Source organism: Podarcis muralis, chromosome 6 (genome assembly GCF_964188315.1).
Source record: "Podarcis muralis chromosome 6, rPodMur119.hap1.1, whole genome shotgun sequence".
Taxonomy (NCBI): Eukaryota; Metazoa; Chordata; class Lepidosauria; order Squamata; family Lacertidae; genus Podarcis; species Podarcis muralis.
Window position 1 is genome coordinate 80,212,081 of NC_135660.1, and position 288,358 is coordinate 80,500,438.

General features: G+C 43.2%; 2 protein-coding genes and 1 long non-coding RNA gene across 5 annotated transcripts; 1 reads left to right on the forward strand and 2 right to left on the reverse strand.

Moving 5' to 3' along the window:
• Window positions 1-41,460: 41,460 nt before the first annotated feature.
• Window positions 41,461-208,496, reverse strand: LOC114597092 (heparan-alpha-glucosaminide N-acetyltransferase-like). Its single transcript, XM_077930881.1, has 17 exons — window positions 206,528-208,496; window positions 205,787-205,881; window positions 203,937-204,073; window positions 199,446-199,564; window positions 166,038-166,107; window positions 165,121-165,175; window positions 148,586-148,668; window positions 112,818-112,894; window positions 109,846-109,876; window positions 106,548-106,708; window positions 99,485-99,597; window positions 85,476-85,600; window positions 80,441-80,567; window positions 76,589-76,675; window positions 55,478-55,555; window positions 41,994-42,064; window positions 41,461-41,572 (listed from the first exon to the last, which is right to left on the reverse strand). Exons 1-17 carry the CDS (start codon window positions 206,595-206,597, stop codon window positions 41,461-41,463), a joined length of 1,611 nt encoding a protein of 536 aa, XP_077787007.1. The 5' UTR covers window positions 206,598-208,496.
• On the forward strand, window positions 43,860-54,504 carry LOC114597093 (uncharacterized). Of its 2 annotated transcripts, none has more exons than XR_003706703.2 (3): window positions 43,860-44,130; window positions 44,851-44,966; window positions 52,465-54,504. It is a non-coding gene; the product is annotated as an uncharacterized LOC114597093 (long non-coding RNA). The 2 variants fall into 2 exon arrangements; XR_003706702.2 differs by lacking the exon at window positions 52,465-54,504 and adding an exon at window positions 45,722-48,762.
• A 134-nt stretch (window positions 208,497-208,630) lies between the features above and the next one.
• Window positions 208,631-234,877, reverse strand: BMS1 (BMS1 ribosome biogenesis factor). 2 transcript variants are annotated; one of them, XM_028729192.2, is made up of 23 exons: window positions 234,756-234,877; window positions 231,684-231,896; window positions 230,917-231,107; window positions 230,201-230,280; window positions 229,545-229,733; window positions 228,189-228,331; window positions 227,946-228,067; window positions 227,014-227,210; window positions 226,663-226,799; window positions 225,290-226,035; window positions 224,136-224,237; window positions 222,821-222,975; window positions 222,017-222,098; window positions 221,304-221,380; window positions 220,067-220,252; window positions 219,432-219,620; window positions 218,278-218,458; window positions 217,154-217,212; window positions 216,458-216,580; window positions 213,121-213,268; window positions 212,072-212,247; window positions 210,707-210,868; window positions 208,631-209,296 (listed from the first exon to the last, which is right to left on the reverse strand). In XM_028729192.2, exons 2-23 carry the CDS (start codon window positions 231,857-231,859, stop codon window positions 209,066-209,068), a joined length of 3,852 nt encoding a protein of 1,283 aa, XP_028585025.2. In that variant the 5' UTR covers window positions 231,860-231,896; window positions 234,756-234,877; the 3' UTR covers window positions 208,631-209,065. The 2 variants fall into 2 exon arrangements, with proteins under 2 accessions (XP_028585025.2, XP_028585026.2); XM_028729193.2 differs by having other exon boundaries at window positions 234,625-234,756.
• Window positions 234,878-288,358: the final 53,481 nt, after the last annotated feature.

Here is a 288,358-nt window from a genome sequence, read left to right on the forward strand (position 1 = left end):
GGTCACAGAAGCATTCTTGAATCCAGGATAAAACTATACTGGTGGGAGGTGCAGTGCACAGAACCAGAAGAGACAGCCTTGCTTCCAGGAACCATGATGGAGTGACAAGGATTTGAGCCAATGTGACTGCAGCATGGAGTGATGAATTTACATGCATTCGCATTTTGCACAAATGGCTTCCCACAGTCTCCTTAAAAAAGAAAAGAAAAAACAGCCCAAAGTGAACTCAGCAACTCTGAGGGAGGATACAATATTATTCATTTATACTACTACTGTGATCTTCGGATGAAAGGCGGTATACAAATTTAATTAATAATAAAAAAAAAATAACATTGAATAACAATGTATTGGGGTGGGGTGCCCAAAATGCTTCACTTTATTTCATTCTTAAATAAAACATCCAACTAGTAATACAGATCAGCAGTTGGAGGGTCAGGCTGAAGAACAAATATAGGGGCTCACATAAAAGGCCACTAAGTGGCTGTGTTTACATGTAATCATAATCCAAGAAAAATGGTTTTGTAAACCAAGCCAGAACTGCTTGCTGGTCTAAAACCATTCTTGTTGGCTTATGCATCCTGGCTTATTAGGGCAAAGCAAACCACAACCTCAGGCTCAGATGTAATGCTAAGCTATCCTCTTCCTGCTTTACCTGCCTGCACCAAAAGAGAAGCAAAGTGAGGAGTTCATGCACCGTGCGGTTTGTTAAGCCAAACTTCTTGGCTTCCTGTTACAGGCCAACATGGGTGGTGAGTTAATGGTTGAGCTGAGGCATACAGGCCTAGTCCTTATGGAGGTTATAAGCCTGAATTTCAGAACCTACCATGCCACAGTTCAGAACTTCAGAACTTCACATGATTGTATGTTCCTGCTTTCAAAAACATCTTCATAAATAAAACTAGCATGTTAAGTAGAAGGCCAGCACCTCTGTCTTGAAATCAGCTTTCCAGCTATCTATTTGATGCTTTCCATCGGCTGGGTGAGGACTGCAGGGCCTGCTCCCTTCCAGGGCCTTTTCCATCTGGCCCAGGGGGTGTGGCCCAGGCCCTCTCTCCCGGCTATAAAGGGACTCCTGCAGCAGGGAAGCCTCGGACCATCGGCTGGGTGAGGACTGCAGGGCTTGCTCCCTTCCAGGGCCTTTTCCATCTGGCCCAGGGGGCGTGGCCCAGGCCCTCTCTCCCGGCTATAAAGGGACTCCTGCTGCGGGGAGGCCTCGGACCATCGGCTGGGTGAGGACTGCAGGGCTTGCTCCCTTCCAGGGCCTTTTCCATCTGGCCCAGGGGGCGTGGCCCAGGCCCTCTCTCCCGGCTATAAAGGGACTCCTGCTGCGGGGAGGCCTCGGACCACCGGCTGGGTGAGGACTGCAGGGCCTGCTCCCTTCCAGGGCCTTTTCCATCTGGCCCAGGGGGCGTGGCCCAGGCCCTCTCTCCCGGCTATAAAGGGACTCCTGCTGCAGGGAAGCCTCGGACCATCGGCTGGGTGAGGACTGCAGGGCCTGCTCCCTTCCAGGGCCTTTTCCATCTGGCCCAGGGGGCGTGGCCCAGGCCCTCTCTCCCGGCTATAAAGGGACTCCTGCTGCAGGGAAGCCTCGGACCACCGGCTGGGTGAGGACTGCAGGGCCTGCTCCCTTCCAGGGCCTTTTCCATCTGGCCCAGGGGGTGTGGCCCAGGCCCTCTCTCCCGGCTATAAAGGGACTCCTGCTGCAGGGAAGCCTCGGACCATCGGCTGGGTGAGGACTGCAGGGCCTGCTCCCTTCCAGGGCCTTTTCCATCTGGCCCAGGGGGTGTGGCCCAGGCCCTCTCTCCCGGCTATAAAGGGACTCCTGCAGCAGGGAAGCCTCGGACCATCGGCTGGGTGAGGACTGCAGGGCTTGCTCCCTTCCAGGGCCTTTTCCATCTGGCCCAGGGGGCGTGGCCCAGGCCCTCTCTCCCGGCTATAAAGGGACTCCTGCTGCGGGGAGGCCTCGGACCATCGGCTGGGTGAGGACTGCAGGGCTTGCTCCCTTCCAGGGCCTTTTCCATCTGGCCCAGGGGGCGTGGCCCAGGCCCTCTCTCCCGGCTATAAAGGGACTCCTGCTGCGGGGAGGCCTCGGACCATCGGCTGGGTGAGGACTGCAGGGCCTGCTCCCTTCCAGGGCCTTTTCCATCTGGCCCAGGGGGCGTGGCCCAGGCCCTCTCTCCCGGCTATAAAGGGACTCCTGCTGCAGGGAAGCCTCGGACCATCGGCTGGGTGAGGACTGCAGGGCCTGCTCCCTTCCAGGGCCTTTTCCATCTGGCCCAGGGGGCGTGGCCCAGGCCCTCTCTCCCGGCTATAAAGGGACTCCTGCTGCAGGGAAGCCTCGGACCACCGGCTGGGTGAGGACTGCAGGGCTTGCTCCCTTCCAGGGCCTTTTCCATCTGGCCCAGGGGGCGTGGCCCAGGCCCTCTCTCCCGGCTATAAAGGGACTCCTGCTGCGGGGAGGCCTCGGACCATCGGCTGGGTGAGGACTGCAGGGCTTGCTCCCTTCCAGGGCCTTTTCCATCTGGCCCAGGGGGCGTGGCCCAGGCCCTCTCTCCCGGCTATAAAGGGACTCCTGCTGCGGGGAGGCCTCGGACCATCGGCTGGGTGAGGACTGCAGGGCCTGCTCCCTTCCAGGGCCTTTTCCATCTGGCCCAGGGGGCGTGGCCCAGGCCCTCTCTCCCGGCTATAAAGGGACTCCTGCTGCAGGGAAGCCTCGGACCATCGGCTGGGTGAGGACTGCAGGGCCTGCTCCCTTCCAGGGCCTTTTCCATCTGGCCCAGGGGGCGTGGCCCAGGCCCTCTCTCCCGGCTATAAAGGGACTCCTGCTGCAGGGAAGCCTCGGACCACCGGCTGGGTGAGGACTGCAGGGCCTGCTCCCTTCCAGGGCCTTTTCCATCTGGCCCAGGGGGTGTGGCCCAGGCCCTCTCTCCCGGCTATAAAGGGACTCCTGCTGCAGGGAAGCCTCGGACCATCGGCTGGGTGAGGACTGCAGGGCCTGCTCCCTTCCAGGGCCTTTTCCATCTGGCCCAGGGGGTGTGGCCCAGGCCCTCTCTCCCGGCTATAAAGGGACTCCTGCAGCAGGGAAGCCTCGGACCATCGGCTGGGTGAGGACTGCAGGGCTTGCTCCCTTCCAGGGCCTTTTCCATCTGGCCCAGGGGGCGTGGCCCAGGCCCTCTCTCCCGGCTATAAAGGGACTCCTGCTGCGGGGAGGCCTCGGACCATCGGCTGGGTGAGGACTGCAGGGCTTGCTCCCTTCCAGGGCCTTTTCCATCTGGCCCAGGGGGCGTGGCCCAGGCCCTCTCTCCCGGCTATAAAGGGACTCCTGCTGCGGGGAGGCCTCGGACCATCGGCTGGGTGAGGACTGCAGGGCCTGCTCCCTTCCAGGGCCTTTTCCATCTGGCCCAGGGGGCGTGGCCCAGGCCCTCTCTCCCGGCTATAAAGGGACTCCTGCTGCAGGGAAGCCTCGGACCATCGGCTGGGTGAGGACTGCAGGGCCTGCTCCCTTCCAGGGCCTTTTCCATCTGGCCCAGGGGGCGTGGCCCAGGCCCTCTCTCCCGGCTATAAAGGGACTCCTGCTGCAGGGAAGCCTCGGACCACCGGCTGGGTGAGGACTGCAGGGCCTGCTCCCTTCCAGGGCCTTTTCCATCTGGCCCAGGGGGTGTGGCCCAGGCCCTCTCTCCCGGCTATAAAGGGACTCCTGCTGCAGGGAAGCCTCGGACCATCGGCTGGGTGAGGACTGCAGGGCCTGCTCCCTTCCAGGGCCTTTTCCATCTGGCCCAGGGGGTGTGGCCCAGGCCCTCTCTCCCGGCTATAAAGGGACTCCTGCAGCAGGGAAGCCTCGGACCATCGGCTGGGTGAGGACTGCAGGGCTTGCTCCCTTCCAGGGCCTTTTCCATCTGGCCCAGGGGGCGTGGCCCAGGCCCTCTCTCCCGGCTATAAAGGGACTCCTGCTGCGGGGAGGCCTCGGACCATCGGCTGGGTGAGGACTGCAGGGCTTGCTCCCTTCCAGGGCCTTTTCCATCTGGCCCAGGGGGCGTGGCCCAGGCCCTCTCTCCCGGCTATAAAGGGACTCCTGCTGCAGGGAAGCCTCGGACCATCGGCTGGGTGAGGACTGCAGGGCCTGCTCCCTTCCAGGGCCTTTTCCATCTGGCCCAGGGGGCGTGGCCCAGGCCCTCTCTCCCGGCTATAAAGGGACTCCTGCTGCAGGGAAGCCTCGGACCACCGGCTGGGTGAGGACTGCAGGGCCTGCTCCCTTCCAGGGCCTTTTCCATCTGGCCCAGGGGGTGTGGCCCAGGCCCTCTCTCCCGGCTATAAAGGGACTCCTGCTGCAGGGAAGCCTCGGACCATCGGCTGGGTGAGGACTGCAGGGCCTGCTCCCTTCCAGGGCCTTTTCCATCTGGCCCAGGGGGCGTGGCCCAGGCCCTTATTTGGAACAAACTTTTGGGGAAGCTGGGAAGTGTTCTGCAATTGCTTCCCTGTTCCAATGTGTTTTAAAATGTCCTCAAGCAGTCGGTGGCAATTTAAATTTGTATTTCTTTTTTTCCTTTTTCCCTTGTTGGGGGTGGGTGGGTGGGATGGATATTTGGTTGGGGATTAATTTTAGTATAATTGTTCTGTTTTTGTTTTCTGTTGTTTTATTGGTTCTGTATAGTTTGTGTTTTGTTTTTAAGGGGCGGGATCAGGGCTGCCTGGGAGTGGGGCCCCAGCCAACACGATGGCTGGGACAAGTTCCACAGGGGGGGAAGCACTGGGACATCCGATCTCGGTGATCATGGGCAGGAGGCGGAGTTACGCCAAGACCAGACCATGTCATTACCGAGGAGGCAGGTTTAGTCGTTGTTTGAAGACTATCCCTGCCTCCGGGTCTGGCCTTGACCGGATGGATACTGGAATCAACAGGGGAAACCCACATAACCTGAAGGTGTTGCTGTGTAATGCCAGGTCAATGATGAATAAAACCACTGCCATCCACGACCTGATTGTGGATGGAGGATTTGACCTGGCATGTGTGACAGAGACCTGGTTGGATGAAGCGGATGGGCCTGTCCTTGCTGCCGCTTGCCCACCAGGTTTCTCTTACGCACAGCAACCCAGGTCATGTGGGCGGGGAGGGGGGGTTGCAGTGATTTTTAGGAAGTCATTAGTTTGCATCAGGCGTCCTACTGGGAAGACCCAGTTTTCTGAGTGCATGTTCTGGAAGTTGGGCAATAGGGGCAGTACAGGATTCCTTTTGGTGTACCGACCTCCCCGCTGCACCAAGGATTCCCTGTCCGAGCTGCTTCAGGTCGTGGCGGATGTTCTCCTGGAGACACCTAGTTTGGTTGTCCTAGGGGATTTTAACATCCATGCCGACACGACCTTACAAGGGGCCGCTCGGGACTTCGTGGAAAGCATGGCCTCCATGGGGCTGTCCCTGAATAAGTTGGGCCCAACCCATAGTCATGGACATGCCTTAGATCTGGTATTCACCTCTAGTGACGTGGGTGATCTGACACTAAGTAAAAGTGAAACTAAAGAAGTGCCATGGTCAGATCACTTCCTGGTGCAACTGGACTTCTCCGCGACCCTTCCCCTCTGCAGGGAGGTGGGACCAATTCGGATGGTCCGCCCCCGCCACTTAATGGATCCAAATGGTTTCCAGAGAGTGGTAGGGGATGCTTTATCCCATGTTGATGGCCTTTCAGCTGATTCCCTGGTGGCCCGCTGGAATGCGGAGTTAACCAGGGCTATTGACTGTCTGGCTCCGAAGCGCCCTCTCCGATTGCATGGAGCCCGGACAGCCCCGTGGTTTTCTTCGGAGCTGAGGGCGATGAAACAATCGCTGAGACGGCTAGAGCGTCGGTGGCAGAAAACTCACTCCGAATCTGACCGGACACAGGTTAGAGCTCAACGTCGAGCCTACCAAGTGGCGATAGCGACGGCGAAGAAGACCTTCTTCGCCGCCTCTATTGCATCTGCAGAAAATAGTAGCAGGAGACTCTTTCAGGTGGTCCGCAATTTAACGGAACCACCTTTAACATCGGGGCCTTGTAAAGACCCCAAGATCTCCTGCAACGATTTTGCAAAGTTTTTTGCAGATAAAATCACTCATATTCGGAAGGAGCTAGACACCACCGTGGGAGCAGGGCTGGGGCGGGAGAGTGCTGGAGCTCTGTCTGGTCAAGTTGCATGGAACCAATTTCAATCCGTTACCCCCGAGGATGTGGACAGGCTGCTTGGACGCGTGAAACCAACCACCTGTCTTTTTGATCCTTGCCCATCCTGGCTAATAAAAGCAAGCCGGGAAGGGCTGGGCGATGGGCTCTGTGGGGTGGTGAATGCTTCCCTCTGTGAGGGAACATTCCCAGATCCGCTGAAAGAGGCGGTCATTAAACCGCTTCTTAAAAAACCATCTTTAGACCCGGCCAGTATGGCCAACTATCGCCCAGTCTCAAATCTTCCATTCTTGGGCAAGGTGATTGAGCGTGTGGTTGCTGAACAACTCCAGGCACGCCTGGAGGATGCGGACCATTTGGATCCCTTCCAATCGGGGTTCAGGCCTCATCATGGGACTGAAACTGCCTTGGTCGCACTGGTTGATGATCTCCGGCGAGCTAGGGACAAAGGTGAGAGCTGTTTCCTAGTTCTGCTGGATCTCTCAGCGGCCTTTGATACAATCGACCATAACATCCTTCTGGACCGTCTAGAGGGGTTGGGAGCTGGGGGCACTGTTATACAGTGGTTCCACTCCTTCCTCCTGGGCCGTGTTCAGAAAGTGGTGGTGGGGGATGAGTGTTCAGACCCTTGGGCCCTCACTTGTGGGGTACCTCAGGGTTCCGTCCTCTCCCCCATGCTTTTTAACATCTATATGAAGCCGCTGGGAGAGATCATCAGGGGGTTTGGACTGGGTGTCCATCAATATGCAGATGATACCCAGCTCTACCTCTCTTTCAAATCAGAGCCAGTGAAGGCGGTGAAGGTCCTGTGTGAGTGCCTGGAGGCGGTTGGAGGATGGATGGCGGCTAATGGGTTGAAGTTGAATCCTGACAAGACAGAAGTACTGTTTTTGGGGGACAGGGGGCGGGCTGGTGTGGAGGACTCCCTGGTCCTGAATGGGGTAACTGTGCCCCTGAAGGACCAGGTGCGTAGCCTGGGAGTCATTTTGGACTCACAGCTGTCCATGGAGGCGCAGGTCAATTCTGTATCCAGGGCAGCTGTCTACCAACTCCACCTGGTACGCAGGCTGAGACCCTACCTGCCCGCGGACTGTCTCGCCAGAGTGGTGCATGCTCTAGTTATCTCCCGCTTGGACTACTGCAATGCGCTCTACGTGGGGCTACCTTTGAAGGTGACTCGGAAACTACAGCTAATCCAGAATGCGGCAGCTAGACTGGTGACTGGGGGCAGCCGCCAAGACCACATAACACCGGTCTTGAAAGACCTACATTGGCTCCCAGTACGTTTCCGAGCACAATTCAAAGTGTTGGTGTTGACCTTTAAAGCCCTAAATGGCCTCGGCCCAGTATACCTGAAGGAGCGTCTCCACCCCCATCGTTCTGCCCGGACGCTGAGGTCCAGCGCCGAGGGCCTTCTGGCGGTTCCCTCATTGCGAGAAGCAAAGCTACAGGGAACCAGGCAGAGGGCCTTTTCGGTAGTGGCGCCTGCCCTGTGGAATGCCCTCCCATCAGATGTCAAAACGATAAACAACTACCTGACATTCAGAAGACATCTTAAGGCAGCCCTGTTCAGGGAAGTTTTTAATGTATGATATTTTAGTGGGGTTTTTGGTTTCTATGGAAGCCGCCCAGAGTGGCTGGGGAAACCCAGCCAGATGGGCGGGGTACAAATAATAAATTATTATTATTATTATTATTATTTCCGAGAAACGTTCCCTCTTCTAATCAACGCTATCTCTACCATGTAGGATAACTGTTCCTGCTATCTACAAAACACTGTTGCTCACCATCCTCTGCTCACACCTAACTTCTAGAAAACAGAGCTCTCTCTATTTCTTTCCATCACGTTATATAGCCAAAAAAAAATCACACCCTCCAAATTACAAAGATAAAAGATATTGCAAATGATGGCTGCTAATTTTGCCCATTGGTTTGCAGATTGGCAGATGACATAACCCACAAAGCCCACAGACTTCCTGTGCTGTGTTGGCTTCATATCCCAAGCAGCAATGAGAACAGCATGAAGGAGCTTTCTCTACATTCCCAGTCCTGCTAAGCTGCCTTACTTGGAGGCCCCAGTCTGGCCCCACCACAAAGAAACATCCCTGCCTTCCCCAGGTTATGCCCTCTAATGTTTTCTGGATACACCATGCCAGTAGGGCCCAAATAGGCTGCATTTCTATATTCTTTCATGAGACAAAGCCCCATTGAATTCCATGAGACTTCAACGTTGACATAGGCGGCAGTCCTGTGCACAGATACTGAGAGTAAATCCCACTGAACTTAAGAAAGCCACCCACACCATTAACCTTGAAGGCTTTCGTTTAAGTTGTGCCCTTGGGTAAGGAAGCCCAGGGTCCTTACAAATTGCTGAAAGGGCTCATATAAAATAGTGTTTTTTTGCATTCAAGAAAGATTTGCTTGCTTATTTTTGCATGCTGGGAATCTGTAGAGACAGTCTGAGAGCTGGAAATTAACAGAGCAGGAAAAGTAGAAACTAATGAATCTCTATCAGGATAATAATGTAGGAAAGACAACACGCAGGCAAAATATGCCTCAAATCAATGGTTTGCGTAGAAATGTTTTACCCTCAATTGATCTTGTTCTTGAATCATATTTTTTTTTTAAGAATGTCAACCCATAAATGAATCAATATGGGTGCCATCTAAAACTAAAGAACAATTGAATGAAACGAATGAAAAGGCTTTTTAAAGTCATGGGGACCAATACATTTGGGCTGAGGCAGGGTTGGCTCACCCATGAGGCAAGGTGAGGAGACCGCCTCAGGCAACAGGCTCTACAGGCAGCAGATCTAGCCACCAATGAATGCACTGCTGCTGCCGTAGTGGCAGCAATAGCTGCAGTGCACTCCTTGGTGATCAGACCTCTCCCTGCCCCCACAGTTCCACCTCTACAGTGGCCTCTTTGCCAATAGGAGGTACTGTGAGTCCCCTCCCACTCTTGTTCCCAATGTAGATCTTTATCCCCCCACCACTTGTTCCTGAGGTAGCTATTCATTTACCCCTTCTTCCCTGGTGGGAGAGGGAGTGCCATTTTGTGGTTCGCCTCAGGTGCCAACAAGTCTTGAGCTCTAGACAAAGGTCCTAGAATTTTTCATCCCAAAACTTTTTAAACTACCATAATCAGGGCCAGCCCAAGACATTTTGCTGCCTGAAAACACAATTTAGCAAAATAGCATGTCAGAGATTATACTGAGCTGAATAAGGCCTCAGGCCTAATGTTTATTTCAAGTTTGGGTTGCCCCAAAAGGAATTTTAAATGATGTGCAAAGCAAACTTAAGTGGGCTGGTGAAGTAGCAGATGACCCAAAGCTCTGCTGTCTTACACCAACCATGGTGGATGGCTTGGGTGTTTCTTGCCCATACAGTGGTACCTTGGTAACTTAATTCGTTCTGGAGGTCCATTCTTAACCTGAGACTGTTCTTAACCTGAGGTACCACTTTAGCTAATGGGGCCTCCCACTGCCACCACGCCGTCACCGCACAATTTCTGTTCTCATCCTGAAGCAAAGTTCTTAACCCGAGGTACTATTTCTGGGTTAGCGGAATCTGTAACCTAAAGCGTCTGTAACCCGAGGTACCACTGTTTTTCAACTTTCTCTCACTGTTGAGAGAGAGGAAATGGGAGAGCATCTGTGCTAGCCTCAGGCTAGAGTCGGTAAGGAACCCAATACGGGGGCCCATTGGAGGAAGATCCAGCATTGGATCCAGTTTTGGATCCAGCAAATCCAAGGCTGCGTCTGCTTCCAGAACACCCCATTCCCAAGCCAAACCTTGGCTACCACCAGCAAAAACACCGCAAGATCTATGCCATTGTAGCTTTCTATAGATGTAATGGGCGTGAAACTTGCCACAATATGCATTAACGCCGCCACAAAAAAATCACATCATCAGTGAAGGGGATATCCACCCAATCCTCATGCCTAGCCGATCTGGGGTTCATGGTTGTGCTCATGGTTATGTAGTTATTTCCCTACAATTTATACCTCAAGACCACATTTTAAGCAAGTCCTACAACAAAGCAACTTTCATGATGCCAAGCAGTTTTGGATCTGGTCACAGTACATGCATGGGGGGGGGACCAGTAAGGGCCCCCATCTACACTGCCCTGAGAGCCACGAAAGAAAGAAAACAGAATAAAAGTGTGCTTTAAAAAAAAAAAGGTGATTGCAGAATATTCGGTGGAATTACTCAGGGAATCTAAATAGGGGATAGTTTTTAATGTTTCATTATTGAAGTGTTTGTCACAGGGAAGAGTTCCTCCCCCTACTCTGAGATATGAAGGCTGCGCTATCGATTAGGATTCATCATTGAATTTTGACAAACTCTTTGTCACACTGTAACTCGTTTTGTGATAAATAATATCTTGCTAAGGAAAGATGAGACAACAGTAATAGAACAGATGGGTTCAATCTTTTCAGCAGAGACTTGGAAAAAAGACAATGAAAGGAAATGTATTGTAGTAGAAGGGAAATCATTCTAGCGAGAAGAATTATTTTCATTCAAAACGTCCTTAGTAGTCAGGCTAACTGAGCATTTTAAAGTAATTCTCGCTGTCAGTAAACAGACAGTTTTAAGTATGCATACACTGAAATGATTCCATATGTGCAAATGAATAACTGCTATTTTCCACCCTTTAGGAGAGACAGCAAATATTTCGTGGGTCTCCGTCCACCTGGCTTGGCGCTACCAGCTCCACCATATTCCCCATGCAGCCAAGTTGCTCCTCTTCCCTCACTCCTACACCACAACACCTGCACAATTCCTTTGGTGTCTACTCACTGCAAGGAAACATTCGAAATCCATCCAATTTCCTTGAAAGCAGCCTATCCTTTTGACATTGCAAAGCCAAAGTCCCTCCTTGTCATCTCATCACAATCTTTGGAGTCTCTTCTTCACCCTCAGTAAATCAGAAGAACTTTAAGTGCTTCCAGACTGTTGCTATTCTGGGGTGGCGTTCAATCATATGCCAGCAAATTTGGGTTACGAATTTATGGTTTATTGCATGACTTTCCCAGAAGATGGGACTTTTTGCTTGAAGGAAAGTAATGAGGAAATTCAAGGAAAATAAAACCTGCTTTGCTGTGATGTCGTCTAGCCTCCCCAGATATAAACCAAGTGATTGCTCATTAAATAGCTGTCACCTTGTCTCTGCACAAACAAATCAGTATGAAATGTCATTAAACAGGCCATCTGGAGGTACCCTTTATGAGGTGATAGGGATTCCCAATTCTAACTTGTGTACATTGTTGAGAACCATAAGAGTATCATCTCAGGTTGTCCTTTAAATGTTATACTCTTTGAACTGAAGCATTGTAAAGAAATATTTTTAAAATTAGCACAATATTGTGAAATGGCAGCCCTCATTTATTTTATTTGTAAGAACAAAACCCATTGCTTAATTCTACAACAATGTAATGTGTCCCGTCCCCGCAAAAAAAAAACCAGGAATGAAATTTGATATTTTTCTGTAGGCTGCTTTCTATAACTAATCACACTTGTATCTCACCCTTCCTCCAAGGAGCTCAGATAGCTTGTATGGGTTTCTTCCCCATTCTTACAAAAAGACGGTGAAGTAAGCTGGGCTGTAAGATAGTGACTGGCCCAAGGTCTGCCTATGAGCTTCATGGATGAATAAGGATTTGAAAATTCACACTAGTTCGTTAAATGACTTGAGGACTCATTTATTTCTGCACTGTGAGTGCAGATCAATCAAATCATTGTACTTTTGTTTTTAAAAATTACACAAGTTGCCTTGTATGATGCTGTGTTTTAAACGCTGAAGCTGTTAATAGGTGCTTGCTAATTTTGATCACAGACTTTGCTGTGCAGCATGATAACTGCAGTGCAACATGCTGAGGAATTTCCTTACATTGCTGTAATGTACTCAGTTTTGTCTTAAATACCTTGCCAAAATAAATTTTCATTGGTTCATCCAATGCCAATAATTTATATTTATGAGCATTTGCTGTGGCTCATTAAAATGTTAATCGCTTTATTGTTACTGTATTGTCTCTAGGTTTTTGAGGCAGAACTAATAAACCTGACCTGAAACCTGTACAGTTAGATGTTTATGGAATAACAATCATATTTTGGCTCCCACAGCTTATGACCATAAGAAACATGCATTCATCCTGCTCTAGCAAGAGGGATTGTCACTGTGTTCACCAGAACTCATGAAGACTAATTGCATAGGAAGCATTACTACCGCCAAACAGTTGCATGAGGTAGCTGTGAACAGAAAACACCACTAGCTCACTTAGGGATGAATACAGAGAGCATCCATATGATGAATCCTTGTGGGGATTCAAATGTGCATCCTTTGATAATCTAAAAAACAAACAAACCCTAAGCATCACTTGGATTACATAAATGCACCAAAAACTACCATTTTATAGACACACTCTGCTCATATACTTCATACTCACTACTAATAGCTATTTGAAATACATACTTGTTACTTCTCCAACATCTACACCAAGTCACATATGCTCTTTAATTATCATTAAGGAATCTTCCTCCTCTTTAACTCAATGCACATTACATACTGCTATTTACAGTGCTCTTTTCCCACTTTAAATGTCGCCATCCTTTTCTCCAGCCCATACAGTATAGATTCAGATACAATCCCACAAGTATCTTTTTTGGGTTCCCCCACACACTGCCAAGTTTGCCTGCTCTTTTAACAAGAGGTTTTAAAACATTGTTTTTGTTGCTAAGCTTTATTGTTTGTGGTATTTTATTACCGTTATATTTCATGTTAACCCCACCCTGGGATTATGAATTGATAAAGAGTGTGACAGAAATGGAATAAGTAAACAAATGAAATTTCCTTTAGCATTCCTTCTCTTTAGCACTGACACCACTGTGCTCTTCAGTGAAATTGATGCTGTCAGGTGAAAAAGGAGAGACATCCGTACTGGTCAAACTGACTAGGTTTCCTCACCGCACTTCTGTATGGGGGAAGACGTTAGGGTGTGGAAAAGCCACTCACAAATATATTTGGCTCTATGGAAAGAATAGTGGGATGAGGACTAAAAATGTGCCAAGTGGGGTAGAGGCTTAAAATGTCTTTAAGTGACGTTTTAGATGGGTAGCCGTGTTGGTCTGCCATAGTCAAAACAAAAAAAATTCCTTCCAGTAGCACCTTAAAGACCAACTAAGTTAGTTCTTGGTATGAGCTTTCGTGTGCATGCACACTTCTTCAGATAGCAGGTATCTGAAGAAGTATGCATGCACACGAAAGCTCATACCAAGAACTAACTTAGTTGGTCTTTAAGGTGCTACTGGAAGGAATTTTTTTTGTTTTAAGTGACGTGTTGTTGTTGTTGTTGTTTTTTCTTAAACCACTTAGGTAACGAGCTCATTTAAAAAAAACCTTAGGGATTCCATGAGGTAATGTTACATGTAAATTTATGCCTCACCCAAGCAGTGTTGAGTACACTGTGACTGCTAAAAACAAATAACTCTGCAACCACAAGAGAGAAATCCCATTTTCTGCTTCTTTAGAGGCAGCGGCAGAGCAAGCCGATTGGGCACCTGGGGTGGTGCGCATGCCTTGTGCCCAGGGGCGGGGCCAGCTGCCCATGGGGGCAGGGCAAGCTGGGGCAGGGCACTCCGCGGAGCCTCTGAGGAGTCTGCCTGCCTCCTCCCAGTAAGCCACCCTACAGAGGTGAGGGGGGGTGGACCGTTTGGGGCAGCATGGAGCCGGAGGGTGCCTAAGCCACTGCATCACTCCCAGGAGAGACGTGTGGCTCAGGCACACTGCAGGCCCCTCAGTAAATGCCACCTGGCATTTTGTCACCCCCCCCCCAGTGGTGACACCCGGGGCAACCCACCCTCACCGCACCCCCTTCCTCTGCCCCTGTCTAGAGGGTTACAGAATTAAGGGCAAGATGAACTTGGTATAAGGCATACCAGATGAGATTTTGCCCTTGAGTCTTTACAGGCAGGTCCCATCTGCATTGTACATTTAAAGCAGTATCACACCACTCTAAAGAATCATGCCTTCCCCCACAGAATCCAGTGAACCAAAGTTTGCTAAGAGTGCTGAGAGTTGTTGGGAGGCTCCCATTCCCCTCATAGAGCTACTATTTTCAGGGTTCGCTGTGAAGAATGAGGGTTCATTAAGCCGCTCTGCAATTTGTAGCTCTGTGAGGGGAATGTGCGTCTCATTACCAGGGCCAGCCCACCCACATGAGGCAAGGTGAGGCGACTGCCTCGGGCGGCAGGATGCACAGGGGCAGCAGATCCAGCCTCCAAGGAATACATACCATGGTATGAATCGGCCGTTTCCTCAGGAGGCCTGCTAATGCTAATGCTGCCTCTACAGTGGCCTTTGGGTGAATAGAAAACACTGCTGCTGTCCTCCCACCAAACACACCGGTTGAGGGGGACCAGGGCAGCGCGACTTCAGCATGTGTACATGATGTCAGGCTGCTGCAGAATTTGAAAAAAAATATATTAATTTTTTGGGGGGCCCTCGCCCCTCCCCAATGGCACACCTGCCTCCCACCCTTGTTGCAATGTAGATCTTTTTCCTCCTTGTTCCTGATGTAGATCTTCGCTCTTGGCAGGAAGGGGGGGACACAAAATTTTGTGGTTCTCCTCAGGTTCCAAAATGTCTTAGGCCAGCCCTGCTCCTTAAAACTCTCAGCACCCTTAACAAAAACTACTTAAGTTTGTGGACATCAGAGTTTGGAATTGGGAAGGAACCTGGGGAGCGGGAATCCACAAGGAACAGAACTGGGGAAGGGGAACTGAGACCACAGAACTTGATGCTCATTTTCTGTTCCCTACAACTAATCAAACACTGGAGGTGTGGATGGAGCTCTGACTATGCTTTCTCTGCCATCCACCCCACTCATGTCAGCAGCACTAAATGAGCCCTCCCTTCCTGAAGTGATTGTTGGGGAGAAAAGGGGTTGGCCGCAGAGAAAGTGTGCCAAAGTGTGTTTCTGGCCCCATCCCATGTTTGGCATCGGCAGTGTCCGCACAACTGCCATCCAGAGACACAGGCAAGTGCAACTAAAGTAACTGTGCTAAACCCAAACTCTAGGAACCTTTTAAGAAAGCGGTAAACTTACATTGTTCTGCCAAGCCTATGACTGAGCAGACCACTATATATATATTATTTTTACTGTAAAGGTTTTAAGGCCTTATTGCTGTTTTATTTTATTGATTTCCTAGTTTTTATTGGACTTAGTATTTATAGTCTTGACTGATATTTTAGGCATGATTTTTATTGTTGTAAGCTGCCTTGAGAGTCTTAGCAGGCTAGTTAGTGGGGTAGATGTTCAAAACAATATATTTTAAATCCTAGTATAAACTAGAAGGTGTTTTGAGTGCAAACATATGAAGAGATTGCCTATACAGTGGTACCTTGGTTGTCAAACTTAACCCGTTCCAGGAATCCGTTCGACTCCTGGAACCATTCGAAAACCAAGTCGCGGCTTCCTGCACTCAGCTGGAAGCCGTGGAAGCCATGTCGGACATTCGGCTTCCAAAAAACATTCACAAACCAGAACACTTCCGGGTTTGCGGTTTTCGGGAGCCAAGCCATTCAACAACCAAGGTACCACTGTAGAAGTAGACTTTGTTTGGACAAATATATTGATATCTGAAACAAGTTTATACAGCATATAGAAGGTTATTAGCAACTATGGATAATAATATGACATATCTATTCAACAATCTATAGAAATTAAATTGATGTTACATAATGTAAAACAATTCTGTGAGGTAGGTTAGGCTAAGAGATGGTGACTGGCCCAAGGTCATCGAGTGAGCTTCATGACTGAGTGGGATTCAAACCCTCGCCTCCCAGGTCCTAGTCCAGTACTCTAACCGTTACACCACACTGGCTCTTATATCCCCTGATGCCAGATTAGATCTAGTCCTTTTCAGTTACAGTAGTTCACACACTGAAGGGTTGGATCCAGACTAAGTCAGCTGAATTTAGGCCACAAATTAGTCATGACCTAAGCTCTCAGTGATGTGGGCCACAATCCAGTTCAGTTAGCTTTCGTCACACCAACAATTCCAAAGAGCTCCAATTTTGTGTTGAATTGTGACCAATGCACAGAGCAATGAAGTGTGAAGAAATTAAGTGATGATTGCATATACAGTGGTACCTCTGGATGTGAATGGGATCCGTTCCGGAGCCCCATTTGCATCCAGAAGCGAAAGCAACCTGCATCCGCACGTCTGCGCGTGCCGCGATTCGCCACTTCCGCGCATGCGCATGACGTCATTTTGACCATCTGCACATGCACAAGTGGCGAAACCCGGAAGTAACATGCTCCGTTACTTCCGGGTCACTGCAGCACGCAACCCAAAAATACTTATCCCGAAGCTCCTTCAACCCGAGGTATGACTGTACATGAAATGGCTGTGGTTTTTTCCCTTTACAGAAATAGGAATTCAGTCTAACTAATGGGTAAAATCCATGAGGAACAGAGCTAACATTAATATTTATGTCCACGAACATAAAGTTCATAAAGGAAAGATAACATCTTCTGGAATAAAATTTAATTTTGATACTATAGGAATTTGTATAAAAATATCAGACTGAGGACTTATAGGGGACTAACCTGTAAGTTAACACGCAGTGGTTTCTATTATTTCTTGAAGCTGATTTACATTCTTCACCATATGTTTCAAAAACTTAATCAATAAAAGATTAGACTGCCTTTAAAAAATCCACAGCCATGCTAAAAGGCACCTGTTAAAATATATGGTGCTCTGATGATTAAAAACAAAGAGAGAATACTTGTCTGAAACCAGGTCATATCTTAGTCTTAAGAGGAAAAGAAGAAGATGACTAGCAAGGCCTTATTTGTGTGGTTCTTTTTTTTGAAGATAACAGACCCAAATCCAAAACAGACCTACACTTCATTAAAGCCCATTGAAACAAATGGGTTTAAGTAAGCATAACTTTGTGTTGGATTTAGACAATAACATTCCTATATGTGTGTACACACACGCCATAATCTCCAACTGCCCCCAACATGCTAGGACCATCACTAAAACCCTTAAGGCACCATGGCTTCTCACTACATTATACACAGTCCAGAATTCCGCAAGTGGTGAAAGGATGTGGGGAAGGGCAAGCTGTGAAGGAGGACCCGTAGGGAGGGGAGGGGCACCAGCTGCTGCCGCTGTACTCCTGCACTCCACCAGCCAGTACTGCTCAACGAATCCAACTACAGTGATTACGGCAGCAGGAGCAGCCTAAGGGGGCGTGGCTTGTGCAGGGACACAGATGCCCTCCGCCAGTCATAGCTGCAGACCATAGAAACTATTATGCTTATGCAGAAGTGCCGCCTTGAAAACATCCAGCACAGGTGCCTCTTCTGATGCCCAAGGTAGGCAGTGTCAGATATTTAGTCAAACCAACAATTCATGTTATGCTAGATAAGGGGTCAGCAAACTTTTTCAGCAGGGGGCTGGTCCACTGTCCCTCAGACCTTGTGGGGAGCCGGGCGAATTCCTATGCCCCACAAATAACCCAGAGATGCATTTTAAATAAAAGGACACATTCTACTCATGTAAAAACATGCTGATTCCTGGACTGTCCGTGGGCCAGATTTAGAAGGCCATTGGGCCTTCTTAGTTTGCCTACCCATGTGCTAGATAATCCCATGATTATCTATATATTCTCCTACTTCCCTGGGCACAACCTCTGCCTCTTTTTCGTCACTTTCCACCAAGCCAGAAATGTGAGAATATCTACTGAGTCTGAGCTAAATGCTCAGATTGCATTTTAAGCTAGACTTAAGTATGTCTTTATAACTGAATTACCATTTTAAGCCTGCCTGAACAAAGCTGCTGTGTCTGTTACTCTTCAACAAGTATTCTGAGTGAATAAATGTTATTTTTTATCTTTTACAAGACTCTGTGATTATTGTTTTAAGGGAGCAAAAAGGGGGAAATACCAAGATAATTCAGCCTGCCTTAAAACTTTTTTGATTAGGTAAAGGGAAAGAAACCCCTGACCATTAGGTCCAGTCGTGGCCGACTCTGGGGTTGCGACGCTCATCTCGCTTTACTGGCCGAGGGAGCCGGCGTACAGCTTCCGGGTCATGTGGCCAGCATGACTAAGCCGCTTCTGCCAAACCAGAGCAGCACACGAAACGGTACCTACTGGTATTTATCTACTTGCACTTTGACATGCTTTCGAACTGCTAGGTTGGCAGGAGCAGGGACCAAGCAACAGGAGGTCACCCCGTCGCGGGGATTCGAACCACCGACCTTCTGTTCGGCAAGCCCTAGGCTCTGTGGTCCTTAAAACTTTTTTGATTACTTAAACTAAAAGGCTAAGACTAGCCTATCTAAGCTTACCTTTTAAGCTGCAAAGGGATGGCACTCTGCTGAACTCACAAACGAGAGGAAGGAAGGAAGGATAGTGTCTAATAAATATACCCTCACCTAGCATCAATTCACATTCCAACAGGCTGAAGCAAGCCTCACAGTTTAACGTATATCATCTAAGGCTTCAGCATATAACCAAGACAATTGCCTGTATGGCATTGTTACATACTCCTCTTGGTAACAGTTGTTGGGGCAGCTCAGCCAACCCTGCTCTTTTCCCATATTTTCCACAGCAGTGTGCATATATATATGGGTGCAGGGCAGGGGGCACTGATGCAGAATAGAATGGCCCTATTTTCATCTGAGGAATGTTGGAGAGTATGGCACACAATAATATTTATAAATAATAATATTTATAAATAAGACAGGCTCCCATCTGGGTCAATTGGCCAATAGCAGATAAACTGATCTCTGTACATGCAGATATATTAGCCATGTCCCTCTAGACATAAAAGCTGTGCCCTGCATAAATGGACTTCCTCCAAACCTGCCAACATTGTCACATGCTCATTGTGATGACCCCACTAGTCATGCTTTGTGAGGCATCTCAGCAAGTTCTGGATGTTTTCAGACTCACTTGCTGTCTGCCAGGCACGTGGAAAATCTTCCAGTTTTGATGCTTCTGTGCTGTTAAAACTCTGTATTTGGTCAGGGACTGTCTGTATTGGGCTTACTCCTCAGCCCATTTCCACATCAGTTTGGTGCAGAGTTCTCATTGCCCATTTCCCCTCCCTTTCAGAGTCTTTATATGAAAACAATCCCTGCAGTTTGATAACACAGTATTTGGCTTGGGTGAAAAATTGCTTCAGCATAAAGCAGGCATTAGCCAGACCAAGAAATCAATTCAGCAGTGAGGATTTTTATTATTCAATCATGTAAGTAATTAAAACCATTGATTGATGGTATGGCAACACAGCTGACGCTCTCTCACTCATGCCCCAGCAAAATGGTTTGCACCCCCTATTCTCATCTGCGAAACAGCACACAGGTCCACTGATAATATTTCTCTAACTTATACTGTACACATCTGCAACTCTCAGCAAAAACATAAGACCCAATCACTCAAGAAGCCATCTTATCAGGGATATATACACCTGTAAATAAATGTACCACTACTGTGGAACTGCCATCAAATCATTTGAAACTGGGGAATTGTACATACTACTTTGGATAAAATATTGTACAAAATGCTTTGGTGCAATATACACCAAGCTAACACACTACTGCATGTTGCAGACAAAAATAAAGAAATTTCCCCAATTCTACTGCCTTAATGTCATCCACCACCACCCCTATATTTTGCTGAAAGCTGCCTTGGTTTTTGCTCTGCCATAGCCCATCGTGGTTTGCATAATAAGCAAAGAGCATGCATTTCAGTCAAAGACAAACCAGCAAAACATAACAGTCCTACAACAGGGCATCAACAGTTAAGAAAAAAACCTCAAGAGCTACAGCATATGAGCTCTCAGCTTATACCAGGATTGGGGATCCTCTGGCCCTTCAGATGCTATTAGAATTTCCATCACCTTGAACCATGCTAGCTAAGGCTGATAGTAGCTGGGAGTTCCCCATCCTTGGCTAGATCAGGGGAAGAGGCTAAAAACTGAAGACCAGAAACTCATGCCTACATCATTTTTGAAAAGCACCCCCCCCCCCAAATGATGATAATAAATTGCCAGGGATACATCAGAATAATTAAGTGGGGCAGCTGAACCTTATGCTAGATCTATTAACTGTACCGTGGTACCTCGGGTTAAGTACTTAATTCGTTCCAGAGGTCTGTTCTTAACCTGAAACTTTTCTTAACCTGAAGCACCACTTTAGCTAATGGGGCCTCCTGCTGCCGCTGTGCCGCCAGAGCATGATTTCTGTTCTTATCCTGAAGCAAAGTTCTTAACCTGAAGCACTATTTCTGGGTTAGCGGAGTCTGTAACCTGAAGCGTATGTAACCTGAAGCGTATGTAACCTGAGGTACCACTGTACTTATTGGTTTCATAAAATGTGTAGGTCCCTGCTCCCCAAAAAAGGTTCTATTTTGCAAGCATAAATATCGCAAAATATTGAGAAAGCCCTAATATCATTCCATCTATTGATACTTGGCTACCAGAGTAGACCCAGGTAGAAATGAATAAAGCCAACAAAAAAAGGACTGGAAGGTTAATGTTTTGGTACTATAATTATCCCAATTGTTTAGTCAAGCTGCGCGTATTATCTGTGGTGTAGCTGTCTCTTATTTCTTTCCCTAGACTGCAGCAATACAACCTTGCAGCATGGAAACAATTGCTGTGCTGTGAGCATCACTACTGTATCTACCTTCTGTGTTTCTGTAGCACTGTACCAGTCAGTATGATAATACAAGAAGTCAGACTTGGATCCGAAACAAAAGAATTCCCGTGAACAGATGCTGGATATCAATGGAGTTTGGGTTGTGTCTTTTTACCTGAGTTTAAGCCAAGATGTATAAATCATCATTGCAGCTTTTTCGTTCCATTTCTTCTACTTCTTCCTGGCAATGCACTTAGACATGCAAAGTCTTAAAATGACGACATCTTCCTCTCCTGTGCGTTGACTTCAAGTAATTAAAGCTATAATAGGTCTCTCTGTGAGTTGTCAGCTTTTCAGGCAAAGCTTCCTCAAAAACTGGTGGTGGGGGTGGGGTCTGAGCATATATAAAGGGGGGCTGGGGAGGGGGAGAGAGAGGTTATATCAGGCCTGTTTTAATATAATGAAAGGGGGTGGCATATTTCCAGATATAGTAACTAAAACCAATACAGAAAGAGAGGTTTTAGTTTGTTCTCAGAGGACAGCATCGAGATAACATTTCTAATTTGAATGTTTCGCTCTGTTTTAGGCCCCTTCTGTTCTCCTCTTTCCCAACCTCAGAGCCAAACATATTTTTCCACATATGGAAATGTAGTAGACTCAGAGCCTCACTGGTCCCCATTATTGAAATACCCAATAGTCACTGAAAGTTGAGAAAGAGATTATAGATATCGGGGTTTATGCTTTATTTGAACCTTTCATATGCAGCTGTAGAAAGCAGATCCAGCTGAGCCCAAGGGCGATGTGTTCTTCTGCAATGACTATTCCAAAATATCTGCTAAGGGATGCAAAATCATAATCCCAGCAAGCACTGGGACTGGGGGCTAGAGAGACTGGGGGCTAGAGCAAGCACTGGGACTGCTTCCTCTTCTGAGAAGATCCCATCCACCTTAGGCTTTGGGATCCGGCAGATCCTGGCACTGTGCTGGCATATGGCATGTTTCTGTGCATATTTGGTGTGCTCCTAGCATATGTAGGGAGAGACTACCAGGACTTCATTTGAGTAGCAGTTATCATAAGATGCCCATTGGTTTACTTGACCTTGCAAACATGGGACATAAAACCATATCCACTCTTCTTTGTGCTATGTTTCATGAAATACAATTTTTAAAAATAGCATCATATGATCCTCAGCATTAATGCAATGCATTGTGGGAATTATTTTGGGAAGCCTACTCAATTGAAACCAATTTACCTGCCAATGATTCTCCATCAAGAGGAATTTTCATATGAAACTATTATTCATCATGTTTGCCCAGGAGAACAGGCAGCCCTTATCCCAACTTTTCAAGATTATTTTTAGAAGTCTGTGTCCTGCTGGCTGTACTTCCACCACCCACCACCTAAACACACCAAAAAGAAAAACAAGAAATAGCTCCTCTTTTTGTCAAAAGAAAAGAAAAATGCTGTTTTCCTTCCCAGAAACTTCTCCCACAGCACATACAGCCAGGCTGTCCAGTACCAGTGAATTCTCTCAATTTACAGTCTGTTTAAAAACCAACTGCTTCTATCACCTGAGAATAGAATCTATGCAAATCTGTACAGTCAAATCTTTGCAAATCTATACAGAGTGGAATCTTCAGTCAAAGACCCAATAATCTGGATATATGTAAACCAGTCAGCCTAGGTTGTGAGTTTGACTAAAGTAAAAGGCAATGGTCACATTGCTGTGATTTTATTACTCCTCCTGTTCCTCACTAATGGCATCTGATTGGATTTGGGAAGAGTCAGTGGCAGCTACAGCTGCCAACTTTCTACAAAGCACTGTAGCTGTCTCTTTGGCAGACATCAGGAGGTGTTAATGTTTATTTCCAAGCTGTGGAGCTTCACCTGCTGATTTCCTCCCATCAAAAAGCTGTTAAAGGCATAGAGCAGGCCAGGCAGCTGGAAGGAATAGGAAAATACCTCCACTGATGGAATCAGCTGGCTGGTGGGGGCAGGAAAGAGTCTATGCCCCACATCTTCAACTCAAAAGCAAAGAAACAAACAATTGTGTCACAATAAAACATTAGGTGCACTGTAGCTTGCCTTGCAGGTCTTAATTTGCCTCCTTCACTCAGCTTTTACAAGAAGAGAAATTACCTTTGAACGGGGGAATCACATTTGTGATTGTACAAACTTAGTAGCGCGTGGAAAAACAAACCACATGCCCCTGCTTCCTCCTGTTCTCAGCACAAAGTGTTGTAGATGGCATAAATACCCAAGCGGACAAAAAAACCCCTTGTTTTACAACACATATGTGGATTTTTATCTGGCCTCCAACACATACACATCCCAGCAGGTTTACAAACCTCGACCCCCTCCAATGCAATCAATAAAGAGAGATCAGCAGTATTAACACTAACAAAAGATTTAAAATACCGTACACAGAGATTAAAAAGAGTTAATTAAAAAGCCTGGGAGAATTAAATGGGGTTTGTCTAATAGAAAGGTTAAAAGGTACAGAAATCTTCCTGGGGAGAACATTCTGCAAGAGGGTTACCACCCCTAATAAGAATCTCTTCTTGTGTTGCCCTTGCTCACCTTAAATGGTGAAGGATCCCAGATGGGGGCGTCCAAAGTTGATCTGAATGTATAGGGAGAGTGAATTCATCATTTCTCTCCAGCATCTGAACTGTAATGTAATCAAGACAATTTCCCAGACTATTAAAACATTGCACAAAATAAGGACTTGAGAAATCAGTATCTACACACACATTTATATTATATTATATGATATTATTATATTATATTATATTATATTATATTATATTATATTATATTATATTATATTATATTATATTATATTATATTATATTGTTATGTTATATTCAGAGGACACACCACACCAGGAATGCATCGCAACCCATTTTGACTTTCCCTTCATTTTATTGGCCCTGCACCTTTAACAGAAACCTAACAGAAGTTAAACAGGTCAAAGTGGGTTTGCTATTTCCTTGGCATGGAGATATGAGCGATGTGGAAAACTCGACGTGCTAAATTTAAAAACACAGAATCAGGACCACTGAATGAACGTGGGGTGGAATCCTGACCCCTTTCGTGGGACCCAGTGGTCTGATGTAGAAAATTTATCCACAAACAAAAAAGTGATAAAATTCTACCACTTTAATGGAGGGTAAGGTCTGCTACAGGACATGTCAGGTGAGATTTTACCCAAGGACTGCCTGGCTCACAGTTCAAACTTGGCCATTATGTTACACCAGCTTTCCCTTGATCATTTCCAGAAGGTTAAAGAATCCAGCTGCACTGTCTCAGAAGATGTACAGCCACGCTTGACATCTGGCTGGCATCAAGGGCCCCAGGCCCACATAAAGATCATTAGGGGATTAAAATTTCTTCTTCTTCTTCTTCTTCTTCTTCTTCTTCTTCTTCTTCTTCTTCTTCTTCTTCTTCTTTCCTTTTGTAAAGCACATGAACTGGGCAGGTTGATTTTCTTAATTAGGAATTATTTTAATGTCTTTTTTGCATTTTGTACAAGTTTGCAGTTAGGACTTTGAGCTTTGCAATATATCTGTTAAAGTTCAAAGCCTCTGTGCTAAAAGAACATTAATAAAACCGAGAAGTGGTGGCTCTTTCCTTCGACAGGTAATTTATTCAGATTCACTGACATTTGTGCTGCTTTTATATATATAAAAAACCCAGATTAACCTGCAGAAGGAGCATTATGTTTGCTCAGAAGATTATGTGGCCGGAAACCTATTGCACACCCACCAGTTGCTCTCAGTTAAGGGAGCATGGGTAATGTCAGCATACCATATCGCATAAAACCACCTTGGAAGGATTTGATCCAGTGTGTCAACATGACATTATCTTAAAAAGTCAAGGAAACTTCCTGGCACGACTAAAACCTGTGTTACAGGCATCCTCAGCCCTCACTAGCAATGCTGCAAGATTGTTTAGATAGGTTCAAGGGTACATGTAAATATTAGCCATCTCCACAACCCAAACCCTGGTGGGGAGGGCTACTCACATATTTCAAATTTGCATGTAAAAATGTTGCAGTGCATGTCTTACAATTTTATATTCAAGTTTTATATTGTAAGCAGCATGAATGTTCATCTTTCATGGACTGTATGCTCAACAGATGAAGTTTGGGTGAGAAGAGTAGGTCATCACACACACCCAAGAAGGGATCTGCATGGGGATCGACGTCTTGCATTGGGAAAGAGGGTGGGGCTGAAGGGTGTTTGGGACATTGTGCACGGTGGGTGTGGGGAAGGTTTCCTCCCATGTGCAGCCAGCCACACAACTGAGGAATGGATTTTGCCCTTCCCCATGAAAGTAACCTTGTGAAACCAATACTTTTGATGAAATGACGGAAATTAAATCACTTCACAAAATCATTATTTCACTCACTGGTTTAATAAAATGGCTAAATTGTTCAGTCATTTGGGGGAAATGACTGACATCGTGAGCATATTAATACACTCTGTTTCACTGCATCAGCAGCTTCACCTGGAGTGGCAAGCCAGAGTTCTGGGCCCAAGCGTTGTCAGGGCAACGACAGACTGTTATTGAAAGAAGAGATCCAAACTGGTCAGTTGGTTCCAGGGAATCAGTGGGAAGGCCTGGTCTTAAGTTACCAGTGAGTTTCTGATGTTTATTTAAAGGGCTATTTGAAAACCAGTTATCAAATGACCAAGTGCGACTGTGGAACTTGCAACCGTGGCCAACCAAAGGGACTGGATCAGCCAACATTAACAGAAAATGTTCCCCAATTCCTGTGTGAAGTATGAGGTATGAATCTATCTCAGTAGGATTTAAATCATATGTAATTGTGCCATTTTGTGACAGCAGTAGCCTTGGCCTGTTGTAGCTAAACATACATGCACTTCATTAATGTTTTCTTTTCATTCTCCATTATAAACAAAAAACAAAATTGGGGTAGTGTTGTTTTTAAATTCACCCTCACCACATACAACTGTCACCCATGGGTGGATCTAACAATAAAACTGAAAAGAGCAGCCAGAGGTCCTCTAAAGCCCTCCTCTGTCCTCTCTGGTTCTGCCTTGCTTTCTCTCTGAGGCATATGGCATCTGAACTTGCCCTCCATCTGAATGAAGCAAAGCAGGAACCAATCCATCCATTACACAGACAGTTTACAGAGGACAAGATCTATACTGACTGACAAACAAAAAAAGTTCCATGATTGATAAATGGACATGGGGGAAAGTGGAGGGGAATACAGGACAGAAAGAATAAGTTTTGCTCTAAGGACCATCAATTTTGTACTGTTATTATTCTGCTGGAAGTATACTCCCCCCCCCCCAGCTCTCTGTTCAAGCCCAGTGGTTTTACCAGTCTGCTCCTGGCATTGCTGGGTACAGAGGAGAGTTCAACATTTACTGAAATGTAGAATGAAAGCAAAATGCTCACCTTTGGGAGCAAGTATACAAGCCTGCCCCTTGTGGCTCATTTGCACAACCGAGTTGTGCAGAGTTGTTAGGATAGCCTGATTCTGACTTCCGGGTTGGCGCCATCGCCGAATGGCGGACTCCCTCCGAGCTCCGGAGGGAGACTGCTCAGCAGGGCTCGGGTTCTACCGCGCCGGCGACGCGGGGACCCTTAAAAACCACGGCCACGGAGGCCGTGGACATGGAGACTCGGCTGGCACCGTTAGCGCCCTCCCAACTCGTGAAGGAGCCTTTTTAAAGGCTACGGATCGGGTGCCGGGGAGAAGCGTGGTGCTTTGAGTCCTCTGCTATCCCTGCCGAGCGAAGCCGCATGCCATCCGGCGGAGAGTGCTGACTTCTTCCATTGAGAATTCGGACTTTTAACAACAACCCGTGAGTAATTTGGAAACCGGGTTTAAAAGGAGAAAAAAAGGAATTTTTTTCGGATTTGATACAAGCGGGGGGGGGGGGGGGGATCCAAAAAGGAAGTCAGTCCCCCTCCCTACTGTAAACATTCTAAAACAAGGATTGGGAAACCAAGATCCAAAAAGAACTGTATTTCTGATAAAAACCAAGAATTCCACGATGGGAAATTACAAGAACTGTGCTGGAGGAAGAATTGAGGGAGAAGGAGAACGTAACCCCCCCCCCCCCGGGAACCGGGAGGATTGAGGAGAGAGCCTGGTGAAAAGAGACGGAGATTTTGACAGCTGTCAAAGTAGCTGTCAAAGTCGGAAATTCAAAGAGGATTTTATTGCGAGGACTTTGCTGGTTAAATTGGTTACAATTTGTTACAACTTGCTAAGATTTGGATACAAAATGGCGAAAACATGGATAACAATCGGACTTTTGGACTAGAGAAAACAAAGTTACAACAATCCCCCTAGAGGAGTTTCGGGACATTACAAAGATGGTCGTAAGTGGAAAAATACCTTCGGAATTTTACAGGACTCCTTATCTTCTGGGAAAGCTGCAAAACTGAAACAGTATTTTGTCTACAGGGTGTCCACATTAAAGGAGACAATAGAAATTTCTATTGAAGAGGGACTGAACGCAAGTTTTTGTTCCTGAATAACAAATGACCCCTGCAGAGCTACTAAACTTCCGAAATAGAACGGTTTAGTAGCGGAACAAGAGGGAACTGGACTACAACTTGGAAAGAGCAATGGGGGGAACTTTACAGTTTTAAAGATTAAAGACTAAGGAATTAAAGGTCCTTTGGGGCCATTTCTAGATTTCTAGATTGGAGATTCGAAGTTAAATGTCATAAAAATAACTTTAAAAATAATTCTAAAAAAGAAAAAAACCTGCAAGGAGCTGGGGCAAAAATGTGATTTATGGATTTAAGAATTCCAGGCAGACAACATAGATTGGTGGACAGGGGGAAACTAAACCGGGGAAGGGGGGGGGAGAGAATTAGAATCCAAAGGCTTGTCAACTATTTTTTGAATTGGTTTTCTTTTTTCTACTATACTTTCTATTTCTTATATGTTTATTTTGTGGGGTGTTTTTACTATTAAAAGAAAGGGAAATTGTGGAATGAAAATGGGGTGGGCCTTGGGGAGAGAACTTTTGATTTTTATTAAGGATATTGATGAGGATTGTATAAATTTAAATTTGAATAATGGGGTAAACAAATTAAGTTTTAAATTAGATGTGAGAGCTTGTGGAGCCAACAATATGAAAGAGGAATATGGTAGGGGTGGGGGAGGGGGGAGTCCCAGAAAGTGGATGTATGAAAATAAGGTTCTAAATGTACTTCTATCTTTACTTTCTGTACTTTGAAAATTTTAATAAATATTATTTAAAAAAAAAAAAGGATAGCCTGATTCTGCTCACAGAGCTACAGTTCTCAGAGCTTCCCTGAATGAGGGGTGATTGTTAAACCACTCTGAGAATTGTAGCTCTGCGGGGAGAATAAGGGCCTCCTAACAAGTCCCAGTGGTGCTCCACCATAGGATCTATTGGGGGAGGGCCGTAGCTTAATGGCAGGGCATCTACTTTGTCTCCAGTTCAGTCCCCAGCATCTCAAAGGAAGGCTGGGAGAGAGTCCTGTCTGAAGATCTGGAAAGGCAATACTGAGCTAAATGGACCAATGACTCAGTATAAGGTAGCTTCCCATATTCCTATGAACTGGACCTTTAAGCAGGAAGATGAACAGCACAGCCTAAGAAGAGCTCATGGAAGAGACAAGGAAACCATAGACCTAAGTGCTTGACTAGATTCATTTCTGCCCACAAGCTACATCCAATTTATACTGATTGACCAACTGCAGTGACCTTTTTAAAATTCATGGTTAACATTTGCACTTTTATATACGAGGACAAGAAAAGCACACTTGGCTGCTTCCAACAAATGCTTCTGCGTTATTTGAATTTGAAAGAAGCACATTAGGTAGAATAAACGATGCATGGTTTGAGGGTTCCTATATATTAACAGAAAACATATTCTGTTTCAACTGAATATACACAATGGAGTGAGAATTTGCACTTGGTTTTGATTGCAAAGATACTTTTTAAGATTTCACAAGACGGCATATGCTTTCATGTGAGATTTGAAGTTGGCATGGTCAGTTTAGCTAGGAGTACAATTAAAAAAAAATACATGCAGCAGCATCCTATACAACAGTAGAATGCAACCTGAGGGGTTCAGCACACGATCCTGCCTTTCCTGGGGAGACCAAGTGGAATGGAAGTGTTGGACAGCACTTCCAGAAGGCAAGCTGCCCTCTACCCACCTTTCCCTCCGGAAGAAAAATAAGGTTCCCCACATCTGCTATTCATGATTACTTAGAAAATAAATCTGAGTTCAACAGGGCTTACACAGGGTTGCAGCCTTGGTATAGTTGTAACGGCAGTTTAAATCTTTATTTAAACTGTTCTCTTGTCAATCAATGACCAACCAGTCATTGAAACAGTAAAGTATTTTCTCATCAGCTGGGGTAAAAACCATCTTGCTAAAGCTAAGCAGGTCTGGGACTGGTCTGGGAAACTCAGCGTATGCTCCCTTGAGTGCTATGATGGAAAGAAAGGCTGGATATTAATGTAATAAATATGGTAAAAGCTAGCAACTTAATTTCAAAGGTGCCCAAGGCAACTTTTAACTACTGTAACTCTCCTATTGGTTTCTTTCCCTGATAATCTCCAAATAAATTCCATAAGGGCAACTTTGTTGGTCTTTTTTCCCTGAAAAATAATCTTCTGGTACCTCAAAGACTAACACACTCATTATGGCATAAGGAGGTGGATGTCAAAGATTTCTAAGGGTCCAGTGAAAAGCAATTGCTCAGTTTAGCAGTCATTGCCTTCCTTTCGTTACGACAGTTTTGGAAGATAATCAGCTTCCTGCTGCTGAAGGCAGGAATTTGAAAGTATGCTTTTTGTTCTGCATCAATCAAGATGGGGCATCATCATAAAGGAATATATGCACTAAGCAAAAATAGCGACCATTGAAACTCACCAACCATTAAGTCCATGGAGAGTTGGCCACAGTCCTCTTTCCACCTGGAGCCTCTCCTTCGCCAAATCCAAGGGATGCTGCCAGTTTTGTGCCTCAGCCCTCAACCTGTCTTTGCATCTCTCTCCTAGCCCACCTATGCAGAACATGGAAGAGTGAGGCCTTTGCATTTGTGCATTCAGTTTGGAAGCTCCCCACTGAAACTTGGCAAGACTGCCATTTTGACTGCTTAGAGTAGGCTGTGTTTATAAGAAGCTAAGTGCTTTGTTTATTCCTGTTCCAATACAGGGGAATACAGGTGGGGAGCATCAGGTCTTGGGACTCTCCCTCGGCTGTACCTTCTCTCTTGCCCACTTTCCATGCCAGCCCTGCTCCACAACCTTCCCTGAGTGTTTCTGTGTGGCTGAAATGTGTTACTGAACAGTGATGATGCCTCTTGCTTGTCTGTATGGAAAATGTAACTGGGCTTACAGAAACTTGTGCTTGGCTGGAATATATAACCTACCATGGAATTATAGGAGTCATACCCATTGCCCTGTCCCCTTTCACCTCTGGCCCCACCCACCACAGGCCCCTGGTTGACCATGAGGAAATGTGGTTCTTGATTTAAGATCCAAGCCTTGTCTAGATGATGAGCAGGATACATGGAGGAGAGAGTTGTGTTCATGGTGACGGACCCTATTCCCAGCCTTTGTCCATTCAGCCAAATATACCTATGTGGAACCTGTGAATATGCAACTTGTACAGACCACTGTGGTGTAGTACTGAGCATGTCAGATGAGGACTGAGGACACAAATGCAGGAGTGTCAACTTGGCCCTGTGACCGTGGGTGCCCTACAGCGTGTATGACACTGAAATTTGCAGGTGTCCAGTCCCTTCATGAAGAATTTTGTGGGTGCTTGGGCACCCAGGGCACCAGGAAGTTGGCACCTATGCCCTAATATCTCGCCCTGCCATTGCTGACCTTTTTCATTGGCTTCTGAGGAACCCCAGTGTTGTCTGGAATGGAGCCTGAAATTCACCGTTAATCCACTGTGACACTACATTGAGAGCAATGAGGAGAGATGAAAATGTTGGCTCCCTCTTTTGCTTGCTAGTCACCAAACTTTCCTTTCAGCGCTACTGCATATGCCCATACTACCACTGTCACCTGTCACCCTGTAAAGTCACCAGGCACTTTGTCCAGCCCCCAAATCTGGATCCGTCAGCAGCTGCCTTTCCTAAGAGAAGCCTCGCCCTCTGCCACCTCCCCACCCAGAATCATGAGCACCCTGAGAGTGTGATGGCAAGTGGCTTATGATTTCATTCCTGCCTTTGTCATTTGTATTTCTAATATTCTACTGTGTTTTTCTGGCCTCAGCTTGTAAAAGGGAGGTGGGATAGCCTCCCCACCTCTAAACTGTGAACTGTTAAAATAAAACGACATTAAAAAAACACTGTAAAATGAGCAAGCAGCCAGCTCTGCAAATAGGACCAAAAGAGGTATAACATAATCTTCCAGTATTTGCATATTAATCCAACACCTACAGATACATCTGATACACCATTATATGGTCATATAATCAAGTTCATGGCAAGCTGCTCCAGGGGATGGAAAATTTCTGCTCTGCATTGACCTCAGCTGTGGGTCTACGGAGAAACAGACTCCAGAAAACACATTTAATGTCTTTTATCCAGCACAGCCATTTCCCACTTTAGAAGGCTAGTGGCAACCAGATAATATATCATTGGTCAAGCACACATACGTTTTATACAAGTCTATATTAGATTCCCCCAAGGTTGTGCAATTTAAAAACATTGTGTTGCCAAAAATCTGCTCTGATGCTTTGCAAAAATCTAATGAATTTTAATTTATTTTAAACTTTATTTCAACAAAGTATGAAGGGACTTGGGACTTTTAATCTCCTGTCACACATATTGGCCCAGTGTTCAGGCAAAGATAATGACACAGAAAAATAAAAAGTAAATCACAAAAAGAAGTTTTTAAATGTCAGTTGCCGGCAAGTTCATGTCTATTCTGACTGCTGATGAAGTTAGCTGTAATAATAATTTTAAAAATTCTACAGGAAGCTGAGATGCAGTTTGAATTTTAATAACTTGCCTTCATCCTTTGTCCCCTGATTGATTGGTCTGTCTGCAATTCAAAACCACAACGTCCCTTTTTATCAATGGCTTGTCTGGCCAGCAAAGTGCAGGAACTGAACAACTCAATGGCCATTCACAGGCCAACAGTTGCAGAAAAAGCAGACCACTGCAGCAAGTTAATGGCAAATCAGGCAGAATATGCTATAAGTGCCAGTTTCGTGCTATGAATGATCAATGTTTAGTTTTCAGCCCTTGATTGCTTCTTCCCTGCAATTAAAAGGGAACATATCAATTCAGATTAAAATCTGAATTGTATGCAGAATGATAAGGCTAAGTGAAGGTGCCATAATCTGTTACAGAGAGTGGGGATTGTGTACTAGTGGTCTTTCATAAGTGGATAACACAAGGGGCATCACAGTATCAGTTGTTGTTTTCAAAAAGAAATATTACGTCAGTGGTGGGAACTCTGTGACACCCCTGATATGTTCTTAGATTCCAGTTCCGAATCACTGGCCATACTGGAGTTGGAATCCAGCAACCTCTGGTGTCCCACAGATTCCCCACCCCTGAGAGAGAAATTGCTAGGATTTTGCAGAGCAAGCCAACACATTAAGAATTGAAATACATTTGTAGTATCTGGCATACCTTCCTGTGCTGCGCTGCTTGTTTTCAGAAGTATCTGGATCGCTGCTATTGGACTAAGATGAATTTGGTGTACTTTTACTGCAGTAGTCAAACACAATTATCACCCAAACATACAGAAAACAGCTTCTCTTTTCACAGTTTAATTTCCCTGCCAAATTCTCCTCTGACACCCCTGCCCCACAAATAATGCCTTTCCAATCCAGATCCTCAGAAATAATTTTCCCTTTCAGTATTAATTCTCCCCAATCAATAATTTACAAGATTCCCTCAAAAAGTAAGTTTCCCTTTATTATTTGACTGTTTTGATATGTTAGGGGAAAAAGAAAAAGAAATGTTAGAAGTACAAGGAATTCTTATAGCATTAGTCCGCTGTTTTTGAAAAATTTGTGCTCTCCATTCACTGTCCTTTGCTCTTACTGAGTTTTTTAAAAAATGAAAAGAATATGATTTAGGATCCCAATTTTGTAAACCACTTTGATGTTTTTGTCACAATTAAGTGGTATATAAATTTAAACAAACAAACAAAAACTTCCATACAGCAGCAACTGGAGGGTTTAGGAAACATTGTTGATATCCCACTTACCTAGAGTCCAGTCTGCCTAATTTCCTCTTCAGATGCACTTATACACTTCTTCTCTAATATCGCCAACCAAATATTGCCTAGCTGTCATATTCACAGTATAGCCTCTTCCAGGCTGGGTTGCCAGAGAGTACTCTTCATATGACTTTGGAATGCAAACAGAAATTGGCTACTCGCAGACTCTTGGGATTTGGAGCTAGGACTCTGAGTATTCCTTTACTCTGAGAACTCCAAATAAAAAAGGAACCCAGTATAAATTTTGAATATAAAAAGGTAAAGCCCTTATTTGAAAAACAACAACAAGAAGAGTTTTCCATTAATTGAAAAAGTAATACTTGACATACAATTCCTTCTTTAAAGGTAAAGGGACCCCTGACCATTAGGTCCAGTCGTGACCGACTCTGGGGTTGCGGCGCTCATCTCGCTTTATTGGCCGAGGGACCCGGCGTACAGCTTCTGGGTCATGTGGCCAGCATGACTAAGCCACTTTCTGGCGAACCAGAGCAGTGCACGGAAATGCCGTTTACCTTCTCACCAGAGCGGTACCTATTTATCTTCTTGCACTTTGACGTGCTTTCGAACTGCTAGGTTGGCAGGAGCAGGGACCGAGCAGTGGGAGCTCACCCCATCGCGGGGATTTGAACCGCCAACCTTCTGATCAGCAAGTCCTAGGCTCTGTGGTTTAACCCACAGTGCCACCTGCATTCTGCTTAAGAAGTCCAGTGGGCAGATTAATTATGGGAGTTCTCCTCCATTGTGTGTTCATTCCAATGTACATGTAAGAGTCATCCAGGGCCAAAGACTCTGCTGCAGCCTTCGTTCCTGTACATGATACTCTCCTATTCATCCTCCAGTAAATAGCACAAGGGGCTAAGGGAGGATCCTATTCACAATGTTAAGGCCACAGCAGGATCGGGTACTTCCAAGTCCTTGTGTGTGGTAATGGGGCCAAGCTTGCTAAGAACTTCCACAAAAATGAGATTCTGTACAGGTTTAACCCAGTGGTGTTCCAACAGTGTTTCAGGGAATCCTGGTATTCCTTGGAAGCTTATCAGGCAGTCTGAAGATCAGTAATGACAGACAGACAACTCACTTGTAACTCCTGATTCCCCCCCTGCAATGTGCAGCCATGAACAACGTTTGGCATAGGATACACTCTCAGATCACACTAGCTTATTCTCGTTCATGTTAGATGAGGCTCATCAGGCAAGGCCAAATATATGCTCCATAACATCCCCCACAATCCTCTACAGTGATATCCAGAGGGTTTTGAGTAGAGAGGTTCATATGAAAATATTCCTGGATAACTTGAAAAACACTAGTATAAGCACATAAATTTCTTTTTTTAAAATAACATTTAATTATCTTTTATTATTAATGCCCACCCCAAGACAATATTAAGATATAACTTAACAAGTCTGCTGGGAGAAAGTTTCCTATTTTGAAATATATTAACATTACCCTGTAGTCTTAGTTAGTGGCAACATTCTGGAGGCCTCACAATGTTGAAACAAAGTGACTCACTATTTTCCCTAGCTCAGATTAAATATAGATGGTTGGAAATTTTAAAATTAAATTAATCTCATGGATTGCCATAACCTTGACCTATGCGAGGCACTTAAGATCCTGCAGTTTCAGCACTGATTGAAGGACAGCGCAATGAGGTTCTCACCAGTGCTGGAGATCAATGTAGTGATGTGATGCTAGCCATGCTTAACTGAAGAGCAAAATAAAAACAAGGCCCTGTCTTCAACCATAGAAAGAACTGTAGCACATCAAGTGATGGGAGAGGACCAGAGGGCGGCAACATGACAGCGGGGCCTTTTCTGCGGTGGCTCCCTGCATGTAGAATACTCTGCCCAGAAGGGCTTATCTGGTGCCTTTGTTACATATCTTTTGGTGCCAGACAAAAACATTCCTCTTCTCCAGGCCTTTGGCCAATTAAACAACCTATGGTCTTTTAAACTGTATGTGTGCGGGGGGGTATTGTTTTGGTTTGTTATTATAGTATGCAGTTTTGTGTTTTTATATTGTAAACAGCCCTATGATCATTGGAGAAAGGGTGGTATAGAAATTTAATTAATAATAATAATAATAGTTATTTCTTGTCATGGGTGGAGGAAAATGGTGGCTTCCTGAGTACGGGAATCAGTTTTAGGCAGTGATAGATTTGGGTAACCAATGAATAAAAAGTTTATTAGCTTCTGTTTTCTGGTCAGATGAGTAGGCTGCTGACATAGGATTGTAGCAAGGAGAATAAAGATTTCTGCCTCGAGTACCAGATACACTAGACTAGTAAATGTAACACCGCTAGAACACTTGTGGGGGATACTACAGCCCCAAGCTGTATTAACATAAAGTTATCAAAAGCATCACGCCCTAAAGGTAGCAGATATCAGACGTCTGCAGTCTGGTTGATACTGCAACAACAACATAAAGGAAGAGTCCTCACTTTTAAGAAGAGTGAGGTGACAACATGCTGTCCTTACATTAACCCTGTTTCCTAGGGAAGTAAGTCCTCAAGTTTCACATGACTTGAGATTTGCTAAACGCAAATGTGCAACTATAGGCTTTTAAAGTTCATCAGTGAATGAGGGAAACGACATCTTGAATCAACTGTTTAAGCTGCTTGTTTATTTCTTTTGTACCTTTGAGACACACATTTGATAAAAGTGAACAAGTACACAAAGAATCAGTGAAACCAGCTAAACCTCAGTACCAACGTATTTGGTTCATGACAGAAGTTCATACCATTGTTGATATTTGGGGCCAGCTCCAATACAACATTTTGCATTGTGTGGGAACATGTGGACTCTGGATGTTGATGAACTGCAGCTCCTATCATCCTTAACCTTTGGCCATGTTGGCTGGGACTGATGGGAGTTGGAATTTAGTAACACCTGCAGGGCCACAATTTCCCTATCCCCCATCTTTGGAATGGATTCATTGTCAATTCCAATGGGTGTCCATGAGAAACTGTTTTGGCAGAATACTTCCTTACCTGTCTTGCTGCTTGGTGCTGAGACTGGATTCCTGAGACTGATTTGGGAGTAAGCCAGATACTATATGAGACAAAGAGCTGCTGCTCTCTCTATATTCTGCCTCTTTGCCTTGTAATGTTTAAACAAAGTGAGATGTAATGGCATTGTGACTGACGTCTCCCCACTCCAGCCTCATATTATTGTGATGCAAGGATGGTGCTGTTGCATCACACATTTTTATGTCACATGTTGCAAGAAGAGATGGAGAAGAGACACAGAGCGGCAGCACCACCATATCCTGTGTAGGATTCAGGTTTTGAGATTGTCGGTTATCATAATCGTATTACAAGAGCTGGGGGCAGGGAGGAAATTACGTTCCTGAATCCCACGCTGTCATATTTTTAAAAAGAAATTCTTCCTATAGAGGAGATAAGCAACTAATACCCAAAGTGAAGTGCCTAGTAGATTCTGAAACAAGGGTTCGGCGTGGGAGTTCGGAAACTTCATTTCCCAGTTGAAAGGGAAGTATGTGCTCAGGAGGGAGCTTGCAACGTAGATGAGAATTGAATTCATCCCTGTAAATTCATAGGAAGAAACATAGTTTAGGATATACCATTATGAAGAAGAAGAAGAGTTTGGATTTGATATCCTGCTTTATCACTACCTGAAGGAGTCTCAAAGCAGCTAACATTCTCCTTTCCCTTCCTCCCCCACAACAAACACTCTGTGAGGTGAGTGAGGCTGAGAGACTTCAGAGAAGTGTGACTAGCCCAAGGTCACCCAGCAGCTGCATGTGGAGGACCGGCGACGCAAACCCGGTTCACCAGATTACGAGTCTACCGCTCTTAACCATTACACCACAGTAGCTTGCATAACCTTTGTGTGACAATCTGTATATTAAAAATCACTGCACTGCAATTCTGAAGGATAGCTAGTTATTTTGCCCAAACATTTCCTTGTGGGGTGTGAATCATTACTGCAATTGGCCTTTTCGCCTTACCCAAAGTTTAAGGGTGATGATACTAGCGGTGATTCATTTTGCCACCTCCAACATGACCATGTGACAGAGCCACTTTATTCTTCCACTTCCACCAGCCACGTCAGATGATATTTTATTTTATGGGTCTTAAAATTTCTAAACCTGCCTTTTGACCTTATTGGGCCCTTTAGACAGCTTACAAGAAACAAAACCATTACAACCACAGTCAATAACAATTGCAAAAGGGGCAGATTTATTATTATTATTGTTGTTGTTGTTGTTGTTGTTGTTGTTGTTGTTGTTGTTGTTGTTGTTAAAAAACAGTTTTAAATTGAAGCATGGTCATTGTGACTACCATCATTCACACTATATGAAGCAGCGGTGGATACGAACACTAACATGGGCTACACTTCAGATAAGCTGCACCTAACAGAGTAGGGCTTAAGCCCACTTCTGCAGCATTCTGATGTTGTGCACCTATAGAGGCAGAAAGGGGGTGCTGCAGGGGATGCGGCAATATGATTTAGAATGGAGTGTGAGAGGTGGGGGAGCACCAAACTTTGGCATCACACAGGGCACCGCGGAAATCTGAGACGGACATTAAATTCCGGTGTTGACAAGTCCTTAGGATCTAGATTCTAGAGACGCTACTTGACAGAGGGCTGCAACCTGAAAGGTGGCAACTCTGACCATTCACATTAACGATGTTTTATAAAAGGATGCATGGCATTGCCTCCAAAGGGAAGATGGAAATAAAACAGGGACACTGTTTCACAAAGGACAGCTGTCTGGGGCAACTGCAGCCTACACTCTAATGAGGGTATGTGCAGTGAGAAATTGACTGGGAGAACCTGAATCTAACTTGCATTGTCCAACATGAGATCAGCAATGTATAGCTAAGCAGCATTAGAGGGACTGCTGAGAGCAAAAGTCTAGCTGCTTAGAGACTTGAGTTATGACCTATGATAGACATAAGCCATTTGGCATAACAGCTTCATAAATTACTAGTCTGTATTCCTGAACAAACACATAATTAAGTAGAGATTGCCAAGTGGCTCCAGAGGAAGTCTTAAGACTGAGCAAAATACAGAATGATTTATCCTTGGCTTCCACCAGGTACAGTCACTGCACTCTCAAAGTAGCATCACTTGTTAATGTCAATAAGCACTTAAATGAATCACAGAGCAGCCTTTTCATGTGTTTTGGAATTGGCATTGTGCAATTCTCAGGCAAGGGTTTGCGGGCTGTCTATGTGTACCACCACCAAGCTTCATTAGTATTAATTCTTTCATTGGTCATTTTTCTGCCCTTCTACAAAAAGCAGGCAAAGCAACTTTCAACAAGCTATTAAAATCTAATAGTTAAGAACAAAAGCGAACCCACAACCACATAAAAACAATCTATAAAATAGATTCTCAATAAAACGTTAAAATGCACAACAGCCACAATCAAAACAGAGACTACACTGCTGGGTCAAAAGCCAAAGCAACATCAGTAGCCAGGAAAGGCTCTGGAAAATAAGAGAAATAAAAAAGAAAAATATTTCACTTGCTGTCAAAAGTAGAGGAGGGAAGTAGGGTTTTGTCCTTTTGGCTACTCTAACTGAAAAAGGTTCCTCAATAGTCCTGTGCTGATGTTTGATCAGTGCAGACCTGTATATATGCAAGGGAGTTGGGACTTGCCAAAACTCATAAGCTCCTTGTGTGCAGATCTGTAACCTCCATTTTTACAAAGCACAGATTGCATGTCAGCAGTGTGTGTGGACAGGTCCCTGTAGGGACAGACTCTTCCATGCATGGAGGCTATGGACAATGATGGGGCAGGACCAGTGGGTGTGACCCTGACCCGCTACCCCATGTCATTTTCAATGTAGATTGAATGTCTGCACAGGGCTACTGTTAGAAACTTACCTTGGTGTTACTGCCCCAATCAAATGTTATAATAGGCCACAGTTGCAATATCTTACCTGGAAAAATGAAAGGTTGACCTCCCCACCAGTTTTTCACATCGATAACATAGAACATGATTCCCAGTGGTACCTCGGGTTAAGTACTTAATTCGTTCCGGAGGTTCTTAACCTGAAACTGTTCTTAACCTGAAGACCACTTTAGCTAATGGGGCCTCCTGCTGCTGCTGCACCACCGGAGCACGATTTCTGTTCTCATCCTGATGCAAAGTTCTTAACCCGAGGTAATATTTCTGGGTTAGCGGAGTCTGTAACCTGAAACGTATGTAACCTGAAGCGTATGTAACCAGAGGTACCACTGTACTGGAGTATGAAACCCACCTAGCCATGTGCTATGGAACAGAGAAGACACGGGAAAAGGGATTTTCATGGTCCCATTTGAATTGCTCTTAATTTTATCTGTGTTATAGACTACTTTGGTTGAAAGGCAGCCTAGAAATTCATTCAGTTAGTCAATTAATGAAATAAAATTGCTCCCTTTCTCTAGCCATGGGCTAATGAGCCCGCTCTCATATAAATGGGAGAGAAATCCAAGAGCAACTGTGAGAGATAACACCATTGTTAGCAGGTCTATCTTAACCAGTCTTGTAGTTTTAACCACAAAATATTGAGGGACACTGAGTGTGGAATTCAATGTTGTGTTAATACAATTGTTCTATCAGTGCAAGCATTTTTGCTTGCCAGATGTAATGGTCTCACCACCCCAGTGTGCTGTTCTGGGGATTCTCCCAATCTCCCTGAGCTGATTTAGAGGGGTGCAGTGGGTGAGCAGTGGAGTGAAAACCCTGTTGCACTAGCGGGACTTGTAGCACTGGCTCCCCCTAGTGCAGCTATTTTGTTGAATCTGGCCCAAACAATTTGTAACGCTCCTGCGCTGGAGTACGTCAACACATGCAAAGAATGCATGAAGGGCCATCATCACTCCCTGAGACAGATGCAACTAGGTTAGCCATGCCTGATTCTTAGTGGACCTTATTCCCAAGCAAGCATACATGGGCTATGTTTGTTAGTCACTAGGCTACATCACTTTAACAAGAACAGTCCTTTGCCATTATCTACCCCAGGATATCTTCAGAAACTGAAAACTCTCATTCATCACATTAATATTTTTTTTTTATAGTTAGGTCACGTCATGTCAATTTCTGTGCAAGTTTCATCAAATCTCTTAATTTTGCTGCCATTTTAGTCAAAAAACAGCAAGTGGATGTAGCAGTTCACTTCAGTAAAGCTATACATTTACTTGCGGCAGCATATTTTTCCTCTTGGCTCAAAAGTCCATTGTCCTACATGATATTTTTTTCCCATGCCCTTCCTTAGACCCAGCCAGCTAGGCTGTTCATTTGCATACTGCAAGGGCTGTAAGTAGCTATTGATTTTTCACTTTCCCTTTAAAACCGTCAAGTGCTTCATCCAAGTGTTTCATCCTCTCTGATAAGCACCATAAAAAGGGCTGGAGATAATGGCCAGACTCATTTGAACCCCTATAGGTGTTCAAAACTAGTTAACTCTCCATTAGGAGTCACTGCATATTCTCAGGCTTTCTAGAAAACATGAAAGACGGGCAATGTGTCTTTGCTACAATTCCCTTGCGCTTATTTAAAAGGAAAAGGGGAGGGGGAACCAAGGCATTTGAGAGCTACAGTATCAAGTCACACTACAGCATTGGTTTTTAAGATAAATATTTTTATATGGATTTTCATGAGAGGATCGTCACTGTACCATAAATTTTCAGTCTAACCCACTAGAAAAGAGAATGCTCTGATTCGACCATCTGAGGTCTAGGCCAGTTTCCTGAATTGCTGGCAGCAGAATGGTACTTGCCGCCAGCCTGTGTTTCCTGGTAATGAGTGCAATGTCTGCCTACATTGTCAGGGTGGATAGTGTGAATATATAGCACATTTGTGATCCTATCATAGCTGTCTTTTCCCTTTTTTAATGGAAAATTCTTTTATTCCGAATAGGATTCCTCACAAGAAAAGGGAAAAGTTGACAGCTATGGATCCTAGCCCCACCTTCCCCAGTGAGAACCAGCTCTAACCATGTATTATTACCAGTTGAATGGATGCCACAACCAGATGGCTATCAGTAAATATGAAAACAGTAGCTGATAGCAGAATTGCATGTTAACAAATGCCTAACACCCTTTGGGAGGGGGCTCTGTAGTGGAGAAGTGGCAGATAGGGAAAAGGTTAAACAGACTCCCATGTACCACTGGTGTTGCTCTAAATACCCCCTTGGAGCAGCTTTTCTCCAGAGGAACAGCAGCTGTCAGATTTACAGAAAGCTGCCTTTATACTGTACCAAGTGAGGCTGGAAGGGACCACCAGGGTCATCTAGTCCAACCCCTGCAATTCTGGAATCTTTTGCCCTATACAGGGCTCAAACTCACAACTTTGGGTCAGACAAGATTTATTGCTGCTACTACTCTCTCTTGCAAGAGGACCCAGACTAGAATCTGCTCTTTCCTAGCCATGGAGTCTGCATCATTAAGTAAAGTTTGTTCCTTTACTTTCTCATAAATGCCTCTGTTTTGGACATGAGCAAGGACAGGCAGTAGCTTTCCACGGATGCAGATAGAGGCCCTTCCTGCAGTGATGCCAGGAGTTCAACTTGGGACCTGTTACATGCATTTGCAATGTGTGGTTAGACCACTCAGAGGGGTGGCTCATACATGCATGCTCATCAGCTGTTGCCTGTAGCAGCAAATGAAGCCTTGCATGTGGGAATGAGCCAATGCAGATCAACCGCTGAAGCAATGCTTTCCAATGGAGCCAATCTTCAAGCAGTGAGTCATTGTTCAATGACAGGAGATCAGCTGATGAGCATCAGCATTTGTAATACAGCCCACATCACACCAGGGGATAACGTAAACCCAACGAAGGCAGGGGCAATACAATAGAAGCATCTTAATAGGGCAAACCGAGTGGTGTCTGGTATCTCACATCTTTCATCTTATTCTTGGCATGATGCAAACTATGAGCAAATTTTGCCGTGACTTGCATCAATCAAACTTATAAGGTAGACTTGAAAGCACTTACCAGAGATTTTTATTGATGGGGATGAATCCTTCATTTTGTGTACATTTGGTTAGGATGGCAGAGATAATCCCCTTAATAAGAAGGAAAAGAGAACAGGTCAATAACAAGTGATAACATATCTAACTCAGGGAAAACAGAAAAGAGAGGGGAGGGGAGGCAAAGGAAGAGGAAGGAACAGATTGTGTGCCAAGTTCTAAGTGTTTCCATTGATTAACTAATCAAAAGATGCATTGCAGAGCAAAGAGAGAGGCCCTGAACTGAATAGAAGACCTTGATTTGAAAGTGTGATTGTTTTTATTTTATTGTATGAGGTTTCCTAAAACAAAGCTCTTTCCAGAAATTGGATCAGCCTGAGTCAAAGAACCTCAAGGATGCCAGAGAGGCTGAGCCCAATAGTAACATTATTTTGTACAGTTTGGTGGGAGAGATTGGTCAAGGGTACTGACAAATGACAGCTCGACAGAAGACAATCTTAATATTTTTAAGCTTCATCTTGGATGAGGCTGTTGTGTTCTGACATCATGCCTACACTGAGTTCTTAGCATAAACCTTTGCTATAGTGGCCAGCAACTGCTGGACCCTGGGACAAATCTGCCTCCAGAAATAGATTCCAAGGCCTGGTTCACATGAATCCCTCATTGCAAGCTACTTAAATGAGCTGCCAGCCAGCGTTACTTGCTCTTTCTTGGACCTTATTATTGAAGACACATTCTAGAATTAAGCCATGGCTCAAATGAAGCCCTTTACTGGCCTGTTCATGAGAAATGGAGACCTGGATGTCTTTATCCCAAAGGCTCCCTATAGTCCTATATCCTGAACAAGATGGTAAGGAAGCAAGCTAAGTCTCCACTGCAGTAGCTTTGCTGTCTCTAAGCCTCAGGAACATTTGGCCTGGTTGTCTTCTTTTTTGACACCAAGCTGTTGGTGTTTGCACCACAACGAATAGCAAGGCCAGAAAGCTGCCTTCGGTATTTTTTCAAATAAATCCTGGCAGACAAAACTCAAATAAATCTATTGCTGAAGGAAATTGCTAATGCCACACTCTGTCACATACCCTCTGTGCGGTGTTAAAAACGCTAAATTAATTAAATAAATCAATTGATGAAATCACCCTATAAATGTGACAGTGCGTCATAATTCAAAGCGGCCGTAGGAGCAGCGAGTCAGATCCAGGGTGCAGGGAGAAAAAGAAATGATTTGCTGCTGTGGTTTGGTTTGGTTTGGTTCACTTTGCTTTGCTTTGAAGTGAGAGGGAATTTAACATGTGGAAGTACCCATTTTGTGGTGCCTCCCTGTCCCTCATACCAAGGGGGGGGCATTACTCCTTTCTTTTTTAAAAATTTTTTAAAAAGCAGCAGAGAGAGAAGTACAGAATTTTGTACTATACCGGTCAAGTTCCCCTCCACCCCCTGTACTGGAATTGAACATTTAAGCTGAGACTGCAGTGATACCACCAGAGAAGTCTTATACAATATGAGACCCACTAACCAAACTTTGCCCATCAGCCATGTGCAGCATTGTGGCCTAACAGCTGCGTCTCTTTGAATCATATACTTTACTACAGGAACCTGGGACCCTCCATATGCTACAGCAGACCCAACCAGTATAATATAATATAAGAATTTGAGTCCAGCAATATCTGGATGACCATAAGTTCCCATTCCTGCTTTAATCCTGCACGCATGGACACAGACTCAGTAACTAGGCAGAAACATGAAATTTTCTTTTGTTAACCCTGGGTGTCAATAAATGACTCATCTAGCAGGTGTTTCTGTTAGTATTTGTATTATATTTGCTTTGTAAATGTGTTTCACAAAGAATAAATGGTATTGGGGAAAGGAGGTGGGAGGTGGCAGTTGGCAGTTGGCAGTTGGCTGGTTGTTCTGTTAGCTGATTCTTTGACTGAGAGTGTGGAAGCGTGGTGACTTCAAGCAGACCCTGTCTGGGGGATTTTTGTGAGATTTAAGCAAGCTATGGATTAATAACTTACGCACTGTTTTGAAGGAGTTTTGAAAACAAACAAAGACTAAACCCTCTGTTGGGCTCAAGAGAGAAAAGCACATTGTATTTGTGTGAATAATACTTGTTGTTCAACTGTTGCCAACCTGACATGTAAAGATTTATCTTCAAGTCTTGGGTAAGGCATCTATTTTATCACAAATAGCTAACCGTTTCCCTATTGCATATTAGTATTATACTAACAGCTTAATGGATATAGTTCCAAACGTTTAATCTGTAGTGTGTGGGAAATTCAGGACTTTTACAAGCTGTATCAACTGCCTTAAAGTGTAATGGATTTGTGGTTAAATCAGCTTTGAGGTGGTTTAACGAATGCTTCAGGTTTCACATTGTAACACAAGAATGGAGATGCTTTGAAATCAAACATCAGGGCAGTGGGAGGCAGGAGGAGATGGAAATACAGGGAGATTTTCTGTGTAATTAGAAAATGATCATACACAACTGTTTTTGATAGTTTCCCCACCAGCCAATAATGAGCAGCTGAAAAAGCCAATGGCAAAATAGTCTACTTTCTTGCATGGTTATAATCAGAAATGAAAATTAGTTCCTTTACAGAGCAGTCCTAACCCACTCTTTCTTCTACTCTGGCTGGCATAAATGACCAGACTTCAGACGTGACAATGGCTCCAATGCTCTGTTCAGTCCCACTGCTCTCTGCTGGGAGTTAGGGTTGGCCCACTACTTTTTATGGACTTTCCAAACAAAGGCCTGGTGCAGATATAATATTGTTATCCCTTGACCACGGGTTAAGAATTTGAATGTGCTCTGCAGGCTCACACACTGCTTCCTCCTCTTTTCCTTTTGCATGTGTGAACTCCCCTGTCTTTTCTCTTTGCAGAGAAAAATCTCTTGGTGATGAACTGTGCCAGCACCAATGCGAAAGACAATCACTACTAGCTTCAAAACAGACATTGCAATGAGAGCCAGAAGCTTGCTTGCAGACCCTGATTAAAGGTAGCAAGTTTTGTGTTAATATTGGTAATTCAAAGAAAGGGAAAGGGAGAGGAGATTTCACATATGATTTTGCCTGTGCTTATTTTCTGAATGCCTGATTCTTGTTGAAGGCACAGTGGTCAGTAAATGGAGGTGGCGAGGCAGCCCTATTTGCAGGGAAATTGCATTTTACTAGCACTCAAATATCACATGTGTGCTACCACTGAGCTACTGTCCTTGAAAATCTTTTGTGGGTTGTTCCTGTAATAAAAGGTTGGGAAGAATCTCAGGATTAGATATATTACTGTGGTGTGTTCAAACGTACACAAGCCCACCTCAAACTCACTTAAAATTTAGTTAAAGATCACCAAAATCTATATTTGTTCAGTTTCTGTGCTTTAAAATCAGCAAAACAGAGCACTGCAATTTAGGTGGAAAGATGAGTGAGAAAATGGCATGTTACTAGCATGAAAAGAAAAGCAGTGTGTGTGTGTGTGTGTGTGTGTGTGTGTGTGGAATGAGTTAGAAATGTACTTATGTTGCAAATTTGGGTGTGGGCTCCAAACATGATTGGATCCTGAAATATGTTTGAAATTCAAAAAGTTTGGGTGGGGAGGAATTGGCGTTCCCAGATTATACCCCTCTCTGGTCTAGTTTACAAGGTCTTGCAGAAACTGCACAAATATGCAATGGCAAATTTCACTTCCCATCCCTCCTGCAGAGAAAAGTAGATTAAAAAATGCTGAAACATGATTTTATTTATATATTTATTGCAGAGCTGCTTTTCAACCTATGTGGTCCTTGAAAAGGCTTACAATGAGGAAAACAGAAAAGAGCCAAAAAAAACCATGCATAATAAAAGCCCTCATGCTGCAGGTAAAAGCGCAAAATTTAAGGTGTAAATACACAACCACATGTGTTGATCAGTGTTTACTGCAGCAATCATTGCTGGTGTCCAAGAAATAAAGAAAAATCATGGGTGCAACAAATAACACATGCAAAACTGACTAATGTGCATTGAAGCACACGTTATCCAGTTTCACAGATGTTATTCACTGGTCAAAAAGTGGTTTAGCTGGGACATGCAATCCTGTACTGCACATTGGCTGTCTTTAAAAAAGGGCAATATATTGAACTATCTCACAGTACTTTGAAGACTACATTGCAGTGGTCCCACTTAAATCACAGCTCCTCCATATGCCTGACCTTGAGAGATCCTCTGTTTAGTTGATAATATTAGCTTATGGTATATTCAGGAATGGGAATAACAGGATAATGTGAGAAAAAAGAACCTGCCAATACCCCCAGTAAATATTTTGTGTGTGTCACCAATGCCAAAGGGCATGGAGTGTGTGTGTGGTTCCCTGGCACAGGTGCAGCCAACATAGCCCCCTCCAAGGTTTTGGACTACAATTCCCATCATCCCTGACCATTGGCCATTATGACTGGGGCTGATGGGAGGGCACCACATTGGTTTTTCCTGCTCGAAAAGCTCCAACACACCAAAGAGGACACATTCCAGCCAGGCAAAAGCACTTAAGGAGAGTGCAGAGCAGATCCAGGGAGATGAGTGGTCTGATGAAGCAAGACTGGCCTGGAGAGAAGGCAGAATGGCCATGTGCACTACTGAACAGAGGAGAGTCCACTGTTTGAAGGGTTGTCCAGTCCAAGTGTAGTTTAAAAATAAAGAATGATAAGAAGGGAGAGGAGGAGTTGGCCTGCACTGTAAGCAGCTCACCTGCCCACAGTTTTGTTCCCCACCCTGGCAAGATTTACTATATTCCTGTTTAAATGGCAGTATTATTTCTACATCTGCATCTATATGTAAATTAGCATATGCAAATCTTATGCAAATGATAAGTCCCTGTTCTCTTTGGTCCTCTCTTTTTTGATGATGCATGTTCTCGGGGGGGGGGGGGCATGTTCAACTGGCCAACCTAGGAGAGAAGGAGCAGTCCTGGAGATAGTCCTCAGGGCAGGATAGAGAGGCAAAGAGAAATTATGGGATGGAGGCTCCCCATCCTTGCCTTACATTCATCCTTTAAGTCTGCAATTGTTATATAGCACTAGCATAAGGAAATGTTTCTTCCTGCCTTGAGCCTTAGAAAAATGACAAGCTTCTTTTAATGCCTTTTAAAAATGGGCTTATTTCACATAGGCTTGTACTGACAAGTGATGGCAACATTTCTTAACGTTACATGCAGCTATCCATCACTGCAGCGTGCACACACCAAACCACAATAGGATCATATTTACAGCAAAAGTCACAGCTGTCCCTCACAAAATGAAATTAGGTTTGATTTTGTGTCATGGCAATGTTCATTAGTGCCATCTAGTCTGCAAGGGCAAGATCAGATAGCTGATGGCGGACCCATAATTCATTGCAAAGGCACAATCTGACTGGCTGTGTGAGGAAGAGACAATACTAGCTCTGACCTCTTTGCAAATAAAGTGTTACCCAGCACACATGAAGCTGAATTTCACTTAGGTGCTCTATAAAACCAGAGGCACCATTTCATATTTTGTTAAGGGGAGCAAAAATTTCAAGAACTGCATTTGGATACATGCACAATTAAATTGTGAAACTCTGCCTATTTTAAGAGTATTGGTTATGGTTAATTTTTTATTTAAAAAAACCCTCAAGAGCAATTTCAGCCATGTTTCCAACACTGACCAAATAGTTTATCCTGTTTTGCTAAGCAAAGGGATCTGCGTGTTTATAACAATAGCCATTTGATGTGTGGAACCACTAATGAGTTGGGTGGAAATATAGGTGACTCTAAAGGATAATCACATGTGACTTGAAACAAAGGGCAGTAATCCCCCTCGCTAAATGGAGTTCCCTCTGTGGAACTGTGTTACTAGTGGAATTAAACATTCACTTTGGTCTCCTAAATGCTGAGTAACAGGAATATCACAAAATAGGTGCCCAAGCTGAAAGGTTTGGCAAGGCTAACTGCACCACTGCTAACGTAAGTGACACCCAGAAAGAATCAGACCTGTTAAAAAAGCCATGCTAGATTGTGCTGTGTATGAACACTAGACATACTGCACATGCAAAGACAGATTCAAGGTGACATGAGTCATGTGCGCTGCCTTTGTCAAGCCTTTGAGATTGACAAGAACACTTGTCAATTGACAAGAACACTTGCCCCCAAGAACAAAGGGCAAGAACAAAGAGGAGGAGATGTAAATAAGAAGAGCGCTTCAGAGTTGGCCATTAAGAGTTAAATCTTGCATGGATATGGCCCATCTTCAATTTCTATCATTCCCTTCACCGGGCATAAGAAATAATACTGACATGAAATTTTAGTTCATGAACAAGGCAATGCCATGTTCAGCTATGATGGCCAGCTTTCATTTTCAAGAATACTGCCCCCCTTAGGAGTTTTAGGTTAAGCCAGGAAAGGTAGAGCCATAGCTGAAAATGGAGTCTATTGCGATACAGCAGCTCATGGGCAGAGGGAAGGTGTGGAACCTGTCGGGTGAGGAGCAGAGTCAGGGAGAATCTTATGACTTTTTAGATCTTGATACTGACTACCTAACAAAACAGAGGGTTACTGGTGAGTAAAATGCTGCCTGCTGGTAACCCAATGCTCAACCTAATTATACTTTATTTTCTGCAAACCAAAACACTTTCCAGTGTTGCAAAGATCAAGGCTAACAAGGACTGTAGGTGGAATCCAATGTAAAGCTAAGGAAACCGTTTTGCCAGTGCAAAGATTTTCACGGCACATGCTCTAAATCTGTTCTAGGGGTTCCCCCAATCACCTGGAGCAGATTTGGGGAGGGTGTGGGAGTGTGGTTGGGTGTGGGAGAGAAGGAAAAGGCCCATTACAGAAGTGGAAACCCTTGTGCTGATGTGATGGCAGTAGTTAGGATTGTGTCCCAACCTGTGTTAGGGTTGTGCCCCTTTGTTATGGCTGGAATGCAGGCCATATCTACCTACAAGGTAAAAAGCAAGTTCAAATGGTAGCTAGTGGAAAGGAAGTTTTAGATTTGGAGACAAACAGGCAAGAAGCAGTTTGAACATATTGCTGCGGCTTATGGAACTGATGCTGCTTCAAGATGAATAACATCTATGTGTGCAACTGCTTTCCTTCTTTCTCCTGCACAACTTGTCTGTTGTAAATGGATTATTACAGAAAGGCCTTACATTTCTGCTCATAGGAATTCGACCCCATTAAGGACTGCATGGAAGATCCAACCATGTAACTAGAGGAACTGTGAAACAACATATGAACCAATGAAGCAAACCTGTTTCCAAACACTGGTACTCATCTTTAGAAATCAAGGCCCCCTGCTGAGCAAGGTCCAAGAGCAGATCCTCAAGGAGGCAGCTTTACAAAAGCCACTGCTAACTGCCTCTGACAAGCTGCAGTCTGGGTTTCCTGCATGGTGTGTGGAGCCTGGATCAATGGCTTGGAAATATTTCTGCTTGCTGCAGTCAATTGTGCCTTCCAGGCTTGTTATACCATGGCTGAGCAAACACATAATTTCCAACTTGTCACCTACAATGGTCTCTTTCTATTCCCTACCATTTTGTGCTGACAGCCAGAGAGAGAGAGAGAGAGGGGGGGGGGGGGAATGGCAGAAAGCAAGGAGACCCATTCTGCACAGATTAAGACATAGTTTTTAAAGAAAAATAACCCAGTTGACCCACCATTTCCAATTAAAAGGCTTTCTTGTGAGATGGTTTGAAAAGACAATTGCCTGTGACCCACAAGAACCTGTTCTAGTCACAGATGCCAACACTGGACAAAATGGACCCAATGGCTAGACTCAGTTTTGTAATTTAATATAACCATATACTGAACTCATCAAAATGATCGCAGAGGCAAATTCACTACAGTTCATGGTAGCAGATAATTTTATCTGCTATTTCAATTACCTTTAATGCTCCCCAACAGGACCGGTCTAAGAGGTTTTGCTGTGAAGTGAAATGTCAAGATGTCCCTCAATTCCATGTTCAGAAGCCAAATGAACTAGCAGTTGAAGCTTACTTCGCTATTGGCAATTGGACAGCTACAAAGCACCAAGCAGCCAATGTGGCACACACAGTTCTGTCCTCCATAATGTCAATGCTGCCCCCTGCCCTGCACCACCTGCCCCCCGAGAAATCCACCTTGCTCTAATCTACCTAATGGTAGGGCCAGCCTTGGCACCTATGCAGTCAGGGTAGTTAAATTTTCCTCTTGCTGTGCAAGAGCTGCTCATCAATAAATTGTTCCCACATGGCTGGGAGAATATCTAAAGGGCATCTATAGTCAACTGCAATTTAACAGCAGCTACACACTTTATGTAGTAACATTGTGTGAAGAGGGAGTTTGCTGGATGGCATTTGTTTAATTGATAGTCCACTCTTCCTCTGAGGAGCTTGGAGCAGATTACAGCCGGTTCCCAAGTATTCTCCCATCAAAGCAGTTTACAAAGCCAGGCCTGATTAGCTTAAGGCGGCCTATCAGCCTTCAGACCATTCACCAGGTCAAGTTCTGGTAGCCCAGGAGCAGTAATAAGCAATTCAAACCACATAACAACTACCACATGTGAAATATTCAACCCACTACTACAAATAATTGAAATACTTTTGGTGAACAATGCGGGGGGGGGGGCAGAATCCAAAAGGTATAGAAGGAGAAACTGTTTTACTTCTTGATCAGCTTTTCCAGCATGTCTGATCCAAGTGCATTTCAGCACACTTGTTAGCTCATTTGCTGTCACTATTAATCAGGCATTTGCCTTTTATGTTGAAGCAAACAAGACTGCATTGAGAACTATGCTAAACTGATTAATTTTTTGTAAATGAACATTCCATTGATTTTCTTAATTTGATGCATCAATCATCCAAGTCCTCATTCAAGTAAGTGACCAGGGAGGTACTCTTCCCACCTCGGAGTCAAGATAGGGGATCTTTGAGATTGGCATAATCAGTCTTGACAGACTTGAACCATCATCTTGTTCAGATGATCTGCAAGATCTGCCATTCAAAAAAGTGGGGGGTGGCAAAGATCTTTATCACTGTGCTTTGGGAAATGGAGAAATGCTTGCTGAATGGGCAGGATGTAATCGAAGGGTGAATGCTGGTGGTTCTGTCTCAGTGTTCACTACATGGTGAATGTGGCTTATTAGGATTTTCAGAGATATTTAAGGTCAAGTCACAAAACTATCAGTCCAGGGAAGCCTGAAGGGAATCAAATCTGTGTTATAGATGGCAACATGCTGAATCAGTCATTTGATATAAACTTGTTGCATCTGAGCATGGAAACACAATTAGTGCCGCACGGTTTTCAACAGCAGTCAACCAGATGTCTTTGGCAGCTCATACAGAGGGCATGAAGCAATGTTCTTCTCTGCATCAGTGACTAGAAGGTGACTAGCTGTTGGAGGCATTAAAGGTCCTTTAAGTCCATATTTGATAGCACAGGTCTCTGGGAAATCATGTTGCAGCATTCTGCACTAACTGCAGATTCCAGAACAAGTGTGAGTGAAGTCCCACATAAAGTGCATTGTACTGTAGTAATCCAAACTTGAATTAACCAATGCATGATCTACAGCAGCCAAACAAATGGTCATGGTTGTTGTAACCATTGCAATTGGTAAAAGGTGCTTCTAGTCACAGAAGCTACCTGGGCTTCCAGTGACAAAGATGAATTTAGAAGCACCTCTAGGCTGCAAATTTGCTCCTTCAGAGAGGGTGCAACCCCATCCAGGGTAGGCAGGTGACCCATTTCTTGGACATGGGAACCAATTTTGTGAATGGTTTTATTAACCGAAAGATTTAAGTTGTGTGTTCATTATAGTAATCCATGCATTGGTGACCTCAAGGCTAGATTACTGCAATGTGCTCTGTGTGGGTTCTGCCCTTGAACCTTGGGAGCTCCAGCTGGTGCAGAATGCAGCAGTCAGACTGCTGGTGGTGGTGAAGGGGCTTCTGGCTGAGAACATGTGACTCCATTGTTACAAACATCTGCACCCAACTACTACTGAGCCAGGTTCAAAGTGCCTGTATTAATTTACAAAGCCCTGAACAACTTAGTTCCAGCATACCACTGGGACCACCTGATCCCAGCTCAATCACTGCAGGAGCATTGTTGGCAAGGCTCATCTGACAGCAACAAGAATCAGAGCCGTTAATGTCATCGGCACAATATGATCTCTGCCAACAGAGATTCAGCACATCTTTGGTTTCAACTTGCCTGCTAACCACCACCACCCCGCCAGACTTATGCAGGCAATTAAGAATATGTTTTCCCATAATAGTTGATTTCTGATTTTAACACTTCAATATGAGTTTTATTGCATAATGTTACATATAATTGTTACAAACCACTCAGATTTTTTTTACAATGAAAAGTGATGTATAAATATTTTTTATAAATATACTGTATAAATGTTTGTTGCTTTAAAATGCAAGGGAGAAGACTGAACTCCAAATGAGTTTTAGCTGAAATAAGCTGACAACGGAAAATTACCCAAATTATTAAGAGCTGACATCTATGGTATTATTTTACTATCACAGATGTTCAGGAAGAATTGAGAAATTGTCCAGTAAATGCAAAGCCTAGCAGGAAATTTGGTGCACGAAGGGGATGATTCAAAGCTGTGGTTTTTGGACAGAACATGGAACATTTTATTTTGAGTTACCAGATGGAGGTAGGGGAGTTAACAGGCACAGTAAGGCATGAAAACAGGAGATGCTAGCTAGTTTCAGAGCATCAGACTCCAGGAGGCATTCATGAAAGGAGGACTTACATAACTTCATAAATAGGAATTATCCAGTCATGAAGTTTTAAAGCTTGGCATCATAGAGGCTGGGTCTAAATCAGTTTTGAAACCCACAGACATGAAATATACAGTATATTGTTCTGAGTGTTTTGTCAGTTTTTCTTGCTAAATAATGAAATGTCTTAATCTACACTTGTGTTCCAGTTGATATATCTGCTATTCCTCACACCTACAGACTGGTTGTTTGGGAGATGTAGCCCATCGGCAGCTCTTGAATTATCAGTAATTTTAACCCCTAACACTTGGACGGATATCATCAGATGACTTTACTGTGACCATTTAGATTAGGTAAAAATCTAAGTGAAAGCAAACACACACACACACACACACACACACACACACACACAGAGAGAGAGAGAGAGAGAGAGAGAGAGAGAGAGAGAGAGAGAGAGTTCCTAAAGCATCCTTCATTGTTAAAAACATAGTATCAAAAGTGGATCACTAGCTTGTTGCAAGAGGTATTGGCTGTCGCAGAGGCTTTCCTGTGTTTCACGGTCAATGATGTTAAACATTTGGCATGCCTACAACTCCTGAGAGGAACACATAGAAACCTGTCTGCGTCTTGGCAAACCATGCCTTTGGACCTGAAGCAGGCCTCAAAAATTATGTGCATAAGTTAGAAGGTGAATGGAAGGGAAAGGACATGAAGGAGAGATTTTCAGCATTCTAGCTAAGTGCTTTAATGAAATATGGTGAGAACTGATATAATTTTTTTTTTAATAAAATGTCACAATGGGCCCCAAGCCAGGTGAAAACAAAAATAGAAAGGGAAGGAACAGGAGGAGTACTGTGTGTTCTCTACCCTTCCTGGGTTAATACCTCAGACTGGCCTTTGAATTCAGACAACAGAGTTTTCCTTTCCTCAATAAAGTGACTTAATACATTAACTTATAAAACTGTTATATGGAAAAGGACAATATTCTTATGAGTTTGGGAGTGCCAGACCCCTTTAAATTCCTGGATCCCGTAAGTGTTAGAATTTAATCAAGTCTTGGTAGGTTAGACTGGGTCCAAGACACCTAATTTCTGAACCCAGCAAGTGTTAAAAGCTAATCATACCAGTCTAGCTTCCTATGTTCAGGTGATCACCATTAAGAGAATAAAAGAAAGGTGATGGGGCACTGTGAAAGCCAAGGAGAGGGAGCTCTGTGCCAGACAGCAAATGGGTAGGGCCCCCTCCCTCAACTCATGGATAGTGAGTTCAGAGTTGAAAGTGTGTGTGAGGAAAAAAGCAGCAAGCTGGAGAGACGGTCAGAGGTCTGTTTGAATCCAAAGCTGTGACTATGGGAGAAGAAAGACCCTTTGGGGGCGTTAATGCTGTGAACCCCTCCATCATAGGCTCAGGTTGTATATATAGGCAGTGACTGATTTACATGTGTCCAACTGACATGTGGCCGTGCACGCACACATCATGGCAATCCGACTGTGGCTGGAAAAGGGGCAAAATGTAGTGTAGCAGTCTTACATGCACTTTGCCATCCGCATGCATTGACCCAGAATACAACACCCACACACACTGGGGGTTGCCTGGATATGTAAATAAACCCTATATCATAAAGACACCACAGTCTCCACTTTGCCTCATTCCGAAAAGGAAACACAAACCAGTTTTCTGACAGGGTTCCATGTGCACAGCTACAGAGGGTGGTGGGAATCCAGGCAACCCACCCACTTGTTTCCAGAGTTCCTCTGCTGAATTTGGCTCTTTGCTGAATCAAGGCATCTTTTCTTGAAATCATGAAATCATGAAATAAATCATGAACTAAATCATGAATTCATGAAATCCTGCATTCATGATTAAATAATGAATTCATGAAAATAATGAAATCATGAATCAAATCATGAATTCATGAAAAACAACTATGAACTAAATAATGAATTCATGAAATCCTCAATTAAATCATGAATCCATGAATCAAATTATGAAATCATGAATCAAATCATGAAATCATGAATCAAATCATGAAATCATGAATCAAATCATGGAATAATGAAATCATGATTTAATTTATGAAATCATGAAATCATTTTCTAAGGAGGTGAACAGGGGTGGTCCTAGAAACGGCTACCATCATGTCAATAAGCCCTCTTCACTCTCTGGAAGCTACAGGGACATTAACAGCCCTGTGTCTTGTTTTCGGACTACACTTGATATTCAGTAATTAATATTGATTCCATTAAAGCCAGCAAGCAGAATGATGATAAATAGGCTAATGGTAACTATTCGATCTCCAGTGATGTGGGGGAAAATGGGAACTGAACTTTGAATTTTGAGGGGATTTTTTTAAAAAATCCTGTCTGCTCGCACACCACTGCCCCTGCCAGAGAAGCAAGGAGAAGCACCTGGTTTCTGGAGAGATCTAACAGACGTCTTGCAAGATCTTGCCAGAAGTTGAAGTTGTGTGAACTTGGTAAGCGTGAGGCATGAGGTATGAGGCACCTACCCATTTTGCCTCAGGTGGCAAAACAGGATGGACCACCCCTGACCCCACCAAGAAAGAGGGAAGAGCTGAACAAGGGTTGTACCAGATTACTTCCTGTTTAGATACCTTATAGCAGAAGTAGATGTTTTGAAGAGCAGTTGGAGATAACAAGATGGCATGCTGCAATACTTTGGGGCCCTGGACCATTTCCCTTCTTGTTAGATTATCTGCAGTTTGTAAGCAACTACTGTAATTAAAAATAACGAGGGCCTGGCAGCACCGCTAATGCTATTATCTTTAAAACATCAGGCTTCAACGACTCACCAGCAAAACAGCCCAGATGAGAAATCTCTTTAAAATGCTCAGTGGTTGCTGACGGTACATTAGGATAATCTTCCCCGCCTGCAAATCAGAGAAACATAATGAAAATACAAACAAAAAAATCAGGGAAGCAGTGATTATTTTCAGTAAGCTAATATGGTTTATTTTTCACCTTGTACTCAAAGAGGCAAGCTAACTCGCTAAAGTGGTGGCAAAGGGCAGCTTGAACACATACATTTTGCCACAGGCAGAAGCTGGCAGAGAGGAATGTAACTTGAACAAAGGCAGGGAAGTCTTCTAGATCAGACCGTCAGTTTTCTGTGCCTGAGACATGGCTCTCTGATGCTCCCACATTTCCCCCCCAACCATCCCCCATCAATTACTGAGAGAAGAAACAGCATTCATAAATTATCAGAGGGAAGAGAAAATCACAATGAAATCCTCAAGACAGAGAGCAGGATTTTTCTTATGCTTGCCTTCCTTTTGAGGTAGGTCAAGATGTTTTGTGATTACGCCTTCATTTCATTCTATAAATACTCACTGTGCTGTCTGGCATGGGAAGGCATCATGATCTAACTCTTCCTATGGGGCCTTTTCAAAACAAGGTGTGGAGAGTTGGGAGGGGGTGCAGTGTACTGGAGAGACATTAATGACATGAAAACCACACAGACCTGCCTCAGCCACCTCACAATGATAAGTTAAGTTGAAACTTGTAGCCACCAGAATTATGAATAAATTCTAAAGCACCCTGAGAGTGAGAGAGAAGAATCATAGACTTGAGGAATTGTAGAGTTGGAAGGGACCACAAGAGTCTTCCAGTCCAACCCCCTGCAATACAGGAATCTTTCGCCCAACGTGGGACTTGAACCCACTACCCTGAGATTAAGAGTCTCATGCTGTACCGACTGATCCGTCCCATACACAGAAGTCCCGTTATTCTTATTCTTATTCTTTCATTTCTATATTGCTTTATATTTTAAAGAAAAGAATCTCAAAACTCTGTACAACACAGAATAAAACTTACAAGGAATTGGGAGGGCAAGTTTCAGCACAGCACTAATGCTGACCCACTTCCGCTTTCAGCCCAGAGTTGGGATGGGCAAAGTGGAGGATCAGGATTGAGAAGAGAAGCAGAACTGACAGAGGAGTGAAAGGGGGACTGAGGAACGGAGAGAAACCGACTGGGTGTGGGCTTGATGAAAAGGAAAGCATGTCTCTGGCAGTAAAAGGTAAAGGGGCCCCTGACCATTAGGTCCAGTCATGACCGACTCTGGGGTTGTGGTGCTCATCTTGCTTTATTGGCTGTTTACCTTCCCGCCAGAGCAGTACCTATTTATCTACTTGCACTTGCACTTTGACATGCATTCAAACTGCTAGGTTGGCAGGAGCAGAGTCCGAGCAACGGGAGCTCACCCCGTCACGGGGATTCGAACCGTCGACCTTCTGATTGCCAAGTCCTAGGCTCTGATACCTACAGCGCCACCCGCGTCCCTAAATCTCTGGCAGTAGCCATTACTAAACATAAACTCAGCCAGGCGCTGCTCCCTGCAAACTTCTTCAGAAGAGCTGCTGAACATGGCTACTGCATATTAGTCAGGCTACAAGTCATGATGGCTACATGCTTGTTCCAAGATGGCATACCAGCTGCTGGGGCACAACAGTGGGAGGCTATTGCACTCATGTCCTGCTTGTGGTGTTCTGTGGGCATCTGATTCCCTGGTTTAGGAAACAAGTGTGGTGGACTATGGAACTTTAGTCTGATCCAGCAGGGCTCTTCTTATGTTCTTAAGGCTGTCTAAGTCAGGAATATTCACAATTCACATAATGCCTGCACTGCACCAGTGTACCCTGGTTGCTGTCTCTTCCCTAGACCTTTAAACGCTTCCTCATGAGACCTGGGGAGGGAGTTCCAAACTCTGAAAGAGATGGTATTTAAATGTCTTTTTTTGGGGGGGGGGGAGAACAAACAACAATACCATGGTGGGTATTTTAAGACATGGTTAGGAAGCACTTAGGTTGCCTTTGGCAACAAACAACACTTTAGCAACAAATAAAGAAGAAGCTGTATACCCCCCACGACTATGCAAATAATGCACATTGCAAAACAATTTATGTATCTATCTATGTATAAAGTGTGCATGCATTTAAAAAGTTAACTGTAGAGAACTAAGAAGAGCAGCTTTCCTGGCTAGAGTCCAATAGGTGTTGAATAGGTGGAGGAAGGAAATTTGCTTGATAGTCCATTTTCACAGATTCCTCCAATGTCCCTATGGCTCTCTCCTTGTCCAGACATATGTTTATTCTAAAGTGCAAATGCAGCAGGAATCTAAAAACTCTTGAACTTCTTCTCACTATAACCTCTTCCCAGGATCCTATTCCTGAATCAGGCAGTGTCTCCATCTATATGTCAAAATTGCACTGTCATCACCTAAGATTACGAGCGATTTTGTGAGCCGAACTGTGACCTGATTCAGGGCTAAGTTGTGTGGTGAGAAGTCTGTTTGCAGAGGAAGATTATTTGTTTTAAGTGAAATCAAATTCTCAGGCAGAAAGAGTCTGTGGCATTTTTCCATAAAGCATCTTGAGTAGGGAGCCATTCAGGAGGATAAGCAGAAATCTTTGCCAGCCCTGCTAAAAGTTTCCAACTGGGACCATTAGAACAAACAATACCTTAAGCCAATGCAGGCATCAATATCCATTATTTGTGAAGGAAACTTGTTTCTTTCTAGTAATTAATGGTATGAACGTCCTGATCCTGCAAAGGTAGTGATGAATGGAATATTTACCTCCCTGTAAGGCCAGAGATGCAGAATGCCACCATGTTCCAAAGGTAGGAAAAACACTTGCAAGATTCCAGAAATGAATGGAGGTAATAGGTACCTCTTTTAGTGTGGAGTCTTATTTTGCAAATTTCAATTCATCAATGTGCCACTAAAACACACACTGGGGATACATTTTTTTATACACTTGCTTGTTCCTGCATTTAGCGCTGGTTTGTGTATGGATGTCCATTTTAATATGTGTAATATTATTATTCAAATATTTTATAACATCTTCCAGAGTCAAACCAGCAGCTTTTCAAAACAGTTCATAACATAAAACAATCATAAACGAGGTCAAAAATCAACTATGAATCTCATAAACATATGAAAACAATCTCTTTCCAGATAGCAGCAGTGGTTAAAATCACATCACTAAGAAGCAGTGGAGTGAAGCTTGGAATGAATTAGTCCAGTTGAAAGTTCACTGAACTAGTTCAAAAAATGCTGAACAGCACCCGAAAGTCATTCCCATAACTACAGAGCAAACTAAAGGTGAACTAAGTTAATTTTGGGGTAGAACTCTTGTTCATCTTCACACTCATTTTCTGCTCTCCAGCCAGGAGCTTGGACTCTTAAGATGGTATCCAACTAGTGCATCCTGTCAGCACAAGGATTTATGCTTGAGCAATGGAATTGTCCTACTCTCCTGTCATGGACTGGCTGGATGCAGAGCACTGCTATGAGGTACCAGCTGGGGAACCCCCGAGAGAAGAAGGTTCAGAGCCAAGGGATGGGTAGCAGGATGACTATGAGTGGTCAGAGGGGGAAGAGGGAGCAAGCTGGGAAGAAGAGATGTTGGAAGCTGAAGAGGTAACAGGGCTTAATGAGCAGGAAGAATCTGTGACAGACAGCAGTCCAGAATCAGTGACTGGAGAGGAGGGAGGGGCAAGAGGCAGAGATGAGTCAGGCTGCTGAAGAAGCCAGGGGGTCTCCCCCTCCTGCTGCAACCAGCTTCCCTCCCTCCTGGTCTTCCAGAACCAGAAGAGGTATGAAGAGGGCAGAGTAAAGACAGGCAAGGCAACAAAGTTTCAGATTGCTTGGGAAGAACCTGGGGGAGGAGGAGACTTCAGGAAAAGGTGGGTACTGTCAGTCCCTACAACTGCCTCATAGGGGCAAGATCTACCGGGAAGCGTTGTTGTACTCACTAGGCCTGACTTTCTGAGCTGTCCTGTTTCTTTGATTAAAGAGTTAACTTCACTGATTTTGTGTGAGTTATTGCTGACCTGCTCCTGACACCTGCTAGTGACATCTCCCCCCCCTCCCCCGCAATACACACTCTGTGCACTCTCCAAATCTTCTCTGGAGGGTTGAGGAATCAGAACAGGTTTAAGGGAGATGCAGAGGGGGAGAGGGGGCAGAGTTCTATCTACAAAGAGGCCGTTGCAGCGTGACAAGGGAAATATCCTCACTGGACTTTGATGTCACAAGCACTATCCAATAGGAGCTCACAACACTTGGAATAGACAACATTCAGAATTGCTATGGGAGCAGTAGAAGGTGCAGGACAGAGATTGCATTGTCTTAAACTAAGGAAAAGATGAGGCCTGTGTGGTTTTGAGTCTCTGAACCTCCTATCAAAACTCATTAAAACCAATGGCACTCCATAATCAGGCTTAAACATTTCATCCATAATTTTTACTTAACTTGTTAATGTACCATTACTAGAAACTGACAGATTTCTTTATGCTGAAATTTGCTCTTTGAGGCTCTGGAGCAAAATACTTGCAAGAGCCTTTAATGAGAAAAAGAATAGTATTGATTGCCTGGGTCCCATCAATCCAATATTTTAAGAAATAAGAAAAAGAGAGTCCTTTATTCAATATCTGGTCTTCTTTCGCTCAAGCTAATATCATGCCTTGGTATTTGCGAGTAGCGTTCAGTCTGAAAGAAAATGTGGCTGTCACAGTGATTAATAACTGAACGCATGCCACGAAGGCTAACTTCTTTGTGCTCCCTTCCATTTTTAAAAATACTGTTTTTCAAGTGCAGAGGGGGACTCTGCGGAGAACCAACTCGGAATTAAATGTCAGGGGTTGTAAATATAGTTCCAGAAAATTCAAGTTGTAAAGAATTCAGTTCTGCGAGAAACATTTGGTTGTATTCTTCAAAAAGGAAGGCCAAAACACTCTTCGAAAAGGAAGGGGTCAGAACAAAGCCTTGGCCCAAGCCCAGCTTATCATTCCGAGTTTAAATCTCACCCTAGCTATGAACTCAGTAAGTAGTCTTAAGCAAGCCACTGTCTGTCAGGTTCGGCTCCTACTTTAACCTGGAGAGAATAACTAGATCCAGCCTCAGTATCCAGAAAAGGTCCACTATTTCACTGATGCCTGCCCTTGAGGGATGCTGAGGCTCGGAACTTACCTAACTTCAAGCAGAATGGCATTCTATCACTGCCAGGCCACTTCTACAGAGGCCCTGTTCTATGTGCCCACCAACCTAATTGTGTTTGTTGGCAGGCACCTGGGCAGGTTTGATGGGGGTGCAGGTGATTTATCATTATCACTGGGGCCAGAAATACACCTGCAACCAGTGCAACTGGTACAGTATGGATGTAATGTACTCCAACTGCCTGATCCCCAACATGGTGGTGCAAGTGCCATCTGTGGCGGCAGTGGCAGCAGTGTTGTGGCATTTCTTGCCTACACAATGGGAAGAGGAGGTCAGAAGGAGAAGAAAGGGCAGAGCAACAGGCAGCTACATGGAGAAGGAAAACTTAGCTGAAACAGAAACTGAAGAAAGCAAGAAATGAGGAAGAATAAAGAACCATTCCATTTTCAGTTCAATGGCAAATAATCCCAAATTCCTACCATCTATTAATTTTTAGGGTTTAGTGGGGTCCCCCCACAAATCTATGAGAAGTATTGTGTGTTATAGGGTAATTGAGGTAATGCTATTAGAATTCCTAAGGGAAAGTCAAGCAGGGAGAGAGGGAGGGGGGAAGAGAGAGAGTGGAATTCTGGTGGAGGGAGAAGATTGGCAAGGGAGTTTGAATGTTGGGGGGGAAGCAGTTGAGAGTTGACTGAGAGTGGTGGGTTCTGGAGGGAGGCACTTAGTGGGGGACCTGAAGCTGGGTTGGGCAGCTCTTCAATGTGGGATCAGTAATCTTTAGCCACGTTTATCGCCCTCGTTTGACGGTGGCCAAAAAGGAACAGAGACGCAGAGAGGGACTGTGTGTCTCCTGTGGAGGCCAGGGCATGTGGCAGTCCCATGCCCAGCAAAGAGGTGTTCTGCCAGCTGCCCGGGAAAAGAATTCCCTCTGTTTAGGTGGGCCACGGAGCCAGGGCTTGGCTAGCATTGCCAATGCCCAGATGCCTTGCACCACCCCCTCCAAGCAGCTGGAAAGCAGCTTTACAGACCTGGGCTGTGCCTGATTATCGTCTTCCCAAGCAACTTAAAAATGGAAAGCGTAATTCTGGTGGTCAACAAAAGAGGGTTAAAGACTCTCTTTCATGCCAGAAGGTTCTTCTCCCATTCTCTGTTTATGCTCAACTTGTAGGGTGTTCTCCCCGCCCCATGCAAATCTTTCCTTCCTCTTTCCTGTTCTTTTTACAAGGGCAGCTTTGGCAGCAGCCACAGCGATGCATACAGGAGACCATGGAAGAAAAAACGTATCCTCTGTGCTATGGGCTGCTTCGAGGGAAGAATCTTTGCACATGTGAATGGGCTCTCACAGACCAAATGCCAGGGACAGAATGTCAACTCAGACACACATTCAGCTGTCACACACACACACCGTGGAATTAAAGCAGGGTGCTGGCCGGCTGTGCCGCGGTTAAATCACCTGCGGCCACAACCACACTGAGAACTGATTGGCTGGGGCTGTCCCACAAGGGTAGAACCCCAGCAACAACAATGTGGTGAGAGTGCAATGAAAAGATGTCTCATTCCATCTGTATCATTACTATGCGAAACATGCTGCACTGCAAAATCCAAAAGTATAAGGATTTTTTCTGCCACCTTTGAGAGTGTTTTTAAATAAAAGATTTGTGCTTTGCTCTCCGCAGCTTCAGCAGCACAAGTGAACGTATCAACTCCAGGTCTTTCTAAAGGTTAGCCTTTTCTTTTTAAAACACAGTCTCGGCTATTTGGCGAGGTTTTGTTGACTGTGGAGAAATCATCAACAGGAAACTGGAGCGGCCATGAGTCACTGTTAATCGGCTTCTTAATACAGTGGTGCTGAGAGACATATTTTAGCCACCTGCCCTTCTAAGAAATTTGAGGCAACACCTGGTAGGTGATGCTGGGACTGACACCAAAAGGACTTCACAGCAATGTGATTACTTGTTCCCAGGGGGAGTACCATTTAGCACTTGGCTGCCATGCAAAATTGCAGGGCAGAGCAATTAAGAAAGACCCAGAAGTTTTGGGAAACAATAACAACTGAATGGCCAGTTCAAAGTCTGAGGCAGCATCCAGTTCATGCTTTCCTCCACTTCCATCCACACCCGCACACAAAGAGCAGAACATTTGGCATGGAGTCCACATGCATAACTTGTCTGTTCTTAGGAACTGCCTATGCCATGCAACTTTACCCCACCTCCTTTTCCTAGTATGGACACGTGGAGGAGGAAAATTGCACAAATTTGGTTCAGCGGGTGGGGGTCAAAACCCCCAGAACTGCACAAAGGGAAAGGTGGGTTATTCTGTCTGGCAAGCTGGTATGCTTGCACAGGTGGAACATTTATTAAAGTGCAATGTTGAATTCTACCCATCATTTGGGCATGCGCATTAATGCTGCACGTGTAAGCCTGTGCACACATAAGCACAATACTTGCTCCTACACTTTACTGTGTGTAAGGCATTGATGCATGGTCTGTGCATGTGCTAGCCATGATTTTTCCCATACTGTGGATGATGTTTTGTGCACGCATCCTTTGCATTTCTCTCCCCACCCCCAAGAGATCATAAGGTTGTTAAACACTGATCAATGATTCTGTGTCCTCCTCAGAATAACGTTGTTAAATAATTATTATTATTATTATTATTATTATTATTATTATTATTATTATTATTATTATTTATACCCGGCCCATCTGGCTGGGCTTCCCCAGCCACTCTGGGCGGCTTCCAAAAAATATTAAAATACTGTAATACATCAAACATTAAAAGCTTCCCTAAACAGGGCTGCCTTCAGATGTCTTCTAAAAGTCTGGTAGTTGTTGTTCTCTTTGACATCTGGTGGGAGGGCGTTCCACAGGGTGGGTGCCACCACAGAGAAGGCCCTCTGCCTGGTTTCCTGTAACTTGGCTTCTAGCAGTGAGGGAACCGCCAGAAGGCCCTCGGTGCTGGACCTCAGTGTCCGGGTAGAACTTTGTAACCTGTCTGATTGTTTCTGAAGGAGATGCCATGCATATACTGTAGCTTTGGGGAGATGTCTAACAAGCTAATTGACGAATCGTTTTGTGGATCATTCCAATTCGCTTTCTTATAAATTGGGGAAATGATACTCAGTCTCTAACCAGAGGGCATTTGGCCCGTGTTGTTTATGTTGTTGATGCATAAAGCTGTATTAACAGAGCTAAGGAACACCTGCAGTGACAGGAAAAGGATGGAAGCTTAAACAAGCGCGCAGCAAGAGCTCAACATCAGAGAGATGGTAAGACTTAAATTACTGCTCTAGAGGTGTGCTGCTTCCAAACAAAGTACAGTGAAAGTTTGAGTCTGTCAGTTCTCCACAGCATCTTATTTGTCCTCAAGTTTAGAAACGAATTCATCTCTACACATCCTGTTTCAGACAATCCTGACCTAATTCACAGCTAAGTGAAAGATGCACAACCCATCTACTTATCTAAACATATCCACAGGGGCCTGCAAACTACAGGAGGTCCTATTAGTTCAGTGAAAATTACATATATTACATTTGCTTGGGGTTGCAGACTTGCAGTTCTAAGGTGCAGTTCTTACATACATGTTTGTTACTCCCTGACTATGCCATTAAATTGCAATTTTTCCAGTCACCACATGTAGAATTTTCATATTACTCAGAGTCAATTCAAAACACAATATTTTTCCATGAAGACATGGAGTTCGCACATTCGACTGAAAAGTCCACTCCATGCTAACTCACAAGTGATGAACATGTATGTGTGAACTGGCCCCATAATGTCCCATAGGCTGCCCAGAAGTGACTCAGTGGCCACAGCTGAAGGTGAACCATTGCTGATCTGATGGCTTTGCCTTTATGCTTGAATTAGAAAATCCAAACAACACCCTCATCAGTACTAACTAACATTCACTGGGAAGTTCTCCTGTACAAGTCAGACTGAAGTGAAGCTATACAAGAAAATAATAATAATAATAATAATAATAATAATAATAATAATAATAATTTTATTTCTACCCTGCCCATCTGGTTGGGTTTCCCCAGCCACTCTGGGTGGCTCCCAACCAAATATTAAAAACACAATACAGCATTAAACATTAAAAAATTCCCTAAGCAGGGCTGCCTTCAGATGTCTTTTAAAAGTAAGATAGTTGCTTATTGCCTTGACATCTGATGGGAGGGCGTTCCACAGGGCAGGCGCCACTACCAATATGGTTCAAGAAATGACTAGGAACAGTGTAATGTTGCATAATTAAAATGATAGTCCTCAATCAGCTATTTTTAAACCATAAGCACATGGTGGAGAGAGCCAAAGGAGATTAACAATCTCTTTAAATACTTTTACTATGCATCTTAGTAAAATAGTACTATTTTATCATTTATTATTTTACTATAGGTTCATAGAAAGGCAGAGTTTATTTATAAACCATTGGAACTGAAGATTTCAAGACAATGTACAGTCGTATGTTTTAATTGATTTGATTGTGGAGAGATATCAAAGGTTGTATTCAGTGAAGTCATCCTTTTTGTCAAGGGCTTCTGCTATGGAAGTCCGCCCACCTCTCCTTTCCTCTGCGCTGCCCAAGTCTGTTCTAGAGGTTCCCTGAAATCTCCAGAACAGATGGGGGTGGGGCATGTGAAGAGATATGGGGGGAATTTCCATTCTATAACCAGGTTATTTTGTTGGCTACAACCCTAACATGATTATTGGCATTAATATTACAGTGGAATCTCAATTGTCAAACATAATCCATTCTGGAAGACCGTTCGACTTCCAAAACGTTCATCAAACCAAGACGCAATGGGCGGTCAGCAATTTCAATGGAGAAAATAGAGAAATGCCCCTTGGAAGCCGTTCAACTTCCGAGGCGTGTTCAAAAATGGAAGCATTCACTTCCGGGTTTTTGGCATTTGGATTCCGAATCATTCAGCTTCTGAGACGCTCAAAAAACGAGGTTCCGCTATATAAACATTATTTCCAATTACATCCCACTCCAAACCAAACATGATGCAGAGAATGTATACACACACACACACACACACACACACACACACACACATTTTCCCCTCTCCCTCTTTTTTCCTCTTTTCTTTCTTATTATTTTGCCCCTTTCTGGCTCCTTCTCTTCTATCTTTCTAAATAAATACGATTTCCTTGTTTTCTACTTTGTATTGTAATTGATTGTCTGTCACGGCTACACTTGTTTAGCATTGTAAACATATGACACATTTTTCTAAATAAATAATGTTTCCAATGCATACTAACATATTCTTAAACCTAAAGTGGCATCTGCAAATATGGGTGAAAATGAGAACATCGATGCATTCTTGCCTGAACAAAAGAAAAGTAACTAAAGCCATGTGGGAATGTATCATAAAATGTGTCTGACTCCTGAATTAAGTTTGCTAAGTCCTAAGCATATTCACTTCTTGTCACCCTTTACCACTAAAAACTTCAGCAAGAGAGCACAGATTTATGGGAAAGTAACCCTTTGAGATTCAGTATCTAACTTCCATTTCTAAGTAATCATTCCCATTTGTGGCTTTGTCAGAATTCATCTCTCTGTCAAATCTGAAAACAAACTCATGAGAACAGATGCCTTTGTAAGAGTTCCAATATTTCTTTCTTCTGCTTGAGTCACCCTAGTGACATGTCATCACTTCTGCTTCTCAGTCTAATAAATGGATAGCCGTTACAGAAGAAAACCTACAGGGCAATAAATACTGTACTGGCAAGGATGGTTTCCAACTTTGTGGTGCCCTGGTTTGGAGGATGCTGCCCAATTCTTGCCCATAATTTTGTTGACCGGGAGAAAGGAGAATAATAATATGGCAGTTTTTCTAACTGGGCTGCAAGGTACGCACCGCAAAACTACAAAGGCTGATATTCAGGGTAAGGCTATACAAGAAATTCAATATGCATTTAAAGTCAAATATATCAAATTTGCACCTTCTGCAACAATATGCAAACCAAAACACAACCTTTATTAAAAATCCACACCCGAATTCTGTGATACAGTTCTCCACCCAACCAATGCGTACAAAAATGCATATATTAGTGGAAAGTGTGCATTGAAAAGGAAGATAGTAGTGAAAACAACATTAAAATGTATTTATATTTGGAAAACTGCTTGCAGAAATATGTACTTTGGTCAAAAGTGCACATAAAAATTCATTAGGAGAAATCCAGACAAAATTTCACGAGTTGCTTTTTTTAAAAGTGAATTGCTGCAAATTAGGAGAGCTGAATTAAAGATTGGGAAAATAAGAAACTAAAAGAACCGAAATTGACAAACCTGTGTCTGAGTGGCACCACTGCAGACTGCAGGTGATTGGGCTCACTTGATTTTGTGATCCTTCATACAAAAAAAATCCTGTACATAGAAAATAAGCACACCGTGGTGAAAGGCTAGCTTCTCCATTACATGCATTCAGTCACATAAGTCCTCCTCTGCAGTCTAAAGTTATTCAGAACTCACAATGCTGGAATTCAACAATTCTGATTCTAGCTCTTCTGAGTAGCATTACACAATTGTTATGTATCAGGCACGTCCAACTCCCAAGAGGCTGCGATCTAAAGGTAAAGGTAAAGGTACCCCTGCCCATACGGGCCAGTCTTGACAGACTCTAGGGTTGTGCGCCCATCTCACTTAAGAGGCTGGGGGCCAGCGCTGTCCGGAGACACTTCCAGGTCACGTGGCCAGCGTGACAAAGCTGCATCTGGCAAGCCACGGAAACGCCGTTTACCTTCCCGCTGGTAAGCGGTCCCTATTTATCTACTTGCACCCGGGGGTGCTTTCGAACTGCTAGGTTGGCAGGCGCTGGGGCTGAGCAACGGGAGCGCACCCCGCCACAGGGATTCGAACCGCCGACCTTTCGATCGGCAAGCCCTAGGCGCTGAGGCTTTTACCCACAGCGCCACCCGCGTAAGAAAATGGCTTAGTTCTCACTGTGCGGGGAAACCCATGCCTGCTTCAAACAGCCACTGGGGGCTCTCTCTCTCTCTCTTCTGAGTAGCATTACACAATTGTTATGTATCAGGCACGTCCAACTCCCAAGAGGCTGCGATCTACTCACAGTATAAAAAGACCAGCTGTGATCTATTGGGGGGGGATTGCCCAAAGTTGGAACACAAAGCTAATCGACCTAAGACACCACCCCGATCGACCGGTGGATCATGATCGACCTGTTGGACATGCCTGTTACATATAAATTGTTGTCCAAACTCATAAAATGCCTTAATTATTTTTTTAAAAGACCAACACAATAATCTCCTAGGGCGCCTTAAAATACAAGTGGAGAACCTCAAGAAATCCCAATTGAATTTGCATGGTTTGTTATTATTAAGTAAATAGCTTATATTGCATCGTGGGTTTTTATACCTGTCATTGTTAGGATAAATCCAGATGGAGGAAAATTAGAAACAAATGTAAAATATGGGTCATAAGTATTCAACTGAGACATAACTCAGTGTAAACATCCGAGAGGTTAAAAACGGGGGAGCAGTAAACACAATTTCTGATGGAAAAAGCAGAATGCTTTGAACACATAAATGCAGAATTAATATTTCATGTCATTTATACAATTGAATACATAAATAAGCCCAACCAAGAAGGAATGGGAAAGAATTCCTTCCAACCAAGCTCTACATCATGTTCCTCACATTTATTCAAACATTAATTTTTAAAATTAGTATTCTCATGGTGGAAGTAAAGTGGTCTAAGCAAATTGATAGGCAGAGGAAGAATATCTTCATTGTCCAAGTACTGCTCCCAAATATTCTATCTTGGGACAACACATTCCTCTGTCTGCATTTTTTAAATCCTGAATTGCAGTCTGACACTATCCATATTTGGGGGACCACCAGACACCCCTCCCTCAGCATATAAACCTAATTTGGAAATGACTTTCCTTAATTGCCCCTGAAGCAGAAATTGATCCTTGGGAGCCATACAGAAAATGGCTTAGCTCACTGTGCAGGGAAACCAGTGCCTGCTTCAAACAGCCACTGGGGGCGCTCTCACACTCTCTCTCATGCGCTCTCTCTCTCTCTCTCGCTCTCTCTCTCACGCACACACACACACACACACACACAAAATTTCCTGTAGACAGAAAGAAAACTAGGATGTCAGTGTACAGAACTGAAGCCTAGCCTTCTCGCTGGCATGCTAATTTTCTGTCTACACGGAAATTGTTTGTGGAGGAGCATTCTGTCATGTGAATCCCCAGGTAGGGGAAGACTCATGAAGATTTACTCAGGTAAGCAACACTGCTTTCTGATTCAGAACTCCTTGAGATCCCTGTAAACAACCACCTGAACTGCCAAAAGATGCATCTGAAGTTTCCCAAGGGACCAAAAGTGCAACTGATGAATGCTGTACTTAAATACCATAAACGTTATGAAGAATGTGCACAATGTTAACTTTTGCTTTGCTCTACGTGTGCAAGTGTGCCGAGTTAGAAGAAAATAAAAACAAATAAATACATGTAATGCTCTTTGCCAGAGCATAAGCTCTATGAGTTCCTTTCCATTCCCAGTTAAGAGGCAAGGCCTGGGCCGTCATGAAGCCTGTGCCAGGATATAACAGCTCAGGTGAAGTTAGCCCCTTATAGGAGCAATGTCGCCACTATCTTGGCTCTGTCCCTGGCCCTGTTGATCCTGAGTGCTGTGATCACTTACTTCTTTGCAACCTGTTACCTTGTTTACGAATACCAGCTATTCATTGCTACCATGTGCTACTACTGGGCACCTTTTCATTCCAGGTTGGTCCCCTTGCCCAGCATGCCTCATGGGCTGCACCCCATTGGAACAAGTCAGGTCACTCAATAACTTGCCTACCAGAAATTTGAGTAAGAACAAGAACACGTGGTAATTATGTTCATAAAGGCAATGGATTCTAAAGCAATTTCCAAGGAAGGCTATTGGCTTTACCAATATTCCTTCCACATTGCAAAGAATATTCTTAGGACATGACTAAGTCCTCTGATTTTCTGAGGACAAGCACGTGAGCATTCAGGCTCACAGCTGTCTGAATGTTCTTTCATAAAATTACATGCCTATCTTTCCGTCAGAGTGCATTTGAAAGGCATTTGAAAGAGGAGTAAAGTTACTTTCATAGGTGCCTGCCAGATTTTTTCCCCCCTTCCTCCTCTTTTATCAGATATAGTCCTTCTGTAAAAGGAGTTAGTGGTTGATGTAATTTCCTGCCAATGAGAACTTCGAATGAATACAATTAAAGAGACCACAAGAAGCATAGCTTATCATCTCCACTTCCCAATTCATCAAGGCTTTATCTCAATTTAGGAAATGTATTTGTTTTATTGTTCTGCAAAAGAAAAGAAAAAAGGACTGATGTTGTCAGCCACTGCCTTTCAATAAACATATTTTTTTTAAAAAATAAAATAAACCAAAAATAATAATAATCTTTGTTTACTATGCATGTGTTTTAAAGATTATAACACATGAAATAAACATAAATACTCCCTTATGCTTTAAGGGTGGGTCCTGTTGTTATTATATTTCCGATTTCCAGTTATAACAAAATGCTATAAACATTAAATCATGTATCGTGAAGTAAACCCACTGCTGAGGAATATTATATTTTTTTCAAAAGTTAAGATCTAAACCACACACTGCTTCACATTACCCCCATTTTACCTCTGGATATAGTCACTTAAGAAAAGAAGAACTTTTTTTGGTGGATGAGACCAATGTCCATCCAGTCTGGGGGTTGGCAAACTTTTTTATGTCAAAGACCACATTGCCTCTGCAGTAATCTGTCAGGGGACACATATCAGTGGTGGGCTGAGATGAGGCCAACTGTGGATGAGCCCCAAACCAAACCAAACCTCCAACCCCTTCTTTAAACTTCACATTCTATCCATTCCTTCATTTGCGCTTCTTTCTCCCATCACCCTTCTCTATCCATTTATTAATTCTCACGTTCCACACATCTTATATTCCAGTCCAACATTCTGATCAAAGTCAAGAGGAACATACCTCACAGCAGATTGGGACTCCCTGGTCACTCTGAAAGCAGCCAGAAGCCCCTTGAAGTTTGCAAGCAAGGCATAAAGGCGATGACTATCACCTGTGGCTTGTCCCCACCACCTGGTATGTATTAGTAAACTGAGGTGAAAAACGAAGGCTCAGTTTAGCTAACATTCCTTATAGCTATTGATAGACCTATCCTTCACATTCTGTTTTCCCATTATATCAGTTTTGGGTGAATCATTCCTGTAACAAAAAGGAAAGGCAATGTAGACTCTGAGATTTCTTGGATAACCCATGACTTGGATCCACAAATGACTGGATCCAAAGATATTTCTGCTTGTGCAAGATAGCTCTGCCGAATCCCCCATCCCACAAAGCTTCCCCCAGAAGGTGCACCAACTCTCAGGAGCAGCTTTTGGGGGTGTTGAAAGGGTATGTAGGGAAGTCAGGAGTCTGGAAAATCCCACTCTACAAGTAGAGTTGCACATGAGCACCTCTGCATCCAGCCCCACTGGTGGAGGAAGGGGGCGGCCTGACCCGGGTGCCAACTCTGAGGGGGGTGACAAAAAGGCACCCCGCGGGAGGCTTGCCTGCTGCCCCCGGGCATGGCAGTACCAGCTGCTGCCATTGCACTGCCACAGCTGCATGCGGAAGATCCTACCACCACCACTACCACCACCGCTGCAGCTGCAAGCGGAGGATCCTGCCGCCACCACGAGCGGAGGATCCGGCCACTGCTGCATCTGCGAGCGGAGGATCCCGCCACCACTGCAGCCACGAGCGGAGGATCCCACTGCAAGCAGAGGGTCGCACAAACGCTGCTGCAGTGGAGGGTTGCCCCGCCCCCTGTGCGGCAGATTGCCCCTCCCCCAGGTGCACTGCATGGCTGCCACTCCAGGTGCCCATGCAGCTTACTCTGCCACTGCCAAGCCCAGTGTGTTTCTCACTAGTAGAAACCTTTCCCCACAATTTATGACTTGCAGTAGGATTTGTAGAACTGAAAATCATCATTCAACTAGTTTGGGTATCAGAGGCAAAACTGATTAGATTGTTTTGTCCTGAGTGCATGTTAAATAAGTCCAGGCCTGGATTTGGACTGCCTTACTGTTTTTATGAAGGCGGATTTCTGCTTATTGAAGAGCACAGCATATGGGACCAAACATTGCCCTGGCTGTAGCTGATGGGAATTTTATTTTACTGTTGGTGGGAAGACAATATTACAGTCATGGCAATTGGCAAAGCTGAAGTGGCAATGAGGCTGTGTTCTGTTAATCAGCAGTTTTCACTCAACAGCTATTCAGAAGTGTGGGAAAATTCTCCTTTCCAAAACTAATTTTCCATATGCATTAATAACAACCCCAATTTTTATGCTTGGGGAGTGTGAGTGAAAGTTTCTGCCTGCTTAGTTGTCAAAAAATTATACCACCATCTAAATAATATTGGCAGAACAAATGCCACTTGACTGCAGCTGATGGGGGTATACATTTTTTAAAAAATATTTCCTAGAGGAACAAATTCATCCAACTTCAATTCATTATTCCAGAATATTTCCTAGTGACATCAGGACAGCTTCTCTGGAAAAGAAATGGATTTGAAGGCTGCAGATTTAGCTAAAAAAATAAGATTTCATCTCTCTGGAAACAACAAGGTATCAAATTAATACTAGCGTGCTGTAGTGAACTGAAAGTTGCCTTGCACAATGCTGCTGAAGCCATAAGTACTTCCCTATCAGCCAGTGAGGTTTTTAAAGAAGGTGCACACGGGTGGCGCTGTGGCGTAAACCACAGAACCTAGGGCTTGCCAATCGGAAGGTCAGCGGTTCGAATCCCTGCGACGGGGTGAGCTCCCGTTGCTCGGTCCCTGCTTCCGGGTCATGTGGCCAGCATGACTAAGCCGCTTCTGGCGAACCAGAGCAGCACACAGATATGCTGTTTACCTTCCTACTGGAGTGGTACCTATTTATCTACTTGCACTTTGAAATGCTTTCGAACTGCTGGGTGGGCAGGAGCAGGGACCGAGCAATGGGAGCTCACCCCATCGCGGGGATTTGAACTGCCGACCTTCTGATCGGCAAGTCCTAGGCTCTGTGGTTTAACCCACAGCGCCACCCGCGTCCCGTAATGGAGATGGTACCCAACTCTATATCTCCATTACATCTGAGGCAGGTGAGACTGAGGCAGGTGACCCTGCAAGTGGCAATGGAGATACCATAGAACAGCATCGCCAATACATGAATACTGTTGGGGTGGGGGCTAGTGGAACAGAATACTAACACCAACATACAAAGCACACATCTTGCCCCTCTAATGCAGAAGGGAAGCTGTTAAGAGAGCCTTAATGTTACATCTGTGCCTGCCCACAGTCTTCTGCTGGAATAGAGAGCAAATAACTGTGCTGGACTAGTAATGATTATCACCAGGAGGTGGTCTCTGTCATTAACAGTGAGGTTTGCTGCCACAGTAGGTCAGGACAGGATCACCAACTGTGCAGCTGTTTCTTTAGGAATAAGAGGATTTAAGCAGTCAAAGTGAAGCTTATTTTACCTTACTGATTCCAGCAGGAGCTAAAACATTGGAAAGAAGGCATGACGTGTAGGAGAACAAAAATAAAACACCTAAACTGGAATGTTTAATGCACATGTTTTCACCATTAACACTTTACAATGCTTTATAGAAGCCCAGCCAAAGCACAAAAAATATAAGCGTTACTATGGAATACTGCCCAGATAACTTACCGTAAATGGCTAAATAAGGGAAATGTCCCACAGAGCCACCCCACAAGCATTGGCTGAGTGAGTGCTATCCATTAGAGAGTTTTCAACACATCTCACCATCTTTATCACTGAATAGGGATTGCAGAAATTTGCTGCACTACAATATTTGCAAATATCAAGAGCACATTCTTAACAGTTCAGCCATAAGAGTCAGAGAACTGAGTGCAGGCAGAATAAAAAGGCCTAATTACCTTCAGAAAGAAGGAGCAATCAGCACAACCACCAAATGGAAAAAAATCTCACCATTATTAGATAAAAAATATTCCTCAGGAGCACTAAATAAGCATTTGCACTGTATCAGCCATGCAGACCTAGAGACATCTATAGGGCGTGTGTTGTACAGAAGTAGGCAGATAAGGAGAAGCACGCAACCAGTTACATGTAAGGTTTCTTTCCTGAACCAACTCTAATCAGGAAATTGGGGAGAGATCCAATTAGCTGCTTGGAAGTGGAGGCTTGGTTACTATCACTCTGCCCGCTCCTTTCCTGAATTATTATTTTATTATTATTTATTCAATTTGTTAGTCATTTTATCTTGCCCTGGTCAAGCCACAGTGACTTACAACCCTGAGTAGCTGATCAGCACCATAACAATGATCTGTGAGCTACAGGCACACAACCTATTGTACACAAGCATAACAGAATCAGGGCAAAAGCTTGGCAGGCTCAGAATGACTCCACAGAATGACTCTGCTTCAAACTGAAGAGCCACTGCCAGTCCGAGTAGAAATTATGAAGAGCCAAAAACAGACAAATGGCCCCACATTATGTATGTCACTATTTTTCATTCCTGCAGATCTCATATGTACCTTTCCCTCACTTGACTCATGGAAGCTGATCAGCTTTGAAAAGCTCTTCCTTTTGGCAATAATTGGTTAAGACCGAAGTCTCAATACCCGGCTGGTTTCAAAAACCACTCTCAGCAAATTACACAGCAAACATCTGCAGGGAATTCTAGCCTGCACCATGATGTCAGGCAGCAGCTGTCCTAAAGGAAGACTCCGCTGAAAGGGTCCTGAGAGCCAGTGAGGAACATTGTGGGGGAACGAGCCTCTCAGACTTGTTTGGTAATCCTCCCTCTGCCTCTCCCGGCTGACAGACCTGACACCTCATACAAGCCTGAGAATTAACTGTGCTCATAAAATTAGGAAACAAGAGTCCCATAAAGTTGTAATGAGCTTTGGGTTTCAAAATTCTACGGGTAACTATCCTCTGACCAAGGGAGCCATAAAAGACGCCTTTAAAAAGCAGCTTTTCCATGTATTTACGAAACACCCAATTTTCTTAAACATCTCATACAAAAGAGGCCGTGCTTTTTACCCGGTTTACTTCATGTTCTCATGATGTGCAGCATCTGTTAAACAAATTAATATCTTTTTTAAAAATGCTAAAAAGGAAACAAGATTTCTTGCTCTCCTTTTTTTAAAAAGCAAAACAAAAAAACACCTCTCTGGTATTGATTCATTGTGGGCTTATACACAAAATGCCTGGGCCTCTTTTGTCTCATAAAGTCACTTCACAGGCAATATTAAGGGACAGGAGGGTCACAAAGTGAAAAAGTCCACACAAGCTGTTTCTGATGCAACTTTGTTTCTTACACAGAGAACTCAACATATAAAATATTTCTAGAGGGACTAGTTGTGTTAGTCCATCGCAACAAAAGCAACCAAGAGTCTTGCAGCACCTTAGAGATGAACAAATTGATTGTGGCATCTGATGAAATGGACTCTGGTCCAGGAAAGCTTATGCCACCATCAATTTGTCGGTCTTTACAGTGCTGCAGGACTCTTGGTTGCTTTTGCTATATGGAAAATGTTGCCCTGTAGTGAAAAAATCCACAAGGATTACACAGGAAAGACTCAAAAGCAGGATACTAAATAATTGCAGATTCCTGCCTGCAGATCTTTCTTTCAACATCAACATTTCTGGACCCAAAGAATACCATGCGGTATTCCATTGTTGAAGTTCAACACCGCAAGTCTGAATTTGGCTAGTAGTATACAGATGGGGTCTACCAGGAAATTCCATGGGAGCTGCTCTCTCTTTGTTTGAGGAAAGATGGGACAGAAAAACAAAGAAACATATTTAGGGTCCATTAAAAAACACCACTCCTATAGAGGAAAAGTGTTGCCAACCTATCAGAAGTCAAGGAGATAAAGAACTACAAAACTTTCAGAACACATCTGAACACATCTGAAGGTATCTGTATCAGAAAGTTTTTAATGTTTGACATTTTTATATGTGTTGGAAGCCACCGAGAGCGGCTGGGGCAACCCAGCAAGATGGGTAAGGTATTACTATTACTACTACTACTACTACTACTACTACTACTACTATTATTTCATAACTGTCCCCCACATAAAGTTCTACTGATGTGCCTGAGAATGACAATTCATGGTTCCCCTTTCAGAATCATTTTCCTACATCAGACAAATAGATAAATCCCTTTGGCCTCTGTGGTCTGGTTCTGACACAACATTAAGACAGATTTCATTCCTAGGGAATGCAATAGCGGGAACAGAGTGTACCATCATCGCTTCACTGGGGGATATGCTTTTCAAGCGTCAAGCTACACATGATGATCAGCCAAGTAAATGTTTTTTCCCAAATGTTTTTTTTTTAATACCCAAAGCAGCTGTGGGAAGTACATGAGTGTGGAGGGCTAGCAGGATGGTGGCACTTGTTACTTTTCCCCATCTGAATTACCTTTTGCTCCATGTGGGGAAGAGATGAGTATCCATCCAATGAGGGGCAGGGGACAGTTCAAGACAGGATAATTTAAATGAGATCAAACACCCACAAGTAACAGGATAAGCAGCCCCTTCTTCTCAGCATGAACATCTGGAACAGACTGCTGCTTTTTACTGTGGCTATGGGTAAAAACGTAGGGGTCACATCCATCATGTGCAGTTTGTATCTGATGAACAATATTGTTCCATGTACCTGCCCTTCCTCCATTATTCCATAACCAGCTGGTGGCTTCAAATAGCTCTGCAAACTGGTCCTATTACTGTCCCTTGCCCATCACGCACACCACCAAAGCTAAGGGAGGCATCCATTCTACAGTGTAGAGTGTACCTTCTCACAACCCAACTGCCCATGGCTGCTACTGTGTGAGATGAGGAAAATCTGGTTATGTGAATCCAAAAGAACCTCGTGTGTACAGTGCATTGACCACAGCACTTTTAACACGTCAGATTACCTGAAGTCCAAAGAAAGCCATCAGAATGGAGTTGATTGTACCCAAAATGCCTTCAGGATCAAAAGGTTGAGTGGTTTTGTACAGCTCCTAACAGGAAAGAAAACATCGCTTTGGTTACTCAAAACTCCGAATATCTAAAACACCAGGCAGCCTCTCAATTTACAATATTACAGGTCACAAAATAAATGTCGGCCACATAAGAAAATGTGGCATACATCCAAATTGTCTCACTTCCTTAAATATGCATATCTATTCATTGCATCAAACGCAGTCATTAATGCCAGAAATTCAGAGGCAGCCGGCTCATTTGTTCATTTATCCTGTGCCAGAAAAATGTAATTCCCTTTTTAAAATAAATTACCATTTCTATACCAAAGACATCCAAACAGAGGCAGATTTAGAGAAGCGCAACCAGTTTGGTTGCACTGGACCTGGACCCTTGGGAGGGGGCTTCAAGGTACACCACAACTATGATTTAAAATGGAGTATGAGAGGTGGGGGGTGAATTTTGGTGTGGCACAGCGCACCCCTGAAATTTGAGACCCCAATGTTCGCTGCTGATCCAAATCTTTTCTCTGAAGCAATTATAACAAATACAAATGTTATATAATTTTTTGCTTCATTTCATCCCCCCTCCCCCAATTTATTTTGAAGCAATAACAAAAACAATAACATTAGGAATAAGCAAGCATCATACAAATCTGTAACACTGATAGCAGCTCATATAGCATTGTGGTTAAGAACATAAAATATAAAACGGTATAGAAATTATGTGAAGAAGAAGAAGAAGAATCATAGAAACCACAACAAGTTGCCCATAGAAATGGCAGGCTAATTACAGTTTTGAGACATGAGCTAGTTAGCAGTCAGCTTTTTTCACAAGGTGTTTTTAAACCCTTGGGAGGTTTACAGCAGCTATATGGGAAGCTGACAATCTGCAGCATCCATCTATCCATAATGAGGGAACACTCTACTATGCCAACTTCCTTATAAATTTATTGGACACAGCAAAATTTGTCTTATGCCACTGCTGGACACTACAGATCACCAGCTTGTAGAGATGCCATGAATATTCAGAGTTCAGTAAGATTTCAAACTAAGATTGGGTATCTACTTTTGCAGAAGCTTTGACAATACCAGTTATGGGGTTTTTTTGGCGAGGAGAAGTGTCAGCTAAAAGCAGGGAATGAGGAAAAAGAGGTCCTCCTCAAGTCTTTCCAGCTTTACTGATCTCAAATCATTGCACACATGCAAGTAACATGTATAAAAACACATGTACGCCAGAAAAGTGTGCATAAGATACATGTATTAGTGAAAATAACGGGGGGGGAGCACTATATTAGGGGAAATTGCTTTGCAAAAATCTGCATATTGGGCAAAATTGCAAAGAGAGAGAGAGAGAATTTCACTAAAATACTGTTTGATTCTCACCAAGAGCACATCCTTGCCTCATATTAGGTCCTTGGGCAATTCTGTGGCACTGGCAGTTAAAGGATATCAGACGGGGGGGGGGGCAATTTGGGGACCCATTGCTAGCCAGGATTAATAAATATTCGGAGCTAGATGGGCCACTGTTCTGATACAGGGTTGTGAAAAGTCAGCCCACTCGGAGATTCAAGACCAACACACTTCCCAGAGCTTCCTATTGCTCCCTGATCCTTATACAGTGGTACCTCGGGTTAAGTACTTAATTCATTCCGGAGGTCCATACTTAACCTGAAACTGTTCTTAACCTGAAGCACCACTTTAGCTAATGGGGCCTCCTGCTGCTGCTGCGCCGCCGGAGCACGATTTCTGTACTCATCCTGAAGCAAAGTTCTTAACCTGAAGCACTATTTCTGGGTTAGCGGAGTCTGTAACCTGAAGCGTATGTAACCTGAAGTGTATGTAACCCAAGGTACCACTGTATACCTAGACTTTTACTGTACTTCACTGCCTTCTAGCACTGCCTTTTTGTGCATAGCCATCTAAATCATTCCACAGAGAAATTGAGCAAAAATGTATACAGAACTAAAAATCTACAATTTCCTGACAGTAAGAACTGTTGCTTAGCTGTCCTTGAGGTGAACCTAGCCTCTCTGACTTGCCAATCCAGAGGTTAAAAAGGAACATGGAGAGAGCAGCCAATGTAGTTTGTGAGACTTGCCAGCATAGCATTGCCACCGGGTTAGGCTCTTAGTCCCACGCTGCCACTCAGCCTCCTTTCACTGCTTGCTTTCTTCCCACAACTGTCTTTACTTCTGTTGGTCTGCCGCTCCTGTTCCTATCATCACCACAGCAACAGTGTTCCTTCAGCATTCCAGGAGCCAACTGCCTCATCAGAACGGCAGATGAAGGGATGGGCTTATTGCAGCCACTTTATGGGAAAACTGGTAACTCATTAGCCTGTGCCCTGACCCTCTTAAGAAAACTAGTTGCTGTCTAGGGCCTCCAAAGTATCAGATAGAAAGCATTTTCTTGCCAGTGCCAGTAGTTCTGTTTGTAGACAAGGCACCCAATGACAGAAGATCTAAACACCACTGTGTTTGACAAGCTACGGTAGTTTGCTTTCTTCTTCTTCTGTCTATTCAAAAATGGCCAGCTGGTAGCCTGCTAAGCCACATACAGCCATCAAGAGGATTTTAACAGGCCTCTAACAGTCCTCCTAAATTCTAAGCAAGACATAGGATACTGTCTTTTACTAAGTTAGGCTATGGGTCCATCTAGCACACCATTACTTAAATTGAATGGCGGCAGCAATCCAGGGTTCAGACAGAGGGCATTCTCACCACCACCTGGAGATGCCGTGGATTCAATCGAGGACATTCTGCAATGCAAAGGTCTATTACTGAAGGGGGGGGGAGCAAAAAGCTCACGCACAACTTCACTTTTCAGAAAAAGATAAATGTTTGCAAGGCAGATGCTCCACTTTTCAATGTCCCTTTTGGATTTTGTACATCACGTGCAAATGTATATAAAATGCGGAACACTGGAAGGTGCTAGATGATGCCAGCTTCTTACTACGGAGCACAGAACTGCTGTTAAGTATGGTAAGTTGTTTCATGCAACAAAATACACTTTTAGACACTTGGTGACTCTCTGAAGATTACAGTGGCCCTTCAAGGATACAGAAATTAGAAATGCCTGATCTATATACCCAGCAACTTGAAAATTATACAGTGGTACCTTGGGTTACAGACGCTTCAGGTTACAAACGCTTCAGGTTACAGACTCCGCTAACCCAGAAATAGTACCTCATGTTCTTTGCTTCAGGATGAGAACAGAAATCACACAGCGGCGGCACTGCTGCAGCGGGAGGCCCCATTAGCTAAAGTGGTACCTCAGGTTAAGAACTGTTTCAGGTTAAGAACAGACCTCCAGAACGAATTAAGTTCTTAACCTGAGGTACCACTGTATTTAAAAGGAGAGCAGTTTCTAGAGACCAGGAATTAATGCTCTGTCAAATGTTCTTAATACACAGAGGTATTAACACTTCCTGAAACATCTGGATTAGAGACAGGACAGACAGAGAGCATTTGTCTAGCTAAATTGTGGTGTTTCTTATACTATTGTATGCAAAGGTCAATCCCAAAGAGCTGAGATTGCTTGTGAACTTGACTCTGAAACTCCTGGCTGTCAAACCTTAACACTGCTTTCACACTAGATTTCTTCCATCCTCTGGGGGTGAGGGGAAAAAATCAGTATGATAACGGTGCCACAATAAGTGTTCCTTTTGTTTGGCTGCACCTGGCTAATGTCTGACAGGAGAAGGAAGGGAATGGCTAAGCGATGTTATCATATAAAAGCCAAAGGCCAGATAAGCCCAGCACTTACAAACACTTCACCAAGCCAGCCCTGCAGATAATCAATTACCTTACATGTAGGGTAGCGATATATGTGGTCCTCTCCAAGCACCAACTTATCAATGTACCCTGCTGCACCGCCAGTACAGTTGGGGTATTTTCCATCATCTCCTATCCCCCCAGGGCCCAGGTAACCTCTGCAGAGAGAACACACAATATTAATTGCAGCTGTCAGTTTTCCAAGCACCGGAACTGATTTTATTTTTCGTCACAAGACCAGTCTGATATGACAAGAATTTGAAAACGAATTAGTGAGCTTATTTTCAACTCCTGAATAGCATTTACTACACATGCACCATTAAGTGTAATGATCCTTTTGATCTCTGAAAGCCAAAAAGCTCTGTTAATTCTGGCAATCACGGTTTTTGTTGCCTCTCTGATCTTCCCCCAGAATGAGATATAATTTTTAAAATGCATTAGAATACGGCAATCTGAAAACATGCTTCCCTAATTGAGATGTACCATCTGCCGCAAAATATCTACAAAACACATCTCTACTAATTCAAATGTTTGATGTGCCTTTGCTTTTTCCGTCTCTGAAAACAGTGGAGGATGGTATCATGATTAGAATATAAAACTGGTTCTATTGTGTCAATATTTACTGTGTGGATTCATCCCCAACAAAGCTGCATTTCCCCACAAAACAAAATTTTAGCTTTTACTCACTGAAAGTATATACACTCAGAATGTAACCCTCAAATTTCAAATATTGCTTTCCAAGCAGAAAACAGGTATTGTTTACCTGTTGGCAGGGCTGCAACTGCACAATATAGCTGTGGGTGGCAATAGAGGTATAATAGCATTTTTAAAGACAAAACTAAAATCCACATGGTAGTGAGCAGGCATTTGTGTTCATCTCTGGGTTTGCCATATTTTGAAGAGCAAAAAAAGAGGAGACTTTGCCAACTTCTACTTTTAACTATGGATCGTGATGACGACTCTGCCCATGATAAAGAGTGTGTCCTGGAAGCAGAGGACATATGGCAACCCTAATGTGAACCCATCCTCTAGCTGGTTCTTATGCAAGAAATGGTTAAGAAAAATGTGTTGCTGGGCATTGGGGAAGCCTAGTCTGCTGCTTCTAACACTCTTAAAATGGAACATGGGAGATTTTATGCTCACTTAACTAAATTAGATCCTGCCTGTGGCAAAACGATCTTGGGTTGCAGTAAGGAATACTAGAGCAAAGAGGCAATGGTTACTCACCCTTAGCAAACTGCAAACCAGCAGTTACTCAAATCTGTCTCCAGCATTTCTTGGAAAATGCAGAACCTTGCCTTGTGAGGCACACAGTAGCCTTGGCAAAAATTGTAGTTCGTATGTTTGCAAATTCTGCATGTTGTGTCTAAACTGCAGGTGCATTTCATAAAGTCGTCAGGTTGATGAGCCACTCCTCAAGGCTCGCTCCAAAAAACCACTAATGTGGTTCAACAACGCTTGTGAGAATGAACACCCTCCCTAGAATCCTACAAACTTAACAAATCAACTTAATTCCATTTGCCTATGACTGGCGCTATAGAAAACTTAATCTGAAAACATGGAGCTAGTTTTTCACACATCTCCCCAGCTGCAGTTTCTGCACAGCTTCTAAGAGCGTGTAGAATGCATATTCCATCACTCACTTTATGCTAAGCTGATTCCACTAATACAACTGCACATATGTGCATGAAATTGGTACCAGATTGTCAGTGCTTAGAGGGGAAAACATAGGAGTTCTGGGTATTGAAAATTCATTCAGCTAGGCTTCTCCTAATTTAACTTTTTAAAAGGTGGCAGGAACACCATTTCAACAAACGATGCAAAATGAAGAATGGATCAGGATCATAGCCTTAAATGAAGAATGGGTCACAGCCAACGTGGCCATGTTAAACCTGGCTTCCACCTTTGTGCATGAAAGCATGCATTTCTTCTTAAATAGTTCAGGGTCGTGGTCCAATGTTCATTGGGAAAAAGAGTGTTTTATTCCTCGACAAGTTGATGTGTGTGATTTATGGCCACATATTAGCTTCCACGGAGTGAAAGAGATTAAAGAATCACACTCTGTCATGAGCAATCTGAAATGGAGGAACAAGCTGCATCCATCTTTTTACACTTTCAAGAACACTTCTTTCTATCTATTGTATTTCTGTGGCATATCATTTCCTCCCAATCAACTGAAATCAAGGTGTCACAAGTCCCTTTTATTGCACTTCGGGTGCATCAGAAGAACCTGAACGCTAACTTCCTGTTGCAAGCAATTTTGCAAAAATTCTCTCTACCATTAATAGACAACCAATCACCACCGGCTTTAAATCAATTCTGCAGCAGAAGTATGGTGTGTACAATGAAATGTATAAACAAATAACTATTGACTTTCTCTGTATCTCATATTAAAAATCTTTGCTAACTTGCAGGTGCAAGCAGTAGAGAAACTCTACAAAGTTTACCCAGTTGAAGAAGAAAAGTTTCGAAGAATCTAATGTGCTTCAAAATACTACATTTTCTAATGGGGTAACTAATGGGGTTGAGTAGAGAAAGATGAACTTTATCATTCCATTGACTTGTGTGGTACTAAGAAATAGGGAAACAACCCAAAGTTCCTTCAACCTCCCCTTAGTGCAAGACTTGTAAGATTCCGGTGCAAAATCTAGGTTACTGTCATAGTACCAGTAATGGGGTAGGGGACGTTATTGTTTCCCATAAATAACTCTTCCTACACAGTTTTTTTCTCTCTCTTCACATGCCACGAAAGAGAAGATTGGCTTCTTTTTCACTTCTGTTGTTTTAAGATAACAGCAACATTTATCTGCAAGGGGAAAAAATTATTCTGCTTCGTTTTAAGTAACAGGAGGGGGAATTGTTAAGAGGTAGCGATATAGCTTTGCCTTATTCACGAAGACATGCAAATGATCCCATACTGAAACACAAACTGATACATCTATTTCACACAGCTCTTCTGCAATCCCTTGCATGCACCTCAAGCTGTGTCTGCTGATGGCTAGATCATTATTTTAAATGATAAAACAGCAGGACACATAGCATATGACAGCCTTGCCTTGCCAGTGCCTTTCTGAAGGATGCATGTCCTGGGGTACATGAAAGAGCTTGAGAAACACAGCCAAAAACACCCGACAGCGTATATTGCTAGGTATGTATCAGTCACAGCAAGCCAGCCCTGTTCCCTCTTCTACAATTCCCAAAGCATAGGGTTTTAAGGGGGCTAAATTTCACTCATTTCCAAAATTGGGAGTTGAAATTTAACACCACCGACACTGCCCTTCAATTTTCTGCCCAAAGAAATGAGAAATGACAGCACAGCCCTAAGGACAGGGAGAGGTGAGATTCTGCCTTGAATCTGGGACAGAAGAGCTCTCAAATGTTTTTTAACTGGACTTGGGGAAAGGGCTCAGTGTAGTGGGGAATACAGTGGTGCCTCGCAAGACGAAATTAATCCGTTCCACGAGTCTCTTCGTCTTGCGGTTTTTTCGTCTTGCGAAGCACGGCTATTAGCGGCTTAGCGGCTATTAGCGGCTTAGCGGCTTAGCAGCTATTAACGGCTTAGCGGCTTAGTGACTATTAACGGCTTAGCAGCTTTAAGAAAAAGGAAACAAACTCGCAAGAACTCGCAAGACGTTTCGTCTTGCGAAGCAAGCCCATAGGGAAATTCGTCTTGCGGAACGACTCAAAAAACGGAAAACCCTTTCGTCTAGTGAGTTTTTCGTCTTGCGAGGCATTCGTCTTGCGGGGCACCACTGTAATACACTTGGGCATTAAAAATGACTGCCTGGCAGGTGTCACTTAGAATGGGAGTGGAGGGTTCTTTAGGGTCCAATTATTTCCAACACAGATTGTAAATGGAAGCAAGTCTAATGCATAGGTATGTTTCTACCAGGTCTGGCTGTCTGAACTCAAGTAGATATTGACCGAACAATCAAACTGGAAAGCAAATGGGCTTGGAAAGAGGAACATGGATAGTCAGGGGCGGACACTCAGGGAGCAGTTTGCACTGAATCTGAGCAGCCCACTCAGAATTAAAAGCTTTTGAGCACCAGTTGCAACTCCATCGGCCCCCTTCTGTCACCTGACCAGTGGTCAGGGCTTGCTAACCAGGTGATATTTTCTCAATTGGAGATAATAACTGGAATATATTTCCTTAACGGAAAACCTACCTGACAAGTGGTGTTTGTGTGTGGCAGAAAATACAGCAGTTGCCATTTAAACTGAGACAGACGGAAAGATGGGAGTTTTTTGGCTGGCGTTGGCAGAAGTAGGATGCAAATGTCACACTTTGGGATTCAGGATTGGCACTTGCTGCCCGCTCTCTGAATCTGCTTGTTTTCAATAAGCTATAATTGTGTGCTTGCAAATTAACAGATGTTACAAAGATGCTATGAGCCTCCAGTGCTTTCTCTCTCACTGCAAAGAAAAAGATCCTGTTGCGGGGGGGGGGGAGAGTACACAGAGAATATTCTTTCACTTGGAAAATGGGTAAAACTATTGGCCTCTTTTTGGAGTTATGTACCTGTGATGGGATGATGAGCTGCTTGTGCGTGAAATCCTAGTCCCTCAGAGTTGGGTTAAGTCCGCAAACCTCCGTCTATAACGGAGCCCCTTAAGCATGGCTCCGTCAGTCGCTAGCAGAATCCGACAGTGGGCGCTTGCGGAATCTCTTCCAGCATAAAAGCTCCTTAACGGAAACGCGTCTTCTGGACTCTCGGCGCGACAGTTTCCGGCGAGGAGTGGGTGTCCCTATAGGAGGTCCTGAAACCTCCCCACTGTTTTCGCTGGAAGTGTCTCTGAGCCATCCCTCCGACTCACTTTCCCTCGGAGCCCCTTCTCTCCCCCTGCTGGTTCCCTCTTCAGCTGCTAAGTCTCTCTCAACCTCTGTGAGCCCTTCCACCTCCTGTCCTTCCGATGGCAGTTCCCTGACAGTACCCTTCATACAATAGGTTGTTTAGGAAATGACCTTTCATGATAGTGAATAAGACCTTCACAAATACACTTGTAGAATGCCCTTTTTTTCCATTATGAAAATTCTACTCTACTGTGCACTCAGACTTGCTTACCTGGGGCATCCAGGGACAGGTAGCAGGAATGTGAGGCACAGCCAAAGGGTCTCCAGGATCACCATGATTACCCACTCCGGCCAGTAGAGAACAATATCCCTTAGTGGAGCCCACCAGTTACCAAACTTCAAAGAGAAGGAAATTCACATGATCAGAGATGCCGTCAAGAAAATAAATATGGCCACTTCCAGAAGAATGTGTGTCAGAACCACTCTTTAACCCCCAAAAGTTTTCTTCCCCCACCTTCATACACATCAGTAGGAAATTGCTCTCTTAACTACATGAAAGTGAAAGCAGCAATTAGAATGTTAGCCACTTCCTGTCTCCGTCACTTGATTCACATGCAAAAAAACCCTGAAGACAATCCATCAAATCAAATCCTAGGCATACCTATGGAGGGAGGGTGAGTGAGCATGCTGAGTGCTCATAAAAAGCCATAAGGTCATATTTATCAAGCAGTTGCCCAGCTACTAGGTCAGTGATTTTGCATGTGTTCAGGCTGTGTGCAATATGCCTTCAAAAAAAGAGAGAACTTCGATGCAAACGAGTGGTGGGAAGCACCAGCAGGAGAACCCCCAGAGGAACTCCCAGAAGATGAAGGCTCAGAGCCAGGGCAGTGATAGGGGGCATGAGGGTGAGTGGTCAGAGGGAGAAGAGGGAGTAGACCGGGAGGAGGAGGTGTTGGAAGATGAAGAAGCAATAGGGTTGAGTGAGCAGGAAGAGGCTGTGGCAGAGAGCAGCTCAAAAGCAGAAGCAGAGTGGAGGCAAGCTGCTGAAGAAGCCATAGGGTCTCCCTCTCCTGCTGTGACCAGCTCCCTTGCCCGCTGGTCTCCCAGAACACAGAGAGGAATGAAGAGGGCAAAGCAATGAGAGACAATACAAAGGTACCTTAGGCTGATAGAGAAGCAACCAGCGGAGGAGCCTTAGAGAGTGGTGGGAAATTGGGGACCTTCAGTCCTCACAACTGCCTCACAGAAGCAAGAAAGACCGATTGGGAAGAGTTGCTGGGATCACTAGGTCTGCACTGTTTTGGTTTATTTGAATAAAGAGTTGGCTTTACTGATGCCAGGTGTTTTATATATATATATATATATATATATATATATATGCAGGTTTTGGTGTCCTCGGGTGTCTTCCCGTGTAAAAGTTGGGGTGTCTAGGCGACGTTTCGACGAGGTCTCACTCGTCATCTTCAGGCTGGTGCTTTCGGCTTCTTGTTACTGGAACAGAGCAGGATCTCAGTGTTTGAGTTCCTATAAATACTGTTGAGGAGGTGTGGTGTATAGCCTCCAATGTTCTGGGCAGAGAGGAAGTTCCTAGGCTAGTGTGCCTTTTCTTCTTTTGTTCCTTAATTGCTTGAGGGATATCTTGAGTGATTTCTTGAGTGATATCCTGGTTACCACTTAGGTGGGTCATTAGGTGTGGATTAGTTGCTAAAGCCTTTGTGTCTTGACCTCTTGAACTTTGTGAAGAGTTTTTCTGAGAAGATGGCTGTAGTTGTGCTCTGGCTTGGCTTCGTGTATAGGGGCGAGCTGTGGTTTTGTGGCCTGTGCCAGCCAGATCTGTGTAGGGATTGCAGGGGGGTGCAGCATCCGGAGGTGCCACCATGGTTTGGCTACTGGATGGTGTCTGTAATTTATCTGTGGAGAGGGTCTGGGTTTGGGTCTGGTGTGGTTGATTGGTGATGGCGTTCTGTGTGCCTCTGGATCTGGTATCAGTTTTTGTGGGGAGGGCTAATTTCCAGATGTCTGGCAAGCGGGATGTGTCGTCACGCTTGTTCATGTTGTGAGGGTGTTTCTCTATCTCGATGGCTTCCATGATTATTCTCTTGTGGTGATGTTCCATGTTAGAGAGCAATTTGGAATCTGCAAAATTAATTTCGTGTCCTGTTTCTTTCATGTGTTGGAAAAGAGAGGAAGTTTTTTCTTCTTTTTTGACGGCATTCTTGTGTTCTGCGATACGTGCATTTATTCGTCTGTTTGTTTGTCCAATGTACGTGGCTGGGCAGACTTTGCAGGGTATTTCATAGACCCCTTGGTTTTCCAACTGGATTTTATCCTTGGGGTTTCTGAGGATATTGGCTATTTTTTGGTTGGCGCAAAAGGCTGTTTTGATATTGTGTTTATGGAGGATTTTGCTAATTTTATCTGTAGTGCCCTTGATATAAGGAAGGAGGGCCATGCCATTGTTTTCTTCTGTGTCTTGGTTTTTGGGGGGTGTTTCTTTTTGGATTAGCTTCGTAACCCTGTTTTGTTGGTATCCATTGGCAATTAACACATTTGAGAGATTCTGTAACTCAGTTGTCAAGTGGTCTTTGTCAGCCAGGCGTTTGGTTCTGGAGATGAGAGTCTTGGCTACGGAGTTTATTTGTGCAGGGTGGTGGTGTGATTGTGCATGTAAGTAGCGGTTGGTGTGTGTTTTTTTCCGGTAGATAGTGTGTCCTAGGGAGCCATCAGGTTTTTTGTAGATTAGGACGTCGAGGAAGGGAAGTTGGTTGTTGGCTTCTATTTCCATAGTGAATTGTATTTTGGGGTGTAGGCTGTTGAGATGTGTGAGGAAGCTGTCTAGTTTTTCCTTCCCGTGTGGCCAAATTACAAAGGTGTCGTCAACATATCTGAGCCAAAGTTTGGGTTTGTGTTCTGACTTGTCTAAAGCATTGGTTTCAAAGTGTTCCATGTACAGGTTTGCGATGACCGGTGAGAGGGGTGATCCCATAGGTGCTCCTTCTATCTGTTTGTATCTTTGTCCATTGTGGATGAAGTACGTGTTGGTTAGGCAGTGGTTGGTCAGGTCCAAGATGTATTCGGGGGGATTGTATTTGTTTTGAATGGCTGTCAAGGCTTCATTAATGGGCACTTGTGTGAAGAGAGATACAACATCGAAGCTCACAAGTAGGTCATTGGGATGTAGGTTTTGCTTCTTTATTGTTTCTATGAACTGGAAGGAGTTTGGAACGTGTGAAGAGATGGATTCTGCATAGGGCTGAAGTTGCTTGGCGAGAAATTTAGCGAGATTTTGTAGAGGTGAGCCTATGGAGCTGACTATTGGTCTGAGTGGTGTTCCTTCTTTGTGTATCTTGGGGAGGCCGTAGAGTTTGGGGCATCTGGATGATTTTTCTCTGGGGATGATTCTTAGCTGGATTTCTTCACTGATAGGAGAGGCTTTTATTTTGGATTTGGTGGTTTTTTCCAGATAGGTGGTGGGATCTGTTTTTATAGGTTGGTAGGTAGGGTCTTGGAGTAGATTTGATAGTTTTGCTTGGTAGTCCGATGTGTTCATCACAACAGTGGCATTACCTTTGTCTGCTGGGAGAATGATTATGTTGTTGTCTTTCCTCAGGTTGGTGAGTGCTTTCTGTTCTTTGTGTAAATTGCTTCTGGGTGGTTTGCTGGAGCCAATATCCTCAGAAACCCCAAGGATAAAATCCAGTTGGAAAACCAAGGGGTCTATGAAATACCCTGCAAAGTCTGCCCAGCCACGTACATTGGACAAACAAACAGACGAATAAATGCACGTATCGCAGAACACAAGAATGCCGTCAAAAAAGAAGAAAAAACTTCCTCTCTTTTCCAACACATGAAAGAAACAGGACACGAAATTAATTTTGCAGATTCCAAATTGCTCTCTAACATGGAACATCACCACAAGAGAATAATCATGGAAGCCATCGAGATAGAGAAACACCCTCACAACATGAACAAGCGTGACGACACATCCCGCTTGCCAGACATCTGGAAATTAGCCCTCCCCACAAAAACTGATACCAGATCCAGAGGCACACAGAACGCCATCACCAATCAACCACACCAGACCCAAACCCAGACCCTCTCCACAGATAAATTACAGACACCATCCAGTAGCCAAACCATGGTGGCACCTCCGGATGCTGCACCCCCCTGCAATCCCTACACAGATCTGGCTGGCACAGGCCACAAAACCACAGCTCGCCCCTATACACGAAGCCAAGCCAGAGCACAACTACAGCCATCTTCTCAGAAAAACTCTTCACAAAGTTCAAGAGGTCAAGACACAAAGGCTTTAGCAACTAATCCACACCTAATGACCCACCTAAGTGGTAACCAGGATATCACTCAAGAAATCACTCAAGATATCCCTCAAGCAATTAAGGAACAAAAGAAGAAAAGGCACACTAGCCTAGGAACTTCCTCTCTGCCCAGAACATTGGAGGCTATACACCACACCTCCTCAACAGTATTTATAGGAACTCAAACACTGAGATCCTGCTCTGTTCCAGTAACAAGAAGCCGAAAGCACCAGCCTGAAGATGACGAGTGAGACCTCGTCGAAACGTCGCCTAGACACCCCAACTTTTACACGGGAAGACACCCGAGGACACCAAAACCTGCATTCCTGTACCCGTGAAAATCTACGAAAGCAAATATCTCACCTCTACGGGGAGGAAACCTTCCAGCTGACAAGAACCTACGAGAAACTAGAAATCCGAAGAGCCACCATCTTATGTGATCTCTTGTTCCTACGCAACTGCCGAGACAACAACTTAATTCCCACATGCTTCCAACTTAAATTCCACTCTAAAACCCCAGCTACCGAAAGGATCCTGAAACGAACTGAACTATCCCTAATCAGAAACGAACTACACAAGAAAAGATACCTACTAAACCAAACCAACAAAGATCTGCTCACTCTTCACCTCAAACTCTGTAACAAAATCCACCCTGCACTCTGGGACAAATGCAAACAACTAGCCGTCTGGAGAGCTGAAACGGAGACCTCACATAAGACAGACACACACACCAACAAACTCCACAAACTAGAGAAAAGCCAGAAGCCCAGCCACCCTCCACAACAACCCATGAAACAAACAGTACATAACATATCAGACAGGATCCTCACCTCAACTGAAACCAAAGTACTCTCCAAAGGTTTCAACTTTGCAGTCGCCCCGAGACGCATCCCCACGGAAAACATCATATGCGGAGTCGAAGCTAGCCTAACCAAAATCAACCCAGATGAAGCCAATAAAATCAGACTTGAAGTCACCAACATCCTCTGCTCCAGCAAACCACCCAGAAGCAATTTACACAAAGAAGAACAGAAAGCACTCACCAACCTGAGGAAAGACAACAACATAATCATTCTCCCAGCAGACAAAGGTAATGCCACTGTTGTGATGAACACATCGGACTACCAAGCAAAACTATCAAATCTACTCCAAGACCCTACCTACCAACCTATAAAAACAGATCCCACCACCTATCTGGAAAAAACCACCAAATCCAAAATAAAAGCCTCTCCTATCAGTGAAGAAATCCAGCTAAGAATCATCCCCAGAGAAAAATCATCCAGATGCCCCAAACTCTACGGCCTCCCCAAGATACACAAAGAAGGAACACCACTCAGACCAATAGTCAGCTCCATAGGCTCACCTCTACAAAATCTCGCTAAATTTCTCGCCAAGCAACTTCAGCCCTATGCAGAATCCATCTCTTCACACGTTCCAAACTCCTTCCAGTTCATAGAAACAATAAAGAAGCAAAACCTACATCCCAATGACCTACTTGTGAGCTTCGATGTTGTATCTCTCTTCACACAAGTGCCCATTAATGAAGCCTTGACAGCCATTCAAAACAAATACAATCCCCCCGAATACATCTTGGACCTGACCAACCACTGCCTAACCAACACGTACTACATCCACAATGGACAAAGATACAAACAGATAGAAGGAGCACCTATGGGATCACCCCTCTCACCGGTCATCGCAAACCTGTACATGGAACACTTTGAAACCAATGCTTTAGACAAGTCAGAACACAAACCCAAACTTTGGCTCAGATATGTTGACGACACCTTTGTAATTTGGCCACACGGGAAGGAAAAACTAGACAGCTTCCTCACACATCTCAACAGCCTACACCCCAAAATACAATTCACTATGGAAATAGAAGCCAACAACCAACTTCCCTTCCTCGACGTCCTAATCTACAAAAAACCTGATGGCTCCCTAGGACACACTATCTACCGGAAAAAAACACACACCAACCGCTACTTACATGCACAATCACACCACCACCCTGCACAAATAAACTCCGTAGCCAAGACTCTCATCTCCAGAACCAAACGCCTGGCTGACAAAGACCACTTGACAACTGAGTTACAGAATCTCTCAAATGTGTTAATTGCCAATGGATACCAACAAAACAGGGTTACGAAGCTAATCCAAAAAGAAACACCCCCCAAAAACCAAGACACAGAAGAAAACAATGGCATGGCCCTCCTTCCTTATATCAAGGGCACTACAGATAAAATTAGCAAAATCCTCCATAAACACAATATCAAAACAGCCTTTTGCGCCAACCAAAAAATAGCCAATATCCTCAGAAACCCCAAGGATAAAATCCAGTTGGAAAACCAAGGGGTCTATGAAATACCCTGCAAAGTCTGCCCAGCCACGTACATTGGACAAACAAACAGACGAATAAATGCACGTATCGCAGAACACAAGAATGCCGTCAAAAAAGAAGAAAAAACTTCCTCTCTTTTCCAACACATGAAAGAAACAGGACACGAAATTAATTTTGCAGATTCCAAATTGCTCTCTAACATGGAACATCACCACAAGAGAATAATCATGGAAGCCATCGAGATAGAGAAACACCCTCACAACATGAACAAGCGTGACGACACATCCCGCTTGCCAGACATCTGGAAATTAGCCCTCCCCACAAAAACTGATACCAGATCCAGAGGCACACAGAACGCCATCACCAATCAACCACACCAGACCCAAACCCAGACCCTCTCCACAGATAAATTACAGACACCATCCAGTAGCCAAACCATGGTGGCACCTCCGGATGCTGCACCCCCCTGCAATCCCTACACAGATCTGGCTGGCACAGGCCACAAAACCACAGCTCGCCCCTATACACGAAGCCAAGCCAGAGCACAACTACAGCCATCTTCTCAGAAAAACTCTTCACAAAGTTCAAGAGGTCAAGACACAAAGGCTTTAGCAACTAATCCACACCTAATGACCCACCTAAGTGGTAACCAGGATATCACTCAAGAAATCACTCAAGATATCCCTCAAGCAATTAAGGAACAAAAGAAGAAAAGGCACACTAGCCTAGGAACTTCCTCTCTGCCCAGAACATTGGAGGCTATACACCACACCTCCTCAACAGTATTTATAGGAACTCAAACACTGAGATCCTGCTCTGTTCCAGTAACAAGAAGCCGAAAGCACCAGCCTGAAGATGACGAGTGAGACCTCGTCGAAACGTCGCCTAGACACCCCAACTTTTACACGGGAAGACACCCGAGGACACCAAAACCTGCATTCCTGTACCCGTGAAAATCTACGAAAGCATATATATATATATATATATATATATATGCAGGTTTTGGTGTCCTCGGGTGTCTTCCCGTGTAAAAGATGGGGTGTCTAGGCGACGTTTCGACGAGGTCTCACTCGTCATCTTCAGGCTGGTGCTTTCGGCTTCTTGTTACTGGAACAGAGCAGGATCTCAGTGTTTGAGTTCCTATAAATACTGTTGAGGAGGTGTGGTGTATAGCCTCCAATGTTCTGGGCAGAGAGGAAGTTCCCAGGCTAGTGTGCCTTTTCTTCTTTTGTTCCTTAATTACTTGAGGGATATCTTGAGTGATTTCTTGAGTGATATCCTGAGTACCACTTAGGTGGGTCATTAGGTGTGGATTAGTTGCTAAGGCCTTTGTGTCTTGACCTCTTGAACTTTGTGAAGAGTTTTTCTGAGAAGATGGCTGTACTGCATTTTGTTGTGCTCTGGCTTGGCTTCGTGTATAGGGGCGAGCTGTGGTTTTGTGGCCTGTGCCAGCCAGATCTGTGTAGGGATTGCAGGGGGGTGCAGCATCCGGAGGTGCCACCATGGTTTGGCTACTGGATGGTGTCTGTAATTTATCTGTGGAGAGGGTCTGGGTTTGGGTCTGGTGTGGTTGATTGGTGATGGCGTTCTGTGTGCCTCTGGCTCTGGTGTCAGTTTTTGTGGGGAGGGCTAATTTCCAGATGTCTGGCAAGCGGGATGTGTCGTCACGCTTGTTCATGTTGTGAGGGTGTTTCTCTATCTCGATGGCTTCCATGATTATTCTCTTGTGGTGATGTTCCATGTTAAAGAGCAATTTGGAATCTGCAAAATTAATTTCGTGTCCTGTTTCTTTCATGTGTTGGAAAAGAGAGGAAGTTTTTTCTTCTTTTTTGACGGCATTCTTGTGTTCTGCAATACGTGCATTTATTCGTCTGTTTGTTTGTCCAATGTACGTGGCTGGGCAGACTTTGCAGGGTATTTCATAGACCCCTTGGTTTTCCAACTGGATTTTATCCTTGGGGTTTCTGAGGATATTGGCTATTTTTTGGTTGGTGCAAAAGGCTGTTTTGATATTGTGTTTATGGAGGATTTTGCTAATTTTATCTGTAGTGCCCTTGATATACGGAAGGAGGGCCATGCCATTGTTTTCTTCTGTGTCTTGGTTTTTGGGGGGTGTTTCTTTTTGGATTAGCTTCATAACCCTGTTTTGCTGGTATCCATTGGCAATTAACACATTTGAGAGATTCTGTAACTCAGTTGTCAGGTGGTCTTTGTCAGCCAGGCGTTTGGTTCTGGAGATGAGAGTCTTGGCTACGGAGTTTATTTGTGCAGGGTGGTGGTGTGATTGTGCATGTAAGTAGCGGTTGGTGTGTGTTTTTTTCTGGTAGATAGTGTGTCCTAGGGAGCCATCAGGTTTTTTGTAGATTAGGACGTCAAGGAAGGGAAGTTGGTTGTTGGCTTCTATTTCCATAGTGAATTGTATTTTGGGGTGTAGGCTGTTGAGATGTGTGAGGAAGCTATCCAGTTTTTCTTTCCCGTGTGGCCAAATTACAAAGGTGTCGTCAACATATCTGAGCCAAAGTTTGGGTTTGTGTTCTGACTTGTCTAAAGCATTGGTTTCAAAGTGTTCCATGTACAGGTTTGCGATGACCGGTGAGAGGGGTGATCCCATAGGTGCTCCTTCTATCTGTTTGTATCTTTGTCCATTGTGGATGAAGTACGTGTTGGTTAGGCAGTGGTTGGTCAGGTCCAAGATGTATTCGGGGGGATTGTATTTGTTTTGAATGGCTGTCAAGGCTTCATTAATGGGCACTTGTGTGAAGAGAGATACAACATCGAAGCTCACAAGTAGGTCATTGGGATGTAGGTTTTGCTTCTTTATTGTTTCTATGAACTGGAAGGAGTTTGGAACGTGTGAAGAGATGGATTCTGCATAGGGCTGAAGTTGCTTGGCGAGAAATTTAGCGAGATTTTGTAGAGGTGAGCCTATGGAGCTGACTATTGGTCTGAGTGGTGTTCCTTCTTTGTGTATCTTGGGGAGGCCGTAGAGTTTGGGGCATCTGGATGATTTTTCTCTGGGGATGATTCTTAGCTGGATTTCTTCACTGATAGGAGAGGCTTTTATTTTGGATTTGGTGGTTTTTTCCAGATAGGTGGTGGGATCTGTTTTTATAGGTTGATAGGTAGGGTCTTGGAGTAGATTTGATAGTTTTGCTTGGTAGTCCGATGTGTTCATCACAACAGTGGCATTACCTTTGTCTGCTGGGAGAATGATTATGTTGTTGTCTTTCCTCAGGTTGGTGAGTGCTTTCTGTTCTTCTTTGCGTAAATTGCTTCTGGGTGGTTTGCTGGAGCAGAGGATGTTGGTGACTTCAAGTCTGATTTTATTGGCTTCATCTGGGTTGATTTTGGTTAGGCTAGCTTCGACTCCGCATATGATGTTTTCCGTGGGGATGCGTCTCGGGGCGACTGCAAAGTTGAAACCTTTGGAGAGTACTTTGGTTTCAGTTGAGGTGAGGATCCTGTCTGATATGTTATGTACTGTTTGTTTCATGGGTTGTTGTGGACAACAACATAATCATTCTCCCAGCAGACAAAGGTAATGCCACTGTTGTGATGAACACATCGGACTACCAAGCAAAACTATCAAATCTACTCCAAGACCCTACCTATCAACCTATAAAAACAGATCCCACCACCTATCTGGAAAAAACCACCAAATCCAAAATAAAAGCCTCTCCTATCAGTGAAGAAATCCAGCTAAGAATCATCCCCAGAGAAAAATCATCCAGATGCCCCAAACTCTACGGCCTCCCCAAGATACACAAAGAAGGAACACCACTCAGACCAATAGTCAGCTCCATAGGCTCACCTCTACAAAATCTCGCTAAATTTCTCGCCAAGCAACTTCAGCCCTATGCAGAATCCATCTCTTCACACGTTCCAAACTCCTTCCAGTTCATAGAAACAATAAAGAAGCAAAACCTACATCCCAATGACCTACTTGTGAGCTTCGATGTTGTATCTCTCTTCACACAAGTGCCCATTAATGAAGCCTTGACAGCCATTCAAAACAAATACAATCCCCCCGAATACATCTTGGACCTGACCAACCACTGCCTAACCAACACGTACTTCATCCACAATGGACAAAGATACAAACAGATAGAAGGAGCACCTATGGGATCACCCCTCTCACCGGTCATCGCAAACCTGTACATGGAACACTTTGAAACCAATGCTTTAGACAAGTCAGAACACAAACCCAAACTTTGGCTCAGATATGTTGACGACACCTTTGTAATTTGGCCACACGGGAAAGAAAAACTGGATAGCTTCCTCACACATCTCAACAGCCTACACCCCAAAATACAATTCACTATGGAAATAGAAGCCAACAACCAACTTCCCTTCCTTGACGTCCTAATCTACAAAAAACCTGATGGCTCCCTAGGACACACTATCTACCGGAAAAAAACACACACCAACCGCTACTTACATGCACAATCACACCACCACCCTGCACAAATAAACTCCGTAGCCAAGACTCTCATCTCCAGAACCAAACGCCTGGCTGACAAAGACCACCTGACAACTGAGTTACAGAATCTCTCAAATGTGTTAATTGCCAATGGATACCAGCAAAACAGGGTTATGAAGCTAATCCAAAAAGAAACACCCCCCAAAAACCAAGACACAGAAGAAAACAATGGCATGGCCCTCCTTCCGTATATCAAGGGCACTACAGATAAAATTAGCAAAATCCTCCATAAACACAATATCAAAACAGCCTTTTGCACCAACCAAAAAATAGCCAATATCCTCAGAAACCCCAAGGATAAAATCCAGTTGGAAAACCAAGGGGTCTATGAAATACCCTGCAAAGTCTGCCCAGCCACGTACATTGGACAAACAAACAGACGAATAAATGCACGTATTGCAGAACACAAGAATGCCGTCAAAAAAGAAGAAAAAACTTCCTCTCTTTTCCAACACATGAAAGAAACAGGACACGAAATTAATTTTGCAGATTCCAAATTGCTCTTTAACATGGAACATCACCACAAGAGAATAATCATGGAAGCCATCGAGATAGAGAAACACCCTCACAACATGAACAAGCGTGACGACACATCCCGCTTGCCAGACATCTGGAAATTAGCCCTCCCCACAAAAACTGACACCAGAGCCAGAGGCACACAGAACGCCATCACCAATCAACCACACCAGACCCAAACCCAGACCCTCTCCACAGATAAATTACAGACACCATCCAGTAGCCAAACCATGGTGGCACCTCCGGATGCTGCACCCCCCTGCAATCCCTACACAGATCTGGCTGGCACAGGCCACAAAACCACAGCTCGCCCCTATACACGAAGCCAAGCCAGAGCACAACAAAATGCAGTACAGCCATCTTCTCAGAAAAACTCTTCACAAAGTTCAAGAGGTCAAGACACAAAGGCCTTAGCAACTAATCCACACCTAATGACCCACCTAAGTGGTACTCAGGATATCACTCAAGAAATCACTCAAGATATCCCTCAAGTAATTAAGGAACAAAAGAAGAAAAGGCACACTAGCCTGGGAACTTCCTCTCTGCCCAGAACATTGGAGGCTATACACCACACCTCCTCAACAGTATTTATAGGAACTCAAACACTGAGATCCTGCTCTGTTCCAGTAACAAGAAGCCGAAAGCACCAGCCTGAAGATGACGAGTGAGACCTCGTCGAAACGTCGCCTAGACACCCCATCTTTTAAACGGGAAGACACCCGAGGACACCAAAACCTGCATTCCTGTACCCGTGAAAATCTACGAAAGCATATATATATATATATATATATATGCAGGAGAGCTGCTAGGATTACTGAAGTGTTCCCTTGATGCTCACTTTCAACGAGCCCTTTCCCCTGCTAAATGCTGAGAGATGTCTGGTCTGTGCATGAAATGGGACTGGAAGGCATCTTTTAAAACATGAATGTGCAAGAGAACAGCCATCTTCAAATGTGTGCCTTTGGTGCCAGGTTACAAAGGTGGCTCTCGTGCAAGCGTCTGATCCAAGAAGCATCAAATAAAACAGGAAGGATAAAATCTGCCCCACATTAATGCACACATCATTTTAATTTGGGGCCTGTGCCACAACACCCATTGCCATCTCTAATGCAAACATATATGTAGGCAGTTATTAAAAGACAGTTATCCAGCAGCTTGTAAAAGCTCTATTGAGTGACTGCAGCCTGTTGTGTAATTACATACTTAGCTCATCAGCAAAGTATTTATCATTATTAGCTGATCATTATCACTAGGAGAAGACACTAGAGTCTGGTCTATAAATACGCATTTAAACCAAATTTAAAACAGGATCGTCCAAGTCACAGATAAAAGGAAATGGAGGGAGGGAGGGCGGAATGAGGTCACTCAGTTCACTTGCTTGCCAATGAAGAAATATTATTTGTAACATTCCTTCTAATTTATGTCTTGATCTTCTCAGACTGGAAGCATCCCCTTTTTTCAGAGGGTGAAGACAGAAACAAAACACTCATCACAAATGGCCCTGCATCCCCAGTGCAATTCCAGATTTCTGATTTGCCTTACATACACATAAGCACAATACCAGAAAGTCAAATACTGGTTTAGCTCCTCCCCTCAGTCTCCGGGCAAGCTATCCATTTTAAACATATATATTTAAAATCGAATGCATGTCATATGTTCATTATTCACCTTTATTGAACGGGATTTGCATAAACAGCTATTGGATTGGGCTGTGTGAGTTGGTGATGGAGAAGGTGCTAGCCAATACATTCCTTCCATTTTCTCCTAGTAATTCTTCACACTGAACTGCATTGAAAATATGCAGAGCTCATCCCGGAAAAGAAAATGTCTGTTTCTACTGAACATAGTGAGGGTGCTTTCAAAGTGGCCTCACTTGTCTCAACATGTTACTTCTGTCTTCAACCTGTGAAGCCCAAGCATGTACACAAGAAAACCTTGACAGAAGGTGCATGTAATAAAATCTCAATGTGTTTTTCCTACGGAAAACAGCTTCAGTAGGGTGGGTGGGTGGGTGACATATACAAGAGAACAAGCCGAATAATAATAATAATAATAATAATAATAATAATAATAATAATAATAATAATAATTTCCACTATTATGATCATGGTATTTAACAAAATCAAGCTGCATAAAGGAATATCTAAGTTATGTAAAGGGTGGGTTGCCTTTATCATCTGTAAATGTTGACCTCAGCAGCTTTATCTTTTTGCTTGTATAAGGAAGATCAAATAAAATTGCATGTGAGTTCTTCATTATTAACAACAGGGGGGAAAGATATTCAGTACAGTCATATAGTAAATAATACCTAGTTATCTAAATTGTAAAACATGTGTGGAGATTCAGTTTGTGAAACCTTTGAGCATAATATACTTCACTACGAAGAGGAGAGTAAGCAAGGGCATTGGTTACAGTGTAGCCAAGGTAAAGGGACAATCGAGATTATTTCTGACTGAAATTTAGTGGTGCCAGAGAGTGAGATTATAGGTAAGAAAGTCAGCAGTCCTGGAAACTGGTAAAATATAAGACATCAATAATATGAGGCTAGCTGGATGCCACACACATTGCTGGGTACTCAAAAGTAAGCAAGGGTATGTTTTTCCAAGCTCAGTCCCATTGCATCTCACCTGATATCTGTCAAGGTCTTTTAAGCAAAAGAAGGTCTCTATCAAAGCCAAAATGAAGTAAGTAAATCCAAGACGCTGCAGAACACCTGGAATCCTTGCCCAGCTCCATGACACTGTAGGTACAAAGCTGAATGTTACATATAAGACCTAATTTGAGGGAAAAAAATTCCAGTACATGATCTGCAATCATGCATGTTACATATTTTTATATTTGGCCCAAAATTACTGAGTAATCAGATGCATCAAGGATTTGGTTCCAATACCAAGAAACCTATGGGCTAAGGCTTGGAGTCCAGTGATTGTGTGCATTCAGGTCCCAGAAGCCTCTTCAGGCATAGTACATGGGTGCAAGAATAGGCTTTGCAGTTGACAGGCAGTATGAGACTTCTAGATCAGTATGTGCCATCCTGGTGCCCTCCAGATGTTTTGGACTACAACTTGCATCAGTCCCAGCCAGCACAGTCATAGAATCATAGAATTGTGGGGTTGGACAATTTTGTATACAGAATGCCCTGTATACAGAATGCCCTGGGGCCAATCCCTGGCACTTCAGGTAGGCCTGGAGAAGACACTTTTTTGAAACCCTGGAGAGCCACTGCCAGTCAGCCAAGAGCAGCAGAACCCCTGGATTGCAGCAAGGGTCATCTAGTCCAACCCCCTGCAATGCAGGAATCTTTTGCCCAACGTGGGCTCGAACCCACGACCCTGATATTAAGAGTCTCATGCTCCACCAACTGAGCTATCGTGTTGACTGAGGCTAGTGGGAGTGGCATTTTAAAATTTCCGGAGGGCACTAGGATGGTGAAGGCTATTCTAGATTCACCATAGATCTTAGGAGCTGGCCTTTTGCCTTCGATTGGCCAACTCTTTGAAGTAGCACTTTGAGCCTATTGAGCCTATTGCACATCAGGCTTCAACTCAACTCCCCAGTGTCACCTCCAGCCAAGAGCAACAGAACCCCTGGATTGCAAAAAACCAAACGCTTTCAGGTCTGGAATTGGGTATAGCTGTCCACATCAACAGCCTCACTCTGACAATGCGCTCAATGAACTACAGAACATTTGGAGAAAGTTCCTCTATGCAACCTTCATTGCGCCCTGTGCGCATCAATGTCTTTACCTCCCTGTCAACCCACCACTTCCGAGAGATGAAAGTTAGCTAGTCTCTTTAGAGGTGCCCAGACATTTTGACAATTTCTGACAGTTTCAGATATGTCTCAACTTTCTCCCAATCAAGCTGTCTGTTCTCTATTCTAAAATACTGTCCTTTCCACAAAGCCACCCAGCAACTTAAAGTGCTTACATTTACAATTGTGAATCTGAGGATTAATCAGCAGGTTTCATACTTTTAAAGCTCTGGGCTCCATCCAGCTTGTGCTGTCCACTTAAAGGGGAAGTATTCCCATCAGTCCATTACTGCCATTTATTCTTAATGTACTGCTCTTTTGTTGTGCAAGCACAAAGGGGACAAAGACAGAAGAGGAGGCTGCTGAAGAGTGCTTGGCTTTCTCATTTGCTCTCATGGAGGTGGAACTTGGCCATTCCGAACAAAAGGACAATGAACTAAAGTCAAATTTTATGGGAATGTCATTTGTCTAAGGCAATCATTTTGTTTTATGCTCTCCATTTCAAGCTGTAGGCTATTTTGGAGTAGGGGGCAGCATTTTACAGACCATTTTCCTTGTGGTGAGTAAGCACTGGAGACTTATCTGATTATTTACATCAGGGGTTGCCAATGTGGTGACTTCCATATGTTGCTGGACTGCGGCACCCATCATCACTCAACACTAGCCGGGATGATGGCGATGGCTGGGGATGATGGGAACTCTAGTCTAACAACTTCTGGAGGGCTTTACATTGGCTGCCCCCAATGGGGCTGGAAAAAAATCTCTGAGCCTGAAACTCTGGAGAGATACTGCCACTCAGGACAAGACCATACTGGGACTGACAGACCAATAGGCTAGCTCACTATAAGATACTAGCAAATCTTGGCATTCTTTAAATTTAGCGAAATATTGCTAGCAGCTCCTCCTAGCAGCTAAGCCTTACTCAATTGTGAAAAGATAACAGAGTCCCCACAGTCCTGACATTTTGTCCTGGATGTAGCTTGGCTTGCTAGTGCTGGAATGAGGAGATTTATAATTTTGACCTTTTGATATGAAGATGTCCCTCCTTCAAAGGCTACTAGCTATGACACGACTATTGATGACTGCTAGCCACAGTGACTCGTCACGCTGGCCACGTGACCCGGAAGTGTCTGCGGACAGCGCTGGCTCCCAGCCTCTAGAGTGAGATGAGCACACATCCCTAGAGTCTGTCAAGACTGGCCCGTACGGGCAGGGGTACCTTTACCTTTACCTAGCCACAGTGACTATGCTCTGCTGCCACAGTTGGAGGTAGCAACAGTTCTGAATACCAGTTGCTGGAAACCACAGGGATCTTGTGCTCCCACCCTGCTTGCTGGTTTCCCACAGGCTTCTAGTTGGCCACTGTGAGAACAGGATGCTGGACCAGATGGGCGATCAGCCTGATCCAGCAAGCTTTTCTCGTGTTCCTATGTTCATGCAATGCCAGCTAGGTTGCAGACATACCATTCTTTTTCTAACTTTTTTGCTCTCACGGGTATTTGTGTGGAATCATTTCAGAGAGGACTGAAATTGCATTGATATATATATATATATATATACACACACACACACACACACACACACACACACACAAACACACACAAACACACACACACACACACACACACACACACATATAAAATCGCTGTGTTGCTAAATATATAATCCTGTTTGCCTTTCAAACACACAAATGTTGGCATGAATGGGGGTGGGCAACCAAAGACCCTTTAACTAATGGGATGAGTGTAAAAAATACTAGAATTGAAACATTGCTGAGAAAGTCCATTCTGATTCAGATAAATGGAAAAGTGTGGTATAATATTACCTGTTTTCCATCACATTACGAAAAAATGTTAGATTGTACTGGGGTGTGATTGGGTTAGTATTAGGTTTTTTGATCATATGATACATGGTAGAAACCCTTCACATTACTCTTGGGAAACTACAAAGCCAGCTGGCAGATACTGAAAACTCAAGTCAAATTCACAACATATCATCTAGCTCATTTTCAATCACATTTAATTATTTATTAAATTATTGTATTTTCAGAACCCTGAAAGAGTCAGGTATGATAAAATTCGCATCATGCCAATCAGCCAGGCATAGACTAAGGTACTGGTATTAAATATAATCTTTTATTACATTTCCTCTCTTCATTCCATATTTGAATATGAGACACAATCAGCCATATGAATTGGTTCAATTATTTCCAAGATTTCTTTTGGAGTCTCAGTACAAAACACATCTGAGCACAAAAGCCAATGAAGAAGGGAGGTAGTGGATCAGGAAGATAATAAAATATAATCTGGAGGCTTAAAATTTATAATTCTAGACCTGTAGGGCTCAGACGCAAAGCTTTCCAAAAGAAAAACTTCCTACACTTAAGATTATTTTCCTGTTGCTCACGCTTAAAATTCTGAATTTGGCTCAGGTGAAGGCCTCTCCCCAAATTATGCTACGGCAGGGATAGCTGCCTTGTTGTCTAGCATAAATAGCAATATAAATAAATAAATATAATAAAGCTTATCCTACAAATTCTTAACTGTTAAATGTTTTTCCTTTACTAATGTTTTCGCTGCTTTCAAATTCTTTTAAGTACTATACCATACCCTCCAACATTCCTCAGATGAAAATAGGGACATTTCTCACTCCCCTCCAACTGGCCTTCATCAAACCGCCCACCCCCAATTTTTTGGTCTTTGTCCCCCACAGAGCCTTTTCTATCAGAAGAAGGGGCAAGATTAGACGCAGATGCACAAAGCTTTTTAAAAATAATTTTAAAAAATCAAGACTCCTTGCGCTGCGCTCCATTTCCTCTTTCTTCCCCCCTGGGGCAGCCCTGCCCTCTGCCTGCACCTCAGAGGCAACGTATCATGCAGAGCTGGGCCTCGGTTGCAGCAGCCTTTTCTCCTTGCCTGCTCCCCAGCAATTGCTGCAAACTGCCCAAGGGAGAAGGCCAGTTAGTGGTGGCCACGGAGAGGCAATGGGATACTCCCTAGCAGACGCCACTGCCATCACCACCGTTTCTTGGGACAAGGGCCAGCTCATCCTCCTCCTTGACCTCAGCAGTAGCAGCAGTGGCAGGGGAAATAGGGACATTCCAGGATCAAATCAGAAGCCAGGCTTTCATGATTCCGGGACTGTGCCTGAACAATCGGGGCACCTGGAGGATATGCTATACAATCCATTATCCCTTTGAAGTAAGTCACTATGACATGAATTTTACAGGTAAGGAACTGAGATGTGGATACATCAAACCCTAGGCCCTAGTCAGATGGAATAAGGCCTAGGGTCTGATGGAGGCAATTCCACACCCTGTTTCCGTGGCAACACAGATCATAAGGCAAGGTATTCATCCAAACACCCTTTTAAATGCTGTCTCAAACCCATTAGTGTCCTCTGCTAAAACTGCAAGCAGACAAAACTTTCCCAGGCCGAAGTATCTTTCTCAAACACTGAATTAATTGTTAGCTGAATTCTTTTTAACACTGGGACCTGCTAGTATACCCAAATACTTTTACATTTCAAAAATGCACTCCATTTATATTCTACTTAAGGTGATGTTCAATGTTGTTTGTTCTGCCAGAAATTATTCACGTCCCTTTCCTAATCTTATTCACTAGACTAAAGCTTCTTTTAGGTTTAGGACTGTCAGCTGTTGATAATCTTATTGAGGTAGGGTGCTTTTTAGAGCAATGGGAGTGACTTTCTTTATAGTCTTCTGCACACCTTTGGGAAACATAGTCCTCTAAACACAGTAGTACTTCTAAGCAAACAGGCCTGAGATTGCTCTGTAAATCCTGTAAAAGGAACGTAAGGATGATGATGATGATGAAGCAGCAGGAGGAGGAGTGTTAGCATTGCTATGGATGAAATGTCTATGCTAGAAGCTGAAGGAAAACATATTTAATTGAATATTTTGAGTTGGATTGGGGGTTTTAAGACAGCCATTGTCTCTTATATCCTGCCCTGCTATAGCACAGAGGTGCACTCCTCCCAAGACAGATGGATGCCGACACTCTGAAGAAAACCTATCTGAATACCACGCACCCACAGTGCTGTCCTCTACAGAGGAAACCGTACATCTATCCTGGTTCCAGCTTCAGAATCCTGCAAATACAGAACTTTATTAAGGCTTCCATTATTAAGCTCTTCCTTTAAAGAAAGCAGAAACTCGTGGTTAGGAAGAAATATGTGTGACCCCAACTGCACTGCACTGTGGATTTAAAAGGGCAACTGTCAAGAACATAATGCATTTCGGGGGTGGAGATCGGGATTTGAAAGCCGACACCACAATGGCTCCATAAGTACTCAGCACTTGGAACTGGCTATCCTGCAGTACTGAAGTGCAGAGATTTGCAAAAAAAATAAAAATATAAAAGTCACAAACATATCTAATCTAAGTGCCAAGTTCTTAGTTCCTTCTCATTTCTCTCCCTTCCCCTGGGCTGCATAAAAAGAGCTGTCTTTGGTTTCTGCTGGAAAATGGATGCTGCATGTAACAGCCAAGAGAGAGAGAGAGGGAGGGAGGAGAAAGCATTCTGATAAATAAATGATCCACAGAGGGTGTTATGCCACCATGACTGTTGCTGCCTTTCCCAAATACTTCCAGTGCTTACAGGATTTGCCATTGGGGGCAGCAGAAATGAGACACCTCCGGTCTGGTAATTGTTGTTTCTAAAAGTCTCCAGATCAGATTATTGTCACTAAAAGTACCTCTCTGTTTTGCCAAACTAAATTAGCGAGCCATTTTTGCTGAAAGCAGAAAAGTGTTAACAGTTGACATGCCCAGCACCAGCTGCTGGGCCTTTAATAGGCAATAACTAGATATGTTCTGCTGGTGAATGCAAAGTTGTAATTTGCTGTTGCAGACTGTTGTGTATTTAGCAAAACAAGCAAAGAAAACTATGGCAACTATTGCTCAAAAGGCCCAAAAAATAAAAATAAATCACCAGGGACTCCTTTTTAGAAAGCATAGTAGGGTCCCCCATTCAATAAATGGTTTTAAGCATTCATTATTTTTAAAGCCTAGATCTTCTATCTGCAGATGGAGATAATAATGTACCATTGGGGAAAATAATAGTCCTATTCATGAATTCAAAAGGCCACATGGAGGCTCTTCACTTTCCCCTTCTGAGCAGGACGATCTGAAGTGGGTTGCAAACATGTTACACATCTCCTTGCTATCAGGAACTCGGTCATATGTGCTCATGAGGCCCCAGAGACCTTCTCTCTAAACACAAGAAGATTGGGGAGGGAGCAGGCATCATAGAATTGTAGAGGTCATTTAGTCCATACACCCCCCAAAATGCAGTAATCTCAACTAAATCATCCATGACCACCCAACCTCTGCTTAAAAACCTCCAGTGAAACAGAGTCTCCAAAACTTCCTGAGGGAGTCCGTTCCACTGTAAAACATCACATTCTGTCAGAAAGGTCTTCCTGGTGTTTAGTTGGAATCTTCTTTCTTGTAACTTGAAGCCATTGGTTCGGGTCCCACCCTCCGGAGCAGCAGAAATCAAGCATGTACCATCCTCCATGTATCAGTCCTTCAGATATTTGAAGATGGGTATCGCCTCTCAGTCTCCTCTTTTCCAGGCTAAACATACCCAGTTCCCTCAACCATTCCTTATAAGGTTTGGTTTCCAGACTCTTATCATCTTGGTCGCTCTCGTCTGCACATGTTGCAGCTTGTCAATATCCTTCTTAAATTGCAGCAACCAGAACTGCACAGAGTATCCCAGAACTGCACAGAGACACTGGGGGCAGGGCCAGCAATGCCCCACAGCAAAAAAAAAAGGGGGGGAGCAAGGGTCACTTGGCCATAGAGATTTAAAGCACAGGCCATGCCTGGAAAGCACAGAGGAAAGATAAGTGTGGATATTGTACGTGATTGTATGATAAAAACACTAATGACCGAAAGGCAATTATACTTACATGGACCATCTCTTGGTCCGTAGTTAAGGAAGCAGAGTCCCATCAAGAGTAAGATCACAGTCCTCCAGGTCAATTTACGCAAGAGCTGGATACGGCTCACTCCTCTTTTCATCATCGCATGGAAAGCCAGTGCTACTGATGTGCCAATGATGAAAACAAACCTATAAACATCAAGGATTTGTCAAAAACCCAACTCAAACCATACATTCATTGATTTTCCTTTCGATTCAAATCTATCGGACTCCATTCGCCTAAGTAAAATCTCCATTGACAGGGAAGGTAAGGATGAATGGGCATTTGTTTCGGGATATCTTTTCATCTCACACTTCCAAAATGGGTGTTCCAGAAGTAAATAAAATTATTTTCTAGAAAAGAAATCACCATTCCCAGTAGATGAGACAAACTACAACTCAGATTTAAAAGCAGCTTGCCTTGTTGGCTAAGAGGGCTGTGGTAGAGGAAATGGCCCTTGTCCTTGTGGAAATGCCCTTAGATTATCTCCTAGAGCTTGGGAGCTATAGTAACATGCTAGCAGCCTCCTGCTCTTTATGCAAGAGAAAGTCAGTATTAGGGCAAATGATTCAGTGAAAGAACTGTTCCAACTAGTCTTCCTTGGGTATATCCATTTCAGCAACCAGTAACCCAACATTCATCAGTTGGAGAGTCATTCTTTTAAATTTACTTTTAATATCAAGAATGGCAAAGGGCCAAATCAGAGATGATGGCAGAAGACTAGGTCTAAAGGGACAGGTTTTGGTGCATGATAAAAGTTTTCTTGTAAAATAGTTATAAAACCAATACAAGTTTGCACCTACAAAGAACAAAGGTTGCATTTTGTTCTAATGAATGGTAACTTTGCCATATTGATTTATGCTAGCTTTGTGTTTATTTTTACATTGTTGGTTACGTACTATTGTTTTTTATTGCTTTTAAATTTATTTTGCTTGCATTTTTTATTTTATTACTGACTTTTGTAAACTGCCCAGAGGACAGAGGAAATGTTGTAAATAATCTATAAATTGATTTACATCTAATCAATTAATTCAGTCAAAACACAGATTAATCAATTAAAAGTTCTTTTTTAAATAGTTGGCAGTTTAATAGGCATAAAATTCCTAATAAACCAGCTGGTAGAATTCAGTACTACAAGATGTGGAGATAAATACCGGCTTACATAGCTTTAAAAGTTGATTAGACAAATTATTGGAGAATTTATTTGAGTTTAAACATATCCTCAATATAGATGTTGAAACATGGTTGAAAGCATAATTAAACAGACTATTAAATTAAATACACCATTACTTTGAAGTGAACATGAAATGGAAATAATTAATGAAGTAATTGGTAAATTGGTAACTATTTTCAATATGATGAAAAAGGGAAGTCAGAGAGGGAATAGGATTGTATATAATTTGGGGTGCAAGGGATTTGGGGTGTTAAGAGAACATTTTAACAAATACGGCAACATTATCTAAACAAAAGTAAAGACACAGTTCAACTGAAAGGGGAAACAGAGAGCAAGAAGATCAACATAAGCAAAATGGCTCAAAGAGGATATATATTTTTAAAATGTGACTAACAACTTTGCCTTATAAAATAAGTGTTCTGAACAATCCGCTATTGCTTGAACCGCATGAAAACCTGAGACGGATGTAAAGATGCTAATTCAGGATGTGGAGAGGAAAACAGTCTTCAGGGAAAGGACATTTTTTTAAAAAATGCCAAATGTGCAAATCTGTCATTCTTTGCCTTAATGGGCACTTATAAATGTGCAACTTGCCAAAGATCTTCCTCCACAATATGATTGTGGTTATAAAACGAACAGCATGGTCAATAACATGATCTAATCTGATTGAAGGGGCCAGTAAGAAAATTATTACCCACTTTACAACCCATTAACATCAACCTTACATTACAGGAATGCACACGATAGATTTAAAACTTGCTTACTTAAAGCAAGGGGCTCTAAATAAACTCCATTACATTTGTTGGGGTTTGGTTGTTGTTGTTTTATTGCAGAAGCAAAAATGAATACCCCCCTGGTGACTGGACCAAAATGGGGAAGGGGATATGCTGCTGATAGGATGCTTGCTGAGTTAGGGTATTTTGACAGTCATATATAGATGTTGGAGAGAATGACTGTTTAGATAGCTTTTGCCTTGACAAACTGATACAGATGGGGAAAACATGGCACAGAGGAAGCTCAAATATCGCAAATGTAGTTACTAGGATTTAGGACACAGAGACTCTGACTTGGAACAGAATGCATCGCTTGGAATTTTTAATTGCATCTGTGTTGCCGAGAAAGCTCTATATGCACCCATCTTGGAACAAAGACTAACATTATATGTTATTATTAATCACAGAAGTATTAAGAATTTGCCCATCATATATCACTGGCTGTAATAGAAAGCAAAATTATGTAAGGTTACATTGACCTTTAACCCAAGAAACATGACCGAGATACCTTCATTCTATTCAGCATTAAGTTTGAATGCTGATTTGAACAGGAAAAAATAGTTTGGAAAAGGAAATTTCATGTTAGAAAAAGGCTACTAGTCTGAGTGGGTTATTGATCAAGAAAATGGCTGTTATGAGGAAGTTAAGGGATTCTGTTCCATCACTTGTCAGGCCTATGCAGATTATAAATGTCAAATTATAGTTTTGCCAATACAGTAAGTCCATAATTTATGCACATTTAAGTTGTGAGCCTTCAGTTTTACTTGTGTGGCAATATTATTATTATTTTAAGAAGTGGAAAGAGGGCAGGGTTCCGGGAAAAATGACTGGCAATCCCTCCTGTCACTGAACCCAATGGGCTTTGATTGTACGTGGTTTTGGCTTTAGGTGCGATCCCTGGATCATACTGCGTAAATTATGGGCTTACTGTTCAGTTCAGTCCGAAGTGTGAGACTAAAGCAAATAGCAAAGCGAAATCCCTCAAGGTGACCAGGAAGCAGTGGCGTAGCGTGGGGGGTGCAGGGGGGGCCGGCCGCACCGGGCGCAACATCTGGGGTTAGGGCAAATCCACAGGTTAGGGGGCGCAAATCCACGGGTTAGGGGGCGCAAATTACTTGCCTTGCCCCGGGTGCTGACAACCCACGCTACGCCACTGCCAGGAAGGTAAGAAAGTTGGCCTTTTCACATAACCTGCTATTCATTTAAATCCATTCATATATTTAACTACAAGGCATTAAGGTTAAAATAACCAAGTGATATCCATGCATATGTGAACAAGTTCAAAGAATTTTTCAGAGCAGAAAGAAATGATATTGCTGAGCAGTTTTTGATAGCTTACCAGGGCATGACCAGATCTGCAACTGTCAGTCCTATGATGAAAACACAACAATGATTTTAAAATGCTGATTGTTTAACAATACAGTTTACCAATTCATGTGGTAGATAAGAACAACAAAATGGATCTGATGTCTGACACAGCATCTTGCTACTCCTCATGGCCATATGAATACATCTGGAAGCATACTAGAATTGTTTGCAAATACTACAGGATTTGTAAGTTTACACATCCTCCAATCATTATGACTGCCTCCTGCTACCACAATAATTCTTGCAAAAATATTCTGAAGAAGAAGAGTTTGGATTTGATATCCCGCTTTATCACTACCCGAAGGAGTCTCAAAGCGGCTAACATTCTCCTTTCCCTTCCTCCCCCACAACAAACACTCTGTGAGGTGAGTGGGGCTGAGAGACTTCAGAGAAGCGTGACTGGCCCAAGGTCACCCAGCAGCTGCATGAGGAGGAGCAGGGAATCGAACCCAGTTCACCAGATTACGAGTCCACTGCTCTTAACCACTACACCACACTGGCTCTCTGACTCTTATACAAATTAGTTTTGGTTTCTGAATAAGGCAAATAGGCCACACATTTTATGCAGAGTAAGTTTCTTTACTTCTTTCATTTGTTCTGAGTTCCAAATTTGAATTTTCTTACTTCAAAGGGCAAGGGTATTTTTCACAGCAGAGTGTTGCTGAGTTGGCTCATATAACCCAGATTCAGATATGGCAAAGCACTGAAAACCAAGATCAATGCCCAGATAAAAGCAGCATAATTTTCTTGCTGGATCACACCCCAATCATGGCTAGCCCTGCCATCTGCCATGATGAAGACCTGTTTCAAGAGTCACCATGAGGGGGTGGACAGATAGAGACATAAGATTAAATGGTACAGAAATTGGTTGTTGTTTTTAAAGGTCTCCAATTCAGGTAGCAAAAGGTTTGGGCTTTCACTGACCAGAGCTCATCTACTCCATTATTTTATTTAGTACTTTTGACTCAACGTTTTATTTCTAATAGAATTGTAGAGTTGGAAGGGACCCCAAGGGCCATCTTGTCCACCCCCCTGCAATGCAGAAATCTCAACTAAAGCATCCATGACAGATAGCCATCCAACCTCTGCTTAAAAACCTCCAAGGAAGGAGAGTCCACAACCTGCTGAGGGAGACCATTCCACTAGTAGATGTGAGTCAGAACCTCACAATCAGAGGTCAAAGGTGATTCCCACCCTCTTATTGTTCCCAGCATGTGCTATTGAGAGATATACTACCGCTATAGAAGGAGGTACTATTTACCAGGCAGAGCTAATAAAACAGGTTGCTTATTTTTAAGTGTACGTCTTCAGGTCCTGCACCCGCACATAGTAACTTCCTGCTTTGCTCCTCATATCTTTCATTTGCCTAATCATTTTTCAAAATAATGTGCAAAGAAACATTTCCGTGAAGGTCAATGCCTCACAACAGCACCGGATTTAGGGAAGTGCAGTTCTCCTAACAACTGTCAGTAGGCTTAACAACCCAAGAGTCTTTGGGGGAATCTTGTGATTGTTCAAAGTGATATAATCCTGCTTTAAATGTATAGTGCAGATGGGTCCCATGTCTTAAAACACAGACCCTGCCCAGGTTATGGCACGCCAAGTCAAACACAGCCCACTAGCAATGTATGGCAAGCAATCCAGAGCCTTATAACTCTAATTTTGCTGCCTGGACCTCAAAAACAGAAGAGTTGTCAAGGACTTGGCAAGCCACTATGAATGACTGGTAGACTGTGCCTGGCTTGGAAGCTCCAGCTGGTCAGACTTTATGTAACATGTGAATGGCCATGCAAGTGTATACAGTGGTATCTCAGGTTAAGAACTTAATTTGTTCTGGAGGTCCGTTCTTAACCTGAAACTGTTCTTAACCTGAAGCACCACTTTAGCTAATGGGGCCTCCTGCTGCCCCTGCGCCGCTGCTGCACAATTTCTATTCTCATCCTGAAGCAAAGTTCTTAGCCCAAGATAATATTTCTGGGTTAGCGGAGTCTGTAACCAAAAGCGTATGTAACCTGAAGTGTATGTAACCCGAGGTACCACTGTATAACAGTCCACATACACATTAGTAAGTGAGGACAACATAATATGAAATGAATGACCCTTCATTTCTAGTATGCTCTTTTCCCTGTTCAGTAACTTCACAACACAAAAGTGATGAAGATATATCTAACTTTGTTTCACAGAGTCAGTGGGCCAGTGCCAATTGGCAGGGACAGAGGAATATTTCAAGAAACATTTGTTGAGCGTTGACAAGTTGTAAGAGGAGATCCACCAAACCAATACTCTCGTGACTGAAGCAGGACTGGGAAAGACGTGTGGTTTTCCCAGATTAAACTGTGCATGTAATTAAAGCCTGTGTTATGAAGATGGCAGTTCAGAAGTACCGCCAATTGATTTCTGAGCTAAAATACAGAGCGAGGCAATTATTGTACTTGGCATCATGCTAATCCATTTAACCGAGAGCCCAATAACAGGAAACCATTGTTACACAATATGTAACTCAGATTGGGGCGACTGTAACATGATCTTAAAAGCTTCTCTAGCTCTCAGAAGTCAATATACTCCTTGCAAAAAAGGAAGGGTCAGCAAAACGGAGCTGTTACAGACCTTGCTTAAACCTAAAGAAAATGGCCTCATAGACAATGCACTGAGACAATAAAATTAAAGGATGAACTCCAGCTAAATAAAGTAATGGTCCTCCAGTGGAAAGGCAAAATACAATTAGCATTCACATGCTTATTTTAAGATCAATATTTTTTCATGCTGATTTGCTGAAGAGGCTTTTATGAAGTTTAAGCAGAGTTCATTGTTAAATACTCTTTACCTACAGAGGATATGGTAGGCCATATTAATTCCTGTTTCTTTTGGGGATCAATAATGAGTTTGCTGATTGGTATAAAGTGCTTAGGGATGCAGCAAATGCAATGGGAAGTTGTCCCCTACCATTCCACGCAGCGTGCTCAAAGAACCAGTAGCCCCCGCCTCCACAGTTCAGAAAAACCATGATGGTGAGAGAAAATCTGAAAGGAGAAAAGGGTTAATGGGTTAGGAAACCAGGTGAAAAATTGCTGGTTTTGGGCAGTGACACTGTTGTACCTAAAGGTTGGAAATAAGACTAAAAATCAGATTGACTAAACAACTTAGAATGATAACATTCTTCTCTGCAAATGAGCAAGTTTGTGTTAAATAATTTGAACATAAGCTTACATTGCATTAAAGAAAGACTCTTAGCATGCATTAAAAGAAAACAACAACAGGTAATCTATATATATTTTTATCACGGCAAGACAAAGGAATCTTAGCATGCTATTTTTCGATGTGCAGAAAGGGTTGCTTCTCCCACCCATATCTCTGTTGGAAGCACATTCATATGCCCAACCCTTAAAAATGCAGTCTGAAATGGTATAGCCTGGAAAAGATTTTGCCATTTGACAGGAGGTTACCACCTTACTGAAGGTAAGCAGGTCTGTACTGTAGGTCTGGTCAGTGCTTGGATGGGTGAGTGCCTGGGAACCACATGTATGTTGCCTGAGGTTCGCTGAGATATAAATAAACCCACTGCATATGTAGATTGCCTTAGAAATATGTGTATACCTCACTACCCAACTGCAACTAAGCAATGGACCATTTGCCCACCTTAAAATTCTATTTAAACCAAGCAAATCAGGAAGAATACTCAACAAACAGGACACCTGGAGCAGCTTTTAAAAATACTTCTGTCCACACCTTAACCACAAGTTGCTGAGACTAAAATGTCAGAATCAGTAGCTTTGTCAGACCAGGTGAAATGCAATTGACCCCAGATCCCTGCTGAATTGTAGTATCACCCTTTGGCCATCCGCAGTGGAGGTGCATAATGAGGCCGGTAGCTCCCTCTTCTGGAAAACTACCATGTAGCGGTTAGGAGCCATATGTTTGGGTCTTGTTGACCAACTTCCGGGGCCGAGTCTGCTTGTGCCTTCCAGGCTTTCTAGAGAGACACCTATGCTTCATTCAAGTTTGTGAAATTGCACGTCCGTTATTACTCTCATGAAGGTGCTGCACTAGGTTGCATGGCCAACTTCAGATTCTTGCACCTTCAAAAAGACAAAGATCATACAGCAAACAAGGGCTGTTGTCACAAAATATTTGTATAAACAAAACATTCAGGTCATAATGAGCAGCAGCTTCCTCTGATCCTAGATAAGGAGAGTTATGGAAATTTATAATTTGGCTCATTTTGTTTTGTAGGGAGCCATCAACAGCTGCTGTTTTAGCCTAACCATACAAAAATATATGGCTTTTGGCATCAGATTTTTTTTTTTTAAAAAAAGGAGACAGAGGAGATTAATTAGTTTCAGTTTAATGAATACTTTTCATGCTTGCCCTTGGGATGACAATGCACTTAGGTGCTAAATAGAGAGAGCATTTTATGATGAAGAAGAAGAAGAAGAAGAAGAAGAAGAAGAAGAAGAAGAAGAAGAAGAAGGTGGTGGTGGTAGAGAGGGACACTCTTTTTGGTGTTGGTTTTGAACAATGGGGAAAATACTATTCAAACAGCTGGTTATTAAATATTCCACATTTTTCTCAATTTGAAATTGTAACCAAAAATATGACAGTGCATCATTTCAACTGTGCAAGTTGCTGATGCTCTTTCCAGTCTTCCCATGTGCCGCCACCCCCAGCACTGTGCAGGTGTTATGGTAGTTCGGGAGCACAGCCATTATGCGTTTTCTTTTACTTAACAGCTCTTGCAGGAAATGGAAGGTTATATTACAGATCAATGAGTGGGAAAACGGAATATGACAACCTGAGGTCAGAAGCAGAAGGATAGATGGCATTAATTAATTCTTGCACTTGCTAGAAAAGCTATGAGAGATGCCTCATGCAGCCACCACAGCTGATTCCTGAAGGCTAAACTATTCTATCCATTTCTGTACTCTTATTTTTCTGCCTAATATGCAACATTTTGCAAAACAGAGCACCTCTTAAATTACTTCTTTAGTTATTTGAAAATATGCCAGACCATGTTTTTACAGAAATATCCAGCAAATCAGTTTTTAGTGTTAGATACATTTGGAATTTTATTCTTATTTTTGCCTAACAAAGGAGACCCAATATGGCAGTTTATTAATCATATATGATTTAAAAAAAAAATATCTGCATCAACACATGCTTTTATGCATATTTGTGTTTGTTGTCAAAAAGAACTCTGCCACATTGCTCAACAAAGCCCTCAGGGCAGCTTGCACAATCAGAAGTATACTATAATAATAAAACCTCCTTTAATAAAATGAAGAACAATAACAGCTAAAATCATCAACTTCAGCCATCCTCTTAAATTTTCAATACAGATGTAGCTGTATTTAAAGAGAAAAGGAAGCGCTTAATACCTAGCAATGGATTTGGACATCTACACAAAACTCTTTTCCCATTGGTAAGATTTCATGTGAAAACATTGCTGCTTCATATTATTAAAAGAAAGTAGCCCTGCAAGACTTCTTGTAAAGTTAAAATTTGTCCAACATTTCATAACAGTTTGTCCTGTCCCATTTGCAATGAGTCTATAAATCTTATTATTAAAATATTATTCAAAGTCTTTACTAAAACCTAGTGGGAGGCAAAATAAAGGAAACTGGTAGTCATATTAGATATTTACTTCTCAGTAATACATTCATTTTGTATTCAGTAGTGCATATATATATACAGTAAGACATATGGTAATACATATATCTTTCAGTTATACAGAGATCTTATAGATCTCATGTGTACATCTGTTACTAGGTTATTTTATTCATTTCTTTTTTCCTTTTGGATGGCAGGCCAACTATGGAGTGAAGTAGCCATCCAATTAAAATTCAGGAACCGTTTTCCTGATTGTCTGGTCCCATTTAACCTTGAAACCCTTACGCAACAAATACTGAGAACTGGAATTAAGCCAAAACTTGGTCTTCTCGTAACCAGCTGCTTCTTATAACATGGTGTTCATTTTCCAGACTATTCTGAGTCTGAATTACTTAATGATAGGCCCTTTCTTTGGGTACTTTGCAGACAGTATTGGGGTCTTTGTGATATTTTACCTACCCTTTGCGTAGGGGGTGGCTTGTAAGTTGTGGCAGTAAGGGATGACTGTCATTTAACCCAGTAAGAAAAGTCCTGGAGCAATAGGTGTGCTTTAGCTCCATGAAATAGCATCAGCAGTTGCCATGATGCAGATAGCAGAATGCACCACTGACTCAAGCTTGTTTAAACTTTCCCATGAAATCTTCATTGGACAGATTAATATAAATTAAATTTGGAGCATCTTTTTTTGAAAACTGAAAATGTCAAGGATACCAGCAAGAAGAAATTAAGATGAGCATTCATTCAAGTTGTTGCAGAAGCATTTAGTATTATTTATATTGCACCTTCAGTGTATATATGGTGCTGTACTGAGCAACGTAAACTAAAGACAGGTCCCTGTCTTTAGGCACTTACCATTTTAAATGGTATATTTCACTTCCGCAGATTCTTGGGTACAATGTTCCTCAAACTGTGGTCCACAGAACAGTTGGGATTTGCACCCGGTTTATTTCTTTTGACAATGAAGATCAAGTCTGTTTTGACCGGGGCTGGAGTTATCCAACAGAATCCAACAGAATAACACAGTGCTTCTGCAATCTACTATCTATTCCCTAAAAATGAATCAGTTAAAGGAACCTGCCTTAGTAGCCTTGGGACCATGATACTCATAACATAGCCCTGGTTTTGATAATGGTGCTGGCAGTGAAGAAAATTAATTTATTAAGTGGTCCATCGCCACTTACAGAAGTCCACGGGTGTGGAGCCAGTTAAGAACCATTGTTACCCATTCATCTGCTTGCCTCCTACATTTGTCCTCTTTCCTCTGTTACAGTGGTACCTCGGGTTAAGTACCGTATTTTTCGCCCTATAGGACGCACTTTTCCCCCTCCAAAAATGAAGGGGAAATGTGTGTGCATCCTATGGGGTGAATACAGGCTTTCGCTGAAGCCTGGAGAGCGAGAGGCTTCAGGAAGCTCTGCGCAACCCTAGGGAGCCCGGCGCGAAGCCGCGCCGGGCTCCCGAAGGTTGCACAGAGCTGCCTGCGCTCCCGGGCTTGGCGCAGCTCCGCGCAACCCCCCGGAGACTGGCGCGAAGCCTAGGGAAGCCCTAGGGAAGCCCTAGGGAAGCGCGAAGCCGCGCCGGGCTCCCGAAGGTTGCGCAGAGCTGCCTGTGCTCCCGGGCTCGGCGCAGCTCCGCACATCCCCCCGAAGGTTGCGCAAGCTCCCAGAGCAATGCTGAAGCTGCACGCAGCTTCAGCATCGCTCTGGGACCAGTTCTGGGGGCTGGGGTCGGGGGAAGCTCGGGCATCCCCTGCCCCCAGCCCCGCAAGCTCCCAGAGCGATGCCAAAGCTGCGCACAGCTTCGGTATCGCTCTGGCTCCCGTTCTGGGGGCTGGGGTTGGGGGAAGCTCGGGCTTCCCCCGCCCCAGCCCCACGCCTGGGGGGGGGAATAATTTTTTTCCCCTTTATTCCCCCCCCCCAAATCTAGATGCGTCCTATGGGCCGGTGCGTCCTATAGGGCGAAAAATACGGTACTTAATTCGTTCCGGAGGTCCGTTCTTAACCTGAAACTGTTCTTAACCTGAAGCACCACTTTAGCTAATGAGGCCTCCCGCTGCCGCCGCGCCGCCAGAGCACGATTTCTGTTCTCATCCTGAAGCAAAGTTCTTTACCCGAGGTACTATTTCTGGATTATCGGAGTCTGTAACCTGAAGTGTATGTAACCTGAGGTACCACTGTATATCCTACCTAACCCACTTCCTCATAAAAAAGCTATTCTGTTTTTAGCCTTTTGACAGGCCATGGGCCTGCTACTGCTCATCTCATTTACCACCGTGGCCTAGTACATGGCTACTGTCCATTTACTCCAATAGCAAAGTGCACAACTGTTAAGAAGAGCCCAGCTGCATCAAAGACGCACCTAGTCAAATCCTTCAAACTGGACACGTGTGCAGTATTCCTTTCTAGCTCATGATCAGCAGCAATTGGTATTCGGAAGCACATTGCCTCTGATAATAGAAGCATTACATAGCCATCATGACTAGCAACCATTGGCAGCCTGATCTGCCATGAAGCTATCTGACTCCCCTCTAAAGCTGTCCAAGTTAGCAGCCATCACTGTTCCCTGGGTGAAAAAGAACTTCTGTCTGTCCTGAATCCAGCACTGAATCCAATCAGTGGATGACCCAAATGCTAGCATTATGAGAGATGGAGAAAAAGATCTCTCCCCAACTACTGTCTCTACATTGTGCTTTATTTTATACATCTCTGTTTAGGGAAGCTTTTAATATTTGATGAATTATTGTATTTTAATATTTTGTTGGAAGCCGCCCAGAATGGCTGGGGAAACCCAGCCAGTATCATCACCATCATCATCATCATCATCATCTCCCTCTCGTTCATTTCCCCCTAAACTAAAATGTAGCCTTTCCTTATAAGGGAGTTGCTCCAGCCCAATGATCATTTTCTTAAGCATTTCTTAACTATTTTCAGCTCTCTAATACCCTTTTTGAGGGGCAGCAACCAGAACTGTACACAGTGCTCCAAGAGCAATGCCACCATATATTTTTTAATGGCTTTATGTTATGATTCTTACATGATTTAATACTTGATTTAAAGCAAGAAACCATACTAGCAACAACCCAACACACCAAACATATTGCCTACCAATGGCAAACATAGAAAACCATTCATTTCCTCTTTTATTCACTTGTACTGACCGTATCTGTGGGTGCTTTGACACACTTTGTAATATTACTTTTCCTACATTCTAATTTTTCACATTGTTTCCCCTCTCTCTCTCTCTTGTGGATTTTGCTTCAGCTTGCTCTGCAAACAAATTAGCACTTTTGTCTCATTTTCTAAGCCATTACATGCTTTTTATTATTCTTATTATAAAGGACTATTTTTGTGCTAGCCTGCTATCTCATATGATCCACTGCTATCAGCTGTATTTCTAGGGAGCGTGTCTTTGCTAGCCCAGAAAACATAAGAATATTTGTACCACTTATCTTTCCACGCTAATGCTCAGGTACAAGAAGTGATTTATTAACCATTCGGATACAAGTATTTCTCAGGCTAGGTAACAGAAAGAAGAGACACTGATATTTTCCTTATCTGAAGCCTGAAGGAAGCAGCAATATATAGTGAGGGAAAAGTCTGCAGCAAAACTTCAAAGCTACTAGCCAGCACCAGCACTCATAAGTAAGCATTGCAAAATAAGGATTCCATCAAAAAGATAACCCTAGTCATCATTAATAGACTTGTTCACACGTCACACTGGACTCAGGTACAAATATTTCTCCACAAATATACAAGTGTTTGGTCAGTAATCCTAGGATCCCCAAATGAAATACACAAACATGTCCTGGTACTGCTATCAAGTGACAAACACAGCTAGTTTAATGTTGGGGTGGAAATGGGTAGAAAGAAACGCTTTTCCTTAAGCGTTATTTAAGAGTACTGTAGTCAACATTTCAGATTTTGGCATGACTGGGACTGGATCCTTAGATCTCTGAACAGACCAAAAACCTTTTTTTGAGATCTTCTTTCTCTTTTTACCGTTATATCTTTTCAAGAAATCCAACACAGCTCCATTGATTTCAGGTCAGTTAAATATCTTGAAACATAATGAACAGAGAGTCAAAGAAAGCATGCTTGTCGTGGACCCTGTCTAAAAATTCGATAGAGTTATATGGTATGATCTAATTCTTAACTCTTTTGTGGGTCAATATGAATCCATGTGAAAATGCCATTAGAGACATTATTTTTAATCCCAGGAGAATGAGTTGCAATTTTCAGATTATATTGCAGGTTATTAAGCGTTGCATTGGTGTGTTAAATGAACCTGTGTTTTTATAGGAACTTTTCATGGAGTATTTATAAGCTTGAGATACAGGATCAACAATTTGAGGGGGGAATGCAAGTTTGGGAGTTAAAATATGAAGTGATGAGGGAATACAATTTGGTCATATAGCATTTCAGTCCATTAATTTCATCATTATACCATAACACTTCAGAAATTCTTCAGCTCCTCTACTCATTCACACCCTGTGTCTCTTCAACATAGATTTTTCCAATTATATCCATTAGTTGTCCTAGCAACAGAGGCAGAGGTTAAGTCATTTTCGAAAAGCGGTACATCCCAAATAATGGTATTATACCAAATTCTTGCTGGTTTTTTGCCACCTTCCTTTCCATTCTGGTAGCAGCAGAGAAAGTAAACAGAGATGGTCAAATTTACAATATTTAAATCAGTCCCCTCCTCAGAAATGCACACAGTAGCTTAATTGTTGCAGGTCACTTCTGATAGAAAAGGGAAAGATTAAATTTTAATACTGATATGGTTCAATGCACAGTGAACTAAGAGTTCTCCAATGAGGAGAGAAAACAATTGGGTAATTTCACAATAAGGTCATAAGCAATTCAGTTGTCCCCTAATTATTCACTTTATTCTAATGTCAAGGTATCAGTTAATGCCATGTGCCAATTAATACATTTTCAAGGTAGCCTCTGACAAAGAGGATTTTAATTGCTACCAAATCCGTTTCAACTTGGAATCTCAGCTTAAAATTGTTTCAGAACTACTGAAGTGTTTTCTGTGAAAGTATGCAAGAGCTTATGCTTCCAAATGACAAATATTTCACACCATTTTCAGAAAGGATCGGTTGGATTTCATTTTCACCAATTAGCAAGTTGAAGGCAGAAAACCATAATGCTTGCTGTTCTCACCTCCTTTGCTCCATCAGCGTAACTTCTGGCACCAGAGGTACCCAATGTGGTGCAGTCAGTGATTGCTGTACCTCAGATAACCATCATGGATTGACTCCTGTTCTGTCTCCAGCCCATCTGACTGGAAGAAGACAGAAGAGGGACCAAGGGCAGGAAATCAAAGTTGATTCCCATTCCCGATTCCTTTCACAGAAGAGCAGGAAGTCACACATTTTATCTGTTACAGATAGGTAGCCGTGTTGGTCTGCCATAGTCAAAACAAAACAAAATCCTTCCAGTAGCACCTTAAAGACCAACTAAGTTAGTTCTTGGTATGAGCTTTCGTGTGCATGCACACTTCTTCAGATACACTGAAACAGAAGTTGCCAGATCCTTCTATATAGTGAGAAGGTGGGGAGGGGTATTACTCAGAAGGGTGGTGGGAATGGGTGATTGGCAGATAGCTGTGATGAGCCTGTTGACGACTCTTAACGACTGCAATAGGTCTTACAGGAAAAAGCAAGGGGTGAGAAGGTGAAAAATGGCTTTGTCATGTATAATGAGATAAGAATCCAATGTCTTTGTTCAGACCAGGTCTCTCCATGGTTTTGAGTTTGGTAATAAGTTGCAATTCAGCAGCTTCTCTTTCCAGTCTATTTCTGAAATTCCTTTGTAGTAAAACAGCTACTTTGAGATCTTGTATAGAATGTCCTGGGAGATTGAAGTGTTCTCCTACTGGTTTCTCTGTCTTGTGATTCTTGATGTCAGATTTATGTCCGTGTATCAGGGATAGAGATATCATGGGATGGCTCTGAGTGTAGGGCTATTACGTGTTGATGACATTTTACAACATGAGAAACTGAGAAGAGGTTTGGATTAAAATATAAAGAAAACATCCGCTAAAGAAAAGCTTTCATGCCTCAGCTAACTGCAAACGATAACCACTGGAATATTTAATGTAAGTGAAAGTGTCAAAGTATGTCCATTTCATAAGTTACCGTACATATTACAAGCAACGGGGTGGGGAATTAAGAGGAACTACAAAGCTTTTCTGAGTCTCAGAGCAAAACATCAACAGTATTTGCAAGCCATTTGGAAATCTGAAATTTTAAAAGGGATATAATTAGGGGAATACCATACAATCTGTTGACAAAAGTAGTGTGTTTATCTGTTAAATATAATGCTACTTCTGATCCTGATTATTTGCTTGACTGAATCACTTGCATTTTAGATTCTATCGACATTCGACTCAATATACAATTGCCTCATTTTATAATAGATCAAATCTGCTCATGTCTTTTTAAACTTATGGAAGAGATTATTTTTAAATTGTATATTAGCTATGCACATAGGGTGAGCCGGATCATCCCTGTTTTCTCTTCCCCCCAAGAAGTTGTCTCAATTCCATGACATTGTCTAAACTATCATAACATTTTAAACCTCTTAATTCTAAAATATTCATTACAGCTCCATTTACACTCTTTCGAAAGTCTTGCAAGTCTCATTGAGCAGATGGAATCAGCAGCTCCTGGCTTCTGAACTGCTTGCTGGAGGAGGCTGCTGGAAGCACTGAGGGAATAGTAAGGAAAAAACAGTCCTCTCCCTCAGACTATTGTTGCTGTTACTGCCTCCCCAAGCTCACAGTAGCCACAGGAGAACAGTGTCCCTCAACCCTTTACTGGAAGTGTACTACGACCAAACATCAGGCATGCGAAACACAATATATTAGTGTCCAAAGAGAGCAAAGGTTTCTCTTCACCTGGGCAAGTGGCAACAGTGGCAAATCTCAGCAACAAACTCACCAACAATGCAGTCAAATGGATATGGATAATATCTGAGAAGTCATCTCTCCCCCTGCATCCCTTCCTGGTCACTGAGTTCTGTGGATAAAGATCTGTTGATGGTGCCATATGTTCCTCTGGGAAAGCACTATGGCACCAGTTCTCTGCAAGCCCAACATCGGTGTTTGGTTGAAGACTGTTATTTGCTCCCAAGCCCTTCCAAATCAGTCTATTTTATTTCTGCAGTTTTAAATTCTTGTTGGTTCTCAGAATGTAGAACAGTTTCCACTGTATGAAATAAATAAATGGGTACTCAGAAGTAAGTCCCATTTAATTCAATAAGACATACCCCCAATAAAGCAAGTATAGGTTTGTAGTTTAAATGGCTTTAGGCAAGCCATTCTCTCTCTCTCTCTCTCTCTCTCTCTCTCTCTCTCTCTCTCTCTCTCTGTCACACCTGCAAACACAAAATAACCCCTAATGTAGTGATAATTGTACCAGTCTTAATTACATCACAGTTGTATGGATCGTGTATGTGAAGCTCTTTGAGTACTTAACAGATAATGCTATCTATTAAGAAAGACAGGGCCATCATATTTGAAACCACTAAAAAGTTCATAATGCATTCTGTCTTCCATTTTGCTTAGTTATTCCTGTTTGACTGTACTATGTTGAGTATTTTAACCCCGTTTATTTAACCCAATAAAAACAAAATTGACAAGAGATGAAGTTGCACAGTGCTTTTGATTAGGCACAACTTGAATTACATCTTGACACCTAGTGTGCTTGTATTGCTTGGAATATATAATATTGCAGTATTCTTGAACAACCACCCAGACACACATGCTCTGATCAAAGAGCCGGTGTTTTACTGGCTCATAATTCACCAGAGAACACGATTTTAAAGAAGCACAAATGGAAAAGCCAATGAAATTGGCCACATCGAAGCTCCTAATGAGAAAAGCAATATGCTGCTATGAGATGAGACACAACAAACTATCAGTGCTATAAAAGGCAGGAAGGTGATGCCCTATGTACCAAAATTTACTAACATTTCAGTAGCAGAAGGATTAATAGCTCCCTGGGGAATTTTATATCATCAATGAGTCAAAGTAACAACAAAAGGCATAGTGCAGTGAATAATGCCTACTTCTTTGAATCAAGAGCACTTCTAATGGACTGTAGACATTTCCCCAAGACAAATGGGGTGTTCTAAAATTGAACTTCATCTTACACAAGCACTGTTAAATCAGTCCAATGGCACAACCTCAGGTGCTAAATAAGTCGGCCAGCCATACCTCCCAGTATAGCATTAGTACAGTGGCATATGCCAATGTGACCACACCAGCAAAACCTGGCATATGTAATATACACAGATTTACAAAACAGCAGAGTAAAGGGCAGGGGTAGACCCTTAAAGAAGAAAACACAGGGCATAAAGCAGCGAAAGTTATGCAAATAAATAAATAAATTCATTTCTGAGCATAATTTTTGAGCATGCTCACAATTTAGTTAGTTATCCAGCCAGTTATTTCAGACCTCAGACAAAGAAGATAACTTTTGTCCCATCAGCATTTCAGATTTGCCATGAAGCTAGTAAATGTACTTGGTTTTCAAATTGAAATTTATCCCCGGTTTGACAAAAGGTAAGCTGGCGCAGCAAAGGATGTTTTTGATTATCTTCTATCCTGCACAAAACACTATCTTTGTTCTCCAAAAGGCAGACACCCACCCCCTCTGTTTTCATTGTATGCCTGCTGCTCATTTCATGCAATTGCTCCTTTGGGAGGACAGGCCTGTTAATTGAAATGGGCCCCCCATGCTACAGTCAGCAGCTGGGTCTGATTGCTCTGTTCCAATAAATAACATGGCCATATTAATTCAGACAGAACAATTAACACCAGGCCAGACACTTTTGACTGTATATAGAAATTCCACGCTGAAATACTGGCTGTCATTGAAGATGAAATAAATTCAGCTAGAGCGTGATCCCTTCAAAATAATAACCTGTCCTTATTTCATACTGTCCTTTAACTCATTCACATAGGTGTCTTTTGTTGCAAATAGGCTTCATCACAATCTAAGTTGCAGCCATATCCGCTGATCATGTTGTGATTAAGAAATAATAAATTACATAATAAATTATCCACTCTCGTTCAACCATCAAACTCACAAAACCAAAAACACAAACCAAAAGTGCCTGATCTATTCATCCGAAGAGACTGGGAGCTTTTGATTTGTGTTTAACTCCAATGAGTAAGTCTTAAAAGCATTTTTAATAATTAACTCTTTGGAATACAAAGTTATATCTCATTGACTTCTTATCGAGTAAAACATAGGCCAAGAAACTTTTGTTACACTAGGAAGAGAGAAGGATTAAGTCCATGAAAAGGGAGGTCTGAAGAACGCAATGGAACCTAGAAAAGGAGGGTTGGAAGAAAAAGTGGCGCAGATGAATGACGGAAAGGAGAAAATGCCAGAGGGTAGACTCTGATAGGGGGAGGAAAACTGGCAGAGAGAATGGTTGGAGATGAGAGGTTCTCACACACAGCTAGACGCTGCAGGGATGAGGAAGGCTGGAGTTCACATATTGATCTGAAACAACCAGCCAAATCTTCAGCTTCAGACCATTACGAATGATCAGCTCTATAATCACCATCTCATTACATCTCTGTTGCAGCACAATTACTTAAAATAGTCTACGTCTGGAGCCTTTCCTTGATTGGTCCTTGCTCTCTCCTTGCAGAATTATTAACCTTTTGATTGGCACACAGTGTTTCTAGAGCACAATTACGTAAGACCTAGGAACAGCGATTGCTTGGAAGGCATGTGATAGGAATACCAAATGATAACAAACTATAAATAGAATTTGGTTATCTTAAATAGAATTGGGGGGGGGGGTTCCCCTTTAAATGACATTTTATAATGTATAGTTTTTGTACCAAGATCAACTGGACCATAATAAGGGCTTATCTCCAGTAATAAGCAGTGTGGACATGACTTTTAAGAATCTGTGCACCGGAAAGACTTGGTGCATAGAAGGAATAATCAAAGGGATAACCTGAGAGATCACAGGGACTGAGGGAAAGAAAACTGAAGCTTTTAGGGGAGCAGCACCATAATCTTAGGCATCTATATTGTGCTACACTTGCAGCAGTGAAGCCTTTGACAATGATAAGCAGACACTAGTACAGACAGACACAAAAGTACAGTACAGAATGTTGCTTGCCAGGAGAACTGCTCCTTGCTCCTGCCAGGGAAAAGTCAAAATGACCAGCAAAAAAATAAAATGAAACCAGACAACAGCAACTCCATCCCATGCTACAGGGCAACTTTCAGGATTCACACACCCTTCAGCTAATGAACACATCCCAAATGCCCAGTTGCCCATAAAATAGCCCACATATGTAATACAATGTTTGTGGCTACTTTTATATGACCTCCAAAACCCTCTTCCTTCCCTCAAACACAAATATTGGGGATAACTGACTGGGTTGATTGCTTGTGCAGATGCACAAGTTTGCGTCCATTCAATATATATGCTCTTGACCCTGAGCAGCTGTCACGACTCTGACACAGAGGAGGAAGAACCCAGCCTGGTCAGGACTGGCTGAGATGTGCCAGAGGATTACGCCTTCAAGAGTCTCCAGGAAAAGGATGAAGTTTCTGTGGGATAGCTTGGACTGATAGAAATAAAAGGCCTCAGTTGAGCTCTAGACCAAGCAAATTATCTGTTTGGAGCTGTCCAGGGTCCTGCAGCTCCTTCCTGAGTGTGCCACTCTCAGACATCCATCCAGATCCTGTGGACTCCCACTTGTGTCTATATCTAGCCAGTCATGCCCACGTCTGCCCAAAATACACTTTGTATTTATTTTAGACCAAGCTTCCGAAACATGAGTGATCCACAAAAGTATAATCGGGCAGCAGCCTAAGTTCTGCTATTAAAGCTATAATATAGAAATGGGAGATATTAATGATTATATTCTTCAGGGATTCAATATAAATTACATGTTTTCCTCTCATTAACAATGAGTGATTCCTATACCAATAAGCTGCAAAGCAGTTGCACAGAAAATTGTCAAACAAAAGGCCTAGCCATTCAGGATAGGAAATTACTACTTCTGCTTCATTTATAGAATTGCTCGTCTCTGTATATATGTCACTAATTGCACAGTGACCCATTTCCTGATTGCTATAAATGATGATTGTACAAGGCGTAGCACAGGGGCATCATTAAATTAATAGGCCTAGTTATATCACTCCAAATATTTAACCGCTCTCAAGAACTAAAGTTTAACCACAATGAGGTGCCACTTATAACACCAGACCATTTATGTTAGTGTTTGGGCAAATGCTGTCAATTGTGCTATGACAACACACAAATGGCTTTTATGGAGACACTTTACCCAATCAACATTTAGATCCAAATCTATGCATTATTCAGAATGAGGTGGTAGACTGTGATAGCAGAATCCTAGACTGTACGACTTAAAGATGCAGAAAGCAGGGGAGTTCATATTTTGCTCCCCCACATAAAAAGCTCCATGATGAAGAACACTGGCAAACTGGGGGAAACGCTACAGTAAACCTCTCTCTCCCCCTGTCATGTGGTAGTATTTTTGACATGCAGGGATTTTGTTTCATTCCCCCCCCCCAAAAAATGGGGCAAATTCACAGGGAGAGATGCACCCACTGAAGTTTACACATTCCATTATCTTGGGGTGAGAAGAGGTGAGCATCCTCTGATTTTGTCAGAGATGTATGAGTTCTTGCTTCAGATGTTACACTGGAAGCACACACACAACCATCAAACCCAGTCCTCTGACTAATCTAATACATGCCTGCCTCAAAAAAAAATTCTTTATAGCTTTTTCCATCTACCAGGACTAGAACTTTACAAAAGGAAAATTGAGTTGCCCAGGCACACCTCTACCTGAAGCTAACCTTAGTAAACTGAAAAGGGTAAGTGGTTAGAGCAGCCCCCTACATATTACATATCTAAGAAGTGCCTGTTGGATCAGGCCAATGTGCCATCTAGTCCAGCACCCTGTTCTTAAAAATTGGCCAAATGGATGCCTTTGGGAATCCTGCAAGCAGGACTTGAATACAGGAGCATTCAGGAGCAGAAGCATGTTCCATGGTGTACTCCACCAGGGGGAAAGCATATTAAAGGAAGACGGAGTTCAAGACTGAAGCTGTTGCAGAGGGAGATAACTAGAGACGTTAGTTAGTTAGTTAGCTAGTTAGTTAGTTAGTTAGTTAGTTAGTCAGTCAGTCAGTCAGTCTGTTAGTTGTTATGTGCCACCCATCTGACTGAATTGCTCCAGCCACTCTGGGTGGCTTCCAACAAATTATAAAACCACAGTAAAAGATCAAACATTAAAAACCTCCTCAGATAGTTTTCACTTTCCTTGACATCTGACAGGAGGGCATTCCACAGGGCAGGCATGAAGGCCCACTGCCTGGTTCCCTGTAACCTCACTTCTTGCAATGAGGGACTGCCAGAAGGCCCTCGGAGCTGGACCTCAGTGTCCGGGCTGAATGATGGGGGTGGAGATGCTCCTTCAGGCATACAGGGCCAAAGCCTTTAAACTGGAGGCTTGGAATGAAAAGCTGGAAGTGCAGATAGAGCAACCTGAATATTGCCAGGTTGGTGGCATGTTTACATATGCACCCCACCATCACTTTTGCATCAGTGTTTAGGCACACAACAAAAGCAATTTTTTTTCAGTCACAGGCAGATTCATGCATCTCCTGGTGGGACATTATATGTGAATAGTGAGTTACATTTAGCTTGGTGAATTCCACATTTTGCTGGCCTGTCTTAGCCATCACAAATCTGAGCAGCAACAGATTTCCAGGGGAGAAGAGATTTCTAAAAGTCTCAGGTTCTGATTTAGGAAGGAGTAGGTTATATTCACTTATGGCCTTGAGTCTTTGATGCTTTACTCCCAGATTAGATCACCAAATTAAAGTGTGTGTGCATATCACAGTTTGGGTGCATGCACTGTGTTAATATTTGACAAACTAGCCCCAGTCACAGGTCTACTACAGTTGATCTTGTTTGCTTTCCTGTGATTGTCTCTTTTCTCCTGACCCTACCAAAACTTTTTCAAACTTTCTCTAGCTTGCAACAACCAAACCCATGTCAAAAAATACCACAGCCAACAGCACCATCACACTCTTGAGTTGTACTGCAAAGAAAATGCATGCTATAAATGATGGTTTAAAAGAAGTAAATAGAACCCATGAGCCACAGTTTGATGTGTAATCTACTCTGACAGGCAGTAGGCTGGCTTTGCTGGCCTATTAACCCTACCCACAGGCAAAGTGTGCCTCTTTGCCACAGCTAATTTTTCCAGTACTTCCCTGTCACTGGCGAAGTCCATTTCAAAACAGCTGAAAAGGTCAGCTGAACATCCCCTCCACTTTGAATGCACTCAGTTCACATCCTGGCATGAAAATTCACAGTAATTTGATATAGAAATCTTCTAGGCTTTCCTCCCTCCTCTCTTCCTGGCTTATTACAGCTTTTCCCCTTGTTATATTCATGTATGATACTGATTATGGATGTCGGTTTTGCTTCGTTTAGAACTGCAGTTTGTGCAATCCATGTAAGACCGAGCTTAATTCCTATCCAAAATGGCATATGGATTCACTTTAAAACGGTGTCAAGAGAGAATCTTGGGAAAGGTCTGCAGCTCTGTAACAGAGCATATTCTTCGCATGCATAAGGTTTTAGTTTCAATCCCCATCACCTCCGGTAAAAGAACTTTGGATAGCAGGCCTGGAAAGACCTATGCTTGAGACCTTGGAGAGCTCCCCTTGGAGAGCTAGGTAGGCCAACATTCTGACCCAGTGCAAGGCAGGATCATATGTTCAGTCTTGACAGATGGTCAAGGAAAAGCAGATGGGATGGAAGGAACAAGGACCGCTGATAAAGAAAATGGATAGAAACGAGTTGCAAAAAGTGATGCCTGATGGCTGCTGCTGCTGCAAGAAAGAGGAAGTATTTATATTAATTAGAATCATGGGAAGCAGGGAACAAAACAGGACATTCATTCAATTCTGTACATGGAGAGGGAGGAAATGGTAATTCATAGCAGGCTACTGTTGTAGCGCAGTAAGGAAGCTAAGGAAGAAGCTGTTCCTAGAGCATCCCTCAATACTGTTTTCAGTTCAGGCTCAATAGCACCCAACACAAGCACAAACCTAATACCTAATACCAATACAGACATAGCACTAAGGTAAATTGAGTCTTTTAGACTTGCACCAAATGACTGAAAATAAATAAATTTAAGAAAATACAGTGTATATGTAGGTTATTATTTTTGTTTGTTTCTATGTTATGTATTTTTATGTTTTTAATACAGGCAACCCTTGATTTGCACAGTGGTTAAATTATGCCCCTGCCATGTTCCTCCCATGCCAGTCTGCCCCCTTTTCTGGCCACTTCCAGATCACTGCTATGCATGCGTGTGCAGTCGCGCACAAAACTAATGCACATAAATCGGTCATTACCTGTATTCTAAACTGCCCTGTGATCTTCGAGTGAAAGGTGGTATAGAAAGTGAATAAATAAATGAAGTAATATCAGTTAATCCTTCTGCAATAATGGGAAGAATGAGCTGCAGAAATACTATTTTGGACTACTGGTATTCATGATTTTATGCAGCACTATCCATTAGCATGATGCATAAGTGTGGCCCCAAGGACTGACAGTGTAAAGTTTGATAATGAGGAGGAACAAAGGCAACAAGGTATGAATGTGAGCAAATAGTCTACTGATTTCTTTTAAGCAGTTTCTTCTACAGAAAAATGTCCATTTCCTTTTCAACAGCACGTCTCTTGGGTTTTAGCTATAAATGCTGCAATTATTCCAAGGGGGGATATGATTCAAAATTACAGCACAGCATTCAAAAAGTACTTTGGTTCTCACCTCAAAGGGCAAAATGCAACAAAGCAGTGATACAGAGCAGGCCAACCAACCTGAGATAAATGTCCTTTCCCCCAGAGCTGTGAAATAAAATTAACTCTTGAAAGGGAGTTCACTAACTGTGACCCAGTGCTAACAATTTATGGGTCAGATATTTAACTCCTGCAAAATTACAACTGCTCCTCTAAAGTGAGCACTTGATCCTTTTAGGAAAATCAAAACTTCTCGCTATGCAAACTCTAAGGATCCCATTTTAATAAAACAACTCTACCAGTTCACAAAGTAATTTCATCCAGTGGGTGCCTCATCCCATTGTCCCTCATTTCCTTTGGAAGACAACAGGCAGGCGGAACCAGGCCAAAATATTCTGCTTCTTCGTATGGCTATAGCACCAAAAACTAATTTCCAGAATCCCTTGCCAAGTCATGAAGTAGGATTGGAGAACCTATGGTTCACCAGATGCTGGACTCAAATGCCCATCAACTCCAGCCAGCATTGCAAATAGTCAGGATGATGGGAGTTGTAATCTGGAGGGCCTCAGGTTCCCCATCCCTGTCATAAAGGATGATGGGGATTAACCCTTGGACCAGACACACTTGCATACACCTGAGAAGTGTCACCCATCAGTCTCTATGATGTCACAAGGCCTTCTGGGACACACTGTTTCACTGACACTTTGAAACCAACTGGCCTGCTTTCTCTTGACTACTGGAGACTAGTGCAAGGTCCAGACCCTCCCCATATTATGTGCTGGAAGACTGAAAGCATTGAATTATGGCATGTGAATATGGAAATTAGAGATTGGGCAGTTATTGGCTATTGGTTGGCTCCCTATTGTTTTCTGGACAAAATTTAAGATGCTCGTGATTATCTATAAAACACTAAATGGCTTGAGTCCAGCATACCTAAAGCATCAACTCCTCCCCATTGTCCCACCACAATACATAAGACTGGCCTAGACCATGGGTGAGGTAATCTGTCAGGGACTGCATGCCGGTGGTGGTGGAGGTAAAAGTGGGCAGGGCCAGAGCTCAAATGGGTGGAGCCAACCTCTTTTCTCTTTCTGCACACCCACTTCCCCCCATTACTTCATGTAAGATCTTTTTGTTCAAAATGCCTTTAAGTGGCTAGGGAATAGGCAAGAAAAATCAATGCAATTTGGAGATTTTTTTTTATTAACATATTAACAGTGCCAATATTACTACTCAGTTACCCAGTGCACACTGCGCATATTATAATCCTGTGCAAATATGAGGGCAGAGGGAACCACTTCTACTCTGCACATCCTAATACAGCTCTGTCTCTCTCTCTTCCTTGTTTCAGAGAGTTGATTCCCAAAGAGTTAACACACTCCAGCCATCATTCAGTCTGCTGGTGAATGCCTCTGTTTGGTTCAGCAAATGAAATTTATTAAAACCATTACATGCACAACAATGCCACAAATACCCAGGCCAAAGTTACTGTATCTAAAACGTGCTTTCATTTAATCAGGAGACAGCGAGGAGATATAATGAGCTGAGGCAGAACCTTGCTTTCTATGACTTCCCTGACAGTGCCTACATCCTTTAACATAGACCGCATCTACCTATTACCTAAGATTTGTTCTTGAAAAAGCAATCACTGCAGAATAATATTTCATTAATACACCCAAGCTTTTGCTTCTTACAAGCCTGACAGGCATCACATTTTTCCTGTCTCCAGCTACTTCTCCTCAGCCATTTAAAAACAATGTGTAGTTCTATCTCCGCATCCATCTTGTCTACCCATACAATGGAGATCCTGTAGCTGAATTCCAGAAAACTTATCCTCTGCAATGGGGCTGCATTAATCCCAAGATTCATTTCCTAGACAGGAATTCTCCCCCTCTCTTTTGCAAAGATCACAGGCATCAGAGTAGATAACAGTAAGAGATCCGTCAAGCATGTTTCCATCAGCAGCTCTCAAAAAAGAAGAAGAAAATAATACACAAATCGCAGAGAAATCTAAACAGTCCTAAAGAAGGATGAGGAGAGTTAAGCGAGTTTTGATCTCAACAGATGGTGCAACATGTCGTAATTATTATTAAGACACCTGGGGATTCGTTCATCCAAGGAAGATTAAAATTCACTGGTGTATTGGATGCAGTGGTCCAGCAGAGGGAGAGAAAAATATATAATGTACATTGTTCTGCAAAGGCTTTCACCACAACAGAATTCCAAGGTTCAGAGAAACATTTTTCAATAATCTCTAGGTAATTTCTAAAATTTTATATATCTTAGCTTGGTCTGATACAGTACAATGAGAAATACTCACATTCTCTTCTATGACTGGAGAAAGAAGCCACACATACAAGGGATTTGCTGCAAACCACTGCACATGGAAAACATTCAGTGGTTCATAAAAGAAAACAGGGAAGTCTTCTGAACACGTGAAGTTTTGTGGAAACACTGGAGCATTTGCCTGAAGGTTCTCACCATTGAAATGGGCCTCATGTTTTTTGCTTCTTTCTTCATCTTAGGTAATGTGTTATATAACCTATCCTCTAGGATAGGGTGAAATACAAACTCAAATAAAATAAGAATAGACTATTGTACAGATTAAACCGAGACTGATGAAACACGGTGTAGAGTCGTAGCAAACTTTTTCTGCTGTGCTGCAGCCTTCTTAAGCACACCCGAACCAACATTGTTTATTTACTAACTGTATTTTCACCCTACTTTAAGGCAATTGTTCCCTCCCAAAGTGGATCACATAAAAAAAAGAGAGGTAACCTGCCATCAGGCTTACAAAGTGAAAAGGCAAGTGGCAGAAGGGAAGGGGAGTGGAAGGAAAGAGGCAGAGGAGGGAGATCAGCTCTTCAAGGCCAAAACAAAGTGGGCAGCTACAAGTGGGCGTTTATATTCCACTGCCGTGAGGCTGATCTTCCCTTGCTACATTCTTGCTTGAAGAGCAGTTGGAGGCTCTTATTCCATTGGCATGTGGGTGGGGCCAGAGTCCCCCCCCCCCGCCTTTGCTCTTGCTTTTCCAAGGGAACTAGCAGTTGGAGCTGAACTCCTTCTTTGGCTGATGGATGAGGCCCGGTTGGTCTCCCACTTGCTGTATTGTCATTTGTGGACAGCAGGGGATATACAGCCTCCCAGTTGTCCTAGGTCGTCCTCATATTTCCTCCTCCAGTCTCAAATCAGGTATCTCAAATTACCCTAGCAGTGCAGTGATGACTTCCCTATGGCTTCACAATATGCCACTCTTGTAATATCTCTGGCTGCTCCTGCAGCCATTTTAAAGCTGGGGTCATTCCCTCCGAGACCTACTGTGGCCCATGGATTCAGCAGCAGAGTGGCAGTTGGTACAAGTAAGGATTGTGGGGGAGTGGGGCGGGGGCTTATAAACTCTTTTGATCCTCCCTGTAACTCTTTTTTATTGTACTTTGAAACATACCACAAACCACCTCGAGTTCAAGTTGGGAATACCAGTGAGGTCCAGTAGGTGCCTTCTGGAAGGTGGTGGCACCCTAACTCTGGAATGCCCTCTCCAAGGAGGCTCACCTGGCACCCAAGCTTTTGATCTTACAGTGGGGAGTTTTCTAGAAAAAGAGGTGCCACAACTCACCATGAACACCTGCCTTGTTCTCTTATAATAGGAATGGCACACACCTGAGAGTTGCCAGAACAGAGTTTGGGTGAGTTCCGACTGAGGGAAAAGCCCTGCTTTACAATATTTAAATGAGTTTCAGATCTATGGTATTTGAGTGCTGCTATGAGCTTCATTGTTTTGGTTTCTATTGCTGGTTTTCTGATGTCAGATTTTATGCTGCAGTTATGTATTAATTATCACTTTTTATACTTATTTGTCTTAATTTTCATTAGAAGCTGTCCAAAGGACTTCCGTTATTGGGTGACATATAAATGTTGTAAATTAATTAAATAAATAAATGGTTGAGATAAATACAGTGAACGCTTGGGTTGAGAACGTGATCCGTGCGGGATGCACGTTCGCAACCCACAGCGTTCGCAACCCACGTCTGCGCACACATGGGTTGCGATTCGGTGCTTTTGCGCATGCGCAAAGCGCAATTTAGCGTGTGACTGCCAAAACCTGGAAGTAACCCGTTCCAGTACTTTTGGGTTTCGGCGGTCCGCAACCCGAAAAGATGCAACCTGAAGTGGCTGTAACCCGGGTATGACTGTAATCAAATGCACAGACTAGCAAAATTGTGTGGGGCATTGCCACCCAGCACAATCCCCTTGGTGGTGTGGGCAGCACCACTGGGCATGACAACGCAGTTCATCTACTTTATATGTTGCCAGATCCTACCGCCTGAAGTGAGTCACTTCAGCCACAAATCTGACACCTGCTGATCCCGCGTTTCAGTTATCGGTGGCTGTAAAACCCGCTAACATGAAAACCTCCTTGTTTGCCCTTGTCAAAGGCAACTGGTCTGAAACTCTTAATAGGACTAATACACAAATTCTGCATACCCTTAAGAAAATTACTGGGTTGTGCCCAAAGCACTTGGCAGCTCGCCGACTGCAGTCTGTAAGCCATCAGGCATGCTACAAGCTTTGCTGAAACTCAAGTTAATAAATAGGGAAAGGGGGGAGTTTATAAACAGGAAAAGATAGTCCAGCACCATTCTGTGATAATATTTCTATTTGTGCAGTGGCATCAGTATTCATAGAACTTACTGAGTAACAACAACAGAGGACAGGCCCCTGCCCTGAGCAGCTTACAATATAAACTGAGGTGTGTGGGAGGAGAGGGAAGCATATCAAATCACAGAGAAAGAGGAAACAGAAAAGCAAAAACAAACAGGAAATTAAGTTTGATCAGATGGATTCTCAACTTTGTTTCAAGAGGAAGAGAAAGGGTGAACTGCACAGGTATTCTGGAAGGAAGTTCCAGGTACAAGTGGCAGAGCAGGACAAAATCCCATCAGGCAGCTTAGTGCTGTAGTGACGGAGGAATGAAGGTCAATGTCAAGGTGGGATATGCATTGCGGTCTCCGAGTCATGTTTTTAAAGATAATACAATTAAGAAGCCAGTCCTTTCTTGTTGGATTTCACATTCACAAGGTGCACTTTGGCTACTGCTCTTTAGCTTTCACTTGTACAGACTGCTTTCTTCACTTAGCGGCTGAAGCTCACAGGGAAGAATGAACATGGACAACGAGGAGCAGTAAATGCAAAACAAATAGCCCTACATACTTCAAAGCCTCACTGTACAGATGACAGCTTGTTTTTTGTGGCTCCTATGAGACTCATTCTTTTTCTTCCAGGACTATAACGCTATAAAGCGTCAGGTTCTTTTTCACTCTTAGGGAAGCATTATTGGTTGTTTAAACTGGGAAAGATGGCTGCACACCCGTGTTTTTGCTGGGAACCGCAAGTTTTTCATTCGGCAACTTCACAAACTATTGTGCAGGAGCTGAAGGTTGCTTGAATTTATTTCAAAGTCTTACATGGAACATATTTGGCACACATTTCCCACTAATGCATATGGCTTTTGCAAATACAATAAGTCAAAGTCTTTCACATAGTACCCTGTAATCTCTGCAGAGCAATGAATAGGTAATAAATTAGAGCAGAGGCCAAATGACCCGAATAGCACGTAACACTCAGTGCCAGGTTGGGGGGCATGGAAGGTATTAACAATGTGAGTTCTCATATCCACCAACAATGATGCCTCCGATACCCACTTTATAAAGGAACCCCACATTCTATTTTTCCTCTCTGCTGGGCTATGGACAGCCAGCTGTGCACACAGTGATGAAAGTATCAATGCTAGCAGGTCTGGAAGAGGAAGTGGGGCAGAATGCTGGAGCAGGAGAGAAAAGAGTCACAAAGCAAGGGGAGGAAATCTGGAGGCAAAAACCAACACGGGCCAGGGTGTAACCCAGGCATGGTGAACCTGTGGCTCTCTAGATGTTGCCAAACCACAGATCCCTAAACACTGGTCCTGATGGAGCTGGTGGGAGTATGAGTCCAACAGCAACAACTGGACAGCCACATGTTCTCCATCCCTGAGGATGGAAGCTACTGAGGACTGTGGCCAGAAGAGGCTGGAACAGGATACAAGCACTCAGCAAGAACAAAGGCAGTCAAGGGAACAAAGGGAACGGGAGCCTGGGAGTGAAATAAGGGGGAAAGGAGAGGCAAAGCTCAAAACAGTTCTCTAAAATAGTGACTTATTAATACCTATGACTTGCCTAGGGAAGCAGGTGGCGGTGTGGTCTAAACCACTGAGCCTCTTGGACTTGCCGATCAGAAGGTTGGTGGTTCGAATCCCCACAATGGGGTGAGCTCCCGTTGCTTGGTCCCAGCTCCTGCCAACCTAGCAGTTCGAAAGCACACCAAAAAGTGCAAGTAGATAAATAGGTACCACTCTGGCGGGAAGGTAAACGGCATTTCCGTGTGCTGCTTTGCTTTCAGTGTTCCATTGCATCAGAAGCGGCTTAGGCATGCTGCCCACATGACCCGGAAAAACTGTCTGCAGAGTGGACAAACACCAGCTCCCTTGGCCACAACCCCAAAGTCATTCACAACTGGACTTAATTGTTAGGGGTCCTTTGCCTTTTTTTTTTTTAATCACTTGCCTAATGCATTTTGATTTTTTAAAAAAAATATCTTCAGGGGCATGCATAGCTGAATAATGTAAATCTATTCACTCCCCAGTTCCAAATGGCAAGAAGTTCCAAAGCAGATGCTACAGAGTTTGTTCCCTTTGGATGAGAGAGAGCTCTACAGACCTATAGTCCCTTCGTAATATCTGCTTTGTTTAGAAAGAGACAATCAAAAATGTTCCGAGAAGTTTCTTCTCAGATGCAAGAAGAGTCCATAGGGCTATGATGCACCTGACCTATATTCGCCACAATTTCCAATGTTTGCCCAGCTTGTCATAATAGCTTCCATTATGAAAAGGGCAAAGCTCCAGGGTGGAGATGGTGGGGAAGAGTCAGCAACTCATGTCTGTTTCAGTTATTGGATAGAATCCTTTGTCTGTTATGTAGACTACAGAAGCCTGTATCCCCACCCCACCCCTTTCCATCTACTTTCAATTTGGGCAACCTGGACTGCTCTAGAGAATTTCTGAAACACCTGTTCCATGTTCCCCCACAGAGATGTCAGGGTGACATTCTATCCTTTCGTTGACTCTCTGGTTCAGCTCTCAATCAGCATGTTACACATCAGACGTTATCCAGCTGTAGTACATGAGGTTTACCTAGGTTTTTCTTCCAGGCCAGATTTGCCCAGAGGTGATAATGTGAGATCAGTTGAAACCAGGGTGGGGAACCTGTGAAACGCCCCCCCCCCCCCTCAATGTTTCTGGACTTCAACTCCCATCAGCCCCAGTCAGCAAAGTCAATGGTTGGGGATGAAGACAGCTGTAGTCCGGTAACAATTTGAAGGTTGTAGTTTCCACCAGACCTGGTTAAAGCTTTGCAGCCTGGCTATCCAAAAGCATTTCTCTAGCAGCCTCTCCTCTCACTTGTAAAATAATGGCTAGATTACATCAACAGGGTGGGTGGATAACCTTTGTGCAATTGTGAAGCATTTTAAGTATTAAGAAGGAGGTAGGCTCATAATCAGGTGGGGAAGGGGAACTCTCTCTTCGCATTTACTCTCCCAATACCTTCTTAAAAGAAACATGCTGTGCTGGAGCTGTTCCAGGGAACATTCAGCCAAATCCATTTGGAAATGGCTTAAGGCAAAGGATGGAACCTGGACGTTTTGAGGCCCTGCTTAGTAATTCTATCCTAGCCACATAATGAAGAAGGGCAATCCACCTAAGTAATCTTGTATTTTGCTGTCTTGAGCTGTCTTTTGCCTGTTTCCTCTTTGTGTCACAGTTTTATCAGTCTGGGCCCAGGATTTATGAAATATCCTGCTTCGATTGTTTGGTTACACGCTTCTTTGAAAGAACTTAATGCCCAGATTAGAGAAGAGGGATTCAGAAATTATGGCTGGAACAGACAGATGGATCTCAGACCTTAAAGCTGTTCCTCCCTACAAGCTGACCTGGATAAATTTGGTGGTGACAGTTATAAAATATTAGCGGTTGCCAATAAGTTAAAATGCATATGGGCTAAGAGTGAATGATTTCCTTCCTGTGCAACCACAGGTTTGAAAGCAGTAAAAAGGAGGGTAGGAAACCTCCAATGTTGTGTATACGTTGAATGTAGTCAATGTCATATCTGAAGTGCTCCCATTGGTAGGCTTCTTATACATGGAAGTTACGGTCCTGAAGCATCTTTCTTTCTTAAGACATTCAGAAAGGCTATGTGACTAACGATATCATATGTACAAGTGGAGCCTGCAAGAAATGTTGCTGTATATCCTCACCCCCTAACACAGAAGCAGGGAATGTCAGTCCTCCTTTGGGTCAAATGCAGCCCTCCAGACCTCTGCATCTGGTTGTCAAGACTCTGTACAGGCTATACCCCTCACTGACCCTGCTGTATGCTTTTGTCTACCAATTTTACCTGGCTGGAATGTCTTCTTGACCTGTGATAATACCCTTCCCTATCTGAATGGAGGATGGAGAGTGGTATAAGTCTGACCACACCCCAGAAGAGTCCTCACAAAGGAATGTGACCCTTAGAGCATGGGTGGGGAATCTTTTTCAGCCTAACAGGAATGTTCCAGCCAGCCAACCAACCAGCTGTGTCTTCCTCCAGCTCAAGGATACTATAACCTGTTAAGGTGCAAGGAAATCAATTCACTCTTCCCTTCTTTGGGTTTCCATTTTCCTTTCCCAGTTAAATATTTTGATGCTCAACCTGAAACCCTTTGAAAGGATCTAACATTCACATAGCAAAGTGCTTGAAGGCAGGCACCAAAAATCACTAGCTAGTATTACGGCGTTAAGACTTGAAAAAAGCCAGCCTTTGATCCGAGCACATACTTAACTCTCAACATCTGAGGAATCCCACTGGAGTTAAAAGTTTAAACACATATGCGGTGGTTAATTGCTTTAAAAGGTCAAGACCTTATTGTTTCACAGCAGGAGTACATCTCAGCCAACACACGGGTGTATTTCACACAGTGACATAAGCACAATACTCAACTTGCACGCTAGTCATAAAAATTGATCATTTTAAGCCTCCCCTCCCCATTCTACCCCTCAGTTAAACAAGTCTTATATCAACCAAACCAGCTGTCATTGATATCCACTATCCAGTCCCAGTGGGAGCCTTTGAACATGAACCAAAGCAGCTGCCTTCTAGACAAAACTAGGTGATAACTGCCCATACCAGAATGAGGTTCTACCCTTAGTTCCATCGTCAGTTCACACATTTTATATCTGAACCTAGGATTTTGGAAAAGTGTGCCTACTTTGAATAAGTCAAACACAAACATGTATCAAGTGGCTACACTCTCTCAAGATTTTGCGGTGTGACTCAACTGTTTACCGAAACTTTAGGTTTGTGCATTTAAAATGGATTAAAGCTCTCAGTTGCCCTAGCACAACAAATCCACTTTATTAAAACAAAAAAACCAGACTTTTTGTAGTTTGGAAAGTGACAAGGAAATGTATTGAACAAATGACAAACAGGAAGACATCTAAACACCCCGCAAGCAAATCTGGATGAATGCTCATTGTTGTATAACCACCCCACAAACATCAGAACAAATGCTCAATAAATGTTAGAATTAGCTACAGCTCCCTTCCCTGTCAGCTAAACAGCTGGTTACAAACCTAGTTTGTTGGCATGTAGTTTGTGAAGAGGTCTTGCACCCATTGTTTCTGAAACCTCAGTTGTTACATTGGTTAGCAACAATCCTCAGACTAGCCCAAAAGAACAATTGTGGTGACTGTAAAGTCTCCTGATTGGTCTTTTCTACCTTGCCACTTTTCAAGTATCGTATCATATCGTATCGTAAAACCTTTTATTGGCATCACATACAACATCCAAAACAAATCAATACAGAATTACCACTTCCCCAGTGGCAGAAAACATTTGCTAAAAGAAAGGAGGCAGAGCAGTCTATCATCACATCTCTTGGTCCCCAGGGAGATCAAACATCTGCAGTGACAATTCTCAAGTTCCCTTCTACATCCTAAGACTGGAGTCTTAATGCTCAAGCTGCAATGAACCTCAGATCTTCTTTTCTGCCAGATCTCTTGTTACTTTTGGCTGTGCTAACACCTCCAGTTCTCCAACATTTGCTGCTGAATTAAACTGTCCCAATTTGCAGCAGCAAAGTGGTGGAGTTCAGTCTGCTTCCCTCCCTGTTCAATTCAATGGGAATGCATGAAATGCTCTGAAGACTTAACCTGATGGCCAGGCTCTATCAGTGTCCATGGAGGCTTCTACCATCAGCTTCCGAGAGGGGAATTTTTGTTCCCTCTCCCATGTTAGGGAGGGGGATATGGTTAAACCCCACTGTTATGAGTTTGTGGGGAGAGTAGACTGTATGCTGAGACCTTTCTAATCCAGCAAGCATTGAAATTTAATCAAGGATTCAAATTCCTGGAATAGCCATCAAGATAACAAAGGAAAGGGGCTCTGTGCAAGGTGGAAAATGGGTGAGGTCCCCTCCTTCAACTTGTGGGCAGTTAGAAAGACAAAGGCAGAGCTGAGAGTTGAACTATGTGAGCTAGAAGCCGGCAGCAAAGCTGCTGGCTGAGAAGTCAGAGAGACAGAGCAATGCTCGGTTTCTATTTGAATACAAGGCTATGACCATGGGAGAAACAAGAGCCTTTGGGGATGTTAATGCTGTGAACCCCTTCATCACTGGCTCAGGTTGCATATATGTGTAAATAAACCATATATCATAAAGACACCACAATCTCCGCTGTGATCTCGTGCCAAAGGAAATATGAACCCTGAGTAAGAGCCCGGAGAGGGTTATTCCGCTGTCTTAGTAGCGTTTTAGCATTTTGCAGTTTGAGTTAATTTTTTGTTAATTGCAAACCACTCTTGATTTTCTTGGAACTGAAAAATAGAGTATCTGATTCCTCAAATCAATGCCAATATTGCTGACATATATAAAGCTGCTTATGTATATTTATATGTATTTTCCTAATTTTAATAGGTCCCATTCAAAAAGTAAATTAAAGGTAGAATGGCTGTTAGCCTCCAATTTTAGCAGCTGAACATTCTCACCTCACTGCATAACGGGGTTTTTTAATGGAATTACAGGAAAGTAGCAGAAGGGTGCTGCTTGGTCTCAGACCTCTATAGCTGATTCTTTTGACACAGCTGAGTACTTTTCCATACCTCCTCCTGCACTTGGTCTCCCCCAATGGGAATAAAATAGATTGACTCTAATAGGTTTTAATGTACAATGATTAGCTCATTTATAAAAGATTTCTACCAAAGCCTCAATTATTTAGATGCAGATCAAGATCAAAAGAGATCAAAGCATATCCTGAACCTGTAGGAAAAATCAAGATGTTAATTAAATGAGGAGAAGATCAATGGACTCTAACCTCATCTATATGATGCAGGAGGAGGAATGTATTAAAATTCAGGACAGCCAGGACACTAGCACACAGGAGAATGCCATGCTGGCTGCGCACACACGCAGTGCTGCTTTTTGCTATATGAAAAGGCATTACATCAAGTCCTGGACCTTGATTCATGATTCATTACCCACCACAAACAGATGACATCTGACCCACAAAGAAAGATTAATACAACTATTTCAGCCGCATGTTTGTAAGTGCATCCTATGCTGAAAAAGTCAAAGTAGTAATGAATTATGACACGTATGTCACATGACATGTCAACAACCCAAGATTCATATACTGGGAAGCTTAAATAACATCGGTGCAATCTAGTCCTTAGGGTCATTCAAGCCCAGTGCTGGAAGTCAGTTTATCACTACCTGCCTCTTTCCAGCAGCACCATTTGCTATAGCTGAATAGACGCAGCGCACTGCAGGGTTTTGTTTTTTTTGGTTTCAACACTGGGGTTCATGTTGATGAAATCACCCCCAACTGTAAGTACATTGGAAGTCAGCCTCTAAATCAGAGCTGAGTGGCAAGGGGTTGCACAGGTTACCCTTTTCAGCCTGAATTTGTTACACAGATGGCACACATATGGCTAAAACTGCCTAGTCAGCATACAGGTTGCCAACTCCCTAAGTCAGTGAGAAGGCTGATTATACTGCTTTGAGCTTTTTCCCTACAATTAAGCGGTGTATGCATTGTATGAGATAAATAAGCACAGCACTAGCAAAACAGCAGCCAATGCACATGGAAAGGGAAGGCTTGTTTAGTGCAGGGACTGGGGTGGGGGTGCAGTGTGTCTCAATGTACAGTTCTCTTTGCAAAGACACCTGAGCCTCTTTCTCCCACGGAAGCCGCACCAGCAGGAGTCAGCCCATCAAGACTGCTTTGACCACTCTGAGGAAACACTGTTTGACATTTACCATCTAGCTCAGGGCTGGGGAACCTTTTTCTGCCCAAAAGCTGCATTCCTTGCCAGGCAGTCTTCTAGGGGTCACATGTCAAAGATGACCAGGGTCAGAGGCAAAAGTAGACATAGTAATAAATGCAAATTTTACCTTTGCACAGTAGGCTGATTTCTGCAGATGCTCACAAACCCCTCCCTAACCTCCATCTATGGGGCATTATCAGAGCTCAAGGACACATTCCAGTGTGGCTCAGGAATGTCCCCAGGGCTAGACACTGTTTGGCCCCCAGGCCCAAGGTTCCCCCATCCCTGAGCTTCTACAACATCTGGAGTGAGCTGGAAAGCTCAGTTGGTTAGAGTGTCTGTCCTGAACCACAGGGTACACCCGTCGCCAGGATCCTCTTCCTCCTCCCCATTGTCCTGCCAGTTTATGACAACGTGGTGCTCATAATGCCAAGGTTGCAGGTTCAATCCCAGTAAGGGACAGCTGCATGGTTCTGCATTGCAGGGGGTTGGACTAGATGATCCTCAGGGTCCCTTCCAACTCCATGATTCAAAATGGAGGACTGACTGAGGAGTTTGCGGCAACATTTGAGGGAGCTGAGATGCAGAAATTCTGCCCACCTTCCATGCCTGCCTTTCAATACTGCTATGTTCATTTCTAATGTCTGATGCAATTTATATTCTTAGCATCCACGGTCACTGTTAGGAACTAAAGCATCAATGCCAGGCCCAAATATCACAACCTATCCTTTGGGTCTCCATTAGGTCCTTAGATAGTTCCCCATCCTAAGCCATCTGAGATGGTTTCGGATGCTGCAACATTTCTAAGGTAGGAACCTTCACTCTTGCAGAGGTCCAGTGGCTTGGTTTAGTCTGAACTTTATTACCCCAGACACACACAAAAGGCAAATGTGAAGCTCACATTTCTACTGGACAGTGTTTGCAGCTCAGTAAGGAAGCCAACATCACAGAGTGTGCAGCATGCCACTTACTGGCATTTTAGCAAAGCAAGCCAAAGAACTGATGGCAGTTACACAAATCTTGGAACCATAAAAAGGGCAACAGATAAAGGGAGGGGAAATGATTTGTTGAGAAGTAGAGAGAGGTTCCAGAGGGAAAGAAGGCCTCGGGGAGAAAATGAAAGATCTAATTATTTGGTGAAGCAAGGAATATTAACACATCACTCATGTTTAGCATTAGCAATCATGAGAGTTCCACATCACTGCATTGTACAGCACGAAGCCGGAACCTGTTGAGAATGATAGATATATTCGGTCCTAGACAATGACAGTGTAGAAAACAGATTTTCATTAAGCAAGTGGGAATATCTGTAGATTGCCAGCTATACATCTGTCTCATCAACATAATGCATAGAGTGGAGTGGGAGACTCTAGTTGATCAATGTGCTCAACTAGGTCAGTTGCCCTAAGAAGATCTTTATGGATCACATTTAAAGCATTTTAAATATATGTTTGTAAGTGTTTTAGAACGAGAACCAGGCTAGTACAATCCATAGTCTTGTATGACTGATAAAGTTGCCCACTAACTAAATAATTTTAGTTGATTAATCATCTGCCTTGTAACCAAGCAACAGAGGAATTGATTCAACATTGACTCATTGTACCTATAAGGCTATTCAAATGCAGCTACATTGAGCATGAAATATTTTCCTGAAGAAAGGCTGAATAGCCCCAAATATTTTTGGATTTGGGTTATTATAGAAAAGTATGTATTGTGCCTACTTTTTTTGGTTGTGTTTACATGAGGTTTTGGTGATACTGCTCTATTTTATGGGTTGGGATCAGGTCAAGTCTGCCATTTGTAACATTAAAATCCAAATGGGAGCTAGACCTGGATATTATTATATGAAATTCTCTATAGGCTTCAGATTTGACCAAAGACATTTTTGTATATTTGGATGCCAAATGTACTAGTTGAGTATTTGGCAGCCTGATATACCAAAGGTCGGGGGGGGGGAGTTATGCAGCAAATGTTTATAGAACATTCAGTTTTTGCATCATTTTAAATCAGGGCCAGCTCAAGATATTTTGATACCAGAAGGGAAAATTCAAATGACCTCCCTAATGCTAACTGAAATGGAGCAGAATCTACTGGAAAGGAAGGACAAGACAAAGAGGTTGATAAAACTATGCTTTGTGGAGAAAATGGGTAGAGATAAATATTTCCCCTTGCTCATCTAAAATGACAAAATGGCAGGGGCTTCAGAACAGGCAATGTGAACTCTTCATACATTCTGTAGCTTTAGACTGGAATATCCTACCCTGGGATGTGATGATGGCTGCCAACTTGGATGGTTTTAAAAGGGGATTAGACATATTCACATGAAGGATAAGGCTATCGATCACTCATAGTCACAATGGCAGTATATGACCTACACGATCAGAGGTACCATGCCTCTGAATACCAGCTGCTGGGGGAGCAATAGCAGAAGGAGTCTAATGCCTTCTTACCCTGCTTGTAATCTTTCAAAAGGCAGTTGGCTGGCCACTTTGGGTAACAGGATGCTAAACTAGAGAGGAATCACCAAATCATAGAATTGTAGAGTTGGAAGGGTCCCTGCAATGCAGGAATCTCAACAGTCTGGTCCATTCACAGGGCTCTTAAGTTCTCCAGAAGTTCTTCTAGCTCAAGGCTCATTGATATGTAACTGCTATGTTTTTGTTCATTTCAGTGGCCCCTGAGCAAGAGACCTTGGTGACTCACACAACATGGCAAGATCTATTTGTCTTCTACTCGGCTGCCCTTACCCAAAAATCCACCACCAGAGGAAGTTGCTTCACTTTGCCTGAAGAAGAATATGAGCACCTTTGCTTTACATACTGTTATGCCTTATTAAGAACTGCCATGGACATGGGCAAGGAAGAAGGTTAATTCCATCCATACCCCACCTGGAAGGCGTCTAACTGCCATCAACATAGTTCTATCAAGTCTGATGGAATAATGCAGACATTATCACCAGCTCCGCTCCTGCAGCTGATCTGGGAGAAAGGCTGCTTCTGGGGTGAGACTCCTTTTTATCAATGGCAAGGCTGCCAGAACCACCACTGACATTGACAGTTGTTGCTCTTGTAGAGACAGAATCTGCATAAGCAAAACTATCTATATAACTGCATTAAAAGAACTGTAACTTTTTTTAAAAAAAAACTTAGCTTCCATTCCTTTTACCTTGTGTGCCATGTCTAGATTGCGAGCTGGAGGGCAAGGACCAGCTTAGCATAGAGCTCTGTAAGCTGCTCTGAGAGCCTTTTTGGCTAAAGGGCAGGATATAAATGCCATAAATTAGTAAGACCCTTTTGCTATCCCTTTGGGAAAAATATGTCCTAAAGCCTCATTTCTTTCCTGAGTACATGTTTGCTTAAATCTTGTTTTCCAAATGGCATAACATTATCTCTCACCTTAATTACAATACATGGTGGTGACAGCATTAGCTTTGCACCATCTCCTCCCTGGAAGAGCATGCAGCATCAGATGCCATGAAATGCAATTAAGTGTCGCTCAGGCAGCCAGACTGGGCTATATTGGCTCGCTTTTACTTCAGAATCCACAAGCAGCTCATTGTAGTAGCTACTCAGCCAGAGAAGGCTGATATCTTTGGTGACCTGGCAGGCATGCGGGAAGGGAACCAAATTGCCTCCTAACCAGTTCATGACCTCTGTGCCTTTTCATTATATAGGATCCCAGTTAGCAGCTACTTAGTAGGAAACTGCCTACGGAGAAACTGTACATTTGCTTGCATGCATGCAGACTAAACAGAAGCAAAACAAGCATGTCACATCACTGCTAGTAAAGGTAAAAGGTCAATGACTCCTGGACGATTAAGTCCAGTCAAAGGCGACTATGGGGTGCGGCGCTCATCTCGCTTCAGGCTGAGGGAGCCAGCGTTTTTCCGCAGACATCTTTCTGGGTCATGTGGCCAGCATAACTAAACTGTTTCTGGTGCAACAGAACACCGTGACGGAAGCCAGAGCGCACGGAAACGCTGTTTACCTTCCCGCCGCAGCGGTATCTATTTATCTACTTGCATGGTGTGCTTTCAAACTGCTAAGTTGGCAGGAGCTGGGACAGAGAAACGGGAGCTCACCCCCTCATGTGCACAGATTCAAATGGCCAACCTTCCAATCACCAAACCCAAGAGGCTCAGTGGTGTAGATCACAGCGTCACTTGTGTCCCCATCACTGCTAGTACTGAGGTAGGGTAGCATGGCGGTGAAGAGAGTGGACTGTGAGCCTGAAGTCCTTGGTTCAAATCTTGCCTCGCTATGAACTCCCTTGATTGCCTTAGACAAACAGCAGTCTCACCCTACCATATATTTAAAGCACTCTTTTACCATGCTTCAACAGTCATGGCTTCCCCAAAGGAATCCTGGGAACTGGCTCGTTCAATATATACTTGATCACGCAAGCATGCATTGTGCCAAACCTGGAAGTAACCTGAAAACGTCACAAAAATATCACAAAAGGGCTTTTCCAATGGTGTTTCAAATATACGTGATTTCACTGACACACACAGTGCCTCAGAATATAACCCCTCCATGTAAATGGGGGTGTTGCCTGTACCCAATGTACCTCTAATGAATTCTGCACCTTCTTAACAACATAACTAGCTAAGTAGTTAATGTACTCACAAGCTCCCTCTGCCAGCTACTAGACGTTAACTCTGTCCTTTAAAAATGGCAGTGTAGAATAGACACAATGGACAATATCACTGTATCTAAAATGCCAATGGTTTGATTCTTGGCTTGGCTCCATTTCCTATTGTTGTTTACATATTGTCTATAACAGTAATGTCTCGCTCTGAATGGAACTGACCTGTATGAAGGACTCTGTGATCTGAAAACAGAATCATATGTACTTTTGCTACCTAAGAAAAATCTTTTAATAAAGAGGGGGGTGGGCTTACTAGCTCATCAGGCAGTAGGGTAGGGGAAAATCCATTGCAGTAACAATGTTAACCTTTTACTCCCAGTAGGATTGTAACAACTACAGTAATAAGAAAATGAAGTTCAGCAGCACATGGAAAAGATCTGGTCAACTGCTTATCTCTCATGTCTTTATGAATCCGGGTAATCCACCATTTTTCTCAAAATGGCATTAACATTACTGTTCTCTTACTATTTATATTATAGTAGTATCTAGGGTATTGCTCTGAAAACTGTTTTCCTCATTTAGTTACATGAACACAAACAAAACAACTTGCTGTATGAAAACACCACAGCCTTTAGCCAAGGGCTGCTTCTCTACTAAAGAGAACGAGTCTTCTTCTCTATTAAAAGGAAAGTACAGGAGTGGGGAATGTACAGGAGTCTTCTTCTCTATTAAAAGGAAAGTACAGGAGTGGGGTAGAATTAAAAACCAGTCAACAACTCTTTTGTTTTTGTTTTTTAAAGCCAAATTTCTAGACCATATGATTAAGTGAATGAGTCTGAAGGTCTGCTTAAATCCCAAAATGAAGATCTCAGTAGCATTTGCAGCCATCAGAAAAGGTGGGGCTTAAGCATCCTGCATAACCCATTGCACCCCCCATTCCTCAGGAAGAAGGCATGTCATAAACACTGCTCCAAGTTTAAATGATAAACTCTATAAATTCATCTACAGTGGTACCTCTGGTTACGAAGTTAATTCATTCCAGAGCTCTGTTCTTAACCTGAAACTGTTCTTAACCTGAGGAACCACTTTAGCTAATGGGGCCTCCCACTGCCGCCGCGCGATTTCTGTTCTCATCCTGGGGCAAAGTTCTTAACCTGAGGTACTACTTCTGGGTTAGTGGAGTCTGTAACCCGAAGTGTTTGTAACCCGAGGTGTTTGTAACCCGAGGTACCACTGTATTGTAAAAATTAATTTTAAAGACTATGGCAAATCAACATGGTTCAGGACTTTACCCTCTAAATGTGTCCAGGGAAAGGAGTCTTCGACGTTTGGGTTTCTCCTCTGCCGGTCTTGGGCTCTCTGCAGAATTAAGTTCCTAAAAGAGAAAGTGGAGAAAAGAGTGATGTACCTTGGTTGACAGTCAAGTTCTCCATTCAAGGAGGGTCAGAGCATGGCAAAGACTGAAAAAGCTGGAAGTCAGCATTGATGTAAGATTAGAGTTTTTCTAATTACTTAGAGCAAAGTGGTCCAACATGAGTCCCTCAAAGCCTTTTTTGGCAACCCCCAGGAATATTTGACCTCTGCCACAGTCCTTCAACTGCCTTCCCAAAGCCAGGTAAACAAAGTGCTGGGCTTTGAGAAGGAGGCATGAGGACTCTGACAGGTTCCTAGAGGCCTCTCACTTCCTTCCCAAAGTCTAGTTAGCACTTTCTCAGCTTTGAGAAGAAGGCGTGGAGGGCTCTAGGACCCTGACAGAGCTTCGTGCCTCCTTCCCAAAGCCCAGTGCTTTGCTTAAGCAGTTTTGGGAAGACAGCACAAGGGCTGCAGGGGGGCATCAAATGTTGGCCTCTTTTTGAGCTGTTAGAAAAGACAGTTCCCATTCAAACTAGTCATTATAATAATTTTGCCACATTAAGAATTTGGAGGATGTGTCAAAGCTGGTGCAGAATGGGCCAGAATGACCCCCTTACGCATAAAACTGCCGTCAAAAACTGTGCAATGTGTTAGAGACACTTGATAACACACACACACACACACACATTAACTTCTTCATAGCCAGAAAAAATCTGGAACACAACTGAATGGCCTAGAATGGAGACTTCCAAGCTAGCAAAGTTAGCCAAATTCATCAGAATGAGTAAACCACAAAATGTCCACAGAAGCCACATTCCAGTACCAGTTCTGGGCCATAAATGGTATTCCCCACCATAAAATGGCCTAAGCTGCCAACTTCTGAGCTAACTGAGTTAACCAAATTCATCAGTCACACAAGCCTAGAAAGGAATCCTGAAGAAAACTTCCACAGAAATCATGGTCAAATATCCATTCCAAGCATTTAAAGCATTTTGGATTTATGCAACGAGCCATGGTTCATCCTCAGAAACCATGCCCCAATACTCATTCCAAGCGTCAAGAACTACTCCAAAAACTGGAATACCAAGTTCTGAGCCGGTAAAGCCAGCCAAATTAATGTCCCATTGGACCCAATGGGCACGATGAAGTAAGCCACAAAACCTCCACAGATACCATATTTCAATACGCATTGCAGGACGTGAACCATTTTCTGTGTAAACAGCCCAGAACGCCTCCTTCTGAGCCAGTCAAACTAACTAAATTCACCAGTGACACGTGACTGGGTATGGGCTGTAACATCAATTTGCAAGCCAGGCAAAGCACTCCAATTCACACATTAGAACGTAAGAAGAGTCTTGTTGCAGCGGACCAAAGGTCCATCTAGTACAACACCCGATTCTCACAGTGGCAAACCAGATGCCTAGGGGAAGCTCAGAAGCAGGCGAGACCCAAGTACAACAGTAGTCACTCCACTTGGTATTCCCTGCTAATGGTATCCAGTGCCATACAGCCTCTCACCGTGGAAGTAAAACAGAGCCATCAGATCTTGGAAGCCTTAACCTCTATTTAACCTTTTTTTTAAAGCAATCACTCATCTTGTGGGAGCAAATTTCATACTTTAATTATGTGTTGCGTGAAGTTTCTGTGGTTTCTGTGGTTTGTCCTTATCCAAATCATATAACATTCAGCTTCATTCATTGGATGCCCCAGGTTCTGGCATTGTGATGCGAGTGGTGGGGAAACCTCTCGTTTCACTAACTGTACAAAGGACTGAAAGTGTGGTTGCACCATAGATTTATATAATGGTGTTATGAAATTGGCAGTTTTATTTTCGGTTTTATTTTCAGCACTGCCTAATGATCCCTAACATGGAATTCTCCTTTTTTTCACAGCTGCCACACACTCGGTCAAAATCTTCATTGAGCTAGCCCCTTTGACTTCTCAAGGTCACACTCCTCATCTGGCACTCATCCTAGCAGAGGCAGATTCAGCGTAAAAGAGGTGAGATTCAGCCTGGGGGATTTTGAAGGTGCAAACTGAAGTTTTATGTCTCTCCAGCGCCTTACTCCATTACTGTTAAATGGACAATTGAAGCAGTTTGTTAGCAGTTATTATTATTACTCAGGAATTTGGTTGGCTTGTCTAGCTCACAAGTTGCCATTCCAGGTACTTTTTTCCAGAATACCATTTATGGTCCAAAGCAAGAACTCAAATGTGGTTTCTCTGGGTGTTTTACAATTTACATCATTCCAATCTGTTTCTCTGTGAGTTGTGAATATGGCTCTTTTGTATTGCTCAGATGGTGGAGTTCCAAACAGGATCTCCCCCACCTTATATATCCACACTTCTGAGGTATCATGAGGTTGTCTCTGCATTTTCCATCCAATCTTTGCAGCCATATGGTCTAGTCATTGGCTTTTTCCTAACTTACTTTAATAGAAAGCTGAGTTTGATGGTATACTGAATTCTACATTTATGGGATGCACTAAGTTGGGAAGCATCGTAGCAACACATTCCTTTCAAACAGATTATTTAAAAAAAACCATTATTTTTAAAATGGTTTCTGGAACCTTGCCTTATGCACAGCTTCTCACGGATAGAGATTTGTGTGCCACTCTTTTACAATCACGTTTTTGCCCACTTTAAGACCTGGATGTCAGTGTGGCACTGCCCATACTTCTCAGAACAGGAAATAATGCATCAAAACCTAAGTGTGCAAATATACATCAAACACTCTTTTCAAAGGATCCAGAAGTCAACAACTGGTATTTCACAGTGTGTTTTTACCACTGAACTATTGCCCAATGTAGATTGTCTCCAAAATACCTTGATAAATTCTGCTTGACATGTACAGTATGCCCATCTCCATTTAAAAATAGAGGAAGCTTACATGCTAATGCTTGTGGGATGCAAAAGGCGAGCCGTGCTTCATTAGATTTGAAGGGACGATTCTCTCCTGGTTAGGCCTCTGGCTTGGCCATATTGAATTACAACGCTAAACAGAACAGGAAGGATCTGCCTGCCTAATTCTGTTTGATAGATCGCTTTGTCATTTTCAGATGCCAGATTGGAGATAGCCGCCGCCTCCTTGGCAAAGAATGGTGCTTTAGAGCTCTAGGCTATCAGGAGCAAGCGCTAATGTAACCCAGCATATGCACAGAGACTGCTAGCTTGCTGTAAAATAATTGCTGCAGTTTCTCCAAAAATTATGGCAACCCATTTTCTAGCAAGTTGCTTCTAGGATTAACTAAACTGGACAAGCTAGATCAGCAGCAACAGCTTTGGGTGCTAATGTGTCATCCCATTGTCAATACATACCTACAGATGTTCTATGTAGGTTATAAATAGGTTAGGTTTTTATGAACTGAAGGGAATGCATTGGTGCCACCACGCCCTTAACAAAAATGACCCTAATTTCTTCCTTAACTAGTGCCTCTGATCACACAGGTTTTTCAGGTTTGTTTGGCCTGAGAAAACAATTGGAGAAATAGATATAAATGCCACACACAACAATGTTTAGGAGTATAGAAAGTTGCCAGATACCAAGTCATATCATTGGTCTACCTAGCTCAGTGACAAACTGATGTGCTGGAATGTGGGGCAGAGGTTCAAGGACAGAGCTTCTCCATGTCCACCCCCCACGTGAAACAAATTAGCATGGATTAGTAATTAGTAAGGAGAGAGGACACACAGCTGAAAGATACATTTCCATATGGAAGGATATATTCCTGGGGGGGGGGGGGACAGGTTGGCTAAGGGAGAAACAGATGATGATGTCTAAATCCTTTAATAGTTCATTCAAGCTCTGCACAGATTTAATATTGAAGTGAGGGAGATTATGAGCAAGGAAAACTCTGGGCTTAACTTCATTTACCTTTCCTCTGCTCTTTCCAAAACTTGGTGTAAAAAGAAAAAGAATTTGGTTCTTAGGTACAATATGGATAATTCCATATTCCATTCCCAAACAAACCTGCAAGAGATTTAAGATTCATGGCAGAGATTCTACTCCTTTGCCTGCCACAGAGAAGGTTTATGCTACTGGGCATGAAAGATAGAGGCTCTGTGTGGGTGGTCCCATGAATGTGAAACTCCCTCTCTTGAGAGATACAATCAGCCGCCTCTTTGTTCTCATTTAAATGGGCTCTAAAAACATTTTAATTTTTGATTCTATTTAACTTTTTCATCTCATTTGTTGTGTTAGATCCATCCCTTCATTTTATGGTGTGATGACTTACGGCTCTGGTATTTATCCCCCACCACATTTTATTCTATGATGTGATGACCTAGAGACCTAGAGTGAAGAAATACATTTGAACCCTGAAAAATATTTGTATTCATGACTGGCTTACCAAGGGTTCTTTTCTTTTCTTTTTTATGAAGCTGGCAGAATTGGATTAGTATAAAGTGTTTCATCACTGCAATTATTATTGGTGCACTGTTTTATTTTTATATGTCTTTTGTTTTTATATGTTGCAAGCTACTATAAGAAGACAATATATATTGAACGGCAGCATTAAATGACTGAATGCATTCATTAAGCGAAGAAGAAGAAGAAGAAGAAGAAGAAGAAGAAGAAGAAGAAGAAGAAGAAGAAGAAGAAGAAGAAGAAGAAGAAGAAGAAGAAGCAGCAGCAGCAGCAGCAGCAGCAGCTGATATTGGATAATATTTTTTAAAAAACCAACTTGTGAATTCCAAAAGTTCTGCTACAACTGGCCTCTCAAAGTCATTTTTCACCTTTGGACATGGAGAATTTGCTGTTCTGTTACTGCAAACTATAATGGGTCTGTCACAACTGTGGATATTAATGGGCACCTGACCTTTCTAGTGCCTTACACTGGGGTCACTTCAAAATGGTTTTATGTCTTTGGTTGGAAGAAGTGTTCTTAAGAGAGAACTTCATTTAGTCTCATCTATTTTTAGTTAATCCAACTCTTCAGACAGCAAGCAAGGTCAGCAAACCTTCACCAGAAGGTCACAAACCCACGATGCAGCACTATGTAAGTTGCCAGGCCATTAATTATTCCACAGAACAAACTCTACTCTACTTCATTGGTTAGACTGGTTACCATCTGTAGTTAAAATAGCAGTGGAGATACTGAAAGCTAAATACATGATATCTTTATTTTCTTGCTGGCAGAAAGAAGCAAGTGCTTGGGCCTCATTGTTAGAAATCTTTGTGTGAACAGATCTGTATGGGATTGGGCTGCTTGTTTGCAGACTAGGACATCTGTTTCTGTTTGGTGTGCATGGAACACAAGGAAATGTCTTCTCCACTGAGCCAGCCCACTTTGACATGGAGTGAAGCAGCTGCCTCAGGCAGCGGAAAAAGAAGAGGCGGCACTCTTAGAAGTGCTCCACCCCACAACTGCCGAGGAAGCAACCCAGGTAAGGGAGGCTATAGTGGCAGTGAAGCAGCACAGCGCTCCACTGGCCCAGCTGCTTTATTTCTTCCCTGCTTCTAGGGACAGAGAGGGACCACTGGGCAACGCTCTGCAGAATGCCTCACTGTCAGGAGTACGTGCAGGAGCCAGGCCCTGTGACCAGTAGGGCTTCGCAGGACTGGGGCCTTCCGAAGTTTGTTCTGAAGAGGCAAGACGCGGCCGCACAGGTGAGGCCGATTGGTAACTCACAGCACCTGGTGGCAAGAGCCGGGAAGGGATATAAGGCCAGCCTTTCCCTTTGGCTCTTTGCCACAGCAACATGCTTCCTGTCTTGCTGCACTTGGATTCTTGACTCCTTGTTTCCTGATCCTCAGACCCTTGACTCCTCGACTCCTGGTTTCCTGACCCTTGGCTTCCGGACTCCTGGCTTCCGGACTCCCGTTCCTGCTCCCACCCTGCCTTCTTGCCCCCGGTCCCAACGTTCTCCACCAGGACTTCGACCGCCCGTAAACCAGACCGTGACACTCACCTTTCAACCAGTTGTTGAGAGGGGAGGAGTTCACTCACCCAGCTTTTCTGCCAGCTGGGAAGGAGCTTTGGAAAGAGGAACGGACTTGGTCTTCTTGATTACCCAATGGCCTGATGTAGCGTACATTAGACCACCCAGCCGTATTTCAGCCCAGGATGTTCTGCCCCAGTTGGAAAATGGATGCTTGATTAGAGATGAAGGAGGACTCGGAAATTAAAACAACATAACTAGCTTTGCTTGGAATACAAAACTCTTGCTCTGGGTCTGCACCTCTCTCATTGCAAGCAGGACCTGCAAGAAAATGTTGCCATATGGAGTGCTTCTACTCAGAGTTCCAGCCAGCTGTGTGCATTCCAGAATATGACATTCCACTCTCCCTCCTCATTTTTCTGGTTTCTATTTTTTGTCTTCCAGAAGTCAGCCAGTAAGTTAGTATTCCATGCTCACTAAGCATGCTCAGTTTTCACTGGTTTGTTTTTGAGGGTTTCCCCTTAGGCTTTTTTTCTCTAAAGTTTTTTTGTACTTCAGCAAACGGTGAGATTTCTCCAAGCCTGCCTCTTCCATGTGAATGGTGTCATTTTGGCTAGATAAGGATCATAAGGATCCACAGTTGGACAAAAATTCATTATATATCGTCAGTGAAAAATTCATTATATATCGTCACTTTACCAAGCAACATACGCAAAAAAAGAGACGTCCCTGCGGGATTAATTTCATTTCTAAATCTTCTTGAAAAGTGCTACTAAGTAAATAGTGTTACAATCTCTAAAACATTGTTCCTAAAGACAGAGGTCCTTTTATTGTTCAGGAAATTATTCATTATGCTAACTACTTTGCACCACAGTTGAGAGGCCAAGAAAGAGCATCATCATTTATCACAGAAAGTCTTGATCGGAAAGAAGCCTGAATGCTAATTTTTACTGTGCATTGATTGTTTAGACTAGAGTTAGAAAAAACAAATGGGTAGTCTATTTGTTACAGAATTGTTTTCATATCTAGACAAATGTCACAGCGGGTTTAGAAGGTTGTTTTGTTGGTGCTCTGTATGGGGAATCCTGTTTCTTGCGAGACTTTACAAATGGAAGAACTATAGTGTGTTTATGTCAGTCGCTTACAGTATTTTATTCATCTTCCTCCAATGGCTTTATCTTGTTTAAAGGGCCTCTCTTGCAGGTTGTATACAGGGTTGTTGTGAGATAAACATAACTTCTCAGTCTCATTTATTTATTAAAAAATATTCATCACTAGTCATGAAAATATCAGAGCGGTTTACAACAAAACATTTTTATGTGTTTATTTAATCAACTTTTAATAAAATATCAATATAAAAGTTAATATAAAAGTTATTCCCCTCCTTCCTGAAGGAAAATGGGCAATGCCCTTTCTAACATAGTGTTGCCAACTGCAATTTTCGTAATTACTTGCATCAAAAAAATATTTATGAAAATGAAGTTGCTGCCTAATTAACTGTGATGTCTTTTTACATTAATTGATTTTTAAAACTTCTGATAAACTAATCAGTTATGGCTACAATCCACTTGCCTAGGAGTGATGGGTAAATTGCACTGTTGCATGTTGCAGCCCTAAAACATCAGCATCTTTAAATTAAGTCAATACTTCATTTACAACTTAAGGTATATTTGAGCTGACACTTTTCCCTGCTGCTGATATTCACATGAAGAGAGCAGCAAAAGCGTAATTCAGACATTCATCCTATATGCGTGTATACATATTTGTTCACCATCAAACTAACTCATACTTAGATTAGACCCACTGAAAACAATAAATAGAAGTTACTTAGACCCATTTATTTCAATAGGTCTACTACTCTAAGTATGACTAACAATGGATCTCACCCAGTGTCTGTAAGACTTTACACACAAAGGCTTCAATTGCACATTCAGGGAACCTTTGACTTTGGTAACATTGTGCCCTTTAAATTTGGCACCCCCAAGTATATATTATTTTCACAATAATTCATGTTGGTACAGTTGCTTTTTAATGGCTCTTTTCAATAGGTTCCCAAATAAGGTGGTATTATTATTATTTATTATTATTATTTTGCACCCCTCAGCTCAGTGCCCTATACAAGGGAACCGCCAACACCACCCTAAATCCAAAGCTGCCTTTGACTAGGCATGGTTTCTAGTTGTGCAGATGACACCTACAAAGTTTGTATGAACCTAGATTTTTGCCAGATATTATGCATGTACATGTTAGTCTGGTTTGGATAGATGTCTCCAGCTGTTGGTCTTCCTGGCCCCAGCCCCACCCTTGCTCCTTCATTGGCAGATTATTTTCTTTTTTTAACCTGTATGTATTGTATGAACAGAAAAATTATTATACTTTCCGCTCCCAAAGTTGAAAGTAGCAGGACAGAATCCTCGCTGCCTGTAAGATGCACACTATTTTCTTTCTGTCCCAGTATTGCACCTGTTTAAACAGGTTTTAAAAACTTTTATTTTGCTTCAAAAACCTGCAAAACCTTTTTGACCAGAGACTACAGTGGGAAAAAAGAAAATATGAGTGCTTATGCGACACACAATAGTTTTATCACACTTTATCAACACTGGAAAAATCCTGTTCTGTCTTCTCTTCCTGGACACCTTATTGATTTGTTTCTGCTAAATAATTTTATCAGAAGCTAAACTGGACTAGTTGACCATCCATTTTCAAAGTGTTCCTCTTTTCTAGGGAACTGCATAAATATATTGCAGGTGTATGGGTGTGATTTGGAGATGGGCAAGCCTACAGTGCCAGCATGCAGGGTTTAATGCTGGAGGAAATGAAAATATTTGTGCTAGAATAGTGAAAAACAAAACTGAAATGAAAGTGGCAGTGCAAAGCAGACTTTTAACAGACACTGACTTGGAGATCACACTGGAGATGTTAGGAGCCTCTTCCAAGCCAAGGATGTCAAGCAAATCAATAATCAACTCAGCATTTCCCAGAAAATTAAATTGGAGTCGGTGCTCTCCTATTTTGAGAAGGGATTGCAATTGCATTTGGGAGATTCCTAGACTCCAAAGAAGCAATGCCAAACGCTTCTGATATTCCAAACATAACAAGTTGAAAGTACAGTATCTAAACAAAACATAAAATATTATGGAGCCAAGCCAGGTATTGTCTCATCGGTGGGGCTCCCACTTCAATAGCAGTTATACAGTCACGGAACACTAAAGAGCATATGCTAAGCAAGATTTCCAAGAGAACTGTAGTGTTTTGCTATGTCAATGCTTCCCTCCCAAGGAACTTAACAATCCCTCTCACATGAACACAGAATGGAAGATGTCAGGATCCCCAAAGATGTGCTCTGCAGGGAGCTGGCTTCAGGCACCAGGCCCATCGGCAGACCAACTCTGTGATACAAAGATGTCTGCACGCATGACATGAAGGCTGGGAACGCCAACCCCACTGTGTGGGAATCCCTTGCAGACAACCACAGTGCCTGGAGACAGGTTGCACATCCATAGCAGTGACCAGAGGAGGAATGACCACTGGGAGGAACACAGAGAGAAGAAACACCATGCTGCAGCTGCATCAGCACAACTGGACACCTTCATCTGTCTCACCTGCAGCAAAACATCTCTCTCCCATATCAGTCTCTACAGCCACAGCAGGCACCGTAACCATCCAACAGTTTGACTTCATCTCCAAAGGCACACTCCTCCCTTGCCTCCCAAGACAGAAAGATGCCAACACGTACCCCACCCTTCCTCTAAGGCAATGGTAGGAATGCATTTTCAGACTGATGGCTACATTCCCTTCTGAGCAACATGCCAGCTAGTTTATACACCCCTCTCTGTCCTCCATCAAGGCAAGAAAGAGGCATTCTCACAGCTTGTGGGCACATTCTAGTCAGCCAAAAACTTTCAGGTGTGAAGCAGAGCCAGTGAGGGGTGTGGCTTAAGGAGTGGAGGTGTGGCCTGGAGAAAGTTCTGTGCATCAGATAAAGAGGCCTGCATTTGGACCCTGGGCCTGAGGTTCCTCAACCCTGGTTCAAACCCTCCAAGTGTCCCTATTTTCCAGGGACAGTCCCAGATTTACAGAAGCCGTCCCCATTTCTGATTTGATCCCAGAATGGCCCACTTTTCCTTAGGGCGTCCCTATTTTCATCAGATAAATGTTGGAGGGCATGGACCCCTGAGTCAAGGAGATAAGTAACTATACAACCATTAGAAGCCATTTGAAAGCAGCCCTGTATAGGGAAGTTTCAAATGTTTGATGTTTTATTGTGTTTTTACATATGTTAGAAGCCACCCAGAGTGGCTGGGGCACACCAATCAGATCGGCGGGGTATAAATAATAAAATTATTATTATGGAATAGGACATCCCTATTTCCATCGGAGAAATATTGGGAGGGTATGCTGTTTTAAGGAGACCACTGTGGGGTAAAACATGAGTTATTTGAAACCCAGATGCCTCCAGCCAAGTCCAACACTGTGCGTAGAATCCAGTGTTTTTGTTCTGTAAATGGAAGAAGTGTTGTTCTCTCATTCTTTGAATGGAAGCTCCTTTTGTTCACAAAGTAAAAAGGTTGGGTACTAATCTACCGTATTTTTCGCCCCATAGGACGCACTTTTTCCCCTCCAAAAATGAAGGGGAAATGTGTGTGCGTCCTATGGGGTGAATGCAGGCTTTCGCTGAAGCCTGGAGAGCGAGAGGGGTCGGTGCGCACCAACCCCTCTCGCTCTCCAGGCTTCACACAGATCTCCGCAAGCCCTGGGAGCCCGCGCTGGGCTCCCACGGCTTGCGGAGAGTTGCCTGCATGCCGAAGGCTTGGCGCACGGAGCTCAGCGCGCCCAGGCTTCGCGCAGCTCTCCGCAAGGCGCAGGAGCCCGGCGCAGGGCTCCCACGGCTTGCGGAGAGTTGCCTGTTCTGGGGGCTGGGGGGGAAATAAATTCCCCCCCCCAAAAAAAACTAGGTGCGCCTTATGGGACGGTGCATCCTATAGGGCGAAAAATACGGTATATCTACTATTTCCATACTGGCTGTGCAAAACACTGGGAAGGCATCTCCCCAAATTAGAATGCTTAGAAGCCTAGGTGGATCTTTTGTCTTTTTTCTACTGCTGTTACCCATTCTGGGCCTTTGGGATGGGTCAGATCAAATTCTAAACACACACACACACACACACACACACACACACACACACACACACAAATAAGGGGCAAGGGGTAGAGGTAATATAGACAGCCAAGCAATAACCATGGAAAAGTACAGGTTCCTGTGAGACATTTTGACTTATGATTTTGTGCCCAAAGACTTGGCATTCCTGCCTTTCTCATCTAATAAAGAGAGATGATTCACTGATAATGGAAATGGTTCCTTAAGTAAATTGCTGCCTCATCTAGGCTTTTGTATTTGTAAGCAATAACTGGAAGCTAAGGCACATTTTTACTCTCTTGTCTGGAAAGTATATTGACCTCAACTTTTGGCTCATACCTGTGTTCTGATATATAAAACCAGCAGCATCATGTGTTTAAAAAAAACATTCCTGGATTAAACCACCTCTAACTGTACATGGAGGGGAATCACATCACTGAATACCACTGCTTACAAAAACCCTGTTGAAAGCTAGTATGTCCTGGAGAAATTTTATGCGTTCAGAAAGAAAGAAAAAAGCTGGAACCCTTCTCCTCACATTCAGCTTTCCACACGAAGAGTTATTGATATGGGAGAGAAGTCTGTCATGTGATTTCCTCATCTGCTGTGAGGGTAGTCCAAGAACCACCTTGCCATGTGATTATTCGTTTCCTTATCACAGAGAGGCTTCTAAATGCAGATTGGGGTGGCTTGAATGGGAACTGCACATGCTCTTAAGTGTACTATTCCCACACTGTTTGGGACAACAGTTCTATATAACAGGACATTTTCTAGGATTTGATCATGGTTAAGATTTTCCAGGGAATCAACAGGTAAACCATGTGGTGACATCAATCAGTCCTCGGTTTGGTTTGGCTTTTTTAAACGATCTCCAAGAGATCAAATCCTGTGTTTGGGCCCCAATATACATCTTATTCATATGGATTCCTCCTGGTCTTAGCTCAGGAAGCAGAGAACACAGTGCAGAGTTGTTTCCCATTCTCTACATCTCAGAAGCAGATGTCTTTCTGGATGCAATGCTTGGGCCCACCATTCCTAAAAATCTACCTCCTCCCCTTTCTATGAGCCAATTCACATGCAATTATCTTAATTAAAGGGTGCAATGTAACAAAGCCACCCTGTGCCTGTATTCGCTTCTGAAAGAAGGCAGCGGCCAATTTTCCACCAATGGCCGCTGAAGCAGCTGGAGAATACTTCCAAGCATGCTCATCCTTCTGTCATTCTGTACAGTGCAACTGCAAGAGTTCTTTCAGTCACTGCCAGTACAGCTCAATTAAATCCACAACCCTAACCCTAACCTAAGCAAATGGGAGAGCAAGACTTTTCTCTTCCTGACAGCTTGTGGCAAGCTGTTGGTGAGGATAAATTTGATGGGTTGTGGGGGGTGGGGGGAAGCAGCCACCACCAGATTGGGGAAGAATATGAGCCATTGCATGGTAAGTGAAGAACAGCTGGGTAGCACTTCTTGCCAGGAGCTCCAGGTGAAGGGGTGTGCAAACACGTTTAAAAGTATTCTCCAGCTGTTATGCCTGTAGTGGGTGCCAAGGCAAGGGACTTCCCTTTCTCTACTAAAGGGAAGTTTTTACATTCAACATGCTAGTGTAGAGTAGTTAAATAAACCACTCACAGTGCTTCCTTTCCATTTAGTGCATATTGTTGGAAAGAGAGGTTTGTTCCAAGCTGCCCCAGGACCTTAGGGTGAAGGGCAGATTGAAAATAACAATAATGTAGTAGCATTGGGGAAGTATTACAGAACAAATTAAAGGTAAAAGGTAAAGGTACCCCTGCCCGTATGGGCCAGTCTTGCCAGACTTTGGGGTTGTGCGCCCATCTCACTCTAGAGGCCGGGGGCCAGCGCTGTCTGGAGACACTTCCGGGTCACGTGGCCAGCGTGACATCGCTGCTCTGGCGAGCCAGAGCCGCACACGGAAACGCCGTTTACCTTCCCGCTAGAAAGCGGTCCCTATTTATCTACTTGCACCCGGGGGTGCTTTCGAATTGCTAGGTTGGCAGGCGCTGGGACCGAGCAACGGGAGCGCACCCCGCCGCGGGGATTCGAACCGCTGACCTTTCGATCGGCAAGCCCTAGGCGCTGAGGCTTTTACCCACAGCGCCACCCGCGTCCCATACAGAACAAATTAAGGCAGAATAAATCTAGCACTCATGTGCAGGTGTGCTCTTCCATTGTCTCCCAAGACAGATAGATGCCAACACAAACAAACACATGTCTCTCTCTCTCTCTCTCTCTCTCTCTCTCTCTCTCTCTCTCTCTCACACACACACACACACACACACACACACGTGTCAAGAACGTGTTACAGAATGCACCAGTCTGGAGGGTCCCCTCAGACAAACAGCAGGTGAACAGATGCCAAGACTGATTCTTTTTCTTATATGTTATAAGTACATACGAAGAACCTGCTGAATCAAGACAATGGTCCGTTAAGTCCAGCATCTTGTTCTTACAGTGTCCAACCAGATGCCTGTGGAAAACCTGCAAGCAAGGCACAAGTACAAGAGCACTCTCATCTTCTGCAGTTTCCAGCAAGTGGCATTCAGAAGACTACCACCACAGCTAGTAGCTGAGCAACAATCTGATCAACAAATTAGAATATCTAAGGAACAGCTAGACATTTCTTTGCTAGGTATGTTCCAGCTACTTCTGCCTGGAGTAGGGTGGACATAGCATTAACTTTGAAGAGGCTGAATTTTAACACTTGTAATAGTTTAGCTATTTTAATTTAATTTTTATTTTATTATTTTTATAAAAATATTTATACACTACTGTATCATAAAAAATATATCACATCAGTTTACGGCTATATAAAAACATAAAACCAAACAATGAAATCATAAAAAGTTAAAAGCAACTTAAAAGCAAAAATAAGTGAAAAGCAAACTTCAACAGATCATTGTGCGGGATGTATCCTTAATTCATTTTTATTTTTTTAAAAAAATACATTTGGGCACAGCATTTGTTTTAAATTAATTAATAGGTTGTCCTTAAAAGTCTAACATCAAGCCAAAATCTAGACATCTGGGAATTTTAGATTCTGGAATCGTATGTTCCAGTCATTGGTGTGTGCGTGCTTCTTTTTCTCTTTAAAAATGTTAATTTCCTAAAACCTGCTGTGAAGTATTATTAGCAATCACATCATGTTAAAAAATGCCCTTCAAGATTAAAAGCCTGAGCTAGAGGCCAGATTGCATCTCTCCAAACTCAATTTTTCCTTGCTTGATAGATGGCATCACCTACTTTATTTCCGTTTTATATCATTATATCCACCTAGCCAACTGAGGCCCATTCCGAACCAACTCATAATTGCGATCCATTTTTCTTTTAGAAGGATGAGAAATACTTTATGAACTGCACACAAGCTGTGCCACCTAAAAAAGAAACCAGCAGAACATTCTTATCCCTGCTGGTCTCATACTCAGTATTTTCTGAGTACATATGATAGATTACAAGTTGCTCTAGGGTACAAATATTTGCCTATTTCCTGCAAACAAATTTACTGCTAATGCCAGTGGACAAGCAATCAGTATTAAATCAGGAAGTCTCATTCAGTTTGTACAAGTTTTTTCAAAAGGGCATTGTATGATGGCTAACAACTTGGCAGAGGTGGGGAGTAGCGTTACTGTAAGCTGGGAGGAAAGGAGCATTATATCAGCCACTGTGATGGGTAAACAGAATGAGGCCTCTGGGTATTTGTACTAGTTGCCTGGCCTATTGACTTTGCCTGGTCAACAATGAAGGTGTCAGCTCCAGCCCTAGCTGAAGCTCCGGCCCCAGCCCCTGACTACACAGATCTTGAGTTCTGACACACACATTCCAGAACTTGTTCCTCATATGGCCACAGCCCACTAACAAAGCACAGTGCCCGTTCGTAGCCTGAATATCTCAAGCAGAGGCTAGCAAAAAAGAAAGACAGACTTAAAACCACCTGCTGTAGAAGAATACACCCTGAGGTTCTTCTACAAACCTGCCACGTATATTTTTAAACACCTCCATCTACTCTGACTGCTCTTGACAGCAGTTCAAATCTGTCTCCAGCAGTGGCATTCTCTCATTACTGTCAAGTTAGCTGCCACATTAAGCAAAGAAAAGTACATCACCCAGCATCTTGTCTGACAGCAAGCACTATTGAGCAAGACAGGGACACAAACAAGAGCCCCACAGCATTTTATCTGCTTAGTAGGGTTGCTATCAGAGAAGAACAGACAGTCTTCTAAGGGTGCTTCCAGGCTATCGCTGTTTTGGGGTGGTATCACAGATTGGCAAATTCAATCACGTGCTGGAAAATTCAACTTGCGCAATTAAATTTGGTGCAGAGCTCTTGCGCAACAAACCTCCTTCTCCCCAAAATCAGACATTTTGAGATAAGGAAAGTGATGTGGAAATGTAAAGTGTAAAAACAACACTGGTTGATGTAATGCTGTTTGAACTTGCAAAGAGATCAGAATGAATGCTCAGTAAAGAGCTGGTGTCATCTAGCATGCCTGCAAACTTGATAAACACAAATCATGATGAATGCTCAATAATCAGGTGGTCTGGGAACAGCCTAAAAAGGCCAGAAGGAAGGAACTTTCCTCTAAGCAGCATACTTAGGGGCAAACTACACTGCAAAAAGAACATCAACGCGCATACTAGGATCAGAGGGGTGAAGAAATTCCCCCTTTAAACCCTGGAAGCATCACCAGATTGTGAGAGGTGGCTTTGCAGTGGCAACCAGGAACATATTAGTGTGGAAATGTGCAAGCTGCGTTTGCAAGTGCTTGGACACAACTCACTTTCTCGGAGGGGTGGGCATCAAAATAGTAAAAGATCCCTCCACAACAAATAGAAAGCTGAAACACAGGTCAAGGCACTCTGTTTAATAAAAAGGAGGGTGCTTTTATGCCTATCACTCAAAACTCAGGAATAAGCACTCTTAATTACTAAATCCACCACTCCAGCAGGGATTGCTCTTTAAAACATGAACAGGTTGGGAAAGGAGGTATTTGCAGAAATTTATGTGCATTAGAAACATATACAGTGGTACCTCGGTTTACGAACTTAATCCGTTCCAGAAGTCCGTTCTTAAACCGAAACCGTTCTTAAACCAAGGCATGCTTTCCCTAGTGAGGCCTCCCGCCTCCGGTGCCCTTCCACCATTTGGCTTCTGTTCTTACACCGAGGTAAAGTTTGCAAACCGGGACACTACTTCCCGTTTTGGGGAGTTCGTAAACTGAATAGTTCGTAAACAGGGCTGTTCTTAAACTGAAGTACCACTGTATGAGACATGGATATTTCACAATTAAGGGTGGTTCAATTAAGTTTTAATGAGAGTAGACCTATTTAAATTAATTGGCCTTATTTAGTCAAGAGTTATTCATTTCAATGGATCTACCGCAAGTAAAACTTAGTTGAATACCCCCATAAATGTTTAAAGAATGTGAAGCGGTACATATACTTACAATGGAAGTAGGTTTGTGTTGAAGGCAATGGCAGTGTACCCGGGTACAGTGAAGTCTGCAAGAATTCAAAAGTAACCTGTCTATAAATCTAGGACTTGAATGTTACCTAGAATTAGAAAACCTGAATATAAGTAACAGTTTAAAGAGGAGTTTGTCTCCTGTAACTTAATAGAGTTACAAAACTACTTAAAAACACCGAAGCTCACAATAACTTAAGTTTATTCAAATTTGTAGGAAATAGAGAACAGGAAGGCCAATACCATGATCCAACAAAGCACTCTGCACACATTGGGAAGAACCACACATGTTGCCTGAGGTTTCTTTGACATTGTACTGTGGCTTCTTCTGTTAAAGAAGCAAGCCACATTTTGCACTGAAATGGCCACGACAGTGGCTGCAGAGAAAACTGCCAACACTGGTGGTGCATATGTGCATCTAGTTTTACTGAATCAAAAATATCAAGAGTAATCACACAATAGATTAAAAGTGTTAGAAATTGGCCATTTGATGCCTGTATGATGATCTCACACAGATATAGGCCAAAATCCAATTCTAGGCATGGGCACACTTGCCATGAGCAAGAATTGGTGGTCCTGGATGGATGCAGCTCCTTGTAGATATCTTTAAAAATACATTCAAGAACCAGGTCAACGGGGCAAGCTGAACTTTGTGCCTGGCAATATGCCTCCATAAATGTGTTTTCACCAGCCACATACATGGAAAATGGCCACTCCTGTCACCCAGTTAAAGGCCCACACCCATAAAAATGGACTAAAACTATTACTGCTTCTTCTAATTCTTTATGTGTCTATACTTTAAAATAAATAAATGCAGAAATAAATAATTCAATGATAACTTGCAGATTTAAAACATAGCACAAAAACACATAGATCCACATATCACCTACACAGACTTACTTGGAGACATAAAGTCCAAGAAAATACAGGAGGACCACGGCAATCAGGCAGGCAAAAGCAACCAACAAAGCTGAAGAGAAAAATAGCAATTTAGCTACTTGTGGTTGAGTTACAAGATTCTCTTTCTCCCCGCCACTCCACCCCACATCCTTTCACTACATACCATTAACAAACGCCACCCTAAATATTTTATCTATAATTTCACAATTTCATTCTGCCCCCCCAAAAAAGCACCCCATTAAGAAAAATGACTGCCTCCCGCTGCAGATAAGAAAGCATTGTGATGGGGTGATCAGTCATGGATTCTTTTAATAAAGAAAATAATGCAGGCTACTTTTGTTGACACTGGAATACAGTGGAATTACCGCAAAGAAATGTTTCTGGCAAATCCGTTCATATATCATACATGTGGCCCACTTTCTAGGCTCCACACCTGCCCTTGGGTCTTCATACTGTGTCACCCAATTGTCTCCTCACACTTGCAAGTGTCAGAAATATGGTGCCACCAGGACAAGACTTTGGGGCAGATGTATATCCGAAGAATGAGCAGGAGGAGTCCCCCAAACACAACAGGGCTAGCTTACTACCTTCTGAGGTAAGTGAACATAATAACTCCAACATTCCTCCGAAAACAGGGACATTCTTTTCTACGCCAGTATTACTGCTTGAGCGTTTCCTCCTGGTCAAGTGTACAAAAGTTATTAGAGGAAACACACAAAACTGGGGCACTTTAAAGCACAGAAAACTGGGAATTTATGTATTGCATTTAGGGAAGCTCTGAGGGGGGAAAGAAAACCCCAAATCAATAAATACTACTAACTAGCATTGATATTGATGTAGACTAGAATGTCCCTATTTACTGAGGACTGCTGGAGAGTAATAGCATGGGGGGGGGGGGATTTAAGACCAGTAAGTCCAGGGGGCACACAGGCCTCCTGTAGAAGTGTGCATGCACATGAAAGCTCATACCAATATCAAACTTAGTTGGTCTCTAAGGTGCTACTGGAAGGAATTTTTTATTTTGTTTAGGCCTCCTGTAAGTCCATTACATCACCCAAGTGCACGACTGCCCTTGAATGGCACTCTGTGTCCTTGAAGGAGCTATACAGTGGTACCTCAGGTTAAGTACTTAATTCGTTCCGGAGGTCCGTTCTTAACCTGAAACTGTTCTTAACCTGAAGCACCACTTTAGCTAATGGGGCCTCCTGCTGCCCCTGCGCCGCTGCCGCGCGATTTCTGTTCTCATCCTGAAGCAAAGTTCTTAACCCGAGGTACTATTTCTGGGTTAGCGGAGTCTGTAACCTGAAGCGTCTGTAACCCAAGGTACCACTGTAATTGGAAGGAGAAATTGGGGTACTTGCAGCGTATGACTGGAAACAATTAGGACAGATCCACAGAGATCTTTGTGCCCTGGGGCAAAGTTGCAGAAGATGAATTGTTTTGATTTGTTTGTTTGTTTGTTTCAGTTGGGGCTCCACTTTCTCACCTATAGGGTCAAAGCACCTATATTTCCCACAAAAGCACAGTCTCTAGCTTGGCACTGTGATCGTCTTGGTTTTCACTTAAGGTGCAAAAGCTCATTTAAAGCCCACCATGGGTAAATCAAGGTGGCGTTTACTAAGCAAGGAGCCCCCTCACACAAATAGTTTCTATCCTGAGGAATGCTACACACACACACACACCCCCGCCTTCCTGGGAAGCATTGTTCTCGTTGTAAATGAGCTTCATTTGCCCCTAATTATGTCATCCAGTACCTAAATTTGCTATGTGATAATCTCTGGTCACTTGAAGAGGAATAAAATGGATGGGTGCTCAGTATGGCAGCAAAGAGGAAATGGATGTGAACAATTATAATAAAAAAAATAATATCAGTATATAACTAGAATTAACTGGAGAGGGGAAGCTTTTGGCCCGTTCAAAGATCACTACTGTACTTTTGAACAAATTAACTGGATCTGTGGAACGTTCAGCTCAGTTCACAGTTCCACGTTTTAGCAGCTCCTACACCATAAACCTAAAAACTGAAATGGGACTGAAACCAAATTTAGACTACCAGATTACATTGTAAAATTGGACTGTACCACTTTAGACTGCGAATTGGGGTGTGTGTGTCAGATATTGTAAACTGCCCTGTGAGCCTTGAGTGAAGAGCTATATGAAAATTTAATAAATAGTTGAATAAATAATTGAATACTCTACTGAGAAACAAAATCCCAGCATGCAGAAAAGGAATAAACTTGTCAGAACAGGCTATACTTGTCCTCTCTGATTTCCAGCTTTCTAGTGCAGAGGGGTTGTTCTATGGAGAGGCACTCTCCCCATCTCACCCCCGGAGTCTCAAGTGATGGAGTCAAGGAGCATTTTTACTACGTGACAAATTCAGCCTCAGTTTGTGGAAGCCACAGACTTCGCTCATTTTTAACTGGAAGGTTCTATTTTCCCCCACTGCCTTATAAAACCATATGTAACTTATTTCCTGTAACTGCAAACTGATGACAAATCTGACTGGATTTATAATCCTGCCAGCAAGCAATATCTATTCATCAAGCGTACAATGGAAGATACAAGCCCAATCAAATAAAATGCTACTGGACTATTTCCAGCAGAGCTAATAATACAAATCGAATACTTCGTTAGCCAGTGTGTCTAAGGCTAAGACGCCTCATCCCAGAATTATTTTCCATGGATTTAGTTTCTTAAATATTCATCCATCCAACAGCTAGAGTGAATTTTCATACGTATTTCTCAGACAGGGGAATTATAACACTTCAATAACTATATCTGGCTGCACTATGCATTGTAATGACATCAAACCAATGCCCAAGAACTGTCTCTCAGTATTAATTAGTAACATGGGTCACCTTCCCCATAGCCCCTTAAAATATCCCATTTTTTAAAAAAAATCAGAGCATTGATTGAGGTACCTTCGATTCTTTTGTTTCCTCTATTTAAGCCCTCTGTCTTTCTGGCTGCCTGACACAAGTGTGTTAATATGTATTTATGGGCAGGCGTGGCAATATAACACATATAAATCAGCCTCATATAACCAACGTTTAACTCTAATTACTGTACTTTTCCATGTATAAGACTAGGGTTTTTTTAACTTTAAAATAAAGTTAAAAATCTGGGGGCGTCTTATACATGGATAGTGCATATGTTCATTTTCTAAATTTGGGGTCCCCAAAAGTAGTGGGCATCTTATACATGGGGGCATCTTATACACGGAAAAATACGATAATACATGGAGGTGTTAAGTCCATGCTTAGGCCTCTCCCCCTCACCTTGGAAGGAAGGGCTACCAAACTCTTTCCACCATCCTTTTCTTTCCACCATGTAAACCAACCAGTCAAGAATGCCTGGGCTGGTTCCTCCAAGCCCAGACCCAAGGCAGGTGGAAGGTGCTGCTGGAACTTACTTTTGACTTTCCTTGCATGGTCAGAGACAGCAGGCAAACACAGGCAGCAATAGCCAAGAGGATGAGAACAGGACCAAAAGTCTCCAGAGAATGTCAGTAGGTCCCCTGCAGGGATGTTTGCCCTGGCAGGTGCCCAGTGATGCTAAGGCTAGACAGGGGTAGCCTAGCTGCTTTGACTCCTGTACTGGTTACCTCACAACTAGACTGTTGTGATGCGCTCTGTGTACAGCTGCTCTTGAGGGATAGGTTTAGAGGCTACAGTTGGTGCAAAATGTGGGAGCAAGGCTGTTGGCTGGTTGAGCTCCTTCAAAGCACATTATATTTATTCTAAGAGAGTTGCACTAGCTGTGACTTCCTAACCAGGGTTGGAGAAGGCCACCAGGCTTTGCCTCTTTTCCCTGGCAGCCCTCTCCTCCCCAGTGATCCCCTCCTTCTGTTGATATTGTCACCCCAGCAACGGTGACTTCTAGAAGCCAAGCGCCTTCTTTCTGGCAGTTGGTCCAAGCCAGCATCAAAAAGTCTGCTGCACATAACAATATATTTGAATGCTCAGAGAAAACAGATTGAATTCATCACTTTAAAAAAGAGAGAGAGAGAGCATGGTTTTCAGGCCCAAATAATGGTTTTCAAAATTCACCAATGAAATATGGAAGTTTCTGTACTAGGGCGTGTGGGGTTTTTTTGGGGGGGGGAGTTGCTGTGATAGAGAGCTGTAGGCTTTATAAAAAGTTCATCAACTGCTCTTTATCTGCTGACCAAGAAGCACCATCAATAGCTACAGCAAATTGTGAAAAAATGCCAAATCCCCATGTTACTTGACACCTACAATTACAATCATTCTCCTCACGGAATTCTCGTTCATTTTATCTCAAATAACTGAGATCACAGACCATACAAATTAATTCCAGTCAGTAAAATGCAAAAAAAAAAAAAAAAAGAGTAAATGTACACCAAAAACCTCTGAAAGCAGAACATTGATTAAGAAGTCAGAACTACATGACAAAAGAGGTGGGTGGGTGCATGCGCACACACATGCACGCGCAGAAACACAGAAGCTGCCTTATATCAAGTCCAACCATTAATCTACCTAGCACAATAGTGCCTACACTGACTGGCAGCAGCACTTCATGGTTTCAGCTAGAGAGCCTTTACAGCCCTGCCAGGAGAAGCCAGGAATTGAAGCAATGACCTTCCACACACAAAGCATGAGGTCTACCATTCAACTATGGTCCATTCACATCTAGCAAGAAAGGATGGATAGCTGCTCATCACTTCTGGTCCACAGCGTCAAGATGAGAAATGCTACCTCTTAATTTTCTGGAAAGTTTTAATTAGTGTACTCCAAAGGCAAGGTAGCTGTGCAGCCCAACACAATGCATATTACTTGGACACAAGTCCCCCTGATTTCATTGCAATTTACTGCCCTGCAAGCATGCTGAGAATCATAACCTTTGAACATTCACAATTTGAACCGCAAGAGAAATAACAACAAGGAGAAAAGTGACAGTGAGGAAGGTAAGAAGGTAAAATAACACAGTCTGAAATTAGCAGTTTCACTAGAAACAAGACATTACTGTTGGTGCCCTTTTGTTCTATATATTTGTAAAGTAGCACCTCCAAGTGGTAAAGTTCATTATTGCCAGCTGCTTCCACATCATTCAATAAACAAGAGAGGCTAGGGAGAATGAGGCAAGGTTCTAACCTGACACAAGAAGGTAGATTTCTCCTTCCTTTCACTGCTCACACAGGTAAGTGAAAGTGTACCATGGTTCCCCAGACCAACACTCCAGCAAACCATGATTTCTTGCATGAATTCAGATTACTGGATTGCTTAACAGATGATATTTATGATATTTTCTGAAGCTCATAAAACTTTAATTTCTGAAAACTTGACTATAGTTCATATCATGTGTATTGTACTTTCTAGATGGTTCCAGACAAAGTTCTGTTTTACAAAGAACACATTGGGCCACAGTCGAACATGGCTGGGCTGGGGAAAGGGAAGGACAATACAGAGCACATGATGTCCATGAAGAAAGTCCCCAGGTTCAATCCATGCTGTCCTTAGGGTTAATAATAATAATAATAATAATAATAATAATAATAATAATAATAATTTTATTTATATCCCGCCTTCCCCAGCCGAAGCCAGACTCAGACTGCTTTGTGATCTTTTCTGATAAAAAAGCTGTCTATAAATACTTGAAATAAATAATATACTCAGGTAAAGGTAAAGGACCACTGGACGGCTAAGTCCAGTTGACTATGGAATGAGGTGCTCATCTCCGCTTTCAGGCCGAGGGAGCCAACGTTTGTCTGCAGACAGCTTTCGAGGTCATTTGGCCAGCATGACTAAACCACTTCTGGCACAACGGGACACTGTGAAGGAAACCAGAGTGCACGAAAATGCCATTTACCTTCCCACTGCAGCGGTACCTATTTATCTACTCGTGCTGGTATGCTTTCAAAATGCAAGGTTGGCAGAAGCTGGGACAAGGCAACAGGATCTCACCCTGTTGCAGGGATTCGAACTGCTGACCTTATGATCTGCAAGCCCAAGAGGCTCGGAGGTTTAGACCACAGCGCCACCTGCACTAGGTACACTGATTTCAGTAGGTGTGACTGTGAGGCATGACTAAGGTTGTGTGGCATTGACTAAGGTCCTCTTTCTTGGTAAGCAACTCTTTGTTGCCTAAAATACATCTGGGCACAAAACAACCCTGCAGTTAAAAGAGTCTGCAATCTTTTGGTTAGTTTTTTTTGGGGGGGGTTAATACGTTTTCTACAGCTAAACATCTTGAAATGATTTTGCTTGATAAGAAAAAAGTCCAGTGTGATGCTAACCTCCCAGTTTGCCCCAGCTTAAGCAGGAATCCTGAACTCAGTAGTCTGCAGTAATCCCTTGAAACCAGCCAGTTTCCAAGCCACATTTTGAATACATAGTTTTTGGACGATAGCCTGTTAAGAATAGTCAGTTCCTCACCACATGAGAGCAATTGTTCATCGGTTCTGGAAGAGCCATAGCCTCACTCACAGTCACGGTTCATTTAAGACGCTAGAATTCATGGTCCATATGAAACAATTAACCATGCCTTTGCTTCTCAGGCAATAATAAGGCGAACAAGTCAATGGCTAGAATGGGGATGAAGCCAGTGAAATGTGGGCTGTTATGTATCACTGCTGATGGAATTGCTGGTAGAGCTCCCAGATACCAAGCTAGCCTCTGAAGTCATGCAGAAGCAATTTCTCAAAACAGGAAACCGATGTAACTCTGGGGAATACTTCCGCAGGTTAGGACAATCAGTAACAGATTGGCCCACCAAGAAAGCTCTTGAATCTGGTGTTATGGCGTGCTGAAACAGAAAGCAAGATGGCAATTTGGCAATGGTTGAGTGGGTAGGTTTGCTTGTTGAACAAACAGCCTGGCTTTCTGATGCAACGCAGCTGGAACTAATTTTGAAAGGCGTGAATATAACTTAGTGTAATGCTGATGATGAAGTAGACTTTAGTCCATGAACCCTTTATGCCAAAATAATTTTGCTAGTGTTTAAGGTGTCACAAGACATTTTGCTGTTGTTAATATAATGAGAATGTGTACTACTTTTATCCTACTTGATGGACTGCATTCAGTATTGGCCACATTCCAGTAGTGCAAGTTTGCACCGGACAGATGCTTTTTTGGCAGTTGGAAGTTAAGTGTTCTACAACAGAGACTAACATGAACACTGGCTTATACCGAATCAGTCCATTGGTCGATCCAGCTCAGTATTGTCTGCCCTGACGGGTAGTGACTTTCCAGGATTATAAACTAAGGTCTCTCCCAGCCTGGAGATGCCAGAATCTGAATATGGAATCTTCTGCACACAAAGCAGATATTCTATCCTTGTGCTATGCCCATTGAGGGAGACAGGGCAGAAATTCAGAGTCAATAATATGTGCTTGAGTCTCATTTGTCACACGCTTTTCTGAGAGGGTAGAGAGATGCATCATGACTAGTTATTTTTTTAAAAATGAAATATGCCTGTGCACAGAAAAGAACGAATGAATTCTGGAACTGAAATTCATTTCCCCCCCCCCCAAAAAAAGTTCTCCTCAGATTTTGCTGTCAAATACATATTGGATATTATTTGAATATTTGAGTATTAGGATGCTCAACATTACCCCCTAGTTGATATTGGATAGCATTTGATTGTTCGCTTGTATTTCGTATCATTTGAACATGGAGAACATTCAATATTTGGTCTCTTCCCATCAAAACAACCAAGAGAAGGCACCAACAAGATCAAAGCACTTTTCCCAATGAAGGAAAAGCAGGTAGGGCCCCAGGTGTGGGCTGTTTAAATGGCCAGGGCGTGGACCCAAGGGAAGCCTTCCTACTCCGTTGGCTCTGCCCCTGGCCCAGCCCATGTCCAAGCCTGCACCTCCATTTACCAATCCCAGGTGCAGGCTAGGATCTAGCTCCTGACAGGTGGCACAGGTTTACACCCACACCACCTATCTGGATGGGACGCCGATGCTGTGATTCCCTTGTCAGGGCCTTAGGAGAGCCCTCGCTGTCCCACAACGACGCCCCACCAAGAGGGTGAGCAAATCCTTGTGCTGCAAATCCTGAGGTAAATTTTTACTTTAGAATTTGAATTTAAAAGTTTAAATTATTCCATTCAACATTTGAATAATTAATTCTGAGATATGGCCAAAAAAAGAGAATTATCTCATCTCTAATTCATACCTGCCTAGATTCTACGCTTCTTTGGAGATCATAAGAATGGCCTCATTGCTACAATCATCAGTTGTTATTTTTCTTTCTTTTCTGTACAACTCCTAAGCTCTGTAGTTCTCACTTGAAATTAATACTTGAAATTTAAAAAAAAAACCATTAAAAAAGAAATCAAGCATTGGTTTGCTGGATCAGACCAAGGGTTCATCTAGCCTAGCATTCTGATCCCAGCAGCTGCCTGCTAGATCCCTCTGGGAAGCTCACAATCAAAGCATGAAGGTGATGACTCTCTTCTTCTGCTTGTTCCCAACACCTGATACTCAGGAGTTATACTGTCTCTGAAACAGAGGTTTCATTTTAGCCATCTAAGCTACTTGGTCCAGCATGAAGGAGATCTGGGCAGAGTCATGCAGCCCTTCAGAATGTCCATTTCCTCAGTCTGCTTTAAGCTCTCTGCGTGTCTCTTGTCTGCTGCATGCTAAAATATCCTTCTTGTCCTTATGATGCTAAAGGAAAGGTTAAAAATGGAACTTGAGACCAATTAGCATAAACATTACAATTTAGCGGTGTGATTTACGAGCTTGGCCACATTTTGTACTCTTTTGGAGAGCTTGAGTTCAGACCTTTTATTCCTCTGTCAAGTTAAATTTGTCTCCTTGGAAAGTTACTGGCGGGGGGGTGGGGAGAATGACTCAATGCTAATTTCAATTAGAGGCAGATGAAAGCCCATTCATAAATATTGCCTTGGACAGACTCACTTTTGCCTCTCGGTGCTGCTGACCTTGAATAACCACCACACCCGCCCCCCGCCCCCAATGGTTCAAAAAGAAACAGAATTAAGGTTTTGCAAGCTCATGTTCATATCAAATACAGCTGCCACTGCTCTAATGTGTTAAAAATTGCTGGACACATATAATACAAAAATTGTAAAATTAGGTTTCATTCTCTTAAAACCATTTGCAACAAACAAAGCAATTGCTTTCAAATTCCTGTAAATAAGCATTTTTACCATAAGTGCATCAGATTTTGAAGGATGTCACTGCTGATTGTGTTTCCTTTTCTGAACACAGCTGGACCATTTCCCCCAGTTTGTTTCCATAAAAGCAGATGGAATTGCGTCTTCCACCAGTCCTAGCAATATGCATCCTAAGCAAAAGGAGCTTGCTATTTTAATGCCAAAGGTGACATTAGTGGGTTAAAAGTTATAGTCCTGGTCACCTGCTAAATGATTCCATAATCCTAACTCCAGTTCGTTATAAGTGAGGTAAGCCCTGTGTCAACAAGGAATTGCAAAGAGCTGAAATAGGGTAAGTTGCATAATAAGGATGCGCCCAGGTGTGCTTCGTGGCTAAGCGGGAATCTCAAACCAGGTCAATCCAAAGTGTTGCACTTGCATTGGGATAAAGTGCAACACGCTGTTTACTGCTAGTTCTCTTCAGTATGGATAATTACAGGAAGCCTTTTTTTCTGGTCAAAGTACAAATGGTGTTGCTTTGGGGGAAGTGGGCCCTTCAGTGGTCTAGGAGCCATGGCAACAGCCCATCTTGCTGCCCTTTGGAATCAGCCGTGTTCACACATAACGTGGCAACAAACTGAGGCTTGACACTGATTGTACTCTGCTTAGGAAGCTGCAGTGAACCCCAACTCTTGAGTGTACCTGAATGAGACCAAGGTTGGCACTCAGTGTCGCCAAGTATGCACAGCTTGTGCCCAGAACCAAAGAACTCCAGTGGACAGTAGCACTGCATGGCAGGAGAAAAGGTGGCAGATTTGCCTGAGAATACCTGATCCTCAGTTGGATCATGTCTTCAGCTGACCTTTGCCTCCTAACAGTGGCGTAGCGTGGGTTGTCAGCACCCGGGGCAAGGCAAGTAATTTGCGCCCCCTAACCCGTGGATTTGCGCCCCCTAACCTGTGGATTTGCCCTAACCCCAGATGTTGCGCCCGGTGCGGCCGGCCCCCCCTGCACCCCCACGCTACGCCACTGCCTCCTAATACCCGCACAGTTTGACTTCTCTCACCAGAAGGCAAGTCAGCAGACATGACTTGTAATGGGAAATGTGTAACTACTATAAGAGCACTGCTCTACTGCTGATAGGAAAAGAAATGGAACTGAAATAACATCTCACATAAGTACAGCCATTGCCCCAGTTTGAAACAGACCTCTGCCTTCAAACTCAAGCTGGCCTAACTGTCAAATTCTCCTTTTTTCTTTGTTTTGTTTTGTTTTGCTCCACTTTGCTGAGAAAAAAAAATCAATATAGGGCTGGGAATTCGCCCAGAATTCAACTCTGATCATCACAATTCTGCACATGGACATTATCATCTAAAATCCCCCTTTCTTTCCAAATGATGATTGGCTTGGATCCAAAGAATCACAGAGTGTTCTGCGTAAGTTCCTCCAAGGGTAAGAGGAAGTTACAATGGATGCACAAGGACATGGGGGCAGAAACAGAAGAGGGACATTGGCAGTATCAGAAAATCCTCACTGTCTCACACAGGGGACACTGGATCTAAGCAATTGTTTCAGATGACCTTATGCAAATCACTTTTCACAGTTTCTACCCACCATCCGCAACATGGTAGTAACAGTCCCCTGCTGGGATAGAGATTAAAGCACTCAATATACTAAGTTTGTCTCCTGCACCTGTTGGATTTCTGACCCCTTTTCTGGTTTTTGGTGCTGCCCTTTCAGCATGTCTTAATCATAATATTGGCTTCCATTGCAGAGATAATGTTTGGCCCTGTAAAGCTGAACACTAATAACTGAAAAATCAGTGTTTGAAGTGATTCCCAGTAAGGACCACGGAGACAGTGGCCAAGTTTGGACACAGCACTAAACACTACATGAATTTGCCTAGCCTCCACCCCAGCTCTCACACACTCTCCCTTCCTGTACAGCCAGGAGGATTTTGAAAGATTTTCCTCTTATTTTTAGCTATCCATGGCTTCCTGTTTCATCTGAACTCGGTACTGTGGTTTAGCACTGACCATAGTCCATTTCGAAAGAAGCCAGCTTCAAACTGCAGTTTATTAAGCTAGTTTGTTTTGAACCTGACCCTAGTTAGTGGTAACCACAAATCTCAGTTCAGATGACGCAAGAAGGCATGGCTGACTTAAAACTAAGCAATTCTGCATTCATTCTTCAAGCAGTGCAGAATAAAGAGAGGGGAAGAGGAGCCCAGAAAGAGGTTTGGCTCATTCATGCAGTACTAAGCTGTGGTTCAGTGTTATGTCCAAACATGGTCAATGTGCGTGAAACACTTGATGAAATACTATATAACAAAGAAGCAACCACCCTTCCCAATCTTTCAGCAACCTGGAGGAATATTTTAAGCCAATGTGAATGAACATTCTGCCTACCACAATGTTCTGAGGAACAAAGTGTGCTTTCATTTGGCAATTCATTTAAAAACTCTAGAAGAAATAGCCACTGCCCTCCCCCTGCCCACTCTGGGAGGGGGGAAGGCGTTGGGTCATTTCCAGTAATCAAATGGATGGTTCTGCTTCATTGCTCCTTCAGAAAAAAAATAAAAAGGAAACCTTCCACATACAGTCATTTGGTTAGCACCAGTTTCTATTAGGTATGAGAAACAGTTTTCAGTTGCCTCTTTTCAACGTGTCTATGAAGTTAACAGCATTTATTGTTATCCCAGAATTTAGTTAGGGTCATGGAGAGGAGGGGATGAGCTCTCCACATCTTACCAAAGAGACATTTCGCAGATGTTAGGCAATTGATTAACAATGAAGCTGCAGTGTAATAGCAGTGCACATGAGTTTGGGGAATTGTAACTTCCAGCTATTTGGCTGCCTGACACCTTTTATTGATTACAAAAACAGACTCCTGCTCTTGATATCCTAACACAGTATTTTAATTACTGCTTTATCCAGTGTCTGACTTTCAGTATATCGGCAGAATCTTAAATCCACACAGACAGAGCAAAAAAACTCAGGCTTGCCCACAGTACATAGCCTGCCTATGCCCAGCTAATCTTTGTGCACAGATTCTCCTATTGCTTTGAGATTGTTTTTTACTGCTCAGTTATCCAGTTTCATATAGGAAAGCACCTTGCCCTTTCTGTTGGGCAACAGCGTGCAGTGAAAAATTCCAAAATGTGACCCAATTGAGTGCATGCACTTCCCCTGCTTAGTCTATGGTCATTTAGAATTGCAGCCCAACAGCAGAGAAAAATGCATTATTTGAAAGCTGTGTATGCTTGTTGGGGGGGGGGGGGAACCATGCACACATCAGAGAGGCTCCCTGGTGCATGTAGATCTATTTATAAAACACACGCCTACATCATATGTGAAGTAGCCTTTAGTCATGCAAATGGGGGGGGGGACATTAACAAGCATATCAGAATCAATACCATTATTACTACATTCATTTTATCTCATCCTTTCTCCAAGGAGCTCAGGGATAGATAGTGTATGCAATGTTCCCCCCTCCTTTCCTTTATCCCTTACAACAACCCTGTGAGGTAGAGACAGGGAGTGGTCCAAGCTCACTCAGCAAGTAAGATATGTGAGGATTTAAACGTGAACTTCCCCAGACTCTAGTTGCTACACCATCCTGGCTCTCAAAATAAACTTTTATAATGTGTTCTGCCCCCCAATGGGTATTGTGTTGTTTGTTATGTTGCCCCCTAGTGTGTGTGTTTAGAACTGTTTTCGATTTTCCTTCTGCAACCCCATCAGCATCTGATCAATCCTTAGTATCTAGTATCTTCAATTGGTTGCTCTTGTGTAGGTTTATCTAGTCCTGTTTAGGCCTGGTTAAAACTGATCACCTCTGGCCTTCTCTGCCACACTGAGTTGCAGCCTGGTCATCTGCATTTGTAAATTATTTGCTGTTAAAATTGATTTCAAGCCATTAATAAAGCTGACGATGGGTTTAAATGGAAGTGTGGATTAGATGTGAGTTTAGCTGGCTAGAGTGTGTTGATGAGGCCAGAACATTACCCACATAAAAGCTGACAAGTAGTTTTCTGGTAGAAACCTAAAACGAAGTAAATCAAGGGTGAAAAACTGGTGGTCCACGTGCTGGATCTGGCCCCTTTAAAACACAGCAGGTGTCCACAGATAGTTTTGCCCATCAGTGTGTTGATCACCAAACTAGAGCAAATGGTTGCAATTCTAGGTAACCATAGATTGGGCAGTGGGAACGGGAATGTGGTGTGACGGAGAAACAAAGCAGCAAGCTAGAAAGCCAGAAAGGCAGAGTATTGGTTGGTTTCCGTTTGAATCCAAGGCTCAAGCTATGGGAGAAACAAGACCATTTTGGGGTGCTAATGCTTTGAACCCCTCCATCGTAGGCTCAGGTTGTATATATGCATAAATAAACCATATATCATGAAGACAACATGGCCTCCACTGTGCCTCATTGCCAAAAGGAAACACAGACACTGTAAGCGCCTGGAACTCCTGGAATCTCGCACTGCTCAGATTGGGGGTGTTCAGCACCCACCTTTCTCCCCCACACAGTTCTAAGGCATGACAGGCTCTGTCTTACAATGTTGGATCAATGTGTTCTGGGATGCAAATCACTCCACAAACTGGAAACGTCACCAACATATTACAGCGTTATTACATTAGAGGATGTGTAATAATGCTATATTTATTTTTAGAAATCATTGACTGGTTTGCCATGTATTCTGGCTGCTCTTGACTCCTGTTAGCTTAATTAACGTGCACTGCCTTAAACAAGCCAAGTAAATTTTATGTGCCATGCATTATTTAATCTTGATGAGCTTTCTTCAAAAGAAATAAAATTTGACTACACTCCAAGTACTTTCAGTGCTGGATATTTTACAAAGCAGCAACAGGGTCGCCACATTCAGTATGAAAGGAAAATGGCGGTGAAGGAAGTCCAAATGGGACTACCTCCTCTTCGAACTGGGGGCTAGTCAATGCCTACATGCTTGCCACTTGAGGATGGCAATATTAAGCGATGGCTTCCATGTCTGAACTGAATTGCACATCTCAGATAAAATACCCCAAAGCACAATCAACTCCATATATACGAGATTTCACTACAATCTAATGAGTTATAAAAGGTAAAGGTACCCCTGCCCATACGGGCCAGTCTTGCCAGACTCTAGGGAAAATGCAGCTTGCTAAGGGTGCTGAGATACCCTAAGCCTCCCTCAGAAATGCACTTTCTAAACACAACTTGTTCTCAAGTTGCTGTATATGGTGGTGTTCTCCCCCCCCCCTATTTTATATTTAAAATAGCCCTACAAGATGGGTTAGGCTGAGAGTTGGTAACTGGTCTATGCTAATCCAGTGCTCTTTAAGGAGTCATGATGATAGAGGTGGTTTTAAACTCAGGTCTTCCTGGTTTAAGTCCAATACTCTGTTCACTACAACACACTACAGTTCCACAGGTTTTGCATAAGAGAAGAAATTACTATTAAACCAAAGCAGATGTGCCCAGAGAGATAACAAGTTTGTGTAATTGTCCATGTCATATTGGCATATATGATCCTACAACACACAAAAGTCAATGAATAGGTATGAAGAAACGCCATTATTTTACCCACTGCCCATTAGTTCACTCATATTGTTGAAATGAAGGATGAGCTATTATTAACTCTGGTTTTTTTTAAAAAAAAAATCCCCTTGTCCTCCCAAGTCTATAAACTAAGCACTTGCCTATTTTTCACAGAACGTCCCTCCAACGGAACAGCACAGAGATGATACCATTCAATTGTGTTCAGAATTAATGTAGCCTGAAAGCACTGCCTCACAGAGAAGACTGCATGAAATTGAACAGAAGGATTGCTTCATGTTTTATCTTCTTATACAGCATGTTATGCCTTGTGTTTCCTTCCATACAGTAGTTTATGTGGGGCAAGGAGAAAAAAAGGTTTTTATAAAAATGGCTGCCTGGTCCATGAATTTCAAATAGGTAATTGCAGTCATGTGGTTCTCAAAGAAATGTGATTAAAAAACAAGAAGTTTTGACTGGTGTAATACAGTGTCTAAGAGTTTGAAGTATAAGCAGGAATTCCCAGGTTCCAATCTTACTTCAGCCATGAGCAAGCTAGGCAAACTACAACCAGTCAACCTCACAGCCCTGCCTAATATGATAACATCACTGACTAATACTATAGGGAGTATTAAGAGATAAGGAATTCTGGCCCAGAGACTTAAACTTCTAGACTTCTCCAGTGACCTCCAGCAGCCCTCAGATCCAAAGGTACTCCTGCATATGTTTTTATACCACTTTCTGCTTTGTCAGACAAGAAACAGGTCAAGAGTACTTCAACACTCTAATCCAAAAGTAAAGAGTAACAAAAATTTTGGTAGAACCTTAGGTGCTCCCTCCCAGTTAGAGGGACCTTTCCCCCCTCTTATTTTGCTATGCAGGCAGATACACATACCCTTCAACATTTCTTCGATGAAAATAGGGACGTCCTATTTCATCACCATCATAATTTTATTATTTATACCCCGCCCATCTGACTGGCTTGGCTTCCAACATATATAGAAACATAATAAATCATTAAACAATTTTTAAAAACCTTCCCTATACAAGACTACCATCAAATGTTTTCTAAAGATTGTATTGTTAGTTATAACTTCATGACCTCCAACATTTCTCCGATGAAAATAGGGACATCCTTAGGAAAAGTGGGACACTCTGGGATCAAATCAGAAACCAGGATGGCTTCTGTAAATTCAGGACTGTCCCTGGAAAATAGGGACACTTGGAGGGTCTGGATACATGGGGCAGTCACATTATCACATTCCAGATAGGCCCACTAACTGAGAAAGAAAGACATCTACCCAGCAACAGTATATGGCAGTTTGAGTGCATCTTGATGGAAGATGCATTGATCCTAAGCAACAAATAAGCAATGATGCACATGTTTGTGAAGTTGTGAGTGTCCTTTACCTCATGTCCTTGGCACCAGAAAAAGAACGCTTTTAAAAGAGTCTCATATACCATTTGAGAGATTGATATAGTTTGTTCTTGGCTATAAACTAGCAATGAACATGGAATGGATTTTCAGAGCTAAATCTGTCATTAGCATAAAAAGTGAGCACTCAAACGGCCTCCCGAGTGCCAACTTGCATACAAAGTTATGTAGAAAAGTTTACTGGCATGGCTCCCTCCGGAGTTAAAATGAAGATGGGCTGAATTTACATGATTCCTGTTTCTAATGTACAGTATTAAAGACTGTGACTGGATGGCTGGTGTACCTGATCAGTTTGTTGTCCAGGTACTAACTGTTGATAGGCAACTTCACCTTTGCAAAGCAGGGCATATGGCCACTCTACTCACCAGCCCAGGAACAGTATAAACTTTGGCCCTCATTCCTCTTGCTGAAAATGGAAAGGAAATCAAGATTCACAACTTTATGAGGACCATGCAGCTATTCAAAATGAATACACATTACAACGTTGCTGAAGCCAAACGGATGGATTAGCAGCACTGAAGTGATCTCCTCAGGATGCAAACCTGGGCAGCATGTATGGAGGTCCTGGGCTGCCCAGACAACAAGACACCCCACCCCACCCCGCTTTCTCTAATGTGGTCCAAAGGAAAGCAGAGCAATACATTTGGCACCAGCTTGGCTGCAGGAGTTGCCAGCAGGAGGCATGCAAAGCACCATCCAACCATCTTAGGGACTCTACTCCAAATTTGTGTAGGGTTTGCTCCTTAGCCTTTTTGTTCCCCTGAAGATATCCCACAAGGCAGAAGAGATTTAGGATCAGAATTTTCCTTCTGTTAGATTGGCTACCTTTCTAGATTGACAAGCCCCATCAGTAGGAAGACACACGCAAGAGAGGAGTTGTGCTTCGTGCCTCCAGCGATGTCTCAGGCAAATATTCTTTTGCAGCAGTTTAATGGCAGCACATGCATTCACCCTTATTTTTCCAATATAGGCATCGCCATATGAAGTATTCTTTATTCCCCCACCCTCCCCCCACCCAGATTGAATATATATTGCAGCATAGGATCATTTTGTGCAACTCTGCCAAAAGCTAAATTAACAGCTCCAAGCGGTACTTTCTATTAAACAGAGCCATTTATTTTCACCGCATCACAGAGCATGCAGATTTTGCTCTGCTCTTAAGGGAAAGGACCCTACTTTACAAACGCCTTTAGAAAAGGTCACAGGAAAGACTGCGGTGTGTTTTACGTAGGATATAGGAAGCTGTCCTTCAGAATACATAAAGCCCCTCTGCAAAAGTAAACAGACACGTACGTAATGGGAAAAGGGGATTAATAACGGAGTGGAGAGAACACAGTGAACTTGGATGATCTGATTCTTCACAGCTTATGAAGAAATCTTTAATACCCTGCTGCAAATCTTGCCACAAATGACCGGAATCTGTGGGCTTAAGTGCAGGGATTTGTCTGCTTTGAGTTTGCTTACTGAGATTACATGATAAAAGAAGATAGCAAAGGGCCCAGAGACACTGCTCCCTATAAATACACCCTTAAATATGTACACAAGTTGTTGGTTTTTTTGTTTTTTAAGGATATTCTTGCATTAAAAAAAAAATACCTACACTTCGCACCAGAGATGTTATCTTACATTTACCCAGTCATGAATGAGAAGCACCTTTTATTCCTTTAGCCGGCTTGTATGTTTAACTGTTGATCCTGTGGTGCCTCTGTTATGTTTACATGTTTTATTACAAATTAAAAAAAAAAAAATTTAAAAAGATGATAAAGCCCATAAAACTGCAACTCATACTGTTATAGCAGACATACAAGTTCCAAAAAGTTACACATCATACATATTCAGTAAGTATAACTTCCCTTAACCACATGGATAGTAAATATTGTATTTTAGGACAGCATCAAAACAGCCTTAAATGCATTTGTGCCCATTCTTTAAAAGTTAGCTCATATAGGAGGCAAATGAGACCAAAGGCTTTCAAAAGGCTTAAAAAAATTATTTGCCAGCAGAACGAAGCATTAAGGCCAAGCAGGAAACCATTTGTCCGCAGTTGCCGTTTGAAAGCCATGAAAATAGCAAGGTGTACTCCAAATCAAAATGTTCAGCACGGACTGCATTTTGTTCCTGTAACAAAACACAACTTAGATATTTTCACATGACCATCTGTGCCTGCTGCTCTATGTCAATACTTCTGCGATTTCCTTCATCACCATCAGTTGCACAGGAGCCAACTCCTAGGGGCCAAGGTCCATTCAGGCTCCCCAATAAAATATTTGAGGGGACTGCCCCCCAAGTTGATGGGCATTGCCACTCAAATGGTGTGGGTGCACCCTGTCATGTGACTGATTATGCGAGGAGGGGCTTACCTGCCCCCCCAATTCAACTTGACGCCCCCTGATCAGTTGTATTAGTAAACCCCAAGAATTTAGTAAATCCTCAGGGAGGTGCCATTGAGGGTGGGAATCCATACTGAACAGGGTCTCCCCAGTGCGGCAAGCATACTGATGGATGCATCCAACATTATGCTTGGGTTTAAAATACACACTTCTGCCTCTCCTTTGGCACAAAGTTTCAAAATCACTAAACAGTTGCATCTGTCTTCTTTCATACCACAGGAAAATCTACTAAGGAGGGGGGAGAGAGGTAGAGTAGAACAATAGTGTGAATAGGAAAATGTGTGACTGGGGAACAGTGAGAGTTGGGTGGGTGACAGTTTGGGGTTGCCCCTCCTTTCTTAATTATTGCCCTGCATTTCCGGTCCTTTCTCTTGATCTAAAACAGCTCCAGCACCAGCTTTCAATTAATTCAATACTTCCTGGAAGGCTGGAACTAGACCTCCTCAATCCTCACACTTCAATTACTGTAGCTCTTTAATTAGAGGAGATACAGCTATGTCATTATTACTATTATCATTATTAATTGCATGTATTTGCTTGGAGCTGCTTAGTACTTCCCATTGGAATACATGCATAGTCCAGAGGTCTTCAATCTTTTTGAGTCCACGGCTCCCTTGACCAACTACATTCTTTCTGCGGGGCTCAGGGACCCAGTTATGTCATCCCTTGCCTGCAAAGCTAGCAGTCTCTCACTCTTTTCCAAACACCCTCCCTTGTGGGGTGTTCCCTCAGCCTCCTCTCCTCTCCCCTCTCCTTGGGAGTCCTTTGGGCAGCTGCTGCTGCCACCCCTGGTCTCTGAGCTGCCCCTGCTGCCCCAAAGAGAGGTGCCTCCTCACACTGCCCCACAGGAACCTGGGACTGTCCATTCCCAACAGCAAGGGCTGGTGGACTAGCTGGATGGGCTCCCTCGCCCACTTGCTTACTCCAAGGATGCCTCAGCTCCTGGCAACCAGCACCCCCTGACCAGCTCCAGAGGCATCTTTCACCAGTGGCTGCTGCAACAAACAGCTGTGCAAGCCTTTGGGAGGCAGAGACAACAGAGGGCATCAGAGGGAGGGAGGAAGGAGGGAGGGAGGGAGAAAGGGATGGAGACCAGTGTTGCCTGTAGCACCACTGACCATCCTTCAAGGCACCCCAGAGTGCCACGGCACACTGGCTGAAAGCCACTGGCATAGTCCATAGGTCACATCCACATTGCGCTGGGAATTGTATCTCTGTGGGGGGTAAACTACAGTGCCCAAGATTCTTTGAGGGGAAGCAATCTGACTGAGGCACAAGGAGAACTACAAGAACAGGCCCTCACCAACAAACTGTGCCCCCATTAAAGCAGTGGTCTCCAGAGTTTTGGCAGCTGAGTGCACATTCTGAAATCTGAGAAAATGCATTGCAAGCAGCACAAAATATCCATTTCACACAAGAAAAATGCAGAATGCTCAGAAGTACTCTCCCCCAGGCCCCACCCCACACCCTGAACAAGGCAACCCCCTCCCAAACAAACAAAAAACCAAACGCTCATATCTGCTATAACTTTTTTTTAATCAAACCGGTGTGCAGGGAGGAGAGGTTTATCTGTTTCCTCCTCATCCTACACCAGACGGCAGATTGGGCCGTCTGCACAGTGGGCAGTTCCCCTCCACACACACAAAGGTCATATCTCTGTGTGGGTGGGTCTGGGTGATATCTGTGTTCTGAGGAAGGCTGTGGAGGAGAACTAAGCCTCCTTCTTGATGATTCCTCATGCTTGTAATGAATAAGAAAAAAAATAAGAGATACAGCTCATCAATCAGGCAGTATTCATTAGCTAAGCTGAGAAGCCTGAGGCGTAAAAGAGGTCTCCATGCTTTGCTTACTACCTCATCCCAAAGGAAAGGAAAGGAAGGGGGGGATCCTCTCTTCAGATGTTTTGTGGCAAGATCCTGAGTTTCTGAGCAGATCTCTCCTTAGTCTGCAACATGAAGTTTACCTCAGAGTGGTATGCGTGCAGGCCTGCATGTCTGCGAGACTTTTGTTCCCACACATTTTTTATTTTTTTGCAGTTGCACCATAGTGCAACGAATCATTAATTAAAAAATAAGAAATAGGAAGCTCCCAGGAGCAGTTTTGAGAAGTCTTGACATCTTGGCCAGGGAGAGGGTGAAGTGTTGCCAAAAGCATTAATCACCAAGGTTTATTGCTCTATACATGCACATGCACACACAGAGAGAGAGAGACCCTGAGCTGCAGATCTCACACTCTTAGCCCTGCCCCACAGGCCTGTCCCTAGGTGCAGAGCCCGAGGTGGGCAGCTAGTGGGCTCCCATGGCCCCTATCTACTTCCTTGACTGACATAGTTGAGGCGTTTAAGTGTCCACAACACCACCAGGGAGGACAGAGCAGGGACACACATAGCACCCTCAAGACGTGGTGGGGTTGGAACCAGGTTTTAGGGGACCTTGGCCAATGTGCACTTTGAGGTCCCTACCACACCACTCCCAGCCCCCATTTACCATCCTGGAAAGGAGGTGGGGAGAATGAGACTCTTTCCGCCATCCCGTTCCCACAACCATCTGAAATAAAAAAAGGAATGGTGGGGGGGACCGCCAAGGGAAGAAGACTCAGAGCCCGGGGAGTGGTGGTGGGATGACGATGAGTGGTCAGAAGGAGCAGAGGGAAAGTACTGGGAGTGGGGAGGTGTCGGAAGCTGAAGGGGCAACAGGGCTTAGTTAGCAGGCAGTGTCTGTAGCAGAGAGAAGTCCACAATCAGACACAGGAGAGGAGAGGAGGCCAAGAGGCAGAGATGTCTGGCTGGTGAAGAGGCATGGGTGTCTCCCCCTTCTGCTGCAACAAACTCGGCTCCTTACAGGTCTCCCAGAACCAGGAGAGGCATGAAGAGGGGGGAAGAGAAGTTAGCTTCATGCAGGCACTGTCTCAGTATGCTTAGGAAAAGCCCCGGAGAGGAGGGAACTTAGGCAGCTGTGGGGAGGCAAGGACCTTCAGTCTCATGGGGAAGATGAGTTGCTGTGCTCATTAGGCCTGTGCAGATCCTGTTTTTGCTAATAAAGAGGTAACCTCAACTTGTGAAGTTGTGATTTACTGCCAGCTCATTCCTGTCATCAGCCAAGTGGGACAGGCAAATCAAGGAGGTCATAGAGGCTGGCAGGAGGCACCATAGCTGGAGATGGAGATAAGTTCTCCGTCAGGATTGCCCACCTAAGTCCTGTTGCCAGAATAGGAGAATGAGGAAGGAGACGTGCCACCAAGGAATGTGTTGGTGTGGGTGGGTGGGTGGGTAGGACCTTATCCATGAAACTCACCTTGGGCCACTCACAGTCTCTCAGTCTAATCTACCTCACAGGGTTGTTGTGAGGATAACATTGAGAGGGGGAGAATTATGTACCCCACCTTGAACTCCCCAGCAAAACTCTCAGGGAAAGGAGGAGAGCACTTCTACATGGTTGCTCCCTCTTGCTTTGTGCTGAAGGAGGCCTGAAGTGACTGGGACATCCCTTTCCAACCCCTTAACTACTGAGCCATCGGGGTTTGAGCTGCCCTCACTCCATTATCTTCAAAATATTGATGTGTGGAAACACAGAAGCAGGGAAAGGGTGAAGACAACACTGCCCACATGGTTACGTCACATGCATTGTGTGTAGAGAACATAGCAAGAGGCACATGCTTAAAAACTGCTGTGCCCCACCTGGCCCAAGTGTGGCTGGTCAATTACAATTCTGCTTATAGCAAAATATCATTGATTAGCAGCCCTGAGTCATCCACTCTTTACATACAAAATACAACCCCCACACACTCGGTTCTTCAAAAATGAGTCATTGACAGCCCTATGTTTCCATTCGTATGTTCTTGACACTTGAATAACCAAACAATGGGCCATTTTTGACAAGGAATATTTCAAAGCCTATTCAAAACTTATGAACAGGTTTAGTCCAAGCCTTGATTTCCCCACTTTGGAGCTTGGAGGTGCTGGAAAATAAACAAACATTTAAGCTGTGTGCTACTTGCCTGCAACTTCTTCCTGTGTGGTTTGAGCTTCAGATTTCCCCAGTAGCAGATAGCAATCAAGCTTTCTTTTGCCATTATGCCAGTAGTAGCACTGACGATGCCATTTTTGTTTGCTTTAACTGATTCTGTTTAAAATGAAGTGTTTTCAAATTTGATCGAAAGCAAGCTAATCCAAAAATTGTAGACACAGGCTGCACACACACCTTTAAAGCATATTGGAAACACATTTCCATACATACATCCCCCCAAAGAATTCAGGATACTGGAGTTTCTTAAGGGTTGTTGGGGGTTGTATCTCTGTGAGAGGTAAACTACAGCACCCATAATTATGTGAAGGAAAGAATATGCTTAAAAGGTAAAGGTAAAGGGACCCCTGACCATTAGGTCCAGTCGTGGCCGACTCTGGGGTTGCAGTGCTCATCTCGCTTTATTGGCCAAGGGAGCCAGCATACAGCTTCCAGGTCATGTGGCCAGCATGACAAAGCCGCTTCTGGCGAACCAGAGCAGCACATAGAAACTCCGTTTTCCTTCCCGCCGGAGCAGTACATATTTATCTACTTGCACTTTGACGTGCTTTCAAACTGCTAGGTTGGCAGGAGCAGGGACCGAGCAATGGGAGCTCACCCCGTCGCTGGGATTCTAATTGCCCACCTTCTGATTGGCAAGTCCTAGGCTCTGTGGTTTAACCCACAGCGCCACTCGCGTCCCTATGCTTAAAAGGTACACGTTACATTTTCAGAACAATTTCCCCTCAAAAAGCTTTGATTGCTCTAGCCCTACACAGCCTCAAAACCACATAACAAGAACATGATAATGAAATACCCTCCAACATTTATCCAATTAAAGTAGGAAGGTCCTGTTCCATAATTATAATTTAATTATTTATACCCTGCCCATCTGACTGGGTTGCCCCAGCCATTCTGGGCAGCTTCCAACATACAGTGGTACCTCTGGTTACGTACTTAATTCATTCCGGAGGTCCGTTCTTGACCTGAAACTGTTCTTAACCTGAAGCACCACTTTAGCTAATGGGGCCTCCTGCTGCTGCGCCGCCGCCACCGCCGCGTGATTTCTGTTCTCATCCTAAAGCAAAATTCTTAACCCGAGGTACTGTTTCTGGGTTAGCGGAGTCTGTAACCTGAAGTGTATGTAACCTGAAGCGTATGTAACCCGAGGTACCACTGTATATAAAAACATAATAAAAAGTTAAATGTTAAGTTGTGGGTTGACATAGCAGACGACACAGCGATTTCTCCAAAGCAGCTCTTTATTTTGTAAGCTGGAACAGAACTAAGCTGAGGAGCTCAGTCAGCCTGCTTATATAGAGCTACAGAACAATTGTAACTGTTGCAATGTTCTAAAACTATCCAATCACTGAACGTCACTTTTCGATCCTTCATTTGCATACAAAACTATCCAATCACTGAACGTCACTTTTTGATCCTTCATTTGCATAACTATCTACAGTATCCCCCTGCTGGCCCAGGGTGAGAACTTCAGTACATAACATTAAACATTTAAAAACTTCCCTATACAGGACTGCCTTCAGATGACTCAGGGGTTGGATAACACCATACCCTCCAACATTTCTCCATTGAAAATAGGGGCGCTCTACCATACCCTCCAACATTTCTCCGATGAAAATAGGGACGTCCTAAGGAAAAGCGGGACATTCCAGGGTCAAACCAGAAACCAGAATGGCTTCTGTAAATCTGGGACTGTCCCTGGAAAATAGGGACACTTGGAAGGTCTGTAATGAAGGTCATCCCCAACCTTCTCCCTCATTCCCAAGTATAAAGCCCTTTTGAGTTCCTAAGCTGAAAAATATGTTACATTACACACTTATTGTAAAAGATGCAAATGGCCATTGTCTGGTGCGGAGGGAAGGCAACCTATCCTGCTTAACCTTATCCTAAAGTCTGCTGTTACAAATTATTGTTTCCAACTTAGCACAATGTAGTTCATTCTGGAGCACTGTGGGAAAATTAGATGGTGGCTAGACCAGGCTGCCTACCATTGCTCACAGCATTTGTACCCACTATCACCACTTGATAAGCCCCCTAACAGAGGAGAGAGGCCCCCTCCCCGAAGTGCACTGTCAAAGCTGGAGGCCTTCCTAAACAGTTGCCAGAGACTGGCCTCTGTTCTCTGGGTCAAACTACTCCATGTCCTGCTCATGACCTTCATGTCCTGCTTATGATCTGGCACTCATCTAGCTAGGCTGCCAATGAAAAAAGAAAGCCACTTTTGGACTCGGCAAGAGAGGCTATTCGTATATTTTTGCTGGAGGATTAAGCATGCATTTATTCATTAATCATGAAAGCTGAGAATAGGATTTCCATAGAGAGATGCACTGTATTTCTAAACAACAGGTGGTAGGGATAAAAACCACAGGGGAAAAGCATCACCCACAGGCCCTTCCTGCAAGTTTCCAGAAGCACCTGGCCACAGGCTACTGTTGCTCTAATCCAGCACAGAATCACAGAATTGTAGAGCTGGGAGGCACCCCAAGGGTCATCTAGTCCAACCCCCTGCAATAGCATGAATGACATGGCACATTCATGTATCAGCACCTGCATTATTCCCCCCTTTTAAATAGCAGACATAAAGCAATGGCAGCTACTGAAAAGGGGCATGAGCTATAGCAAATGAAAATACATTGAGGGTGCCCAGGGTTGGCATGGTAGTGAAAAGAGAATATCCCAATGACAAATACATATGGATACACATGGGGATAGGGAGTGGTACAAGGCTTAACTTGAGCCACAACTTGGTTCCAGAGCCTAGTTTGAATTCTAGAAAGATATTGTTCAGCACTTCTCATTCACTCCCCTCACAAGTACAGGACAAGGTTTTTCTGTCTGTCCAACACACACAAACACAAACACGTATGTTCTGGGGCAGTTCTGCAACTGTTTTAAAAAATATTTATCATATTTTTGTAAGGCAAAGGAAGAGCAGAGAGCAAGATAAATGTACTAGACCTGTTATGTGCCTAAGCTGGCTGACACTTAAGGGAAAGGATAGGACTCACTTGCCAAGCCAATTTTTGATTTCCTGGTGTGCAGTGTGAACCTGGCTTTGCAGATGAAAGACCTCATGCAATTGCTCAAAATGCTGCAACTGGTACCTTCAACATTAAATTTGGGTGGGTGGGGAATCCCCAGCTTGTTGTCTTTTGATTCTTATGGAGAGTCAGCTGGTACGTATGTTTTGCTTAGTTTCAAATACTCCCTTTATTATTTTCTCTCTGACTTTTACTCTGTCCGAGATGGCATTACACATGCCACACTGTTGGTAACAGGTGGTTACTAGACATTTTTTATTGCAGTATGACCTTAAAGTTGGCTTATCTTTCAAGTCAACCAGCTGATCAAATATTCAAGAAAAAAACAAACGGGGTTTTAAGCAGTTAATCCTTTGGCAGCCCTGTTGCCTTTTGTCTCTTTTTGCTACTTGCCTGCAAGGACCACATTTGTCATCAGGCTTGTCAGCGAGCTTTGCCTGCTGCGCTAAATTAGATATTGACCGGATGTGCCAGCTTAATAGTATAAACTTGTTGTGAGAACAAAATGAACTCCTCTGCAAAGCAAGGCCATGAACTCGCCTTACCCCAGTTGCCTCACATGGGCCAAGTATAATTAAATAAATGGACATCCCCTCCCCCTCCCCCTTACAGACGCCTAAGTTAACCTACACGGATAAGGGTTAAAGTGTTCTTATAAAGGGAGGAGGGCTCAGCTAACCAGCAAATGTGATAAGCAGGGCACTGGGTCAAAGAGGTCTCTTCTACGGCATCAGAATTCATAGTTTAAAAGGATTTTCATGGAGAGAAAAGATGTCTCCTGCTTTCTTAGCTAGGTGCCTTTAATACTTCTGTGCAGCTCAGAGCAGTGTCTGTTTGTATTGTTGCAGGGAAAGAGAGCAGTGGCTATAATCCTGGCAGTCTCTTGACTTGAGGAACAGATTGGCCTGATCATTGCACAAATAATATTGGAGTTAATCGCAAACCCTCCAAATGTCCCTATTTTCCAGGGACAGTCCCATATTTACAGAAGCTGTCCCAGTTTCTGATTTGATCCCAGAATGTCCTGCTTCTCTTTAGGATGTCCCTATTTTTATCAGAGAAATATTGGGGGGGGGGGGGGTAAGGAGTTATGAGGCCCCCAAGCCAAGGAGATAAGTAACTATACAACCTTTACAAGGCATCCGAAGGCAGCCCTGTATAGGGAAGTCTTTTAATGTTTAATGTTTCATTATGTTTTTATATATGTTGGCAGCTGCCCAGAGTGGCTGGGGCAACCCAGTAAGATGGACAGGGTATAAATAATTACATTATAATTATAATTATTGTTGTTGTTGTTGTTGTCGACGTCATCAAAGAAATGTTAGAGGGTATGTAATCATTTAGGATGCAGAACAAGAGTAGGCTGATTCCAACCAATGGCAGCTACCCTGAATAAAACAGAAAACACCTTGTCCCTGCACTCATTTCTCTCAGCCTAACAGTTATGTGGTTTTAATATTGGGAGAACTGTTTACACCCACAAGCAGGCAAGCAGCTCCTTCAGTTAAAACCTGGACATGTTGGCTCCTAACATCAGGACCAGTTCCAGAGGGTGGCAGGCTGGGCACCTGCCAGGACTGGAAGACCAGCCAAGGGCCCACTTCTCAGCTGTTCTCTGTTTATAATGTACACATCAGGGGTAAGGAACCAGTGGCCCTCCAGATGTTTTGAATTCCATCTCCCATCAGCCCAGGAAGCCCAGCTAATGGTCAGGTGTAGTCTGAGGTGTAGTCCTTCCACCTCTGGAGGGCCACAGGCTCCCCAGCTCTATTTTACATGGAACCTGAAGCCTAACCCAAGCGGTTCTGAGCCAAATTAAGAGAGTTCGCATGTACATGTTGCCTTTTCTAGGTTAGCAACTGCCTGGAGACTCATATGGTCAGCCTGCCCTCTGCAGGAAAAGGCTGCTCTGACTAGGAAGGAGGCAACTCAAGCAGAACAGAGTGAAGCATGATACTATGAATAATCATCTAAATAAATCTTAAATTGAATGTCAAATATGTCATTGATCACCGATTTAATGGATTTTAACCAATACATGGATTCATTAAATTGGTTCTTGCATTGGAAAAATGCTCAACACAATGTAATAAACAAAAACTGCCACTCACTATTAGACTACCATCTTTAATACTTTTATCACTCCCTATTACAGTAACAGACCAGAACCAAAATAATTTCAAAACGAACATGCTGCTAACTTTTAACCCTGCTGATTAAAATGTGCACTCGCCAGTCAGTCAACTAAAGCTTTAGTTGACTAATACAATATATTCCTGGTTCCCCAGTGATTATCCATGATTTTTAAGTACCTATCCATAGTAATGTACTCCACACAAAATTTTGTCTTTCTATTGCCTTTAGGACAGAAGCTGTTTTTTTAAATTAAAACAAAAAACACTAGTGAGAGTTTTTACAGTTGACATTCTTCATATTTCAGTCCCAGAGTCTGTAATTTAAAATCTGAAGAGGTTATGCATCTTGACAATAGACATGCACATTAACAAGAAATATGTACTATTTGCTTTTTCTATTCTATTTTCTCATAACTGCATATCAGTATATGAAATGCTGCCAAATTACAGCATGTGATTTTAAGCTTACAATGTTCTTTTTTTAAAATTGGCCTCTTTTATCCCCCAACAACTTGATTTACTTAGATTGTGAGGCCCTTTTGCACAGAACAATTTACATTTAGGAAAGAAAACTGCTATAACCTACTTTGAGCCCATGGGATAGAGTCAGAAATAAATCAAATTGCATCAAATTGTGAAATTAAAACTTCCTTGGCGCTATGGACAGTATATTAAGCCCATAGGGCTGAACAACACACAACAGAAGAGATCTTGGGCAGATCTTATGACTTCTTCAACCGGAAGGAGAGAGAGAGAGAGAGAGAGAGAGAGAGAGAGAGAGAGAGAGAGAGAGAGAGATTTGGATTGAGGCTGTGGCACTGTTAAACCTTTCACTTCCACCATTTCCGCAATTCCTCCCTGAAGTTGCTATTTATCATGGAGGTAAAAAGACTGCTACAATATGGAATCCTTTCTCTGTCCTCTCCTCGCATCTTTTGCCCCAGTAGCCAGTGGCGTAGCGTGGGGGGTGCAGGGGGGGCCGGCCGCACCGGGCGCAACATCTGGGGTTAGGGCAAATCCACAGGTTAGGGGGCGCAAATCCATGGGTTAGGGGGCGCAAATCCACGGGTTAGGGGGCGCAAATTACTTGCCTTGCCCCGGGTGCTGACAACCCACGCTACGCCACTGCCAGTAGCTAGTACCAGTTCTGAGAGAAGGAGATTTACAGTTAGGAAAATATTGGGCAGGGGATGGGGAAGGAATTAGAATCCTTCAACCAATGCTGTAACCTCAATCCAAACTGGAGGTGTAGCTGCTTCTGAGTGACAAATCTCCCATGTCATGGCTAGTTTGGCTCTCAGAAACCAGCTCAGGACAGACCATTGCAGAACAGGCGAAGAAGAGGGTTCAAGCCACATTTCTTGGAGAGAGAACATGGGTGTTACACAAGAGAGAAACCATGTTTTCATCTGAAATGCTGGACTGCATGTTATGATCTACTGATTAAATTTACAACCCTAATTTTCAGAAAGAATTGATGAACCGACAATCTGTAGCTTGATTCCAACATGAAATTAAGACTGCTCTAAACCCTGAGGCAGCTTTGTTGCCCCACAGTGTGTCGGGTGACATACTACTGTCAAAGCACAGAAAACGGCTTTATTTCTTTGCAAGGACAATTTCACTTGCCCATAAAATTCACCCGCCTTTTATCAGTGCCATCCGCAAAGATATTGTGGCATCTGTAAGATATCCCCATCTCCAATGTGCATCGTCTTGCAGTCTCCAGAGCCAACAAACTGTCAAATTAGAACCGGCTCCTGACAGCTTTATGACACATAATCTTGTTCACAAAGAAAATGGCCCGAGACCTCCTGCCTGTTACAGCTGCCAGAATGGAAATGTTTTTCATGTCTCTGTGATAAGTTTACATCTCCACAAAGGAGACAATACATCTGCCGTTGCCTTGAACCAATCACAATGCAAAAATTTGATATCAAATATAAACCAGCTTTCCTCCTTTGTAAGATACCTATTTTATGAGTCCAGCAACTAATGACTGTTTCACAGAATCACCTGGTTGATTGGAATCCACAATGAAAGATCTCTGGTGATCTGCAGGAAATCAGCAAGGGCTTCTGAAGCCCAGTTGTTGAAACAATACAAAACAGCTTTCTTTTGACTTAAACAAGGCTGTTAAAATCAAGAAAGCCAACCAGCAATGGAGTTACATGTGAAAGGACTAATAAACGACCATACTTTTCCATCTATAAGACAAGGTTTTTTTACTACAAAATAATGTTAAAAAACGGGGGGGGGGGGGCGGATAGTGCCTAGGAGGGGGCTGGTGATTGGTTGTAGCTGTGCGAATGCTGACTACTGTTGGTGAGAGGACAGGCGCTTGTTGGCTTCTGTGACGTGACCGATTGTCAGCGTCTGTCATTATGGTTAGTGAATTTCTGCATCCCCCTCCCCCCCAAAGAGCTCACCCCAAACAGCCTTGGACAATCCCCCCCCGAAAAAAAAACCACACAAGCTCAACAACTTTTGGAAATCCTCCCCCCCAAAAAGCTCTGGGCCATGTTGCCCCATTTTTTTGAGTCCCCCAAAATAGGGGGGCTCTTATACACAGGGGCGTCTTATACAGGGGGAAATACGGTATGTTCAGTACTGGTCCAGGCAGGGGGGGGGTGGAATCCTAGACTCAGAATATGCTCAAGGGTACTTCATTAATTCTACCTGTGGGTCTTTTGCACCTGAAGTTGGTAGATCTTTAGGTTCTAGCAAATCTGACAAGCCTGAAACGCCTGCTTTTAAACATTCTGAAGCATTGCAGTATATAAATTATTACTTTTTTACTCCATAATTCATTCTCTCTCCTATTCTTCACCCAAATTGTAAAAGCATGCTAGGAAGAATGTCATTTTAACTCCCCCAGTTCTGCTTTTAGCAGAGAGGGGCACCCAAAGGACAACAGCTGAGGACAGATACTTTTCCCAGAGCTGCATGTTGTTTTTTAGAGGTGTGTGGCTCCCTCTACTGGGCGGCATAGGTAGCAAGAAGTAAACTTGAAAGAATTTGAGGGCTAATTTGGAAGTTCATTTTTTTAATAGCTATCAATGGGAATGTTCTTTATAAAGGAAGAAAGGAAGTTAATGTACCCATACATTTTTCAGGAAGTCACCTTATCAGTACCCAAATGTTCAAAACAACACATTGATGTTTATTTTTTTTGTAATATGTCCAGGGGAGTTAATTGATGAATAGGCACAAAACCCTATATTTACTTACTGAATTAAAATAAGTGGGGGGTGTCCTTGTGGCTGTCTAAATCAGGGTTTCCCAAATGTAGGTCTCCAGCTCCTTTTGGACTACAATTCCCAATCATCCCTGACCACTGGTCCAGCTAGCTAGAGATGCTGAGAGTTGTACAGTAGTCAGTCCAAAAACAGCTGGAGACCCACGTTTGGGAAACACTGATCTAAATAATATAAATCATGTGCGGGGAACCTTTGGCCCTCCAGATGTTGCTAAACAACAACTCTCATGATTGCTGGGGCTAATGGCAACATCTGGAGGGCCAAAGGTTCCTGACACATGATATAGAAAAATATAAAATTCAGTTAACAGTGAACTAAATTCTCAAAGGGTACTGGACCTTATATAGCAAAACAATACTATCCATGCACAGTAGGCTTGGGAGAATCCGAGTAGCACAAAACAAATGGGGAGGGGGAATCCTAAGGGAAGAAGAAAACAACAACAGCAGAAGAAGAATGAGAATTTAACATGCTCAGTGGGCAAATAATGCTGACTGACAGTTCAGGAAAATGAAGAGAAAAGCGAAAAAAGCAGGACACTTTTACAGTAAATTCAGACATTGTCATTGCTAAGCAATTGTAACCAGTGCTTTTTTCCAGGGGGTACTCAAGGTACATACTACCGGCACCTCTTTTTTGTTGTTGTTAAAAAGTGTGGCACTTCACAGTGAGTACTAACCAGAACCTATTTCTCTAGGAAAAAAGCACTGACCCTAACCCTATTCCATACTCCTTTTTTCAGACCTCAAGTGTAGTGATTTCCCCTCACTTAAATCACTATTGCCACCCAGCCCAGGGGTATTGGGCCTTTAATTAGAAGCCGCCTCCTTCTATTTAAAATGGCCATAACAATATGGATAAATTGTACCTCAATTGGCCTTTAATTAGTTCCTGTTCTCAGTTTTCACAGGTGCAAATTGGCAATTTAGTATCATACATTAACACAACCACTGCATACTTCCATTGCATACCTAAAGTTTAAAGCCAGTTTAATCTACCATGGTTTATCTGTCCCGCTGCCCACTAAGATATCCCTTGAATTGCAGATCTGTATTATTCACTGCATGTTCCTTTTATTTTTCCTGCTTGTACTTTTCCATGTTTTTTGAAAATCAGTAAAAGATATTTAAAAAGGAGGAAATTCTACTGACTTCACTGGGACTTATTTTCAGGTAAGTGGGGTTAGGATTGCAGTCTATGTTGTGACCCTAATTAAAAGCATAGGGGATTACATATTTTAAGAAACAGCATCATTATTAGTTGCTCCTGCTGTCAACAAGGATACATTCAATCCACCACCCCTGTGGTTATTCCGCCACCAATAACTCTTGACTTTAGCCCATCAGAATGGCACCATGAAACATTTCTCCGTGTATAACCTTGCCCTTAAATTAAGGACTTAAGTTTTCTTTTTATGCAATCAAATCAACTACGCTGAAATTTGCATTAGTATGTTTAAATGGTTTTGCAAATTTTCCTGTATGCTGCTTCCCATCACAAATCACCATATTTTGGCTTAACAGAATTTAGAGAGGTTTTTCAAGCAGTGATGAGTCACTACCTGGACACATACTGAAGCATTCTCAAGGCTCTTTTGTTACTCCCAAATCTCTTAGGAAAGATACATTATCTTACTTCCTCAATGGGGGTGGAATCACCTGGTTTTAGTTCTTACGTTTCTAATCCTGTGAATGATAGGAACATTGGTAACTTTCTGCAGTCACTTCCCAAATTATGGGTTTGGAAAGAAAGATTGTCCTGCAGCGGGAAAATGACAACTGCATCTGTCAGTGACAAAATGCTGGAAACGGATTGCCTTGTGGTACTTCAGTGTATCTTGCATTACAAGAACTCTCCGATGAGGAGAGAGAGTGCCAGATGAAGAACGAACAAGGGGTGGCAAAGTCAGGGCAACATCCAGCACTGACATTATGTTCCTCTTCAGTAAATCTAGTTTGACGGACAGAACCCAGGAGATGCTAACAAGGGCCAACTGTAGCAAAGGCAATGGTGCCTCACCTGCTCTGAGCCATGCTTGGCTGACAATCAGCAAAGCACAAGGGAGGTGTGGACTCATGCCCTGTACTGTTAGGTTGTTGTGTTTGATGTCCCTAAAAGTGATCTCAGCTACAGCTGATCAACCTGCAAGGCAGAGGGTTTGGCTCACAATCTGCCATTAAGCACCAACAAAACACTCTATAAATTCTAATGCAACCCAAAGTCAGCATGCCAAGATAATGGAACAGACATCTAACCAAAAATAACCGCCTTTGATAATTCATTTGAAATTGTTAGCTGCCTTGGACTCATAATGAAACACAGGACATGAATTTATTACAGGACATGAATAAAACAACTTGAAACAAGCTCTTGGAAGCTCAATAGGCCCAGATGAACTTTTCACTGAAATACACTTCAATTTAAACTCTTATCGGTAAACATATTTGTAACACATCAGTCCCTTCCCTATGTAAAGTGATTTAACAATGTTTTGGATACTTACGGATGTAACCATTGTCAGGGTCTTTCTCCACACTTAACGTACAAGAGACTTCAGTTGTATTCTTGATGGGCTTGACAGTTAGCAAGTACCGGCCTTGTTCTCCATATAAAGCTCTCCAACTGAACGAAAATGCATAAGAACAAATCAGAAAGAATAAATGGGGAGCAACTGTTATTCAGAGGCATACACTGCCTTTAATGGTGGAGGTTGAACATAGCCATGATGGCTAGAGGCCATGGATGGATAGCCTTTTTCCTAAACTAAAAAGGCCCAAATCTTGAAGCATTTCCATAAAGGAGAGTTGCTCCAGCACCTTGATTATTTTGGTTGCCCCCTTCTGCACCTTTTCCAGCTTTACAATATCCTTTGTGAGGTGTAGGCCTCAACAGTTGATATCCCAGACAATATCTGGGAAATACAATTTGATGAGGGCCCACTGTAACACACCTTATTGAAATTGTATTCCCAAAGGGACAAATTGTAGCCTTAAAACATATACATATATACAATTTAAAATATTTTGAAACCAATGACATTTCAGTGATACATCTGCTGGCTCTTTTACTTCTTACATATTTCTCCTGAAAAACCAGAAACACAATACTGTGGAAACAGGACACACAAATGTATATTTTCTTATCTTAAACTATTTTTGCAGGCTTAACTTCAAGCATCAAAGAGCTCCATCAGATGTACCCCAAGTACATTTCTGTTGGCTTAAAAAAAAAATTAAATGCATGTATAAAGAGAGAGAAGATTCAAATCTACCTTACAGATTAGTGAAAATAGAATGGTGTGCAGCAAAGAGAGAAGAAAGCCAAAGACAAATGGATCAAAATTAATATAATTCACTAAAATATGAGAATAGCAGAAAGGACAAGAAATGCATTGTCTTGCTTATCAAGGGGGAAGTCAAGTACATGAAAGGACAAACTTGAGGGAACATAAAAAAATCTGACAGCGACGCAAATTTGGAGCTGATGTCAGGCAGCACATTTTAAATTAGGAACCATCTGCCAGTCGCTACACTCACAGCACTGAAGTTCAACCAAAGAACAGCCAAAGGGTACGGGGAGGGCAGTGGTTTTCAGATGAGGGTGAGGGAGATTCAGCTTCTCCCTCGGTACTACTGTCCCATTTTAAGACAGCATCAGTAAATCATCCCAGTTCATTCAAGCAAAGGGGGGAAAGGAAGAAGGTGGAGGGATAAAAGTCCTATTATGCAATGCCAGAGGTCACGATACCAATATCAATCTTCATTTTTCACACTAGGGTCAGCTTCAATTTTTCATTCCATCCTTTGACACTGGACTGACCCCCTGATACTGCTGACTATAGTACTGATTATAGAAGACCATGATAGTTATTGGGACTCTGCCATATTCAAGCAGAAAGGGGCAACCAGACTGAATCCCAAATCCTATGGCTTTAGCCCCAGAAATTATTCTTCAGATTGTAGCCAAAGTTGGTTCCATTCACAGTAGGCCCAGTGAAAGGAGGTTTTTGGGGAAGGAGGCTGCAACTAAATCCTCTCACTCCCTGTTCACAGATTTTGCTTAGCTCTAAGGAGTACCAAGTCCTTGATGCTGCAAAATCTTCCAAAGAGATAGCTATGTTAGTCTTGTAGCACTTTTAAAAGGCTAACCAATTTATTATTTGTTACTGCAAAAGTATTATACTGCAGACACTCTACCCTAGTTGTCTTTCATTTCTCAATCTAAATTTGGCCCGACTGATTACTATGAAAAGATATACCGTATTTTTCCATGTATAAGACACCCCCATGTATAAGACAGCCTCAAATGTATTTTTTGAGCCCCAAATTAAGAAATAATTAATTGCAACATTCCGTGTATAAGACAACCCTCAATTTTCAACTTTTAAAAAAAAAAATTGGGGGGGAATATAGTCTTATACATGGAAAAATACAGTATATGGTAATGCGATCAGTTCTGACAGGACTTTTGCTTTAAAATTGTTCCCTGGGCTGAGGAAAGGATTTTACCATTGATTTTGGAGATGATATGTTGCTCTTAAATTCACGTGATCCCTGGCAAGAAAAAGCTAATGCTTCTACAGACCATTTCAAAATTACCTTCTTGAGCAAGGTTTTGAACCATGAAGCCCAAATTCACTCTCTTGAGCAGAGAGTGAACTCTAAGACATCAACACACTTGTTTTGGAACTTTGGCAATGAGCCTTGCAAATGTTTTAGCCTTTGTATTTCTGTTTGTCTATATTGTGTATAAGCAGATTTCTGATCTCTCTCTCTCTCTCTCTGATATATTAATTAAAACACTAGCATGTCAGGAGTGGTGTTAGTTGTATAAGTGTTAAGGCAGGGTTAGAGGTTGCAAGTAGGAAAATAAAGGTAATGTACTGTTAAAGATTTCTTTTTGTTGGGGGTCTGTCTGGATGAGTTCCTTCCAGGCCTGTGATTCTGCATCCAGTGGAATTTAGCATCTAGCAGATGATGCCCCCTAAACCAATCAGCCAGTTTATTTGTAGGGTAATAGCCTTATCTGGCCAGTTAAGTACTGTTGACCTCCTGCTGCCATAAAGACAAATGGGTGAGCCTTTTCTCACCTCATCTGGCTGGATGACACATTATCCTAGAATGGGGAACAATAAGCCAAGCAGGATTGGGAGGATGTGAGAGACTTTTGCAATGCAAAAAGGCCAAGTTCATGCAACCAACTGCTTATCTCTAAGTCACAGACAAAAAAACTAAGAGAAAGTACAAGAATCTGAAGGGAGTGTCCAATCACCTCTGGATTGTAGATATGACAACTAAACACCCAATCTGTTTCCAAGTTGTACCCCCAGTAGAATTTGATTTCCAGACTTTGGATAAGCAAATTTCAAAAGTTCTCCCAGACCTCTGGCCTGCCTTAGGAACAAATAAAACACCCTTCTCTGTATACTCAGCAGCAGAGAATATACTGTATTTTTCCGTGTATAAGGTGCCCCCTATTTTTAGGGACTCCAATTTAAGAAATCCCCACCATTCACTATCCAAGTATAAGACAACCCCCAGTTTTTCACATAATTTTTAAGTAAAAAAAAAACCTAGTCATATACAGGGGAAAGTACAGTAATCCTCTCAGGGAGACTCACAGAAGCCCATAAACAACTTCTCCCCAATATGCTATCATTCTGGGTGTAAGGTTTTTGCCATGAAGTATCATTTTGAGTAACATTGAAATTATACAGTACAGGAAAGTTTTCGCCTCATGATTCCCCTGTGTGTGAAGCAGAAAATAAAGGTAAAGTACTGTTAAAGATTTTGGGGTTTTTTTTGGGGGGGGGGGGTCCGTCTGGATGAGTTCCTTCCAGGCCTGTGATTCTGCATCCAGTGGAATTTAGAATCTAGCAGAAGATGCCCCCTGAATCAATCAGCCAGTTTATTTGTAGGGTAATACGGTGGTACCTCGGGATGCGAACGGGATTCATTCCAGAGCCCCGTTCGTATCCCGAACAGAGCATAAGACGCGGCAGCGCATCTGTACATGCGCGGGTCACGTTTTGCCACTTCTGTGCATGCACGTGACGTCATTTTGACCGTCTGTGCTTCACGAGCAGTGAAACCCAGAAGTAACGCGCTCCACTACTTCCGGGTCGCCGCGGAGCGCAACCCGAATGCGTTCAACCTGAAGCGTATTTATCCCGAGGTATGACTGTAGCCTTATCTGGCCAGTTCAGTACTGTTCACCTCCTGTTGCCATAAAGACAAATAGGTGAGCCTTTTATCACCTCATCTGGCTGGATGCCACATTATCCTAGAATGGGGAACAATAGGCCAAGGGGGATTGGGGGGGTGTGATAGACTTTTGCAATGCAAAAAGGCCCAGTTCATGCAAGCAACTGCTTATCTCTAAGTCACAGACAAAAAAAGAGGCCTGCAACTCAGACAAACTGCAAGAATCTGAAGGGAGTGTCCAATCACCTCTGGTTTGTAGATATGGCCACTAAACACCCAATCTGTTTCCAAGAAGTACCCCCAGTAGAATTTGATTTCCAGACTTTGGATAAGCAAATTTCAAAGATTCTCCCAGACCTCTGGCCTGCCTTAGGAACAAATAAAACACCCTTCTCTGTATACTCAGCAGCAGAGAATATACTGTATTTTTCCGTGTATAAGATGCCCCCTATTTTTAGGGACTCCAATTTAAGAAATCCCCACCATTCACTATCCATGTATAAGACAACCCCCAGTTTTTCACATAATTTTTAAGTAAAAAAAACCTAGTCATATACAGGGGAAAGTACAGTAATCCTCTCAGGGAGACTCACAGAAGCCCATAAACAACTTCTCCCCGATATTATATCGTGTAAGGTTTTTGCCATGAAGTATCATTTTGAGTAACACTGAAATTATACAGTACAGGAAAGGTTTCGCCTCATGATTCCCCTGAGTGTGTGAAGCGGCCTTTAGTTGCCACCATTTTCTCTCAGAACCGCCCCCCTGAAATGCATCTGTGCACGATTTACCTGCAAACAGGGGCAACTGCATCTGCTTCTGCAAACATTGTGACTGTGAGAGCAAAGCGGGAACTAACCGCCACGCTTGTGTTTGAAGGAGCTCCCATGGAAGCCGGTGAAACCGTGAGGAGAGGCTGAGGCAGACACTAAAGAAACAAGGGAATAAACAGACACGTCTTTTATGATTTAAGACCCCAATGGGGGTAGTAATCTAGATGAGGGGAAGCAGGCTGTGCTGATGGGATATTAATCTGAATGCCAGCAAACTATCTAGAATAGAGTGGATCTGAGGAACTCTATTTTATTATCAAAACAAGGAGGCCGACTGTTGCAATGTATCCCAGCAAACTATCTAGAATAGAGTGGATCTGAGGAACTCTATTTTATTATCAAAACAAGGAGGCCAACTGTTGCAATGTATCCACAGGCCTTAACAGGCCTAACAGGTGTTCAGGGCTCCAGCTAGCTTGGCACAATAAGATAGACACATTTGTCTTTCCCAACATTCCTGAAACAGAGAGAGAGAGAGAAAGAGAGAGAGAGAGAGAGAGAGAGAGAGAGAGAGAGAGAGAGAGAGAGAGAATATAAACGGAAGGCCTTTATATCAGGGATGTCAGCCAGGCCTAAATTGGATAACTTAATTGCAACCAGTTCTGGGTGAGAAAAAGAAAAATGTGGTCTCCTTCCTCTCTCCTGAGGTCTTCCTGCCTAAAACAGGGAGATTTTTGTGGCTGTTTAACCTTTTAAACCCTAATATCCTCCTCCTTCCAGTAGACTAATTTCCTCTCTCTCCTCCATTTTTCTATTGAAAAAAGGGTGCTGGAACTCCCTTGTTCTCTCATAATGGCAATGGAGTCCACCTGAGCTGTGCCAGAAGTGAGTTCCAGAAAGTTCACAGCTGAAAAATAAGCCCTGCTACTATCATTTTTATTAATTTATGAATTGCCTTTTATATATGTTTATTCAAGTTTCAAGGCAATTTGCGAGCAGACGTGTGTGAATCTGATCTTATGCTATGGTTTATCTCTGTAGATCATTGGCATAACTTTAAAATGACACGAGATTTTCCATCATGATAAATCTTGCATGACTTTAGTATAAGCCTGATACTGGCCTCATCTCAGATTCAGACTATGTAAAGGTCAACACATGCAAATCCAGTTTCTAGTAGTCTATTCAAACTGCTGAATGGATGGCTTCAAGCTATTGCTGGTACACGAGGCAGACAAAAAGATTGCCAGGTTCAGTTAACCCACATTAGAAGTGGAAAGAGGAGGGAGGAAAATATGTCCGTTTGTCCTTAATGCGTAGCAGAAGTGTGCTGACTTTTGGGGAGCACTGGGTAAATTCTGGAGCTAGAACTACTAACTGCCTACTGGGAATCTGTTGTTTTTTAAAATAAAAAATATTATTCCTTGTAAGGAAGGGAGAGGCTTTGGAATGAACAAAACAGAACCAATTACTGCCCCTTTCTCACTTTTCCCACCCTCCTGAGACATTGGCTAAATGACTAAACGTTAGCTTATCACCTTGCATGTGTTTTGCTTAACAAAAGAGTGAAAAATGGTATGCTAATGAGCTATTGACTGAATCCAGGAAGGTCTTTATTATGTTCTTATACTATCTGGTGAGGAGTTGAGAAATCCCATATTGATTTGAAATAACTAGCCTGATCTGTGGGCTGCAAGCCTGTGGTTATTTGTAGTGCTTCACAGAAACACTAGATGCTCTGCGATCAAGCAGCTAACAAATTCTGCAATACCACAAACCCTCACCCCCCAAAAACTCAGCTGATTCCCCACACATTATTACAGATAGCACAGCCCTTATTTTCTCAGCGATGCCCTTTTGTAACTTACTTTGTAGCAGGCTTCAGAGACATAGAAAGCAGCAATTCGTTCAGGAAGGTAATTGTTGACAGAGAGCAGGGCCTGGTCAAGCTTCAGTTCATTATCTAATTGCACACAAGGAAAATGTTTTCTGAGCAACACATGCCATGCTAGAAACCACCAGCAAAATATTGCTTTCTGCCACAGTATTGCAGCTGTCAACTAGCAGAAAAATACAAAAAGAGCTTCGCATTTGACTATTATGTAGCATCTCCTATGCTCTTGGACATTTGCACACACATTTAGTGTTGTGTACAAAATTTGGCATCATCTCTGCCGAAGTGCAGGTTCAATTTTCTCTATATGTAAGCCCTCCCCTCACCAGCTTATGCTTTATATTGTTAAAGAGCTAAACATGTACATGGGGGCTGGGAGAGAGATGTACATTGAATGTCCCAAATATTGTTGAAATAAATGCTCCATTAATAATGAGGGCCAATTCCCTGCCTTAACTGATTCATTTTTTTTTAAAAAAAAAACTTGCTAAGAGACTCCATGCAAAACTCCCTGACATACAGAACTGAACAGCAGGCGAATTATCTAGCAATCATGCTGTTATGATTTTAATACATTTTAACATATATTTGCAACACAGGCAGGAATGTTTGGATTGTAATGTGTTTGCCCATTGTAAACAGAACCAATTACAATCCATAAAACCAAACAGCCAAAAAAAATGTAAGCTACCTATTTGAAAAACCCTAGGCTTACCTGAATTGCTGTTTTGCACAAAGCTCATTCCTAAGAAAAGCAAAAAGACAGTCTTTGCATTTGTCGTCATTTTCTTAAGCAAACCTGTTTACCAGCGAACCTGTATGCGCTTCATTGCATAAGGATCAGAGGTCACAAGGATCAGAGGTCCTTAATTGCTTAATTACTTTCATATGTGTATATGAGATAAACAACAAAGGAATTTGAAGTCTAGGTCTCAGCTGGTAACTCAGCAAATGCAAATTACACATATGGAGTCTGCTCCCATATTTATTTATTTATTATATTGTTAGAGAAGTAGGACATACTATGCCTAACAGGTCACCACAAACTCTGCCACTTCTGTAACATACTGTACACACAACTCACCCTCAAATGGCTGCCACTGACAGGGAAACATCATAGTGACATCAAGAAACTATCAGTGTGACATCAAGAAACTATCAGTGTGACATCAAGAAACTAAGGTAGCTGTACTACATATGTGGTGGGGAGAAAACCTGGTTCAACGGTTGTCCATTCAGAATAGTTGCTGTTAGCATCCGTCTGTCTCAAGAGACCACAGAGTTCGCCTCTGGAAGTGAAGTCAAACCACTGGAGAATCACAGTGCCTGCCTGTGGCTGCAGAGACTGGTAACTCAGGGGTCAGCAAACTTTTTCAGCAGGGGGCCGGTCCACTGTCCCTCAGACCTTATGGGAGGCCGGACTATTTTTTGGAGGGGTGTGTGTGGAATGAACGAATTCCTATGCCCCACAAATAACCCAGAGACGAATTTTAAATAAAAGGACACATTCTAATTGAGTAAAAACATGCTGCTTCCCAGACCGTCTGTGGGCAGGATTTAGAAGATGATTGGGCCGGCTCCGGCCCCCGGGCCTTAGTTTGCCTACCCATGCTCTAACTACTGCCTCCTGCATTGTTTTTGCTGCGTTAGCAGCACCTAAGTGAATTCTCCAGGGCACAAGCCTGGGCAGCATGTATGGAGGTCCTGGCTGCCTCTCAGCCTCACTAATGTGGCCCAAAGGAAAGCAGAGCAATACGTTTGGCAACAACTTGGCTGCAGTTGCCGGAAGGAGGTATACAAGGCATCATCAAACTACCTTAGGAACTCCATTCAGATTTGTGTAGCCTTTTTTCTCTCCCAATGATGTCCTGCAAGGCAGTGGGTAACTCACGAATAGACTCATTGAATTAATGACCATGACTAACTTAAATTCATTAATTTTAAAGGGTCTCTTCCAAACAGGGCTTGGGTGCCGCTGTGGTCTAAACCACATAGCCTAGGGCTTGCCAATCAGAAGGTCGGTGGTTTGAATCCCCGCAACGGTGTGAGCTCCTGTTGTTTGGTCTCAGCTCCTGCCCACCTAGCAGTTTGAAAGCACGTCAAGTGCAAGTAGATAAATAGGTACCGCTCCGGCGGGAAGGTAAACAGCGTTTCCATGCGCTGCTCTAGTTCGCCAGAAGTGGCTCAGTCATGCTGGCCACATGACCCGGAAGCTGTCTGCGGACAAAACGCCGACTCCCTCGGCCTATAGAGTGAGATGAGCGCCACAACCCCAGAGCCGTCCACAACTGGACCTAACGGTCAGGGGTACCTTTACCTTTAAATACAACCCTTGACACTGAGCTAGCATTTTTGGTGGCAGTCCTGTGTTGATGACTGTTTGATATGTCTCACCCATCTTTTTTGTATTTTACAGATAGGTTGTATTTGTGAATGTGATTGTTATGTATGTAAGCTGCCTTGAGTAAGGTACAAGCCTCAGAAAGAAAGGATGACAATTTTATAAATAAAACACAACACATAGTTTCACCCTCAGAAATGAGATCAGTGTAGGGTTTGTCAAGATTCAAGCAGGTCAAATGATGCCCCATCAGTTATCAATTATTCTGTTTTACCTATCAAGTAACTGCATAATACATAAATAAGGAGCAGTCTACTCTCCACAACTGAAATGCAGTCAGAAGGTGCACTACAAATTTTGCTGGATCTAAGTTCAGCTACTTGGCAGAAAGATTTGCTTTCACGTTTCTTAGGAAGCATGGCTTTTCCTAGAGAAATGCACAATATTTCAATGTGTAAGAAATAACTCATGAACAGATTCAACTTGGGCTGCCCATTTTTTTATCTCATTCAAACATTAGTATTAAAACCATGTACAACTGCATGATCCATTTTTTTACTAACAGCAAACAACATTTGCTGTAAATGTTTGTAAACATTGTTAGTAAAACATTTTTTACTAACAGCAAACATGAATCCCATCCAAATAATCACATGTAAAATACTTCAGTGAATGATCAGAGACCACAAAGTGTGTGACACCTTCACTTCTTCCTGAAGCATACTGCGGGGTAAACACCATAAACCATAATTTACATCTGATGCTGATGTTTTTCATTGTCATTGTTTTTTCTCCTCCAAGGCAAGTTCATTGGAGTCCAGAACCTTATTAACATTATTTTGGGGTCTTGCTCTTAACTGGGCACTCCAGGGTAAAATGTCTTCTCGCTTCCTTCAGGTGGCTGCTGAAAACTCACTTCTCCCTTTCAGCAGATCCTCTCAGGCTCGATTTCTGCCGCTTTTTCTCCCTTTGTCCAATAATGCGAAAGAGCTTCTTCTTTGCTTCTTTCTGCCTCTTTATTTTCTCTTCCTCCTCTTTCTGCCTCCCTTTGAGACGTTCTTTAAGCTGCTGCCGATGTTTCACCTTGGCTTTCTTCAGCTTGTAACTGTGTACCGTACCCAAAGCAGACAGAAGTGCTGCAATCTTAACGAAAACAATGAACAACGTGTGTTATGTACATATTGAACTTCAGGGCTGACAAATGGGAGCAAGAACTGGCAAATTACAGGGCTGATTTCCCAGGATTTAATTGCTGTTAGAAAGGCAGATCCAACACTAAAACGCTACTCACTAGCACTGAGCTGCAGCACTGCAAATCAGCACATGCACTTCTGGGAGGAAGATCAAAATCTTAGCAATGACATAAGCAGGAACTTCCCCCTCTCCTATCAAACAGATTCTTATATCAAACAGAACTATTGGTTGTGTTCCATTTATCACACCCATCTCCCTCTAGGATAATTAACACAATTTGTATCTTGATAACTGTATCCACTGTTTCTTGGATCAAACACACTATACCAGTGGTTCTCAAAGGGCGTGGCAGGAGAGGATGGCAAGTTCGGTGGGAAGATTCCAGGACAGCCAATATTATATTGTGGGAGTGATTCATGTTCTCATGTAGCTGCATTGTTTTGTACTTTGTGGATGTCCCACGATCAGCTTAGAAAGTAGCTGTGTTCTATGTTATAAATCAAGGAATTGTTTCATTTTGTTTCTCAGTATATTTCCTATCAATAACAAAAACTGGTGTGGTGCGAGCCGCAAATTTTTATTCTGGAAGTGTGGCCCAGAAGAAAAAAGTTTGAGAACCACTGTGCTGCATAAAGCAGGCCTTTAAGATTCATGGCAGTCATATACCAGCTGGTACATTTGTATTTGTTTACTATCCTAAAAGCTACAAGTCAAGTTGCCGTACGTTGGAGAACTACAACAAATTGGAAGTCCCTTTACTCGCTTGGCCATAGAAATGGATGCAAGACAACCACAGCTGCGCGTTTGCCTGAGAAATTTTTCTTAAAAGACAACTTACATGGCCATCCCACCCACTCCATTTTATCCTGAGGTAGGTTAGGATGAGGGACAGGACAAAGTCATTCAGCGAGCTGCACGGCTGAGTGTGGAGTTGAAATCTGGTCTCCCAGATCCTAGTCCAGTACTTTTCAAACTTAGGTCTCCAGCTGTTGTTGTACTACAACTCCCATCATCCCAAGCTAGCAGGATCAGTGGTCAGGCATGATGGGAGTTCTAGTCCAACAACAGCTGCGAACCCAAGTTTGAGAAACACTGTCCTAGTCCAAGTTTAAGATGCAATCCACATCTCAGGGAAATTCCTGACAAATCTGTTGATTTTTATGGGAAGGAATCATTGACGTTTAATAGTAATCTGTGTTACAGATTGTGAATAACTTGTAATCCTTGTAAATTACAGCAAAAATAATGAGGACTAAAAACACCAATATTGGTCAGCAATCAGAAAGTACTCCTAACTTGCAATTTTTAAGTGGTTCTTGCACCCAACAAAGGATTATTACAAAACCTGAAACAACTTACCTTCTTTTCATGAGGCTCCCTGATAACAGCTGGTCTCCACTTGTCCTTTGTGACTTTTCCTTTTCCTTCCTGAAACTTAGGTTTGCTTTTAAATGGCAAAGCCTTCTGAAGCGCTTTTGGAATATGCAGTTTATTGAAATGTTTCTTTTCTCGCATTATAGGCTAAAATAAAAAAGAGTGAATGTAAATTGAACAGCAACATTCATTTTGCTTTCTAATTTGCCCATTACATTCTGTATTATAATAAGTATGAGGAAAATAGGCAAATAAAATCTCTTGGCTTATGTTCATAGCTCCTTCCCAACAGAAATGTAATCCAAGCTGAATCCTTGGCTGTGTAGGAGGAGTTCATGTTGTCATTTTTGCCTGTGATGACATCTAGCTTATACTGACAAGAGCAAGAGTCACTGGGTGAGCTCTATTTATGTTATCTGAGCAACGCAGGAGGCAACTGCCTTGCAGTGGCTCCCTTAGCATAAACGTAATTCAAAAACAGGGTCTCATGAACAGACTTCATCATCATTTTACAGATCAAATGATGTCACAACTGTTGCGGACAGACAGAATCCTGTTCTATGTACTGCCGCATATCTAGCAAGGGGGCTGAAGGCAATTTTATAAATTGAAAGCTGGAATACTTTACTAATCGGAAGTGGGGAAATTGTGCCTTCCACTTCAACATGTTGGGACTCCAGCTCTCATCAGACCCAGCCAGCAGGGCTAATGGCTGGGGCTGATGAGAGTTGTAGTTCAACCTCATCTGGAATAAGGGGCACATGTCGCCCAACCCTGCTTTACATAGGCCTGTGAAATCACAGAAGGTCCTCCTTCAGGGTTATCCTGAATCTCAGGCACAAAATCACTAGGTGGATAACTCAGCTGGTTAGAGCATGGTGCTGAGAATGCCAAGGTTGCAGGTTCGATCCCCATAAGGGACAGCTGCATATTCCTGCATTGCAGGGGCTGGACTAATGACCCTCAGGGTCCCTTTCAATGCTGATTCTATGAGAATCACCTACTCTGCAAACATAGCACCAAACTCATGAATCGGGAGTAAGTTATACTACTAAGGAAAGAGGCACACAATAGGGCTTTTCCTCCCCACTCTGAGATGAGAAAGCAGAGTTGTCCTATTTACTCTTTCAATGAAAGAGTGAGAAGATGACAGAGGTGGAAAAAAGAAGGTGGACTAGGGAAGCTTTCAAGGTCAGGACTATGCTTAATTTCCTGTGCCACTGCACATTCAATATGTTTTCAGAGCCTCCACTATTTCACTAATAGTGCCGCTATTGAGTGTTGCTGATCAAAGGCAATTCAAGATAAAATCTATGCATATTTTGACACGAAACAACATACACCCCCTACCTTGTAGAGAGAATCTTTGTTTTGTTTTAGTCTGATGCCCTTCTCATGCCTTAGCTGGCCTGTTGTCTTCATTCCTGCCCAGGAGTCTTTTTCACCCACAGCCTTTAGCAAGGAAGTCACGGGGTTATAGAAGGCTGGGGTGGAGACAGGATACCAAGTCCGCAAGAAAACAATATCTAGAAAGGGAAGAAACTGGTTAGGCTTTTAAAACTGTTTTAAGGAGGCAAGCTTTGCAGAGTTGCAGGTGAACCCCCATGCCCACATATCTGGATGACAGCTTTGCATCTCAAGGGGTTTCCCCTCCTAGACCTGCAAGCAGAGTGAGGCAACAGAGCCCTGAGACGAGAAGAGTGGCAGGAGAATGTCATTTCTGAATCTCCCTTATGTGAAAGTAGAGCCCAATACAAAACCAGCACATCAGGTTCTGGCTCAACCTTTGCTCTGTACCACTAGTTTTCTACTTATACAGAGGTTTTCCCAGCAGAAGGTGGCATTGCCCATTCTACCACCTCACTCTGCTGTTATGTGCAAGACCCTGGTCCTGCTGTCACACAGTAAAATACAAAACTTTAGACCTGTACAGAAGCTGAACATGCCAACTGCCACCACAGGAATCTGAGACGGTCATAAAGACGACAGCATACCAGAGCACAAAGCAGAAACATAACTTTATTGAGTTTGCCTCTTACTATAAATGTAAAAATCAGAACGGTATTGCTACAACTATTACAATTAAGGAACACATGTAGCATCTCTGAAACTAACCCCTTGCTACCAATACTTTTTTATAGGGGTGGGGGGGAGGGATGCACTGAAACTATGATCAGAAATACCAGCCTGGTGTGACAACTTCACTGATCACCACTAGAGGGCAGAGCTTTTTTTACATTAAAGGAGGCATAGCAGAGTTTGAGAAACCTGCCCTCTCAGAAAGACTGTGCAATTCATTCCACAGATATGACAGGGGTGCAACCTCACCTTTGGCAATTCCTGAAAAGAAAGGCTCCTGAAAAAATCATCCTGCAAAGCAACTGGAAGGTGCCACTTACCGCTCATTAGCAACTTATCTTCAAAGGTGGCTCGGAAGGCACCCTCGGGTGTCCGCAGGGCTTTTTTAATCTGACCTCGGATGCCGCTCACAGTACGAATGGCTGCACCTTCAAACTTAGCCACTTCCAGTACAGAGTTAAACATCCCCTATGTTGACGTGAAACAAAGTAGGAATGAAAAACTTCATACTGAGCTTGATATTGCAATATCACCAAAAGCACCCTTCTATACCAAAGCTGTGTAGGCTTCTGTGAGGCCTTGGGGAACAGAGGAGGACAGCCAGATGACTGCCCTGTATGCTTTACTGATTTATTAATAGAATTATTCTTATGCCACCATATCATATTGGGGCAGTGTGCAACATTAAAACGTGAAGCACCATTCAGAACAGAACTTTCCAAACTGTGTGTCGTGACATGTTAGTGTGTCAGCTGCAGTGTGAATACTTCCCATGCTCCTTCTGGGGCTGGAAAGGGGTTAGTTTAACCTCTGGTTTAATAGTAAGACTGAATTACCGTGTCATGAAATGATGCAAGTCTAAAGTGTGTCACTAACATGAAAAGTTTGCAAAGCTTTGATTTAGAGCCATACAATCATTAGTGACTGGCTTATCACAAAAATTAAACAGCTGCAAAGGCCTGCTTGAAAGAGACGCTTGAAAATCAAGCGGATGCCTGCCGAATCTCTGCTGGGACAGTGCTCTACTACACATAGGACAAGCAGTGAGCTCTTTTAACACAGCAAGGCCTCTGTAAGACAAGCCACAACTTACAGTGCTCACCCAGTGACTGAGCAGAGATAAAAGGGCTCGCACAGGCCTCAAGAGATCCTGCACCCAAGTTGTCCACAGCTTTGTATACTGACACAAGAGCCTTGGACCTGGTCTGGGAGCAAGTGGGCAGCCAATGCAGATGGTTAAACAGAGGTACAGTATGTTGCCCCCATCATCTGCTGCGTTCTGTGCCAGCTGGAGCTTCTGCATGAAGAGCAGCCCTACGGAGAGTGCACTGCAGTAATCCAACCTTGATGTTACAAAGGCATGGGCTACAGTGCCCAAGTTATCCCAGTCCAGACATGGTCATAGCTGGCACACCAGACAAAGCTTGTAAAAGCCTGCAGGGGAAGTACTTTACCTGCAGGAGTTCCTGGGTTCAATCCTCAACAACAGCCCAGATAGGGCTGGGAGAAACTCCATGTCTAAAACTCCAGAGAGCTGCTGCCAATCATTGTGGACCATACTGAACAATATGGGCCAATGGACGTGGTATAAGGCAGCTTCCTATGTCCCAAAGAAACTCCTAGCCACATATGTCATTTGTGCCTCTAACGACAAATACTCCAGGCATCCCCAACCTTCGGCCCTCCAGATGTTTTAGGCTACAATTCCCATCATCCCTAATCACTGATCCTGTTAGCTAGGGATCATGGGAGTTGTAGGCCAAAGCATCTGGAGGGCCGCAGGTTGGGGATGCCTGATCTACTCCTTTGGAGGGCATGCAATCCTGTCCAGAACAGGCTGCTGGCCTATCCTCTTGACGCAGGAGCAGTGCTCAAAATTAGCCTGGCGCCAGGTGTGTTTTGCAACTGGTGCGGGTCCAATTGCAATCACATGGAGATCTCTGGACACCAGGTTGGCAACTGGGGGGAACAAAATGTCACTTAGAGGAGGATCTGAAATATTTCCTTTGAAACCTGAATTAGTTTTATTCCGGTTTGTTTAAATGTGTTGTAAACTGCTTTGGGATTTCTTCTTTAAAATATAAAACTATATAGAAATGGAATGGGTAATAATACTAATAAAATCCCATCAGGGTGGGTAGGGGATGGCACCTAGACATTCCATTGTGGCAACCATAGTCTAGGTTTAAGAAGCCATTTGGTGATTAGATTATATATCTGAGTTTCTAACACTCTGCAGCAGCCACTTACCTACGGAGGCTCCATTTCATCAGAGTTCAAACCCAGTTTATTGGCCCTAACTGATTTTGAAGCTCACACGGGAGGGTCATTCCATATCAAAAGAAAATTGGAAGACGTGGTGTAAAAAAAATGGGATTACTTGATGTGGAAGGACTACCTGCACTGCAAAACAACCATACTAGACTTCTTGTCTGTCTTCAAAAAACATACTGAAAAGAGACGCTTGCATCACAAAAGGGAGCTAGGTGAAGACTTTGAATTTCAAAAAGGAAAGATACTGTCTTTGTGGGAGGTGCCTGTTCCAAACTGTCTCCTAAGAGAGATAACAGCAAAGAATGGAGCCACTGAGTGAGTCATAGCACCCAGTTACACCCAACTGACTTCCAAGATAGGGTCTGAAGTTCAAAATGGAGCATGACAGATAAAAAAAGCTCCTTCCCAAAGGAGTTTAAAACACAAAGAAGTTTTTAAAAGGTGTGGGGTGGGGGAGCAACTTCAAAATGGTCCTGGAAAATGACCAACACATTTCAATAAGGTCCTTATCGGAGGCACAAGGAGGCAACAAAGGAGATGTTGACTTAATAGGAAAATTGCGTAAGGCTTTTAGAAACATGCATTGGGCGTTTAAAATATCCATTATGCATCCAAGATCATAGGGTGTCACCCGGCACATGACACTTTTGCTATTCTTTCAATGGAGTTGAGGACTGTAGGGAAAGGTTAGGGACAAAGATTCAGGATCCTGGCTACCATTTTTGGTAGGTACAGCTTTGCTGGATCAGGCCAAGGATCCATAACACCCTATGCACAACAGAAGCCAGCCAGATGTTTTAGGGGCAGCTGAAACAGGGCCATAGTTCATCACCATTGCTGGCAGCCTAGGTAATAATAATAATAATTTATTATTTATACCCCGCCCATCTGGCTGAGTTTCCCCAGCCACTCTGGGCGGCTCCCAATCAAGTATTAAAAACAATACAACGTTAAATATTAAAAACTTCCCTGAACAGGCATTAAGAGGTATGCTGCCTCTGGAAATAATAATAACAACAGCAGTAATTAAATGTACTCTCCACCCTTCACTAGCAACTCCCAGGGTGGGTTATAATTAAATATTTAAAAACAGCTACAACAAATTAAAGCTGCTGGAATAGGGCAAGTCCGGAGAACAGGCATCTCAGGTGTCAACAAGCAAAGGTCGACATCTTCTGCATTTGCCAAAAGCTGCATATTGGTCGTGCCAGATGCACTTCTATAGGTAGGGAATTCCACAACTCAAGGGCTGCCACAGAAAATGCTGCTTTTTGGTGGTGGTGGTGGTGGGACCCACACACACCAAAATTCTGAAGGCGGCAGAACTACTACTCTGCTGACCCCCAAGAGGGTCCTCAACATTCCTACTGCTCAAACACATACCTTGATAAATGCTGTATTCTTGAAAATTTTGAATGGGAAACCGGTCAGCTTTAATTTCTTCACAACTCTTATGGACTTATCTAAGTCAAGCACAACTCCAGTGGCAGCGATCCGAAAATCAGGCTGAAATATAAAGCACAGAAACTTGCTTGTATTTGTTATAAGATATCCAGGTGCGCGCATGTACGAACACACATGCAGGCAGACAGGGTGGGGCGTGCAAATGCATTGGAAAGTGCAGGTTTCAGGGTGCTTTTCTCCATTTCTCATTTATTTTGCTCATGGGTCTATAAATTTTGGTCTGGCTTACTGTATGTGTATGCATACCAGAGAAGCTGGGGGAGAGAAGGGCCTCCCACATCGCACTTGGCTTCGCACGACATACAGAAATAGTGAGACTCTCACATTGCTTCTGCTTGGTCCAAAACTCAGCAGTGCAACAGGAGAAACTCCTTCCTTCTTCCCCCTCCCTTGACTAATGGAAACATTCACCAAGGAACTTGCCCTAGCAAACAGAAGCCGAGTACTGTCTCTTATTTCCTACATTGCTTATCTATCCATATGGCCGTCCTGCACACTTCACAAATAAATCCACCAACAGAATCATAGAATTGGACGGGATCCTGAGGGTCATCTAGTCCAACCCCCTGCAATGCACCCTAGGCCAACTATAAACCGTCCATGGTAAATACTTACTGTTGCTCCGCTCACTGACTGGATTGCCAGACATCCTGCTCCTTGTGGCGTGATAGGACCTAACAAACAAGATTGACCCAAACCTTCAGTGTATGGTTCAAAGGCGAATATCCTCACTTTAAAACGTAGTGAGAAAAGTAAAACCCAGGGCAAACTAGGGAGTTAAAAGCAAATACAAAATGCTTCCTTTCAAAACTGAGGTAATGTTCTTAATACAGTCATACCTCGGGTTACAGCTGTGCAGACCACCAAAACCCGGAAGTACCAGAACAGGTTACTTTTGGGTTTCGGCGGTTGTGCATGCGCAGAAGCGCTAAATCGTGCTTTGCACATGCACAGAAGCGCTGAATTGCAACCTGCATGTGCGCAGACGCGGGTTGCAAACGTGCTTCCCGCACGGATCACGTTCGCAACCCGAGCGTCCACTGTATATCAACCCCCTGGCACAAGTAATAATCAAGGGAGCATGGTTTAAGGTAAAGAAATATGAAGCTTTCTTGGACCTGGCTCTTAACACGGTGGCCAGATTCACATGTAGCACTAAACCAGCCTTCCTCAACTTTGGGTTTGCATATAATGTTGGAATCCTGGCTTCCATCAGCCCTGATCATTGGCCATGCTGGCTGCAGATTATGTGAATTACAGCCCAACAATACATAGGGATCCAGGACAGGAAAAAACCATGCTAAGCTATGGCTTAGCACTATTATTATGAACTAAATTTGTTTTTGGCTCAAAGATTGACTCATACGCTCCCCCTTCCTCCCCCAGCATGGCTGCCAGTATCTACTTATCTCTATTTTTATCAAGTTTTCTTATCTTGGGCTTACCATTGTGTGAACCAGGGATGATTTCTTATCCTACACCCTGGCTAGGTAAACAAGACATAATCCATGCCTTGAAATAGCAAACCCTTTTTCTTGACTGTGGCTCAGTCAATCTCATTCCAGCCCTGTAAATTTGATAAACGAGGCAGAGGTGCAGGTTTTGCATTTCCCTCTCTAATTCCACCACTGCTCTGACATAAAGCTTCAAACAATTCATCATCATCATTAGGTGGCTTTCCCAGTGCTGTTCCTGAGGCTGGGAAGTTGCAGAGTTTGCTTTAGAGAGTTTGCTCTTACCCCAAAAAGTTGTCCCACAGTGCATATGCTGTGGTGTATACTTGAGTAGCCTGTGACGGCCATTATGGTCTTCGATGTAGTACATAGGGATCGTCTGAAACCTCCTCCAGCCCAATGAGAAAATGAGAGGATCGCGAGTCTTAAGTATTTTCTTATACCAACGATGCTTCTTCAAGCGCATCTGAGGAAAATCAAGGATGTTTCATCAAAAGCAAACTCTTACATTTATGCCAATAATTATTTCAGCAGTCCCTTATCCTGTCTTAGTACTGATGCCACCTTGCACTATATAAAATGCAGTGAGTGGTTCGGTGCCTGATGTTTTGAGAAGTTGGAAACAGAAAATGATAACAGGGATCAAGGAAACGCATAGAATATTTTGCAACTTTCGTCATCAAAGAGACTGATACAAAGGACCATTGAATGGAATGAAAGTTCTGCGAAGTCTTGCCTAAGAACTAGCTGTGAGCTGAGTATAATCTCTCATGAATATCTTTATCATGAGGTGTAAGATAGCCCTTCTGTGAGCAGAAGAGACATTCCACACAAGGGCTGGCAGCCTTGGCAGTACAATTATGTTCTAGAACCAGCTTTGACAAGGGTCTGCAGAAAGGAGATGCAGGCAAGGAATCTGGAGGCACACTGAAAGCCCTCTAGGATGGCAAAAAATGAAGGGTTTTTATGTAGCAGCAAATTGGAATGCCATTCATGCGAAGAAACGGCTGGAAATGATTCCATGGAGATAAGAAGAGCGGCACTGCTCAAAGAATCTCCTTATGAGAGCTTCTTCTGCACTCAGTTCAGTTGCTCTGGCACTGAATAAGCAAGCAAGGAAAGATCAGCCCAGCCCCAAATGGGAATAAATGCTTTGTTCTGGACCTGATGGGTGAATCTCCCTCCTCTACCTTCCCTCCACCCACTTTCCCTTGCAAATATTGCCTTTTCAGTTGGTAAGCCTGATGCCATGGGATCCCTCTTTCCTTGAGGAAAGCTGCATTGCGGGACAATAATTATCTGAAAAGTGGGATAAGCAAGTGCTGCAACCCTAACCCAGAAGTATAGGAGTGGGGAAATGTGGTCACACAGGAGGTGATGAACTGTGACACAAAAGAATTCTGCGCCATAAAGGAGAACGTAGTGTTGTGACTGCGTACCTGCACATATCCCACATTTCCTTCAGTGTTTCCCAGGCCACCCAGGATAATTGGGTAGTGTGGGTCAAAGTGCAGCACCAGCTCACATGGGACGTTCTCCAGTTCTATCCGTACATACATTCCGGGCCGGAATCCCTCATACTGAACTCTGGTCTCGTCGTCTTGATCTTCAAATTCAGTCCGGTTAAGCTGTGCGACAGAAGCAGTTCGAAGATCCGTTAAACTGACAGAAAAAATACTTGTAAACCAAAAATGACAATAGTAAACATTTGCATTATGAGCCTCCTGGTACAGGTTAATGAACTAGAAGGAAAATGTACACTTTCTTTTCAAATTATAAAACATTGCCATCAAGCTGTATAATACTTAGTGCCTTACAGCTGGAGAGTGCATGTTAGAGAGTTCAAACCATTTCACATACATTGTGTTATTTTTCTTATGATAAATAAGGGTTGATGCTGACACGAAGGGGTTACCTAGAATTGTGGGAAAAGAGGGAAATTCAAACCAGAGATATCCTGAACCATATTTCAACCTTTTAACCATGTCTACTCAGAAGTAAGTCCGATCTAATTCAGTCTTGCAGTTCTGGCCACTAAGCTACAGAAGCTCCAGATCAGGTATGAAATTTATACCTCTGCCTGTTTCTGCATCTCCCCTTTTAGGTCATCAAAGTAGGTGGCATCTCCTTCGTCGTACACAGCATCAAACATCCTCTTCAGCTTGCGTTTCTTATCCATGCGCTTCTTCTTCTCCTCTTCCTCTTCACCAGATTTGTCATCTTTCCCATTATTATTCTCTTTCTCTTCTTCGCTTGATGCCTAATGGGGAAGGCAGGGGGAAGAGAGCTTTATTCTGTATGTTTTGTCCTCAGGGAACAAAATTACAAGTCATTTTAATACTGCAGCTTTTTGTTTTCAACTTAGACCTGAGGCCTAAGAAAGATCAAAATTTATGGCTTGCCCATTCAAGTAATTAACTAGTGATCATCAGTAGCAAGGAGTCAAAACGGCAAAAAAATGTTCAAACGCAAATCTGTGCATCATTAACAGATAAACATTATTGGGTTTATAGTGTCTGTGAAATCTTTAAAAAATTGCCACTGTAATCCACTTGACAAGTGTCTTATGTGAGAATTTAAGCAGCTCTGACAAGAGTTTAGATGAGCTACATGCTGCTGCAAGGGACACAGGTGGCGCTGTGGGTTAAACCACAGGGCCTAGGACTTGCTGATCAGAAGGTCGGCAGTTCGAATCCCTGCGACGGGGTGAGTTCCCGTTGCTCGGTCCCTGCTCCTGCCAACCTAGCAGTTCAAAAGCACGTCAAAGTGCAAGTAGATAAATAGGTATCGCTCCAGCGGGAAGGTAAACGGCGTTTCCGTGTGCTGCTCTGGTTCACCAGAAGCGGCTTAGTCATGCTGGCCACATGACCCGGAAGCTATATACCGGCTCCCTTGGCCAGTAAAGCGAGATGAGCGCCGCAACCCCAGAGTCGGCCACAACTGGGCCTAATGGTCAGGGGTCCCTTTACCTTTACCTTACATGCTGCTGCACAGCACTCTAGTAAATGGCTGCTGATATCCTACAAAGTAAGGAAAAAGTTGTAGGGTAAAAGCTGTGCGCTCTGAACAATTCAAAGGTAATTATGAGTCCCCCACAGAAGAGATGCAATGACACTCAAAAACTGCAAACAAAGAACAAATACACATCTGCTAACACCGAGAAAAAAATATGCTGAATATTTTCAAATTCCCATGATCTGTATCATATATTTGCTGAAGAATTTGGGTCTCTCTTGACAAGAGAATCTGTAACTTCCTAGCTTTGAACACCTGTTCAACAAATGAATCACAGTTAATTCTCTCAAACCTACTTCATCTCCTTGATCAGCTGCTTTGCCTTTGTGTACAATCCCTGTCTCAAGGTCTTCAAAATCGCCATATAATTCTTCTATAAAAAGTAAACATCAGCAAAATCATTAATATTTTCTGCCTTAGTTTCTCCTATACAGTAAATCTTTCAGCTTGTCATCGATAAATTTTACGCATGCATCTGAATGTGTTTTCATTCAAACACACACACACACACACACACACACACACACACACACACACACACACACCAAGCCCCCATGGTCCCTTCATTTGTGATATTTTCATAAGACATGAAAAATTGGCAGGTGGGAGGTGGTATATATGTGTGGACTTTTTTGTACTCTGTCTTCTGTGTGCATACATTCAGTGGCTATACGAAGTCTTCCACTAAAACAAGGAGATGAGTGCAATGGCACTCGGATCTTCCAATAAAGGAAATCAGCCATTTCCAGAGCCCATTCCTGCTCCACAGATCTCCCAAACGATCTCCCAGATACTGTTTTTCTACAAACAAACCAAAAATGTATCCCTCCCAAACCCTCCTTACAGTTTTCAGCATTGCCTCCACATGCAGAACTCTCCCCCCCTGCTGAAACCCATATTTTCATCAGCCCTTACCCACTAAAGCTGGCCCTGAAGCAGGTCCACTCATAGCTGCTCAGACCTTTCCTTCCAACTATTAAGAGAACAATAGGAAAAGGCTCCAACTTACCATCCTCCTTCAACAGTTTTGCAGCATCTTTATCAGCTTCCCAGTTTCCAGTAACAAAACAGTCTCTGATACTGTCCATAACCTGCAGGCAGAGTAGCAAACTTGTTTTCTGCTGCAAACACACGTTAATTATAGAAGTGACCCAATGTAGCGGCAATTATTTTACCAGTTGCAACAATCTGAGCTGCCCATACAAAAACATTTGTTAGTATTTCTAATCTATTGTTTTTGCTGAACACGGTCAACGCACACATTTCTCAAGGAAGCCATGAAAGTAAGATCTGGCCACTGTGTTTTCAAGAACAAAGGGCTATCAGGTACAGCAAAACTGGATACTCAACATGTAAGTGAGCCATCAAATAATCTACAATATTGTGCCTCAAAGTGGCTTTCTTAGTCTATGCACCCTTCCACACAGAAAAGACTACCTGCCCTAAAAATTACCCTTCCATATGACCAGCATAGACAAACATAAACAAACAAAAATGCCTGCACAATTCAAATACTGCCACTCCTTCCTTAACCACCCTTCCCAAACATTGCCAGTTTAGTTCCCTACTGATCTCCACCCTACTGCTTGTTGCTTCTTTTCCTTTCCAAACTCCAGCTCCTCTCTTTTTGCAAGTCTAATCCACAATTCTCAAAGATCCTCAAAGCTGTGGGAGTGGTAAATTATGTTTCTACCATCATCACTTCTACTCCTCCCAACCTCCACTGATACCAGCAAGTGAGCATGTACCGTATGCACTGTCTTATTATGAATACAGTATCTGGGATATAATCTACAGAATCTGCAGTAAGCACCTCATCTAAATCCCAATCTTGTGGGGTTTCCACAGGGAATTTGGAGCAGTCAAGGGCATCGGCTTTTCGCTTCGATTCTTCGTTGGGGCGGCTGATGCGGAACAACCCTCCAAGCTCATTGTTTTCTTCATCTTCCTCCCCCTCATCCTCAGCCACTGAATAAAAACAGAAGTGCTTCAGTTATACTTTGAAAGGAAGCCCTGGGAATGTTGAATCTTGTAATATTTCATTACTAGGGTGCAAGCTTAAGTAGTCGGGGGCAAGCATCCGCAAATCCATTCCCCAGGACTGAATGGGTCTTGTCCTCTGGTGAGAAGAATGTTCACTGACATACATCCCCCACCCCTCACTTGTCCAGTGGTTTAGGATGCATAGTGAAAATGTCTGCACAACTGAGAAACAGCCCCATCGCTCTTCCAGTCCGCTGAATATGCCAGAGAGCTTGAGAGAAAGGCATTTTGTTTTTGTGCAGTGAAAAATAAATACAGTGGTACCTCAGGTTAAGTACTTAATTCGTTCCGGAGGTCCGTTCTTAACCTGAAGCACCACTTTAGCTAACGGGGCCTCCTGCTGCTGCCGCGCCACCAGAGCACGATTTCTGTTCTCATCCTGAAGCAAAGTTCTTAACCCAAGGTACTATTTCTGGCTCAGCGGAGTCTGTAACCTGAAGCGTATGTAACCCGGGGTACCACTGTATCCTCTATTACAAAATGTATGACAAAGATCTTGACTCTTATTCTTTAAATTCCAAGTCTCTTCTCCTCTAAACATAGCAATATTATATCATAATCAACACTTAATACTGTCATCTTAGTTGCTCTTCTTGCTTTTGTTATTAAGTTGATCCACCTAAGTTGATCCACCTCACTGGAATATCTTCTGTCTTTTCCAACTATAGCTTGCCAAGCTTCTTAGTTTCAATCTGTGTTATTGTTTGCTGAAGAAGTAACCTGCCCTTAATCATCAGCATGGTCAATATGCTACAAAATAGCCAATAACCTCTTAAGAACTTGAAACTTGATTCCAACAATCTGATTTTGGGCTGAACCAACTGCTGGGAAGCTGGTCAACTGTGTTGAAGGACACAGGTTAGAACCCAGAAAGCCTAGCAGGGACCACACTTGGTTGCAAATAAATATTCTGGGACCAACCAGAGCAGCTTTCATAAGATGGGAAAGAGTTGGACCTTTTCTTCTTTCATGCAGCCAATGTACCAAAAATGATTAACATGTTATTTTTTTTCTCTCCTTCCACAACCCAGTCTGTTAGTCCCTTTTCTTAAACTGTTTAAGGGAAAGCAGTGAATTTATTATACCTGTTCCATAAATAAGTTTGCGAAGATTGGGAGCCGATTGTTGTTGCCTCAGAAATGCTTCAGCTGCCTTTTGAGTAATGCCTTCTTTCCATTTAAGCGCACCTGGGGGGGAAAACAATATGGTTTCTTTAACTGAGCAGATTCAATGCTCGCTCAGATTCGCAACTGTCCATTCTACCACTAATATAAATGGTCCCTGCTGCCATTAATCGCCAAAAGATTATTTACTTTCTCCAGTTCCTATTTGAGTTCACTTTTTCTTAATCACCTCTCATATGCACGGGGCTGGATCCAAACTGAGGCTTCAGTCCTAACTACACTTAGCAGGGAGTCAGCCTTGTTGAATTCAATAGGACTTAGACTAAGTAGGTATGTAAATTAGTTGCCCACAGTTCACAATTGTGACCATTGAGACTAACAGCACAAACCCCTGGGGTTGCGGCCCTCATCTCACTTTACTGGCCAAGGGAGCCGGTATATAGCTTCCAGGTCATGTGGCCAGCAGGACTAAGCAGCTTCTGGTGAACCAGAGCAGTGCACGGAAATGCCGTTTACCTTCCCGCCAGAGCAGTACCTATTTATCTACTTGCACTTGAAGTGCTTTCGAACTGCTAGGTTGGCAGGAGCAGGGACCGAGCAACGGGAGCTCACCCCGTCGCGGGGATTTGAACCGCCGACCTTCTGATTGGCAAGTCCTAGTCAGAAGTAAGACCTACTTAATTCAATGGGAGTTGCTCCCAAGTAAATGGGATTAGGATTGCAGCCTAAATTAAGTCATGACTAACTTTTCAAATTGATTTCAGTGGAACCTAAGGGACCTAACTTAGTCTGGATCCAACCCATGGTTCACAATGTAATCTTATACATATCTACTCAGCTCAGTGGGGCTTATTCTCAGGCACGCAGACCTACAGTTTATCCTCTTCCACTAGAAAACAGCAAGGTAATATGAAAACAAAAATACAAAAGAGCAATTAAACTGAACTACATTTATGCTACAGAAATGATTGGCAGACCTCATAATTCCTAAGTAGCACAGCTCCTTTTACTAAGTAGCACAGCTCCTTTTACTAGCAAATGAACAACACCATAGAAGGTGGGCAATCTCAACTGAATGTCATGCCAAACATGCCAAGAGAGCAGTGTGTACATACCAACTGTATCTAGAGAAAAGTCAGAGGCTTCTTTATACTCCTCTTCCTCTTTCAACAGACCTTCAACATCATCCTCGCTTTTGTCAAACTTTGATTCCTGTGTTTTAACTCCAGCACACTGCGGCTGGGAATCTTCCCCGTCAGATTCTTCCGTATCAGAATCTTCCATTGATTCTCCTTTGTCCTCCGCAGATGATTCTTCCATCTCAGATGCTGATGCTTCTTCGGCTGTCCCATTTCCAGAATCTGTAGCGGCAGCCACCTTTCTACGCAGATTTCTACTATTTCTCTCCTCTTTGTCCATTTCACCACATGCAGACCTATTCAATAAATCTGTGCTTCTGGCTGTAGATTCAGAATCAGCAACTCTTTCCTCCTCGCTTTCTTGTCCATCTCCTTCTCCATCTTCCCCGTCCCCATCAAGGCCCATTTCTTCTTCCTCACCTGAACTTATCTCAAGATTGTCATCGCTGTCAGCAAATGCTGGAAGTTCTGTTAGGGTTCCTGGTTTGGGTTCTTTTTTAAAACGCTTGGAAGATCTCAGGGCCAGCTCCGGATCTGGGAAATCTTCATCACTTTGTTGCCCATCCTCGTCGTCACCATCGCTACCACTCTCAGACATTTCTTCATCTTCCTCCTCATCACTTCCACCATCTTCTTTTTCCTCATCTTCAAATAGTGCCTTCCGACGTACCCTCCCAGTATGTGGGTCAGTTTCCTTCTCTTCTTTAGGCATCCCAAACAGACTTCCAAAAGAAGCAAAAATCAAGTATCACAAACCATTCGAAAACAAAGATACTGCAGAGAATATTTGGGGAGCTTCCAGGCCATAGGTCAAATTTGGTTTGTGAGGCTGTTTTTGGAAAGCCACACTCACCCGCTCTGTCAGGGGTGGCACAGGTAAGGATGAGGCTTCAAAGGAACAATTAGGAGCTTAACATCAGTTCCTGATTGTTTCTCTGCTGGAGCAAGGAAAAGCCCCAATCACCCACCCGCTGGTGCGCAGTAAGAATGAGACTTGCACAAGGAAGGGAAACCCTTTCTCCCTCTCAATGCTGCTCTTTGAAAACTCCCCAGATAGCATTTCTCCACCTCCAACATCGGGGTGGAAAGGAGAAATAGGGGGAGACTACCAAAACAAAGGGCTGTCAATACCCTTGTGCTGCAGTTCTTAAGCATGGGGACCCCATGCAAAGGATTTTGATATTGATTCTGGAGCCATAAACAGTTTTCCCCCGCCCCTCAAAAAAAACTAAAAAAAAACTTTTTGGGACTCATCAAAATCTGCTTGCTAGGCTGACTAAAACTACAAACATTAATAAGTGAAATATTCTCTCACCTGCCCCCTTGGTAATCAAAGGTTATCAACTTACCCTTGGTTGTCAATGTCAGTCTCTAGCGGTTGGGAATCCATGAAGAGAGACACTTTGCTTGACGCCATTTTGGCATCAATAGTGGAGTGCGTAGAGATGAGGCTCTGGACTAGTTCATGGTTTGGTCTTGTTTCCTCCTGACAAACCAAAATTCTGTTAGCAACTATTTTCTAAACATTCTTATTTTGCTGTTTGCCTAAGTTAGCTGAGACCATAGTGGTACTTATGCCAAGAGATTACACCTCACCAAGCAGGCTGGGTAGAGAAGTCTGTCAGGGGTACATACAACTGGCTTCAGTACTGTACAATAATTAACACTACATTACCAACTGCTCAAGAATTAACCCTCACCTCTTCTTCTTTATGTGTGTGACTTCCTCCAAGGTCGATATAAACTGCATCTTTATCATAAACTAAGCCCCCAACACCGGACAGTGGTGCATAAATAAGCTTCTCCTTCTCATTTAAGGAACGCTTCTTCTGGTGTTCAGGGAGCGCACAGGGATCTGGCAGGAAACTGACATCACTCACTGTGAAATCCCCAACGCCTGGATGAGAAGAAGCACAGAAAATCAAAACGGGGTCCAAGTAGGAATTGCTAAAAATTAGCCACACATGCAGCGAACTGACCACAGGGATTTCACTGTGTTAGTGATCTTGTGTCAATGAAGTACTGTATGGATGAGACCTCCTACCACATTTTTTATTTATTGTTAAGGTACAGGAATCTCATGAAGAGAGACTGGCAAAATGAGCCCAGCTGGCAAAATGCCTATATGAACAAACCCCAATTTTTAATTATATATCTCCCATATTTGTTTTTTACTTTTCTGTATTTTCTATATTTACTTAAATAGCAGGTTGCAATACAACTTTAAAAGCAATATAGAATATTAATTAAAGTAACAGGCTACTCAGTAAAAAAATTAAACAACTGCATAGGCCTGTAAGCATAAAAAAATCTTGCCTGCCAAATCTCTTCTGGAGGAGAGTTTCACAGCAATGGACTGGCAAGACTAAATGCCTGGTATTCACAGCAAAGTGTGTATAGGATTACAGCTTCAGCCTTCCAATCTGCAATATGGGGGCAATGTTTAAGCCCTAAAATATTGCTGAATGGAAGACAGCTGTTTGCAGGAATATAGTCTTTTAAAAAGGGCTCCATGTACACTTCATTGGAACAATGTATGTAAAAATTGTATTCTTAATACAAGGCTGCCCTTTGTCAACAAGACACAGCGCTGCAAGAACTAAAAAATAAGCAATAAGTGGTGGTATCCAACCTGGCATATGTATTTGACTTTTGTTTTTCAAGTGCGTTCCTCTTAAGTAACCATAAAGTGAAACCTTCCTGTCACACTTTGGATTAACTCTGATATCTTCTGGGTTTGTCAAGTCTTCCATCCTACAGAATATAAGGAAAGATCCACAGTACTTTCACATAAATAAATAAAAAGTCATCTAACAACATTGCAGAGTGCTGGGAGGGAAACAGGGGAAATGAGAGGTGTGTGGTATGGAATTACCTGTCTGCTAGTACGTAAGGATGAGATGTCTGCCACATAAGGGGACGGAATTTCATTACGGAAATAAAGCGCCCCAGGTTGTGGATTTCCTGTTTTTGATATTCTCCATGTACCATCCCAGAGAGATAGAACAATTTGGCACCCTAAATTGACAAATTAAGAGAATAATTCACAGAACGACTGAAGCAACACACTACACTTCACTGTTTCTCTAGCATGAGTGTGATTTCCTCTGAAAATAAACACAAGAGTTGTGTACATGATGCAGTTTTGCACAATTAGAAGAAGAAGAGGAGGAGGAGAAGGAGGAGGAGGAGTTTGGACTTGATATCCCACCTTTCACTCCCTTTAAGGAGTCTCAAAGCGGCTAACAATCTCCTTTCCCTTCCTCCCCCACAACAAACACTCTGTGAGGTGAGTGGGGCTGAGAGACTTTAGAGAAGTGTGACTAGCCCAAGGTCACCCAGCAGCTGCATGTGGAGGAGCGGAGACACGAACCCGGTTCACCAGATTGCCAGACTACAGCTCTTAACCACTACACCACACTGGTATATTGACGGTGGAATTCAGCTTCCTGAGAATTTCAGGGAGAGCTATGTATTGGCCACAGTTTGTCATGCCAGATGACCAGATGAACAATGGCTAACTAAAGCAAAAAAATGCACCTCTGAAGTCCCCCAGGAGAAGAAAGAGAAGCCCAACTGCATATCAAGCATGTTATGCTAACCCTATGGCCATTATAACCAGCAGGATTGCAACCAAGACTGCATCCCCAAATTGAATTACAATCTCCTTCCCCCATAATGTTTCTGGACATCACCACATTGTGTGCTTCCCCACCTGTGATCCATACATTTGGCCTCCACTCTCTGGAAAGCACGATTTATACAAACTGCAGCAAACGTTATCTTGCCATGTTTTTCAGTGCACTGCAGTCCTGCATCAAGATTACCAGTTAAACTAAAATGCTATACAAAGAGTGCACCTACAGCAAAGTCATACAAGTACCAAAATCTGTACTGGGTTTGAAAACTCATTCGAACTGTGGAAAGTTCATTACACAACACTGTGGATAATTATCTTCCAGCCTAAAATTTGAATCCAAATCTGTGACTTTAACCATGAATGGATATGGAACTATATAAAGGACAACTTTTCAAGAAGGATCCAAAGGAAATTGTAACAGAAACGCACTGAAGAGGTACAATGCAGCCTTCTAGCTTCACTGCCTACAACTCTAAACAACTTCCCTTTATCTAAATGTTTTACATTCACTGCCTACAACTCTCTACAACTTCCCTTTATCTAAATGTTTTACATTCAACTCAAGGGTGAGCCACTGATGCAATATCATACCTGATAAACCTCTGTCCAGAATCTGTGCTTCAATCTCTTTTTAGTCTTCTTGAGCTGTTTGTTATTCTTGAAGGTATCCAAGTGTGTAAGAACACCCATAATTTTGGGGAAGCCATGTACCTGGCAAATGTTTAAAAATTCAAATGTTTCCATTTCAAATCCGAAGCTGGCATCAATGAGCATTAAAACCTGAGAAATGGAAAGAAAACTGTCAGGGGGGAAACATGTGGACCAACAATGAGCTGAAAAAAGTTAATGCTCAGTATAAATTAAATTCTCAATTTACTTTTTTTCTGAAAGTTACTAGCATATATTGAGAATTTAATAAAGAAAAGAATTTGTGTTATGATCCAACTATCAACAACGGGTCACCTGAATCAAATAAAGTGCATGTTGCATAGTAAACAACATTTTCCTTCTTTCAAAGAAAATATGCTTAATCCAGTAAGAAAAAAAATTATTCACTGAATAGGACTTTTTTCTAAGCACACACATAGAATTGAGGTATAACTAATGTTTATAGAGCTAAGTTCTAGAAAAATATACAGTTTGACTTGTATCCATCTTGTAATTAGTGTATGATGTTTTCCCAAGTTTATAATTAGCATATGTTGTTTTATAGCAAGAAAAGCTTGTCATATACTGATTCAACTCACCAGATCGGCAACTTTAGCTAGATCAATCATTGTATTAATATCGCATCCACATTCAATTATGGTAAGCCTACGCTTTTTACCTGTAAACAAAGGTGAAGAGCAAAACATGACAGATTTTAGTACTACCATTAAAAGCGTAACAATACTTTTCAGCTCATTGATTGAGAACATCAGATCACACTCACACTATCATGTGATAATTGGTTTCCTGTCAAAATCAGATAGGCCAGCAGGGAAATTAAAGTGATTTTGGCTTATTTTAGTTTATTCAAATTTTCTTATAGCACATATGTTTATGTACAGCACACTTCACTCCTCTAATTATGTCCTTGCTTTTCGGACAAATATGGACCACCTATATTCATGATCATTGGATGCCCTGGCTCCAAGTACTTCTTCCCATCCAAAATGCAGCAGGAGGCAAAGGGCCAATGGGGCCTTCTCTGTGGTGGCACCCCATTTGTGGACACTCCCAAGAACACTCAACTAGTCTAACTATAGATTTTTTTTATATAGGGTACAGTCAAAGTAATGTACTTTAAAGCCACAATTATTTCAAAACAGCAGAACTCAGTAAGCACTTTCATTTTCTTCCATGAAAATCAACAGTACTTAAAAACATCCAACTGTTAGTAGGTCTGAACTGAGGATTGTTTTAAACATAAACCAAACACACACATGTACATAAGCTTTTGTTAATGTGGGTCAGTTCTTACCTGACACAATTGTTACAGGACCCCGGATTTCAACTAACTTCTGCCTGGTGAAATTCTTAATAAGACATTTTATCAAGGTGCTCTTTCCAACTTTCGGAGGGCCAACCACAACCACAACAACAGGAGGAGGATCTAATGGAGTGCGGTCAACCACTGGAATGTGATGTTTTTTCGTCTTCAAATCCTGGGTCCTGTTTTTAAGAATAACGTTTACTGTAAGCTACAAAGTAGACAGAACAAGTGCCCTGCCACACAGAAAAACAAGAATGACACCAGATGTTCAGACCAAATATTCACCCATCCTCAAATTCCTCCCCCCACCCTGCATGTACCACAATAGCCTGGAATCCAAGGAAATTATCTCATGCCATCTAGTTACATCGATTCACATCAGGATTGCATTGAGTCCCATAAAATTACATGGAAATGATTTGGGAGTCCTATACAGCACCATAAAAGATCAGCTGAAACTCATGGACCTAGATGTGGACAGTCATCAGCTAGTTACTCAGTGTAATCATTCTCATAAGATTATTGTGAGGCTAAAAAGCTGGTTTCCCTAAAGAACAGGATATAGATTAAGAAAAAACACATCGTACCAAAATGGAGAGAGATCTATCATGTGAATATATATGAAGACAACTCACGAGTGTTATACAGTTACAAATTCTAAGCTGAAGAACACAACCTGAAGCTAAATGCAAGAATAAACCATTCTAACAGGGAGGAGGAAACCAGTATGTTAACCAAGTCTAGCAGTTCCATACCTGTGGAAAGTTCTGGCCATTTTGACTGCAGATTGGACTGCAAAGGCCTTTGGGTTTCTTTTCCGGGCATCCTCCTCATCTTCAAGCCCTAAATCCTTCAAATGACGCTTCTTTTTCTTGCCAGCCTTTGGCCCACTGTGTCTCTTGCGGTGATGTTTCTTATCGTTTTCCTCCATTGCTTTTCTTGGTGTTCTATCACTCAGGGCAAAATACCTGTTTTTACCAACGAAATGTTAAGATAAACAAACAAATGTACTATATATAATATGCATCATTCAGTGGGTGAGAAGTGAAGGTGCTTCAACAACTGTCTAAAACAAAGATGATAAAATAAAATGAGCTAATTCCCAACTTTCAGTAGCTGGCAACTGACTGTTTTCCCTTTGTATATCCCCTTGGGTGGAATAAAAGTGGAGGAGAATGTTTGCTCACTTTGACTAGCTTCCACACAAAGTGTGGTCTGAACACCACCACCCATATTTACTTGGAATTAAATCCCACTGCACTCATCAGGGGAGGTTAGCTCCAAACCCATGTTCAAGGTCTTGCTATTGCCATATAAAACCCTAAATAACTTGAGACAAGTACCGCATTTTTCGCTCTATAACACGCTCCCAACCATAACACGCACATAGTTTTTAGAGGAGGAAAACAAGAAAAAAAAAATTCTAAACAAAACAGTGGATGTATGATTTTTGTGGTTCATGCTGTGGCCACAGACATGTGATCTAACGATGAGTTTGGGGTAGCCCAATGCAAAAATCCTGAGGATCCATGTGGATCCGTGCTTTGTAACCACGTGAATGAAGGAACTGTCAGTAATGTATGGTATCTCCAATACAGTGATGAAGGAAGAGGGGGGGAGCTCGCACTTGTCCTAGGCAAAGCAGCCAACTCCTATAGGCCTAGGTGCCTTCACCCCCTCCATTAAATATTTGAGGGAGTCGTCCTCCCCCCATGCTGATGGGCATTGCCATTCATATAAGGTACCAGTGTGCATGCACTTTGTCTTGAGATCATTGCAGTCTGTGAGATGGGGCTTACCTGTACCTGCCCCCCCCAATATTTTATTGAAATTGGAAGCGGGAGGGAGGGAGGGAGGGAAGAGAGATGGAGAGCTCACATTTGTCCTAGGCAAAGCAGCTAACTCCTATGGGCCTAGGTGCCTTCACCCCCCCATTAAATATTTGAGGGAGTCATCCCCCATCCCCCATTGTGGTATGTGAGTGGGGCTTACCTGGCTGTCTCCCCAATATTTTTTGAAGCTGGAAGAGGGAGGGAGGGAGGGAGGGAGGGAGGGAGGGAGGGAGGGAGGGAGGGAGGGAGGGAGGGAAGGAAGAGAGAGGGGGAACTCACATTTGTGCAGCTGCCTTGCCTCGAACTGAAGCAAAAAGAGGAGGAGATGCAGGGACACGAGCCTTGTAAGCTGCTTTGTTTAAATTTACCAGTGAGGTGCTGGGGGAGGGACGGAAGGGGATGCCCTCTTTGTCCCTCCTTCCAGCTCATTGTAAAGAAAGCAGAGTAAGAGCCACTTACATGTGTGTAAGGGAGAGCCATAGAGCAGGCAGACACTGAGAAAAAGAGGCTGTCTCCCTTCTCCCACCTTGGCTTTTACAGCTGCAGGCAGCTCTTGCCGGCTTCCAAGCTGCCTCCCTTCTCCCACCTCGCTAAAAAGCCATAGAGCAGGCAGACAGGAGGGAGAGAGGCTGTCTCCCTTCTCCCACCTTGGCTTTTACAGCTGCAGGCAGCTCTTGCCGGCTTCCAAGCTGCCTCCCTTCTCCCACCTCGCTAAAAAGCCATAGAGCAGGCAGACAGGAGGGAGAGAGACTGTCTCCCGACACTCAGCTGTTGCCGGCTTCTCAGGGAGCCAAGCGGAGGAAAAGAGGCTGCCGAACAGCCAGCAAGAGCGGCTCCTCCTGCCTGCATTCGCTCCATAACACGCACACACATTTCCCTTTACTTTTTAAGGGGGGGAAACTGCGTGTTATGGTGCGAAAAGTACGGTAGTCTGCTTCCCCTTATATTGCCTCCCCTTATGTGCTTCCAACCAATTTTTAAGTTCTTCAGGAGGCAGCATTGCTAGCTGTACAGTGGTACCTTGGGTTAAGAACTTCGTTATGGAGGTCCCTTGTTAACCTGAAACTGTTCTTAACCTGAGGTACCACTTTAGCTAATGGGGCCTCCCACTACCGCCGCTGTGCGATTTCTGTTCTCATCCTGAAGCAAAGTTCTTAACCCGAGGTACTATTTCTGGGTTAGCAGAGTCTGTAACCTGAAGCGTCTGTAACCCAAGGTACCACTGTACTACAATCGGTGGACTGCCACTTTATAATATCTAGGAAGCCTTCTGGGTGAGGGCAGCCTCCTCTGGAACACCTTCCCAAATGCAATTAGGGAGTAGAAAACAGGACTTAAGACACCTCTGGAAACCGTACCTTTTTATGCAAGGGTCCCTAAGATTATCAAGTTTTACTACAATGTTTTGTTTTTAATTTATTTAAAAAAATATATTGGAATAGTACTTGTATCTTGGTTAAAGCATCTCATGTAAACCGGGGATTGTGTGTATTAAATAGCATAATAAATAATCGCAGGTAAATAGAACCCTAGGTGCTCAAGCAACACTACCCCACTAACAGCTATTCTTTTGCCAGCTGGAAGGCGGAGATGAAACCTGAAGAATGGCAAATCGAGCAGCACCACGCAGATTTCTAGCCAGCATCGATTCAGCACCTCTTCACGGAAGACAAAATAGGGGCGGCAGCACTTTATTAATGAACCGTGAGGGGAAGCGAGAGGCCAGAAACTCGCAAGCCTCGGAAGAGGTGCTTCGTTCGGGAGCGGCAATGATTTTCTTAGCCTTACACGTGGATGAGCGCTTGGCTCGCCATCCCGGATATGATCTGCGATTTTAAATACCCTGCCTTAGTACTTCTCTTACCATTCCTAGAAGCGCTTTTCTTACGGCTTATGATTCGGAGAAATCGCTTCTACCGCGAGGGGGGGGGGGAATCGGGATCTCTCGGACAACCGCACTAACGACCGAGACAGAAACCGCCGAGCTCGGCTTACCAAACGGGTCCGTCCTCCTCATGGGCAGCCCAGACGGAAGAAGCGTGTGGTTGCCGGTGCTCACTTCTCCTGGCTCCTCCCGGAAACAACGGCGCGCGACCATTTGTTCCGGGGGGACGGGGAGCTGAAGGAGAGAGGAAAGGAAGGCAATGCCTGAGGCACCGGAGGGGGGGCGGAAACCATAGCAGCCGGGATATTTGAAACGGGTCGGCGTTTGGCGCCTAGGTTACCCCGAGGAGTGTTTTGCACGGGGCATTTCTGGGTGTTATGAGTCCAAAGCAGCCTCAGCCCTTCCCTTCCCTGAGCAATAGAAAGCATTTCAGACGCAGCTATAGGGTGACTCAGTGCCGGATTTACGTTTAAGCTAAACAAGCTACTTTATAGCTTAGGACACCACTCTCTTGCGGGGCCCCCAAAAAATTAAAGGGAGAAAAACTGGTTGTACATTTCCAAAATATAAGATAAAAAACAGATAAAATAAAAATAAACTTACATACAGCAACAGTGTTTTGTGTTGTGTAAGTAGTGCACTGCTAGCCTGCTCCCTAAAATATCACTGGTTTCCTTTTTCTATATCTAGGGTCATATATATACTGTATATATATGACAAACCTAGACAGCATCTTAAAAAGCAGAGGCATCACCTTGCCAACAAAGGTCCGTATAGTTAAAGCCATGGTTTTCCCACTAGCGATGTATGGAAGTGAGAGCTGGACCATAAAGAAGGCTGATCGCCGAAGAATTGATGCTTTTGAATTATGGTCTGGAGGAGACTCTTGAGAGTCCCATGGACTGCAAGAAGATCAAACGTATCCATTCTTAAGGAAATCAGCCCTGAGTGCTCACTGGAAGGACAGATCGTGAAACTGAAGATCCAATACTTTGGCAACCTCATGAGACTCCCTGCAAATGACCCTGATGTTGGGAAAGATGGAGGGCACAAGGTGAAGGGGACGACAGAGGACGAGATGGTTGGACAGTGTTCTCCTCGAAGCTACCAGCATGAGTTTGACCAAACTGCAGGAGGCAGTGGAAGACAGGAGTGCCTGGCGTGCTTTGGTCCATGGGGTCACAAACAGTCGGACAAGACTAAACAACTAAACAACAACAATATATAGGGTGCCTACATTCTGCATATTTTGTTATGTTCAAATGGCTTTAGATTCCTATTAGGTCCATAAATTACCATATAGCATATATTCAACACAAAAAAACAGCGACAGTTTGTTATTGACAAAGGACAGCTGGACATATAAAGGGCCCCATTACCTTCAGTAGCTTAGGGCCTCATCAAACCTAAATCCGGCCCCAAGGGTGACACCCCTTCCAGCACCGCTTTCCCCTGTCAGAACAGGGACAAAAGACTATATTGTTGTTGTTGTTATTCATCACTTATTAATTTTGTCAGCCCAAAGCCATTACAAAAGATAAAACACAGAAGAGAAAATCAAGGTGGAATAAAATACATTATGAGGATAAAATAATCATTGAAACCAGACATTCTGTCAGATGGAGAGTTTGCTTCCCTGGAGAATGTAACTTGCCGTCTCCACAGTCATTTCTCTTCAAAGTTGCTGCTCTTTGGCAAAACAGGCCAATTTTTCAGAGGTGTCCGGGAGGGCTGTCCCGTAATAAAAAGGTAATGGAATACCCAATCGATCTCCCCGCTGGGAGTTTTCAATAATTGAATAAGGCTGCTGGAGTCCTTGAATAGATTGGGCAAACCGGCAAGGAGTGGGGCGGGGTCAGCCCAAGACATTTTGGCACCTGGCACCTCCCCCCTCCGGGAAGATTTACATCAGGAAAAGGGCGGAGGATCCTGTCGCCTGGCAGTCACCTCACCTCATGGGTGAGCCGGCATTGTAGAGGGATAAACCCTCAGACACACCACATCCCCATGAGCAAGCTCTCTGCTCATAGGGGATCCTGCAACAGCGTCCTTCAACTATGACAAAGTGCATTGGCTGGAGCCGCAGGGCGGTGAAGCCTTAAAAACTAGGAACTGACACTTGTGGGAATATAAATGCAATAAATAATAATAGTAATTTCAAAGAGTGGAGGGTAAAGGTGCACCCTGCCACCCTGTACTCCTGTGCACTCCAAAGACCACTATGTGGTTCCTAATTAAGGCTCACTGGAGCCCTGAACAGGAACACCACAACTTTCTGTTGGCAGTCACTACTCATCTCAGGCTTTCCCAAGCTGGTGCCCTCCAGATGTTTTGGACCGCAGCTCACATCAGCCACAGCCAGCAAACCTGTTGTAGTCCATCTGAAGGGCACCAGCTTGGGAGAAGGCCAACTTCTACTGTTGCAATTAGAAGAAGTTGGTTTTTGTTTTAAAATCTGATGTACAAGCTTTTCTAAAATGTAAAGTTATCACTTTTTAACCTTGACAAGTTGTGGGCACGCCAAGGAGTCACACCAGGAGGCTGATTGTGATCAAGTTATGATTATGAAGATTCTAATTTAATGCATTTGAGCAAAAATACCTTTCTGTAATCCTTAAACAACCCTGTAAGATAGATCAGCATTATCTCAGCTGCAGGGGGCAGGGGGGCAGGGGGTCTTGCTCAAGGCCATCTACAGCTTACATCCCAGGCTTATCTTTGGCTGTGTACACATTACCATTTACTGTGGCTCCAGAGCGTGTACGCATGACACTTCCCACAATCCATATCTATTCCAAAGTTTATTGAGAAATGCTGCTGTTTGATACATTTGGGCCGAAACCAGTTTCCCACCTTGTCCAAAACATAATCCACATTCACTTTTCAGTTAAGAGGAGGTGTGTGCATTTGAGACAGTTGTTGCAGATGACAGCTTTGTGGATAGAAGTAGCAGGCAAGGGGAAACCGAACAGGTAATTCACATCAGATGAAGACATCAGACCTAAACCCTTTATCTGGTATGTACAGCAATGTGCTAAAATGATGTGAAACACAGCAGGGGAGCATGACCTCAATGTGTTTTAATCCACTAATGTCTACATAGCCTGTGTCTTATGGGGTTTACTCTGAGAGCAGTGTGTGCATAGGATTCTGACATTAGTGAGCTTTTAGCAGACGTTAGAATTGAACCATGGACTTCCTGAGTCATAGCTGTTTTAAATAAGAAACAAAGGTAACCATTGATTAATGGTCATAACACCATGATGTTCTTCACAGCAATTTTCTTTTCAAAGTAGGTCTGCCAAAATAATGCCGGTATTATAGAATCGTAGAAGTTGGAAGGTATCATGAGAGTCATCTCTTCCAAGCCCCTACAATGCTAGAATCCTATTGTTTTTCTTCAAACAACAAATGGGTAGTTTCAAAAGACCCTACCATCAGAAAACATTTCCTCCATTAAATGCATAGTTTGGAAAACTATGAAAACACACTAATTGAAGACTGTTGGGACGCAACAAGAATAATAAACCTAACAAACAACGAACTCTATAATATTATTTCCTTGTGGTGTCAAAATATGAGCAACCCATAAAAATCATGAACAGATGACAACCCTATCATTAAAACTTACAGTGTAATCCTTATTATTATGATTATTATTAACTATTAAACAATCAACATTAACTTACATAACAGCACACAACAATACAATATTTACATCACACACTACATCCTTACAATCTACAACTACTTTTCAAAGAAAGAGGAAAAAGGAAAATAAAGAAAAAGGTAAAGATAAAAAATTAAAGTAATTAAAATATAATTCCGATTATTCTCATTGTACTATTTCTCCTTTTGTTATTTATCACAAGGTGCCTTATTGTTGTTCTCTTTTCCAAAATCTTATCAAAGAAGTTCTATTGTTTTTCACCTTTATATTACAAGTCACTCAAGATCTGCCAGGAGGTTTTTGTTATCACAATAGTTTCTTAAATATTCTTTAAATACTATCCATTCCTTATTGATATTCTGCATCGGGTATCCTCTAACTCTCACTGTCATCCTTGCCAATTATAAGTATTGTATCATTTTAACCTGCCATTCGGTTTTTGTGAGGGGTCTTTTCACTTTTCCAGTTCTTCGCCACCAGGATCATGGCTGCTGTTGTTGCGTACATGAAGAGTGGTCTGCTGTTTTTTAAAATTTCTGTTGACATTATTCCTAAAAAGAAGGCTTCTGGTCTGGTCTCTTTGTAAATGGGAATTTTAGTATCTTTTTTAATTCATTACTGTATATATATTATGCTCTTACATTCCCACCACATATGCATATACGAACCTTTCCCTTTTTGCATCTCCAGCACACTTCTGATCTATTTTTATACAACTTGGTCAGGGTAAGGTGTCATCTGTACATCATTTTCGTGATGTTTTCTCTAAGATTATAGTACACTGTAAACTTCATGTCCACCTTCAATAATTTCTCCCACTGGTTCATGTGAATATTATATCCAAGTTCTTGGGCCCAACGCACCATCACCCCTTTCTTTTCCCTTTTCTTTTACCTCCCACTCACGATATAGATTGTACATTTTTGAAATATATTTTCCTTTGGATTGGATTAGGTCTTTTTCCAAATCTGATATCTTATTTTCAAATCCTTTTTTTAATCTATACTTAATCTTTCATTTAATTGAAAATATTGTAACTAATCCGTCAGGTACAACCTAATTTCTTCAAACTTCTTCAGCGTCAATTTGTTGTTTTCTTCTAATATCATTCTATACGTTGGCCAGCCTCCTTTCATATTTTTCTTTTTTACTGCCATGGCTTCTGTCGGTGAGGTCCACCAAGGGGTCTTAGGTTCTAGTATTTCTTTATATTTTCTCCCATATTTTACAAGGGGATTTTTTCACTATATGGTTTAAAAAAAAACCTGTGTACCGTCACCTTCTCATAGACTAAATACGTGTGTGACAGAAATAAAATCGATTGATTTTATAAATTGATTAAGGTAAATTGAATAATAAAGGTAAAGGTAAAGGTACCCCTGCCCGTACGGGCCAGTCTTGCCAGACTCTGGGGTTGTGCGCCCATCTCACTCAAGAGGCCGGGGGCCAGCGCTGTCCGGAGACACTTCCAGGTCACGTGGCCAGCGTGACATTGCTGCTCTGGCGAGTCAGAACCGCACACGGAAACGCCGTTTACCTTCCCGCTAGTAAGCGGTCCCTATTTATCTACTTGCGCCTGGGGGTGCTTTCGAACTGCTAGGTTGGCAGGCGCTGGGACTGAACAACGGGAGCGCACCCCGCCGCGGGGATTCGAACTGCCGACCTTTTGATCGGCAAGCCCTAGGCGCTGAGGCTTTTACCCACAGCGCCACCCGCGTCCCTAAATAATAGATTATATTAAAAGATGGAAAAGTTATGTTGATTAATAAAATAAGACAGACTGTGAAGATTAACTATTTAAATTAAAATTGAGAAATATAGGAAGAATTTGCTGAAATAACGAATTGAACTGGAATACGGGGGGGAGGTGTGAGGAGGTTTAAGAATTAAGCAAATGAAAAGCTGTAATTTGAGATTTGTATTTTATCTTTTTTCTTTTTCGGGTTAGGGCTGGGTTTTTTTCATGTATTGATGAAATTTTGAATAAATATCGTTAAAAAAAAAGAAATAAAATCCACTGAATTAAATGGGACTTACTCTATAGTGTGTTCAGGATCATAGGCTTAATTTAAAAAATGAAATAAAAAATAAGCTTTCCTTGCAGTTGTGGCTGTGAATGCCTATCTATTTTATTGAGTTGTATTTTATCCTTTTCTGATACTCTCCAAACAGCTCTGAGACTTTGGTAATCATCCAATTTTGGTTAACCTGTTCAGAGGAGAGGATTGATCACATCAGGTCAATTACCTACTTAGTTCAATCTGTTATAAAACAAGAGTGACTACAGAACTGAAAGCCTCTCTTCTATCTGAGATGCATTGGTGACACTTTCCTCTCACAGGCCTTGGGTGGCAGCCCATTAACCTAAAAACACCTCTTCATGAGTAACAGGCCATATAACAGGATTGTGGACAAGAGGGACCAGACGTTGTGGCAGAGCCAGGTACCAACTCTATTCCCATATCTAGTTTAACATAATTATTACAGGAGCTAAGAATGTCAATACAACCTGAGGGGCTAATTCACCTGCTCATCTTCCAAAGTAATATATGCCATCAGTTGCCAAGAATGACCTTCTAGCTGGTCTATGCAAAAGAATGAATGAGCACAAATCTGAAATGGCAGTATAGAAAAGCCAATGAGGGAACATTTCAGCTTCTCAGGATGCTCTGTCACTGACCTTAAGGTGTTCATTATTGAATGAAGTGACCTCAAACCATGAGACCATTGTATTCCAACGCACCAGTGCTATTATTTGCAGGTGGAATTAATACAATAGGTGCTGGGTTTACGTTTTTTAAAACCACACTGGATGTGCTAAAAACTGACTTACCAGTGCAAGGATGTCTGTGTTATCAACTACTGTTTTTGGTGCATCACTGCAGTTTAAAAGTTACAGATAGGTAGCCGTGTTGGTCTGCCATAGTCAAAACAAAAAAAATTCCTTCCAGTAGCACCTTAAAGACCAACTAAGTTAGTTCTTGGTATGAGCTTTCGTGTGCATGTGTGTATCTGAAGAAGTGTGCATGCACACGAAAGCTCATACCAAGAACTAACTTAGTTGGTCTTTAAGGTGCTACTGGAAGGAATTTTTTTGCAGTTTAAAAGGTCATTGTCCTCAACTGTATAATTCAGCATTTAGTTCCCCTCTGGTATCGTTTTACAAGCTCCCCACCAATTGTGTCCCTGCAACTCAGGATAATACTTTTTGCATCCAATGAAGTGAATTATATGGTGTGTGTCCATAATAAATTTGTTAATCTTTCAGGTGCTACAAGACTTTTCTGTTGGTTTTGCAGGGTTGAAAAGATTCGCCCTGCACCATTTTTACAATGATTGCTTACAGATTGAAATGGTGATCTGAAAAAGCCATTGTGAAATGGGTAGTAACTTTTGTGCTAGATTCTACTGCCTCAAATGAATGGCATCTCAGCCTGTGGTCTTTATCTTGCAGGTCATGATTACAACATCTTTTTGTGCTTAAATAAGAAAGAAACTCTGATCTCCCTCACTCCCTGCTTTGTGAAACACATTACCCTACTGTGGATTGTGGAGTTGTTGTTGTTGTTGTTTTCTAATGGGCCAGCATGGCTACTTTTGCTTTTAATTAAGCTTATTTACAATGGATAAAGTACTCTTCATCTCCAAGAGAGAAAGCAGCTTTTTTTTGCTTTTTTTTTTAGGGATGAGGGACATACAGAATCAGTATAGACTGAGTGCATCTTCTGAAGGCAAGGATATGGTTTGTTTATTTTTTAATTGCATGCATTAAATGCTTGTTTTTATTTCTTTAACTGCAAATGATTCTGGAAGAAGATCTGGTCAGTTGGCAACTAAAGAACTACTTGTAGCTATTTTATTCATAGATCTCTTGTATCACATCTAATTTGTGCATATGTGACCACCTTTCTGTATATGAGGTCTGTTTAGGAGAATGCCAGGTTTTCCAAGCATTCTGCTCCACACAGTAGCCAACCATATCACTATGCAATACCAAAAGCAGGACACAGGTCAGGTGAGTACCCTTTTGCCCTGTTCTTTCCCAGGAATTGATATGCCTCTGATAGCATATATCCATAACGATTAGTAGCCACTGATAGTCTTAGCATTCATGAATTTGCCTAATCTCTTGAGAAAGTCATCTAGGTTGGCAGGCATAATCACATCTTGTGTAATTCCAGGGCTGTGCTTGCACGCGCGCGCACACACACACACACACACACACACACACAAAGATGTGGACCCAGATGAGCCCTATCCCAACCTAGGTCACACCCAACCCAGATCTGGTCCTATATCAGGGTAGGACTAAAGGGGCAGGGCAGGGTAGGACAAATCCACTAGATTCAGTTTGATCTGCCAAATCTAGCACCCAGCCCCATTAAATTGCATAGTGCAGTGTTGAGAAATATAGTGGACTGGGCAAGTGAGGTTTTATGACATGGATATGTCATATATTCCAAGCCCAAAGCCTATATCTCAGTGAATGGAGTAAATTCAGACTCACGCAGATTATGTAGAGGTACTCAACAGAGATGTCCTCTATCCCCACTGCTGTTCGCACTTTCCACTGACCCATTAGCAGAACCATTTAGATCATAATGATATGCCAATAATGTAGCATTATTTGTGAGAAGCCCTGAAAAAACCATTTGGAGATGTCTTAGGCTTTGCTAGATTTATACTCTTAGGCTCAGTTGTTTCAGGGTTTTTGGTGGGCGGCGGGCGGGTAGCATGTTGCAGCTGTTGTTGATTTGGCTGTGTTTTAGTAAGTTCAGTGGGACTACTTCTAAATTAGTTGTCCTAAGAGGGTCCAATTAAGAATCTAAAATTTACTGACTTATTTTATTATGACTAAACCTGGCTAAATCAAGGCTGTACATCACAGAAGGCAAACTGTATTGGACACAATCTAGTTCACAGGCAACCCTCCTATAAAGCTGAATTGAAGGCAGTAGAGCACAAACCTTGGGGGGTGGGATAAGGGCAAGAAAATGAACTAAAGTGTTCAAAATATCCCCCCACAAAGTTTTTAATAGATATAAATGCCCATGTTGCAGGCTAAGGCACACACAAGTTAAACTTATATGTCTTTAAAGCTTTGGAGAGCAACTTAACACACTCATGGTAGGAAAATCAATTAAACCTTATATCCCCATCTCAAACTTCTGTTTTTTAAAAAATGGAAGACTCATGAATGGAAACCAAACTTATTAACACAGAAAAGTGTTACTAAATCTACTTATAGCAGGATCTACAAATATACTTTTGCATACAAATAAAATATAGCAACTTCCCACCACATTTATTGCCACCTACTCTAGCCTCAGATACAGTGACTTAAAAAGGAAAGGAAATGGACAGAAAGCCCATTGGTGCATTAAAATGTGTCTCAGGAATATTCAGCCATTAGAAGACCTGACCTTTTATCTCTAGAACCACATGTACCGCACAACTGACTTTTTTCTATGGGAAAATTAACGTTGCATACAGGAAAGTGAATATTTCAGTAAATGGAAAGTTAAAGGAAAACTCCAGACAAGCTAGTAAAGGAACAAACTTTATTCAAAATATCAAAGTCATACAATAAAAGGCATTAAAAGAGGGAGCTTGGAAAATATGTACAGGATAGCAAGGAAGGAGTTGGGATGCTAATCTTGAACCTGACTTAAAGAGAAAAACTGAGAGTCCGAAGCACTTCCATCAACATCCTGCATTTGTACAGGATTTGTAGCTGAATAATTCCCCATTGCAGACCAGGGAGTGTAAGTGCTTGATGCCATGAAGAAGTTACCAGATGATGGTGGAGGCTGCCTAACCATCTCCACACCGTAATATGGAACTGGGCAGTTGCTCCCCTGGGAAGTCTCATAAAGCCCAGTTCCACAAAAAGCAGTTTGCTGATAATAAGCAGGGTTCAATTCCAGGGAGCTCTGCTGTTGCGGGGCACACTCTCCTGCTTGCGTGTTGTTGAGAAGTGGCTGCCACAACCCTGCTCCTCTATTGCTTTCAGCATAATGCAAGTTGTGTGGCTGATAAAATTGTTCCATATGAATATTTTGGCTGTTTCCTGGACTGCTTCTTGGGCTGCTTTCCAGGCTGCTTCTTGGACAGGTTCTTTCACTGTGGCTATGAGGAGTTGCAGCATGGTTCCCGATCCTTATCCTGGAACCAATGCTCTTTGGTGTTCTGGCCCTCCTGTTTTGAAACCAGACCTGAACAGAAGAAAGGAGAGAACCAATATAGAAGACATTGTTACGATAAATATGTCTTTTTGATCCAACAGAGAGAATTACATTTAATAATTATGCTTATTCCTCTAGGGTTTCTCTTTAGTTATCTGCAGCATTTTTCTACTCTCTTCAGCTCCACATTCATATATCCCATGTACATAATCTCCACTTACTGTTAAATATAAAGCTTCTAAGTTGGAATGACTAAATACTGATATTTGGCTGTATTTTGTTCTACAGTATACAAAAAAGCCACCTTTAAAAGCTGCACAAGTGTACAGTTCCACAAGACTCGATTTATTGAAGTACATTGTTAATGCCAAGTGGATGGCTGCATACAAGACTTAACATCTCTGTGCGCATTTGTGCTGGAAGGGAACACTTTATGCCTGGCAATTGTTTTAAACATTCAATAAACTTAGTAATAGTAATTTTAAATGGCTCACTCAGAAGACCTACCCATTTGTTGTGCCCTGTTTGGGGTCTTCTGCCTCAGCCCCCCAAGTGTCCTGGGGGTAATGGACTAGGCAGGGAAGTGTTTATTTCTAAATGACAATTTAGAAATATTTCTAAATGCCCATTTCTCTGTAGGAGAGAACTAAGGACTTGCTCAACTTTTGCCAGAAAAAGCAATGTAAGCTTAACTCGTTTTAGTCTCCCCAGTGCAAGCTGCTTATGGCTGCAGTCCTCTGCACATTACCTTGGGAGTTCGTGTTAACTGGATCAGGCTGCAAAGGCAGCCTATAAAACCAGATTTAATGTACTTTTAGCACTAAGCCCATCCATTGCAGAAATTAGATTTCTATGCTGGGTCGCTGAAGATTTTTTAAAAATGATTTAAACCCAGAACCCACGATACGCCCCCCCCCCAAAAAAAAACACACACCAAGAAAGAGGAAGTTAGCTCTGGAACAAGGCGCCTTTCGCGATAAGCTGAGAGGTACACGGGTGAACTAAGGCCTGCGACTGCGCAAAGATTATTCGGAGCGTTTCAAATTGTTCCAGTATGTGCGGTTTAGGGAAGTCTTGGGGGCCCCCACCATCCCGGTTCTTACGTGCACACGATCTTCTTCAATTCCGATGCACCTCGCCAGCGCCTCCCTGGTCTCGTATCCGGGGTACTGGTTCTCTGCAAAGGACTTTTTTAGGAGCTCGACGTGAGATGGGCTGAAAACAGTCCTTTTTCGCCTTCCTCCTCCGACTTTGGGGTGGCTTCCTCCTGGGAAAAGACAAAGAGGCAAATCTGAAGGAAGTGCTCGGCTTCAACTGAACCGACGCTTGCAGATCTTCCTCCCTGAATTGGTTTTGCCTTAACTCAAATTTTTTTTGCCTTAACTCAAAAAACCAAAAAAAATTTAAGTAAAAAGTTTACGCTCTTATTTCTATGCCTGCCATCGTTTTCCGCATCCGATCCTAACAAAGTTTACTGGGAAATTTAATCCCGTTTATGTGAAAGGGATTTAACATTCAGAAAGTGTGTGTGTAAATGCTTCATGCAGTAAAATGCAGTAAATGCTTCATGCTTATAATAACGAAAGATGTGCAAACCAATCTTGCGAACTGTTTCCAACCGAAGACATTTGAGCCCCTGTGTAATCCCTCCCCGGCTACCACAAATGGGTCTTTGAAAGCCTTCCCTACACCCTGACCCAGAAACAAAAACACCCTTCATTTATAAAACAGGTCGCTTATGAAACCCGGAATTTATATCAATCATTTGAGCAATTTTTTAAAGACAAGTGAACTAAAAATCTTCTTAACAATCCTCTATTCTTACCTCGGCCGGTAGTTTTCATCTTGCAAAAGCGCTGCCTCGCTCTCTTCCAACAAAGCTGCTTTTCGCTTCCAAAAATGCCCTTTCTTCTCAAGGCGCGCTCCGGGTTTCTGGAGTTCGGCGCCTTTATAGCCCCTCCTGGCTGCCAATTGGCCGGCGCGTTTTCCTTCGAGAAAAGCGCTCCAATGGGGAGGCGGCTTTTGGGGAGGAGCGAGTTTCAAGTTCACTTTTCAAGCGCTGCTTGACCAATCTAGATGGGCTGGAGCGCACCCTTCCCTTAGCATTACCCATTAGCAAATCTGGGAAATAGCCCCATAGACTGGGAGAATTAGTGCGACCAGCTGAAGAGAAGGGAATTGAGAGGATGGGTTGAAGAGCGAGAGAGCCAGACAGAACTGTGGTTTATTTTTTAAAAATATTATTATGAAGTTTTCATTTTACCGACAGAGATGCGCCAAGACTTAGGCATGTTGAAAGGCTTTGCCCAAGAAGCCTAGATGCAGCAAGTACACTCTGAAACCCCCTGCCTTTTGAGATGAAGCAGGCGCCACTGCACCCTTTGCGGCGCCTGCTATAAACTTTGTTTCCTTTCCTTTACCTGCAGAAAGTTGCTATGCCTTTTAATCGGTGGTTTTAGCTTGACTGTAATTGCATTTTGCATGTTTTTCACTTTGACTTGTATCGATCATGTTCATGCTTTCGTAAGCCGCTTAGAGGTTTTCGTTAAGGTTAGGCGGTGCAAAAACTTGAAGGGAAGAATGTGAGTAACACCATTGCAAATAAAGGGAAGGCAAACTGCTCTTGCCAAGAAGTCAGTAGGTCTTTCAAGCCCAAGCGGTTGATGTTAGATGCTCAGAGTATTCAGTCCCGGACAGACGTCGCAACCAAATCCTGAATCTACACAGTCTCAAGGCACTATCGCTTGTAACTGCAAGGGGGTTGCATTCTCTTTCTTTCTTCTTATTCTTTTATTAAAGATTTTCTTGTTTTACAGAAATATGTTTAATTTCTCTCGTTTTTTTTACATGTAACATTTTTACAAATCAGTTTCATTTGTTGAGACATTAGGGGGAGAACAAAAGGGGTGGAGGGTGGGGGTGGGGCGATGTTTCTGATATGCTTAATTTATGTAGGGTTTGGTGTCAGCGTTGCTTGTGCTGTTCACTTGTGTTCCTAACGGGGTTGCATTCTGAGGGAAAGCGAGCTTTCCGTTTCCTAGGCTTGCTTCAGACGTTGCTGGTGCTTCCTTTGTTTTTCACTTCAACTATATCTCTTTCTGTCTTTCTATCCCCACAACTTTCACGTGGCCATATTCCTCTGCCTTTCAGGGACTTGCGGCATCCAGATAGCCTGCCGCTCCACCCTACACCCGGGGCAAGATAGTTGCCTCCGATCCTCAAAGGAACTGAAAACGTCCTGAAACCTTCCAGCTCATACAATGAATGTTCCCAGTCCCTGGCAGTTTGTTAATCAAGAATGGTTCCCTATTGGTACATTCTTTGTTATTTTTGCCTAAGAAAATTAACACAAGGGACCCTCCCTAAGTGTACCTATAAACCCTAATCATAGGTATGCTGACGCAGAATCGGCAAGGAAACTTTTTTTCGAGTAAGAACTACATTTTTTACGACTGGGGAAAAAAGCTCCGTGAAGGTTGGGGGCGTTACAGAAAGATGTGGAAACCTCAGCAAACATATCAGTTCTGTCTCAGGAAAGATTATCCCTGAACAAAAGAGGGCTCACATTGGGAGTGGGAGAGACACAATTAAATGTCTCTAATTTCTGCCATCATCATCGCTTAGAAGCTCTGTATATTTCTGCAGAAGGCAATTGATTTAAATATGTATTCCTGTAAGGTAGTTACAGTAGGGACTAGCAGAATTTCCTGGGAAACATTTACTTGTATCCTTTGGGATACAATACGTTGCAATCTATCTCAATATATTCTTCATCATAGCGTTGGAACATCTATCAAGAATATAAGGGGGTTCTTATTCGTTCCAGAATATAGAAATGTGTCTCCACTAATTTGCTTCAAAATTCTCTTATTTTGGAAGGGAGATTTAGGATGCTGTGCAAAGTTCTTAACCCGAGGTACTATTTCTGGATTAGCAGAGCCTAGAACCTGAAGTGTCTGTAACCCGAGGTACCACTGTATTTCTAAGCATTCTTTTCAGGTGGTCATAGTATGGCTTCCATATAACATCAAAATCTAGGGATTGCGGCATGTATTAGCTGTGAAGTAGACTTTTTGACTCATCAATGTTGGAATCCAAGTATGTCTGCTTATGATGGTATGTGAAGTGGATTCCAAACCATTTATACTTGATAGTAAATATTTCCAGACAATTTGGCCTCGGCTAGGGACATTAATATTCCATTTTTGAGAATCGTACTTCTATCTCACTTGACAGTCCTGTGAGGCTCCCACAATAAATAAATAAAAAGCTCACAATCAAGCTGATTTCCAAGTCACGTCATCCTCAGTATTCGTTTCGTATCTCAAAATAGGACAATGATATGGTCTTCACAAGAGGGTTACCAAAACGGGGACTGGGGGTGCAATGGTGCTCTTGAGGGCTTCCACTGGCACCCCAAAAACATCTGAGACACACATCTCCCCTGCTCACTGCCCTCTTCCTCAGCAACTGGGAAACTTTATCGGATACGGTAGACCGTCGTTCACGAAAGCATATGCCCCATTTGCGCTGTTAATTCAACACGTATTTCCAAGCAGAAACTTGACCTCCTGGTCCGTGTGTTTCAGTAGCCATGAAGTTTAACTGTTCATTAAAACAACCACCAGCACAGGGCTAATCTCACATTGACATTGCTACTGTTCATATTAGGAAGTTACTTTGTGGCACATTGTGCTTGGAAGGTTGCCAAGTTAGAATTTACGCGGTGAAACATTGTGATTTTTGAACCTTGGAGGAGAAAGGGACATAATGTATAAACGAACTGCATAGTAATAGTTTGAAACTGAGCTATGTATTTGATTCCTAAACTTTGCTTGCTGGTTTTCCTTTCCTCGTCCTCTTACAAATAAACCCAATTCAATGTTCCGGGTTGCTATGTTCTCATGGTTTTTATTTACTGAATTTATACTCGGAGCCTAGATCAGCAGTACACACTTCGTGTGTGTGTGCAGGGATTGTGGTGTTATTTTGTGTGTGTGTGCAGGGATTTGAACCCTGCCTGGTCTCAGGCCAACACGCTGATACGCCGCCTGAAGCAAGCCTAGGAAACGGAAAGCTCGCTTTCACTCAGAATGTAACTCCGTTAGGAACACAAGTGAACAGCACAAGCAACGCAGACACCAAACCCTACATAAATTAAGCATAATAGAAACATCGCCATCCACCCCCACCCATATCCCCACCCTCCTCCCCTTTTTTTCTCCCCCTAATGTCTCAACAAATGAAACGGATTTGTAAAAATGTTACATGTAAAAAATACGAGAGACATTACACATACTTCTGTAAAACAAGAAAATCTTTAATAAAAGAAGAAGAAAGAAAGAGAATGCAACCCCTTACAGTTACAAGCGCCTTGAGACTGTGTAGATTCAGGATTTGGTTGCGACGTCTGTCCGGGGCTGAATACTCTGAGCATCTAACATCAACCGCTTGGCCTTGAAAGACCTGCTGACTTCTTGGCAAGAGGAGTTTTTCTCCCCTTTATTTGCAATGGTGTTACTCACATTCTTCCCTTCAAGTTTTTGCAGCGCCTAACCTTAACGAAAACCTCTAAGCCGCTTACGAAAGCATGAACATGATCGGTACAAGTCAAAGTGAAAAACATGCAAAATGCAATTACAGTCAAGCTACAGTCACCGATTAAAAGGCATAGCAACTTTTTGCAGGTAAATAAAGGAAACAAAGTTTATAGCAGGCGCCGCAAAGGGTGCAGTGAAGGCGCCTGCTTCATCTCAAAAGGCAGGGGGTTTCAGAGTGTCCTTGCTGCATCTAGGCTTCTTGGGCAAAGCCTTTCAACATGCCTAAGTCTTGGCGCATCTCTGTATGTAAGATGAAAGCTTCATAATAATATTTTTAAAAAATAAACCACAGTTCTGTCTGGCTCTCTCGCTCTTCAACCCATCCTCTCAATTCCCTTCTCTTCAGCTGGTCGCACTAATTCTCCCAGTCTATGGGGCTATTTTCCAGTTTTGCTAAGGGGTGATGCTAAGGGAAGGGTGCGCTCCAGCCCATCTGGATTGGTCAAGCAGCGCTTGAAAAATGAACTTGAAACTCGCTCCTCCCCAAAAGCCGCATCCCCATTGGAGCGCTTCTCTCCAAGGAAAACGCGCCGGCCAATTGGCAGCCAGGAGGAGCTATAAAGGCGCCGAACTCCAGAAACCTGGAGCGCGCCTTGAGAAGAAAGGGCATTTTTGGAAGCGAAAACCAGCTTTGTTGGAAGAGAGCGAGGCAGCGCTTTTGCAAGATGAAAACTACCAACAGCCAAGGTAAGAAGAGAGGATTGCTAAGAAGATTTTTAGTTCACTTGTCTTTAAAAAATTGCTCAAATGATTGATATAAATTAAGGGTTTCATAAACGACGGTTTTTATAAATAAAGGGTGTTTTTGTTTCTGGGTCAGGGTGTAGGGAAGGCTTTCAAAGACCCATTTGTGGTAGCCGGGGAGGGATTACACAGGGGCTCAAACGTCTTCGGTTGGAAACAGTTCGCAAGATTGGTTTGCACATCTTTACTTATAAGCATGAAGCATTTACTGCATTTTACTGCATGAAGCATTTACACACACACTTTCTGAATGTTAAATCCCTTTCACATAAACAGGATTAAATTTCGCAATAAACGTGGTTAGGATCGGATGCGGAAAACGATGGCAGGCATAGAAATTAGAGCGGAAACTTCTTACTTTAAATTATTTGGGGGTTTTTCATGCAAGCCTTGTTCAGAGCAACCGGAGGTTTATTTAAAATTAGTGTCCATTTTTAAGGCAAAACCAATTCAGGGAGGAAGATCTGCAAGCGTCGCTTCAGTTGAAGCCGAGCGCTTCCTTCAGATTTGCCTCTTTGTCTTTTCCCAGGAGGAAGCCACCCCAAAGTCGGAGGAGGAAGGAGAAAAAGGACTGTTTTCAGCCCATCTCACGTCGAGCTCCTAAAAAAGTCCTTTGCAGAGAACCAGTACCCCGGATACGAGACCAGGGTGGCGCTGGCGAGGTGCATCGGAACTGAAGAAGATCGTGTGCACGTAAGACTCGGGATGGTGGGGGCTCCCAAGACTTCCCTAAACCGCACATACTGGAACAATTTGAAACGCTCAGAATAATCCTTGCGTAGTCGAAGGTCTTAGAAGTGTGCATGCACACGAAAGCTCATACCAATAACTAACTTAGTTGGTCTTTAAGGTGCTCTTGGAAGGAATTTTTTTTTGTTTAGTTCACCCGTGTACCTCTCAGCTTATCGCGAAAGGCGCCTTGTTCCAGAGCTAACTTCCTCTTTCGTGGTGTGTGTTTTTTGGAGGGGGGGCCGTATCGTGGGTTCTGGGTTTAAATCATTTTTTAAACATCTTCAGTGACCCAGCATAGAAATCTAATTTCTGCAATGGATAGGCTTAGTGCTAAAAGTACATTAAATCTGGTTTTATAGGCTGCCTTTGCAGCCTGATCCAGTTAACACGAACTCCCAAAGTAATGTGCAGAGGACTGCAGCCATAAGCAGCTTGCACTGCGGAGACTAAAACGAGTTAAGCTGCATTGCTTTTTCTGGTAAAAGTTGAGCAAGTACTTAGTTCTCTCCTACAGAGAAATTGGCATTTGGAAATATATATATAAACCCTTCCCTGCCTAGTCCATTACCCCCAGGACACTTGGGGGGCTGAGGCAGAAGACCCCAAACAGGGCACAACAAATGGGTAGGTCTTCTGAGTGAGCTATTTAAATTTACTATTGCTAAGTTTATTGAATGTTTAAAACAATTGCCAGGCATAAAGTGTTGCCTTCCAACACAAATGCACACAGAGATGTTAAGTCTTGTATGCAGCCATCCACTTGGCATGTACACTTGTGCAGCTTTTAAAGTTGGCTTTTTCTGATACTGCAGAAAAAAATACAGCCAAATAGCACTATTTAGTCATTCCAACTTAGAAGCTATATATTTAACAGTAAGTGGATATTATGAACATGGGATATATGAATGTGGAGCTGAAGAGAGTAGAAAAATGCTGCAGAGAACTAAAGAGAAACCCCAGAGGAATAAGCATAATTTATTAAATGTAATTCTCTCTGTTGGATCAAAAAGACATATTTATGGTAACAATGTCTTCTATACTGGTTCTCTCCTTTCTTCTGTTCAGATCTGGTTTCAAAACAGAAGGGCCAGAACACCAAAGAGCATTGGTTCCAGGATAAGGATTGGGAACCATGCTGCAGCTCCTTATAGCCGGAGTGAAAGAACCCGTCCAAGAAGCAGCCTGGACAGCAGCCCGAAAAGCAGTCCAGGAAACAGCCAAAACATTCATATGGAACAATTTTATCAGCCACACAACTTGCATTACGCTGAAAGCTATGGAGGAGCAGAGTTGTGGCAGCCACCTCTCAACAACACGCAACCAGGAGAGTGTGCCCCGCAACAGCAGAGCTCCCCGGAATTGAATCCTGCTTATTATCCGCAAGCTGCTTTTTGTGGAACTGGGCTTTCTGAGACTTCCCAGGCGAGCAACTGCCCAGTTCCATATTATGGTGCGGAGATGGTGAGTCAGCCTCCACCATCATCTGAGAACTTCTTCATGGCATCAAGCACTTACACTGCCTGGTCTGCAACGGGGAATTATTCAGCTACAAATCCTGTACAAATGCAGAATGTTGATGGAAGTGCTTCGGACTCTCAGGTTTTCTCTTTAAGTCAGGTTCCAGATTAGCTTCCCAACTCCTTCCTTGCTATCCTGTACATATTTTCCAAACTCCCTCTTTTAATGCCTTTTATTGTATTACTTGAATGTTTTGAATAAAGTTTGTTCCTTTACTAGCTTGTCTGGAGTCTTCCTTTAACTTTCCATTTACTCAAACATTCACTTTCCTGTGTGCAAGCATATAAACATGGGCTTAATTTTCCCATAGAAAAAAGTCAGTTGTGGTTCTAGAGATAAAAGGTCAGGTCTACTAATGGCTGAATATTCCTGAGCCACATTTTAATGCACCAATGGCTTTCTGCCCCTTTCTTTTTCTTTTTAAGTCTTTGTATCTGAGGCTAGAGTAGGTGGCAATAAATGTGGGGGGAAGTCGCTATATTTTCTTTGTATGCAAAAGTATATTTGTTGATCCTGGTATAAATCAATTTAATAACACTTTTCTGTGGTAATAAGTTTGGTTTCCATTAATGAGTCTTCCATTTTTTAAAACGCAGAAGTTTGAGATGGGGATATAAGGTTGAATTGATTTTCCTACCATGAGTGTGTAAAGTTGCTCTCCGAAGCTTTAAAGACACCTTAGTTTAACTTGTATGTGCCTTAGCCTGCAACATGGGCATTTATATCTATTAAAAACTTTGGGGGGATATTTTGAACACTTTATTTCATTTTCTTGCCCTTATTCCCACCCCCCAAGGTTTGTGCTCTACTGCCTTCAATGAAGCTTTATGGGAGGGTTGCCTGTGAACTAGAGGTACCACTGTATATGCCGGAGGGAAGATAGCCGCGCCCTGTGGTGGCGCCTGGCAAGCGCCTACCAGATAACTCTGAAGGGCTTCCCTCTCGCCATTGTCTTCCCTTGTTACGTTCCCTCAGCATCTGCGCTATAACCAACGTCTTGCTGGGGCAACGGGGGGAGGGGGAGGGGTGTCCTTCCCGCTCCTCTTTCTGGGCCCAACGGCTGCCCATCCCCCACTCCCTCTACTCTATGCGCCCCTGCCTGTCCTGCCTTCGCGGCTTTTGGCCACGGCTTCCCCCGCGGCGTCACCTTGGCCGCCCTCCCCCCCTCCCTGGTCTCCCCGCTTCTCCCCCCCTCCCCTCGGTCTCCTCTTCTCTCCCTCTGAACACAATGGCCCCCCACCCCACCCCGCAGGGGGGACCCACCCGTGAGGCGAGATAAGCGCATTAGCATGTCTGGCCTCGGAGGAAGGCTGCCTCCTCTCGCCTCCCAGTCTGCTCCTTTCATTCCTCCATCCTTCTGCTCCCCTGTGGCCCCTCCAGGCTCAGCGCGGGGGGGGGGGGGACCGGCTGTGTTGCCCTAAATCCGCCTCTGCTTGGGAGCTGGATCTTCCTCCGCTTCCACTTCTACCCCACTCCAAATCTGCCTCGGGGCAAAGAGGAGGCGCCACTGGTCTCTTCCCGCCTTTCTTCGCCATTTGACCTTGATCCCCCAACAATCTCCATTCTTCCCTGGGGGGGGGGGAGTTTTGGGACTCGTCTCAGGGGACCAAATGTCTTGGGCCGGCCCTCCAGGAGTAAGTCTGGCCAAGGTGGCTGGGGCGTCAGCTCAGGCAAATGCAACCCAGGGAGGATTCCCCCCTGAAGCCTGTGCCCCCTTTTCATCCTTGCCTCCTTTTCTGAACCTGGACCTGGGAATTCGGCTGGTGTTTCTCTCCCTCCTCCATAAGGAAAGCCCTGAGCACTAGCATTCCCTGGGCGGTTGCCAAATGATGAGGGGTGAGCACTCTGCACATGCCTAGGAGTAAACCATCTACCAGCTCCTGTTAGATTCCCTTAGGTGAGAGAAAGGGTTTCTAGAGTGATAGCCCAGTAGGTGCCTCCAGAACTCATTGGAGGAAGAGTAAATGGTGACCACCACAGCACTGTCGAAAACGAAGACACAGATATCATTCAATGGCTCTGTGCTAATTTAAGGTAATACTAATCTGTATGTTTTGAAGTATGATCGATTTCCACCCCTCAACGTTGCAGTTTTTGGTTTTACAATCAAGTGGTGTATACATTTAATGAAATAAATAAACAAATGGCCAAAGGCAACTTAAAAACAATTACTGTAATTTAAATAGAAATATAATACTTCTCACCGTATTTAGGTGACCTGAATGCCTGCTTAGTCTGCTGTCCAAATGCTGACTGTTGGCGGGCATTTGTTTGAAAACTGCAGCTAGACCATAAAGCCCTTCAAAGAATGGTGTGTCTGCTATGTCTCTGTTCCAACACGCTTTTGTTTAATCAAATTTCCACTATACTTTTCTTCAACAAGGCTACACTTTGTGAAAAACAACCTACTCACAAGGGGCTTCAGAAACCACAAAGTTGCTGTCTAACAACCTGCAGATTAACACACTCACATTAAATAAATAAATAAATAAATAAATAAATAAATAAATAAATAAATAAATAAATAAATAATTACAGATCGTTCCAAAGAGCACCCACATTGAAGTATGATCTCTGGTAAAATAACTTATGGTGAAAAGAATATTTAGCCAATCTTAATGCATGGAAGTGTCATGGGTATTTAAAGAGCTTAGATGGTTATTTGAAGCTTGCTCTTTTAAAATATACATTGAGCTTTTGAAGGAAATGTCAAGACACAACTCCAGTTCTTCTGATATCTGCAGGCATAACACATTGCCCACAGTCAAATTGGACTTATTTGAGTAATATAATAATTTTAATATTTGATACGGAAATGAGATGAAGTGGGTGTCGATCAGGGAGAGAGAGCTTTATTGGCAGTAGCACCCCAGCTATGGAACAGCCTCCTCAGTGAGTCTTTCCTGGTGCCTTCTTTATCTTCTCTAAATCATCTAGTGAAGACCTTTTGGTTCACCCACATGGTTTAATTCTTTATTGAAGCTTGGGTGTTTTATGCTCTCTGTGATGCCATCCATATAAGTTGCAAAAGATGTTTTTGGTTCTCTTTTATCTTTGGTTGATCATGATTTTTAATTATTATAAATCAAGACAGATCCATATATGTCAGAAATACGTCCCTCTCAATCCCTACCATTTCATTTACTTATGTTCTGGGATTTGGCGCCCAGAATCTTAAAATTCATTGGTTTCGTAGGAGATCTGCCCCTGATTCCAAGCTATAACATAGGCAAAATGACAGAATCTACATGCTAGAACAGCTTTAGAGAGATAGATAAATGTAATACAATAGATAAAAGGCAAGATTAAAACAACTCCCAATTGAGATCAAAAAGCTAAGGTTGGAGGATAAAATCTGCAATAAGAACAAGATCCAAAGCTGAAACTAAATCTAAATTCTTCACCTGACACATACAAAAACATCAAAGTGATGTCTCTGTGAGTGGAAGGTGCGGGATTTATTTCCCCACATCCATCTCTCTGAAAGAGGGAAAGAGTTGAGTGGTAGTGAAGAGAGGGCATCATTACGCAGCAGAGACTGCTAAATAAGAGGGAGTCACCTTTTTTCAGTTGTTTTGCTAAACTGAGTCAAGCCCCTCCCTCCCTCCCTCCCTGGCCACCCCTTTGGCCGTTGACTCTTCGGCCGCCAGTAATAACCAATTGACTTTGACCTACTTTAGTCTGTGATTTCGTCCTTAGCCCTTGGTTTTAAGCAGTGGTTCCAACCTTAAACTACCAAGTCAGTGCAAGTAACTACGCCACAACTGAATAAAGGGGCGTGTCCCACACCTGCATCGTACAAAAATCACACTTGCGGTCCAACCAAAGAACACGCCCACCCCCCCCCCCCCCTTTACAAGGTTGCACACACTTCGTATCTGAAACGGAATGCAATCCCAATGCAATCCCTTCTCCGTGGGTTTGTGGGACTGACACAAGAGCCCTGCAATGCAAGTCTGTCGCAGCTCAGAGGTTGGGGGTTAGGTTGCTCTCGGTTTCCTGCCCAAAATCCCCAATAGAAAACACCCCTCGAGTTACAGGAAAGGTCAGCCTACTGAAACTGCCCCCTTAGGCGTCCTCCCAGTGTAAATTCAACACTTCAACACGTATTTCAGAACAGAAACTTGACCTCCTGGTCCGTGTGTTTCAGTAGCCATGAAGTTTAAATGTTCATTAAAACAACCATCAGCAAAGCGCTAATATCAAATTGGCATTGCTACTGTTCATATTAGGAAGTTACTTTGTGGTACATTCTGCTTTAAGTTTGTCAAATTATAATTTATGCGGTGAAACATTGTGATCTTTGAATCTTGGAGGAGAAAGGGACATAATGTATAAACGAACTTATACAGTAATAGGTTGAAACGCAGCTATGTATTTGATACCTCAACTATGCTTGCTTGTTTTCCTTTCCTCGTCCTCCTACAAATAAACCCAATTCTATGTTCTTATGGTTTTTATTTACTGAATTTATACGCCGCCCTTCGGAGCCCACATCGGCAAACAGAAACAGTCCACAATTTTAAAAAAAAAAAAAAGCAAAAACATTCTAAAACATTTCGAACATTAAAAAAATAACAATTGCAAACACCTAAAAGCAATTTCAGTTAGGAAGAATCCTAAAAGTAATTATAGGAGGTTTGTTGGTTTGTTTTTTCAACTATTCTTCTGCCCGCGGATCTCGGGGTTGTCAGGAACATTATTCTGCAGCCACCAAATGCCTGAACAAACAGGAATATTTTCAAATTCCTAATTAAACGTCCTAATTAGACGGGGCAGCTCACTAGAGAGAGCATTCCGCAACCGGGGAACCTCTTTAAATGGGCTGGCCGTCCAGACTGAATTAAAGCAAATTAAACCAACTACAACGGCACTGTCGTCTTATTTATTTATTTGGGTTTATAAAAGATTAACATACGAATCCTAACTTGCAGGTACCAGCTTGGAAAAGGCATTCTTGGTGCAAGGATCTCCTCTTCTAAGATGGCGGGTGACCTTGAATATCCAATGCACCGTTTTTAAAAGAACGTAAGCTAAGTCTTCAAAACTAGCGAAAAATGAATGCAATTTTAATCATATGTTAATAAACTATAGCTTGCTTACATAGCTTAGATTTCTTTCTTCGGTTGCCGCCGCTCTTATGTATACAGTATTATTCGCATTCGCTGGCAGTTGCCAGAGCCTCCATCCAAGGCGATGTACTAATTTATTTAGACGGCAGAGGCTGAAATGAGGGGTATTGGGATTAAGTTGTTCCCAGCTTCTTTGTCGATATGAAATAATTTACACTTGCTTCTTTTTAGAACAACAACAAAACCTTTTTAAAAAGGAGAGTACCCGTTTAAGATACGAAGTGTGTGCTAAAGTGTGTGTGTGTGGGGGGGGGGGGGGGTTCTTTGGTTGGACCTCGCAAGTGTCATTTTTGTACAATTCGGGTGTGGCTTGGCAAAGAAAAGGTGTAGCAGGCGCCCGAAAGATATCCCTCTCTCTCTCTCTCTCTCTCTCTCTCTCTCTCTCTCTCTCTCTCTCTCTCTCTCTCTCTCTCTCTCCTCTTCCATTCAGATGAAGAGTCAATTGCCAAAGGGGTGTCGACGGAGGGAGGGGTTTGAGCCAGTTTGGCAAAGCAACTGATTTTTTGAAAGAGAATGTAACTGTTTCTATTGGTTGAGAAGTAAGGGTGAAACGCAAAAATGATGAAGACGGGGCAGCTGACTGGGAGGGCATTCCGCAACCGGGAAACCTCGTATTGGTAGAGAAGTAAGGGTGGGATGACTCCCTCGTATTGGTTGAGAAGTAAGGGTGGGGTCGCCCAACGAGATAAATGCCCAGACCGAATCCCCTGCAGAGAGAACGAACCTGAGGGAGTTTTTTCATGATGGCAACCAACAAGGAAGGTAGGAGAAACTTTTAAAAAAATGATTATTAAGCCCTGAGCTTTCCATGTCGGGAGCAAGATCTGCAAGCGTCGCTTCAGTTTAAGCTTGCCCAGCGCTTCCTTCAGATTTGCCTCTTTGTCTTTTCCCAGGAGGAAGGTACCCCAAAGTCGGAGGAGGAAGGAGAAAAAGGACTGTTTTCAGCCCATCTCACGTCGAGCTCCTAAAAAAGTCCTTTGCAGGGAACCAGTACCCCGGATACGAAACCAGGGTGGCGCTGGCGAGGTGCATCGGAACTGAAGAAGATCGTGTGCACGTAAGACTCGGGATGGTGGGGGCTCCCAAGACTTCCCTAAACCGCACATACTGGAACAATTTGAAACGCTCAGAATAATCCTTGCGTAGTCGAAGGTCTTAGAAGTGTGCATGCACACGAAAGCTCATACCAATAACTAACTTAGTTGGTCTTTAAGGTGCTCTTGGAAGGAATTTTTTTTTGTTTAGTTCACCCGTGTACCTCTCAGCTTATCGCGAAAGGCGCCTTGTTCCAGAGCTAACTTCCTCTTTCGTGGTGTGTGTTTTTTGGAGGGGGGGCCGTATCGTGGGTTCTGGGTTTAAATCATTTTTTAAACATCTTCAGTGACCCAGCATAGAAATCTAATTTCTGCAATGGATAGGCTTAGTGCTAAAAGTACATTAAATCTGGTTTTATAGGCTGCCTTTGCAGCCTGATCCAGTTAACACGAACTCCCAAAGTAATGTGCAGAGGACTGCAGCCATAAGCAGCTTGCACTGCGGAGACTAAAACGAGTTAAGCTGCATTGCTTTTTCTGGTAAAAGTTGAGCAAGTACTTAGTTCTCTCCTACAGAGAAATTGGCATTTGGAAATATATATATAAACCCTTCCCTGCCTAGTCCATTACCCCCAGGACACTTGGGGGGCTGAGGCAGAAGACCCCAAACAGGGCACAACAAATGGGTAGGTCTTCTGAGTGAGCCATTTAAAATTACTATTACTAAGTTTATTGAATGTTTAAAACAATTGCCAGGCATAAAGTGTTGCCTTCCAACACAAATGCACACAGAGATGTTAAGTCTTGTATGCAGCCATCCACTTGGCATGTACACTTGTGCAGCTTTTAAAGTTGGCTTTTTCTGATACTGCAGAAAAAAATACAGCCAAATAGCACTATTTAGTCATTCCAACTTAGAAGCTATATATTTAACAGTAAGTGGATATTATGAACATGGGATATTTGAATGTGGAGCTGAAGAGAGTAGAAAAATGCTGCAGAGAACTAAAGAGAAACCCCAGAGGAATAAGCATAATTTATTAAATGTAATTCTCTCTGTTGGATCAAAAAGACATATTTATGGTAAGAATGTCTTCTATACTGGTTCTCTCCTTTCTTCTGTTCAGATCTGGTTTCAGAACAGAAGGGCCAGAACACCAAAGAGCATTGGTTCCAGGATAAGGATTGGGAACCATGCTGCAGCTCCTTATAGCCGGAGTGAAAGAACCCGTCCAAGAAGCAGCCTGGACAGCAGCCCGAAAAGCAGTCCAGGAAACAGCCAAAACATTCATATGGAACAATTTTATCAGCCACACAACTTGCATTACGCTGAAAGCTATGGAGGAGCAGAGTTGTGGCAGCCACCTCTCAACAACACGCAACCAGGAGAGTGTGCCCCGCAACAGCAGAGCTCCCTGGAATTGAACCCTGCTTATTATCAGCAAGCTGCTTTTTGTGGAACTGGGCTTTGTGAGACTTCCCAGGCGAGCAACTGCCCAGTTCCATATTACGGTGCGGAGATGGTGAGGCAGCCTCCACCATCATCTGGTAACTTCTTCATGGCATCAAGCACTTACACTCCCTGGTCTGCAATGGGGAATTATTCAGCTACAAATCCTGTACAAATGCAGAATGTTGATGGAAGTGCTTCGGACTCTCAGTTTTTCGCTTTAAGTCAGGTTCCAGATTAGCTTCCCAACTCCTTCCTTGCTATCCTGTACATATTTTCCAAGCTCCCTCTTTTAATGCCTTTTATTGTATTACTTGAATGTTTTGAATAAAGTTTGTTCCTTTACTAGCTTGTCTGGAGTCTTGAGTTAATTTTCCATTTACTCAAACATTCACTTTCCTGTGTGCAAGCATATAAACATGGGCTTAATTTTCCCATTGAAAAAAGTCAGTTGTGGTTCTAGAGATAAAAGGTCAGGTCTACTAATGGCTGAATATTCCTGAGCCACATTTTAATGCACCAATGGCTTTCTGCCCCTTTCTTTTTCTTTTTAAGTCTTTGTATCTGAGGCTAGAGTAGGTGGCAATAAATGTGGGGGGAAGTCGCTATATTTTCTTTGTATGCAAAAGTATATTTGTTGATCCTGGTATAAATCAATTTAATAACACTTTTCTGTGGTAATAAGTTTGGTTTCCATTAATGAGTCTTCCATTTTTTAAAACGCAGAAGTTTGAGATGGGGATATAAGGTTGAATTGATTTTCCTACCATGAGTGTGTAAAGTTGCTCTCCGAAGCTTTAAAGACACCTTAGTTTAACTTGTATGTGCCTTAGCCTGCAACATGGGCATTTATATCTATTAAAAACTTTGTGGGGGGATATTTTGAACACTTTATTTCATTTTCTTGCCCTTATTCCCACCCCCCAAGGTTTGTGCTCTACTGCCTTCAATGAAGCTTTATGGGAGGGTTGCCTGTGAACTAGAGGTACCACTGTATATGCCGGAGGGAAGATAGCCGCGCCCTGTGGTGGCGCCTGGGGAGCGGCTACCAGATAACTCTGAAGGGCTTCCCTCTCGCCATTGTCTTCCCTTATTACGTTCCCTCAGCATCTGCGCTATAACCAACGTCTTGCTGGGGCAACGGGGGGGGGGGGGGAGGGGTGTCCTTCCCGCTCCTCTTTCTGGGCCCAACGGCTGCCCATCCCCCACTCCCTCTACTCTATGCGCCCCTGCCTGTCCTGCCTTCGCGGCTTTTGGCCACGGCTTCCCCCGCGGCGTCACCTTGGCCGCCCTCCTCCTCCTTCTCCCTGGTCTCCCCGCTTCTCCCCCCCCTCCCCTCGGTCTCCTCTTCTCTCCCTCTGAACACAATGGTCCCCCACCCCACCCCGCAGGGGGGACCCACCCGTGAGGCGAGATAAGCGCATTAGCATGTCTGGCCTCGGAGGAAGGCTGCCTCCTCTCGCCTCCCAGTCTGCTCCTTTCATTCCTCCATCCTTCTGCTCCCCTGTGGCCCCTCCAGGCTCAGCGCGGGGGGGGGGGACCGGCTGTGTTGCCCTAAATCCGCCTCTGCTTGGGAGCTGGATCTTCCTCCGCTTCCACTTCTACCCCACTCCAAATCTGCCTCGGGGCAAAGAGGAGGCGCCACTGGTCTCTTCCCGCCTTTCTTCGCCATTTGACCTTGATCCCCCAACAATCTCCATTCTTCCCTGGGGGGGGGGGAGTTTTGGGACTCGTCTCAGGGGACCAAATGTATTGGGCCGGCCCTCCAGGAGTAAGTCTGGCCAAGGTGGCTGGGGCGTCAGCTCAGGCAAATGCAACCCAGGGAGGATTCCCCCCTGAAGCCTGTGCCCCCTTTTCATCCTTGCCTCCTTTTCTGAACCTGGACCTGGGAATTCGGCTGGTGTTTCTCTCCCTCCTCCATAAGGAAAGCCCTGAGCACTAGCATTCCCTGGGCGGTTGCCAAATGATGAGGGGTGAGCACTCTGCACATGCCTAGGAGTAAACCATCTACCAGCTCCTGTTAGATTCCCTTAGGTGAGAGAAAGGGTTTCTAGAGTGATAGCCCAGTAGGTGCCTCCAGAACTCATTGGAGGAAGAGTAAATGGTGACCACCACAGCACTGTCGAAAACGAAGACACAGATATCATTCAATGGCTCTGTGCTAATTTAAGGTAATACTAATCTGTATGTTTTGAAGTATGATCGATTTCCACCCCTCAACGTTGCAGTTTTTGGTTTTACAATCAAGTGGTGTATACATTTAATGAAATAAATAAACAAATGGCCAAAGGCAACTTAAAAACAATTACTGTAATTTAAATAGAAATATAATACTTCTCACCGTATTTAGGTGACCTGAATGCCTGCTTAGTCTGCTGTCCAAATGCTGACTGTTGGCGGGCATTTGTTTGAAAACTGCAGCTAGACCATAAAGCCCTTCAAAGAATGGTGTGTCTGCTATGTCTCTGTTCCAACACGCTTTTGTTTAATCAAATTTCCACTATACTTTTCTTCAACAAGGCTACACTTTGTGAAAAACAACCTACTCACAAGGGGCTTCAGAAACCACAAAGTTGCTGTCTAACAACCTGCAGATTAACACACTCACATTAATTAATTAATTAATTAAATAAATAAATAAATAAATAATTAATTACAGATCGTTCCAAAGAGCACCCACATTGAAGTATGATCTCTGGTAAAATAACTTATGGTGAAAAGAATATTTAGCCAATCTTAATGCATGGAAGTGTCATGGGTATTTAAAGAGCTTAGATGGTTATTTGAAGCTTGCTCTTTTAAAATATACATTGAGCTTTTGAAGGAAATGTCAAGACACAACTCCAGTTCTTCTGATATCTGCAGGCATAACACATTGCCCACAGTCAAATTGGACTTATTTGAGTAATATAATAATTTTAATATTTGATACGGAAATGAGATGAAGTGGGTGTCGATCAGGGAGAGAGAGCTTTATTGGCAGTAGCACCCCAGCTATGGAACAGCCTCCTCAGTGAGTCTTTCCTGGTGCCTTCTTTATCTTCTCTAAATCATCTAGTGAAGACCTTTTGGTTCACCCACATGGTTTAATTCTTTATTGAAGCTTGGGTGTTTTATGCTCTCTGTGATGCCATCCATATAAGTTGCAAAAGATGTTTTTGGTTCTCTTTTATCTTTGGTTGATCATGATTTTTAATTATTATAAATCAAGACAGATCCATATATGTCAGAAATACGTCCCTCTCAATCCCTACCATTTCATTTACTTATGTTCTGGGATTTGGCGCCCAGAATCTTAAAATTCATTGGTTTCGTAGGAGATCTGCCCCTGATTCCAAGCTATAACATAGGCAAAATGACAGAATCTACATGCTAGAACAGCTTTAGAGAGATAGATAAATGTAATACAATAGATAAAAGGCAAGATTAAAACAACTCCCAATTGAGATCAAAAAGCTAAGGTTGGAGGATAAAATCTGCAATAAGAACAAGATCCAAAGCTGAAACTAAATCTAAATTCTTCACCTGACACATACAAAAACATCAAAGTGATGTCTCTGTGAGTGGAAGGTGCGGGATTTATTTCCCCACATCCATCTCTCTGAAAGAGGGAAAGAGTTGAGTGGTAGTGAAGAGAGGGCATCATTACGCAGCAGAGACTGCTAAATAAGAGGGAGTCACCTTTTTTCAGTTGTTTTGCTAAACTGAGTCAAGCCCCTCCCTCCCTCCCTCCCTGGCCACCCCTTTGGCCGTTGACTCTTCGGCCGCCAGTAATAACCAATTGACTTTGACCTACTTTAGTCTGTGATTTCGTCCTTAGCCCTTGGTTTTAAGCAGTGGTTCCAACCTTAAACTACCAAGTCAGTGCAAGTAACTACGCCACAACTGAATAAAGGGGCGTGTCCCACACCTGCATCGTACAAAAATCACACTTGCGGTCCAACCAAAGAACACGCCCACCCCCCCCCCCTTTACAAGGTTGCACACACTTCGTATCTGAAACGGAATGCAATCCCAATGCAATCCCTTCTCCGTGGGTTTGTGGGACTGACACAACAGCCCTGCAATGCAAGTCTGTCGCAGCTCAGAGGTTGGGGGTTAGGTTGCTCTCGGTTTCCTGCCCAAAATCCCCAATAGAAAACACCCCTCGAGTTACAGGAAAGGTCAGCCTACTGAAACTGTCCCCTTAGGCGTCCTCCCAGTGTAAATTCAACACTTCAACACGTATTTCAGAACAGAAACTTGACCTCCTGGTCCGTGTGTTTCAGTAGCCATGAAGTTTAAATGTTCATTAAAACAACCATCAGCAAAGCGCTAATATCAAATTGGCATTGCTACTGTTCATATTAGGAAGTTACTTTGTGGTACATTCTGCTTTAAGTTTGTCAAATTATAATTTATGCGGTGAAACATTGTGATCTTTGAATCTTGGAGGAGAAAGGGACATAATGTATAAACGAACTTATACAGTAATAGGTTGAAACGCAGCTATGTATTTGATACCTCAACTATGCTTGCTTGTTTTCCTTTCCTCGTCCTCCTACAAATAAACCCAATTCTATGTTCTTATGGTTTTTATTTACTGAATTTATACGCCGCCCTTCGGAGCCCACATCGGCAAACAGAAACAGTCCACAATTTAAAAAAAAAAAAAAAAAGCAAAAACATTCTAAAACATTTCGAACATTAAAAAAATAACAATTGCAAACACCTAAAAGCAATTTCAGTTAGGAAGAATCCTAAAAGTAATTATAGGAGGTTTGTTGGTTTGTTTTTTCAACTATTCTTCTGCCCGCGGATCTCGGGGTTGTCAGGAACATTATTCTGCAGCCACCAAATGCCTGAACAAACAGGAATATTTTCAAATTCCTAATTAAACGTCCTAATTAGACGGGGCAGCTCACTAGAGAGAGCATTCCGCAACCGGGGAACCTCTTTAAATGGGCTGGCCGTCCAGACTGAATTAAAGCAAATTAAACCAACTACAACGGCACTGTCGTCTTATTTATTTATTTGGGTTTATAAAAGATTAACATACGAATCCTAACTTGCAGGTACCAGCTTGGAAAAGGCATTCTTGGTGCAAGGATCTCCTCTTCTAAGATGGCGGGTGACCTTGAATATCCAATGCACCGTTTTTAAAAGAACGTAAGCTAAGTCTTCAAAACTAGCGAAAAATGAATGCAATTTTAATCATATGTTAATAAAATATAGCTTGCTTACATAGCTTAGATTTCTTTCTTCGGTTGCCGCCGCTCTTATGTATACAGTATTATTCGCATTCGCTGGCAGTTGCCAGAGCCTCCATCCAAGGCGATGTACTAATTTATTTAGACGGCAGAGGCTGAAATGAGGGGTATTGGGATTAAGTTGTTCCCAGCTTCTTTGTCGATATGAAATAATTTACACTTGCTTCTTTTTAGAACAACAACAAAACCTTTTTAAAAAGGAGAGTACCCGTTTAAGATACGAAGTGTGTGCTAAAGTGTGTGTGTGTGTGGGGGGGGGTTCTTTGGTTGGACCTCGCAAGTGTCATTTTTGTACAATTCGGGTGTGGCTTGGCAAAGAAAAGGTGTAGCAGGCGCCCGAAAGATATCCCTCTCTCTCTCTCTCTCTCTCTCTCTCTCTCTCTCTCTCCTCTTCCATTCAGATGAAGAGTCAATTGCCAAAGGGGTGTCGACGGAGGGAGGGGTTTGAGCCAGTTTGGCAAAGCAACTGATTTTTTGAAAGAGAATGTAACTGTTTCTATTGGTTGAGAAGTAAGGGTGAAACGCAAAAATGATGAAGACGGGGCAGCTGACTGGGAGGGCATTCCGCAACCGGGAAACCTCGTATTGGTAGAGAAGTAAGGGTGGGATGACTCCCTCGTATTGGTTGAGAAGTAAGGGTGGGGTCGCCCAACGAGATAAATGCCCAGACCGAATCCCCTGCAGAGAGAACGAACCTGAGGGAGTTTTTTCATGATGGCAACCAACAAGGAAGGTAGGAGAAACTTTTAAAAAAATGATTATTAAGCCCTGAGCTTTCCATGTCGGGAGCAAGATCTGCAAGCGTCGCTTCAGTTTAAGCTTGCCCAGCGCTTCCTTCAGATTTGCCTCTTTGTCTTTTCCCAGGAGGAAGGTACCCCAAAGTCGGAGGAGGAAGGAGAAAAAGGACTGTTTTCAGCCCATCTCACGTCGAGCTCCTAAAAAAGTCCTTTGCAGAGAACCAGTACCCCGGATACGAAACCAGGGTGGCGCTGGCGAGGTGCATCGGAACTGAAGAAGATCGTGTGCACGTAAGACTCGGGATGGTGGGGGCTCCCAAGACTTCCCTAAACCGCACATACTGGAACAATTTGAAACGCTCAGAATAATCCTTGCGTAGTCGAAGGTCTTAGAAGTGTGCATGCACACGAAAGCTCATACCAATAACTAACTTAGTTGGTCTTTAAGGTGCTCTTGGAAGGAATTTTTTTTTGTTTAGTTCACCCGTGTACCTCTCAGCTTATCGCGAAAGGCGCCTTGTTCCAGAGCTAACTTCCTCTTTCGTGGTGTGTGTTTTTTGGAGGGGGGGCCGTATCGTGGGTTCTGGGTTTAAATCATTTTTTAAACATCTTCAGTGACCCAGCATAGAAATCTAATTTCTGCAATGGATAGGCTTAGTGCTAAAAGTACATTAAATCTGGTTTTATAGGCTGCCTTTGCAGCCTGATCCAGTTAACACGAACTCCCAAAGTAATGTGCAGAGGACTGCAGCCATAAGCAGCTTGCACTGCGGAGACTAAAACGAGTTAAGCTGCATTGCTTTTTCTGGTAAAAGTTGAGCAAGTACTTAGTTCTCTCCTACAGAGAAATTGGCATTTGGAAATATATATATAAACCCTTCCCTGCCTAGTCCATTACCCCCAGGACACTTGGGGGGCTGAGGCAGAAGACCCCAAACAGGGCACAACAAATGGGTAGGTCTTCTGAGTGAGCCATTTAAAATTACTATTACTAAGTTTATTGAATGTTTAAAACAATTGCCAGGCATAAAGTGTTGCCTTCCAACACAAATGCACACAGAGATGTTAAGTCTTGTATGCAGCCATCCACTTGGCATGTACACTTGTGCAGCTTTTAAAGTTGGCTTTTTCTGATACTGCAGAAAAAAATACAGCCAAATAGCACTATTTAGTCATTCCAACTTAGAAGCTATATATTTAACAGTAAGTGGATATTATGAACATGGGATATTTGAATGTGGAGCTGAAGAGAGTAGAAAAATGCTGCAGAGAACTAAAGAGAAACCCCAGAGGAATAAGCATAATTTATTAAATGTAATTCTCTCTGTTGGATCAAAAAGACATATTTATGGTAACAATGTCTTCTATACTGGTTCTCTCCTTTCTTCTGTTCAGATCTGGTTTCAAAACAGAAGGGCCAGAACACCAAAGAGCATTGGTTCCAGGATAAGGATCGGGAACCATGCTGCAGCTCCTTATAGCCGGAGTGAAAGAACCCGTCCAAGAAGCAGCCTGGACAGCAGCCCGAAAAGCAGTCCAGGAAACAGCCAAAACATTCATATGGAACAATTTTATCAGCCACACAACTTGCATTACGCTGAAAGCTATGGAGGAGCAGAGTTGTGGCAGCCACCTCTCAACAACACGCAACCAGGAGAGTGTGCCCCGCAACAGCAGAGCTCCCTGGAATTGAACCCTGCTTATTATCAGCAAGCTGCTTTTTGTGGAACTGGGCTTTGTGAGACTTCCCAGGCGAGCAACTGCCCAGTTCCATATTACGGTGCGGAGATGGTGAGGCAGCCTCCACCATCATCTGGTAACTTCTTCATGGCATCAAGCACTTACACTCCCTGGTCTGCAATGGGGAATTATTCAGCTACAAATCCTGTACAAATGCAGAATGTTGATGGAAGTGCTTCGGACTCTCAGTTTTTCGCTTTAAGTCAGGTTCCAGATTAGCTTCCCAACTCCTTCCTTGCTATCCTGTACATATTTTCCAAGCTCCCTCTTTTAATGCCTTTTATTGTATTACTTGAATGTTTTGAATAAAGTTTGTTCCTTTACTAGCTTGTCTGGAGTCTTGAGTTAATTTTCCATTTACTCAAACATTCACTTTCCTGTGTGCAAGCATATAAACATGGGCTTAATTTTCCCATTGAAAAAAGTCAGTTGTGGTTCTAGAGATAAAAGGTCAGGTCTACTAATGGCTGAATATTCCTGAGCCACATTTTAATGCACCAATGGCTTTCTGCCCCTTTCTTTTTCTTTTTAAGTCTTTGTATCTGAGGCTAGAGTAGGTGGCAATAAATGTGGGGGGAAGTCGCTATATTTTCTTTGTATGCAAAAGTATATTTGTTGATCCTGGTATAAATCAATTTAATAACACTTTTCTGTGGTAATAAGTTTGGTTTCCATTAATGAGTCTTCCATTTTTTAAAACGCAGAAGTTTGAGATGGGGATATAAGGTTGAATTGATTTTCCTACCATGAGTGTGTAAAGTTGCTCTCCGAAGCTTTAAAGACACCTTAGTTTAACTTGTATGTGCCTTAGCCTGCAACATGGGCATTTATATCTATTAAAAACTTTGTGGGGGGATATTTTGAACACTTTATTTCATTTTCTTGCCCTTATTCCCACCCCCCAAGGTTTGTGCTCTACTGCCTTCAATGAAGCTTTATGGGAGGGTTGCCTGTGAACTAGAGGTACCACTGTATATGCCGGAGGGAAGATAGCCGCGCCCTGTGGTGGCGCCTGGGGAGCGGCTACCAGATAACTCTGAAGGGCTTCCCTCTCGCCATTGTCTTCCCTTATTACGTTCCCTCAGCATCTGCGCTATAACCAACGTCTTGCTGGGGCAACGGGGGGGGGAGGGGTGTCCTTCCCGCTCCTCTTTCTGGGCCCAACGGCTGCCCATCCCCCACTCCCTCTACTCTATGCGCCCCTGCCTGTCCTGCCTTCGCGGCTTTTGACCACGGCTTCCCCCGCGGCGTCACCTTGGCCGCCCTCCTCCTCCTTCTCCCTGGTCTCCCCGCTTCTCCCCCCCCTCCCCTCGGTCTCCTCTTCTCTCCCTCTGAACACAATGGTCCCCCACCCCACCCCGCAGGGGGGACCCACCCGTGAGGCGAGATAAGCGCATTAGCATGTCTGGCCTCGGAGGAAGGCTGCCTCCTCTCGCCTCCCAGTCTGCTCCTTTCATTCCTCCATCCTTCTGCTCCCCTGTGGCCCCTCCAGGCTCAGCGCGGGGGGGGGGGGACCGGCTGTGTTGCCCTAAATCCGCCTCTGCTTGGGAGCTGGATCTTCCTCCGCTTCCACTTCTACCCCACTCCAAATCTGCCTCGGGGCAAAGAGGAGGCGCCACTGGTCTCTTCCCGCCTTTCTTCGCCATTTGACCTTGATCCCCCAACAATCTCCATTCTTCCCTGGGGGGGGGGGGAGTTTTGGGACTCGTCTCAGGGGACCAAATGTCTTGGGCCGGCCCTCCAGGAGTAAGTCTGGCCAAGGTGGCTGGGGCGTCAGCTCAGGCAAATGCAACCCAGGGAGGATTCCCCCCTGAAGCCTGTGCCCCCTTTTCATCCTTGCCTCCTTTTCTGAACCTGGACCTGGGAATTCGGCTGGTGTTTCTCTCCCTCCTCCATAAGGAAAGCCCTGAGCACTAGCATTCCCTGGGCGGTTGCCAAATGATGAGGGGTGAGCACTCTGCACATGCCTAGGAGTAAACCATCTACCAGCTCCTGTTAGATTCCCTTAGGTGAGAGAAAGGGTTTCTAGAGTGATAGCCCAGTAGGTGCCTCCAGAACTCATTGGAGGAAGAGTAAATGGTGACCACCACAGCACTGTCGAAAACGAAGACACAGATATCATTCAATGGCTCTGTGCTAATTTAAGGTAATACTAATCTGTATGTTTTGAAGTATGATCGATTTCCACCCCTCAACGTTGCAGTTTTTGGTTTTACAATCAAGTGGTGTATACATTTAATGAAATAAATAAACAAATGGCCAAAGGCAACTTAAAAACAATTACTGTAATTTAAATAGAAATATAATACTTCTCACCGTATTTAGGTGACCTGAATGCCTGCTTAGTCTGCTGTCCAAATGCTGACTGTTGGCGGGCATTTGTTTGAAAACTGCAGCTAGACCATAAAGCCCTTCAAAGAATGGTGTGTCTGCTATGTCTCTGTTCCAACACGCTTTTGTTTAATCAAATTTCCACTATACTTTTCTTCAACAAGGCTACACTTTGTGAAAAACAACCTACTCACAAGGGGCTTCAGAAACCACAAAGTTGCTGTCTAACAACCTGCAGATTAACACACTCACATTAATTAATTAATTAATTAAATAAATAAATAAATAAATAATTAATTACAGATCGTTCCAAAGAGCACCCACATTGAAGTATGATCTCTGGTAAAATAACTTATGGTGAAAAGAATATTTAGCCAATCTTAATGCATGGAAGTGTCATGGGTATTTAAAGAGCTTAGATGGTTATTTGAAGCTTGCTCTTTTAAAATATACATTGAGCTTTTGAAGGAAATGTCAAGACACAACTCCAGTTCTTCTGATATCTGCAGGCATAACACATTGCCCACAGTCAAATTGGACTTATTTGAGTAATATAATAATTTTAATATTTGATACGGAAATGAGATGAAGTGGGTGTCGATCAGGGAGAGAGAGCTTTATTGGCAGTAGCACCCCAGCTATGGAACAGCCTCCTCAGTGAGTCTTTCCTGGTGCCTTCTTTATCTTCTCTAAATCATCTAGTGAAGACCTTTTGGTTCACCCACATGGTTTAATTCTTTATTGAAGCTTGGGTGTTTTATGCTCTCTGTGATGCCATCCATATAAGTTGCAAAAGATGTTTTTGGTTCTCTTTTATCTTTGGTTGATCATGATTTTTAATTATTATAAATCAAGACAGATCCATATATGTCAGAAATACGTCCCTCTCAATCCCTACCATTTCATTTACTTATGTTCTGGGATTTGGCGCCCAGAATCTTAAAATTCATTGGTTTCGTAGGAGATCTGCCCCTGATTCCAAGCTATAACATAGGCAAAATGACAGAATCTACATGCTAGAACAGCTTTAGAGAGATAGATAAATGTAATACAATAGATAAAAGGCAAGATTAAAACAACTCCCAATTGAGATCAAAAAGCTAAGGTTGGAGGATAAAATCTGCAATAAGAACAAGATCCAAAGCTGAAACTAAATCTAAATTCTTCACCTGACACATACAAAAACATCAAAGTGATGTCTCTGTGAGTGGAAGGTGCGGGATTTATTTCCCCACATCCATCTCTCTGAAAGAGGGAAAGAGTTGAGTGGTAGTGAAGAGAGGGCATCATTACGCAGCAGAGACTGCTAAATAAGAGGGAGTCACCTTTTTTCAGTTGTTTTGCTAAACTGAGTCAAGCCCCTCCCTCCCTCCCTCCCTGGCCACCCCTTTGGCCGTTGACTCTTCGGCCGCCAGTAATAACCAATTGACTTTGACCTACTTTAGTCTGTGATTTCGTCCTTAGCCCTTGGTTTTAAGCAGTGGTTCCAACCTTAAACTACCAAGTCAGTGCAAGTAACTACGCCACAACTGAATAAAGGGGCGTGTCCCACACCTGCATCGTACAAAAATCACACTTGCGGTCCAACCAAAGAACACGCCCACCCCCCCCCCCTTTACAAGGTTGCACACACTTCGTATCTGAAACGGAATGCAATCCCAATGCAATCCCTTCTCCGTGGGTTTGTGGGACTGACACAAGAGCCCTGCAATGCAAGTCTGTCGCAGCTCAGAGGTTGGGGGTTAGGTTGCTCTCGGTTTCCTGCCCAAAATCCCCAATAGAAAACACCCCTCGAGTTACAGGAAAGGTCAGCCTACTGAAACTGTCCCCTTAGGCGTCCTCCCAGTGTAAATTCAACACTTCAACACGTATTTCAGAACAGAAACTTGACCTCCTGGTCCGTGTGTTTCAGTAGCCATGAAGTTTAAATGTTCATTAAAACAACCATCAGCAAAGCGCTAATATCAAATTGGCATTGCTACTGTTCATATTAGGAAGTTACTTTGTGGTACATTCTGCTTTAAGTTTGTCAAATTATAATTTATGCGGTGAAACATTGTGATCTTTGAATCTTGGAGGAGAAAGGGACATAATGTATAAACGAACTTATACAGTAATAGGTTGAAACGCAGCTATGTATTTGATACCTCAACTATGCTTGCTTGTTTTCCTTTCCTCGTCCTCCTACAAATAAACCCAATTCTATGTTCTTATGGTTTTTATTTACTGAATTTATACGCCGCCCTTCGGAGCCCACATCGGCAAACAGAAACAGTCCACAATTTAAAAAAAAAAAAAAAAAGCAAAAACATTCTAAAACATTTCGAACATTAAAAAAATAACAATTGCAAACACCTAAAAGCAATTTCAGTTAGGAAGAATCCTAAAAGTAATTATAGGAGGTTTGTTGGTTTGTTTTTTCAACTATTCTTCTGCCCGCGGATCTCGGGGTTGTCAGGAACATTATTCTGCAGCCACCAAATGCCTGAACAAACAGGAATATTTTCAAATTCCTAATTAAACGTCCTAATTAGACGGGGCAGCTCACTAGAGAGAGCATTCCGCAACCGGGGAACCTCTTTAAATGGGCTGGCCGTCCAGACTGAATTAAAGCAAATTAAACCAACTACAACGGCACTGTCGTCTTATTTATTTATTTGGGTTTATAAAAGATTAACATACGAATCCTAACTTGCAGGTACCAGCTTGGAAAAGGCATTCTTGGTGCAAGGATCTCCTCTTCTAAGATGGCGGGTGACCTTGAATATCCAATGCACCGTTTTTAAAAGAACGTAAGCTAAGTCTTCAAAACTAGCGAAAAATGAATGCAATTTTAATCATATGTTAATAAAATATAGCTTGCTTACATAGCTTAGATTTCTTTCTTCGGTTGCCGCCGCTCTTATGTATACAGTATTATTCGCATTCGCTGGCAGTTGCCAGAGCCTCCATCCAAGGCGATGTACTAATTTATTTAGACGGCAGAGGCTGAAATGAGGGGTATTGGGATTAAGTTGTTCCCAGCTTCTTTGTCGATATGAAATAATTTACACTTGCTTCTTTTTAGAACAACAACAAAACCTTTTTAAAAAGGAGAGTACCCGTTTAAGATACGAAGTGTGTGCTAAAGTGTGTGTGTGTGTGGGGGGGGGTTCTTTGGTTGGACCTCGCAAGTGTCATTTTTGTACAATTCGGGTGTGGCTTGGCAAAGAAAAGGTGTAGCAGGCGCCCGAAAGATATCCCTCTCTCTCTCTCTCTCTCTCTCTCTCTCTCTCTCTCTCCTCTTCCATTCAGATGAAGAGTCAATTGCCAAAGGGGTGTCGACGGAGGGAGGGGTTTGAGCCAGTTTGGCAAAGCAACTGATTTTTTGAAAGAGAATGTAACTGTTTCTATTGGTTGAGAAGTAAGGGTGAAACGCAAAAATGATGAAGACGGGGCAGCTGACTGGGAGGGCATTCCGCAACCGGGAAACCTCGTATTGGTAGAGAAGTAAGGGTGGGATGACTCCCTCGTATTGGTTGAGAAGTAAGGGTGGGGTCGCCCAACGAGATAAATGCCCAGACCGAATCCCCTGCAGAGAGAACGAACCTGAGGGAGTTTTTTCATGATGGCAACCAACAAGGAAGGTAGGAGAAACTTTTAAAAAAATGATTATTAAGCCCTGAGCTTTCCATGTCGGGAGCAAGATCTGCAAGCGTCGCTTCAGTTTAAGCTTGCCCAGCGCTTCCTTCAGATTTGCCTCTTTGTCTTTTCCCAGGAGGAAGGTACCCCAAAGTCGGAGGAGGAAGGAGAAAAAGGACTGTTTTCAGCCCATCTCACGTCGAGCTCCTAAAAAAGTCCTTTGCAGAGAACCAGTACCCCGGATACGAAACCAGGGTGGCGCTGGCGAGGTGCATCGGAACTGAAGAAGATCGTGTGCACGTAAGACTCGGGATGGTGGGGGCTCCCAAGACTTCCCTAAACCGCACATACTGGAACAATTTGAAACGCTCAGAATAATCCTTGCGTAGTCGAAGGTCTTAGAAGTGTGCATGCACACGAAAGCTCATACCAATAACTAACTTAGTTGGTCTTTAAGGTGCTCTTGGAAGGAATTTTTTTTTGTTTAGTTCACCCGTGTACCTCTCAGCTTATCGCGAAAGGCGCCTTGTTCCAGAGCTAACTTCCTCTTTCGTGGTGTGTGTTTTTTGGAGGGGGGGCCGTATCGTGGGTTCTGGGTTTAAATCATTTTTTAAACATCTTCAGTGACCCAGCATAGAAATCTAATTTCTGCAATGGATAGGCTTAGTGCTAAAAGTACATTAAATCTGGTTTTATAGGCTGCCTTTGCAGCCTGATCCAGTTAACACGAACTCCCAAAGTAATGTGCAGAGGACTGCAGCCATAAGCAGCTTGCACTGCGGAGACTAAAACGAGTTAAGCTGCATTGCTTTTTCTGGTAAAAGTTGAGCAAGTACTTAGTTCTCTCCTACAGAGAAATTGGCATTTGGAAATATATATATAAACCCTTCCCTGCCTAGTCCATTACCCCCAGGACACTTGGGGGGCTGAGGCAGAAGACCCCAAACAGGGCACAACAAATGGGTAGGTCTTCTGAGTGAGCCATTTAAAATTACTATTACTAAGTTTATTGAATGTTTAAAACAATTGCCAGGCATAAAGTGTTGCCTTCCAACACAAATGCACACAGAGATGTTAAGTCTTGTATGCAGCCATCCACTTGGCATGTACACTTGTGCAGCTTTTAAAGTTGGCTTTTTCTGATACTGCAGAAAAAAATACAGCCAAATAGCACTATTTAGTCATTCCAACTTAGAAGCTATATATTTAACAGTAAGTGGATATTATGAACATGGGATATTTGAATGTGGAGCTGAAGAGAGTAGAAAAATGCTGCAGAGAACTAAAGAGAAACCCCAGAGGAATAAGCATAATTTATTAAATGTAATTCTCTCTGTTGGATCAAAAAGACATATTTATGGTAACAATGTCTTCTATACTGGTTCTCTCCTTTCTTCTGTTCAGATCTGGTTTCAAAACAGAAGGGCCAGAACACCAAAGAGCATTGGTTCCAGGATAAGGATCGGGAACCATGCTGCAGCTCCTTATAGCCGGAGTGAAAGAACCCGTCCAAGAAGCAGCCTGGACAGCAGCCCGAAAAGCAGTCCAGGAAACAGCCAAAACATTCATATGGAACAATTTTATCAGCCACACAACTTGCATTACGCTGAAAGCTATGGAGGAGCAGAGTTGTGGCAGCCACCTCTCAACAACACGCAACCAGGAGAGTGTGCCCCGCAACAGCAGAGCTCCCTGGAATTGAACCCTGCTTATTATCAGCAAGCTGCTTTTTGTGGAACTGGGCTTTGTGAGACTTCCCAGGCGAGCAACTGCCCAGTTCCATATTACGGTGCGGAGATGGTGAGGCAGCCTCCACCATCATCTGGTAACTTCTTCATGGCATCAAGCACTTACACTCCCTGGTCTGCAATGGGGAATTATTCAGCTACAAATCCTGTACAAATGCAGAATGTTGATGGAAGTGCTTCGGACTCTCAGTTTTTCGCTTTAAGTCAGGTTCCAGATTAGCTTCCCAACTCCTTCCTTGCTATCCTGTACATATTTTCCAAGCTCCCTCTTTTAATGCCTTTTATTGTATTACTTGAATGTTTTGAATAAAGTTTGTTCCTTTACTAGCTTGTCTGGAGTCTTGAGTTAATTTTCCATTTACTCAAACATTCACTTTCCTGTGTGCAAGCATATAAACATGGGCTTAATTTTCCCATTGAAAAAAGTCAGTTGTGGTTCTAGAGATAAAAGGTCAGGTCTACTAATGGCTGAATATTCCTGAGCCACATTTTAATGCACCAATGGCTTTCTGCCCCTTTCTTTTTCTTTTTAAGTCTTTGTATCTGAGGCTAGAGTAGGTGGCAATAAATGTGGGGGGAAGTCGCTATATTTTCTTTGTATGCAAAAGTATATTTGTTGATCCTGGTATAAATCAATTTAATAACACTTTTCTGTGGTAATAAGTTTGGTTTCCATTAATGAGTCTTCCATTTTTTAAAACGCAGAAGTTTGAGATGGGGATATAAGGTTGAATTGATTTTCCTACCATGAGTGTGTAAAGTTGCTCTCCGAAGCTTTAAAGACACCTTAGTTTAACTTGTATGTGCCTTAGCCTGCAACATGGGCATTTATATCTATTAAAAACTTTGTGGGGGGATATTTTGAACACTTTATTTCATTTTCTTGCCCTTATTCCCACCCCCCAAGGTTTGTGCTCTACTGCCTTCAATGAAGCTTTATGGGAGGGTTGCCTGTGAACTAGAGGTACCACTGTATATGCCGGAGGGAAGATAGCCGCGCCCTGTGGTGGCGCCTGGGGAGCGGCTACCAGATAACTCTGAAGGGCTTCCCTCTCGCCATTGTCTTCCCTTATTACGTTCCCTCAGCATCTGCGCTATAACCAACGTCTTGCTGGGGCAACGGGGGGGGGGGAGGGGTGTCCTTCCCGCTCCTCTTTCTGGGCCCAACGGCTGCCCATCCCCCACTCCCTCTACTCTATGCGCCCCTGCCTGTCCTGCCTTCGCGGCTTTTGACCACGGCTTCCCCCGCGGCGTCACCTTGGCCGCCCTCCTCCTCCTTCTCCCTGGTCTCCCCGCTTCTCCCCCCCCCTCCCCTCGGTCTCCTCTTCTCTCCCTCTGAACACAATGGTCCCCCACCCCACCCCGCAGGGGGGACCCACCCGTGAGGCGAGATAAGCGCATTAGCATGTCTGGCCTCGGAGGAAGGCTGCCTCCTCTCGCCTCCCAGTCTGCTCCTTTCATTCCTCCATCCTTCTGCTCCCCTGTGCCCCTCCAGGCTCAGCGCGGGGGGGACGGACCGGCTGTGTTGCCCTAAATCCGCCTCTGCTTGGGAGCTGGATCTTCCTCCGCTTCCACTTCTACCCCACTCCAAATCTGCCTCGGGGCAAAGAGGAGGCGCCACTGGTCTCTTCCCGCCTTTCTTCGCCATTTGACCTTGATCCCCCAACAATCTCCATTCTTCCCTGGGGGGGGGGGAGTTTTGGGACTCGTCTCAGGGGACCAAATGTCTTGGGCCGGCCCTCCAGGAGTAAGTCTGGCCAAGGTGGCTGGGGCGTCAGCTCAGGCAAATGCAACCCAGGGAGGATTCCCCCCTGAAGCCTGTGCCCCCTTTTCATCCTTGCCTCCTTTTCTGAACCTGGACCTGGGAATTCGGCTGGTGTTTCTCTCCCTCCTCCATAAGGAAAGCCCTGAGCACTAGCATTCCCTGGGCGGTTGCCAAATGATGAGGGGTGAGCACTCTGCACATGCCTAGGAGTAAACCATCTACCAGCTCCTGTTAGATTCCCTTAGGTGAGAGAAAGGGTTTCTAGAGTGATAGCCCAGTAGGTGCCTCCAGAACTCATTGGAGGAAGAGTAAATGGTGACCACCACAGCACTGTCGAAAACGAAGACACAGATATCATTCAATGGCTCTGTGCTAATTTAAGGTAATACTAATCTGTATGTTTTGAAGTATGATCGATTTCCACCCCTCAACGTTGCAGTTTTTGGTTTTACAATCAAGTGGTGTATACATTTAATGAAATAAATAAACAAATGGCCAAAGGCAACTTAAAAACAATTACTGTAATTTAAATAGAAATATAATACTTCTCACCGTATTTAGGTGACCTGAATGCCTGCTTAGTCTGCTGTCCAAATGCTGACTGTTGGCGGGCATTTGTTTGAAAACTGCAGCTAGACCATAAAGCCCTTCAAAGAATGGTGTGTCTGCTATGTCTCTGTTCCAACACGCTTTTGTTTAATCAAATTTCCACTATACTTTTCTTCAACAAGGCTACACTTTGTGAAAAACAACCTACTCACAAGGGGCTTCAGAAACCACAAAGTTGCTGTCTAACAACCTGCAGATTAACACACTCACATTAAATAAATAAATAAATAAATAAATAAATAAATAAATAAATAAATAAATAATTACAGATCGTTCCAAAGAGCACCCACATTGAAGTATGATCTCTGGTAAAATAACTTATGGTGAAAAGAATATTTAGCCAATCTTAATGCATGGAAGTGTCATGGGTATTTAAAGAGCTTAGATGGTTATTTGAAGCTTGCTCTTTTAAAATATACATTGAGCTTTTGAAGGAAATGTCAAGACACAACTCCAGTTCTTCTGATATCTGCAGGCATAACACATTGCCCACAGTCAAATTGGACTTATTTGAGTAATATAATAATTTTAATATTTGATACGGAAATGAGATGAAGTGGGTGTCGATCAGGGAGAGAGAGCTTTATTGGCAGTAGCACCCCAGCTATGGAACAGCCTCCTCAGTGAGTCTTTCCTGGTGCCTTCTTTATCTTCTCTAAATCATCTAGTGAAGACCTTTTGGTTCACCCACATGGTTTAATTCTTTATTGAAGCTTGGGTGTTTTATGCTCTCTGTGATGCCATCCATATAAGTTGCAAAAGATGTTTTTGGTTCTCTTTTATCTTTGGTTGATCATGATTTTTAATTATTATAAATCAAGACAGATCCATATATGTCAGAAATATGTCCCTCTCAATCCCTACCATTTCATTTACTTATGTTCTGGGATTTGGCGCCCAGAATCTTAAAATTCATTGGTTTCGTAGGAGATCTGCCCCTGATTCCAAGCTATAACATAGGCAAAATGACAGAATCTACATGCTAGAACAGCTTTAGAGAGATAGATAAATGTAATACAATAGATAAAAGGCAAGATTAAAACAACTCCCAATTGAGATCAAAAAGCTAAGGTTGGAGGATAAAATCTGCAATAAGAACAAGATCCAAAGCTGAAACTAAATCTAAATTCTTCACCTGACACATACAAAAACATCAAAGTGATGTCTCTGTGAGTGGAAGGTGCGGGATTTATTTCCCCACATCCATCTCTCTGAAAGAGGGAAAGAGTTGAGTGGTAGTGAAGAGAGGGCATCATTACGCAGCAGAGACTGCTAAATAAGAGGGAGTCACCTTTTCTTCCGTCGTTTTGCTAAACTGAGTCAATCCCCTCCCTCCCTCCCTCCCTGGCCACCCCTTTGGCCGTTGACTCTTCGGCCGCCAGTAATAACCAATTGACTTTGACCTACTTTAGTCTGTGATTTCGTCCTTAGCCCTTGGTTTTAAGCAGTGGTTCCAACCTTAAACTACCAAGTCAGTGCAAGTAACTACGCCACAACTGAATAAAGGGGCGTGTCCCACACCTGCATCGTACAAAAATCACACTTGCGGTCCAACCAAAGAACACGCCCACCCCCCCCCCCTTTACAAGGCTGCACACACTTTGTATCTGAAACGGAATGCAATCCCAATGCAATCCCTTCTCCGTGGGTTTGTGGGACTGACACAAGAGCCCTGCAATGCAAGTCTGTCGCAGCTCAGAGGTTGGGGGTTAGGTTGCTCTCGGTTTCCTGCCCAAAATCCCCAATAGAAAACACCCCTCGAGTTACAGGAAAGGTCAGCCTACTGAAACTGTCCCCTTAGGCGTCCTCCCAGTGTAAATTCAACACTTCAACACGTATTTCCGAACAGAAACTTGACCTCCTGGTCCGTGTGTTTCAGTAGCCATGAAGTTTAAATGTTCATTAAAACAACCATCAGCAAAGCGCTAATATCAAATTGGCATTGCTACTGTTCATATTAGGAAGTTACTTTGTGGTACATTCTGCTTTAAGTTTGTCAAATTATAATTTATGCGGTGAAACATTGTGATCTTTGAATCTTGGAGGAGAAAGGGACATAATGTATAAACGAACTAGTAATAGGTTGAAACGCAGCTGTGTATTTGATACCTCAACTATGCTTGCTTGTTTTCCTTTCCTCGTCCTCCTACAAATAAACCCAATTCTATGTTCTTATGGTTTTTATTTACTGAATTTATACGCCGCCCTTCGGAGCCCACATCGGCAAACAGAAACAGTCCACAATTTAAAAAAAAAAAAAAAAAAGCAAAAACATTCTAAAACATTTCGAACATTAAAAAAATAACAATTGCAAACACCTAAAAGCAATTTCAGTTAGGAAGAATCCTAAAAGTAATTATAGGAGGTTTGTTGGTTTGTTTTTTCAACTATTCTTCTGCCCGCGGATCTCGGGGTTGTCAGGAACATTATTCTGCAGCCACCAAATGCCTGAACAAACAGGAATATTTTCAAATTCCTAATTAAACGTCCTAATTAGACGGGGCAGCTCACTAGAGAGAGCATTCCGCAACCGGGGAACCTCTTTAAATGGGCTGGCCGTCCAGACTGAATTAAAGCAAATTAAACCAACTACAACGGCACTGTCGTCTTATTTATTTATTTGGGTTTATAAAAGATTAACATACGAATCCTAACTTGCAGGTACCAGCTTGGAAAAGGCATTCTTGGTGCAAGGATCTCCTCTTCTAAGATGGCGGGTGACCTTGAATATCCAATGCACCGTTTTTAAAAGAACGTAAGCTAAGTCTTCAAAACTAGCGAAAAATGAATGCAATTTTAATCATATGTTAATAAACTATAGCTTGCTTACATAGCTTAGATTTCTTTCTTCGGTTGCCGCCGCTCTTATGTATACAGTATTATTCGCATTCGCTGGCAGTTGCCAGAGCCTCCATCCAAGGCGATGTACTAATTTATTTAGACGGCAGAGGCTGAAATGAGGGGTATTGGGATTAAGTTGTTCCCAGCTTCTTTGTCGATATGAAATAATTTACACTTGCTTCTTTTTAGAACAACAACAAAACCTTTTTAAAAAGGAGAGTACCCGTTTAAGATACGAAGTGTGTGCTAAAGTGTGTGTGTGGGGGGGGGGGTTCTTTGGTTGGACCTCGCAAGTGTCATTTTTGTACAATTCGGGTGTGGCTTGGCAAAGAAAAGGTGTAGCAGGCGCCCGAAAGATATCCTCTCTCTCTCTCTCTCTCTCTCTCTCTCTCTCTCTCTCTCTCTCTCTCTCTCTCTCTCTCTCTCCTCTTCCATTCAGATGAAGAGTCAATTGCCAAAGGGGTGTCGACGGAGGGAGGGGTTTGAGCCAGTTTGGCAAAGCAACTGATTTTTTGAAAGAGAATGTAACTGTTTCTATTGGTTGAGAAGTAAGGGTGAAACGCAAAAATGATGAAGACGGGGCAGCTGACTGGGAGGGCATTCCGCAACCGGGAAACCTCGTATTGGTAGAGAAGTAAGGGTGGGATGACTCCCTCGTATTGGTTGAGAAGTAAGGGTGGGGTCGCCCAACGAGATAAATGCCCAGACCGAATCCCCTGCAGAGAGAACGAACCTGAGGGAGTTTTTTCATGATGGCAACCAACAAGGAAGGTAGGAGAAACTTTTAAAAAAATGATTATTAAGCCCTGAGCTTTCCATGTCGGGAGCAAGATCTGCAAGCGTCGCTTCAGTTTAAGCTTGCCCAGCGCTTCCTTCAGATTTGCCTCTTTGTCTTTTCCCAGGAGGAAGGTACCCCAAAGTCGGAGGAGGAAGGAGAAAAAGGACTGTTTTCAGCCCATCTCACGTCGAGCTCCTAAAAAAGTCCTTTGCAGAGAACCAGTACCCCGGATACGAAACCAGGGTGGCGCTGGCGAGGTGCATCGGAACTGAAGAAGATCGTGTGCACGTAAGACTCGGGATGGTGGGGGCTCCCAAGACTTCCCTAAACCGCACATACTGGAACAATTTGAAACGCTCAGAATAATCCTTGCGTAGTCGAAGGTCTTAGAAGTGTGCATGCACACGAAAGCTCATACCAATAACTAACTTAGTTGGTCTTTAAGGTGCTCTTGGAAGGAATTTTTTTTTGTTTAGTTCACCCGTGTACCTCTCAGCTTATCGCGAAAGGCGCCTTGTTCCAGAGCTAACTTCCTCTTTCGTGGTGTGTGTTTTTTGGAGGGGGGGCCGTATCGTGGGTTCTGGGTTTAAATCATTTTTTAAACATCTTCAGTGACCCAGCATAGAAATCTAATTTCTGCAATGGATAGGCTTAGTGCTAAAAGTACATTAAATCTGGTTTTATAGGCTGCCTTTGCAGCCTGATCCAGTTAACACGAACTCCCAAAGTAATGTGCAGAGGACTGCAGCCATAAGCAGCTTGCACTGCGGAGACTAAAACGAGTTAAGCTGCATTGCTTTTTCTGGTAAAAGTTGAGCAAGTACTTAGTTCTCTCCTACAGAGAAATTGGCATTTGGAAATATATATATAAACCCTTCCCTGCCTAGTCCATTACCCCCAGGACACTTGGGGGGCTGAGGCAGAAGACCCCAAACAGGGCACAACAAATGGGTAGGTCTTCTGAGTGAGCCATTTAAAATTACTATTACTAAGTTTATTGAATGTTTAAAACAATTGCCAGGCATAAAGTGTTGCCTTCCAACACAAATGCACACAGAGATGTTAAGTCTTGTATGCAGCCATCCACTTGGCATGTACACTTGTGCAGCTTTTAAAGTTGGCTTTTTCTGATACTGCAGAAAAAAATACAGCCAAATAGCACTATTTAGTCATTCCAACTTAGAAGCTATATATTTAACAGTAAGTGGATATTATGAACATGGGATATTTGAATGTGGAGCTGAAGAGAGTAGAAAAATGCTGCAGAGAACTAAAGAGAAACCCCAGAGGAATAAGCATAATTTATTAAATGTAATTCTCTCTGTTGGATCAAAAAGACATATTTATGGTAACAATGTCTTCTATACTGGTTCTCTCCTTTCTTCTGTTCAGATCTGGTTTCAAAACAGAAGGGCCAGAACACCAAAGAGCATTGGTTCCAGGATAAGGATTGGGAACCATGCTGCAGCTCCTTATAGCCGGAGTGAAAGAACCCGTCCAAGAAGCAGCCTGGACAGCAGCCCGAAAAGCAGTCCAGGAAACAGCCAAAACATTCATATGGAACAATTTTATCAGCCACACAACTTGCATTACGCTGAAAGCTATGGAGGAGCAGAGTTGTGGCAGCCACCTCTCAACAACACGCAACCAGGAGAGTGTGCCCCGCAACAGCAGAGCTCCCCTGAATTGAATCCTGCTTATTATCCGCAAGCTGCTTTTTGTGGAACTGGGCTTTATGAGACTTCCCAGGCGAGCAACTGCCCAGTTCCATATTACGGTGCGGAGATGGTGAGGCAGCCTCCACCATCATCTGATAACTTCTTCATGGCATCAAGCACTTACACTCCCTGGTCTGCAATGGGGAATTATTCAGCTACAAATCCTGTACAAATGCAGAATGTTGATGGAAGTGCTTGGGACTCTCAGTTTTTCTCTTTAAGTCAGGTTCCAGATTAGCATCCCAACTCCTTCCCTGCTATCCTGTACATATTTTACAAGCTCCCTCTTTTAATGCCTTTTAATGTATGACTTCGATGTTTTGAATAAAGTTTGTTCCTTTACTAGCTTGTCTGGAGTCTTGAGTTAATTTTCCATTTACTGAAACATTCACTTTCCTGTGTGCAAGCATATAAACATGGGCTTAATTTTCCCATTGAAAAAAGTCAGTTGTGGTTCTAGAGATAAAAGGTCAGGTCTACTAATGGCTGAATATTCCTGAGCCACATTTTAATGCACCAATGGCTTTCTGCCCCTTTCTTTTTCTTTTTAAGTCTTTGTATCTGAGGCTAGAGTAGGTGGCAATAAATGTGGGGGGAAGTCGCTATATTTTCTTTGTATGCAAAAGTATATTTGTTGATCCTGGTATAAATCAATTTAATAACACTTTTCTGTGGTAATAAGTTTGGTTTCCATTCACGAGTCTTCCATTTTTTAAAACGCAGAAGTTTGAGATGGGGATATAAGGTTGAATTGATTTTCCTACCATGAGTGTGTAAAGTTGCTCTCCGAAGCTTTAAAGACACCTTAGTTTAACTTGTATGTGCCTTAGCCTGCAACATGGGCATTTATATCTATTAAAAACTTTGTGGGGGGATATTTTGAACACTTTATTTCATTTTCTTGCCCTTATTCCCACCCCCCAAGGTTTGTGCTCTACTGCCTTCAATGAAGCTTTATGGGAGGGTTGCCTGTGAACTAGAGGTACCACTGTAAATGCGGAGGGAAGATAGCCGCGCCCTGTGGTGGCGCCTGAGGAGCGGCTACCAGATAACTCTGAAGGGCTTCCCTCTCGCCATTGTCTTCCCTTATTACGTTCCCTCAGCACCTGCGCTATAACCAACGTCTTGCTGGGGCAACGGGGGGGGGGGGAGGGGTGTCCTTCCCGCTCCTCTTTCTGGGCCCAACGGCTGCCCATCCCCCACTCCCTCTACTCTATGCGCCCCCGCCTGTCCTGCCTTCGCGCCTTTTGGCCAAGGCTTCCCCTGCGCCGTCACCTTGGCCGCCCTCCCCCCCTCCCTGGTCTCCCCGCTTCTCCCCCCCTCCCCTCGGTCTCCTCTTCGCTCCCTCTTCACACAATGACCCCCCCACCCCACCCCGCAGGGGGGACCCACCCGTGAGGCGAGATAAGCGCATTAGCATGTCTGGCCCCTGAGGAAGGCTGCCCCCTCTCGCCTCCCAGTCTGCTCCTGTCATTCCTCCATCCTTCTGCTCCCCTGTGGCCCCTCCAGGCTCGACGGGGGGGGGGGGGGACTGGCTGGGCTGCCCTAAATCCGCCTCTGCTTGGGAGCTGGATCTTCCTCACTTCCACTTCTACCCCACTCCAAATCTGCCTCGGGGCAAAGAGGAGGCGCCTCTGGTCTCTTCCCGCCTTTCTTCGCCATTTGACCTTGATCCCCCAACAATCTCCACTCTTCCCTGGGGGGGGGCAGTTTTGGGACTCGTCTCAGGGGACCAAATGTCTTGGGCCGGCCCTGCTGACCCCCCTCCAGGAGTAAGTCTGGCCAAGGTGGCTGGGACTTCAGCTCAGGCAAATGCAACCCAGGGAGGATTTCCCCCTGAAGCCTGTGCCCCCTTTTCATCTTTGCCTCCTTTTCTGAACCTGCACCTGGGAATTCAGCTGGTTTTTCTCTCCCTCCTCCATAAGGAAAGCCCTGAGCACCAGCATTCCCTGGGCGGTTGCCAGATGCTGACGGGGAAGCACTCTGCACATGCCTAGGAGTAAACCATCTACTAGCTCCTGTTAGATTCCCTTAGGTGAAACAAAGGGTTTCTAGAGTGATAGCCCAGTAGGTGCCTCCAGAACTCATTGGAGGAAGAGTAAATGGTGACCACCACAGCACTGTCGAAAACAAGGACACAGATATCATTCAATGGGTCTGTGCTAATTTAGGTAATATTAATCTGTATGTTTTGAAGTATGATCGATTCCCACCCCTCAACGTTGCAGTTTTTGGTTTTACAATCAAGTGGTGTATACATTTAATGAAATAAATAAACAAATGGCCAAAGGCAACTTAAAAACAATTACTGTAATTTAAATGGAAATATAATACTTCTCACCGTATTTAGGTGACCTGAATGCCTGCTTAGTCTGCTGTCCAAATGCTGACTGTTGGTGGGCATTTGTTTGAAAACTGCAGCTAGACCATAAAGCCCTTCCAAGAATGCTGTGTCTGCTATGTCTCTGTTCCAGCACTCTTTTGTTTAATCAAATTTCCACTATACTTTTCTTCAACAAGGCTACACTTTCTGAAAAACAACCTACTCACAAGGGGCTTGTTATTTGAAGCTTGCTCTTTTAAAATATACATTGAGCTTTTGAAGGAAATGTCAACACACAACTCCAGTTTTTCTGATATCTGCAGGCATAACACATTGCCCACAGTCAAATTGGACTTATTTGAGTAATATAAAAATTTTAATATTTGAAACGGAAATGAGATGAAGTGGGTGTCGATCAGGGAGAGAGAGCTTTATTGGCAGTAGCACCCCAGCTATGGAACAGCCTCCTCCGTGAGTCTTTCCTGGTGCCTTCTTTATCTTCTCTAAATCATCTAGTGAAGACCTTTTGGTTCACCCACATGGTTTAATTCTTTATTGAAGCTTGGGTGTTTTATGCTCTCTGTGATGCCATCCATATAAGTTGCAAAAGATGTTTTTGGTTCTCTTTTATCTTTGGTTGATCATGATTTTTAATTATTATAAATCAAGACAGATCCATATAGTCAGAAATACGTCCCTCTCAATCCCTACCATTTCATTTACTTATGTTCTGGGATTTGGCGCCCAGAATCTTAAAATTCATTGGTTTCGTAGGAGATCTGCCCCTGATTCCAAGCTATAACATAGGCAAAATGACAGAATCTACATGCTAGAACAGCTTTAGAGAGATAGATAAATGTAATACAATAGATAAAAGGCAAGATTAAAACAACTCCCAATTGAGATCAAAAAGCTAAGGTTGGAGGATAAAATCTGCAATAAGAACAAGATCCAAAGCTGAAACAAAATCTAAATGTCTTCACCTGACACATACAAAAACATCAAAGTGATGTCTCTGTGAGTGGAAGGTGCGGGATTTATTTCCCCACATCCATCTCTCTGAAAGAGGGAAAGAATTGAGTGGTGGTGAAGAGAGGGCATCATTACGCAGGAGAGACTGCTAAATAAGAGGGAGTCACCTTTTCTTTCAGTTGTTTTGCTAAAGTGAGTCAATCCCCTCCCTCCCTCCCTGGCCACCCCTTTGGCCGTTGACTCTTCGGCCGCCAGTAATAACCAATTGACTTTAACCTACTTTAGTCTGTGATTTCGTCCTTAGCCCTTGGTTTTAAGCAGTGGTTCCAACCTTAAACTGCCAAGTCAGTGCAAGTAACTACGCCACAACTGAATAAAGGGGCGTGTCCCACACCTGCATCGTACAAAAATCACACTTGCGGTCCAACGAAAGAACACGCCCCCCCCTTTACAAGGCTGCACACACTTCGTATCTGAAACGGAATGCAATCCCAATGCAATCCCTTCTCCGTGGGTTTGAGGGACTGACACAAGAGCCCTGCAATGCAAGTCTGTCGCAGCTCAGAGGTTGGGGGTTAGGTTGCTCTCGGTGTCCTGCTCAAAATCCCCAATAGAAAACACCCCTCGAGTTACAGGAAAGGTCAGCCTACTGAAACTGCCCCCTTAGGCGTCCTCCCAGTGTAAATTCAACACTTCAACACGTATTTCCGAACAGAAACTTGACCTCCTGGTCCGTGTGTTTCAGTAGCCATGAAGTTTAAATGTTCATTAAAACAACCATCAGCAAAGCGCTAATATCAAATTGGCATTGCTACTGTTCATATTAGGAAGTTACTTTGTGGTACATTCTGCTTTAAGTTTGTCAAATTATAATTTATGCGGTGAAACATTGTGATCTTTGAATCTTGGAGGAGAAAGGGAAATAATGTATAAACGAACTAGTAATAGGTTGAAACGCAGCTATGTATTTGATACCTCAACTACAAATAAACCCAATTCTATGTTCTTATGGTTTTTACTTCCTGATTTTATACGCCGCCCTTCGGAGCCACATCGGCAAACAGAAACAGTACACACTTTAAAAAGAAAAACAAAGCAAAAACATTCTAAAACATTTCGAACATTAAAAAAATAACAATTGCAAACACCTAAAAGCAATTTCAGTTAGGAAGAATCCTAAAAGTAATTATAGGAGGTTTGTTTTTTCAACTATTCT

What these genes read in the sequence shown, in the direction of transcription:
- LOC114597092 (XM_077930881.1), bottom strand. Translation starts at nt 206,597, where the DNA reads ATGACGACAAATGCAAAGACTGTCTTTTTGCTTTTCTTAGGAATGAGC. An exon ending in TGAGCACGCTGCGTGGAATG is followed by an intron (nt 109,877 to 112,817) that starts GTAGGGGACAAC and finishes TTTTCATCATAG; the next exon opens with GACTGACAGTTGCAGATCTG. An exon ending in ATCGCTACCCTACATGTAAG is followed by an intron (nt 76,676 to 80,440) that starts GTAATTGATTAT and finishes CTTTCCTGTTAG; the next exon opens with GAGCTGTACAAAACCACTCA.
- BMS1 (XM_028729192.2), bottom strand. Translation starts at nt 231,859, where the DNA reads ATGGAGGAAAACGATAAGAAACATCACCGCAAGAGACACAGTGGGCCA. An exon ending in ATGGCCAGAACTTTCCACAG is followed by an intron (nt 231,108 to 231,683) that starts GTATGGAACTGC and finishes TCTTAAAAACAG; the next exon opens with GACCCAGGATTTGAAGACGA. An exon ending in AGAATACAGCATTTATCAAG is followed by an intron (nt 213,269 to 216,457) that starts GTATGTGTTTGA and finishes ACGTCAACATAG; the next exon opens with GGGATGTTTAACTCTGTACT.